Raw genomic sequence first — 288,358 nt, forward strand, 5'->3', positions numbered from 1 at the left:
TGTTTGATTTGTTTTTATAGTTTCAATTTCCTTGGACATATATTCTTTGTGTTCATGGAGTTGTTTTCTGATCTCCCTATATTGCCTTTCTGTGTTTTCTTGTATATCTCGGAGGATTTTTAGGATTTCTATCTTGAATTCTCTGTCATTTAGCTCCAAGGTTTCCAATATATTAAATTTTTTCTCCATAAATTTTTCCTCATCTAGCTGTGTTACCTCTCTTTCTTTTGTATCCATGATATTCGATTTTCTCTTCCTTAATGGCATCTGAGGGTGGTTTTGTTGATAGTATTAATGAGATTTAATAAAGAATAAAAAGTTAAAAAAAATAAAAAAATAACAAATCGAAAAGAGTTGTTTTTTTAAAAAAAAATTAATAATGAAATAAAGAAAAATAAAATAAAATAAAAATTTTTTAAAAAAGGAAATTATTCCCCCCCCCCTCTTTTTTTCCTCTCCTCTCCTCTCCCCTCTTTCTTGAGAAAATCTTGTGGTGGACTGTGAGTTATAACAAACAATGCCTGTGATGGAGGGCCTGAATTGGGGAAAAGTAATAAAGGGGCAAAAAAGAGAGAAAGAAAAAAAAAAAAAAAAAAAGGAAAAAAAGAAAAAAAAAAAAAGAAAAAAGAAAAAAAAAAAGAGCGTATGGACCCACAAAAAGCAAATAAGGAAAAAATTTGGGTCAAGAATAAAATGATTTGCTTTTAGGTGTTGGTTTTCTAAGAGTTATGATGAGAGGAATAAGAGGAAAATGGAAAAATGGGGGGACAAATTAAAAAATTACTATTGTATTTAGTGGAACAAGAACTAGATAATATGGAGAGCCAGGGATGGGAGCACTGCTAGTGAGTTAAAAAGGTGAAGTAAAAACCCCCCAAAATGCCACAAACATAGGTTTGAGTCCCAGATAAGATAATTTGTTTGTTATTGAGGTTTGAATGAGAGGAGATGTAAAGGAGAAAGGAAGAAACTAATATAGAGGGAGAAAGGAAAGAGAGAGAGAGAAAAAAAGAGGGAACCACTAAAGGAAGAAAAAAGAAAGGAGAGAGAGAGAGAGAGTTAAGGGTTTTGGAGTGCAACCCTCATAGAGAGAAAGGAAGAGAAGAGAAATGATAATGGGAGATGTAACTCTTATGGGTAGTGTAGTTCAAGGAGAGGAGAGAGTAAGACCGGTAGAGAGTTAATCGGCCAGATTGGAGGAGGAAAAAAAAGTCTCAAGAATGAAGATAAGAGAAACAAACGAACAAATATAATAAAATGGGATAGGTTATAAAGTCTGCAGATTATTCTTGATTTTGAGAGGTTATCTTCTTGCTTTTTCTTTTCTCTCCCTCTTCCTGGTCGGTGACTCTGTACCCTGGGTTCTGCCCCTTTGGCACGCTCAGGTAGAGGTTTGCAGTTGATAAGTCTCTATGGCAATGTCATGTATTGTGCTTTATTCTCGTTGGGAGTCGAGACTCATTAGCATTTATAGCCTCCGACAGTGAGAGAGTCCGTGTTCCTGGAGCCTTTCTCCTAGTCTTTCCTTCCTCAATTAGTAGCCTGATAGTCCAGGTATGGGGTTGCTGCTGCCTCTGCCTGGATAGTAAGAGGCTCAAATTGCTGGCAACTCCCCACTCTATTTCCACTCAGCACAGGGCTCTGGGTAAGGCTCAGTCAGTCAGAGCTGCTAGCATAATCAGGCGAGCTTTCCGCCCACTCGAAGACCTCTGGCTCTGCCACTCTATCCGGTAACACAAGCGGGCGCCCACTTCCGGGGCGCTTGGAGGAAACTCTCACTCACTGTCTGCAACCAGGATATCCGGCCAGCAGTCTCACGCTCTGAGTGAAACCCCCAACCGCAGGGAAAAGTTGCAGTGTTGGAATTGAGTCTCGCTCCGTCCCCGTGTGCGGCTTTTGCAAGGCGCTGGGGCGGCCCGAGATTCTGCTTTGGCCCACACAAAGGCCCCTGACTCTGCCCCTCTCTGCGATAACACGGGCGCGCTCTGCCGAGGCACTCGGAGGAATCGCTCACTCCTTATCTGCGCGCGCAAACCAGGATATGAGGCCGGCCGCGGTTCCCTCTGAGTGAAACAGCCTCCAGCACGGAAAATCTCCACCGTTGGGATTAGTTCTCACTCCCTCCCGTGCATGGCTTTCCCAGGGCGCTGGGGCTGCCCAGAGACTCTGCCCTCAGCCCACAGAAAGGCCTCTGACCCTGCCTCTCCGTGGGGCAACACGGGCACCCACTTCCGCGGCTTAGGAAGAAATCTCTCTTCCACTAACTGCGCACCGACCAGGAGACCGGGTAAAATGGCCGCTCCGCTTGTCTTTCTTTGTTTAGGTTTGGCGCGAGTGTTAGCTTGTATTGCCCGGGTTGCCACAGGATCAGATTTTCCTCGGCTTGGATCTCTGAGCCACAGCCTGGTTCGGCCGTTTTTGCTGCGGCAGCCTGGATCTATTCACCCTCTTTGCCCGCCTCAGTTTCTATATTCACAGTTACCAGAGAAAGCCGCCCTGTTTAGGTTAGTGAGGAAGGCGGAGCATTTCTTACTCCCTATTTCCTTCGGGGTTTGGTTATATATTTAGCCAATTTTTCACTCAATCATACCTTTGGGTGTATTGCGAAGAATCTGGAAGCTCCAAGTATAGGTTTTTCTGTTTCTGGTTGAAGATCTTGTTGAGTTTTGGGGGAGATTTATCGGTATCGCTTCCTACTCCGCCATTACTCTGACGTCATCTTCCTAAAGTGGTATTCTTGATAATTGTTTTTTTAATTTCTAGATATACCTAATTAGATCATGATTAGTTTAAACTTTAGTATATGCTGATGATTATGTTTTACTAGGAGCTGAAAGTGTCAAACTGGCTATTTTCTTATTTTTTCCATGTATGTACTTATATTATTAGTAATATCTTTATGGTTTATTTACAAAAATCTTTTTATTTTTTATATTATTGAGTTAATAGTACATATATTTAAAAATCCACTTAACCAGGTACATATTAATTGCAATATGTTGTGTGCAAAATGAGCAGATGAAAGGATAATTGTTAGTTCATAAATATAGGGGTGGGCAAAAGGATTTACAGTGTTTCATATGGAAAATACAATAATTAATAAATAATAGTACAAGAACAGAGTCTGTTTTGTGTACTTAACTATAAACCTCCTTTTGCTTATTCCAGTATTAGAGCTAAATTTTTTGTTTTTAAATAAAACATATAAGTAAAAATTCTGATATTTTTTTTCTTGAGTTTGTAAAGAGTATCTTGCACACTCACTTTTGGAGACTACTTTTGAGTGAACCATCTTCTTGATTTAGTTTAAGAATAATATTCACTGAATATTTCTTGTCAGGAAAAGTTAGTCTTGCATGTAAATACTTTCATTGTAACTGTAGAAATCTTTTTGAAATGAGAGTTCATATTCATGCCTAAGTCTTTTTAAAATTATTTAAATACATTAATTTAGACTTCAAACCATTGCTAATGATAGAGCTTTAAAATGTATATTTTCTGATTTTTAAAATTGTTTCTTTTTTCCAGAAAGAACTATCTGGTCATAAAAATATTGTGGGTTATTTGGATTGTGCTATAAATTCAATCAGTGATAATGTATGGGAAGTGCTTATCTTAATGGAGTACTGTCGAGGTAAGAGTTTTTCTTTGCATTGGTTTTATACTAAAAAAAAAAAAAGGCCTTAAAATGGGTTACTAGGTGTCTTAGTTTCTCCTAGCACAGCTGTCACCTTATTCTAGACACTTAATGCAATCTTAGCCTTAATTATCTGCCTAAATAAGGAGTGCTGTTAATTTAAAAATATTTAAAACCTAGTCATAGTTGCTGCAGTGAGGGTGTGAGCTAGTAAATGGACAAAGAAAAATGTTGTTGGGTTTAAAGCAGGAAATCTAAGCAGGTAAAGAGCAATTACAATTCATGCTTCCTATACAATTCTTTTATAATTAACCAAGAAGAGCATAATGTATCAATATTAATGTTGTAAGAATTTTCCAGCACTCTACTATGTTATCTTTCAACATAAATATAATAAATTCAGAGGCTATATTTTGACCTATAATTTTTATAAAGTTGTATTATTTGGTATTTTGAGGTTATTTTGTAAATATCAGAAGATAGAACACCACATTTTATTTGGACCTATTTTTTTTTATTGATGTATTTTTTAGAGAGAGAGAGAGAGGGAGAGAAACACTTATTTGTTGTTCCACCTATTTATGCATTGATTGATTCTTGTACATGCCCTGATGGGGACTGAACCCATAACCTTGGCATATTGAGATGACGCTCTAACCCAGTAGTCCCTAACCCCCGGGCCGCAGACTGGTACCGGTCCATGGGCCATTTGGTACTGGTCTTTAGAGAAAGAATAAATAACTTACATTATTTCTGTTTTATTTATATTTAAGTCTGAATGATGTTTTATTTTTTAAAATGACCAGATTCCCTCTGTTACATCCGTCTAAGACTCACTCTTGACGCTTGTCTCGTAAGTTCAACAATTATATTTAAAAATATCACAGTTTTTACATGAGTCGCATAATTTATTTTGTGCATTTATCCATCCCACCCTAAAGGCTGGTCCGTGAAAATATTTTCTGACATTAAACCGGTCCGTGGCCCAAAAAAGGTTGGGGACCACTGCTCTAGGAACCATAGAGCTCACCTCATTTGTTTCTCATTTATCAGTGACTGCTATTGCCTGATAGCCAACATACAGAAAGCCATTGTTTCATATACATATATTTTAGTTGTATCAAACAAGAGGATAAAGTCAATCCTTGTAACACCATCTTTGATAGAAGCAAGAGTCTGCTAATTCAGTTTCCTTTGGGCTTTATATCTGCTTGAGAAATTTAAGCCTAACCTGTGGTGGCGCAGTGGATAAAGCGTTGGCCTGGAAATGCTGAGGTCGCCGGTTCGAAACCCTGGGCTTGCCTGGTCAAGGCACATATGGGAATTGATGCTTCCAGCTCCTCCCCCTTGTCTCTCTCTCCTCTCTGTCTCTCTCTCTCTCCTCTAAAATGAATAAATAAAATAAAAAATAAAAAAAAATAAAAAATAAAAAATAAAAAAGAAATTTAAGACGAAAGTCATTTAAACATCTGAATTCATATACTTATTTTTCAGGTTATGCTTAAAATACTCTAGAAATAATTCATTATTCTATGTTATTACTAATCTTAAATAAACACAAGACAAGAAGATAACTTCATAAAATCTTTCCTTATGTAAATTATCAATAGTGTTAAGAAGAATGTATTTTTTTATAATGGAAAATAGAGGAATCTTCTACTTTTTACCACTTAGGAGTACTTTTTGAATAACTATAGAAAGGACTGTAGTTCTAAAATATAGTTTTATAATTTCACTTTTAATTTTAATAACATTAGAAAAGACTCTGACTCATGCTATGTTGAAAAGACCTACTATGAGATGTTAAACTACCTCTGTGAACAACAGCACAAAGTGATTTGAAATGTAGCCTAGACTAATTATGTTTCTGTAACATCACAAACCTAAATAGTTCAGAACTTTCCTGGATTTCCTTTTATCTGTTAGTATGCTAACAAATTCATTATACCAACAAATCTTTTTGACAAACTGGAGAGAAAGTGACAGAGATGAAGCAATAAGTAACTTATATATATGGAATATTACTTAATTATGAAATAGAGGGTTTAACATATTACTTTAGAATTTTATTTAACTAAGACATAAAGCTTATTCTAAGTGTTTTATTTCTTTAACATACTGAAATAAACTCAAATTTTTTAGTAATAAATACCTGAAGACAACAATTATGTATTATTTGATTATTTTTCCTCTTAAATAGCAACATTTTTATTAAATAAACATTAATTTTGCTATTATCAATACCTTAGATCTTCTGGCAAAGTAAAAAAAAAAACTATAGCAATTAAATATATAGTCAAATAAAGCAGTGGTTTTCAACCTTTTTTACTTGGGGACCAGTGAAAATAGAAAAATTATTTTGAGGATCACTAGAGCAGAAATCACCCTGAGTATAAGTGAATTTAACTAAGATCATTGGGTCTATAATCTTTATATAATATCAGGGTGAAACTCTTTTGAAGATTGGCAAAAAATTTCTGGCAGGCTGGTCCATAGACTGGCAGTTAAAAACACTGAAATAAAGAAATCCAAATAACTAAGAATATATATATATTTTACAAAAAATTATTTTCTAAAGAAAGCTCCAAATAAATATTTTAGTGTATCAATAAAGGTATACTTTTAGTTTTGTCTACACCTATAAAATTAATTACATAGAGTATCTTAAAATTCCTAAGAAATTTGATTTAAATAAAGAGTGATATAATACATATTATTAAATTATTGAATATTTAAAAATATTAATTTTATTCTTCCAAGTCTAAGGTATAAATTTATGTGTTTTCATAGTTACTGTTAAGCCAAATTCGGAGGGACCCAAAACATGGAAGACAGGAACAAGGTCCGTCATTTACACATCAAAGTTTTATTGTCTAGCTTGGTCAAGCGGGGCAATTCCTACAGAAGTCTGAGGGAGAGCACGCCGGCCCTTTGTTCTACCTAGTTTTTGTAGTTTTGTAAGTGGGAAGTACAGAAGAAAAAATTGTAATTAGGAGCCCTTTACCACTATTGGTTATAGTCATATGTCCTTTAACATGATAACCATGTTCAATTTGCAAGCCATACATCATTTTGGAGAAAACAAAATTTACAAGTCAACACAATGGTAGAAAGATGTCTTTTTACATATTAAAAGGCATTCCTATATTATCTAGTGTTTATCTGCCATCTCTCTGTCCAGAGTCACACATGTTAACCTCACGCATTTACATAGGAGAGGTAGTTTCTGTGGGGACAAATGCCCGCAAATGGCTCATTGCTCTAAGAAAAGGTTTATTTTGGCTTTTCTCTCCTTGTACTTGGCTAGCCATTCACCCCTTTCCCCACAGGAGTGTCTGTGGGGAACATGTTTTCCTCCCCTTTGCATTTACAATACAATGCCAAGGGCCATCCTGGTCATGCCAATCACACAGTACAGGGACTATTTCTCACAATTTCTCTGCACATCTTAACCCAAATTAATAAAATGTTCTTCAAGCCTCCCAAAATATTAATATTAATTCTGTAGCTTTTGGTACTTTACAACACCTGCGGGTGAGGTGGCACAGCGGCTCCTCAATCTTCATTGTTCAAAAGAAAAAAACTTTCTCATCTTTAACATTTGTATACAAATCTATTATTTTGGAAACTAAAAGTATCCATATTATCTCCTATATCTTCTATTTTTCTTTTTATTTTTAAACATCTGAACTAAGCATTTTTTAGTGTTTCTAACTTTTAATTATATAATAATTACATAAAAATACATAAATAATATTTCTAAAAATTTTAAAGCTTTACACATATGCTGTATAAAAAAAGACACATGTGCTTGTATCCAAATTCAGAAATATGGCATGAATAAAGCACCATATCTTTCTTTCTTTCTCATGTATTGATAATAAGGGCTAAGATAATCCTATACTATTTTTTTCTGAAAAATTAGCAGAGCTTTAGCTTTAAAGCACATGCAATTTTGTTTCTAAACAACAGATGGCAGTATTAAATTCTAGATTCATTTTACAATTGTTCCTACTTTTACTTCTTTCTTAACTTTTTTAAAAAGTTCGTAATGACTGCTTTATACCCAGAAACACAATTAGCTTTAAAATATTGTTTTTCTAGAACTAATGACAGTAATTGAAAAGCTGATTGATCAAATTTAGAGGCATTAACATCAAAACAAATGAAATCAAGATTATAATCTGATTGCTTACACTAATAGGACTGAAACTTCCTTTTTAAACCAGGATAATGTCCTTTTAGCATCAGCAGAGATTAGGACAGCCTGGAGAGAAGAGTCTACACTGATGTACAGAAGAACTACAGCCATGGGGAAGCCCACACCGGCACATGGACCACAAAATCCTAACTTCCCTAACCAAGGACAATTAAGAGGAAACGGTTTATACCTCTCCTCCCTACTGGAGGGTAAATAGCTTGAATCACCCTACTCTGGGAGATAACAGAAATCCAATTAGTGCCATTTATGCCAACCACACTCAAGGACTGATGAAGTTAAGGGAATAAATATAACTCTGGCATATCAGCATTAAAGCTGATGAATATTCTATTGGGATCCTCCCCTAAGACCTCACTTGAACTTCCAGCCTTTAAAACCCTCAAGCAGAAGGATCCTGGGCAAGCTCTCCATCCTGCACGCATGCCCACACCTTTCTTTCCTCTCTGGTGATGCATCTCTTAATCTCTAGGGGTCCCAGGAGACTTGTAACCAGGGGAGCAGTGAGCAGCAGCAGCTGGTCCTGGGCTAACCCTGAATCTGTCTCCAAGGTTCCTTTTCTCTGGCTTCTTGGTGAGCCAAGGTAGCCTTGTCTAGTCTCTCTCCTGTTGCTTCTTCTGTTCTAAGCCCTTTCTTGTTTCACTATTCCCAGCTTTAATAAACATACCCTTAAAATAAAAACTAACTAAAAAAATATAAAAATATAATAAATGTAAAATAAAACAAAATTTACCAAATTGCTCTTTTATACAAGAATTATAATCTAGGTTAGAACATATTGGAAAAGTTAAGAAGGAAAAAGATTAAAAAGATAGTATTGTTATCACAGAAGATAGACACTTCAGTCTGGTATCATCGGAAGAACAGGTTTATTTATTGTAGAATTTTGCCATTAACATGACTTCTTTGGTAGAAGAGTTTAGATTCACAACTTTATTCTAATGGCGGCCCTATTCTGTTTTGACCTGGAGCTGCCAGGAGGGGCCAGAGGTAGAGTTAACAATTTCAGATGTTTATCTCTTTCTGTGTTCTGTTTAATCCGGTGTTTCCCAACGTGGGGCCCACGCCCCACAGGGGGACAATTCGATAGTTAAGGGGGGCAGTTTGAAAATGGACTCAACACGACTTTAACTCTTTCGCCCCAGGCCATTTAAATGCAATGCTAGATATCAGTGCCAAATTTAACAAAAAATGCAATTCTTAAATAATTGCGGTAAATAATTATTAAGTATAATTTCATTTGATGAGACCAAAATATCAACTGGGTGATTGGCGTCGTCAAGTAAACTTCGTCTTGGGTTCACCGCGGAGCGTGCCATCTGCCATGGGGAACCCCGGATGTTTTAAAAACTCGCTAAACAACGCAGTTATTCTCACCTAATTGGCCCATCGCAACTTCTGTAGTGTTTCACATCATTCAGTTGGTATTAATTTGAAATGTGTCAGTCAAAACTGTTGTAAAAGCTCATTGATTTAATAAATATACATATATATAGTATACATATATATATAATTGGTAAGTATTTGATTTTATTTTTATCAATATTAAACTCTTTATTAAGTACTTCTTGCATCGGGGCTAGAAAGCAATAATATTTTATAAATATCATTGGGGCTATAATAGTGCATGCACGACAACTTTAGTTTTAGAAGCATAACTTTCCAGAAAATTTTGTCAAGTGGAAAAAATATAGATACCTTTTGATCTGCGGTGGTAGTGTAGTAAATGTGTTATATATATTTAAATAAATATGAATTTTTAGTATGTTTACTCTATGTCACATTGAATATATTTTAACACATATTTTAATATTAGTTTTTAATTGATCTTATTTTTATTATACCCCATAGTAAAATGAGTGGTGCAAGCAAGAAAAAAACTCGTCAATATTCGGAGGAATATTTAAAATTTGGGTTCATACCCACTGTTCACGATGAGCGGATTCCTTTTTGTCTTTTATGCCAGCAATGCTTGACCAACGAATCAATGAAACAAGGTTGTCTTGAGGCGCATTTGAAGGCAAAACATAGTGCTCATATTAATTCAGATTTGAGTTACTTTAAAACTTTAAAGAAAATTTTTGAAAAAAGAACATTAAAGTCTCTATTTACTGCTCATACTTCAACTAATAATCGTGTTCTTGAGGCTAGTTATCAAATTTCTTTATTCATCGCTAAAACTGGAGAAAATCACACTATAGAAGAGAATTTAATAAAACTGTCAATATCAGCATTTCTTAAAATGGTACTTGAAAAAGATGACAAAGATGTAAAAGCTATGCCACTCAGTAACAATTCTGTTAGCAGAAGAATAGACGAAATGAGTGAGGATATTAAAAAACAACTTATTGAAAAGCTGAAAACAAGAAAATTCTCCTTGCAAATGGATGAATCAACTTTGAGAGACAGTGAGGCAGTATTGATAACTTATGTAAGATATATTGATAAAGGACATTTTGCTGAAGAAATGTTGTTCTGTAAAATATTAGAAAGCACCACTACCTCCAAAGATATATATATATATAGTAAGCTAAAAAACTACTTAGATGTCAATGATATACCAATGAAAAATATAACATCTTGTGCTGCAGATGGTGCTCCCAATATGATGGGCAAGAAAATGGCTGCTTAAAATTGATGAAAGATGCGAATCCAGAAATGATGCTTGTGCATTGTGTTATTCATAGGGAAAACTTGGTAGCTAAAAACATCTCGCCTGTTCTGAATGAAGTATTACATACAGTAATAAAGTGTGTTAATGCTATTAAAGCTAGTGCCAAATGTGAGCATCTTTTCAAGCTATTTTGTGAAGAACAAAATGAAGACCATGTGAGACTTTTACTTCATACTGAAGTAAGATGGCTATCTAAAGGAAACTGTTTGAAAAGATTTATGGAACTGTTTGATACTCTTAGTGATTTTTTAAGCAACAAACCTGAAATGATGTATCTGTTAACAATAGATGGTAAAGCATTTGTGAGTTATTTAGCCGATATCTTTGAAAAACTAAATATATTAAATAAGCAACTTCAAGGAACAAATAAAACTCTTGTCGATGCAAAAGCAAAGATATTTGGTTTCATCACCAATATTGAGTTATGTCAGAAACATATTAACAACAAAAACTTGAAACAGTTTCATTGGCTCCAAAAATGGAAAGTAACTGATACTGCTTTACTTGTTATTGTCAATCACTTGAATATTCTATCGGCTGATTTAAAAGAAAGATTTTCTGATTTAAAACAAATTGATTTCCCAACATGGATGATGCAGCCAATGTTAGTGGATTTGTCTGATATATCAAATATGCAGTATCAAGAAGAACTCGCAGAATTGCAAAATGATGAGTCAGTTAAAGCTTTATTTAATATCAAAGGAGCGATGGCATGGCTTTGTGAGGAAACAGAAATCAAATACCCAAATTCAACCAAATGTGCAAGAAAACTATTGCTACCGTTTCCATATTCATTTTTAGCTGAATGTGGATTTAGTGCTGTAAATGATTTACTGGTAAAAAAAAGAAATCAGCTGGATATAACACAACGTGGAGACTTGAGACTAAAGCTAATCAAATTGGAACCTAATATAAAATCTCTGTGCAGCAAGCATCAAGCTCAAGGATCACACTAAATTAAAATAATAATATAGAAAAATCTGTATTAAAATTATTTGGAATTTAAATTTCTGTTTTTCATTATATGTTTTGAAATTTTACTTACTGTGTTTTGTTAACAATTTCATAGTGATTTCTTCCTAGAACATATCATTTATGTTTATTAAGTGAACAAATCAATTTTTAATGTTAAAAATTATGTATGTTGGACCACTCAACCCAGCAATCCCTCTACTGGGCATATACCCCAAAACCTCAGAAACATTGATACGTAAAGACACATGTAGCCCCATGTTCATTGCAGCACTGTTCACAGTGGCCAAGACATGGAAATAACCAAAAAGCCCTTCAATAGAAGACTGGATAAAGAAGATGTGGCACATATACACTATGGAATACTACTCAGCCATAAGAAATGATGACATCAGATCATTTACAGCAAAATGGTGGGATCTTGATAACATTATACGGAGTGAAATAAGTAAATCAGAAAAAAACAAGAACTACATGATTCCATACATTGGTGGAACAAAAACGAGAATAAGAGACATGGACAAGAGTGTGGTGGTTACCAGGGGTGGGGGGAGGGAGGACATGGGAGGAAAGGAGGGAGAGAGTTAGGGGGAGGGGGAGGGGCACAGAGAACTAGATAGAGGGTGGCAGAGGACAATCTGACTTTGGGCGAGGGGTATGCAACACAATTTAATGACAAAATAACCTAGACATGATTTCTTTGAATATATGTACCCTGATTTATTAATGTCATCCCATTACCGTTAATAAAAATTTATTAAAAAAATTATGTATGTTACATAGGGGGGACATAAAAATTTTAGAAAGGTTAAGGTGGGGCATGGCACAAAAAAGGTTGAGAAACACTGGTGCTGACACAAGTATTTTTCTTAGAATAATGTTTTGAAAATTTAGCTTTAAATGCCTTCTTGATCTATAATTGTTTCATTTCTCTTTATATACTTTTTCTTGGAAAACAAACTTTCCCTTTTTATTTTCTTTATTATTTAAAAGTTAAGTATTGTAAATTTGTGTTCTTATCACTTAACAAAATATTAATAACACTGAGGAACAAAACTTTTGTAACATCCACAAAAACACTTGTTCTTACCTAATTCGAGTGTGCTGATCTCAAATCTGACATTAGTTTTTCTTTGTAAGCTACAGGTTTTTTTTTTTAATTCAAGATTTTATATTTTCATCTTATTGTAAAATTTTCAACATTTAGTTTAAAATAATGAAGTAGAATGTCTTCTTAGGCATCATCTTTGTGAAAATATAATAATTTATATAATGCAGTAAATACACTAAAAGACATGATTGCATCAGAATTTGTCTACAATTTCGAAATAGAACATATTAAAACACTTACTTTAATCAAAAAATTTGCGTAAAACTTATTTAAATTCTATTCAGGCAAAAATTTGCGTTTGTAGCTCTTGCATTTGTGTACTTGTTGAGGACAATCTCATTTGATGCTCCAGCAGTAGTCTGCTCATTACTAACAGCTCCAAGATTTTCAGGAAACTTATCAAGGTGACTGTTCAGGAAGTGAATCTTAATGCTCATGATACACCCAATGTTTCAGAAAGCCAGCAGCATCCTTTGAACCAGAAGTTCATAGTTTTTTGCTTTTTTGTTGCCAAGGAAGTTCTTTATAACTGCCACAAAACACTGCCATGCTGCGTTCTCCTCCTTATTCAACTTTCTGGCAAATTCTTTGTCACATATGAGGGTTCGAATTTGAGGTCCATTGAATACACCTGCTTTTATCTTCTCAAAAGACAAGGCAGGATAGAGATGACGTCAGAGAAATGGCGGGGTAGGAAGTGATACCGATAAATCTCCCCCAAAACTCAACAAGATCTTCAACCAGAAACAGAAAAACCTATACTTGGAGCTTCCAGATGCTTCGCAATACACCCAAAGGTATGATTGAGTGAAAAATTGGCTAAATATATAACCAAACCCCAAAGAAAACAGGGAGTAAGAAATGCTCTGCCTTCCTCACTAACCTAAACAGGGCGGCTTTCTCTGGTAACTGTGAATATAGAAACTGAGGCGGGCAAAGGGGGTGAATAGATCCAGGCCACCGTGGCACAAACGGCCGAACCAGGCTGTGGCATGGAGATCCAAGCCGAGGAAAATCTGATCCTGTGGCAACCCGGGCAATACAAGCTAACATTCGCGCCAAACCCAAAGAAAGAAAGACAAGTGGAGCAGCCATTTTACCCGGTCTCCTGGTCGGTGCGCAGTAAGTGGGCGAGAATTTCTTCCTAGGTCCCGAGAGTTGGTGCCCGTGTTGCCTCACGGAGAGGCAGGGTCAGAGGCCTTTCTGTGGGCCGAGGACAGAATCTCTGGGCAGCCCCAGCACCCTGGGAAAGCCACGCACAGGAGGGAGTGAGAACTAATTCCAACGGTGGAGATTTTCCATGCTGGAGGGTGTTTCACTCAGAGGGAAACGCGGCCGGCCTCATATCCTGGTTTGCGCGCGCAGATAAGGAGTGAGCGATTCCTCCGAGTGCCTTGGCAGTGCGCGCCCATGTTATCGCACAGAGGGGCAGAGTCAGGGGCCTTTGTGTGGGCCAAAGCGGAATATCGAGCTGCCCCAGCGCCTTGCAAAAGCCGCGCACGGGGATGGAGCGAGACTCAATTCCAATGCTGCAACTTTTCCCTGCGGTTGGGGGTTTCACTCAGAGCGTGAGACTGCTGGCCGGATATCCTGGTCGCAAAAAGTGAGTGAGAGTTTCCTTCAAGCGCCCCGGAAGTGTGCGCCTGCTTGTGTTACCGGACAGAGTGGCAGAGCCAGAAGTCTTTGAGTGGGTGGAAAGCCCGCCTGATTATGCTAGCAGCTCTGACTGACTGAGCCTTACCCAGAGCCCTGTGCTGAGTGGAAATAGAGTGAGGAGTTGCCAGCTCTTTGAGCCTCTTACTATCCAGGCAGAGGCAGCAGCAACCCCATAGCTGGATTATCAGGCTACTAACTGAGGAAGGAAAGACTAGGAGAAAGGCTCCAGGAACACAGACTCTCTCACTGTCGGAGCCTATAAATGCTAATGAGCTTCGACTGCCAACGAGACTAAAGCACAATACATGACATTGCCATAGAGACTTATCAACTGCAAACCTCTACCTGAGCATGCCAAAGGGGCAGAACCCGGGGTACAGAGTCACCGACCAGGAAGAGGGAGAGAAAAGAAAAAGCAAGAAGATAACCTCTCAAAATCAAGAATAATCTGCAGACTTTATAACCTATCCCATTTTATTATATTTGTTCATTTGTTTCCCTTATCTTCATTCTTGATACTTTTTTTTCCTCCTCCAATTTGGCCGATTAACTCTCTACCGGTCTTACTCTCTCCTCTCCTTGAACTACACTACCCATAAGTGTTACATTTCCCATTATCTTTTCTCTTCTCTTCCTTTCTCTCTATGAGGGTTGCACTCCAAAACCCTTAACTCTCTCTCTCTCTCTCTCCTTTCTTTTTTCTTCTTTTAGTGGTTCCCTCTTTTTTTCTCTCTCTCTCTTTCTTTTCTCCCTCTATATTAGTTTCTTCTTTTCTCCTTTACATCTCCTCTCATTCAAACCTCAATAACAAACAAATTATCTTATCTGGGACTCAAACCTATGTTTGTGGCATTTTGGGGGTTTTTACTTCACCTTTTTAACTCACTAGCAGTGCTCCCATCCCTGGCTCTCCATATTATCTAGTTCTTGTTCCACTAAATACAATAGTAATTTTTTAATTTGTCCCCCCATTTTTCCATTTTCCTCTTATTCCTCTCATCATAACTCTTAGACAACCAACACCTAAAAGCAACTCATTTTATTCTTGACCCAAATTTTTTCCTCATTTGCTTTTCGTGGGTCCATACGCTCTTTTTTTTTCTTTTTTTGCCCCTTTATTACTTTTCCCCAATTCAGGCCCTCCATCACAGGCATTGTTTGTTATAATTCACAGTCCACCACAAGATTTTCTCAAGAAAGAGGGGAGAGGAGAGGAGAGGAAAAAAGGAGGGGGGAAATAATTTCCTTTTTTTATTTTAATTTTATTTTATTTTTCTTTATTTCATTATTAATTTTTTTTAAAAAACAACTCTTTTCGATTTTTTATTTTATTTTTTTAACTTTTTATTCTTTATTAAATCTCATTAATACTATCAACAAAACCACCCTCAGATGCCGTTAAGAAAGAGAAAATCGAATATCATGGATACAAAAGAAAGAGAGGTAACACAGCTAGATGAGGAAAAATCTATGGAGAAAAAATTTAATATATTGGAAACCTTGGAGCTAAATGACAGAGAATTCAAGATAGAAATCCTAAAAATCCTCCGAGATATACAAGAAAACACAGAAAGGCAATTTAGGGAGCTCAGAAAACAACTCAATGAACACAAAGAATATATGTCCTAGGAAATTGAAACTATAAAAACAAATCAAACAGAGATGAAAAACTCAATTCACGAGCTGAAAAACGAAGTAACAAGCTTAGCTAATAGAACAGGTCAGATAGAAAAAAAGGATTAGTGAAATAGAAGACAAGCAACTTGAGGCACAACAGAGAGAAGAAGAAAGAGACTCAAAAATTAAAAAAAATGAGATAGCCCTACAAGAATTATCTGACTCCATCAAAAAGAATAACATAAGAATAATAGGTATATCAGAGGGAGAAGAGAGAGAAAATGGAATGGAGAACATACTCAAACAAATAATAGATGAGAACTTCCCAAGCCTGTGGAAAGAACTAAAGCCTCAAGTTCAAGAAGCAAACAGAACTCCAAGTTTTATTAACCCCAACAAACCTACTCCAAGGCATATCATAATGAAATTGACACAAACCAACAGCAAAGAAAAAATTCTCAAGGCAGCCAGGGAAAAGAAGAATACAACATATAAAGGAAGGTCCATTAGATTATCATCAGATTTCTCAGCAGAAACTCTACAACCTAGAAGAGAGTGGACACCAATATTTAAAGTCCTGAAAGAGAGGAACTTTCAGCCACAAATACTATACCCATCAAAGCTATCCATCAAATATGAAGGAGAAATAAAAACATTCACAGATTTTCAGAATTAAAATATATTACAAATGTTTATTCAAAGTTTTAGAGGTGGCATTGCTAATATTACCTAGTAATAATTTTACATATAGATAGAAAGTGAAAACATTTTGACTGTGACTGTCATTTTAAGTCATTCACATTTAACCTTACCAACTTTGTCTCAAGTTGGTCTGTATCACCTCCCAACTTAAACACATGGTTACACTCAGTTTTGAAGTAAAAGTGAGAATATCAGATATCAAGAATTTACCATGTGTCAGGAAATTATAAAGTTCCATGGTCTCTTAGCTTCCTATATTCATGAAAGAGATCTCCAGCTTTGAGAGGAAACTGTGGAAGGAAGTATTTGTCTTAGCAATTCATTAAAATGTTTAAAAAAAAATAGAAAGAAAAAAAAACTAATTCAGCTTTCTTCATAACCCAAGTTTTTTCCTACTTCCTTTTTCAAAATTAAAGCTACCACCATTTTCCCAGATGCCCAAGAGAAAAAGTTAGTTCAGAAACATATTTCTGGTAACTATGTAAACACAACAAATTAAAATCAATAAAAAAATATATTTCTGTTAGAGATTTGTTATTTAAATTCAAGCTGTCTTCTCCATCTCATCTTTCAGTTCAGGTTGCTTTCAATCTGGATTATTTGGCATCTGCTCCTACATAGTCTCTGCCTTTTATTGTTACTCGCACAATTCATTTCATAAAAGACCATCAGCTTTTTCTAGTGCAGACCAATATCTGTGGGCCTTCTCTGATGTACCTGCCCACCAAACACACACATGCACACATGTATAAAAACATACACACATATACACAATCATATTCAGAAATTTTAAGACTCAATATTGAACTCCAGTATTCAGTTTTACTCAGTTCAACAAATCAAAAGCATATTTTTCTCCAAGCTATGAACTGAACACTTTTATTCACAAAGCAGTATGACCAAATTTCTGTACTTGTAAAACAGTAGCAGAATAGGCCATCTAACATTATACTCTTTCCTATTGTTCAGATTTTGTATATTTTAGCAAAAACAAACTGTAAATTCTCTAGATATATCCCATATACCTTTTCCCTTCACTTAAAATACATAATATTTTTTCATTATTTTCTTTTGGATTGTCCATAAAAATCTACATAAAGATCTGCATTATAAATTTTTTCCTAAACTATACAGCAACAAATAATCTCCCCACTTCCTTAAAAAAATTATTTGCACAATTAATACATGCCCATCAAGTGTCAGGACACAAGAAACATTAAAAAAGACCTGCTTGAAGAAAAACTTAAACTTCTATAAATCAAAGAATAAAAATAAAATTTAATAATAGTACATTCTGAAATTGTTTAGATATGGAGAAAGTCTTCCTGGTACATGCTTAGCACATTCTATTTGATATTAATATCATTATTATATGTGCTTTTCATCCTCTACCAGTTTGTAAGCTTCTTGAGGAAGCAAGAATATCCTTTAATTTTATTAATAGTCCCTTTGTATATGCCTCATACAACCATATGATGATTCTTGTTTATTGACTGCATTATAATCTAACTACTAACCCTAATGATAGATTATAGGTAGGCAAAATGTTGAGAGACATTTGTGTAAAAATGTCCATTCCCACCTCCAGAAAAGTTTAAGACCAACTCATAAGAACATGACTTCACTACATTGAAGAGAAGCAAAAAAAGACATTGATTAGAAAAACCCACAGTTGATTTAGATTAACTGTCATGAAAGCTCTCAGAGTAGAGGTGCAGCCACCTCTGGAGCTTTGTCTGATTCGTGGCATGGAGCCTGCAGGGTGGTGGCACAGTGGGTGTGAGCACACAGGGTAAAAGATATCTTCCAACCCTTCTGCCTCTTGCAGTGCTGTTGAGTAGAGGTGGCACTCTGGAGCATGGACAGACAAGAGGGCAGGCAAAAGTCCAGAAGTTCAGCTTAAGTCGCAATGGTTGGTAGCTAGCTCAGAATCTTGAATTGGTTCTGTGACCAAAAGGACTACCTAATAGGTGTGTTAACAACATTCTGACTGCCCAATTGTGCACAGCCTCACTAAAGAAATAATCACAAGCCAGCAGGAAGTAATCCACTGGCCAGGATGCCCTCCTGGACTTATCCTGACTGTAGGGTCTCAGAACAAATCTATAGATTTGATCATTGGGGTTCTTAGAAACATTTGGTGGACTCCACATGGAATGGGAGTAGAGATTTTGAAAGTAGGGAGAAGAAACTGGACATTGGGCAGAGGTGGATTTAAGGGCAGGTGCACCGGGCATGTGCTCTGGGCCACAACTTCTGAAGGGCCCTGCAAAACCCCAACTTTACACTTCTTCCTAATGACACCAAGTTTGGTTTCATATGTGCAATTTTAATATTAATAGTACATAATATTTTTATTTATTTAAAAATATAGTTAACATGTATTTTTATTTTTCCTGTCTCTCTCTCTTTTTTTTTTAAGGAGCCCAATATTTTCTTCTATGACCAGAGCCTCAATTGAGCTTAATCTACCTATGACTATGGGAAACTTGTTCTGGAAATCTCTGCTGAATTGGCAGGTCTGAGGCTTGGAGGGAGGAGGATTTAGAGAATTTTGAAAAAAGCAGTTCAAAGTGTGGCAGGTTTAGGGATATGGATTCTGTCATGAAGAATAAAAGGAAAAAAGCAACCCTTCTCTCCTCAAAGACATCAGGAAAAAGTTGAGCTAAGCATAATGTACTCTCCAGTTTTGCCTATTGTTTAAATTACCCCATCTTCTTTGGGATTGAGAAATTACCCCTGAATCATTTGGGAAAGAATTCAAGAACATTAAGTGAAAAGGATGAAGATAATGTAAGAGTAATAACAGCATGAGAGATACTCCTGATCTCTCCCCTTGCAATTTCAACAAATTGAACAACTATAACACGATGAAGAAAACCCAGTTGGGCTCACAAGTGCCCCTGAAAGATCTGTGCACCGAATGGACTAAAGGTCTGTTGAGATTTGTGGAGGAGCATCCGGAGGCATGAGATCTCCATTGCTAGAGTTGTAAAACTAGAAAGCTGAAGCTGTAAAGCCAAAGCCATAGAGCCCTCACAAAATGCCCCACCCACCAACATGACTGCAGTAGCACCTACATCATTGCAAGAGCAATGTTTCAGTGAGGACAGCCCAGGGACTTCACAGAGCTAAAATTTGTAATACATCAACACCTGCTGGAAGAAACCTCTCAAAACTAATATTTACTTTCTTTTTCCTTTTTATCTTTTTTCTTATTTTTCTTTTTTCTCTTTCTCTTTTCAATTTCATTTTCTTTAATATTTATAATTTTTACTTTTATTTTTTGTGGGTGTTTTGTTTTTGATTTTTTTTGTTTGTATTTGATCTTTTTCTGTGGCTTTTCTTCTTGTCATTATTTTTAATTTTTTATGTTTTTATTGTATTTTTAAAATTCTAATTTCCATTTCTTTAGTTGTTTTTCTGTTAGGGTTCTTAAAAAAAAAACACTCTCAAATGCCATTAAGGAAGAAGAAATCAAATATCATGACAAAGACGTAGTTCAGAAAGAAAATGAAAAAAATCTCAATTACATGAAAAACTTGGATTTAAATGATAAAGATTTAAAATTGAAGTCCTGAAAATACTCAAAGAGATGCAAGAAAACAGCAGTAAGCAACTTAATGAGCTCAGAAAACAAATTAATGAACAAAACATACTTCACTAAGAAGACTGAAACTTTAAAAACAAAAATAAAGAACTCAATACATGAATTGAAAACTGAAGTAGCAAGTTTAACTAACAGAACAAACCAGATAGAGGAAAGAATCAGTAGGTAACTAAAGATGCTACAGAGAGAAGAGGAGAGAGACTTACGGATTAAAAAAACCAAGAGAGCTCTACAAGAATTGTCTGACTTCATCAGAAAGAGCAATATTAGAATAATGGGTATATCAGAGAAGAAGAAGAGAGAGAAGGAAATGGAGAGCATATTCAAACAAATAATTGAGGAGAATTTCCTAAGTCTATGGAAAGAGTTAGAACTTCAAATCCAATAAGCGAACAGAACACTGAGTTATTTCAACCTAAACAGATCTACTCCAAGGCACATCATAATAAAATTGTAAAAAATCAATGACAAAGAAAGAATCCTCAAGGCAGCTATGAAAAAGAAGAATATAAAATATAAATGAAAGCCCATTAGGTTATTATCTGACTTCTCAGCAGAAACTCTACAAGCCAGAAGACAATGGACACAAACATTCAAAATACTGAAAGAGAAGAATTACCAGCCAAGATTACTATATACATCAAAGATATTCTTCAAATATGAAGGGAAAATAAAAACTTTTACATACATACAGAAGCTGAAGAAATTTATCACCATAAAACCCCCACTACTCAAGGAAATACTCAAGGAGGTTATTTGACTAGAGAGAAAGAATAAAACAAATCCAAAGTACAAGTAAAAGTTCCAACAATGTCACAATAAAAACAAGGATAATCTGTGACAACAATAACATAAAAAGAGAGAGGATAAAAGTCAGCAGTAGCAAAGGAGGATGGAGTCCAGAAGCACTCATAAGACAAAGGACTCTTATACATATGGACATTTTTCTCTTAATAACCTAATGGTAACCACCCACAAAAAAGCCACTAGTGAACTATACAGCTTAAAGAAAGAAGAAACAGTGGAAAGAAATATGGAATGCCACCAAACAAGAACAATAGACAGAAACACAAAAGAGAACAAAATAAGACACATAGCTAACAGAAAACAAAACATAAAATGGCTATAGGAAATCCTCAAGTGTCAATAATTACCCCAAATGTAAATTGATTGAATTTACCAATTGAGAGGCACAGAGTAGCACATTGATTCAAAGAGCAAAACCTAACCATATGCTGCCTTCAAGAGACACATCTAAGCTGCAAGGACAAAAGTAGACTCAAAGTGAAAGGTTGAAAAATGATTCTCCAAACAAATAATATCCAAAGAAAAGTAGGTGTAGCCATATTCATATCTGACAATGCTGACTTCAAGACAGCAAAGGTAACCAGAGACAAATATGGACATTTCATAATGATAAAGGGGACATTGTATCAAGAAGACATAACACTTCTGAACCCTTTGAGTAGTACAAGTGTTCATGTACATCCTCATGCCTCCTGACCATCTGTAGGGGTCCCCAAACTTTTTACACAGGGGGCCAGTTTACTGTCCCTCAGACCATTGGAGGGCTGGGCTGCCACATACAGTGCTCCTCTCACTGACCACCAATGAAAGAGGTGCCCCTTCCAGAAGTGCGGTGGGAGGCCAGATAAATGGCCTCACGGGGCCGCATGCAGCCTGCAGGCTGTAGTTTGGGGATGCCTGATAAAGTATGATCATACAAAATGTTTTATTTTAAAAATGTGTAAAAATGGGACAACACTAAAAAAAAGGCAAATGTATGTTCTTCTTATTTCCATAAATGGGTTATCAAACAAACATGATTTTAAGTTAATAAAACTATAACTGTAACTAATTTATTTTTTGAAAAAAACTCACTTATATGCTTGGTATAATATCAATCTTCCTGAATTTTTTAATGTTATATTTGTGGCCCAACATATGATCTATCCTTGAGAATGTTCCGTGTTCACTGGAAAAAAATGTATAATCTGACGTTTTGGGATGAAATGTCACTCCCAGTGGTCAGCAAGCATTAAAAAAAAAACTTACTACTCAAAGGGTTAATATATATGCACTGATCCAGGGAGCACCAAAATATATAAGACATCTAATAACTTATCTAAAAATAGGAGCAGACAAAACACAATCATACTTGGAGATTTTAAGACACCATTGATAGCTTTAGATAGTTCATCCAAACAGAAAATCAATAAAGATATATCAGTCTTACATGACACACTGTACCAAATGGACATAATAGATATTTATAAGACATTTTATCCCAAAACATCAGATTATACATTCTTTTCCAGTGTACATGGAACATTCTCAAGGATAGATCATACGTTGGGCCACAAATATAACATTAAAAAATTCAGGAAGATTGATATTATACCAAGCATATTCTTTTACCACAAGGCTTTGAAATTAAAATTCAATTGAAAAAAGGAAGTAAAGAAACCCACAAAAAATATGAAAATTAAACAGTATACTTCTAAAAAGTAACTGGGTCAAGGAAAAAATAAAGCAAAGATCTCATAAGACAAAGAACTTTTGTACATATGAACATTTTAATAACCTTATGGTAACCACCCATGAAAAAGCCACTATCGAGCTACACAGCTTAAAGAAAGAAGAAATAGTGATTTTGGCAGAAAAATAGACATACAAACCAATGGAACAAAATTGAGAGCCCAGAAATAAAACCACATATATATAGAAAAATCATCTTCAACAAAGGAGCCAAAAACACACAATGGAGAAATGAAACCTCTTCAATAAATGGTGCTGGGAAAATTGGAAAGCCACATGCAAAAGAATGAAATTTGACTACACTTTGTCCTCCTGCACAAAGATTAATTCAAAATGGATTAAAGACCTAAATATAAGTTCCAAAACAGTAAATTACATAGAAGAAAACATAGGTACTAAGCTCATGGACCTTGGTTGTAGAGAACAATTTATGAATTTTACCCCATTTTTCCCTGAAAGGGAAAAAATAAATGAAGGGACCATATTAAACTAAAAAGCTTTTGCACAGCAAAGAAACTGACAACAAAGCAAATAGGCAGCCAAACTAAATGTGAGATGATATTTGCAAATGACAGCTCCAATAAGGGGTTAATATTGAAAATATATAAAGAACTCACAAAGCTCAGCAACAAACAAGCAAACAATCCAATTAAAAAATGGGGAGAGGACCTGAACAGACACCTCTCAAGAGTGCCGTGAACCAGTACAGCTAGTAATTCTGGGTCCTGAGCGAGAATGGTGTGGAATTAAGAAAATAAACTCACTGAGAAAAGAGGATGGAATCGAGAGGCCTCTTCAATGCTGATGACAATATCAGAGAACCATAGCCTCCAGTTTGCTTTATCATATAGTCATATGCAAATAAGGAAGACTGATACAAAGTCACACATCTGAGGCAAAAACAGGAACTCTCTTAAGGCATAAATAGGAATCCCTCCACCTTGTGTAAGTGAAATCAACCAACATCTGAACAAAGGGTGAGAGGAAGGGCATGTAAATTGTTTCCAGCAACTTAAGCAAGCAAGTGAAGAGGGGCTTCTGATAAGGGTCTCTGACCTTCTTTGTTCCAGCCTCACAGGAGTCATATCAGCACTTACTGTTCCTTCAATAGTTACACTCTTTGCAGCACTTCCTGTTCCTTCAATAGTTACACTCTTTGGCAGCCCCAGTACTCCCTGAATCTAACAGAAATCAAACCCAGGACACCACACGCCAGGCTGACACTCTACTACTGAGCCAACTGGCCAGGGCCCCCTTTTCATTGCTTTCTTTGTTTAATTTGAATTTTTTAATTTCACATACAAACCCTTCATGTATGAGTCCTGCTATTAAGAGAGGAAAGATTGACCTCACACCCTCCTGATTTCTCTGCTGTAAAATCAAAGCTCATCAAAAGAGTGGGTTGTATCTTAAACATATTTGTACTTCTGATTCCTAACACCATGTCAGGCATTGAATAGGCACTTAATAATAATTATTGATTTCAAATAATTGCATTTAAAATTAAAGTTATTGTTATTAATGGTATTCTGTATGTATCATCCTTAGATTATTAGGTATAGCCACATGGTCTTTTAAATTCTTTTTAACATGTTAATTTACTCCTTCCACAAACTACTATTGCTCACCTAATATGTACAAGTTGAGCAATGCTCTGGTAAGGCTTTAAGCGAGAAAAACTAATAACAAACAAAATACAAATAAGGGCACAAGTGTTAGTAAAAAAATACTAGAATTATATTTAAAGCACTGTGAGGGCACAAAAGAGAAAGTGGGTCAAGCATGAGGAGATGGAGAGAAAAGAATGGCTTTAAGAAAGAAATGACTTTCACTGAGTCCTGGAGTATGAATGGTTGTTTCTCTGCCAATTTGGAGGAAGCTATGCCAGACCTGGGCATGAAGGTATGAAATAACTACACACATTCAGGAAGGTGTAACTATTCAGTAGAACTGGAGTAGGAAATAAAAGGAGCCATGGATGAAGCTAGACAAGTATATAGAGCTCAAAGCTCAGAGAGGATTACTGACCTTTCCCTATAAACAATGATGATTCTAATTAGTGTCAGTGAGTTAAGGGCATGAGTAGTACAGAAATTTAGAAAGACCAGCCTTGTGTCAGTGTGGCGGACATATAGAAGGAGGGAGCTATTTTTCCTTGCACCTCAGAAATGATTTCAGAGATCCAGAAAGAAAATGGAGGTAATCAAAGATGGGCAAATATATATTAAGCAGGTAGATCTGAAGGACTTACTAACTGGATATGAATGGTAAAGAAAGAGATAACTGTAGGATAACATCATAGGTGTTCATTTTGGGAAGTTTAGTGTTAATTCTGACATTCATCAAAATAAAAGCATCAAGATAAAAATTGAATTTTAGAGGAATAAAGAATAGAGAAAAAGGAGTCTATGAAGTAGACTATCAAGAAATAGAAGGATAGGGAAGAACCATGTTGTAAAAATTTAGAATTGGATATTTCAAACTGTAGAGCAGTGGCCCCCAACCTTTTTTGGGCCATGGACCGGTTTAATGTCAGAAAATATTTTCACGGACCGGCCTTTAGGGTGGGACGGATAAATGTATCACGTGACCGAGACAAGCGTCAAGATTGAGTAATAGACAGATGTAACAGAGGGAATCTGGTCATTTTTAAAAAATAAAACATCATTCAGACTTAAATATAAATAAAACAAAAATAATGTAAGTTATTTATTCTTTCTCTGCAGACCAGTACCAAATGGCCCACTGACCGGTACTGGTCCGCAGCCTGGGGTTGGGGATCCCTGCTGTAGAGGATTATTAATATTTGCAGAGGCTACAGACCAGTCTAGGATTGTAAGGACTGAAAATAATAAGAAATATATTTATTTATAGACATCTGAGTTAAATGATGCCTTTGACAAAACCATGGCAAACTGGAAGAGGTTATTCACATTTATTGGAGTTCTGCTATGTTTCCAGTTCTGAGGTAGGAATTGTGAAGGTTGACATGAATAGGACCATGCTCTGCCTGTAGGACTCATGGCTCTGAAATGAGCCAGGCCAACATGAAAGGCCAAGCTAGCCACTCTCTGAGCAGACTCACCTTGACTAAACATAAAGGGGAAGCTTTTAAATTTTTTTTATTGCCTTTGACCATACTGTATGGTCATACTTTATTGCCTTTGACCATACTTTCTCTTTCCCATCTCTTAACCAAATCTGGATTAAAATGACCATTTTTTTTTACCGACTTCAGTTATTAAATTTAGTCCAGGAGACTAGCCAGATGTTGTTCTGTCTTTACAATTCCCTGAAGAGCAACGCTGAGTGACTGAGCATATGTTGTGAATCCCCTTCTAATCCAATTACATAAAGCTAGGATATAAGTGGAAAGGGCACAAAGCTGCCCATGGGGAAAGTTGTGGACAAAGAAAAGTCTCTTTTATGGGGTGTAAATGGAAAAAAAAATGGCGAGGCCACTTTCAGACAAAAAAAGAAAAGAAACTTCAGTCCAATAAAGAATTTGGAGTTAGGTGCAGACTTAAAGAAATTCATTGTATGTTGTTCTGGGAACCAAAAATTATTATTTATTTTAGTTGTTGGAGCATGAATTGCAAGGATGATGGAATAGCAGTAGATGTGTGTGTGTTGGGGGGGGGCACAAAGTTGTGCTCTAAAAAATTCTGTTTCTCATTTTGAAATTATGTTTGATTTTATTTATGAAGACTTATTTACTTACAATGAGAACTAACGTTATTAATAGGTAGAATAAGGAACTATCCACACAGTATAATTTGAGAGTATGATCTAATGATGGCAGTTAGGGTTTAATTGCAAAAGAAAACCTACAGGACCCAAAATGATTACACCTACAAATTTAGGTTTTATTGCCAGAAAATGATACAGCATAACAACAACATTAAAGTAGATAAAGCATCAGGGCCAAAGAGCGTCTCCCAACCAAGGGTCCAGGGAGGTGAGTTGTGGACTCTAATTGTCATTTCTCTGAATCAGAGAGTGAACACAAAGAGGAAGCATGAGAGTAACTATAACATAAAAATTTTAAATATACCCCCTGCTTATTAATGGCTAATTCCAGTGATCTTGGAATTGGTTTTACTTGTGTAGAGCAAGAGACTACCTGCATGTCTCTGACACCAGGTCAAGCATGACACACACTGATTAATAGTGTTGCACTGTAACTGATGTAAGAGGGGTTTGTATTAGCTCATCAGCATTGTTTGTTAATAACTGTGAGATTAATGATTTCCACCTAGCCTCTGTCAGACTCCGGATAGTTATACCATTGGGGATCATTACATAAAAGAATATGCTTATTTGACCAGCAAAGTATAAGAACCCCAACCTAATTTCCATATTCTGTGCACATGTAGATTTTTCCTAATCCAAATGAGAAAGTAGACAGCCCTTAAATAGGGAGGGCAATAGGAGCTTACATCTGACCTCTACGGACCCGTTGTTAAAGAAACAGTCTGGCTCTGATGCACTTACTTACTTTAATGTTGTTGCTACCTTATATCCCTTTCTGCAATAAAACATAAATTTGTAGATATTATCATTTGGGTGATGTAAGAATTTTCTGACAGCAGAGTTAGTCATAACATTGCATTTGACTATAGTATCATTTCTCTATTCTAAATAAACATGTGTGTGCTTATGTTACTGGAAGGGTCATAGAGCTTTCCAATTTAAGGTTGCTTGATAAACTGGTCAGGACTGACCTTAATCTTCAAAGCATAATGTATTGGAGGGTCAGTGCCAGTTGGATCTAGGACTTAGGGAAGAAGGTGTTGGGAGATGAGAAGAGCTACTTTTTGATGTCCCTGGGTGACGACACCATCAAGAAGGTATTGAGCCAGTAATCTTACAAGGAGTTATTATGTTAGAGGAAAACAAAATCCTACTTTAATCACTTGAAGTGTTATTTTTCTTTTTTGTGAACATTTGTGTTAACTGAGAAACTTCCTAGAAGTGGCAGTTTGTCATTCTGATCACTTGAAATCTAGCTTTAAAACTAGCATTCTGAATTCAATACTTTTACCACTAGTTCCTCTGTACTCATCATGCTCCCTGAATAGAAATTGTCTGGCACTTTGTCCTATGGGAATTCCTCATATTTTAAGTAAACACTGAGTATGTCAAGTCTCTTCTTGCCATAAAAAAATTTTCAACAGCTGCTAGCTCTGAAAGTTAAAATGTTAAATCAGGTAAAAAACACTGCAATTTAAACAAAAAATTCAATGTCAAAGGATTGAAGATATAGTTTAATAATTTTAAAAGATCAAGTGTTTTTTTGTTTGTTTGTTTTGTTTTGGGTTTTTTTTGTATTTTTTTTTTTGTATTTTGAGAAGTGAGGAGGCAGAGAGACAGGCTCCTGCATGTGCCCCACTGGGATTCTCCCTCAAGCCCACTAGGGGGTGATACTCTGACCATCTGAGGTATTGCTTGGTTGCAACCAGAGCCATTCTAGCTCCTGAGGCAGAGGCCATGGAGCCATCCTCAGTGCCCGGGGCCAACTTTGCTCCAATGGAGCCTCGGCTGTGGGAGGGGAAGAGAGAGATAGAAAGTAGAGGGAGAACAGTGGAGAAGCAAATAGGCTCTTCTCCTGTGTGCCCTGGCCTGGAATTGAACCCAGGACTTCCATATGCTGGGCCAACATTCTACCACTCAGCTAATTAGCCAGGGCCAAGATCAAGTGTTTTGTTAATAAATAATAGAGTAATTTAAAAAAAAACAAAAACAAAAAAAAAGTGTGGGACAACTAAAGAATTCAAGCCATGACTCTATTAAATTACTAAAATGAGTTCAAAGCAACATAAGAACTACATATTGATATGCTTTATGTTCATGAAAAGAGTGTGAGTTAACACTTTTCCCCTTATACTAAAAAAGTCTGTTCAGATGAGACCCAAATGAGAATTTAATTTGGTATTCTTAACTCTTTGAGTAGTATGAATGGTCATGTACATCCTCATTCAAAAAATCAACAAAAAACTCACTACTCAAAGGTTAATTAAAATTGTGTACAGACTGAAATGGATCTACTGTGAGATTGGCCATTTTAAAAACTAATATAATTGGGCCTGGCCAGATAGCTCAGTTGGTTAGAGCATTGTCCTGCAGTGCAGACATGGGAACTTTCACTTAAAAAAAATTTTTTTTTTACAGGAACAGAGAGAGAGAGTCAGAAAGAGGGACAGATAGGGACAGACAGACAGAAACAGAGAGAGATGAGAAGCATCAATCATCAGTTTTTTGTTGTGGCACCTTAGTTGTTCATTGATTGCTTTCTCATATGTACCTTGACCGTGGGGCTACAGCAGACCAAGTAACCCCTTGTTCAAGCCAGCGACCTTGGGTCCAAGCTGGTGAGCTTTTTGGTCAAACCAGATGAGCCTGCGCTCAAGCTGGCAATCTTGGGGTCTCGAACCTGGGTCCTCCGCATCCCAGTCTGACGCTCTATCCACTGTGCCACCGCCTGGTCAGGCTCACTTTATTTTTTAATGTTTATTTTACTGACTTTAGAGGGAGAAAAAGGGGGAGAGGACACCAATCCATTCTTGTACATGCCATGACCAGGGATTGAACCAGCAACCTCTGTGCTTTGGGATGATATTCTAACCAACTGAGCTATCCAGCCAGGGCTTGAAACGAGTACTTTTAAAGGTGACGATGAGATGGCGCTAATTTTATGTATTTTATTTTCTGGTACATTTAATTATGAGAGAGTGAACCAAGGAATTAGTATATATGGTAAAAATATGGCCTCCACATCATCCATGGATGGGATAATGGTTGGTTACCTTGGGCCAGTCACAGCTTCTACAAACTTTAGATTCCCTGGCCAAGGCTCATCATGTAGCCATACAGTTTTTGTTTGAAAATAGAACTATTACCCTGATGTATTATTTTGCTAGAGCTACCATAACTAAGCACACAGAGTCATGGCTTACACAATAGAAATTTATTTCTCATTCTATTAGGACTAGAAATCCAAGATCAGGTGTCAGCATGGTTGATTTTTTCTTAGATTCCATCTCCTGAGCTTGTAGATGGTCATCTTCCTCCAATGCCTTCAAATTGTCTCCCTATGTATGTTTGTATCCTGATCTTATCTTCTTATAAGTATACCAGTTATATTGGATTAAGCCTACCCCATGACCTCATTTAAACTTATTTACCTCTGTAAAGATGCTATCTCCAATGAAGTTATATTCTGAGATGCGGGAGGTCAGGGCTACCACTTATGAATTTGAGATGGACACAATTCAGCCCATAATGCTTGGAATGTTAACTCTACTGGCTATTAGTGTCTTTGTAAATGAATTTCTACTATTTAAATCATGAACAATATTGTAGGGAATAAAAAGTCATGAAAAACAAAAGGATAATACTAAAAGAGAGAATAAGAAGAAAAATGGAAGAAAAAATCTTGGCTTATTGAAAAACTTTAATTATGTGAAGCTTCTAAATTCTATCATCTGTGTATTCACAGATTTCTGTTTCACTCTTCATTTTCATTAGGGTTCTCAGTATCTCAACGAGAATATGCAATTCACATGTTGGGAAATTGTCTCCCAATGTCTTCTCTAAATCCATAGAAGCAAATTAATTTGCATATTTGGCAAATGTGCAAAAGCTCAACACTATTTCAACACTGACAGAATAATTTGAAAAGATTTTAGATGAGACTTGTCATATTATTACGGATTCTAATTAGCACTCTAAAAGGTAGAACATTTTTCTATGCAATCAAGCTCTATTTGGAAAGTGTTAAATTCATTATTTTTTTTTCCATTGGGGGAAGAGAATATTGTGGAAGAAATCTTGAGAAGTAGGACTATAGTAATCGTGAGGGTGTAAATCATCTATGCCATAACAAATGCTTTAACAGAGAAAATTATTATGTATAAAATAATTCCATAAATGATGTTTACTAACTATTATAAGCAGGAATCAATACAATGCATGTTCTGCAATATTCTCTTGTTTGGGTAGGAATTAAAGAGCATGCTCCTCTCTCTGATAGGGACCAGTTACTCTGTACAGATGTTTCTTCTTGGAGATCATTTTCTGATGCTGATCCTCTCTCCACAATGGAGAGAAGAATAAGCCCTGTCTCACTACTTCTCTCCTCTGCTGCTCTGCTAGCAGTGTTAGGCCATCATAATTAGCACAAGATACCTGAGGGCCTCTACATTTCAGATAAGTCTCTTTGGATCAGTCATTGAAAGATACCTCCTACAGGCCCTGGCCGGTTGGCTCAGCGGTAGAGCATCTGCCTGCCATATAGAAGTCCCCGGTTTGACTCTTAGAGCACACAGGAGAAGCAAAGCAATCATCTGCTTCTCCAGCCTACCCCCTATCTCTCTCTCTCTCTTTCTCTCTCTCTCTCTCTCTTCCCCTCTCACAGCTATAGCTCAAATGGTTCAATCAAAGGTGGCCCTGGGCACACTGAGGAAGGCTCCATGGCCTCACCTCAGGCGCTAAAATAGCTTGGTTGCTAAGCAACAGAGCAGCAGCATCCCAGATGGGCAGAGCATTGCTTGGTAGGGAGCTTGCTGGGTGGATCCCTGTCTGGTGCATGCAGGAGTCTGTCTCTACCTCTCTGCCACTCACACACAAAAAAAGATACGTCCTGCAGCTCTGTATTAAATTAGGGAAACCTCACACTTGGAATATCTCAGTCAAGGTTCTAAACTTCCTGAAGAAAAACCACTATTTTAAATACCTTTATATTAAACAACTCTTTTAATTATATACATATACATAGTTATTAACAAAATATTGTGTACATTAAAACATAGTTGAAAGGACATCAACTGTTTCAAATATTGACAGTTACGATACACCTGGCATTCCTGATACAATCTAATTTTTTTTGAAGCTATTCAAGTATAACTGCCCTTAATGATAGAGAAGATAATTGATAATTATCTTAGAAAGTGGTCAAGTATGAGGAGATGGAGAGAAAAGAATGGCTTAAAGAACAAAATGACTTTCTCTGGGTCCTAGAGTATGAACAGTTGTTTCTCTGCCAGACAAGTTGAAGGAGGCTATGCCAGATCTGGGCATGAAGGTATGAAAGAACTACACACATTAAAGAAGGTGTAACTATTCAGTAGAACTGGAGTAGGACATAAGAGGAGCAATGAATGAACCTAGACAAGTATATAGAGCTCAAGGCCCGGAGAGGATTTCTGGCCTGTCCCTATAAACCATGGTGATTCTCTCTAATTAGTGTGAGTTAAGGGCATGAGTAATACAGAAATTTAGAAAGATCAGCTTGTATCAGTGTGGTGGACATATGGAAGGAGGGAGGTATTTTTCCTTGCATCTCAGATATGATTTCAGAGGTCCAGAAAGAACATGGAAGTAATCAAAGATGAGCAAATATTAAACAGGTAGATCTAAAGCAGTGGTCCCCAATCTTTTTTGGGCAATGGACCAGTTTAATGTCAGAAAATATTTTCGGACATGACGTCAGAGTAATGGTGGGGTAGGAAGCGATACCGATAAATCTCCCCCAAAACTCAACAAGATCTTCAACAAGAAACAGAAAAACCTATCCTTGGAGCCTCCAGATGTTTCGCAATACACCCGAAGGTATGGTCGAGCGAAAAACTGGCTAAATATATAACCAAACCCCGAAGGAAATAAGGAGTAAGAAATACTCCGCCTTCCTCACTAACCTAAACAGGGTGGCTTTCTCTGGGATCTGTGAATATAGAAACTGAGGCGGGCAAAGGCGGTGAATAGATCCAGGCCGCGGCACAAATGGCCGAACCAGGCTGTGGCATGGAGATCCAAGCCGAGGAAAAACTGATCCTGTGGCAACCCGGGCAATACAAGCTAACACTCGCGCCAAACCCAAACAAAGAAAGACAAGCGGGGCAGCCATTTTACCCGATCTCCTGGTCGGCGCGCGCAGATAGTGGGCGAGAGATTTCTTCCTCAGCCCCGGGAGTGGGTGCCCGTGTTACCCCACAGAGAGGCAGAGTCAGAGGCCTTTCTGTGGGCTGAAAGTGGAATCTCTGGGCAGCCCCAGTGCCCTGGGAAAGCCGCGCACAGGAGGGAGCGAGAACTAATTCCAACGGTGGAACTTTCCGTGCTGGTAGGGAATTCACTCAGAGGGAAACGCGGCCAGCCTCATATCCTGGTCTGCGTGCACAGATAGTGAGCGAGAGATTCCTCTGAGTGCCTCGGCAGTGCGCGCCCATGTTATCGCACAGAGGGGCAGAGTCAGGGGCCTTTGTGTGGGCCAAAGCGGAATCTCGGGCCGCCCCAGCACCTTGCAAAAGCTGCGCACGGGGACGGAGCGAGAGCCAATTCCAATGCTGCAACTTTTCCATGCGGTTGGGGGTTTCACTCAGAGCGTGAGACTGCTGGCCGGATATCCTGGTTAGCGCACGCAGATAGTGAGCGAGAGTTTCCTCCAAGCGCCCCGGAAGTGGGCGCCCGCCTGGGTTACCGGACAGAGTGGCAGAGCCAGAGGTCTTTGAGTGGGCGGAAAGCCCGCCTGATTATGCTAGCAGCTCTGACTGACTGAGCCTTACCCAGAGCCCTGTGCTGAGTGGAAATAGAGTGGGGAGTTGCCAGCTCTTTGAGCCTCTTACTATCCAGGCAGAGGCAGCAACAACCCCATAGCTGGATTATCAGGCTACTAATTGAGGAAGGAAAGACTAGGAGAAAGGCTCCAGGAACATGAATTCTCTCACTGTCAGAGCCTATAAATGCTAATGAGCCTCGACTGCCAACGAGACTAAAGCACAATACATGACATTGCCATAGAGACTTATCAACTGCAAACCTCTACCTGAGCATGCCAAAGGGGCAGAACCTGGGGTACAGAGTCACCTACCAGGAAGAGGGAGAGAAAAGAAAAAGCAAGAAGATAACCTCTCAAAATCAAGAATAATTTGCAGACTTTATAACCTATCCCATTTTATTATATTTGTTCATTTGTTTCCCTTATCTTCATTCTTGATATTTTTTTTCCTCCTCCAATTTGGCCAATTAACTCTCTGCCAGTCTTACTTGAACTACACTACCCATAAGTATTACATCTCCCATTATCTTTTCTCTCCTCTTCCTTTCACTCTATGAGGGTTGCACTCTAAAACCCTTAACTCTCTCTCTCTCTCCTCTTTTTTTTTCTTCTTTTAGTGGTTCCCTCTTTTTTTTTCTCTCTCTCTTTCTTTTCTCCCTCTATATTAGTTTCTTCCTTTCTCTTTTACATCTCCTCTCATTCAAACCTCAATAACAAACAAATTATCTTATCTGGAACTCAAACTTATGTTTGTGGCATTTTGGGGGGGTTTTTACTTCACGTTTTTAACTCACTAACAGTGTTCCCATCCCTGGCTCTCCATTTTATCTAGTTCCTGTTCCACTAAATACAATAGTAATTTTTTAATTTGTCCCCCCATTTTTCTGTTTTCCTCTTATTCCTCTCATCATAACTCTTAGTCAACCAACACCTAAAAGCAAATCATTTTATTCTTGACCCAAATTTTTTCCTTATTTGCTTTTTGTGAGTCCATACCCCCTTCTTTTTTCTTTTTCTTCTTTTTTCTTTTTCTTTTTTTTTTTTTTTTGCCCCTTTATTACTATTCCCCAATTCAGGCCCTCCATTAAAGGCATTTTTTGTTATAATTCAAAGATCACCACAAGATTTTCTCAAGAAAGAGGGGAGAGGAGAGGAGAGGAAAAACAGAGGGGGGGAATAATTTCCTTTTTAAAAAATTTTTATTTTATTTTATTTTTCTTTATTTCATTATTAATTTTTTTTAAAAAAGCAACTCTTTTAGATTTTTTATTTTTTTAACTTTTTATTCTTTATTAAATCTCATTAATACTATCAACAAAACCACCCTCAGATGCCATTAAGGAAGAGAACATCGAATATCATGGATACAAAAGAAAGAGAGGTAACACAGCTAGATGAGGAAAAATCTATGGAGAAAAAATTTAATATATTGGAAACCTTGGAGCTAAATGACAGAGAATTCAAGGTAGAAATCCTAAAAATCCTCCGAGATATACAAGAAAACACAGAAAGGCAATTTAGGGAGCTCAGAAAACAACTCAATGAACACAAAGAATATATGTCCTAGGAAATTGAAACTATAAAAACAAATCAAACAGAAATAAAAAACTCAATTCACGAGCTGAAAAACGAAGTAACAAGCTTAGCTAATAGAACAGGTCAGATAGAAGAAAGGATTAGTGAAATAGAAGAGAAGAAATTTGAGGCACAACAGAGAGAAGAAGAAAGAGACTCAAAAATTAAAAAAAAATAAGATAGCCCTACAAGAATTATCTGACTCCATCAGAAAGAATAAAATAAGAATAATAGGTATATCAGAGGGAGAAGAGAGAGAAAATGGAATGGAGAACATACTCAAACAAATAATAGATGAGAACTTCCCAAGCCTGTGGAAAGAACTAAAGCCTCAAATTCATGAAGCAAACAGAACTCCGAGTATCCTTAACCCCACAAACCTACTCCAAGGCACATCATAATGAAATTGGCACAAACCAATGGCAAAGAAAAAATTCTCAAGGCAGCCAGGGAAAAGAAGAATACAACATATAAAGGAAGGCCCATTAGATTATCATCAGATTTCTCAGCAGAAATTATACAAGCTAGAAGAGAGTGGACCCCAATATTTAAAGTCCTGAAAGAGAGGAACTTTCAGCCACGAATACTATACCCATCAAAGCTATCCTTCAAATATGAAGAAGAAACAAAAACATTCACAGATACAGAAAAGATGATGGAATTTATCATCAGAAAACCCCCACTCCAGGAATTACTAAAGGGGGTTCTCCAATCAGATACAAAGAAAAAAAAAAAACAGAGCCACAAGTAAAAGCTCCAAGAAGAACACAATAAAACCAAATTTAAACTGTGACAACAACAAAAAGAAAGAGGGGGAGAAGATGGAGATTAACAGTAGCAAAGGACGATGGAGTGCAAAAGTACTCACAAAATAGTTCGCTACAATGAACATGGTAGGGACCCTTTTCATTACTCAAAGGTAACCACCATTGAAAAAACCACCACAGAAGCACATGAGATAAAAAAGATAGCAACAGAGGAAAGATGTATGGAATACAACCAAATAAAAACAAAAGATAGAAAAACGAAAGAGAAGAATCAAACAAGACACAAAACTAACAGAAAGCAAGATATAAAATGGCAATAGGGAACTCACAAGTGTAAATAATTACACTAAATGTAAACGGATTAAACTCACCAATAAAAAGACACAGAGTAGCAGAATGGATTAAAAAAGAAAATCCAACTGTATGCGGCCTATAGGAAACTCATCTAAGTAACAAGGATAAAAACAAACTCAAAGTGAAAGGCTGGAAAACAATACTCCAAGCAAATAACATCCAAAAAAAAGCAGGTGTAGCAATACTCATATCGGATAATGCTGACTACAAGACAGGAAAAGTACTCAGAGACAAAAATGGCCATTTCATAATGGCTAAGGGGACACTGAATCAAGAAGACATAACAATTCTTAATATATATGCACCAAACCAAGGAGCACCAAAATATATAAGACAGCTACTTATTGATCTTAAAACAAAAACTGACAAAAATACAATCATACTTGGAGACCTCAATACACCGCTGACGGTTCTAGATCGGTCATCCAAACAGAGAATCAACAAAGACATAGTGGCCTTAAACAAAACACTAGAGCACCTGGATATGATAGACATCTACAGGACATTTCATCCCAAAGTGACTGAGTATACATTTTTCTCCAGTGTACATGGATCATTCTCAAGAATTGACCATATGTTGGGCCACAAAAACAACATCAGCAAATTCAGAAAAATCGAAGTTGTACCAAGCATATTTTCTGATCATAAAGCCTTGAAACTAAAATTCAACTGCAAAAAGGAGGAAAAAAATCCCACAAAAATGTGGAAACTAAACAACATACTTTTAAAAAATGAATGGATCAAAGAAGAAGTAAGTGCAGAGATCAAAAGATATATACAGACTAATGAAAATGACAATACAACATATCAGAATCTATGGGATGCAGCAAAAGCAGTGATAAGAGGGAAGTTCATATCACTTCAGGCATATATGAACAAACAAGAGAGAGCCCAAGTGAACCACTTAACTTCACACCTAAGGAACTAGAAAAAGAGGAACAAAGAAAACCCAAAACAAGCCGAAGAAAGGAGATAATAAAAATCAGAGCAGGAATAAATGAATTAGAGAACAGAAAAACTATAGAAAAAATTAATAGAACAAAGAGCTGGTTCTTTGAAAAGATCAACAAAATTGACAAACCCTTGGCAAGACTTACCAAGGAAAAAAGAGAAAGAACTCATATAAACAAAATCCAAAATGAAAGAGGAGAAATCACCACGGACACTGTAGATATACAAGGAATTATTGTAGAATACTATGAAAAACTTTATGCCACTAAATTCAACAACCTAGAAGAAATGGATAAATTCCTAGAACAATACAACCTTCCTAGACTGAGTCAAGAAGAAGCAGAAAGCCTAAACAGACCTATTAGTAGAGAAGAAATAGAAAAAACCATTAAAAACCTCCCCCAAAATAGAAGTCCAGGCCTAGACGGCTATACCACCGAATTTTATCAAACATTCAAAGAAGACTTGGTTCCTATTCTACAGAAAGTATTCCAAAAAATTGAAGAAGAAGCAATACTTCCTAACACATTTTATGAGGCCAACATAACCCTCATACCAAAACCAGGCAAGGATGGCACAAAAAAAGAAAACTACAGACCAATATCTCTAATGAATACAGATGCTAAAATACTAGCACATCGAATACAACAACATATTAAAAACATAATACATCATGATCAAGTGGGATTCATCCCAGAATCTCAAGGATGGTTCAACATACGTAAAACGGTTAACGTAATACACCATATCAACAAAACAAAGAACAAAAACCACATGATCTTATCAATAGATGCAGAAAAGGCTTTTGATAAAATACAACACAATTTTATGTTTAAGACTCTCAACAAAATGGGTATAGAAGGAAAATATCTCAACATGATAAAGGCCATATATGATAAACCATCAGCTAACATCATATTAAATGGCACTAAACTAAAGGCTTTCCCCCTTAAATCAGGAACAAGACAGGGTTGTCCACTCTCTCCACTCTTATTTAATGTGGTACTAGAGGTTCTAGCCAGAGCAATCAGACAAGACAAAGAAATAAAAGGCATCCATATCGGAAAAGAAGAAGTAAAGCTATCACTTTTTGCAGATGATATGATCCTATACATCGAAAACCCCAAAGAATCCACAAAAAGACTACTAGAAACAATAAGCCAATACAGTAAGGTCGCAGGATACAAAATTAACATACAGAAGTCAATAGCCTTTCTATATGCCAACAATGAAACAACTGAGAATGAACTCAAAAGAATAATCCCCTTCACGATTGCAACAAAAAAAAATAAAATACTTAGAAATAAACATAACAAAGAATGTAAAGGACTTATATAATGAAAACTATAAACCATTGTTAAGGGAAATCGAAAAAGATATAATGAGATGGAAGAATATACCTTGTTCTTGGCTAGGAAGAATAAATATCATCAAGATGGCTATATTACCCAAAGCAATATACAAATTTAATGCAATTCCCATCAAACTTCCAATGACGTTTTTTAAAGAAATAGAGCAAAGGTCATCAGATTTATATGGAACTATAAAAAACCCCGAATAGCCAAAGCAATCCTAAAGAAAAAGAATGAAGCTGGGGGCATTACAATACCTGACTTCAAACTCTATTATAGGGCCATGACAATCAAAACAGCATGGTTTTGGCAGTAAAATAGACACTCAGACCAAAGGAACAGAATAGAAAGTCCAGAAATAAAACCACATATCTATAGTCAAATAATTTTTGATAAAGGGGCCAACAACACACAATGGAGAAAAGAAAGCCTCTTCCATAAATGGTGTTGGGAAAACTGGAAAGCCACATGCAAAAGAATGAAACTGGAGTACAGTCTCTCCCCTTGTACAAAAATTAACTCAAAATGGATCAAAGATCTAAACATAAGACCTGAAACAATTAAGTACATAGAAGAAGACATAGGTACTAAACTCATGGACCTGGGTTTTAAAGAGCATTTTATGAATTTGACTCCAATGGCAAGAGAAGTGAAGGCAAAAATTAATGAATGGGACTACATCAGACTAAGAAGTTTTTGCTCAGCAAGAGAAACTGATAACAAAATAAACAGAAAGCCAACTAAATGGGAAATGATATTTTCAAACAACAGCTCAGATAAGGGCCTAATATCCAAAATATACAAAGAACTCATAAAACTCAACAACAAACAAACAACCAATCCAATAAAAAAATGGGAAGAAGATATGAACAGACACTTCTCCCAGGAAGAAATACAAATGGCCAACAGATATATGAAAAGATGCTCATCTTCTTTAATTATTAGAGAAATGCAAATCAAAACTGCAATGAGATACCACCTCACACCTGTTCGATTAGCTGTTATTAGCAAGTCAGGTAATAGCAAATGTTGGAGAGGCTGTGGAGAAAAAGGAACTCTCATACACTGTTGGTGGGAATGTAAAGTAGTACAACCATTATGGAAGAAAGTATGGTGGTTCCTCAAAAAACTGAAAATAGAACTACCTTATGACCCAGCAATCCCTCTACTGGGCATATACCCCCAAAACTCAGAAACATTGATAGGTAAAGACACATGCAGCCCCATGTTTATTGCAGCATTGTTCACAGTGGCCAGGACATGGAAACAACCAAAAAGCCCGTCAATAGATGACTGGATAAAGAAGATGTGGCACATATACACTATGGAATACTACTCAGCCATAAAAAATGATGACATCGGAACATTTACAGCAAAATGGTGGGATCTTGATAACATGATACAAAGCGAAATAAGTAAATCAGAAAAAACCAGGAACTGCATTATTCCATAAGTAGGTGGGACATAAAAGTGAAACTAAGAGACATTGATAAGAGTGTGGTGGTTATGGGGGGGAGGGGGGAATGGGAGAGGGAAAGGGGGAGGGAGAGGGGCACAAAGAAAACAAGATAGAACGTGACAGACGACAATCTGACTTTGGGTGATGGGTATGCAACATAAGTGAACGACAAGATAACCTGGACTTGTTATCTTTGTATATATGTATCCTGATTTATTGATGTCACCCCATTAAAAAAATAAAATTATTATAAAAAAAAAGAAAGAAAATATTTTCACGGACCAGCCCTTAGGGTGGGACGGATAAATGTATTTCATGACTGAGACAAGCGTCAAGAGTGAGTCTTAGACGGATGTAACAGAGGGAATCTGGTCATTTAAAAAAAATAAAATATCGTTCAGACTTAAATATAAATAAAATGGAAATAATGTAAGTTATTTATTCTTTCTCTGCGGACTGGTACCAAATGGCCCATGGACCGGTATCGGTCCATGGCCCAGGGGTTGGGGACCACTGATCTAAAGGACTTACTGACTAACTGGATACAAATGGTGAAGAAAGAGATAACTGTAGGATACATCATAGGTGTACATTTGGGGAAGTTTAGTGTTAATGCTGACATTTACCAAAATAAAAGCATCAAGATAATAATTGAGTTTGAGAGGAGTAAAGAATAGAGAACAAAGAGTCTATAAAGTAGACTATCAAGAAGTAGAGTTGTAGGGAAAAACCATGTTGTAAAAATTTAGAATTGGAAAATTCAAACTGTAGAGGTTTATCAATATTTGCAGAGGCTACATACCAATCTAGGATTATAAGGGCTGAAAATAATAAGAAATATATTTATTTATAGACATCTGAGTTAAATGATGCCTTTGACAAAACCATGCCAAACTGGAAAAAGTTATTCACATTTATTGGAGCTCTGCTATGTTTCCAGTTCTGAGCTAGGAATTGTGAAGGTTGACATGAATAGGACCATGCTCTGCCTTTAGGACTCATGGCTCTGGCATGGGCCAAGCAAACGTGGAAGCCAAGCTAGCTAGAGAGTGAGCAAATGAAAGGGACAGACAGGGGTGGAAAAGGAGAAAGATGAGAAGCAACAACTCATGGTTGCGGCCGTTTAATTGTTCATTGATAGCTTTCTCATATGTGCTTGATGGGGAGGGGCGAGGGCGTGGGGGATGCTCCAGCAGAGTCAGTGACTTGTTACTCAAGCCACTGACTTTGGGCTCAAGCCAGTGACCATGGGGGCATATCTATGATTCTATACCCAAGCTGGCAACTCCATGCTCAAGCTGGTAAGCCTGCACTCAAGTCAACGACCATGAAATTTCAAACCTGGGTCCTCAGCAGCCCAGGCCGATGCTCTATCCACTGTGACACCACCTGGTCATATTCTTTTAAACTTTTTTTTAATCTCTGATTTAACTTTGACTCTTCTAATTTGTTTCAAATTTTCACAGTCTCTTAGATTTCTAGTTGAATATATGATGGCATATATTATATGCTGTAAATGGTTGAACTGTACCTCTCTTAGCCTCACATCCTGATGCCAGTTACTTTCTCAGGAATTATAATTTTAAAAACAGTAAAATAGAATGTTTTTAAACAGATTATTTTGAGAAATTTGTAATAATACAAGATATACTTGGGCCAATTGTTCTTTTTTAAGGTAGTTTTTTTGGGTTTTTTTTTTTTTTTTTGAGAGCAAGGAAGATAGTGAGGCAGACTCCTAAATCTGCCCCTCCAGGGGTTCACCTGGCAACCACATCTGGGGCATCCTTAGCACCCAGGGACATGCTTGAAGCCACTGGCTACAGGAAGGGAAGAGGGAGAGAAGGGGAGTGAGAGGAGGAGAGAAGCAGATGGTTGCTTCTTCTGTGAGCCCTGATGGGGATGGAACTCAGGAGCTCCACCTGCATGGTGATGCTCTATCCACTGAGCAACTGGCCAGAGCCTATGTAGAATCCTTTCGATGTTTGACCTTTGTTTTGGTGTTTTTCTACCTAATTGAAAGAATTTTTATAACCTCGCTTTCTTTTCATCCAATTGTAGTTTTTATGTGTCTGGAACTAAATCCATCTTTCACTTCTGCAAGTATTATTTTGTTGTATGCAGCATTTGTTGCAGGAAAAGAGCAGTAAAATGATTATTATTCTTGGTTTATATGTTAAGTGGAATCAGCTCTTTCACATATCATTATAATAGTTACATATATTAGCTCAATCCATTTTCACAAATTTATGAGGTAGATATCTCTTTAAGAGCAGAGGGCAGCCTGACCAGGTGATGGTGCAGTGGATAGAGCATTGGACTGGGAGGCGGAGGACCCAAATTTGAAGCCCCAAGGTTACCAGATTGAGTGGGGGCTCACCAGCTTGAGCCCAAGGTTGCTGGCTTGAGCTGGGAGTCACTCACTCTGCTAGAGCCCCCCCCCATCAAGGCACATATGAGAAAGCAATCAATGAACAACAACTAAGGAGACTAAGGAGCCTCAACAAAGAACTGATGCTTCTCATCTCTCTCCCTTTCTTCCTGTCTGTCCCCATCTATCCCTCTCTCTGTTTATGTCTTAAAAAAAAAAAGCAGAGATCAAGTGGAGAAAAAGTTCAACTGCAAGTATTTGCATCTGTGTGATGAGTGTGCTGTTTAAGGAGAAAGAGTGTGGGAAAAAAACATGCTTAATTTATTAGTTGTGTCACCTATCACATAAGGAGTAAGTGGCTGTAGATAAGTACTTAATCAGAAACTTTTGCATTGCATTGATAAACACATTTTATGGAAAATGCAGGGGTATTCTTAAACTTGCATAAAGAAGCATAAAACACATTTATTTCAGTATATAACATTTTTAGGATATATTTCTAGGAGTGAAATTGTTTAGTTAAAAGGAATGGACATAGTGAATGATTTTGATACATACTTTAAAATTATTTTTTAGAAAAATAATTTTTAATAAGACAGTCAACAAGTTATCACATGTTTGATAGATACATAAATTGACCAGGAATTACAACTGCCCTTTTTCTGTTCTGCTTGGCTGCCTGACCCCACCCTTAATTACCGGACAATTGCCCCTGGGACAGAGGGGTTCCAGGAAGCTGGTCAGTTGCCCCAAGAAAGAGTATTCCAGAAAGCCGAACATACCAGCATACCCTTGCTCGAGGCTATTCCCAACCCTAAAAATTTTGCCTCAGACACTCTGGCAGGTCTTTCTCCTCTAATAAAGCCTGCACACCTGGAGTTCGAGTACCGTCTCATTCTTATATCTGGTGCCGAAACCCAGGACAGGGTATCGACTGCCTGGATGGTCCCCTTGCTGGCCAAACTTACAACCAGGGAAGCAGTGGACAGCGGCAGCTCGTTCGGGCTAACTTCCTAATTCTGTTCGGCTGTGTGAGCGTGGTTGAGTGACCGGCAGTCCAACCCTGTCCTGAACCCTCTGGACCAGGAGGGTAAGGAGTTTCTCCCTCCCCCTTCCCCGGTTGGCCTCCAAATTTCTCTCCAAAAACTACCCTTCCTGGTCGGACAGTTTTGACTTCAGACCTCATATCTATGAGTGGTCTGCCTCTACTCCTTTATGGACTTCTACGAAAGTCTAGGTGCGCCTAGCCAGGCCCCTCTCCTACATCCCGGGATCTCAGCCTTGGGGTGACGACCTCTTGTCTGAGACTCTCTTTCTACGGAGATTTTCTCCTCTCGGAACTGTGACTGAAGGCAGGGACGCCCCCTTCTCTCACCAGTCTCCTCTGCTGTGGGCTCCTCTCAGTGCAAACCGTTCAGCCAGACTCCCCTCAGAACATGGGCTCCTCCCAATCTCAGGCCTCAGAGACTACTCCTCTACTCCTTCAGGATGCTCACTCTACTCTCTGGGGTTCACAGTTTGGGAGGTTTCTACTCCGTGTGACTAGCTTCTACGGACTTCCTCAAAAGTCTAGGCACCTAGCCAGGTTGCTTTCTACTACCATTACAATATCCTAAGAAATCTTGACAACTTTTGCCACTGGACGGGGAGGGCATCAGAGACTCCTTATGCACAGGCCTTTCTTCTCCCTTTGCTCCTGTCCTAATTTCTGTACTGCTTGTTCTACACGCAGGCTGGTTTTGGCCAGAGAAACCTCACCTAAAACCTCTGCTCCTAATCTTTCCTTCTCCACAGACTCCCAATTCTCTCCTCCTCCTGCCTGACCCCCCAGGGGCACCCTTTTCTCGGGACCCCTCTCTAATCCCTCTGCAAATTTCTTTCACTCCAGTCTCTTCCCTTCAGAAAACCCCCTCCCTTCTCTTCACTGAATCCTCTTTCTTATTCACTTGCAAATACCGGTCTCTCTTTCTCCTCCCCTGCTGGCCAGGGGCCTCTCCCTTCTCCACTGTGTTCTTAAACCCCTCCTCCCTCCTTAAAAGCTGTGGCTCTGGCTGTGGTGCCTGTCTCTCTTCTTCAACCCCTCCCCACTGGTTTCAACTGTATTTTACCCATTTCCCTCTCCCCACCAGCTTCCGCTACAGCTATGCCCTTCTCCCCCTCATCCTTTCCCCTCTCTTCAGAATTCTAGTACTTTAACCTCCTCCTCCTCCTGCAGATTCTGACCCTCCTTCTTTCCATCCAGCTGTTCACACTGTCCATCCGTCTGCTTTCTCTCTTCCTCACCCCTATGCTGGCAACTCCCTGCCATCTCGAAAAACTTTAAAAAGCAGAATTGTATATTAAGCTATGTGAGTAAGTAATCCGTCTTGTCTCTTTGTCAGAAAATATCTCTAGTATAATTTTAATTAAAACAAGTAAAGCACGCTCATTTAAATTCCTTAATTCATAATTTATATATAAAATCTTTGTTTACTGTGTAACTGTGTCTGTTTCCAAGGCCTTAAACCAATAATTACCCATCTCTTAAATCAAGGTTTACTTGCCTGACCAGGCGGTGGCACAGTGGATAGAGCGTCGGACTGGGATGCATAGGACCCACGTTCGAGACCCCGAGGTCGCCAGCTTGAACGCAGGCTCATCTGGCTTGAGCAAAAAGCCCACCAGCTTGAACCCAAGGTCACTGACTCCAGCAAGGGGTCACTCAGTCTGCTGAAGGCCCGCGGTCAAGGCACATATGAGAAAGCAATCAATGAACAACTAAGGTGTTGCAACGCGCAATGAAAAACTAATGATTGATGCTTCTCATCTCTCTCCGATCCTGTCTGTCTGTCCCTGTCTATCCCTCTCTCTGACTCACTCTCTGTCTCTGTAAAAAATAAAAAAATAAAAAAAATAAAATAAAATAAAATAAATCAAGGTTTACTCATTCCCATGGACTCTCCCTGCAATACCCCCATCCTTCCTGTTCAAAAACCTTCAGGGGCCTATCGCCTCATACAAGCCTTACATCTAATCAATGAGGTGATAGTTCCCCTCCATCCAGTAGTCCCTAATCTCTATAAGTTACTGTCACACATTCCCTCAAACACCACTCACTTCAGGGTCCTAGACCTCAAGAATGCCTTCTTTACCATTTCTCTACACCCTGACTCTTACTTTCTGTTTACCTTTATTTAAACTGACCCAGACACTAATGTAGCCCAGCAACTTACATGGACTGTCTTACCCCAGGGGATCAAAAACAGCCCACACCTGTTTGGGCAGGCACTAGCTCAGGATTTAGCAGCATGCAATCTCAAAACTAGTACTCTCTTACAATATGTAAATAACCTACTCCTCTGCAGCCCCTCCCTGCCTGCCTCAAGGAGACACACAGCCACCCTTCTTAACTTCCTCACTGTGAAGGGATATCACGTCTTCTCTGCTAAAGTTCAACTTCACTCTTAGTCCGTAGTCTATCTGGGCATCGCCTTAACCCCCACCCCTTGAGGTCTCACCCTAAATTGAACTCAGACCCTCCACAGTCTCCAACCACCTACCACCGCAAATCAGATCCTTTCTTTCCTCAATCTAATAGACTTCTTTAGACACTGAATTCCCAATTTTACTCTCTTAGTCAAGAAAATCAACTTAACTGTCACTAAAGGTTAAAGATTTTTAAATCAAGAGTTCTGACTAGAAAAGAATTGTATGGTTTTGATAATAGACTAGATAAGATATAAGTTGTAGAAGGTTTGTGCAGGTTGTAGGAGGTTTGTACCAAGAAAAAAAATTTGAACAATCAGAAAACGGGTTTTCAAAGAATGTTTAATTAGTTACCCTAACTAATAATCCTTTACTCTCCCCACTTATTGGGATGACTCTTTCCTCCACCCTGCCCATCTGGAGCTCAGAAACAGAGAAACAAAACCAATCCCTTGACCTTCTATTCTCTATTCACCTCAGCCTGCCTCACCCAATCAGGGGCTTTCTACTCGTGTGGGACCAACACCTATATGTGTCTCCCTACTAATTAGACAGAAACCTGTACCCTAATCTATCTCACCCCAAGTATCAATCTAATCCTACCCCATGAGCCTCTTTTAATTCCTAGTACATTATCCATCCATCTAAGAACCAAACGAGCTGTACAGGTAATCCCTCTTCTTGTTTTAGAAATCTCTACAAAAATAGGTCTAGGGGCAGGGGGACTGGTCACTTCCCTGTCTTATTCCTACTCTCTCTATCTCTAAAGCACAGCAAATTCATAAACATGGAGTCAGTGGTTTCACACTGTTGGGCGGATAAAATGTATTATGCTCACTTTGTTAAAGATGGCACTGCCCACGTGGAGGCCATTGCCCAGGTAATATTAATGTGTGTTGGGGGCAGGCTGTGGGCAGGCAGAATCCTTGTAGCCTGGGGCTTGGTTTTGGGATTAAGCCTTTCCCACCCTTTTTGATGTGGGGTGGTACAATTCCATCATGTCTCTGATAAGTGACTTTGTATTAGAGACTTCCCTATTTTGTATATTGGATTAAAAGTTTGGATTTCTACACTATAAAATAGGGGCAGAACGGGAGCTTGCTCTCTTGGTTCCTGAGATTAGCATTAGAGAGCAGAGCAGAGAGAGAGCAGAGAAAGGCCATGTGGAGGAGGCCAGGAGAAGCAGCCAAGATGGCAGAGTGTTGACTGAGAAGCCAGTTTGTGCAGAGTTTGTGCAGGGAGAAGGAAGGAGTTGGGGAACAGAGGTGAATAAATCTGGTGAGCTAGAAACCTTTGATTCTAGGAAACTCGGATAAGTCAGTAGCTTTGTGAGCACTGAATGTGAGTGTGTTTTGGAGCCCAGTGTGTATTTTTTACTTGCCCACTGGGTGCAAGCTAGGATTAAAGGCGATGGCCCATCAGTTCTTGGCTCCGTTGTTTCTTTACCGAATGTCCGAATCCAACGTGAATCTGCCTGGGCCAGGCTGCTGTGGTAGTGGCCCTGGATACTGGCTTTACACACACAAACTGGGTGACTTGACTAGTGCCTTTCATTGGTTCACTCACTCTATTTATTTTTCTAACTTTTGGACTCTGCCTCTTACATTTGTTCACTAGTTTCTTACAGAACCTCATGCAGACCTTTGCCAATCAGAAAACTGAAAAAATCTACCTAACCCTACACACCAACCCTGAAACCTGCCCTCGTGAAACAGAAAAATCTAAAACCCTATAAATATACCTCTTCTCCCGACCTTTCTCATGGCTAGGACTCATCAAGCAGGGCATCCAAGTTCTCAACCTCACTTCTGTATATAACACTTCTCACTGTTTTCTCTGTGCCTTCCCTAATAAGCCTCCCATCACTGCGGTTCCTTTACCCTACCCACTCAACATCACCAAAAATCCAGACCCTTTTTCTCTCTCTGGAGTTCCTCTCTTCCAAGAAGACCCCACCTCAACCCTCTCAATTTGCTACACCAATCGGCCTACCCCATTATGTAATAAGACTATCTCAATCAAAACTTCTCTAACCAGCCCTAACGAAACTCATTTCTGGTGCAATGGAACCATTCTAAAAACCTTAAACACCTCTTCCCCTCTCCCTTGCATCCTGGTAATAGTTGCACCACAACTAACATATTATGGAGAGGAAGAATTTTCAAACCAGCTGAGAACAAGCAGGAATAAATGGGCTGCCCTCCTCCCGGTCCTCCTTGGCCTTACCCTTGCCACCTCTATAGCGGCAATAGGGATAGGCGGGCAGGCTTAGGCCATAGTATATAGACTACTAACCAACTAAAGGCAGACCTAGAACAGGCCCTTGATAATTCAGCCACCTCTCTAGCCTCCCTCCAGAGACAACTGACCTCTCTAGCTCAGGTCATCCTACAGAACCAGAGGGCTTTAGATCTACTAACAGCAGAGAAGGGCGATACTTGCCTCTTTTTACAGGAATAGTGTTGCTACTACATTAACAAGTCTGGCCTGGTCAAGGAGAATATCAACTCTCTCCAAAACCTTCAAGAATGAATCCGCAGTGGCCGGGCCTGTACTGACCCCTACTCCGAACAATGGTGGAAAAACCCCTTGTTCTCCATGCTAGCACCAATTATAGGACCAATCCTAATTTTGTGCCTAATTTTAATGCTTGCTCCCTTCTTTACCAAGTTCTTACAGGCCTGGATAAAAGAAATCTCTAGAATTACCTACAATCAAATGCTCCTATAATCCTATTCCCCAATACCCCAAGGAGAACTTCACAAGGGAAATATCAAATAGGTAGGGATGACAGCAGGAAGAAACCGCCCCTTAGCCCGAGAAGTTCCCTCCTGAATGTTCTCCAAACCCCCTTCTTTTTAAACCACACATATTCAGTCCTTCTAAAACTTACACCAACAGGTTCCCTGTCTCTAAAAATCTCCACATGTCCTCCCATTCAAGAGGAATCAGACCAGCACGTCTCATGAGGACCATCCAGGAGACCATGTATCACCACGTCACTCTGTCCACTCCACACTCGCAGCAAGCAACTAACAATTATTACCTTGCAAGATTTTTTTACTTCCTCACTCAGGTTTTCGAAGACATCACCTGGTTCAGACCTCACAGCATGGAAATTGATTATCTCCTTAACTGGATGGGGGACTTGGCTTGGCAAGGTTCTTTTCTTAAGTTCTTTCCAGAAGAAAAAATAATTTTCCAATTTTTTCTCCTCTTTCTCCTCGTCACCCCTCACCATATATTAGAAAATTAATAACTGCCTTTCTTTTATATGTAACCAGAGAGTTGAGAAATGATAGATACATAATTGACCAGGAATTACAGCTGCCCTTTTTCTGTTCCACTTGGCTGCCTGACTCCACCCTTAATTACCGGACAATCGGCCCTGGGACAGAGAGGTTCCAGAAAGCTGGTCGATTGCCCCAAGGAAGAGTATTCCAGAAAGCTGAACATACTAGCACACCCTTGATTGAGGCTATTCCTAACCCTATAAAATTTTGCCTGCACATCTGGAGTACGAGTGTTGTCTCATTTTTACAATGTTGCTGGACATACTGATATTTTATAGGCATACTTTTATTGTATTCCACTCTTGTGCTTCACAAGTGTTGTGTTTTTTTACAAATTGAAGGCATGGCCCTCTAGAGCAAATAGATTATGACTCAGATTCTTAGCAATGCTGACTTTATTGTAATAATCTGGAATTAAAACTGCAGTTTCTCTGAGGCATGCCTGTACTTGCTTTATTGCAGTATTCTGGAATTAAACCTGAAATATGTCTGAGGTATGCTTATATTTGTTTTCCTTTTTCTTATATGCACTTACTTAAAAAAATTTACCATGCACTATTTGTGTAACAAAAAATAAAGGAGAATACTATTTATAGAAAGTCCTGTCATGGAAATCCAATTTAATTTTAACATATCTCAAGGGTGTTATTTTTAACTATTTAAAATATTCCCTACAGATTAAGACCATAATTCAAGGTGATTAAGGAAATTGAATTTTCATTTAAATGATTGCTGATATGGGCACTCATGCAGATAAAAACTAAGCCATTCAATACAGGTCTCTGTTACATTTGAAAAGACTTGGCAAATCTTTTCAATACTATTCTTTCATTTGCATTATATGTATGTGTGTAATATTCTTTTGCCTATATCTTAATAATCTTGTAAGTATATGCTAGTTCATTACTTGAAAATCAGCAGCACAATTTAAGTAACATCAGTGAGATAGTTTTATGTGAATTAATTTTTTCTTTTGTTGATTACATTTTATAAAAATGAAGCTTCTTTGTTATGTTTTTGAAGACATATCTGTGAAACATCAATGTAGATTTCCTGCAGAAATTGGAAATTTATGTATTTAACCAGATCAATTTCTGAACTTTAAATATTGATAATGTAAAATAAAAATTTACAACTTTATTTTTGACCATACTCAAATGTTTAATGGCCACAAATATAAAAATATCCTTTGTTGTTAATCTGATTATAGTTTTTCCTTATCCTGACCAAGAAAACCAAAAAAACCCCCCAAAACAAAACAAAACAAAAAACTGCTTTTAGCCAGCATTTTAATGAGAAAATTTAACAGAAATTAAAATAAGAATCTCTGAAAAAAGAATCAGAGGGACTTACCATAGAGAAGGTGATTTAAGAGAAACTCAATAATATTTAAATATTTATGAAGTATAATTAGACTAAATATATAAACAAGCTTTTGTCCCATTCTGTGAAGATAATTAAAGAGAAGTTGAGTTCAAGAGATGTTTATAAAATTTAAAAATAAAAATTAAAAATAGACAATTAATAAGTCTACATGATACAATGTAATGTTTTATAGTAAAATGACATAAAAATCCATATTGACATAGATATGTTTTGATATAAAAGTATTTATCAAATAACCATTAAGAAGTTATTTTTTCTCTGAATAATTTCCTTTTCTTAGTCTCTTAATAATAAGGTGGCATAGCATAACAAGCTTTCAAAACATTAATTATATGCTTTTTAAATAGCATTAAAGATAATTTCTTAAATGCCATTTCATGCTTTTAAATTATCTATAGTGGAAAATATATTAGATGCCTGAATAATTTTAATATTATATAAAATATGCTCATGTTATTAAATTGTTATGATTTCTTTGTTTATACAGGTATAATCATTTCAGTTCAAAATACTACAAAAAAGGCCTGACCTGTGGTGGCGCAGTGGATAAAGCATCGACCTGGAAATGCTGAGGTCTCCGGTTCGAAACCCTGGGCTTGCCTGGTCAAGGCACATATGGGAGTTGTTGCTTCTAGCTCCTCCCCCTTCTCTCTGTCTCTCTCTCCTCTCTGTCTCTCTCTCTCTCCTCTCTAAAAATGAATAAATAAAATAAAAATATATTAAAAAGGCAAAGTTAAAAAAAAAGTTGAACAGTTCAAAATACTACAAAAAAACATAACTTCTCCTGAAATGTTTTATTTACTTACTTTTCTGACTTTTTGCACACAAATACAGTTGAAACACAGAAGTAGATCTGTTCTTGTCTTATCAGTCTGTCCATTCTTTACTCACCTGGAACATTGGAGGTTGGGCTATCTTTGAATTACATATTCATTCTGAAGCCTTTTCAGAGACGCTGTCACAAGTCTAGCTAACTTGGAGCACCATTTGTTACAACATTTTCTTTTTCTACCTTGGCAAATAAACAATTTATAAAGAGCTCTGCTACTGACCCTCTAAAGAAACCAGGTTCCAGAATGTAAAATTGTTAATAAATACAGTGGTACTTTGAGATATGAACAGACCAACGTACAATTTTTTTTTTAAGATACGAGCTGCAACTCGGTCTGTATTTTTGTTCAAGATCTGAGCGAAATTCTGAGATACGAGTTGTGATTCAGTAAGCTGCCGCTAGTTGGCACACTGGTGCATGGGTCCAGTATCGGCAGTTTTATATACGAGTTGACTGATTTACGAGCTCAGTTACAGAACGAATTAAATTTGTACCTCAAGGTACCACTGTATAGAAAATTTTAATTCTATCACTGTTCTTATATTTCTTGAGACTACTGATGCAAGCTTCTGTGAGTGCTATTGTTAATGAAATCCAGACAACAAGAAGAAAAAAGTAATATCTGGTGGGTTTTTCATTAACAACCCCTATCAATACTTCTTGAATACCCTCACTACCTTCAGTCTTTACTGGAAATTTTTTACCTACCGGTGGAAGCCAAAGTCATTGATGGAGAGGCATCAGATACCTCAGATATGTTTGGGGTAGAATGGGAGGTTGGAGAAGGCTCAGAATAAGATTGAATACTATTGTAATAAGAAATGTATTTCCCACGGCACCCTGAAACACGGGGGCTAGATTTTAATGACTACTTGTATGGAGAGATTACATGGTGCTTGTTCTTTGCTATGACCATATTATTTATTCCTCACAACAATCACACATGACAAGTAAAATATTACCCCCATGTTATAAATGAGAAAATTAGAGATTAGAGAGGTTAGATACTTGTCTGAGTCACTGCTACCAAATTTATCTTATACACAGTTCCTCCACTCTCAGAAATCTACTGTACTCACCAGTTTAGTGAATTACTTGAGCTCATAAGTGTGTTTTTCCCTCTAATACTAAAACCAAAATATTTAAATATATTGTCTATCTGGCTTAAAGTCTTTAATCTTGGAATCTTGCATGTCTTTAGATTCTTAGTATCACAAAAATTACAGTGATATTTGAAATGATATATAGTTTGGTCAATAGACATATTAAAAGGGACTCAACATCACTAACCATCAGAGAAATGCAAATTAGAGACACAATAGGATATCACCTTATACCTGTCAGAATGGCTATCATTAGTAAATCAATAAACAAGTGTTGGAAAGAATGTGGAGAATAGGGAATCCTTATGCACAGTTGATGGGATTGCAAATTGGTGCATACTCTATGGAAAACAGTATGGAAGCTTCTCAAAAAATTAAAAAATAGAGTTGCCTTATAAAAGCAATTCCACTTCTGGGTATTTATCTAAAGAAATCCAAAACACTAATTTGAAAAGATATATGCATCCGTATGTTCATTGCAGCATTATGTATAACAGCCAAGATATGGAAGCAACCTAAATGTCTATCAGTAGATGGTTAGATAAAGAAGAGGTGGTATATACATGTAATGAAATATTACTTGGCCATAAGAAAGAATGAAATATTGCCATTTGCAACAACATGGATGTACCTAGAGGGTATTGTGCTAAGTGAAATATGTTGGATGGAGAAAGATCATATGATTTCACCTATTTGTGGAATCTAAAAAACAAAATAAATGAACAAATGAAAAAGAAACAGACTGACAGGTACAGAGAATAAACAGATGATTGCCAGATGGGAAGGGGTTCTGAGAGGTTGAGAGAAAAGGTGAAAGGATTAAGAAATACAATATGAAAGTTACAAAATAGTCACAGGGATATAAAGTACAGCATAGAGAGTAATATCAATAATATTGTAATAACTATGTGTGGTGCCAGGTGGGTACTTACCTTATCAGGCAAATTACTTCATAAATTATTCAAATACCTCACCACTATATTATACATCTGAAACTAATATATTTAATGCCAACTGTAACTAAAAAATAAAAAAATATAAAATGATATACAATTTAATTTTACATATTTTGGATGGCCTGTTCTTGTGGTCACAATTTCTACATTGTTGAGAATCTACTACAGTAATAATAAATGTGCTAAATTATAGTGTGCTGGAATAAATGCCCATTTACTCTGTGCTGACCATAGTGTTGTAGAAACAACATAAAGTTGCCCATGGGATCAAACTCTTTTTTGGACACTATATTCTTCATTGTTCTTCATATCTCTTTGGAGTAACTCTATTGCCATTTCAAGCTCAACCCCTTCACAAAATCACACACAATGACATCTCGAATATATGTTTTTCCTCTGTGGTCACTATGAAATCACAAGAGAAGCCTACCAAGATCTTACTACCATATATTTATCATTCATTTGCAGAAGATGAGAGGAAGATGCAACTGGCAGACAAGAAACAGATTAAAGTCTTTTTTAATCACTTGGTCATGGTAGTGTCCTTATTTTTCAAGCCATTTTATTCTGCAGCACAAGCTTACTTCATGGCACATCTAAAAATTAGTTGTTTTATGAGGAAGACAAAGACAGTTTAGGTTTAACCATGCATATAATAGAATGTTAATCTATTGTTAATTTTCTGTATTAAACTTGAATAAAACAATCCTATGTATGAGTAGCAAAATATTTAGAATTCATTTATCAAGAAGAAAATCAAATATGTATGACTGCACTAACAAAATGTGCACATTAGTAATGCTTCCCAAATTGTTATTTTTCTATATTCCTTATAAGGTCCAGACTATTCAATGAGATTAAAATTTGAAGTTTTATTTATTTATTTATTTATTTATTTATTACAGAGACAGAGAGAGAGAGAGTCAGAGAGAGGGATAGACAGGGACAGACAGACAGGAACAGAGAGAGATGAGAAGCATCAATCATCAGTTTTTCGTTGTGACACCTTAGTTGTTCATTGATTGATTTCTCATATGTGCCTTGACCGTGGGCCTTCAGCAGACCAAGTAACCCCTTGCTCGAGCCAGCGACCTTGAGTCCAAGCTGGTGAGCTTTTGCTCAAACCAGATGAGCCCGTGCTCAAGCTGGCGACCTTGGGGGTCTCGAACCTGGGTCTTCCACATCCCAGTCTGACGCTGTATCCACTGCACCACTGCCTGGTCAGGCTGAAGTTACATTTAAAGAGTTAAAAATTTACTGAAGGCCATGCTTTCAATCAATGATGAAAAAAAAATCTTTATCAATTTATTTTTTCCTTCTTTGTTCTTGAGTAGTTCTGCATCCTTAAGAATACAGAGCTAAGGGACTACATGTAGAACATAAACCATGCCAGTATTAATAGTATCAGTAATTAGAATGCTTACTGTGTGCAAGGCAACTTAAGGGGTGAAAAGGATAGTAAAACATGGAATTGTAATTATAATTTTAAATGACCAAAAAAAGTTGTTTTACAATTATTTTCCCTTTGGTGTGGGTGATAAGAAACCATCTCATCCTATTTATATTACCAATATCAAAAAGGCAAAATTTCAAATATGAATGCACTATTTTATAACAAATTCTTCTTGATTTCCATTGTCATATTCAAATTTGAAACCATTTCTAACATGGTTAAGGCTCATCTTTTTCTCCTATCCAATATCACACCCAATCTGTTCAATTTCTGAGAGTAATGGCCAATTCTAGAGACAAATATGCCTTCTGGAACAATTCCTGCTAAATTATCTTAGCTCTGCCACTTAAGAGGTGAGACAGTCTAAGTCTTTTACTGAAATTATTTGTACCTCAGATTCCCTATCCATAAAAGATACATGATAAACCTAATTTATCCACTTGTTATGATTGAATGATACAGTACATTAGTCCTTTGCCAAACATGAGTATCATTTAAAGATGTGGTATCATGTTATCCTATAACAAACACAAAAAAGTTAACAACTGCTCAAAATAATTTTTTCACTGGTCTGTGGTGTGTGGGGCCTAAAATATCTATTTTATTTACCTCTTTGATTTAAAGCCCTGGGACTCAAGGAAGTGTAAATATGTCATATGAAATAGTATATTACAGAGTTGTCATAAAATTCTATCAAGGTTCCTAATTATGATGCGTCACAGTGGAAAATATGTGTTATTAGCCATAAAAAAGAAATAATTAAGAGCAATAATAGCCTAGCGTGCGGAGGACCCAGGTTCGATTCCCCGCCAGGGCACACAGGAGAAGCGCCCATTTGCTTTTCCACCCCTCCGCCGCGCTTTCCTCTCTGTCTCTCTCTTCCCCTCCTGCAGCCGAGGCTCCATTGGAGCAAAGATGGCCCGGGCGCTGGGGATGGCTCTGTGGCCTCTGCCCCAGGCACTAGAGTGGCTCTGGTCGCAACATGGTGACGCCCAGGATGGGCAGAGCATCGCCCCATGGTGGGCGTGCCGGGTGGATCCCGGTCGGGCGCATGCGGGAGTCTGTCTGACTGTCTCTCCCCGTTTCCAGCTTCAGAAAAATGAAAAAAATAAAAAATAAAAAAGCAATAATAATAAAAAAAATACTGATACATGCAACAACAAGAATCAACTTCACAGACATTATGCTGAGTGAAAGACACCAGACAGATACAAAAAAGTCCTTACTGTATGATTACATTTTTGAAATTCTAAAATTTGTACAACTAAGGAAGGCACAAGCAGAGGCCAACTTAATGGCGGGCGCACTGGGCATGCGCCCTGGGCCACGACTTCTGAAGGGCCCTGCAAAACCGTAACTTTATGCCTTTTGTAATGACACCAAATTTGGTTGCATATGTGCAATTTTAACATTAATGGTACATGTTTTATTTATTTAAAAATATGGTTAACACGTATTTTTATTTTCCCTCTCTTTTTTAAGGGGCCCAATATTTTCTTCTGTGCCTGGGTCCTCAACCGACCTCCATCCACCTCTGGGCACAAAGGAACTTTCTCCGATGATGAAAATGTTCTATGTCTTCAAAATAATGTGGATTACACTATCACATATTTTTCAAAACTGACTTAAAGGAACTATTTAAAATCTGAGCATTTCACTGTATATAAATTATACTTCCTTTTAAAAAAATCTAAACATTATTATTATGGTTATTTATTTTTTATTTTTCTGAAGTGAGAAGCAGGGAGGCAGAGAGATAGACTTCCACATGCGCTGGACCAGGGCAAGCCCACTAGGGGGCCGCAACCGGAGCCATTCTAGCGCCTGAGGCGAAGGCCATGGAGTCCTTCTCAGTGCCTGGGGGGCCAACTTTGCTCCAATGGAGCCTTGGCTGCCGGAAGGGAAGAGAAAGTTACAGAGATAAGAGAGAGGAAGGGTGGAGAAGCAGATGGGCGCTTCTCCTGTGTGCCCTGACTGGGAATTGAACTCCGGACTTTCACATACTGGGCGGATGCTCTACCACTGAAACTGAAATAACCAGCCAGGGCCTTATTATTGTTATTTTTATTAGTTATATTTTATGGATGCATGCTGAAATATTTACAGATGAAAAAGATATAAGTACTTCTTCGAATTTAGTAAAAAATAGAGGAAGTGGTGATAAAAGTTGGGGAGTGGGTGGCATAAAGATGAAGCATGATTAGCCCTAAGTTGAAAAATGCTGGAAGTTGGAAGACATACACATCTATTCTACTTTTGTGTATGTTTGAACATTTTCCATAATAAAAAGTTGAAAAGAGAGGGGTCATCTAGGTTCATTTCATTACAAGAGAAAACTGAACAGGATGACATACCTTGTTCAAGGTCTTGAAGCCAGACAGTAAACCAACTCTCATGTTTAACCTTCTTCCTCTCTCCCCAATGAAACAAAACAGGAGTGTCTTGAAAACGCTATTTGTAAAATGGGGGAAGGCCAATACCACAAGCAATTGTTTAAGCATACCTTTATGTATTTTGTGTCCTCTTTGGTTTCAAACGTTCGTTTGTTTTGTAAATTCAAATTGCACAGCATTCAAATTTCAGACCCAGGTGCTGCAAGGGTCAGAAAAAAAGCATTCTCTCCCTACCCAAAAGTCAGAAAAAGCATTCTCTCCCTACCCCCACCCCGCACGCCCGCATAAACACAAATACAAATTAAAAACACAGCAAAGACTTGTTTTCCTTTACTGTGCTGAAATCATACGCCCAGGCAGAGAAAGCAAGGGATTCTGTTAGAGGGGAGGAGCTTGGTTCTCCATTCTGGTCTGATCTGGGAACAGTTGTTTTCCCTCCAGCTCTGAAGAGGTGAAAATGTGTTAAGCAATGCAATAATTGTTTTGAAACCTGCGCGTGCCTGCGTGTCTGTGTGGGGGATGGGGTGGGTGTCGGCTCCGAGAACAACCCGAATTAGAAGCCAAAAAAGTAAGAGGTGTGTAGCATCTGATTTCCAAGAGGGGCCGGAGAGTAAATTGGATGTGATGGTTCAGGAGTAGAACACCGCAAGGGACTTCTCTCCTTCATCCAGGCGCTTGAGTGTGGAAAGTCAATTCCATTTCGAGAACGAAAAGCCTTAAGATAGCTTGGTTTCGACAACTGGAGAATTTTGTTTTCTTGTTCAGCTGATGGGAAAAACCTGCGTCTGGCAGTCCCTAATTGGTGGAAAAGAAAATGGTAATAGTGGGGCGGAAAGAGGATGTGAAGAGCCTCCTCCTGCGTCCTCAACCTGTAACTCTTCCTTACTAGTCTCCTCTCCACCCGCGGGACCCTTCAGGGCTCAGGCAAGGTTACGAGCAAACAAAACACCTGGCGGATATTTAAGCAAAAACACTCTTAACGCTGTTCTACGACCATTAATCAAATTTCAGCGATCCGAGAGAAATGTGCTCTTGGCGGTGCCGATGTGACCACTTTTCCCAGTCGCCTGCCTCCTTCAGCAGCTCCCCAAAGGTCGGCTCTGTCTTTGGTGGCTGATCCCCAGACCCTCCAGGCCCCCCGGTTGGCTCTGACGTATCGGTTTCCGTGGGGAACCTGAAGGAAAGGCAGAGACAGGGGAGGTGGGGGGATGGGAAAGAGGAAGAGATGCCAGCCCAATCCCACCCGCTCCGGATCGTTGCACGAGTCCCCGTGACCCTGAACTTGCGGGCGCCCGTAGTTGAGGTACAGCCTCCGTCCAACCCCCAACCCCCAGCCCCATCCGAGAAGAGGAGTGAAGAGCACGCGGCGCGGAAAGCAGCTGGCGCGGGGCGAGGGGCGGGGAAGGCGCTGACAAATCAGCCGCGGGGACTGTGGACGGGGGAGGAGGAGGAGGAAAAAAGAGGAGGAGGAAGAAGATCGAGACGACGAGAAGGGGACTCAAGAAAGGGGGCGAGCGACCTAGAGCAGCGACGCGGGCTGAGGTGTGTTCCGGTTTTAGAACAGACCCGGGACCGAACCTTGCCTTTAGCATCCTTGCCTTTCCCCCCCGCCTCCTCCTCCGACCCCCTGTCTTTTTCTCTGAGATCCTCTTGTGCTGAGGACAAGGAGTGGCAATTCGACGACAGGTTCGCGGGTTCGCCTCCCACGCCTCCAGCTTCTCGTCGCTGGGTTGTGCTAACGGGCAGCCTACTCTGGGGACATCCCTGTCTTGGGGCCGCCACTGCCCTTGCCCTTTAGTGTGCTCCTAACCCTCCCTCTTTCCATTTAAATCATATTTGGGAATTGTTTAAATATTTTTAAGAGGGAAGGGGCAATCGGACATCTGAGGAGCAGAGGGACCCAGGTAAGCACCTGTGGATCTTAATGAGCAGCTTCGTAAATCCTGGAAAACACCGGGTGGAAGAAGAGTCGCTGTGGACGCCCGGCAGGGGTTCGGTGCTGCCGAGAGGACCCTCTGTGTCTCTGTGTCAAGTCTCTCTCGGAGATGGGTACTCATCACTTTGGTGAGCTTGAGGAAAGGAAGTTAACCGGGCTTTCCTCCGGCTTTCGGCATTTGTCTCCTCTCAAACGCTGAGAGGCCAGGCTTGTCCCGGATACGCCTTTCCTGTGGGAAACGCTAGGATGCTGGACGGAGCCTGAGCATCCCATTTCCCCTTACCTTAAATCCCCTAGTCTTCCCTCTTGGTTCTCTTCGTAAACAAGGTGGTTTTGGCAAATAATTAAATGGAAGTGCAAAGAGGGCAAGTCAACCGGTGGTAAGGGGTTAACAGGTGCGGGCGCGGGTAGGGAGCGGATTCACGCGCGCGCAGAAAACGCCCCCTCGGGTGGCGGGCGCGCGTCTCCAGACAGCCGGCGGGTGTGAGCCGGCCCAGCTCCGGGTGGATAGCTGCGGGCGGGGGTGGGCGAGAGCTGGTGACCGTGGGCTCCCGTCGGCCTGAGGTTCAGCCATACCTAGGTGAGTAGTTCTCCTTCCCTTCTCCCTGATCAACCTATTAGCCCTCTTCTGGGATTCATTTCCAGAGTGTTCCTGACCCCATGCTTCCAGCTTCCCTTTCCTCCCTGTCTTCTAAATGTACTTCTAATTTATATTTGTCACCGTTTGGACGCTGGGAAGTTAAAACGAGGGGCCCGTCTTTTCATAACTCCGCTTCGGAAATTTAGTGAGAACAGCTGAGATGATTCATCCTATTCCATGTTTAGGCGGTTAGACTTGTACTAGCCAAGATGGATGGGGTATGCTCAATTTTTAACGCAAAAGCTAAAAAAAAAAAAAAAAAGGCTTCTTTGAAATAAGGGTACATGTAATAATAGCCTCACACGTTTGGGAGTTCTACTGATCTTTTCAGGGTGTTTCTACTTTCATTTTATTTTGTTTTACCCATCAAATTGAATGCTCATTCAAAGTTTATTTTGTGTTCTCCAGTGTGGTGTAAAGGAACTCATTAGGCATGGATGTATTCATGAAAGGACTTTCCAAGGCCAAGGAGGGAGTCGTGGCTGCTGCTGAGAAAACCAAGCAGAGTGTGACAGAAGCGGCTGGAAAGACAAAAGAGGGTGTTCTCTATGTAGGTAGGTGAGCTCTGAATGCCATGTTGATATTTATGCCTAATGAGCTAGGATAGTTGATGGTCTAAGTGCTGGTATTTCTCCCTTCATTAAGTTTTGCATCATTGCTTGTCAAAAGGATGGACCGAGTCAGGGTTATGTGTGGGTAGGTGAATGTGTATATTTGAGTTAATAGTAAAATGTGAGTGCACTCTTGTTTTTCCATATTATTGAATTTTGTAAGAATACCTAGAACTCTTTTTGCTTTTTTAAAAAAAGATTTATGTGCATACATGACTATTTTGGAGGATGGTTAAAAATTAGTCTTTTAAAAAATAGGAATATTTTTAAGTGATTGATTGATTGATTTTAGCAAGAGAAGAAGGGAGGGAGGGAGGGGGAGAGAGAGAGAGAGAGAGAGAGAGAGGAACACTGAGCTGTTCCTGTATGTGCCCAAACTGGGGATCCAACCGGCAACTTCTGCTCCTTAAGATTATGCTCTCAACAACCAAGCTGTTTGGTCAGGAAAAAATCAAGAATATTTTTAAAAATCAAAATCATTCATGGGCCTTTGGTTTTGTTTGTCATTATGACTAATATTTGTTAATTTTGGAGTATTCTTTTTTTTAAAAAAATAAGACTTTGATATGGCCCTGGGATTTGTGAAAAGAGACCTGAAAAGGGAAGGAGAAAAAGTCTTTGGTGAAGTGATTCCTTGTGACCACTTAGCAAACTGGGGACTAAGAGCTCAAGGAAGTACTTGAGGACCACTACTAATAGCTTAGAGATCTTTATGTCATTTATTTATTAAATGATACACAAAATAAATAATGAGATTAATACTTAGCATTTCTACCCTTCCCTAAATTCTTACCTTAGAGAAGGATTCATAAAGACCCTGACTCTCTTTTTCTTATCTTAAACTATGTTAGGCTTGGTGATATTTTAAAAATTTTAGATTTTTTTGGAGAAGACACACACACACACACACACACACACATTCATCCGCAGGGACACGCACAGAAACACACATATGTGCTCACCTAGGCACTGCTCATTCTGCCTCTCCTCTTTCCCCTCTGCTCCTCTGAACTCATAGTCTCTGGTGGCCCCTGGAGCGACAGTAGCCACAGGATGATCAGAAAGGTGGAGTATGAACATATTGAGTGATGTAGACTAGTTCTATGCCTGTGTCTGTGGGGTGAAAGGAAGCTACACTCTCTCTCCAACATAGATGTGTTGGAGAAAAGTTATTCTTAAAATAATATTTATGAATGCTTTTCATATTACTTTTTTCACTGTTCATAGACACATTGATTTATCTTAATACAAATCTTCAGTTTAATTACTTTATCAATTTTTTAAAAACTTTAAAAAATATTTTTTGTTTATTTTATTGATTTTAGAGAGACAGAGGAAGGGGGGAGAGTAAGAGGGGAAGAGAGGAACATCGATCTGTTCCTGTATGTGCCCTGACCAGGGATGGAACCAGCAACCTCTGCATTTTGGGTTGATGCTCTACCAACCGAGCTATTTGGCCAGGGTGTTTCTTCAATCTTAAAACATATTTTCAGAAAATCATTGATTAAAGTGTTATCAGAGAAAAAAGTTATAAGTTAATTTCAAGTTCTTTCATGTGAACTGAAATTATATCTTTTTAGATGGAATTTGAAAGTAGTGAATCAGTAACATGCAGATAATCAATATCTTTATATTTGTCCTCAGTTTCCAAGTTGTACAACTATATGCTTACAAATATTCTTTGGTTTCAGTTACTTTATAACTTAGTAACTTTAAATTTTCTTTTTTATACTTATAATATTCACTTACTTGATTAGTTTTTAGTGAGTCCATAAATTATTGAATATTAAATGAATACATTTAAAAACTAACAAAATAAACTAATACATTTTGCTCTTTTCTAGGTAATAAACAAGTTTTTCTCATCTGGAAAACTTTTTTGTTTATTTTAAGACTTTATTTACTGATTTTACAGAGAGAGGAGAGAGTGTTGAGGGGAACAAGAATTATCAACTCATAGTTGTTTCACTGTAGTTGTTCATTGATTCCTTGTCGAATGTGCCTTGACTAAGCAAGCCCAGGGTTTCAAACTGGCGACCACAGAGTTCCAGGTCAACGCTCTATCCCCTGGGCCACCATAGGCCAGGCAAAACATTTTCGTTTTCATTGTTAACTATGAGTTTGAACAAATAAAATTTTATTTTCATAGATTAATTATGTTATTCATACTGAGATTATTATATAAAATTGTAATTTGTTTATGTGTCATATTTAAAAAATTATCTTTAATGTCTATTATGGTATTTAACATATAGTATGTTCTATAAATTATTTGTTAGTTATGTTTTGACATCTAATTAAAAGTTGAATTCAAACACAGGATTCAGGATGAGAAGTGACCAAGAGAAGACACAATAGTATAGTGCAATTGTTGGCAAACATTTTCTGTAAAGGGCTAGATGATAAATATTTTAGGGCATAATATCTCTGTCTCAGCTGCTCAGCTTTGCTGTCGTAGTGTGAATGAAGCTAGAGGCAATGATTAGTGTGCCTGTGTTCCAATAAAATTTTATTCTTACCAAAACAGGTGGTGAGTGAATATAGCTCAAAGACTATGGTTTGTTGACTACAGGTAAAAGAGAAAGAACATAAAATCTTTTTTTTTACTTAGAGACAGGGAGGCAGAGAGACAGACTCTCACATGTGCCCTCACCAGAATCCACGTGGCAAGCCCCCTACAGGGTGATGCTCTTCCCATCTGGGGCTGCTGTTCTGTTGCTCAGCAACTAAGCTATTTCAGTGCCTAAGGGAGGCCATGGAGCCATCCTCAGTGCCTGGGGCCAACTTTCTCCAATTGAGCCATGGCTACGAGAGAGAAAGAGAGGGGGAGGAATGGAGAAGCAGATGGTCACCTCTCCTGTGTGCCCTGACTGGGAATCGAACCAGGATTTTTACATGCCAGGCCGATGCTCTACCACTGAGCCAACTGGCCAGGGCCCAAACATAGATTTTACATCAGACAAACCTAAATTTCAGTCAGCGCCACACCACTTATTACTTTTGGGTTACTGGGGAAGTACTTAACATTCCTGAGTATCACTTCCCTCATTTGTAAAAATACAGTTTAGACAAATGCAACTACCTTGCAGAATTTTTGTGAGAATGTCTTGATAAAAGAGAAGCTATGAGTGACAGAACATACTTAAAAAATTAAATGCTTTATTATTTAGACAGTGTTAGGTTCATAGCAAAACTGAGAGAAAGATATAGAGGTTTCCTATGTAACCCTTGCCCTCACAGATGCCTAACCTCCCACATTATCAACATCTTTCACCAGAGTGGTACATGTGTTACAATTAATGAACCTACATTAACGCATCATTGTCATCCAGAGTCCATAATTTAGAGTTCATTCTTGATGTTGTATATTATATAGGTTTGAACAAATATATAATGCCATGCATCCATTTTTATAATATCATACAGAGTAGTTTCAATGCCCTAAAACTCCTCTGTGCTCTATTTATCCCCTCCCCTGAGCCCCTGGCAACCAATAATCTTTTTATTGTCTCCACAGTTTTGCCTTTTCTAAAATGCAGTATATATGAAATCATATAGTATATAGCCCGTTTAAAATGGCTTGTTTCACTTAGTAATATGCATTTAAGTTTCCTCCATGTTTTTGCATGGCTTATCAGTTCATTTCTTTCTAGCACTGAATAATATTGTTATCTGCATGTACCACAGTTGAACAGTTCTCCTACTGAAGGACATCTTGGTGGCTTCCAAGTTTTGGCAATTATAGATAAAGCTGCTATAAACATCCATGTGCAGGTTTTTGTGTGGACATAAATTTTTAGTCCCTTTTGCTAAATACCAAGGAGCATCACTGCTGGATCATATAGTTAGAATATACTTAGTTTTGTAATGAGCCTACAAACTCATCTTCAAAGGGACTGTTTCATTTTGTGTTCCCACTAGCAGTGTAGAATTCCTGTTGCTTCACATTCTCACCAACAGTTAGTGTTGATTCTGGCCAGTCTAGTAAGTGTGTACTGGTAGCTCATTGCTCTTTTATTTGCATTTTACTAATAAAATATGATATAGAGAATCTTTTTAGATACTTACTTGCCATCTGTTATATTCTTTAATGAAGTGTCTGTTCAGGTGTTTTTCTCATTTTTTTAAATTGGGTTTTTTGGTTTTTATTGTTGAGTTTTTTGCATATTTTGGATAGCATCTCCTTTTCAGATGTATCTTTCTCAAATATTTTTATATAGCCTGTAGCTTGTTTTCTCATTCTTTTGACATTGTCCTTCTGGGGTAAAAAATTTAATGAAGTCCAGTTAATAGATTCTTTCATCGGTTGTGACTTTGGAGTTGTATCTAAAAAGTCATTGCCATACCCAAGGTCATGGAGGTTTTATCCTATGTGATATTCTAGGGCTTTTTTAGTTTTGCATCTTATACTTAGGCTATACCTTTTGAGTTGTTGGTTTCTTTCCTTTTTTGTGTGAAAGGTATAAAGTCTGTGTCTAGATTCCTTTTCATTTTGTTCTGGGTTTTTTTTTGCACATCGATTTCCACTTGTTCCAGCACCATTTATTGAAAAAAATCTTTTTGATAAAAAATCTTTGCTCCATTGTATTGCCTTTGCTCCTTTGTCAAAAATAAGTTGACTATAGTTTTGTGGTTCTCTATTCTGTTGACCTATTTGTTTATTCTTCTGCCCAATACCACACGCTAGCTTTAAAGTATAAGTCTTTTTTTTTTTTTTTTGGTATTTTTCTGCAGTTGAAAACGGAGGCAGTCAGACAGACTCCCACATGTGCCCGACCATGATACACCTGGCATACCCACCAGGGGGTGTTGCTCTGCCCATCTGGGGCGTTGCTCTGTTGCAACCAGAGCCATTCTAGTGCCTGAGGCAGAGGCCATAGAGCCATCCTCAGCGCCCGGGTCAACTTTGCTACAATGGAGCCTTGGCTGTGGGAGGGGAAGAGAGAGACAGAAAGGAAGGAGAGGGGGAGTGGTGGAGCAGCAGATGGGTGCTTCTTCTGTGTGCCCTGGCCGGGAATCAAACCTGGGACTCCTGCATGCCAGGCCGACTCTCTACCACTGAGCCAACCGGCCAGGGCAGTATAAGTCTTTAAGTCAGATAGTGTCAATCCTCTAAGTTTGTTCTTCTACTTCAATGTTGTATTGGCTCTTCTGGGCCTTTTGCTTCTTCATATAAACTTTAGAATCTGTCAATATCCACAAAATAACTTGTTGGGATTTTGATTGAGACTGAACTGAACTATAGATCAAGTTGGGAAGACATGACATCTTGACAATGTTGAGTCTTCCTGTTGATGGCCACAGAATAGCTCTATATATTTATTTACTTCTTTGATTTTGTTCATCAGAGCTTATATAGAGTTTTTCCAATTTAGACCCAAAAATTTCACTCTTTTTGGTTTAATATAAATTGAATTGTGTTTTTAATTTCAAAATTTTCTTGTTCATTGCTAGTATATAGGAAAGTAATTGACTTTCTTTTTTAAATAATCAATTATTCTAGGAGGTTTTTTTATACCCAGAAAACTACCATTTATTTATTAAATTTTTTAATACAATCTGTAGATTTTAAATTTTATTTTCTTGTCTTATTGCATTAGCTTGGACTTTCAGTATGATGGTAAAAAGGATTGGTGAGAAAGGGATAACCTTGCCTTGTTCCTGGTTTTAGTAGGAAAGCTAGTTTCTCATCATGAAATACAGTGTTAAATGTCAGCTTTTAAAAATATATTTATCAAGCTGAGGAAGTTTCCATCTATTTTTAGTTTACTCGGAGTTTTTATCATAAATGTTTTCATATTCATCATGAATTTTGAATTTTTGTCACATACTTTTTTTGCATCTATTGATATCATGTGATTTGTCTTTTACACTTATAGATGTGATAGGTTACTTTGATTTTCAAATGTTAAACCAGCCTTGTATATCTAGGATTAATTCCACTATATCATGGTATTTCTTTTTAGGCATTATTAATTCACTAATATTTTGTTGAAAATTTTTGTAAATCTTACTTTTATATATAAGAGCCATGGTTATTATCATATAAATTTTTCTTTTTTTTGTATTTTTCTGAAGCTGGAAACGGGGAGAGACAGTCAGACAGACTCCCGCATGCGCCCGACCGGGATCCACCCAGCACGCCCACCAGGGGCGACGCTCTGCCCACCAGGGGGCGATGCTCTGCCCCTCCGGGCGTTGCTCTGCCTCGACCAGAGCCACTCTAGTGCCTGGGGCAGAGGCCAAGGAGCCATCCCCAGCGCCCGGGCCATCTTTGCTCCAATGGAGCCTTGGCTGTGGGAGAGGAAGAGAGAGACAGAGAGGAAGGGGGGGGTGGAGAAGCAAATGGGCGCTTCTCCTATGTGCCCTGGCCGGGAATTGAACCCAGGTCCCCCACACGCCAGGCCGACGCTCTACTGCTGAGCCAACCAGCCAGGGCCTCATATACATTTTTCAACAGAATAATTACTTAGTCAACATATTTTATATTTTCATCCTTAATTACAAAACCTATTATCAATAACTACCTTAAAAATTGGAAGTAACTAAAGGAAATTTTCTAATTTCACTGTGGCTGAATAAGTTTGGCCCATTGTTTTTATAAATCTCATGAGAAAGGTAATTTTTCTTATAGTTTTATACCTTTGGAAACTATCTTTTGACTAATTGAAGAACTACCATAAAAATCAGTGTCATTTTTATAATTTTTTTTCTCCTTTAGTGATATACAGAAGTTTTCAATTAATGTACTTTAATAGACAAAGATATGCTCAATCAAATGGCTGAGAAATTATAAATTGAGAGTCAAATTTAATATCAGATGGTCCTCTTTATATAATGACAAGTATTGTAACAGTAAAGGAAGAAAATAATCTTTAAAAAGTCATCTAATGCCGCTTGCTTACTAAGCAGTAGTGCTGTGAATATGGATTGATGCCAAGCTCTCACAATATGCTTCACCTGCACTGAGTTGAGAAAGTCAATGTAACATGGACAACAGCATAGTTGACTTGTAACTACCAGGCAATAGTTCCAACCATTTTTACTCTGCAGTTTTGTGAAGTCATGAAGAAGACAATGGGAATCATGTAGGCCACTGTATTTTAGGGAAACTATTAGTTTTAGTGTCCCTTTAGCTTTTTAAATTTTATTTATTTATTTATTTATTATTTAGAGAGAGGGACAGACAGGAAGAGAGAGATGAGAAACATCAACTCATAGTTGTGGCACTTGAGCTGTTCACTGATTGCTTTCTAATACATGTCTTGATTGGGGGTTCTAGCCGAGTCACTGATCTCTTGCTCAAGCCAGCGATCTTGGACTCAAGCCAGCAACTATAGGGTATTGTCTATGATCCCACGCTCAAGCCGGTGATCCTATGCTCTAGTTGGTGAGCCTGTGCTCAAGCCAGATGAGCCCACACTCAACCCCATGGCACTGAGGGGTTTTTCGAACCTGGCTCCTCAGCATTCCTGTCTGATGCTCAATACATTGTGCCACTATCTGATCAAGCTGTCCCTTTAGTTTTTATATCTCTCTAATTACATAGCTACTTGACTCCTATTTTGCAGGGTGAGTGTGTGTATGTGTTTTTTTCTTAGAAAGAGAGACAGAGGTGGGGTCAGACAGACAGGATGGGAGATAAATGAGAAGCATCAGCTTATAATTGTGGCACTTTTAGTTGTTCATTGATTGCTTTCTCATATGTGCCTTGACTGGGGGGCTCCAGCTGAACCAGTGACCCCTTGCTCAAGCCAGAGACCTTTGGACTCAATCCAGTGACCATAGGGCCATACCTATGATCCCATGCTTAAGCCAGCAAACCTGTGCTCAAGTTGGTGAGCCTGGATGAGCCAGAGCTCAAGCTGGTAATGAACCTGGGTCCTCAGCATCCCTGTCCACACCACCTCTTGATCATGCAGCAATATTTTTTAATTATAGTTACTCATCAATTAAAGTTTAGTCATTAATTAGAAACTAATAAATAGTTGACAGCAGGCCTGACCTGTGATGGCACAGTGGATAAAGTATGACCTGGAATGCTGAGGTCACCAGTTCAAAATCCTGCAATTGCCTGGTCAAGGCACATATGGGAGATGATACTCCCCCCCCTTCTCTCTCCTCACTAAAATAAATAAACTTAAAAAAAAAAGTAATTGGCAGCAAACAACAGGTAATTTAATGGTAAAAAGCAATCTTATCAAGACTCATTGATCTTTGATTCAATAAACATTCCATGATCTAGTCAAAGGCCAAATTCTCAGGTACTACTAAGGAAGAGCGAGAAGACTACAGACCAGCTGTTAAACATTTCTTTCTTCTAATCATTTAGTCATTAAAAAAAAAATATGGATTGTAAGGGGTAACAGGTGGGTAGTGATAAAAAATATTCTCTCAAATACAGGCTGTTTTTAACATATTTCCAGGATGCACGAACTGAGTCACCACAGTTAACTAAATAACAGCAGCTTCTAACAACATAGTTCACATTTCTGTTACCACAGCACCTAAAGTGTGAATGATTGCATAAAGTACAGACTACTCTTGGCTCCTCAGCCACAGATCACTATGTAAATGAAAGAAACCCATTATGATACATGACCCAATCACATTGCTTCTCTCAAAGTTTGTTGATGATTGGTCACTGCCATCTGTTCTTCATATAGACAGCAAAGCCCCTGGTTGCATTGCTGCTCCCAGTGAAAAATCCATGTGACATTTTATAAAAATGCGTAATTTTTGCAAATTGACCCCAAATAATCAAAGTGCAGCAAAGAAATAAAGTAAAAAATGCTGGAAGTAAGATTTGATTCAAACATAAATTTATTTATTTATTATTTTATTTTATTTTTTTGTATTTTTCTGAAGCTGGAAACGGGGAGAGACAGTTAGACAGACTCCCGCAAGCGCCCGACCGGGATCCACCCGGCACGCCCACCAGGGGCGATGCTCTGCCCCTCCGGGCATTGCTCTGCTGCGACCAGAGCCACTCTAGCGCCTGGGGCAGAGGTCAAGGAGCCATCCCCAGCGCCCGGGCCATCTTTGCTCCAGTGGAGCCTTGGCTGCAGGAGGGGAAGAGAGAGACAGGAAGGGGGGATGGAGAAGCAAATGGGCGCTTCTCCTATGTGCTCTGGCTGGAAATCGAACCCGGGTCCCCCACACGCCAGGCCGACGCTCTACCGCTGAGCCAATCGGCCAGGGCTCAAACATAAATTTATTTATGGATGAAATAGCAGAATGTGGGAATATTGAAATAGCTACAGTTCAAGAGATTCTAGATGTGCAGCCAAAGAAACATAGTGAAGGTGACAGTATCAACATACACATAAAACTGGTTGTAATGAGTAATGTGAAGATGCCCCAGAGGGAGGGGCGCCACAAAAACACCTCACTTTAAAGATCAGCCAGAGCCTGGCCTGCAGTAGTGCTGTGGATAAGCAGTCGGCCTAGAATGCTGATGTCACTGGTTAGAGGCCATGGATTTGCCTGGTCAAGGCACATATGACAAGTGGTTAGTGAATAGCTAAAGAGAGATAACTGAGTTGATGCTCCTTGCTCCCCCACCCCTCTTTCTCCTCTCTCTGTAAAATCAATAAATGTAAAAAAAAAAAAACTTTATTAAAAATATATATATATAAGAACAGAGAGGTATCATGACATTAAAAGTGCAAAGGAAAACATTTTAAAAACTGATAGAAATTTACAAATTTTATAAGGCTTAGAAAAGATGTTTGCTCCACCTAGGAAGTTATACAATGAGATTAAGAGGACTGTTAAATGACTCAAGTTTTTTACAAAGAAATTATTTGTAAATATTTGTTTGATAAGCATATATTGGTTTTACTAACTTTTCATTCCCTTGTACATTTATAAATGGCTAGGAGAGTTTTTAATGTTTTGACAAAAAATGATTAAGGTCATGGAACAATGGCAATTTTTACCACTCATTAATTGTAATTTTCATCATTCATTATTGAGATCATGTTCCATAACTTTAACTTAGCTGATACACTCATTTTATGATTCCATGGTACTCTTCAGAGTGAGCATTGCCTGAAAAATACACACACACACACACGTAATGCTATCCTGTATTGCACATATTTAATATCTACATAATTTCATTTACATGAATTTATTATTTGTTGATTATTTTATTTGTCTTAAACTGCAAATCCCTTTACAAATGTTATATGCAAAGAATATCGTTTTATTTACAAGTATTCACTATGTTCTAAACACTATTTTAAGACATTTATATTAATTCCTTTGATCTTCATGTTGATCAGATGATGTATATTTGATTAGTATGTGGTGAAGTGAAGATTTAAATCCAGAAAATCTGAATCCAGAGCTTATGTTCTTATACTAAACTATAGTTGATGTTTTTGAGAATGTTTATAAGAGTTTATTAGAGCCAAAATTGATGACATATGCTGGGGAGCAAGATCTCAAATGCTCCTTTGTGTTTTATTTTTATTGGCGGTCTTGTCTTAACTATTGAATATATACAAATTGAAAGTTATTAAATATATTTAAATAATTTATTAAATGTGGTCGCTTCTCTTGACTCTTTTGTAAAATATAAATTTAAATATGCATGAAAATTTTACTTAATGCTATATTTACATAGTTTTATAAATATATCATACTTGATAAACATTTTCAATATGATCCTGTAGATTTATTTAGGTCATCTCACTGATGATCATATTATTGAAAGCATAGATACGTACTTCTAATTTTAAGTAGATTTGAAACTAAAAACTGCATCAGACCAGTGTTTCTTAGATTTGATCTCTGAATTACTTGCATTAGATCATGAGGGTTATTAAAAATGCAAATTTACTGAATATTTGAGGCTCTCATTCAATACCCACCATTTTTACCTCACTTCTATCCAGTTAATTTTGCTACCCTTTCCAGTTTAAGAACCAGTAGTGGGACACAAGAGGGTAAAAAGTCAACATGTGTACAAAAGATGTAATTGGCGAGAATCTCCCGTTAGCTTTACTTCCTTCTCCTTGTAATGATAGCTGGATTTCCTTGGTTTAGGATTTTTGGCCCTAAGGATATCCTTGTATATGAGCTTCTACAGATTGAATTTTTTGTTTTGATTAGTTGTGATTAAAATGAGCTATTAGCAGTAAGTCCAGTTTGAGACTTATGTTTTGAATTTGTTTTTATAGGCTCCAAAACCAAGGAAGGAGTGGTCCATGGTGTGACAACAGGTAAGCTCCGTGGACTTATACCCAGGGATGGTGTAGTAAATGCCCAGGAAGCTGTATAGCTCCAGCACTGATCATTCAGAATAGAATTGTAACAACCACCGTGCCTGGAGAGGAGCACTCCATGAAAACAGCCGCTCTGTTGAATCCTAATTAAAAAGTTTTAAATAGATAAATATTATAAGTTAATGAAACAATATATTTAACTGTTAAGAATGATGACTCTGAATTGACCGGCTATGTTTAATTTATAAAGAGGATAGAATGTGACTATTACTTAAGTAGGCCAGGAGTTTTCTGCCTACAACCCCCCTCCCCCGCAATTCTCCTAGTTAGATAATATCATGATAAATACCAGAAAATTCTACCTTAAACCTTGTCTTTTTGATCTCAGAATATTATTTCCGTTGTCAGCTTAATGTACCCCCGTATAGGAAAATATGAGCATTTAATTAATCTGGATTTTTTGAATGACGCCTTTGAAGCTGCTTTAACTGCAATATATAAATTATGATATAATCTTACTCATTTTTTTTCCTCATGGATGTATGTTGTAAAGAATTTCTTGCCCTGTCTGAATAGCTCCGTTGATTTCCAAAACACAAAGGTTGTGGGTTCGATCATTGGTAAGGGCACATACAGGATAATAGATATATCTGTCTGTCTGTCTCCTTCCTTTCTCTCTAAAATCAATAAATTTTTAAAAAGAACTTCCTATTGGAGATTTTCTGAAGGCTTTGATTCTTATAAACAGAAATTTACATGATAATGAATACACTTTTTTTTTTTTTGATAGAGAGAAAGAGAGAGACAGGGACTGACAGGCAGGAAGACAGAGAGATAAAAAGCCTTAACTTGTGGTTGCAGCACTTTCAGTTGTTCATCGGTTGCTTTCTCATATGTGCCTTAACCGGGGGGCTCCAGCTGAGCCAGTGACCCCTTGACAAGCCAGTGACCTTGGACTCAAGTCAGTGACCATGGGGTCACGTCTGTGATCCAATGCTCAAGCTGGTGAGCCTGCGCTCAAGCTGGCAACCACAGGGTTTTGAACCTGGGGCCTCAGCATCCCAGGTTGATGCTCTATTCACACTGTACTACTGCCTACTCAGGTTACACTTATTTTTAACATGTTCTAATTTAAAGTGTCTTGCTAAATTGCTGTATAATATACATTTCTTTATTTTACTCAAAATTTCCATTTGTATACCAATTCAAAACTAGATCTTAATTTTATAATTTTGCTCAATGTCCAAGTTTAGGCTTATTATATCTGTCCTAAAAGTTGGTGCTCTTTTTCCCTCCTGGAATTCTATTAAGTTAAAGTCAAACATAAATCTAATTATTGACATTAATGTAATAATTACAGAAAATTCTTGTTAATGTACTCAAAATATTTTATTGGTATCTACTCTGAAGTCAAAAAAGGAAAAAAAAAAACAGGATCTCAGATTTTAATGAACTCAAAATACACTGATGGAGGTTGCTAGACATACTGGGAAATGAACAATTGTGGCGCATTGTTAAGAGTTCAGTAGTAGAGATGTATTTAAATTTTCATAGGATTACAGGAGTAGAAACAAGGATACTTGGTGACGGAAAAGTTTCTTATGAAGTTTGAGATTTGAGGTGGGTTTTAACACCAGCTTGAATTTGCTGAGTCCCCAGAGGGCTATCTGAGAGGGGTGAAGACTTCTGGCCAGATGGAGCTGTAGGAAACAAAATGAGAAGAACTAACACATTTGGAGGAAAACATAAGTGACTTCAAATATTATATTGTCAATTGGTTGGGAGGAAAGTATCCTTTTTGATCCTGATTATAAGGTCTTTTCCCTTAATAAAAACATTATTAGATACAAAATGTACCAATTTGAGTGCAATTTCTTTTTCTTTAGTTTTTCATCATGTGCTTGAAATATGAATAAAGGGATAAATAGAGTCAAGGTTAATGGATAAATCCACTAGATAAATCAAGTCCTACAGAAATCTTAAAATGTATCTATTATTGTTACATGCATACTCTTGTCAGTTAGTAATGTAATTAATTTACTTATTCTTACAATGATAAAACCTAATGAAAGTATAATAAAGTACAAAGTGAATTTTATGGTGCAATTTATATGCATTAAAATAGATTAAAATTTATACATAGATAAGTAATTATCTATGTATTGTAGAAACAAATTTTCACGGCTGGCAAAAAGAAATTATGGGTCCATAAAATGATCAAAATTTACTTTTGTTTTTTTGTGATATTATAAGGAGAAAGTGTTCATTGTCAAGCTAAATTTTCTACTCATGTTCTTGAGGAAACAGATGACAATCTGAAGCACAAATTTTACTATTTTTAGTGGATAAACATTCTAGAAATGTTTAAAATCATAAAATTCCCAGGACCACTTTTCACTGGCATTTAAATTGTTCTCCTCATTGTGAATAGTCATGACTCCTTAGGAATCATCAGCCATGTTCCAGAAGTGGTAAAGGCAAGTATTAAGCACTTGCTGTGCGATCTTCCTGGTTTTAGACTGTAGGGTCACTTCGTCTCTCTCGGGCTTTGCCTAGAACCACGAGGAAGCCTTTTTATCTTTATAGAACACCTTAACTTCCATGACCTGCATGGTCTATTCGAAACCCAATAGCTTTGTCCCCACTGTTTAATCATTGGCTTCTCCCAAATGGTGACATGAAGTCTGTACAATAATCATATATAACTAGCATATAACACTTAACAGCTGACATGGTATAACTGTTGGGTTCCTCAGACTGGGACTTATTTGGAGAGGATGTATACAAGCCGAGAGCATGACAAGAAAGTGTGTGTCTATTTGATTAGAAAATAGGGCCCTAGCTGGTTGGCTCAGCGGTGGAGCGTCGGCCTGGCGTGTGGGGGACCTGGGTTCGATTCCCGGCCAGGGCACATAGGAGAAGCGCCCATTTGCTTCTCCACCCCCCCCCCTTCCTCTCTGTCTCTCTCTTCCCCTTCCGCAGCCAAGGCTCCATTGGAGCAAAGATGGCCCGGGCGCTGGGGATGGCTCCTTGGCCTCTGCCCCAGGCGCTAGAGTGGCTCTGGTAGTGGCAGAGCGATGCCCCGGAGGGGCAGAGCATCGCCCCCTGGTGGGCAGAGCATCGCCCCTGGTGGGCGTGCCGGGTGGATCCCGGTCGGGCGCATGCGGGAGTCTGTCTGACTGACTCTCCCCGTTTCCAGCTTCAGAAAAAATACAAAAAAAAATAAATAAAAATAATAAAAAAAGAAAATAGCCTGACAAAAAAACTATCACTCCAAACCCCAAATTCCTGAAACATGGGGAAAAAGCAGACAAAAAATGAGTTGGTGGGGAAAAAAAATGGGGGAAAGCAAACATTGCATAAATAGACATGAGAGAGGCAAGACCTAGGTTTTATCAGCATAAATGTTAGAAGGCTTAGAAGAAGAGGGGTTGTTTTATTTCTATATTGACTTTGGAATTATTAAAAGAGCAGATTCTTTTGCTTTTTGTCACTCTTATACAACTCTTTGTTTAAGCAAAACAAACTTTTTATTTGCACTTTATTTGGTAATTGCATGGAGATAACATGGAAAGATTAAATTAGCAATTATATCAGATAGTGTCCTGGGGAATTTTTTTTCTTTTTTATTGTTTTTATTGGGGTGACATGAGTAACCTGATACACAGATACCAGTTGCACAATTCTGCAACACATCATCTGTACACTGGAGGATTTTTTATGTTTAAACCTCTGCTCTTGAATCCAATCCTAAACCACTGATAATGTTTTCTAATTTTTTAACTTATTTTTAAGAATTTATTGAAGAATCATATTTTATTTTGTTCCATGAAAAGAAATTTTAAGTGTGTTCCACAAACCTCTTCATTTTCATACTTCTGTCTGGTTCTTTTGTGCCCATTAACATTATTGAAAAGCAATCATATTATTAAAAATTCATCTGTTTCAAGTATCTGAATTTTTATGGAAGGATCAAAGGTTTCTCATAACTGTCCCTTACTCTTCTGTTTATTTCTGATAACAACATGTATGAGTATGGATATGTGCTGTGACTCAGAAGGTATGGTGAAAACTAACCTCTTGAGGGAGATAAAGGAATTGGCATTAAAATTGAAATAAAGAAATTTCATGCTGAGTCTGATACAATTGTAATTTCACCTGTTAGCATAGCTTTCTGCAAACTTGCCTTAGTAACATGTAAACCAAATTCAGATTGCTTTTATGGCTCTAAATTTGTGATCATTAAACTTAAACTACCTTTTAGTGATTAAAACAAAATATCTTAGCAAAGATTCATGCTCATTTAGAAATCTCTATAGCTTTTATTTCTTCTGCCTCCTTGGTTATCTGGGGTATGTGTAAATACAGGCCTTTAGAACATGACAGCTAGTAGAAGTAAAGTTAATTTAAGATGCTATCATTCCATCATCTCTTAATCTGTTGTTGTTCTTGATTTATTCCAGTGGCTGAGAAGACCAAAGAGCAAGTGACAAATGTTGGAGAGGCAGTGGTGACAGGGGTGACAGCAGTTGCACAGAAGACAGTGGAGGGAGCAGGGAACATTGCAGCTGCTACTGGCTTTGGCAAAAAGGACCAGTTGGGCAAGGTATGGCGGCAAACATTTTATGTTACACTTGTAAGCTTGTGAGATCACAGTGCATTTCCATGCAAGGCTCTCGATAGGAATGTGAAGCTTACTTGGGGAGTGCTGACTGGCCCTCCCAATTAAAAAGTACTGCTTGTATATGGGTACTCTGTTTTGAGGTATTAGCCCAGCTAGATGCTATGAAATTGTACAATCATCTTGATTGTTTCATTTTTCTGGAAGAAAGTTCATGAAATGAACAATGTAATAAATGCCAAAGGAAGAGTGACATTTCAGAAAGAATGAGTGCATTCATGTTGGCTATGAATCTTGGAATTTCTCTTTATCTGAATATAACAAATCACTTTGTGCCCAATTTCTAAATTTTTCAAAATGAAGATCTTGTTCTCTCTATAATTATGTCATCTTCTATTAAATAACATGTTTAAATATCATGTAACAGTTTATTGCCAAATATATGTCTGTAGGAACTGAGGTACTTAAAATGCATTACAACAAGAAATCATGGTTTTGCAATGATTTTTAAATTCTCAGAAAAATTTTGACTTTGCATTTTTGATATATATGTGACTCTAGTATAATTATATAAACAATATTATAACTTTTAATCAAATAAGTAATAGGAAACAAGGTGTCAACTAGAAAATGAAATTTTGTAAAATTTTATGACCACAGCAGCAAAACAATTTTTGCTTTTTCCTGGTCACATTGGCCTCCTTGCTGTGCGTTGAGCAAATCAGGCATATCTTTGCCCTGGCTCCTCCTTCCATCTGAAAAACTCAACTCTTCCCGAAGATCCTGTAACTGGCTAACTCCCTCATCTCAACTCTTGACCTCAATGAGACCTGCCTGGATCTGTTTACACTTGGCATCATTCTGCTCACCTGTGGCATTCCTAATCTCCCTACTCTTTATTTTTTTCCTTTATGTCAAAGCATTATCACCTTAAAATAGTAAGTTATTTTTTCTGTATGTTGTTTATTTTATTTATCCCTTCCAAAATATAAGCACCACGAGGGTAGAATATATTTGTTCACCAATATTTCACAAGTGTCCAGAAACACATCAGATGTGTAGGAGATGAATAATGAATATTTATTAAATTGAGGAAAGGAAAGAAGGAGATAAGTGAATAAGCAGATTGACTTTCATTTCTATGTCTTTAATAAATAGAAGTAGTATAGCAACTGTGAATATTCAGCCATCCAAAAGTTATAATCAAAATGGATTTTAGAACAGATGTCCTGAAAACTATAAGAAAGTAGCTCTATTTCCTGGCAAAGTTCTCTGAGTTGTCTCCACCCATGTAATCCTATATAGCAGGCCTACCTTGATGGATCATGAAAGCATTGATAATAAAATGACAGTACAAAAACCTACATATATTTAGATCTTATCACATGGAGTGACATTGTCTGGGGCAGTTGATGCTAATTATGGAAACTCTGGACTGGATTTTTATTTAAGTTCTTCAGCTACCACTTGAATGTATGGTTGACAAGGGTAGCACTCCTTTGAGCAGAATATTCCTTACAAATGATTTTATTACTCATGCTAATAATTATAGTAATTCCTATTTTCTACCTGAGATCTTAATTACAATTGATAGCTTTATTACATTTCAAAAACTAGGGGAGATTTTATATATTAATACAGAGATACTTAACCTGTTTATGTCCCAGACCCTTTAGCCAATCTAATACGTGCTGTGAACCCTCTTTCTTCCAAAAATGTATACTCAAATACATACACCAAAAGGCTGGTTGGATCATGGAAGCTGTCAGCAGACAGAGCCCATGATTTAGACCAGGGGTTGGGAACCTATGGCTCGCGAGCCAGATGTGGCTCTTTTGATGGCTGCATCTGGCTCACAGACAAACTTTAATAAAAAAAATAATAACGTTAAAAATATAAAACATTCTCATGTATTATAATCCATTCATTTACTACTGCTCATGTTCATGGTTGCGGGTGGCTGGAGCCAATCACAGCTGTCCTCCGGGACAACACCAAATTATTATTGGATAATGCGGAATGTACACAGGTCATTGTGAGGTCAGGAAGTAAACTTTCCTCCTTTTAATCAAGTAGTCAGCTAGCTAATTGCAGAAACCCTTTTTACAAAGAAGATGGCTAAAAGAAAAAAAGATGAGGAGTATCGTACTTTTCAGCAGGAATGGACAGAAGAATTCGCCTTTGTGGAGAGAGCAGGTTCTGCAGTGTGTCTAATATGCAATGATAAAATTGCGTTGATGAAACGGTCAAATATCAATATAAAGCGTCATTTTGACACATGCCATACTGCATTTGCATCAAAATATCCAGCGGGGACAGCAGAAAGAAAGCATGTCAAGAGCTACTGTGCAGAGTGCAAGCTAGTGAGCAGCAACTCCATGTTTGGACCCAACAAGGTGACTGGAATTCAGCTAGCTTTGCTGGTGCTTTAGCAATTGTGAGAAATGGAAAGCCATTCACAGATGGGGAGTATGCCAAAACATTCATGCTTGATGATGCCAATGAACTATTTGACAACTTTTTGGATAAAGACAAGATAAACAAATAAAAGACATGCCTCTGTTAGCAAGAACTGTTCACGATCATACCATCATGATGGCAAATCAAATTGAGGCAACACAAGTGAAGAACATAAATGCAGCACCATTCTTTTCTCTCGCTTTGGATGAGTCAACAGACTAAGCCATTTATCCCAGTTCAGCATGATTGCAAGGTATGCTGTTGGTGACACACTACATGAGGAAATTCTTGCTGTTTTGCCTATGAAAGAGACAACAAGAAGGGAGGATTTATTCAAGTCTTTCACTGAGTTCGCTAAAGAAAAAAAATCTACTGATGGATAAACTTATTTCGGTGTCTACTGATGGTGCTCCATGCATGGTGGGGAAAAACAGGATCCGTAGTGCTTCTTTGTGAACATGAAAACAGACCCATCCTAAGTTTTCACTGCATCCTGCATCAGGAAGTGTGTTGTGCTCAGATGTGTGGTGAGCAGCTTGGTGAGGTGATGTTGCTGGTCATTTGGGTGGTCAACTTTATTGTTGCCTGAGCTTTAAATGATCACCAGTTTAAAACACTGCTGGATAAAGTTGGGAATAATTATCCTGGTCTGCTTCTGCACAGCAATGTGCGTTGGTTGTCAAGAGGGAAGGTGTTCAGCCATTTTGCGGCTTGTCTGAGTGAAATCTGGACTTTTCTTGAAATGAAAAACGTCCAGCATCCTGAGTTAGCTAATACTGCGTGGCTCCTGAAGTTCTGCTATCTCGTGGACATGACTGAACATCTGAACCAGCTCGATGTGAAAATGCAAGGCATTGGAAATAGTCTTATCCCTTCAACAAACAGTGTTTGCATTTGAAAACAAGCTGGAACTCTTCATCTCCAACATTGAAACAGGTCGTTTACTACCCTTTGAACAACTGGGAGAGTTTAAAGATGCATGCACAACAAGTGACCCTGTTCAACATCTTGATCTCCAGCAGCCAGTGGGCTTCACTACTAATCTCCTGCAGTCATTCAAAGTGCGCTTTGGAGAATTTTGTGAGCGCACTCATCTTTTTAAGTTCATCATCCATCCATGTGCAGTCGACAACGCTGACCTGAGTTATATCCCCGGTGTCTCCATCAGAGATTTTGAGCTACAAGCTGCTGACCTGAAGGCCTAGAGATGTGGTTCAATAAGTTCAAGTCAATGAATGAGGATTTGGAAAGACTTGCACGACAGCAAGCAGAGTTGGCGAGCAAACGTAAGTGGGGAGAAATGAACAAACTTCAACCCGTGGACCAGCTGATTGTCAAAACTTGGGCCCTGGCCGGTTGGCTCAGCGGTAGAGCATCGGCCTGGCGTGCGGGGGACCCGGGTTCGATTCCCGGCCAGGGCACATAGGAGAAGCGCTCATTTGCTTCTCCACCCCCGCCCCCCCTCCTTCCTCTCTCTCTCTTCCCCTCTTGCAGCGAGGCTCCATTGGAGCAAAGATGGCCCGGGTGCTGGGGATGGCTCCTTGGCCTCTGCCCCAGGCCCTAGAGTGGCTCTGGTCGTGGCAGAGCGATGCCCCGGAGGGGCAGAGCATCGCCCCCTGGTGGGCAGAGCGTCGTCCCTGGTGGGCGTGCCAGGTGGATCCTGGTCAGGCACATGTGGGAGTCTGTCTGACTGTCTCTCCCCGTTTCCAGCTTCAGAAAAATAAAGAGAAAAAAAAAATAAAAAAAAATAAATGATTCTGGTGAATGCAAATAAGCAATGTATTGTTGCTTTTCCATTTGTTATTGACCCTATTGAGAAACTCACTCTCCATGAAAGAAATAATGCTTATTCTCTATGTGACAGAAACTTTGCTAGATATTGAGGTTAAAATAATGTGAAAATCATACCTGTTTGTCTCTTTATTGAGTTGACAATCTAGTGATGAAGATCAATAATCATCATCATACAGTAAATGTGTAATTATTAACTGTGATAAATGCTGTGGAGTACATAATGCTGAGAATATCTAAAATGCAGCTCATAGAGGGATAAGAGGGGCCATCGCAAAGGCTTACCAGAGGATGTAATGTTTGAGCTGAGATCTAAAAAAAGAAAAATGACTGGCAATTAATAAGCAAGTAGGGATTGAAGGAAAACATTCCAGGCAAAAGCAAAAATATGAAGAAATCTCATGCGGCCTGAGGAACCCTGGCAAATCAAAGATGGCTGTGGCTGGAGCCAGAGGAACAGGCTGGAGAAGTATGCTGTGGCCACGTCATGGTTGGCCATGTTGTGAGTGTTGGTCTTTATTCTAAGAACACAGAAACCTATTAAAGCTTTTTAAGCAAAAATGTCAGGTTATAGATTTGCATATTGAAAAGATATTTCTGCCTGAATGGAAGGAAACAGATTAAAGGGAACTCAGAATAGTAACCAGGGAACAATTAGTGGGTTGTGATGGAAAGGGGAGATGACTGCATATACCACCAAATACAGTAGTGGTGGAGGAATAGGAAAGAAGTAGATTAATTCAAAGACTAGGTAGAGGGTAATATCAACAAGATTTGGTGATGTATTTCATGAGGTTTGGGGAAGACAGATGTGACAAATGGGGCTACTAAATGTTAACTTGTTGAGTAGATTCATGGTGGTGGTATTCTCTTGGTGGTCAGTGCCTCTCTTGAAGATCAGGAACACTGTAACAGGAGCTGCTGTGTTAGTAGTGTTCAGCTTTCATACCCTTATAGTATACAGTGGTACCTTGAGATACAAATTTAATTTATTCTGTAACCGAGCTCTTAAGTCGGTCAACTCGTATATCAAACTGCCAATACTGGACCTGTGTGCCAATGCGCCAACTAGCGGCAGCTTCCCGAATCATGACTCGTATTTCAGAGTTTTGCTCAGATCTCAAACAAAAATACAGGCTGAGTTGTAGCTCGTATCTTAAAAATTCTTATGTTGGTCTGTTCGTATCTCAAGGCACCACTGTATTTGACTCATCACTCACTGACTGAGGAAACAAATCTCCCTCCCTCCCTCCCTCCCTCCCTCCCTTCCTTCCTTCCTTCCTTCCTTCCTGTTTCTCTTCCATTTTGTGTTTTTTTGGTTTTGTTTTTATTGAAACCAGGAGCTGTAGTAAGCTCATTTTTATTTCTCTCTCTGTGTTTCTCTGTCTCTCCCTTTTTCTTTCTCTTATCCTCTCTTCCCTAAATTTATCTCTTTGTGACATGCTAGATTTGGTGTTATCTGTCTCCTTTTGATTTTAACAGAGATATGACTACAGATACCTAAGATTTTTTGTGGATTTGATCATATAAATGAAGCCACCCTTAGTAATAATTTCTAATTATAAAATAATAGATTAAAAAACAAATAAGATTTCTTGCCTGACAAGGAGGTGGTGCAGTGGATAGAGCATTGACCTGGGATGCTGAGGACTCAGGTTCAAAACCCCAAGGTCGCCAGCTTGAGTGCAGGTTCACCAACTTGAGTATGGGGTCACTGGCTTGAGCATGGGATCATAGACATTACCCTATGGTCACTGGCTTGAGCATGGGATCATAGACATGACCCCATGGTCACTGACTTGAGTAAGGGGTCACTGGCTCAGCTGGAACCCCCTGGTCAAGGCACATATGAGAAAGCTATCAATGAACAACTAAAGTGCCACAACTATGAGTTGATGCTTCTTATCTTAGATGTCTTGATTTTTAATTTTCATATTTGCTCTATTAAATATTTTAGCTTCTCTATTTAATATATCAGAATAATACATCTTCTAATCTATATTTTTCCCTGTGAGCACATTAGTGACTAGCAGCCACACAGTTCATTTTCTGAAGCTCATTTATTTGATTATTATAATAGAAACAGACTACAAATGCATTGGAAGAGATTTTCAGTTTTCAGTTCAAATAAACAGTAATAATGTTATATTGAGAAAAATTGTTTCCTACTTTCATTGAGAACAAGTGATCTGCTAGTGCCAATATTATATACAGAAAGTAATTTAGTAAGAGTTGTTCTGTAGTGCCACTATGTTTAAAATACATAGTTCATCAGTAGAACATTTGTTCCATCTCAACTCGACAGTGCTTTGCGTGTAGTTCTGCACAAATCTTTCCTGAACAAATGAGTGTTTCTTTCATGCTGACTGGAAAGCCCTAGAAGAGTTGTATCCTCAGTTATCTCTGAAGTTTATATTTTTATAACTTCTGGGTTTTCAGAGAGTAAAAGTCTTGAATAAACTACAAAGTCACTACCTGACAAATAGCACGGTAGTCAGATTTATTATCACATTCCATTTAGGCACTGGCCAATCTACTTTGAGATTAAAAGATTTTGTGCAAGAAGAAAGTGTAAAAATATTTATAGCCTCAGACATTTGAAATATTCAGGTTCATTTGTTTTCTCTATTTTTTTCTTCAGAATCAGAATGAAGTTCCTAAACAGTACCTATGTGGAAAAATTACATCAGATTAAAAATACTTTTCACTATCCCCAGCACAGAAAACATGTTAATTTTATGTGGATAGATGTCTGCATACTCTGTAATCCTGCCATAATTCACAAGAGGGTATCTAGCCAAGTGTGTGCTCAATGAATAAAATAAAGCAGAGCCCTGGCCTGTTGGCTCAGTGATAGAGCGTCGGCCTGGCGTGCAGGAGTCCCGGTTTTGATTCCCAGCAAGGGCACACAGGAGAAGCACCCATCTGCTTCTCCACCCCCCCTCCTTTCTCTCTGTCTCTCTCTTCCCCTCCCACAACAAAGGTTCCATTGGAGCAAAGTTGGCCCGGGCGCTGAGGATGGCTCTGTGGCCTCTGCCTCAGGTGCTAGAATGGCTCTGGTTGCAACAGAGCGACGTCCCAGATAGGCAGAGCATCGCCCCCTGGTGGGCATGCTGGGTGGATCCCGGTTGGGTGCATGCGGGAGTCTGTCTGACTGCCTCCCCATTTCCAAATTCAGAAAAATACAAAAACAGAACAAAAGAAAAAAACACAAAAATAAAGCAGGACAGAAAAAGTGTCGGGTTTGACATTATGACTTATAATATTTAAATGTCTTTCTGTTTGATACCTTTGACTTACTAGAACTCTTATGTTTAGCTTGATGAAAATTTATTTTTAAACACTTGAGTGTTATGGACCTTCTGATTAGAAGATTAATCGGATGATGAATGTTGCCATCAGCTAAGTCATTTTATGTTGTCTTCACAAACCTTTGGCTAAAGATTACAGACAACTTTTCATATTTCTTTGAAGAAGCATACCCATCTCATAGGCATAATCTTAACATCATTCATAAGAAAGTACAGTAATTAGAGATGTCAAGATTAGTGAAATACTTTATTTTACAGTAAAATTTCTCCTTAAATGTTTAATAATGATCAATATACTGTCTCAAATAATTAAAAGTTTGATTTTTGCCTTTGTGTTTGATTTCAGAAGATAATCAACATGGCTGCTAGTTATATTTACACCTAAACTGAAAGATTTATGACACAATGAATGGCCTGATTTCTATTCCTGCCAGGATTGGTATATGCTATTAATAACATTGTAATCCTAGATTGAAGCACAATGTGGTAATTAAATGAAAAACCCAATTGACCTAATTAATGTGTGTGTATGTGTATATATAGGATATCAGTAATTTTGACATGTGGTATGTAAAAATCAATATTTTATGCTGAGGTGGGAGTCTACTGATGTTAGATACACCATCTCTACTTAATGGGCTTTCTTTGTATCTAATAACATTGCACTGTTCAGGGGATGAGGATACCACGATTTCTAATGACCCTTTACCCTATAAGCTTGTAAATAAGAAAGTAAACTTTAATTACATATAAAGAAGTAAGGAACAGAGGCTGATGGGTTTTTTATTAAAATTCAGGGGCATTTGGTCATTTAATGGGCACTTTATGTGTGCCAAACACTCAGCTGGGCAATGTGGGGAATACAAAAGTGAATCACACGTGGATGGTTCCTGTCTTCAAGAAATTTGCACTCCAGGGATGACAACTGACATATTTACCCCTGGGGCAAAGGAACATCTCTAATCTTTGAGAACATATATGTATTTGTAACAAGTATATATCCACTGTAGGAAAAAATGATTTTTGTTAGAAGTAAGAGAGACCTATTTTTTAATATATCTTATACTTTAAATTTTGTTTTTGTCAGGATACTATGAAATTACCTCATACAAATAGAAATTAGAACTATAGTATTTTAGCTGTTTAGACACAAAAAAATAAAAGTACATCCACCAAGTCCTAGGACCAGTGGTTAATAATCTTTAAGCATTTTAACCATGTAAAAAATATATATATGGCAGCAAATTCAATCAGTCTTCAAAGAACTGATTGTGGTGATAGTTTTGTTGTTAGAGGAATATATTATAGCAAGATGTAATAGAACTGTTTCAAGACACACCAACAGCTTTAAAGCATATTTCTGCAGTTGGTCTATTACTTCATGTATGTTTATGTGGATTAAAATTCTGCTGAATGCAGTGTTAGAACAATAATCATTCTTTTATGAGCCCATCTTCATTGTGCATGTGCTAACATTTATTGATAATGTCCCTTCACATATAAAGATGACATGATATTTTTATAGAATTTTATAAATCAGATGCTATTATACATAGGACGATTTCAAACGTAGGTGGTTCTTTTTTTTTTAACCTCTTTTACCCTCTGAGCCATATTTTCACTTTATAATTCAATGGAAAACCTGGAAATATAACATTAATTTGTTTAGATGACAGATGTAAATGGAATGAAATGTGTTAATATACTATGGCATACAATAGTCTTATCCCAAACTTCAACAATAATCAACTTGTCTCTAAAAAGAAAGAAAAAATTTGATTTTTTTCGCTTCAGTAATTAGCTTTTAGTTTTTTTAATTTTTAGGGAGATAGTTGATAGTACGTTTGCTTCATTAAGAGAAATGGAAAAAGAGATCCTATGGTTTTCAAATATTCAAGAAGTATAAAAATCTAGGACAGACTATGTTTACTTAAATCAAAGAAAAATAAGGTAAATGAGATGCCACTTGTGTTTTGCATGCAAATCCATAATTATGGGAACTAGAGTTGGATGATCCATTTCATCAACATAATTGTTCTTCTGTGAGGGAAACATGAGTAATTTTTCAGTTTGAATATCAAATAATTCTTTTATAAGGAACATTATTAAGTTTTTACCAAACATTTGAATATTTAAGTTATAATTTAAATACCTCTCAATCAGGTCATTCTGGAGTCACTAGCAGATACTTATAAACATCTCAAAGGTAGTATTTAATTCTTATTAAGGCTATAGTATACCCAAAAACCATAACTTGTATTTGTTGAATAAATAAATAAGTGAAAACATAAAAAGAAGAAATATATTTTTTTATCTTTCTACTTAGAGGTGGGCATTGTCTCACCTTTGTTTTGTGTTTTTCATACTAACACAGTATGATGAATCTATTTGGAACCCAGTTCATAAGAATAAAGTTAGTTGCAACGTTATGGATTGTGAAGAATAATGTGACCTTTGAGGAAATCAAATAGATTTTAACACTCTAGGCCTACAAGAGAATGGTATAAGTCTGACAATCCGTAATAGCCAATTACCTCCAATTCGTATGTATACACATATTTTATCCTATTTGATTATTGGGAATCCTAAAAAAATAGAAAATTGTTGTTTTAATATACACTAATGCCACACTGGTTTTATGAGTATGTCCATGGAGCTTTACCTGAGGCTCAAGTTCTTGCTCAGCGGACTGTGTAGTATTTGATGTCTCTAAGAGAATTGAAGAAGGTGTGTACCGACTACCATGCCACTGAGTTTCAGAATTAATGTAATTGCTCCGCAAAGCATATAAGATCATTTTAAAATGCTTTATTTTTAATTTCTAATACTATGCCTTATGTAAAATAGGCTTCTTTAAAAATTACTTTCCACCAAATAATAATAACTGCTTCTAGTAACAGTTCTTTCTGCAAGCGGAGTTAATATTTTTGAGTTTAAAACAAAGCCAGTTGTGGCCCTGGCCGGTTGGCTCAGCAGTAGAGCCTCGGCCTGGCATGCGGGGGACCCGGGTTCGATTCCGGGCCAGGGCACATAGGAGAAGCGCCCATTTGCTTCTCCACCCTACCCCCTCCTTCCTCTCTGTCTCTCTCTTCCCCTCCCGCAGCCGAGGCTCCATTGGAGCAAAGATGGCCCGGGCACTGGGGATGGCTCCTTGGCCTCTGCCCCAGGCGCTAGAGTGGCTCTGGTCGCAGCAGAGCAACGCCCCAGAGGGGCAGAGCATCGCCCCCTGGTGGGCAGAGCATCGCCCCTGGTGGGCGTACTGGGTGGATCCCGGTCAGGCGCATGCGGGAGTCTGTCTGACTGTCTCTCCCCGTTTCCAGCTTCAGAAAAGAAGAAGAAAAATAAATAAATAAATAAATAAATAAATAAATGAAACAAAGCCAGTTGTTAAGCATTCTGACTAAAATTGCTCTGTATGTTTGATCCGCCCTGATAGCCAGCTGGCCTTTATCTTCCTATGGGGGTTTTGATTTACCTGCACCTCTTGATTTGGTCACCTATAATGAAAGCCTGACTTAATGTCGCAGCATGCGTTTCAAGTCAGAGAACAGGAAGTTGGTCTTGTCTCTTGTACCTTCTACTTAGATGTGGGGTGGGGAAGGGATCAGCTGTTACCCTGGGACATACTGCCCTCAGTGTTTCACATTTTCAGCAATATTATGTTAGAGATATCCATGTCCATTCAATCACCAATAATGTGGTTGGAGAATAAATCAATACAAATTATTTTTGTAAACTTAGTGAAAATTTACATTGAAATTATGCATATCCTTCGCTTCAACAATTTCACTTCTAAGTTTATATGATTGCTTACAAATTTAAATATAAAGATGTTTATCTCAACATTGATTATAATAGAAAAGTGAGTAAAATGCTAGAAATTTGACAATAGGGATTTAGTTAAATGTACTATGGTTGATCCATATAGTGATGGGCAACCACTAAAATGTTGGTGTAGGAGAGGCCCTGGCCGGTTGGCTCAGTGGTGGAGTGTCGGCCTGGCGTGCAGAAGTCCCGGGTTCGATTCCCGGCCAGGGCATACAGGAGAAGCGCCCATCTGCTTCTCCACCTCTCCCCCTCTCCTTCCTCTCTGTCTCTCTCTTCCCCTCCCGCAGCCGAGGCTCCATTGGAGCAGGGATGGCCCGGGCGCTGGTGATGGCTCCTTGGCCTCTGCTCCGGGCGCTGGAGTGGCTCTGGTCGCAACAGAGCGACGCCCCGGAGGGGCAGAGCATTGCCCCCTGGTGGGCAGAGCGTTGCCCCCTGGTGGGCGTGCCGGGTGGATCCCAGTCGGGCGCATGCGAGAGTCTGTCTGTCTCTCCCCGTTTCCAGCTTCAGAAAAATACAAAAAAAAAAAAAAATGTTGGTGTAGGAGAATAATTAATGGAGTGGAAGGATTCTGTTGTATCATTAAGTGAAAAGAATAGCTAACAAAACAATATAAACAGTTTGTATAGTATAATCTATTTTTATTTTTAGAAACATCAGTCCATGATATATGTATGTATAAAGATCTGAAGTAAGTGAACCAAGCACTTGGGTTTTTCTCAGTGAAAGTCTGTTTGCATTCCTGACTGGATAGTTCTTTGCTTTGGAGAACTGTCTCATTCACCACAGGATGTATCCCAGCCTCAGGCCTTACTTATTAAGTGCTGGAGCTACTCCCCAAGCATTGTAACAACCACAAAGCCCTCCCACATTGTCCCTAAGGAAACACTGAAACCAAGTGACAATTTCTGGGGGTCATGGATCACATTTTATGGTCTCCTTTTGCTTATATATTTAAAAAAATTCTTTAATAAGTATGTATTTGTAACAAAAAGCCTAATTGATAGTATTTATAATATTTCATACCATTCAACATTTATGTGACTAAGCATTCTGCTGCTTTAGCTATAATTAGAACCTGAAGATACTAGTTTTCCTTCTTAGTGTCCCAGTTCCCACTCAAGTTTATTTAACTGATACAAAAAAATTATTTTGGCTTCATAGGAACTTAAAAGTGAAGGTACAGTTATAGTACTATTTGCTATTATCCATTCACCTATTTATTTATCGATTCATTTATGTGACTTAAATTTGTTAAAAGTATGCTTTCTGTAAAATACCATGCTAGGCATCATCAGAAATATACTGCTAAAAAAAAAAAAAAAAAGAAATATACTGCTATATAAGACCAATTTCTGCACTTTATGAATTGATAGCTGGCTGTCCATCATGATCAGTATATGTCAGAATGTGTTAGTCTATTAATATTATAGACTGTGCTTAAAGATTTCTTCCCCAACCTCCTTCTCTTCAAGTTTTAAGTAAGATGTCACAGCACGGATAGTCTCTTACTATTTCTCAAAAAAAAAAAATGTGGTTATAATACACTTCTTTCACTTATTCCTCTTAATCCCTATGATCAAATCAAATTAAAACACCATTGCATCAATTTGCTGTTATGCTATCTAATAATACTGTGTACCACATCCAAATTTTATGAGAAATTTTACCAAGGTTTTTCAGGAGTAATGAGTTGTAATGCCCAGATGACTTGAATAATTCATTTGCTCTCTCATTTTTGGCAAGTGTATCTAATCATTGAGAAATTCACAATTTCACTTTGAAAAATCGTGTTATAAATATTTTGGACTCTGAGAAATCTGTCATCTTCTTAAATTCCTGTACCCTCAAAACTTTGCCTTTCTTGTAATGTGCTTTATCCACAGCTTGCCAAAATTTCTGACCTTACCAATAACCTTTTATGTTTTTAACAAATATGATAATATATAGTAAGTTGTAAAAGCACACTTTTTTAGTAGACTTTTTACTGTAGTCATCTTAATTCTACCACGGTGAGATAACTCATCGACAGTGTGTGTTTATTTTGCGTATGAGCAGACCTTGCACCAGGACTGGGTCACCCTTTATATTCTTTAGCTTCCCTGTAACATCTCATTAAGAGATACTAGTTTTTGTTAAAACTAACAAGTCCGATCATTCCAAAAGCCTAGGGTCAGGTTTTAAAATGTTATATTTTTGGACTTAAGACCTAAGTTTTTTGAAGTGTAACAAGGATTGCATCATTGATGTATGTCTTTGGAAGTAGAAAGCAGTTCCAAATGGAAAGTTTTTCAGATTTAAAGAATAAAATGAACTATGTGTAAAAAAAAGAAGGCTATGGGAGAACTTTTTTCCCAAAGTGCCTACTTTTATATAATAAATATCCTAAAAAATATTTTGGGGGAGAAAAGCGGTATTTATTTTAAATTAAATTTAATGGGGTAATATGATATTTATCAGTAAGGATATATAGGCCTGACCAGATGGTGGTGCAGTGGATAGAGCGTCGGCATGGAGTGCAGAAGATCCAAGTTGGAAACCCCATGGTCCCTGGCTTGAGCCCAAAGGTCACTGGCTTTAACCCAAAGTCGCTGGCTTGAGCCCAAGGTCACTGGCTTGAGCATGTGACCCTGGCTTGAGCCCAAGGTCACTGGCTTGAGCATGTGACCCTGGCTTGAGCAGGGTCACTCTCTCTGCTGGAGCTCCCCCCACTCCCCTCTGTAAAGGTACATATGAGAAAGCAATCAATAAATCAATAAACAACTAAGGTGCTGCAACAAAGAATTGATGCTTCTTATCTCTCTCCCTTCCCTGTCTGTCTCTATCTGTCCCTCTCTCTGTCTCTCCCTTTCTCTATCTTGCAAAGAAAATAAGATAATAAATAAGAATACATAGGTTTCAGATGAACATCTTTATAGCATTTGAACTGTTGATTGTGCATTGTATGTCCATCACCCAAAGTCAAATCATTTTCTGTCACCATATATTTGTCCCCCTTTATTCCCCTCCCCCCACACCTTCCCTGGGTCACCATTTCACTTTTATCTAAGCCCATGAGTCTCAGTTGCTTTTTTCCAACACGCGTGCACCTGTCAGAGAAAGATGGGGGGGGGGTATAGACAGGGACAGACAGAAAAGGAGAGAATTAAGAAGCGTCAACTTGCCTGACCTGTGGTGGCGCAGTGGATAAAGCGTCGACCTGGAAATTCTGAGGTCGCTGGTTCAAAACCCTGGGCTTGCCTGGTCAAGGCACATATGAGAATTGATGCTTCCAGCTCCTCCCCCCTTCTCTCTCTCTGTCTTTTTCCCTCTCTCTCTCCTCTCTAAAAATGAATAAATTAAAAAAAAAAAGCATCAACTTGTAGTTGCGACATCTTAGTTGTTCATTGATTGCTCTCTCATATGTGCCTTGATTGGAGGCTCCAGCTGAGCCAGTGACCTCTTGATTAAGCCAGTGACTTTGTGATAAAGACAAAAACCTTTGGGCTCAAGCCCGTGACCATGGGGTCATGTCTGTGATCCCACACTCAAGCCCAGCAACCCCGTGCTCAAGCTGGATGAGCCCTCACTCAAGCCAGTGACCTTGGGGTTTCTAACCTGGATCCTCAGCATCCCAGGTTAACCTTCTAGTCACTGCACCACTGTCTGGTAAGGCACGAGTCTCAGTTTTATATCCCACTTATGTGGGATAAAAAGGGAGTGTGTTTCTTAAAACTAACAAATACTTGTGTTTTCATTTTTTATCAGAAGAATGAAATTTCTTCCCTGCTTTACATATTCTTCTTTCTTAGTAGAAACTATTGGTACCTTTATAAAAATAAACTATAAAAGACTGACTTTGGGGAGAGAGAGAAACTGGCTTATGCACCAACTCATGGTTTAGTGTTGTGTGTATGAATGTATGCATGTATACACACATGCACATACAATGTATATATAATGGAATTTATAGTTGTATTTCTTAGAAACCTGCCTGACCTTCTCAGAGTTCGACCATTTTATAAATGCATCTATATTGATCTCTATCTTGAAATCTATGAAATGTCTTTTGACAATACTTTCTTCAATATAGTATGTTAGAAATTTGGATGTTACTAGCCACATAGTTCTAGAAAATTTGGCAGAGGCTGTAAGCTATAGAATCAAGCCCAAGTCCTAATCCTGTTACTAAAGTCCCTCTCTATCCAGCCTCCCTTCCTTTTCAGCCATATGTCTCACAATTATTCAACCAATTTTTTCAGTCCAGGCTGACAAGTTTTTTCCAAAGTCCTTTCAGTTATTTAATACAATGTGCAACTTCTACTTCTGCCTTACTTTTGGGAAAGTTTTTCTTTAAATTAATAGATTGATTTTAGAGAGAGAAGAGGGAATGTGTGTGAGAGAGAGGTTTATTTGTTCCATTTATGTATGCATTTACTGGTTGATTTCTGTATATGCCCTGACTGGGGATTGAACTCATAACCTTAGCATATTGGAATGATGCTCTAACCAACTGCGCTACCCAGCTAGGGTCTTTGAGAAGGTTTTTATGCATCCTGTCTGAATTTTATTTAGGCTAAAAGTTTAGCTCAAGCCTCTAGTCAGGGGAAGTCAACCTTTTTATACCTACCGCCCACTTTTGTATCTCTGTTAGTAGTAAAATTTTCTAACCGCCCACCAGTTCCACAGTAATGGCAATTTATAAAGTAGGGAAGTAACTTTACTTTATAAAATTTGTAAAGCAGAGTTACAGCAAGTTAAAGCATATAATAATAATTACTTACCAAGTACTTTATGTCAGATTTTCGCTAAGTTTGGCAGAATAAATCTTTATAAAACAGCTTACTATAGTTAAATCTATCTTTTTATTTATACTTTGGTTGCTCCGCTACCGCCCACCATGAAAGCTGGAATGCCCACTAGTGGGCGGTAGGGACCAGGTTGACTACCACTGCTCTAAATCTTCAAGAAGCTTTCCTTAATTGCTGAGGGGCATAGCAGTTTTGTCTGACTTAGCTCACACAGTATTTACAGATATAACACAAATATTTGGTTGCGCACACCAAAGCTTTGAAGGTATCTTTGATTCTTTTCCTTCCACATCCTCTATATCCAATCCTTTAGCTAATGCATTTACCTATATTTCAAAACCTGGCCCTGATCTTACCGTGTCTCTTTTCTCCACTTCGACCACCCTAGGCCAGACCTTCATCATTTCTCACCCAGACTCCTTCCCTGGTCCCTGGTCTCCCCGGTCTCCCTGACTCCACACATACATGCCAGTTAGTCTGTCCTCAACCAGTCAGAGTAATTCTTTTAAGATATAAAACAAGCCATTCCTCCCCTGCTCTCAACCATCTAGTGGCCTCCTATCACACATGAAATGAAATATAAATCCTTCCTTTGATTTAAAGGTCCTACATTATCTATCCCTGGTTAAGTTCTTATTTTTTCTTTCCCTGTTGCCCTCCAGCTATACTGGCTTCCTGATATTTTTCAGAGCTGACAAGCACATTTCTAATATTCAATAGGTGCATATAAAATAGATTTTATTCATATAACTGTGGACTGTTCCCTTCCTCTGCAAGCAAAGATAAATGACATAGTCTTCTTTAAAAAGGAACTTACTTCCCAGAATTTCTGATCTTAATTGTGAAAGGCAAACTGCATGGAACATACTATAAAATGGCAAAGATAGCATTCATTCCCAGATTTCCATGTCCTTTTGGTACATATTAGTGATTAATTAGTAATTGGCATATTAAAGAATATGAACCTATTCTGATGAAATTAATTGATTCTTTCATACTTATCATAGCAGTTCTTGCTTTTCCACACTTTTATAACAATTTAGTTGATTGTGTATGGATACAAGAAATTAACTTTCTTAAAAACAAACCAACCATTTCACTCTTGACATAAATGTTGTATATTTTAAAACTGCTTATCATTATACATGATTCCTGTTGCATTAAATATTTTCTTAGTAAACCACATAAACCACATTGACTGTTGGACAGATGGGAAGAACCACATGCATCTGATATTAGGCAGTTGGTGAGCATAAAATGCCAAAAAGAAGATTAGGAATATCAAGACAGGAAGCTTCCAGTTGTTCTTGAAAAGGATGAGCTTTTCCTCTTGACCCTTCACTCTGTTTTCCTTTAAAAGTACTGTCTTCCAAAACCACTTTTCATGTTTTGTATCCAAACACATATTTAATGCTTTCTTCTTAATTGATGTATTAATAATAAAATAAAATGTTTAGCAAATTGATTAAGGAATCTCCCCCTCTCTACTCCATTTCTGTGAGGATGGCAGCTATGAGATATGTGTTTCCTCAGCAAGAAATGTGACAGTGTTCAGTTGCAAGAAGATGAGAGGGAGAGAAAGGCTGCAGACTGAGGAATAGTGTGGCATTTGTTACTGCCAGAACCCACCAGCTGTTTGGAACTCTGACAGGCACTGGCTGAGACACCAGGCTCCTTTGTTTATTTCTTCTGGAATACTTCAGCAATACAGGTTTCTCCAGGAGCAGAGGAAAACATTAAAACCTAGTTACCTTTTGTGAGGCAGAGTAGTCATCTCTAAATATTGATCAACATTCAAGAGGAAAGCTGTTTTAAGTATTTTTTTTCCATAGTCTCTACTGATATATCTAAAAAATTCTAATCTCAGAAGCTATTTTGGGGGTGACAGATCTTCTTAACAATAACTAAAGATCCATTCAAGACAGCAGATAAATTCTGCCTACTATAATGCGGATCTGGTTGAAACCATTTTAGTTTAACAACAATTCTGTTAGAAGGGAATCAATTGATAACTTACAGCAAAATTATGTGTAAGGGCCACTAGCTTCACGTCTAATGAAAATCATGCATATATTTGCTATTTTTTTTAATCCAAAATATCTCTCTCAGATGTACATGGCCATAAAAATTGTGTCAGCAAAATGAAATGAGGGCCACAGCTCTGTTCACTTCTTATTCTCATACCCCGTGTAACTGATGGAGTAATGTTTGAAGAGCCCTCAGGCAGGCCACTGTGGTCCCATTCATTCTGCCTCCCACAGGAAGAAGTAATAGCAACCACAGTGATGCTGAGCATCCATACTTTTTCATGCGTAATATGGATATTTGCTTAGAATTAATACTTTCTATTACATAAAATTATTAAAAAACTAATTATTTAAATCAGCATGCCAAATTCTGTTTGATTTATTCGTTGTGTTTTGTGTGGAATTATTTCAGCCCCCATTTTTTTTTGAGAGAGAGAAACAGGAAGGAAGAGAGATGAGAAGCATGCACTTTAGTTATTTATTGATTGCTTTCTCACATGTGCCTTGACAGGGGGGAGGGGCTACAGCAGAGCGAGTGACCCCTTGCTCAAGACAGAGACCTTGGACTCAAAACAGCAACCTTGGGATGATGTTGATGATCTTGTGCTCCAGGTGGCATGCCTCTGTTCAACTCAGAGACGTTATCGTCCCAGGTCAACGTTCTATCCACCGCACCACCACCTGTCAGGCTCAGCCCCAAATTTTATTTCAGTTGTTATCTACCCAAACTTTTAACTGACCCCAAATCAGCTAAACATACATAGCACTTACTACCATGCAGGTTAGTCATTCTTTTAAAATCAATTTAAAACTTTTCATAAAATATGTTCTTGAAATTTTTTCCTTTTTGTAAATTAAATTTATTGGGGTGACATTGGTTAATAAGAATATATTGGTTTCACGTGTACATTTCTATAATACATCATCTGAACATTGCTTTGTGTGCCTGAAGTCAAACCATATTCCGTCACCATATGTTTGGACTCCTTTACCTTTTCCTACCCTCCCTCCTTCCCTCTGGTAACTGCAGTACTGTGTCTGTGTCTATGGATTTCAGTTTTATAGCCCACATATGAATGAAGTCATATGGCTCTTAGCTTTTTCTGACTGTCTTATTTTGCTTAGCATGATAGTCTTGAGGTCCATCTATGTTGTTGCAAATAGTAGTATTTCATCTTTTCTCTTGGCTGAGTAGTATTCTATTTTATATATACACACACACACACACACACACAACATCTTTTTTTTATTTTTTTTATTTATTCATTTTAGAGAGGAGAGGGAGAGACAGAGAGAGAGAGAGAGGAGAGACAGAGAGAGACAGGGGGGAGGAGCTGGAAGCATCAACTCTCATATGTGCCTTGACCAGGCAAGCCCAGGGTTTCGAACTGGCGACCTCAGCATTTCCAGGTCGACGCTTTATCCACTGTGCCACCACAGGTCAATACAACATCTTCTTTATCCAATCCTCTATCAAAGGACATTCTTTATTCATGCTTTTCATAAATTTATACTCCTTTTTCTTTAATTATGTTTGTATTCTTCATTTTTCAAATTGATTTTCAACCTGCTTTTAATGTTAGTTTTTATAAACTTCTCTCTCAATTTCTAAATATTCCTTTCTTAATTTATATACTATCTGATCCTTTTCACACTACTGAAAAATGTTTATTCATTTTTAAAAACTTTTTAGAATTATATTTATCATTTAGGGAATGGGCTTTAAAATATTTTAAATGGCATTACCAGTTAAGATATTAGAGGTTTTCTGTTAGAGATACATTGTTTTCTGTATGTCTCACCAGGAAAGAAGTTGGCATGATACTATTATAATGTACCTGGCTGATATTAACTTTTCTAAAATGCATTCTTTTGTTTCACTCAGGTGCATTTCACACAAGCTGATAGGATCAGTATCTATTATTTCAGATATTTACCTCATTTTAAGATTTATTATTGCATAGGTTTTTTGTGTTTTGGTTTTTTTTACAGAGACAGAGAGAAGGACAGATAGGGACAGATAGACAGGAATGGAGAGAGATGAGAAGCATCAATAATCAGTTTTTCCTTGCGACACTTACGTTGTTCATTGATTGCTTTCTCATATGTGCCTTGACCATGGGGCTATAGCAGACCAAGTAACCCCTTGCTCAAGCCATTGACCTTGGGTCCAAGCTGGTGAGCTTTTTGCTCAAACCAAATGAGCCCATGCTCAAGCTGGTGTCCTTGGGATCTTGAACCTGGGTCCTCCGCATCCCAGTCTGATGCTCTATCCACTGCGCCACTGCCTGGTCAGGCTATTCCATAGGCATTAAAACATATCTTCTCTTATCTGCCCAGTTCAGATTATTAGTATGATTTAAGTTAGACATGCATTTACATTTTAAGTTACCATTCTTTTTAAACATTGTATTTATATATATATTTTGAATGATGGTTGAAGGTGACCCAGTAGATAGTAACCAGTAATAATTCTAACAGTAATACTATTTTTAAAATAACCTCATAGGTAAACATAGAGCATAAGTGAGCCCACAAAAATTATATCAGGCCCTATTTATATCACTACCTCCTTTCATACCTAACACTCAACTAGCATTTAATAAATTTTCTATGCAGTATCATATGCTATGATAAATTCTAGGATACAGGAATGAATAAGAAATGTTCTTAGATCATAGGAAAAAGGAACATAGCATCTCTGTGTGACAGTTATTTCTACAAATCTCAGTAAAGCGAAAGGAATAGTTTTCCCAGATCTGTTTTAGACTTTATAGACTTTCAGTGCCTTTTTCTCTTTATCAGTCTGTAGTCATTTCAGACATTTTAAATTCTGGGCAACCATGAAAATCAGAGAGAAAGAATACTAAATCTGCCACAAATGTGATATTCTATACAGTCTTGCTTTGTACTAAAGGTGACAGATAGGATGAGGTTGTGTGTTTTTTTTCCATTTTCTTATCAGTTGATAGAAAAACAGAAACAAAAAACAAACAAACACAGCACCATGAGCACTGAGCCAATGTCTAAAATTGATTCTTGAGTACATAGAAATCTTAAAGGTCTCTGTGTATTTTTCTCACCACCAGTGGGATGTGGAGTAATCTATTGTATATGTTACAGTTTGAATTATAGAAATTTGAGTTTTTGAAATGGCCCCCGCAATTACATAAAGACATATAATGTAGCTGTCTCTAGCTTTCCATGAAAAATGGAACTATATTAGACTCATTGGCTGTGTGACTATGAATCAATTGCTTTACTATTTGTTACATCATCTGTATATAAAGAGAATAGTAAAATTCATCTCTCGGAGTTGTGGTCAAGTTCACATGGGATAAATGTGGGCACAGAGCCTGGCACAAAGAGCTTAATATTTACAGTTCCTTCATATTCTTCCTTGGTATTCCAGAGGATATTTGTTACATTACATCTACAACACTGATCAAATTGTCCTGTGGCTTGCATATGCTGATTGATACACCCCATATTGTACATAGTGCTTTATGATTTTCAAATTGTTGGCATAATGTCACATACATAGCATAGTTATTAAGTGCTTGTTGTTGTCATCATTGTCACAACAGCTTCGCAGTAAAATGGGCAGGAAAAGCTAATATACTTCCCATTTTAAAAACATATTTTCAATGCTCCAAGAAATCAAATGAACTAAGGTCACATGCGAGTGAGTGGCTCTGATGAAACAAACTGAAGTCCACTGATTCTGAGCTCAGTGCTGGCCGTACTGTAGCCTAGGGGTTACTATATGTTCCAGGAAGGTTTCAAATGCTGTATCATATGATGCTCGTCTATATACTTGTACACATCAGAAGGCAATATCTTGCTACTCAATATTGTTCACAATTCTAGGTACTGAAAGTCATTGTTACTTAAATATAATATATTTACCAAATGAAATATTGATGTCAATGCAAGAATGGACAAGGAAAGATTGATATTCTGTGTATGTCATAAATTAACTTTTTTCAAGTATTCATTAGTTAGACAGCATAACTGCTGAAAAAATTATATTTAGCATACAACACTTTTGTAATTTCAACACATTTTCTCATCACTTCGACATCAAAGCAGACTCTCTAATCTTCCCTTGGCCACTTGCCTGTCCATAAAAAAGCTATCAAACTGTAACACCCACTACACACTATCAGAATCACTAAAATCCAAGACACTAAAAGTACCTACTGCTGGTGAGGATGTGCAGCAATAGGAACTCGCATTCATTGCTGGTAGGAATACAAAGAGCCACTTTGGAGGGCAGTTTGGCAATCTCTTATAAAACTAAACGTACCGTTACCATATGATCCAGCAATCTCATTCCTTGATATTTACCCAGAGGCACTGAAAGCTTTCATGAACATAAATGTTTATAGAATCTTTATACATAAGTGCCCAAACTTGGGAGAAACCAAGATGCCCTTAAATAGCTCAGTGGATAAACTGTGGTGCATCCAGATAATAGACAATTATTTGGCAATAAAAATAAATGAGCTATCAAGCTGCAAAACACATGGAGAAACCTTAAATATATATTTCTAAGTAAAGTAAGCTAGTTTGAAAAGGGTACGTACTATATGATTTCAACTACATGACATTCAGGAAAAGACAAAACTATGGAGATGGTAAAAGGCCCAGTGGTTGCCAGGAGTTTGGGGCAAGGAGAGAGGAGTTAATAAGAGGAGCACAGAGCATGTTGAGGGTGGTAGAACTGTTCTTCATGATACTGTAATGGTGGATACATGATGTTATACATTTGTTGGAACTCACAGAACTGTACAACACAGTGAACTCTAAAGTAAACTATAGCAGATCAATATTGATTCATCAATTTAACAAATGTACCCCACATTTATGCAAGTTGTTAATAATAGGGGAAATGTGGGGTGAATATATGGAAACTCTGTATTTTCTGTACTATTTTTCTGTAAACCTAAGAGTTCTCTAAAAAAGAAAATCCATTTGAAACATTTTACAGCTCAGATTAGATACAGCATCAGTAGAGTAGCAATCTTACTTCCCATCATTTCACCTGTCCTGCATCTAGAGTTGTATTTCACTTCAGCAAGACTCAGTACACAAATATCTAAATTTAAGATTTATGAGGATATTATTTGAATTTCAGAAGTATCCTTAATTAATATGCTTTTACTAAAGTAACCCAGAATAGAGCAGTTAATGTTCACTTAATTACAGAAGATTGATATGCATAAGATATTCCAGGAATACAATTAGGAACTGGGAGAAGGATGCTATACTGAGGGATCTCACACAGCACTGTGGTGGCATCTTGGGGTTTTTACTTTCTTTTCCTTCCTCCTTCAAACTTTATTTAACCACACAATCAACTAATACTTATTATGGACCTATGATTGGCCCTCACTAGGTACTGAGGATACTCTGTCATCATGGTATCTCAATGTATGAATATTATTTCTACCTACAGTCTTATTTTTCTTTCTTCAAGAGATTATGAATTCTTCTGAGGAAAAAGACTACATCTTCATCACCTTTCAACCTCCACAGCAGGTAGCACAATGTCCTCAAAAACAATGGGCCTCAAGAATTTGTTGAAACAATGAGTGATGGCATGACTAAATTATGAGCAAGCATCTATTTATACTTCCCTGCTTATTATAAGGTGCAATTACAAAATACGGAAAGTCTCGTTTCTTTATAATCCCCATAATTCTTCCCTGGTATAGTGCCATTTTACAGATACACTGCCATCTTTTGTTATAAATTCATATCCCAATTTTACATGAGAGTAATAAAGACAAAGAAGTGTCTTTAATGATCTTTTTATTCATAGCTAGCTTTAAATGATCAAAGTATAAAAAACAATATAGGTATCAATCAATAATTATATATAAGGCTGTATTAATACAACTTTGAAATGATTGGTCCTGATATGGAGAAAACACATCAATACCTATTTGGTATTTTGCTTTTCTGTAAATATTTTGGTATGTCTTTACCCTCTATTAGTTATCCTGCAGTGAACAGATGGTGCACACAAATTAGGTAATTTATAGAGACTTCTACAAAGTGACTAACTATGAAGGTTTGGATAGAGTTAGGACAAATAGAGGAAAGAGTGTAATACTTCAACAGTAACTGTGGGCACCATTGCATCCACCAGGGTAAATGTACAGGGGCAGAGTCTCAGGACAGGGTATTGTGTGTGTGTGGGGGGGTGATGAGGGGAGAGAAAATGAGCCCATAAATGAAAAAAGCAAGGGCTGTGTGAAGACGGCTGCCTGACAGGAGTCTTTGGAGTAACATCTTGCCTGCACTGACCTGGCAGGGAGTAAGTAGTTGGGGAAAAAATGACCCAATCTTACTTTCCTACCTCCCTAATTTTATCTTTCCGATGCTCCCACACATCATAACTGTGGCCAACACACATTATAGCTGAAAGGCAGAGGAGCAAAGTGTTTCTCAAATAGGGGTGATTTTGACCCTGGGAACATTTCTGGCTCTCACAACTCCAGGGAAGAGGGGAGGGGACACTGCTGGCATCTACGAGATAGGGGCCAGGGATTCTGCTAAATATCCAGCAGTGCACAAGACATCTTCCTATGACAAAAAGGGAGCAGCTCAAAATGTCACTAGAACCAACTATGGGGAATTTATATAATCCGCCCGAGTAATCTTCCCAGGGTATAAAGCAAGAGTATAGAGTGGAGAATTTCTGAAAGGGAAAAAGGAAGAAACAGCATAATCTATAAGTAAGCCAATGAAATAGCAGACATAAGAAATAACTGAAAATACAGAAGTCTCAAAAATATATCAGGTAGTGTGTTATGGAATTTATTATAATTCATATTGGAGTTCATCATATTAGCAGGCCATGTTTGTTTTTAGAGAAATCCCTGTGAAATTTATAAAGATTTATTAATAAAGGGCACACACTATACTCAGTTGACAGACAGTCATGTTATGGAAAACATGGACAAGAATATACTAAAACAAACTGTTTCATGAGTAAACAGGCAATCCTCCATTGCATTCATTTATGTACTGTTAAAAGCCATAGTATACATAGTAATATAGCTACATAAGACAGTAAACTTGACATTTATGCAGCGATTGGTTTGCACACACCAATATGCATGGCCTATCTAGTTGATATTTAATTTTTTTATTCATTCCTAGTTTATTCACAAGAACATTCCTGTGAATGCTCTGTTTCTCACATACAGTATTTATAATTTAAGCCTTTAATCTCCTGTATAGATTCCTAGCTCATTCTTTGAGTTTTGCTCTTTTTTCTCACAATATCATATTCTCTTGACTATTCCTTTGTACATTCTAATGGGATTTCTCTCCTGATAAACACTCTCATGTTTCTCCTTATACATTGGACATTTTTGCTCAGATATCACACTCTAATTTCAACAGTTTTAAAGTTGAATGTAATCTTTTCCTCAACAAGGTGCCTCTCTACATCAGTTATCACCATTGACAACCGAATTTTTCCTATGACCCACAATATTAATCATTAATGTATTACAGTTTTTTCTTTCCCACATTTAGTCATAATTGATTCTAGGATCCTTATTTTTGAAAAGGACTCTGAATAACTCCTGTCCACTGTAGTGCAGTAGGCTTGCTGCTCATCTCACTGGCTGACCTTTTCTTCCCAGTACACTTTAAATGACCATATGTACAACTTCATGCCTTACTTTCCATTCAAATATATTTAACTGGATCCTCATTTATTAGAAGCCAATGTTTAAGCCATTAAGTTGTCTACATTATATCTTAGTGTCTACGTTATATTTTTGTCATGTGTGTATTTGTACATATAAGAGTTAGTTAACCTTTGAACATCCTGGAAATTCATATCTAACATAGAATGTTTCAAATGCTGGCTTATTCATTGTTACAAAAACAAAGCTTTTCCTACCTTTATGTATGTGTACATATTCTATGACTGAAACCCTTTCTTAAATTCCAAAAGTCTGGGACACACACTTTTGTGCAAGATCACAGAAGTCCCTACCATAATTCTTATAGCACCTGTTGCCTATATCCTATACCCATTAAACTAATCATAAATGGCCACTTGTGTTATCTTTTCAGTACCAAATCTTTTTTTACAACTTCTTGTAATTATTTTAGTACTGGATTGTAATACTTTTTTCACTTGGGTTTCCTTGTACAATTTCTTAAAACATGATAGGTTTTAAATAAATGTTTTCTGTTGTTCTCTATACCTGTATTATCCCATATGGTAGGCATGAGATTTATGTTAACTATTAAGCACTTGAAATGTTACTAGCCTGAATTGATATGTAGTATAAAATAAGGTAGGAAGTGTCTCAGGCTGCAGTGCATCTCTGAGAAAGTCTTGGCTTCCAAAAGGGAGTTCTGGTACAAAGATTGCTTGTTAAGCAGAAATACCCCAAACAGAAATGTCCAGGTCCTCGTTCTATTGCTGTTCTCAATTACTGGCTGGGGGCTGGCCTGGGCTTCTAAACCCAGTGGATCTCATAACTGCTACAGCAGGTAACTGACAGCAATTCTTGCAGCTCTTTGGCTTTTGAATAGAGATCCAAGAGATTTACCTTCTTGGCTACCACCGTGGGTCAGGGCAGAGGTTGAGGAGGAACTTACCAAGAAAAAGGCACAAAGGAAATTTTGTGGAGATAATGAAAATACATTATTTTCAGGAATATAATGATGAACATATGGATTCTTTTTTTCTTTTTTTTTTTTTGTATTTTTCTGAAGTTGGAAACAGGGAGGCAGTCAGACAGACTCCCACATACACTCGACCGGGATCCACCCGGCATGCCCACCAGGGGGTGATGCTCTGCCCATCTGGGGCGTTGCTCTGTTGCAACCAGAGTCATTCTAGCGCCTGAGGCAGAGGCCAAGGAGCCATCCTTAGCGCCTAGGCCAACTTTGCTCCAATGAAGACTTGGCTGTGGGAGGAGAAGAGAGAAACAGAGAGGAAGGAGAGGGGGAGGGGTGGAGAAGCAGATGGGTGCTTCTCCTGTGTGCCCTGGCCGGGAATCGAACCCGGGACTCCTGCACACCAGGCTGACACTCTACCCCTGAGCCAACCAGCCAGGGCCCATATGGATTCTTTAATGAAACAAAACTCTAGAAATATACATTAACAATAAGAGCACATTATTGTAGGCAAGTTATACCTCTGTATAGTTTGACTTTTTTTTAAGCAAGAGAGACAGACACACAGAGACAGAAAAACAGAAAGGAAGAATGATGAGAAGCATCAACTCGTTGTTGCAGCACCTTAGTTGTTCATTGATTGCTTTCTCATATGTGCCTTTACAGAGGGGCTCCAGCCAAGCCAGTGGCCCCTTGCTCAAGCCAGAGATTTTGAGCTTCAAGCCAGCAACCATTAGGTTATGTCTATGATCCCACACTCAAGCCAGCAACCCTGCATTCAAGCTGGTGAGCCCACACTCAAGCTGGTGACCATGGGGTTTCAAATGGGTACTCAGCATCCCAGGTGGATGCTCTATCCACTGTGCCACTGCCTGATCAGGCTCATTGAGTTAACTTTTTAAAATTACTGATTTTCCTTGATATATGAGAACAAACTTAAGACTACCTCCCATCCAAAAATTCATTGTCTTGTGATCAATAAAGCAGAGGAACCTAGTGGAAAATGAAATCTGTGACATTTAGCAAGAGAGGGGATGATGGGTCTAAGTTAACAAACTTTAAAAATGTTACAGCAAAGGGCTTCTAGTAACATACATTTTGAAAGAGATACAGTATTTGGATCTATAAAGGAGCTACACTGTTTGTCCAGGTGAATAAAATATTGAAGATTTATTAAGGGGTCTGGAGAAATAAAATGTGAAGGATCTTTTTGTAAGCTGACATATTTAACCTTTAGAACATGTGTAATGAAGTTGTGTCGATCATGCCGAGTTGATTTTCCATCACTAGTCATATGATGAATTGATCTTCTTCCTCCTCAACTTGCTCTTCCTCCTCTGATACAGTATATATTTTTTCAGTCATCTGCAATTCCTCCTCTGCGTCACCTACCTGCCTCACTTGTCAGTCACCAAGATCTCTAATCACTTCTTAGATTTCATAGACCTGTAATTCATCTCTGGATTTCAGAATCTCTTAGGTGGACAATTGCAGTTATCTTCAACTAGCGTCCTTTTCCTCTCCCTGCCACCGAATCCAGGTTGCATACTGTTAGAGTTGGCCCCTGCTGAATACCCGCGGGCATATTGTTAGAGTGGGCCCCTGCTGAATACCCGCAGGCAGCTCCCCTTCACTTCAGGACACCGGGCCGCCAGGCTCCAGCTCAGGCTCTGCCCCCCCTCATATCTCACCTCGGTTGGCCCCGGTGTTGCCCTCTGGTTGGTTTGTGCTCCCTTAGCATATCTTTTCATGAATACGATGGCTTTTGTTAAACAATAACTTTGTTTACCAATTTAGATCCAAAATTTGGTAAGAAACTTCCTGAAAACAAGAATTATTTTTTTCACTTTAAAAAAATTTTCTGGCTTTGACTGGTTGGCTCATTAGTAGAGTGTCTGCCTGGCATGTGGAAGTCCCAGGTTTGATTCCTGGTCAGGGCACACAGGAGAAGCAACCATCTGCTTCTCCACCCCTCCCCCTTCTCTACCTCTCTTGCCCTCTCTTCCCCTGCAGCAGCCAAGGTGTGATTAGTTTGGGCACATTGCCCAGGTGCTGAGGATGGCTCCATGGAGCCTCCACCTCAGGCACTAAAGATAGCTCAGTTTTGAGCATGGCCCCAGATGGGCAGAGCAATGGCACAAGATGGGGGTTGCCAGGTGAATCCTGCTCCAGGTACATGCAGGAGTCTGTCGCTCTATCTCCCTCCTCTCATTTGGAAAGAAAAAAAAATCTTCAGCATTTTACGAATTCCTTGAACATAGAAGAGCCCCAAATGAAATGAAAATTGTTATTTAGTGGGCTGCTTTTCTTTTGCTTTATATGGTTTTTAATAAAAAGTAAGTTGTAAGCTTTTTATTATGGAAAATAAATCTGAGTTTGACATATATTTTACAAAAACTGAAGATACTATTCTTTTTTGTTTGTTGTTTTTTGGGGAAGATACTATCTTAAATGCTTTCTATAATCTTCCTACATATTTTCTCATAAGGTGCAACATAATAGAAAAAAATCAAACTTCTAGAATCCTTTTTTTACTTAGCATAATACTCTCCAGGTCCATCCATGCTGTCACAAGTGGTAGGATTTCATTCTTTTTATGGCTGAGTAGTATTTTGTTGTGTGAGGGTACCACAGCATTTTTATCCATTCATCGACTAGTGGGCTATTAGGCTGATTCCAAATATGCTATTGGAAATAATGCTCCAATAAATATAAGACAAGTACCATATGATTTCACTTATATGTGGAATCTAATGGACAAAACAAACTAACAAATAAAATGGAAACAGACTCATAAATGCATGGAATAGACTGAGATCTGTCAGAGGGGAGGGGTTTAGGGAACTAGGTAAAAATGGTGAAGGGATTAAACAAAAATGCTCATAGACACAGGCAATAGCATGGTGATTACCAGAGGGAAAGGGGGTGGCAGGGGGAGGTAGAAAGAGGTACAGGGGGGATAAATGGTGATGGAAGGAGACTTGATTTGAGGTGGTAGACACAATACAATACACAGAGGATGTATTATAGAATTGTACACACAAAACCTATATAATTTTATTAATGTCACTCCAATATATTCAATAAAATTTTTTAAATTAAAAAAAAAGAAAAAGACTTTCAGTACCCTTCCACAAAGGCCCAGGAGCTATTTGAACTATCTCCACCTTTAATAGGGGCAGATCTCAATCTAGATTTTTCTATTTTAATGTGTCTTAGTTTTATTGGAGTACCACATAAAGGCTTCCAAATAAAGGCTTCCAAATTGGACTTTGCTTTTTCTAGGGGTGGGGTTTTTTTTTATTATTCTCTTGGAATATTAAAGAAGAGGACTTAATCATATTCCTCTCTATATATTTGAACCAATTTTAGGTGTCAATCTTCCATCCAGAGAGAATAAGGTTTACTGTGACCTGTAAGTGGTAGTGGCTACTTCATGTGAAGTAAACAACTTCTTTTAATCTCCATCTGAATATCATTTAGCTCGGGGTCTTCCTAGCACCTGACAATAGAAGGAATATTATGTGCATTGCATGACTCAGTGGTATTTCTAATTATAATACTGTATTGCAGTGGTAAATTGAAGCACTTCCATGGGAACATGTATTATGGACTCTTTAACAGTTTAGTTCACTCTTTATAGGTCAAGAAAACTCCAAATAATAATCATGTGGTGAATGAGTCCTAGAATATAATGTGTTGAGAACTAAAATAGCTCTATATGGGAAATAAATGGGGTAAAAGTCCATGAAAGTACTCTGCAACTTCTATTTCTTCACAAATTGTTCTCATAAACATTATTTTTACTACTCTTCATTTTAAGTAAAAAAAAAATGTGTGTGCACACATACACAAAATATAGATCTACAGAGGATACAGACATTGAAGTCAGGTATGACCTAGTCTCCCTCAATCTCTGAAACACCCAGACTACTGACTTGGCCTTGCTTAAATCTTCTCTCACTCCATAACTAGTCAATTCAGGTCTTCAAAATATCTCACCTGGCCTGTAATATCTTTCTAACTGCTTTCTGTCACTGTAGAATATTCCTGCTATACAACATACTTTATTGTACTAGTCACACACTATAACCTCTGGAAAAGAACTTGTTCTAAGGTTCTTAAGCTGTGCCTTGTGAACATCTATTAGATCAGTGGATAGTTTTCAGATCTCTGTAGGCCTTTGACATTTAGTAAAATGCTGTGAATAGGTAGGAATGTATAATTTCAGGTGAAGTGTTCATGGCTTTTATTGGATTCAAATAGGGTTAAATGTAACATTAAGAACTTTTACAAGAGGGAGAGTTCCAATCTTTTATTCCCATCACCAACTCAGCTACCATTCTACATCTTGAATTCTGAAACTGAGTCCTTAAGAACATGAGACTCATGAAAAGAGTGGGCACAGCTTTTAGTGGTAGAGTAAAAGCCCCCTATGGTTCTTTCTCTACATGCAACTTAGTCCAACAAACATTTCTTCAGTTCCTACCATAAACCAGTCACTAGGGACTAGAGATCCAGAGGTGAAGCATAATGACTTTTTTTCTTTTGTGGAATAAGTAATAAATGACTGAAGAAATAAACAAGCAGTGTAATTTGGATAGTGGTAGGTGCTATAAAGCAGTGGTTTTCAACCAGTGGTCTGTGGACTGGTGCTGTTCCACTAGAAATTTAGTGCTGGTCCGCAAAAGAGTTGACCACCCTGATATTGTATGAAGAATACAGTCTATAATCATTGGGTCTATAATCTTCACACAACATCAGGGTGGCTAACTCTTAGACTGGTGGTTGAAAACCACTGCTACAAAAAATACAAAATAGAATGTTTTTATTATTATTAATAATAATAATAATAGTATCATAATATCTTTGTACTATGTATCAGACACTATCATATAAGGTATTCACAAATATAACCTCAATTCATTTTCAAAACAACATCTTTGTGTTAACCCTTGTTTCCATTGGTGAAAATTGAGCCTTAAAACATCTACCTTCCCACAGATAACATAGTAGTTACTAAGTGACAGAGGGAAAAAAAGTTGGTCATTTATTCATTAAAACATGTTGACTGAGTGCCTATTTTATGTCAGGCATTGTTCTGAGACACTGGGATATAACTATGAACAGAAAAAAAAAATTTCTAAGCCCTGACCAATTGGCTCAGTGGTAGAGTGTCGGACTGGCATTTGGAAGTCCCCAGTTTGATTCCCGGTCAGGGCACACAGAAGAAGTGACCATCTGCTTCTCCCCCCATTCCCCTTTCTCTCTCTTCCTCCCCCCCCCACCATGGCTCAAATGGTTTGGACAAATTTGGCCCAGGCACTGAGGAATGTCTTCATGGCCTCCCCTCAGGTGCTAAAATAGCTGATTTCCCAGAGACAGAACAGGAGCCCAGACAGAGCATCTCCTGGTATTGGGCTTGCTGGGTGGATCCCGGTGGGGTGCATGTGGGAGTCTGTCTCTGCCTCCCTGCTTCTCACTTAATTAAAAAGAAAAAATAAAAATAAAAATTTCTGCCTTCAAAGAATTAACACTCTCACAGAGGTTAGGCAAACAATAAACAAAAATTGTACTATGTAGGTTTTTGGCTCATGGTAAAAGCTATGAACAACCTTAAGAAGCTGGAAAAGTCAAGAAAACAGATTTTTCAGGAGAGACTCTGGAAATAAACATAGTCTTTCCAACAACTTGATTTAACCCAAAGTAACTCCTGCCAGAATTCTAACCTGCAGAACTCTGATCTAATAAATTAGGGGTTTTAAGTCACTAAATATGTGGTAACTCATTGTAGCAGTAATAGAATAATACTATGTCAATATTTATATTATAAATATAAATGTGACAAATAATCCCTAAGGAATAGTTGTAAATGTAAGAGAAGATAATGGATTTAAAACCCTAAGGATAATATGTGACATAAAGTAATGCATGCTATAATTTATCATCATTATTAAAATTTAGGGACTAAAATTAGTGATGTACATGTAGAGAAATATAAGATTTCTTTGTGGAAGTAGAGGTTATAGTAGATTGTATATAGGTAGATAACAACAACTATCAAATAAGGAAAAACTGAATGTTTTATTGGGTTAAATCTAATTCAAAAGGGAATAAGAGATCCACAGTAGGCTTTGAAAAGTAAAATGCAAGCTAAAGGATACATTAAACTGAATACTGTATTTATAAGAATGAAGAGGTGATAATAACCTCAAGAGACTAGAGTGACACACTTTATATGCTAGTCACAGTTATGACCAGGGGAATAACTACAGGAATAATGAACCATTCCAGAAGTAAACCAAACAGATCATGTTAATACGGGAAGCAGGCACAGAATGGCTGATGTCAGGCTGTTATAAAGGAATTTGGTACCATTGCATCACTAGGTTTCACAGGAGAAATGAAACAGGATGGGCCTAATAACCCAGTTCTTGCACTAGTTTATTCTTAGGTTAGTCACTCAGACACATATACCCTGCTTCCATTTGTAAATATGAAGACGTGTGTTTCAGGATCTGTAAGGTGTCATTCAGCTGTAAATTTATATAAATATATTGTCTCTAAAATGGAAATTTACTTTTATATTACAAACATTCTAAATATATAGGATGTCAGGAACATTCATTTAAAAAATAATATATCCCTTCTTGGGCTTTTGGCTAAGATCCAGTATAAAAAGAACAAAATCTAAAAAATAAGCATTCTAGAAATAAACACAAAATATTTAGATATTTATGTCAATTTTTCTTCAAAAGTATCTGTAATACCAGCCATCCACAGGAGAGAAAATGTAGTGATGATTTTAATACAAGTTGAAAGATTGAACTTCCTGCATTTGGAAAACCCTTTTCATTTTTTATCGCTTTTCATTTTTTCAAATGAAAGCTATTTGAAAGGGTCAATCCATGTTTGAGGGTAGTCAGGTGAAAATTACTTATCTCTAAGGCATTTTTACCTGTGAGAACCATTGCCAAATAACACAGAAGCAATCAATTCAGTAGTAGGTATATTTACAAGAAGCTGGAAATTTCCAATTAGCCTAATTTTGAGGCAACGGTATATCATTAATTTGGAAAAGAATTGGGGTTAAAAACACTTCACCAGGATAAGTGGCGATGAATGAGAAAGATGGCAAGGGGAGAGGATTTGTATTGTATTTTCTCTGTGGACAGAGGTATGTAGTCTTCATTTTTGTCACACTACTAAATCACAGCTGTGCAGAATTTATTAATGTATTCTTCTGCGACAAGCAAAAAGCCACCAAAGGAAATCAATGACTTGTTCTCCTCATACCTGCAGAACAGGATGAGAAACATATTATGCAGGGACTTTAATTCTGACCTGTGAAGTAAATCCTCTTTAAAAAAAATTAATTCAACAACTTTCCTACTTAATCTTTGACCTTTATTTTATGAGATTTTTCCATATGACATGTTGAGCTGTCTCAACTGTATCAGGGTGTCCCCTGAGAAAGGTGAGATGAGTCCAAAACTATTACCTGGCACATAATCTTTAATAGGAGTTATATAGCAAAACATTACTTAAATATGGGTAAATATCCATAATCCTCTCTAATGTCATAGAGTTTGCAGTAAGATACTACATGAGGATATTAGGCAGTTACAATATTGAATAGAAAATATTATTTTGAACTAGCTTGCAGTGCTCTAATCAGTATGTTAAATTAATACCTGATGGGTGTGTGTGTGTGTGTGTATACATATATACACAGTGGAGGTTCCCTTTTCCCTGAGGTTGAGATTTATTTACTCACATAGGCTGCTGCTGGAGTTGTCCTTCACCCTTCCAATGTCCTTAGCCATTGCTTATACCTCTTCTAACTCTTCTTACATCACTGGTCACAAAAGATGTTGTCCCTTTCCTACCAATTGCTGCTAGAGTCCTACAACAGAAATAGGCAGTATTCACTTTCAACCAAGAACTGGACCATGGGTACTGCACAAGGTTGCTCAGTCCCTTTCTGGGAAGCCTCCTTTTATCCAACATACCCTTTCTCCTGCCTAAAAACTCAGGACTTCTTATCTGACTATTGAAAACTAGAAAAACTTTCAGCTGAGGACTGGAATAACCAGTACAATTAGAACCAGTAGAGAAACCTTGGTCCTGAGTGTGCACTTTTAGTATCTCTTGGTTAGGTACGTAGAACAGATAATACTGCTTTATAGTTTCATAACATAATGAATAAGAGACTGTTCTGGACTTGCCTTGAGAACTAAAATCATCCTTAATGTAATTTATATGGTAGGAGTAAGGTCTTTATTTCAGAAAATGCACATTGTTTGAGAAAACACATCAATAATTGAGGAGACAGTGTCCTGGGTAACAATGTTCTGTCCCTATTATAATTGTAAGTCATGATTTGTTTTCTTATATTTTCACATGCATTGGGTTCTTTTTAGCCCAGTTTAATAGTAGTATTGCATATGTTGAAGAAAAGTTTCACTTTTCTGTTAATTTGTCAAAGCACATTAATTGGACTTTTTATAAGGTTATTTAACATAATGAATAAATGTTGAAAACCTAAAGTATTACTAAATAATATATTAGCTTTTATTTCATTTGTGAGAATTTTTGCATCTATTGTGAATATTTTAGAAAAGGAATGTATTTTTAGCAGGAATGTTATATCTCCTACATAGAAAATAAGCATTTACCAAAATGTCTATGAGACAAAATATTTTTGTATATGTACTATACACTTTCTATAAACCTGTTTTATTTTGTAACTATATTCCCTTTGACAAAAAGAAATCTTATTAGCTTATGCATGTATTTGAGAAGTTATCAGTGTTTTGGTTTGTGATAAAGGAAATAAAAAAGATAAAAGCATTAAGTATACATTTTAAGGCCTTGTTGATCATCTGAGTTACGAGAGTTGAAAAGAATGTTGAGTGTTCAGACAGCCTTTAGACCATCTCAAACCTAGGAAGATATTTTACAACCCAAGGAAGAAGAGAAAATTTAGATTTCAATCTGAATGAAAAATTCAGCTTTGCATGCTGATCCAAGACGCTGGTCATCAAAGAGACTTGTAAGTCTAGGCAGCCAACTCTGATTTCTCAGCCCTCTCAGCTATTTTTTTTTTTAATTCAAACAGAATTTAAGTGAAATAAAATTATCCACATTAGGTTGTCTTTGGGGGATGCTTTTACTACCAACCTCGAAAAATGTTACTTTCTTGCATTACCCTTCATGTAGCATTATATTAAAAATGAATTAATTCACCAATTTTTTTCTTGCTCTTCCCATTTTCCCTTTTTTTTCTCATCCCCCTATCTTGGTGTGGAGGCATGCAAACACAGGTACCTGATGTCTGAACAAGCCTGAGGGAGGGGCTGCCATGCACAAGTAATCTGCAGTATGCTCAGCAGCCAAGGAAGTGGGAGGGAAAGGGGGAAGCAGAGACCATGAAAGAGGCAGCCAGAGTGGTCACACTGAACAAATAATTTTTTTTAAGAAAGTCAAATGAGCCCTGGCTGGCTAGCTCAGTGGTAGTGTTGGCCTGGTGTGTGGAAGTCCTAAGTTCGATTCACAGCCAGAGCACATAGGAGAAGCACCCCTCTGCTTCTCCACCCCTCCCCTTCTCCTTCCTCTCTGTCTCTCTCTTCCCCTCCTGCAGCCAAGGCTCCATTGGAGCAAAGTTGGCCTGGGTACTGAGGATGGCCCCGTGGCTTCCACCTCAGGTGCTAGAATGGTTCTGGTTGTAACGGAGCAACGCCCCAGATGGGCAGAGCATTGCCCCTTAGTGGGCATGCCAGGTGGATCCCAATTGGGCGCATGCAGGAATCTCTCTCTCTGCCTCCCTGCTTCTCACTTCAGAAAAAGATAAGTTAAATGATAGAAATAATTCATTCAGTGACATTTGTATATTAAATACTATAGAATACATTTCTATAAAAGTATATAAACACAGTAAATTTATTTTTTATTCAAAAAAGTCCACGGTAGGTGTTTTGGGCTAGTAAGTGATTTCCCCCGTAAGGCTACTAGGGACTCAAATTGCTCCCATCTTGCAGCCTCACATTCCCTAGGGAGATATGACTAAATCTTTTGAAGGACATACAATATTTTTTCTTTCCCTCCATTGAATATTGGCAATAATTTATTCAAGGTAGATGGAAAATTGTAGTATATGGCTACATGCCTTGATAAGGCAGGGAAAACAGATTTTGGTGGACAGCTGGCAAATTCTGATCCAATCTATTAAGCATTGTTTGTGGATAGATGTTTCTAGAAAGAGACTTTTTTCTCTTCAGTAAACATGAATTCAACACCTTTTCTTTGGTTGGAACTGAATTTGGTTGGAATGTCAATATCCCATTTTATAAGCAGACAAAGTCACTTCTGTCAGTGAGCTCAGAAAGAATAAATATCTGTAATATTCACCTACAACAGGCCTGTGTCACTTAAGTAAAATGAATATTCATGGGTATAATTTTAGCAATACATTTCTGTGGGATGGTTAAAAGTCATCTCTGAATGCTATGTCAGAGAGAAGAAGCAGACATTTTGGGTTGGGGTTAGTAATTATAGGTAAAAACTGTTAGTTGTTTTTTTTTAGTTTTACTTTTCCATGTTTAAACATGTTTATCTCTGTTAACATTTGGGGGTAGAGACTATGTTTTTATAACATGACAAGAATAGAACATGTTAGCAACACACATGCTATATATATATTTTTTACCACTAGATAATCATGTTTTGGACTGAATTGACCATTAAGATTTATCTGGCTAAGTGTGTAGACATGGCCAAAATATGGGGAACCCATCTGTATTATAAATTTTCTAATCCACTTGTACCAAATGCTTTTTAGATTTTTATTAGAGAATTAATTTGGAAGTCAGACACCTTAGCTAAATTATCTTTATGACAAATTTATATGTTATTCTCACTGTAATATATATAGACATTGCCCTACTGGGAATTTTTTCAAGTAATTAATGTCCAGCTTTTGTACCATCTTGAACTTGTATTCTCAGAAAAAAATTATTCTTAGAAGCATTAAATGCCAGAACATTGGAAGCTTCTGTGAATGTTAGCTCAGAATTTTTTATTTATTATCTCTAGGTTATCTTTGACATTTCTTTTTGATTATCCTAAAGGAATCGAAGCATTATTTTTGCAAGTAAAGTTTATTTATAATGAAAAATCAGGTGAAATAATGACTTTGGCTTATTTATAAAGTGTACAGATCCTTTATTCACTCATTCATCAACACTTGGGTTTTATCCATACCTCTGCTATTGTGAATAGTGCTGCAGTGAACATGGGGGTACAAATATGTCTTTAAGATACTGATTTTATTTCCTTCAGATAACCCCATGTAATTTATTATTTGTAGAACTTTCACATCACCATGAACTCGGAAACATTCTAAGTCAAATATCATTGTAAGTTGGGAACTATCTGTACAGTAATTTTGCTGCTTATGAAGCACTTTCACGTATGTTTTCATTTGATTCTCACAATAACCCTTCTAGATAGATAATACTATCTTCTGATTACACAGAAGATTATATGCAGAAGCTGGATTACTGGATCATATGATAGTTCTATTTTTAGTTTTTTGAGAAATCTCCATACTGTTTTCCATAGTGACTTACCAAGTTTCATCAACAGTGTAAGACAACAGTGTGTAAGACAGGTCTCTTTTCTCCATACCCTCACCAACACTTGTTATCTCTTGTATTTTTGATAATAGCCCTTCTAATAAGTTTGACATGATATCTCCTTGTGGTTTTAATTTGCATATGATTAGTGATATTGAGTAATTTTTCATCAAACTGTTGGTCATGTGGATGTCTTTGTTGGAAAAATGTTTATTCATGTCCTTGTCCAACTGTTAGTTGGATTATTTTTATCCTGTTGAGTTGTATGAGTTCCTTATATATTTCAGATATGAACACCTTACAGCAGGGGTCCCCAAACTTTTTACACAGGGGGCCAGTTCACTGTCCCTCAGACCGTTGGAGAGCCGGACTATAAAAAAAACTATGAACAAATCCCTATGCACACTGCACATATCTTATTTTAAAGTAAAAAAAACAAAACGGAAACAAATACAATATTTAAAATAAAGAACAAGTAAATTTAAATCAACAAACTGACCAGTATTTCAATGGGAACTATGCTCCTCTCACTGACCACCAATGAAAGAGATGCCCCTTCCGGAAGTGCTGCGGGGGGCCGGATAAATGGCCTCAGGGGGCCGCATGCAGCCCGCGGGCCGTAGTTTGGGGACCCCTGCCTTACAGGATATGGTTGTAAATATTTTCTCCCAATCTGTAGGTTGCCTTTCAGATTGTTGACTATTTTCTCTGTTTTACAAAAGCTTTTTAGTTAGATTTAGTCCCACTTGTTCATTTTTGTTTTTGTTTCCTGTGCTTTTGGTGTCATATCCAAAAACAAAAACATTGCCAAGACCAATGTCAGGGAGATTTTCCCTATATTTTCTTCTGGGAGTTTTACAGTTTCAAGTCTTATATTTAGTCTTTAATCCATTTCAAGTAAAATTTTTGTGTGTGGTATCCAGTTTTCATAGCACCATTTATAAGAGACTATCGTTTCTCCATTGTATGTTGTGGAAGCCTTTGCCAAAGACTATTTGATTACATATGTGTGGGCTTGTTTCTTAGCTTTTATACTGTTTCATTTCATTTTTTTATATTCTAGTACCATACTGTTTGATTACTATAGCTTTATAATAGTTTGAAATCAGAAAGTGTGATGCCTTCAGCTTTGGGTTTTTTTTTTCCTCAAGATTGCTTTGGCTATTTGAAGTCTTTTGTGGTTCCATAAGAATTTTAGAATTATGTTTTTTATTTCTTAGGAAGGTTTTCATTGGAATTTTGATAGAGGTTGCATTGAATCTGTATACATCTTTGGCTAGTATAGATATTAAAAATATTAATTTCATCTTTCATTTATTTATGTCTTCCTCAATTTCCATTAAAGTTTTCTAATTTTCAGTGTACAAATCACCTCCTTGGTTAAATTTATTCGGGGCTGGCTTAGCTCAGCAGTTCCTTTGAGTCAAGTTCACTTGCAAATTTATTCCTAAATATTTTACTCATTTTAATGCTATTTTAAATGGGACAGATTGGAGAAGTAATTATTGAAGATATGTATACATGCTCCTAAAAATATTGAAAACTTCTAATGTACGTTTAATATATATATTTGGTAACTATTTGTCATTTTTTAATCTTTTTTTTTTTTTGCTATAGTTTCCCGAACAAACACATAGGTTGCTAATAGAGCAGAATTTTACTAAGTCTTTTAACATATATATCTTTTGAAGTCAATGGAGGTTAACTGATCCTATAGAAATAATTTAAGAGTAATAATTAATATCAGGCAATTGAAGAGGTCTGTGACTTTATTGGTGTCATTTACCCTCCCTGAATCTTATGTGTAATAAGAAGACAATATAATCTATCTAGTAGGGTTACTGTGAACATCAAATAGAAACACAGTGTAAGTATTTTGCAAGTGGTAAATCTCTATACAGATGGTAACTGACATATGATAATTCAATTTAAAATTTTTCAAAAAGTTATAATAGTGCAGAAGCAATATGCATAATAAATTGCCTGAGATATTCAACACTTTAGTATAAAATAGGCTTTGTGTTAAATGCTTTTGCCCAACTGTGGGCTAGTGTAAATATTCTGAGCATGTTTAAGATAGGCTAGGGCTAAGCTATGATGTTTGGTAGGTTTTTATTAAATGCTTTTCCAACTTATGATATTTTCATCTTATAATGCATTTATCAAGATGCAACCCATCATGAGTTGATGAGTTCCTGCACATTTTTATTACTATCATTAATTTTTGCTAAATAAAATGGTCAACTTTATTAAATGACCTTTAATTTCAATTTTAGGTTATATTAGTTTTCCTCTAACATTTCTTAAGATTAGTGAATAAGATATCCTGGCTGGATAGCTCAGTTGGTCAGAGCATTATCCTAAAGCACAGAGGGTGCCGGTTCAATCCCTAGGCAGGACACATACAAGAACAGATTGATGGTCCTGTCTCTCTCTCCCTCACTTCCTCTCTCCCTTCCTCTCTCTCTCTAAAATATATATCAATACAATAAACACTTAAAAAAAAAGAAAAAATATTAGTGGGTAAGATGTTTTTATTAACAAATATTTTAACTACTATATTTCTATGAACATATTGGACATATTTTTATAGTAATGTCAGAACATGGTAAAATTTTGAAGTTCTTAATAGAGGACAGATTTATGAACAAGATGAAAAACAGGAAAATGAATAAATTGACTTACATGAAGCATCTCCAAAAACATTTCATTTCTAAGAATGGCCAGTTTCAAGAAAAATCTGACTTGTTTTTCATGGTACATTTCAAAATAAACCTAGCTCATATGGTAAGTTTTAAAGAAGGGAAAGGAAAAATACCATCTGAGGATCTCTAGTATCCTGCCAAAATTATAATTTGGCATTTTATCCCACCTTCTGGATGCAATTGATTGGCAGTGATTACATTATGCTAATGGTGTAGTGGGACTAGAAGGAGAAAACCAGAGAATTCAGTGTTCTTGCTTCTGAAGAACAGCTTTTTTTCTTTTTTAACCAACAACCAAAAATTTCTACTTCATCTTCTAATCTGTATGATTTGTGGGGTCAGTCTTTTTTGTGTTGCTGAACTTGCACGTCCTCTTTCTACACTATCTTAGATTATTGCTTGATAAATATCGGTTGACACAGGCAGTCATGGGCTATGAACAAGATAGGTTCTGTAGGTTCATTGCTAAGTTAAATTTGTATGTAAGTTGATACAGGTACGTTTACTTATTAAATGCAACTCAGACACACATTTGTCTTAATATTTATTTTTACCTTTCTGTGCATATAAATACTTAAACATTTTCAAATACAGCCTTAAACAATCTTGAATGGGCTGACCAGTGGTGGAGTAGTTGATAGAGTGTGGGTTGGGATGCTGAGGATCCAGGTTCGAAACCTTGAGGTCACCAGCTTGAACATGGGCTCATCTGGCTTGAGAACAGGCTCACCAGCTTGAGCATGGGATTGCTGGCTTGAGTGTAGGATCATAGAAATGAACTAATGGTTGTTGGCTTAAGCTCAAAGGTCACTGACTTGGAGCCCAAGGTTGTTGGCTTGAGCAAGGGGTCACTGACTCAGCTGGAGCCCCCCAGTCAAGGCACATATGAAAAAGCTATAAATGAACAACTAAAGTGCTGCAACTACCAGCTCATGCTTATTTCTCTCCCTTCTTGTCTGTCTATCCCTGTCTGTCCCTTTCTGTCGCCCTAAAAACAAACAAACAACAAAAACAATCTTGGATGATGCAGAAGATGATGGACTTGTTGGAGAGGATGGGACTGGTGTTAGAAAGTCAGGGTTTGATTCTGCTGTTGGAGTTAGCTTCTTGAAGGAGGCATCAAGGGAAGTTTGTACAGAGTTTTTCTTTTTCTCATCATAAATGGTCCTGTAGCATCTCAGGCCTTGAGTAACTTTGGTGAACACCTCTGTATCAAGATTTTAATCCTCTAACTTTGCCATTCCTGCTTCAATGAGACTGAAAGCATCCAGTAACTCTTTTGTAACAACTTTTTTTGGTTCTGGTGTTTCTAGGTCCCTGTTTTCTTCCCTAAATGATATCTTTTGCTCTCATTCCATAAAGTTTTCATTGGTCAGTTCTTTGCTGTGGGAATTGAGTAACTTTATGATATCATTTTCACTGATATGTAACTGCAGTTGATTACCAGTTGTCCTTAGACACTCCATTCACAATACCAGAAAGTAGTAGGATGGGAACTAGGATCAGTATTCTTTCCCTAGTGCTATAGTCTTCTTATTCCTATGCTTTTTATATTTTAAAAATATTGAAGATTCATCTGTTGATGTCCTTTCCTTGACTTCTTTTAGATTTTTAAGTAACGAAAATACCACCCCTCTTTACACCTTTACAACCCATCATAGAAAGCACTTTAAAAAATTATAGTCACCTGACTAGGCAGTGGCACAGTGGATAGAGCGTCGGACTGGGATGCGGAGGACTCAGGTTCGAGACCCCCAGGTCACCAGCTTGAGCGCGGGCTCATCTGGTTTGAGCAAAGCTCACCAGCTTGGACCCAAGATTGCTGGCTTCAACAAGGGGTTACTCGGTCTTCTGTAGCCCCACGGTCAAGGCACATATGAGAAAGCAATCAGTGAACAGCTAAGATGTCTCAACGAAAAACTGATGATCGATGCTTCTCATTTCTCTCCATTCCTGTCTGTCCCTATCTATCCCTCTCTTTGACTCTGTCTCTGTAAAAAAAAACAAACAAAACAAAAACTAGAGTTATAGAGGTGAGCAAAGTAGGTTTACAGTTGCTCGTATGGAAAAATATATGTAAAATAATACAATAGTTAATAAATAATAATATAAAAATAAACTCTGTATTTTACATATTAACAACTCTAAACCTACTTTTGCCTACCATGGTAATGAAATTTTAAATCTTACTTTTACTGCACATGTGAATAAATAGTGATTAAAGTTTTTTCCTTTAACTATACTTAAATTTAGACTCAAAAATATAATTTAAATTTTCTACCATTCAAATGCCATGTCTTTAGAATAATGTTAAAATTGGGTATAAAAGCAAAATTTGTTTGGCTTGATTGCATGGGCCCATTAACTTGATGAGAAGGACAATAGTTATAGGTAATTGTATGAGATCACCTAGCTCAAATGAGTGTATAAGCCATTAAAAATATATGTACAATTATGAAGAAATAAATATGTTCTGAGTTACCTCTTTAAACACAATTTTTAAAAAGTAGAATTGAAGTTTGACCTTGAAAATTTGCAGACCCAATCTGTTTGTCTTTTCTGATCCCTGTTGAAATGTATCAAATGACTGGAGCCTGTAACTGCCATTCTCATTCTTAAAGATGTTTCTTAACATTCTGTTGATAACTGAAATAAGCATAACTTTTTTGTCTTACCCAATTCTTCTGACATCATAGTAATGGAATCTTAAAGTAGCCATTGGTTAAAGAATAAATAATAATTTAATCACTGATAGAAATCAGTGTTAGAATTAGCTTTGGAATTCTAAGGAACAAAGTAATTCTAATAAAATTTGTATTTAAGGTGTTAGTATGACACATATTTGCCCATACATGCAAAAACAACCCATTCCATATGGATCCTTGTATTAACAAAGGGGTAACCACAAGGGGTCCCAAAGTTCCTCTAGAAAGATCAGTGGCAAGACTACCATTCTAAGATATAAAGAAAAATTTTTGAAAATGGTATGTAAGTGTTAGTTCAACTAAAGCAGGGCATTTTTAATTGATAATAGCTTTCAAAAATTAAAATAAGTTCAAGCCCTTGCCTAGTAGTTAAGTTGGTTAAAGCATCTCAACATGCCGGGGCTGCAGGTTTAATCCCCAGTAAGGGCACAAATAAGAATCAACCAATGATTGTATAAATAAATGAAACAATAAATCAATATTTTTCTCTCTTTTCCCCTTTTCACTCTCTCAAAATTAATTTTAAAAAATTTAAAACAAATTCAGCATGTAGGTCATCAACCTTGGATATATATATATATATATTTTTTTTTTTTTTTTTGCATTTTTCTGAAGCTGGAAACAGGGAGAGACAGTCAGACAGACTCCCGCATGCGCCCGACCGGGATCCACCCGGCACGCCCACCAGGGGGCGACGCTCTGCCCACCAGGGGGCGATGCTCTGCCCATCCTGGGCGTCGCCATGTTGCGACCCTCCTGGGTGTCGCCATGTTGCGACCAGAGCCACTCTAGCGCCTGGGGCAGAGGCCACAGAGCCATCCCCAGCGCCCGGGCCATCTTTGCTCCAATGGAGCCTTGGCTGCGGGAGGGGAAGAGAGAGACAGAGAGGAAGGCGCGGCGGAGGGGTGGAGAAGCAAATGGGCGCTTCTCCTATGTGCCCTGGCCGGGAATCGAACCTGGGTCCTCCGCACGCTAGGCCGACGCTCTACCGCTGAGCCAACCGGCCAGGGCCCTTGGATATATTTTTATGCTGTCATGATTATTAAACATCTGTTCCCAAATATTGATATAAAGAATTTGTTTTTCTCTAGATCAGGGGTCCCCAAACTTTTTACACAGGGGGCCAGTTCACTGTCCCTCAGACCATTGGAGGGCCAGACTATAAAAAAAAACTATGAACAAATTCCTATGCACACTGCACATATCTTATTTTAAAGTAAAAAAAAACAAAACGGGAACAAATACAATATTTAAAATAAAGAACAAGTAAATTTAAATCAACAAACTGACCAATATTTCAATGGGAACTATGCTCCTCTCACTGACCACCAATGAAAGAGGTACCCTTCCAGAAGGGTGGCGGGGGCTGGATAAATGGCCTAAGGGGGCCGCATGTGGCCCGCGGGCTGTAGTTTGGGGAACCCTGCTCTAGATCATACTCATTCTCACATTTCTGAAGTAATTTCACATATGTAATAAAAAAAAACTGTAAAAGTAACACTGTCTACTTTATTTTCCACATGTATCTGGAAAAAAGTAGCAAAAGTTAGTACTTGACTAAATGTACATTGAGAATTATGTTTATAAAATAAATAACTGGGAAATGTTTCATCTTATGTCTTGTTTAGAAACAAGATATAAAGGATTTAGAAAACTATCTAAGGCCAGTACATAATTCTAAAGGAAAGTTGGTGTCACTGCTGTTAGATAAAATACTGCACAAATATCTGACTATATACAGTAATATAACTGAGAATATAAGAGGAAAGCTTCTTGTTTAAAATGAAATGTTTTGATCCCCAGTCAGGGCATACACCAGAAGCAACCAAGGAATGAGGACTGAGAGGAACAACAAATCCTTCCCTTCCCCCTCCCACCTTTCTCCCTTCTTCTCACTGTCTCTCTATTTTTTTTTTAAATAAATTTTTATTAATGGTAATGGGATGACATTAATAAATCAGGGTACATATATTCAAAGAAAACATGTCTAGGTTATTTTGTCATCAAATTATGTTGCAAACCCCTCGCCCAAAGTCAGATTGTCCTCCGTCACCCTCTATCTAGTTCTCTGTGCCCCTCCCCCTAACTCTCTCCCTCCCTCCCTCCCATGTCCTCCCCCCCGCCACCCTTGGTAACCACCACACTTTTGTCCATGTCTCTTAGTCTCATTTTTATGTTCCACCAATGTATGGAATCATGTAGTTCTTGTTTTTTTCTGATTTACTTATTTCACTCCTTATAATGTTATCAAGATCCCACCATTTTGCTGTAAATGATCCGATGTCATCATTTCTTATGGCTGAGTAGTATTCCATAGTGTATATGTGCCACATCTTCTAATCCCCTTCACGATTGCAACAAAAAAAATAAAATACCTAGGAATAAACATAACAACGTAAAGGACCTATATAATGAAAATTACAAAGCATTGTTAAGGGAAATCGAAAAAGATACAATGAGATGGAAAAATATTCCTTGTTCTTGGATAGGAAGAATAAATATAATCAAAATGGCCATATTACCCAAAGCAATATACAAATTTAATGCAATTCCCATCAAAATCCCTATGAGATTTTTTAAAGAAATGGAACAAAAAATCATCAGATTTATATGGAACTATAAAAAACCCCGAATAGCCAAAACAATCCTAAGGAAAAAGAATGAAGCTGGGGGCATAACAATACCTGACTTTAAACTATATTATAGGGCCACGATAATCAAAACAGCATGGTATTGGCAAAAAAATAGACACTCAGACCAATGGAACAGAATAGAAAGCCCAGAAATAAAACCACATATATATGGTCAAATAATCTTTGATAAAGGGGCCAACAACACACAATGGAGAAAAGAAAGCCTCTTCAACAAATGGTGTTGGGAAAACTGGAAAGCCACATGCAAAAGAATGAAACTCGACTACAGCCTGTCCCCGTGTACTAAAATTAATTCAAAATGGATCAAAGACCTAAATATAAGACCTGAAACAATAAAGTACATAGAAGAAGACATAGGTACTAAAATCATGGACCTGGGTTTTAAAGAACATTTTATGAACTTGACTCCAATGGCAAGAGAAGTGAAGGCAAAGATAAATGAATGGGACTACATCAGAATTAAAAGTTTTTGCTCAGCAAGAGAAACTGATATCAAAATAAACAGACAGCCAACTATATGGGAACTGATATTTTCAAACGACAGCTCAGATAAGGGCCTAATATCCAAAATTTACAAAGAACTCATAAAACTCAACAACAAACAAACAAACAATCCAATAAAAAAATGGGAAGAGGACATGAACAGACACTTCTCCCAGGAAGAGATACAAATGGCCAACAGATATATGAAAAGATGCTCAGCTTCATTAGTTATTAGAGAAATGCAAATCAAAACTACAATGAGATACCACCTCACTCCTGTTAGATTAGCTATTATCAACAAGACGGGTAATAGCAAATGTTGGAGAGGCTGTGGAGAAAAAGGAACCCTCATTCACTGTTGGTGGGACTGTAAAGTAGTACAACCATTATGGAGGAAAGTATGGTGGTTCCTCAAAAAACTGCAAATGGAACTACCTTATGACCCAGCAATCCCTCTACTGGGTATATACCCCAAAACCTCAGAAACATTGATACGTGAAGACACATGTAGCCCCATGTTCATTGCAGCACTGTTCACAGTGGCCAAGACATGGAAACAACCAAAAAGCCCTTCAATAGAAGACTGGATAAAGAAGATGTGGCACATATACTCACTGTCTCTCTAAAAATCAATAACAATTAAGCCCTGACAGGATAGCTTGGTTGGTTAAAATGTCCTTTGAAAGTATGGAGGTTGCTTTTTTGATTTCCCAGTCAGGGCACAGACAGGAGGAGCAAAATGTTCTTGTCTTTCTCTTTCTCTACCTGCCTCTTTAAAAAAAAAAAAAAAGATTGAATGTTTGTGAGCTACAGTCAGGATGATATATATACTCACCAGAAGACATAATTTGCTTTTTCCAGGAATGGTGTTGAATGGTGCTGAGATATCTACCTGTGTGTGTCCACAACGTGTGTTGGAATGCAACCAGTCAGGCTTAAGGATGATGCTCTGCCCACATGTGAAAGAGTGATGCCTGGTGTGAAGTTATGGGCCAGCAAAGGCTTTGACTTTGCTAGCAGAGTTCAAACTAGGAAACCACAAGATTTCCAGTGGTGTTTTTACAGATTAGTGAAACATATTTTACACTTTCCTACAAGATATTATTTACATCGACCTTGTTACAAACTACAACAAGCTGATAGATTAATCAACTGATTTGTTGTGAATTTTGTATTATAATAAAGGGCATCTATGAGGCCCAATATGTGAGGCTTTCTATATAAAAAAAGTATGATTCAATTGATCATTTATTGGGTCTCTACTTAACTGTCCTTAAAGCTTTACAACCTAATTAATAAGGGGAGATGAGTTCATAAAACAAATCATTTAATAATATAACTAATATTTTAATTATTAAATAATAAATGTAAAATCACAATAAATAAAATATATGAGTATTATAGACAGTAATTTGGGAGAAGAATAAATATTTTAGTAAAGGGTTTCTTTGAGAACTAGTCATTTAAGAGTGAAGTTGATCAAATCTTGAAAACGAGAGAAAAACATGATGAAATTAATGCTTTCAAATAAATTAATCTGATGGCACAGAATGCTTTGAAGAGAGGAAAAACTAGATGTAGAAATGATCATTTAAAGGGCATAAAAGATTCATCTGATACCTCAATATTTTGAAGAATTATTTATGTATATATTCTAACTAGTATTGAAATACTTAAAGGACAGTTACCTTAAGGTAAAAACTTCTGCTAACAATGGCTCATACATAATAATTTTAAAATAGTATTTTCCTGCTTTTTGCAAAAGATTTAGAAAGACTTTGTGAAAAATGATTTGCATATTACTAATTAATGGACTTCTACAAAATGATAGGCTGATGTAGTGTTTCTTAAGGCTGCCATTATAAATAGTATGTGTAACATTTGTTATCGGTTCTGAGATATTGACCACAAAATGTCCTTTGAAATCAAAAGACTCTAAAATATTTGTTATCCTTAAGATTTGTTCTCTTTGTATTTGGGTTTGGACTAGGGATGTACAGCTCATAACAAGTAGTAAAAAGAACCAGCATCCAAGGTATACAGCACAAGTCAGAAGTCCCAGTAGCACTAGAGGTCTACACTGAGGCTTTACCAAATGTGGCGGGCGCACGCGCGCGCACACACACACACACACACACACACACGTAGGTATTTTGTGAGGCAGAAAGGGAAACTGTGATAGTCCAGAAAGCATCCTGCATGGCCATCACGGAGCAGGTTTCACTTTCCACGGGAACATGGCATGGATCCAACCTAAGTGAGAACAGGTACTTGGCGTTGAGAAGCAGGATTCCAAGCAGGATCCTAGGTGTACAAATTGAGGCACTTCAGATAGGGGAACTGTGTTTCTGGAACACAGGCTTAAAAGCGTCCTTGTCAGGATAGGGGCCTTGTATGTCATGCCAGGGTTTTTATATGTGCTGTGGGACACGGAGGACAAGAAGATGTTTCTGTGAGCCTGGTTGGGCATTACCCTAAAAGCAGATACATATTAAAGAAGATTTAGATTTTTAAAAAATGGTAAACACCCAGTGATTAGTTGCCAGGCACTTCTACAATGAACCTAATGGAAGGTGACTTGATCTCTATTGGGACTCAGGTTTTGACTACCAAAGAGAAGTAAATTAAGAACATATTATGGACAGAGAACTAGGATAGAGACTCATTACAATGATATCTTAGATAGGCATTTTAAGCTGCTTAAATATCTAGAGCTTTAATTTAGGCTGGTTTTGGAATGTGAGAGGCGGCTAAGCCTCATGGGAAATCAGTGAGTCCAGCAATTATAGGAATTTCAGAGAGAAGGTGCCGGGCATTTTGTTGTTTTTGATTCTAATCTCACAGTAGTTTGAAACCTTAAATATTAAGTTGTGGTTATATATTTTTATTTTAATCTTTTTACCTCTAATTTTTTTTAAGATGAAACCTATTTGCAAATGCATTAGAGTAAAATAATGACTGTCTATAAATGACAAAGCTTAAAATGTCACGGTTATTGATCTGATTATCATGCAATTGACAATGAATTTTGCTTTTCTGTAAGATGTAACATTCCAAGATAACAATTAGAATGAGAAAATAAATTATATCAGAATTGTAGACTCTTGGAGATTTTTATAAAATCTCCAGAACATTTATTTTAATATTAATCTATGTTGCAAATACATCTTCAATATTAGTATTTCTTTATTTGACATCTTTCAGTGTAACTTTAAGCATATCAAATAGGCCTAATCAGTTTACAATTTTCCTTTAATAAAGAGATGTAAAGAAACATTTTTTACCTAAAAAGCAAAGATTCTATGTTTCATTAAAGAGTTATGTGTTATATTGTGTTAATCAGGTACTTGATAAACTTAACTTTCTCAATTCTAAGAACTAAAGTTTTGCAAGCCTATATTTACATTTCATAGCTTTTATTGTCACTTTGGGTAAATAAATAATTTAACATGTTTCATAATTATGTATGATCTTTTGGTCAAGTATCTTTGATGATCTTCCTGAGGTTTAAATTTTAGAGACTTTCTTAAACTAGCAATGGTCTTGGGTTATTTCAGTGAGCCCCTGGAATGCCTAAATGATTTTTCCTCTCTTGCCTCTAATTTTACAATGTAGTTTTTAAGATTTTTTTTTTAATTATAATTTTATTTTTTTAATGGGGCGACATCAATAAATCAGGTTACATATATTCAAAGATCAACAAGTCCAGGTTATCTTGTCTTTCAATTATGTTGCATACCCATCACCCAAAGTCAGATTGTCCTCTGTCACCTTCAATCTAGTTTTCTTTGTGCCCCTCCCCCTTTCCCTCTCCCTTTCCCCCCTCCCCCCCTAACCTCCACACTCTTATCAATGTCTCTTAGTTTCACTTTTATGTCCCACCTATGTATGGAATAATGCAGTTCCTGGTTTTTTCTAATTTACTTATTTCACTTCGTATAATGTTATCAAGATCCCACCATTTTGCTGTAAATGATCCGATGTCATCATTTCTTATGGCTGAGTAGTATTCCATAGTGTATATGTGCCACATCTTCTTTATCCAGTCATCTATTGACGGGCTTTTTGGTTGTTTCCATGTCCTGGCCGCTGTGAACAATGCTGCAATGAACATGGGGCTGCATGTGTCTTTACGTATCAATGTTTCTGAGTTTTTGGGGTATATACCCAGTAGAGGGATTGCTGGGTCATAAGGTAGTTCTATTTGCAGTTTTTTGAGGAACCACCATACTTCCTTCCATAATGGTTGTACTACTTGACATTCCAACAAACAGTGGATAAGGGTTCCTTTTTCTCCACAGCCTCTCCAACATTTGCTATTACCTGTCTTGTTAATAATAGCTAATCGAACAGGTGTGAGGTGGTATCTCATTGCAGTTTTGATTTGCATTTCTCTAATAACTAAAGAAGATGAGCATCTTTTCATATATCTGTTGGCCATTTGTACTTCCTCCTGGGAGAAGTGTCTGTTCATGTCCTCTTCCCATTTTTTTATTGGATTGGTTGTTTGTTTGTTGTTGAGTTTGATGAGTTCTTTGTATATTTTGGATATTAGGCCCTTATCTGAGCTGTTGTTTGAAAATATCATTTCCCATTTAGTTGGCTTTCTGTTTATTTTGTTATCAGTTTCTCTTGCTGAGCAAAAACTTCTTAGTCTGATGTAGTCCCATTCATTAATTTTTGCCTTCACTTCTCTTGCCTGTGGAGTCAAATGCATAAAATGCTCTTTAAAACCCAGGTCCATGAGTTGAGTACCTATGTCTTCTTCTATGTACTTAATTGTTTCAGGTCTTATGTTTAGATCTTTGATCCATTTTGAGTTAATTTTAGTACAGGGGGACAAACTGTAGTCCAGTTTCATTCTTTTGCATGTGGCTTTCCAGTTTTCCCAGCACCATTTATTGAAGAGGCTTTCTTTTCTCCATTGTATGTTCTTGGCCCCTTTTTCAAAAATTATTTGACTATATATATGTGGTTTTATTTCTGGACTTTCTATTCTGTTCCATTGGTCTGAGTGTCTATTTTTCTGCCAATACCATACTGTTTTGATTGTTGTGGCCCTATAATAGAGTTTGAAGTCAGGTATTGTTATGCCCCCAGCTTCATTCTTTTTCTTTAGGATTGCTTTGGCTATTCGGGGTTTTTTATAGTTCCATATAAATCTGATGATTTTTTGCTCTATTTCTTTAAAAAATGTCATTGGAATTTTGATGGGAATTGCATTAAATTTGTATATTGCTTTGGGTAATATAGCCATCTTGATGATATTTATTCTTCCTAACCAAGAACAAGGAATATTCTTCCATCTCATTATATCTTTCTCAATTTCTCTTAACAATGGTTTATAGTTTTCATTATATAAGTCCTTTACATTCTTTGTTATGTTTATTCCTAAGTATTTTTTGTTGTTGTGGCAATTGTGAAGGGGATTATTCTTTTGAGTTCATTCTCAGTTGTTTCATTGTGGGCATATAGAAAGGCTATTGACTTCTGTATGTTAATTTTGTATCCTGCGACCTTACTGTATTGGCTTATTGTTTCTAGTAGTCTTTTTGTGGATTCTTTGGGGTTTTCGATGTATAGGATCATATCATCTGCAAAAAGTGATACCTTTACTTCTTCTTTTCCGATATGGATGCCTTTTATTTCTTTGTCTTGTCTGATTGCTCTGGCTAGAACCTCTAGTACCACATTAAATAAGAGTGGAGAGAGTGGACAACCCTGTCTTGTTCCTGATTTAAGGGGGAAAGCCTTCAGTTTAATGCCATTTAATATGATGTTAGCTGATGGTTTATCATATATGGCCTTTATCATGTTGAGATATTTTCCTTCTATACCCATTTTGTTGAGAGTCTTAAACATAAAATTGTGTTGTATTTTATCGAAAGCCTTTTCTGTGTCTATTGATAAGATCATGTGGTTTTTGTTCTTTGTTTTGTTGATATGGTGTATTACGTTAACCGTTTTACGTATGTTGAACCATCCTTGAGATTCTGGAATGAATCCCACTTGATCATGATGTATTATGTTTTTAATATGTTGTTGTATTCGATGTGCTAGTATTTTGTTTAGTATTTTAGCATCTGTATTCATTAGAGATATTGGTCTGTAGTTTTCTTTTTTTGTGCCATCCTTGCCTGGTTTTGGTATGAGGGTTATGTTGGCCTCATAAAATGTGTTTGGAAGTATTGCTTGTTCTTCAATTTTTTGGAATACTTTCTGTAGAATAGGAACCAAGTCTTCTTTGAATGTTTGATAAAATTCGGTGGTATAGCCGTCTAGGCCTGGACTTCTATTTTTGGGGAGGTTTTTAATGGTTTTTCCTATTTCTTCTCTACTAATAGGTCTGTTTAGGCTTTCTGCTTCTTCTTGACTCAGTCTAGGAAGGTTGTATTGTTCTAAAAATTTATCCATTTCTTCTAGATTGTTGAATTTAGTGGCATAAAGTTTTTCATAGTATTCTACAATAATTCTTTGTATATCTACGATGTCTGTGGTGATTTCTCCTCTTTCATTTTGGATTTTGTTTATATGAGTTCTTTCTCTCTTTTCCTTGGTAAGTCTTGCCAAGGGTTTGTCAATTTTATTGATCTTTTCAAAGAACCAGCTCTTCTATTAATTTTTTCTATAGTTTTACTGTTCTCTATTTTATTTATTTCTGCTCTGATTTTTATTATCTCCTTTCTTCGGCTGGTTTTGGGTTGTCTTTGTTCTTCTTTTTCTAGTTCCTTAAGGTGGGAAGTTAAGTGGTTCACTTGGGCTTTCTCTTGTTTGTTCATATATGCCTGAAGTGATATGAACTTCCCTCTTATCACTGCTTTTGCTGCATCCCATAGATTCTGATATGTCGTATTGTCATTTTCATTAGTCTGTATATATCTTTTGATCTCTGCACTTATTTCTTCTTTGACCCATTCATTTTTTAAAAGTATGTTGTTTAGTTTCCACATTTTTGTGGGATTTTTTTCCTCCTTTTTGCAGTTGAATTCTAGTTTCAAGGCTTTATGATCAGAAAATATGCTTGGTACAACTTCGATTTTTCTGAATTTGCTGATGTTGTTTTTGTGGCCCAACATATGGTCAATTCTTGAGAATGATCCATGTACACTGGAGAAAAATGTATACTCAGTCACTTTGGGATGAAATGTCCTGTAGATGTCGATCATATCCAGGTGCTCTAGTGTTTTGTTTAAGGCCACTATATCTTTGTTGATTCTCTGTTTGGATGACAGATCTAGAGCCGTCAGCGTTGTATTGAGGTCTCCAAGTATGATTGTATTTTTGTCAGTTTTTGTTTTAAGGTCAATAAGTAGCTGTCTTATATATTTTGGTGCTCCTTGGTTTGGTGCATATATATTAAGAATTGTTATGTCTTCTTGATTCAGTGTCCCCTTAGCCATTATGAAATGGCCATTTTTGTCTCTGAGTACTTTTGCTGTCTTGTAGTCAGCATTATCAGATATGAGTATTGCTACGCCTGCTTTTTTTTGGATGTTATTTGCTTGGAGTATTGTTTTCCAGCCTTTCACTTTGAATTTGTTTTTATCCTTGTTACTTAGATGAGTTTCCTGTAGGCAGCATACAGTTGGATTTTCTTTTTTAATCCATTCTGCTACTCTGTGTCTTTATATTGGTGATTTTAATCCGTTTACATTTAGTATAATTATTGACACTTGTGAGTTCCCTATTGCCATTTTATAGATTGCTTTCTGTTAGTTTTGTGTATTGTTTGATCCTTCTCTTTCGTTTTTCTATTTTTTGTTTTTATTTGGTTGTATTCCATACATCTCTCCACTGTTACTATCTTTTTTATCTCATGTGCTTCTGTGGTGGTTTTTTCAATGGTGGTTACCTTTAGGTAATGAAAAGGGTTCCTACCCTGTTCATTGTAGCGCACTATTTTGTGAGTACTTTTGCACTCCATCGTCCTTTGCTACTGTTAATCTCCATCCTCTCCCCCCTTTCTTTTTGTTGTTGTCACAGTTTAAATTTGGTTTTATCGTGTTCTTCTTGGAGCTTTTACTTGTGGCTCGTTTTTTTGTTCTTTGTATTCGATTGGAGAACCCCCTTTAGTAATTCCTGGAGTGGGGGTTTTCTGATGATAAATTCCCTCATCTTTTCTGTATCTGTGAATGTTTTTATTTCTCCTTCATATTTGAAGGATAGCTTTGATGGGTATAGTATTCATGGCTGAAAGTTTCTCTCTTTCAGGACTTTAAATATTGGGGTCCACTCTCTTCTAGCTTGTAGAGTTCCTGTTAATAAATCTGATGATAATCTAATGGGCCTTCCTTTATATGTTGTATTCTTCTTTTCCCTGGCTGCCTTGAGAATTTTTTCTTTGCTGTTGGTTTGTGCCAATTTCATTATGATGTGCCTTGGAGTAGGTTTGTTGGGGTTAAGAAAACTCAGAGTTCTGTTTGCTTCATGAATTTGAGGCTTTAATTCTTTCCACAAGCTTGGGAAGTTCTCATCTATTCTTTGTTTGAGTATGTTCTCCATTCCATTTTCTCTCTCTTCTCACTCTGATATACCTATTATTCTTATGTTATTCTTTCTGATGGAGTCAGATAATTCTTGTAGGGCTATCTCATTTTTTTTAATTTTTGAGTATCTTTCTTCCTCTCTCTGTTGTGCCTCAAGTTGCTTGTCTTCTATTTCACTAATCTTCTCTTCTATCTGGCCTGTTCTATTAGCCAAGCTTGTTACCTCGTTTTTCAGCTCATGAATTGAGTTTTTCATCTCTGTTTGATTTGTTTTTATAGTTTCAATTTCCTTGGACATATATTCTTTGTGTTCATTGAGTTGTTTTCTGAGCTCCCTAAATTGCCTTTCTGTGTTTTCTTGTATATCTCGGAGTATTTTTAGGATTTCTATCTTGAATTCTCTGTCATTTAACTCCAAGGTTTCCAATGTATTAAATTTTTTCTCCATAGATTTTTCCTCATCTATCTGTGTTACTTCTCTTTTTTTTGTATCCATGATATTCGATTTTCTCTTCCTTAATGGCATCTGAGGGTGGTTTTGTTGATAGTATTAATGAGATTTAATAAAAAATAAAAAGTTAAAAAAATAAAAAATCGAAAAAAGTGTGTTTTTTTAAAAAATTAATAATGAAATAAAGAAAAATAAAATAAAATAAAAATTTTAAAAAAGGAAATTATTCCCCCCTTCCTTTTTTCTCTCCTCTCCTCTCCCCTCTTTCTTGAGAAAATCTTGTGGTGAACTGTGAATTATATTGTATTTAATAGAACAAACAATGCCTGTAATGGAGGGCCTGAATTGGGGAAAAGTAATAAAAGGGCAAGAAAAAAAATTAATAATAAAAATTAAAATATATAAATAAAAGGGGGGATATGGACCCACAAAAAGCAAATAATGAAAAAATTTGGATCAAGAATAAAATGATTTGCTTTTAGGTGTTGTTTGACTAAGAGTTATGATGAGAGGAATAAGAGGGAAACAGGAAAATGGGGGGACAAATTAAAAAATTACTATTGTATTTAGTGGAACAAGAGCTTGCTAAAATGGAGAGCCAGGGATGGGAACACTGCTAGTGAGTTAAAAAGGTGAAGTAAAAACCCCCCAAAATGCCACAAACATAAGTTTGAGTCCCAGATAAAATAATTTGTTTGTTATTGAGGTTTGAATGAGAGGAGACGTAAAGGAGACAGGAAGAAACTAATATAGAAGGAGAAAAGAAAGAGAGAAAGAAAAAAAAAGAGGGAACCACTAAAAGAAGAAAAAAGAAAAAAGAGGTGAGAGAGAGAGAGTTAAGGGTTTTGGAGTGCAACCCTCATAGAGAGAAAGGAAGAGGAAAGAAAAGATAATAGGAGATGTAACACTTATGGGTAGTGTAGTTCAAGGAGAGGAGAGAGTAAGACCGGTAGAGAGTTAAATGACCAAATTGGAGGAGGAAAAAAAAAATCAAGGATGAAGATAAGAGAAACAAACGAACAAATATAGTAAAATGGGATAGGTTATAAAGTCTGCAGATTATTCTGATTTTGAGAGGTTATCTTCTTGCTTTTTCTTTTCTCTCCCTCTTCCTGGTCGGCGACTCTGTACCCCAGGTTCTGCCCCTTTGGCACGCTCAGGTAGAGGTTTGCAGTTGATAAGTCTCTATGGCGATGTCATGTATTGTGCTTCAGTCTTGTTGGCCGTCGAAGCTCATTAGCATTTATAGGCTCCGACAGTGAGAGAGTCCGTGTTCCTGGAGCCTCTCTCCTAGTCTTTCCTTCCTCAATTAGTAGCCTGAGAATCCAGCTATGGGGTTGCTGCTGCCTCTGCCTGGATAGTAAGAGGCTCAAAGAGCTGGCAACTCCCCACTCTATTTCCACTCAGCACAGGGCTCTGGCTAAGGCTCAGTCAGTCAGAGCCGCTAGCATAATCAGTCAGGGCTTCTGCCTACTCAAAGACCTCTGGCTCTGCCACTCTGTCCAGTAACACGGGCGGGCACACACTCCCAGGGCGCTTGGAGGAAACTCTCATTCACTATCTGCGCGCGCAGACCAGGATGTTAGACCGGAAGTCTCGCCCTCTGAGTGAAACCCCCCGCCCGCACTGAAAAGTTCCAGTGTTGGAATTGGCTCTCGCTCCGTCCCCGTGTGCTGCTTTTTCAAAGTGCTGGGGCGGCCCGGGACTCTGCCCTCGGCCCACACAAAGGCCCCCAACTCTGCTCCTCCGTGGGACAACACGGGCTCCCACTCCCAAGGTGCTGGGAGGAGTCTCCTGCCCACTCTTCGTGTGCGCAGACCAGGATGTGAGGCCGGAGTCTTGCCCTCTGAGTGAAACCTCCCGCCCGCACTGAAAAGTTCCAGTGTTGGAATTAGCTCTCGCTCCCTCCCCATGTGCGGCTCTCCCCGGGTGCTGGGGCAGCCTGGAGGCTTTCGGCCCACACAAAGGCCTCTGACTCTGCCTCTCTGTGGAGTAACACGGGCACACCCTCCCGGGGCTTTGGAAGGAATATCTCGCCCACTATGCGCTGACCAGGGGATCAGGTAAAATGGCTGCCCCGCTTGTCTTTCTTTGTCTGGGTTTGGCGCGAGTGTTAGCTGTATTGCCCAGGTTGTCACAGGAACAGTTTTTCCTTGGCTTGGATCTCCGTGCCACAGCCTGGTTTGGCCGTTTGTACCGCGGCCTGGATCTATTCACCCCCTTTGCCCGCCTTAGTTTCTATATTCTCAGTTTCCAGTGAAAATCGCCCTGTTTAGGTTAGTGAGGAAGGCGGAGCATTTCTTACTCCCTATTTCCTTCGGGGTTTGGTTATATATTTAGCCAATTTTTTGCTCGATCATACCTTTGGGTGTATTGCGAAATATCTGGAGGCTCCAAGGATAGGTTTTTCTGTTTCTGGTTGAAGATCTTGTTGAGGTTTGGGGGAGATTTATCGGTATCGCTTCCTACCCCGCCATTACTCTGACGTCATCTCCAGTTTTTTTTTTTTTTTTTTTTTTTAATTTTTTTTTAAATTTATTTATTCATTTTTTAGAGAGGAGAAGGAGAGAGAGAGAGAGAGAGAGAGAGAGAGAGAGGAGAGACAGAGAGAGAGAAGGGGGGAGGAGCTGGAAGCATCAACTCCCATATGTGCCTTGACCAGGCAAGACCAGGGTTTTGAACTGGCGACCTCAGCATTTCCAGGTCGACGCTTTATCCACTGCGCCACCACAGGTCAGGCATCTCCAGTTTTTAAGATTTAATGTAGTTTACCAACCGAGTTTTTAGGTCTATGCCTCCTAACTTCTGGGACTTCTTGTGTCCCAGTTTCTTTGTGATTCTCCATAGAAAGTCATAAAATTTCCAGATCGACTCAACCTTTTGATCTTAGGCAATCCATACACTCACAGAACATTTGTACAGTCACACTGTGTGTTAAAGATATAGAGATGAACATTATAATACAGTGTGATAGGTACAGTGATGGAAGTAGGTATAAAGTGATATGGGAACTGTTGGGAAGATAAAATATATTATGCTCACTTTGCTAAAGATGGCGCTACCCACATGGAAGCCCATCGCCCAGGTGATGGTATTGGTTGCTTGGGATGGGCGTGATTATATCTTAAACTGGTGAGCCTTTAGCTTTAATCCTAGCTTGCACCCGGCAGGCAAGAAATACACAGTGGGGAAACATTTTCCCTTCCATTCAGGGCTCCCAAAGTGTTGGGCAGATAAAATATATTATGCTCACTTTGTTAAAGAAGGTGCTGCCCACGTGGAAGCCCATTGCCCAGGTGATATTAGTTGCCTTTTTGCTTGAGATGGGCATGATTATATTAATGTGTGTTGGGGCAGGCTGTGGGCAGGCAGGATCCTTGTAGCCTGGGGCTTGGTTTTAGGACTAAGCCTTTCCCACCCTTTTTGATGTGGGGTGGTGCACTCTCATGAGGAATCCCATTATGCCTCGGATAAGTGACTGTATCAGAGACTTCCTTGTTTGCATATTGGATTAAAGGTTTTGATTTCTATTCTATAAAGTGGGGCAGACTGGGAGCTTGCTCTCTCTCAGTTCCTGAGATTAGCATTAGAGAGGAGAGCAGAGAAAGGCCACATGGAAGAGGCCAGGAGAAGCAGCTAAGATGGCAGAGTGCTGAAGGAGAAGCCAGTTTGTGCAGAGTTTGTGCAGAGAGAAGGAGATGGGAAACAGAGGTGAATAAGGCTGGTGAGATAGATTCCTTTGATTCTAGGAAACTTGGATAAGTCAGTGGCTTTGGGAGCCCTGAATGGAAAGGGAAGTTTTTTCCCACTGTGTGTATTTCTTGCCTGCTGGCTACAAGCTAGGATTAAAGGTGATGGCTCACCAGTTTTTGGCTCCGTTGTTTCATTATCGACTGTCCGAATCTAATGTGAACCTGCATGGGCCAGGCAGCTGTGATGGTGGCTGCGGCTACTGGCCATACATGAACAGTGAGAATGAAGAATTGAACTCTGGATGAGAAGACTATAGAAAGTGTCACAGAAGTGTCATTTGAATTATCAGCAGCTTTTAACCAGGCTTTTCTTACCTTGATGCCTGTGCTGCTCTCTCCTTTGCCTTTTTCCTCTTAGTCAACTCTTCCCTACACTTCAGGACTTTCTGCTGGATTGGGTCTTCCAGGAAGGCTTCCTTAACCTTCTAACCTTCTCTTCTTTCCAGCCTGCCTAATTATGTATCTTTCCTCTTTACTCCCATGACATCTGTGCCCATGTCTGTCATTACACTAGCTCAAAGATCTGCTTGTCTACTTCCTCAGCGAGGCCATTGAGAACAATGGCTGTTGTATTCACTTTTACATCCTTGTGAAGCCAGTAGCCAGGGCCACCATCACAGCTGCCCGGCCCATGCAGGTTCACATTAGATTCAGACAGATGGTAATGAAACAATGGAGCCAAGAACTGGTGGGCCATTAGCTTTATTCCTAGCTTGCACCCAGCGGGCAAGTAAAAACACACACTGGACTCCAAAACCCACTTATTCAGTGCTCACAAAGCCACTGACTTATCCGAGTTTCCTAGAATCAAAGGTTTCTAGCTCACCAGACTTATTCACCTCTGTTCCTCATTTCCTCTCTGTACAAACTGCACAAACTGGCTTCTCCTTCAACACTCCGCCATCTTGGCTGCTTCTCCTGGTCTCCTCCATGTGGCCTCTCTGCTCTCCGCTCTAATGCTAATCTCAGTAACCAAGAGAACAAGCTCCTGGTCTGCCCCACTTTATAGTGCAGAAATTAAAACCTTTAATCCAATATACAAAATAGGGAAGTCTCTGATACAAAGTCCACCCCACATCAAAAAGGGTGGGGAAGGCTTAGTCCTAAAACCAAGCCTTAGGCTACAAGGATCCTGCCTGCCCACAGCCCGCCCCTAACACACATTAATATAATTATGCCCATTCCAAGCATAAGGGCAACTAATATCATCACCTGGGAGACAGGCTTCCACATGGGCAGCACCATCTTTAACAAAGTGAGCATAATATATTTTATCTGCCCAACAATCCTCAACACCATGCTGGGCCACATGGTGAGTGACTCTTTATGCCACATGAATTTTGAACTCTACCCAATAGCAATACAAACATGTTGACAGTTTTTCAACAGGGGCATGGTGAAATCACCTTTGGACTTCATAAAGAAAATTCAGATGGTATACTTAGAATTAAGAAAGGAAAATAGAGATTGAAATTGTCAGTTAAGAAATTTAAGTATAAGTATAGGTGAGAGATCACTGAAGATCTGAACCAGATTGGAAATGTGAGAATGAAGAAAAAAGGTGAACAATTTGGGTGTGAGAAGGGTGAGAGAGAGAGGTATGAAGAATGACTCAGTGTGGAACTATTTTAAGAGTAAATAAAAATTTGAATATGTGAGCTAATCAGGCCTAATCTTTTGAACAAAGCAAAATGCTTGCAACTTCTCATTTTAGCTGAGGACTGAGGAAATATAAACCTTCACTTTACAACCTCTTTCATACACCTGATCTGACTAAGGAGCCAGCTAACTGCATTGCCTCCAAACTCCAAAAAGTCCTCAGCCAGTGAAACATTAGTGACTTCTACTTAACCCCAGAATTCTATATGAAAAGTTTATTGCCTTTTTCTCTAATGATATGTCTGAGAGTGGGTAGAACTTTTACCCATGTATTAATAAATTTTTGCTATAGCCATTGGTCATCATAAATATTTCAAGTAAATAAATTATTTTCCTAATTTGAAAAATTTACAACTAGGTAACAGTATTTCCCTCATTGAAAAAGAAAAAAAAATGGAAATGTTATAATAAATAGTTTTAAAATTAGCTAATTAAAGATATTTTTTAAATTATGTAAAATATTACAGAGCACTTTAAAACTAATATAATTAGCCTGACCAGGCGGTGGCGCAGTGGATAGAGCGTCGGACTGGGATGCGGAAGGACCCAGGTTTGAGACCCCGAGGTTACCAGCTTGAGCACAGGCTCATCTGGTTTGAGCAAAAGCTCACCAGCTTGGACCCAAGGTCACTGGCTCCAGCAAAGGGTTACTCGCTCTCCTGAAGGCCCACGGTCAAGGCACATATGAGAAAGCAATCAATGAACAACTAAGGTGTTGCAACGCGCAATGAAAAACTGATGATTGATGCTTCTCATCTCTCTCCTTTCCTGTCTGTCTGTCCCTGTCTATCCCTCTCTCTGACTCTCTCTCTGTCTCTGTAAAAATAATAATAATAATAATAATAAATAAAATTTAAAATATATATATATAAAACTGATATAATTATAAAAATACTTCAACTGTGTTTGCTAGCTATTTCTAGTGATACTTTTTACATAATTTCACATTTTTAAAATACCACTACTACTAGTCTTCTCTAAACCTTAGTGAGGCATACTTCTTTGAACCCTTAGCCACCATAGTACAATCTACATTTACATCTGAATGTAAGTGTAATAATACTAAATGATACTAAATGTAATGTAATAATACTGTTAGTTTGAGGTTATTGCTGATATTATTATAAGAATATGTATACATTTTACTAATCACACAAATACAAAATTCATTTTCAAACCTATAGAACAGTGATAAAGGAAATGTCAGAAGATTCTGGTTTGATTATTACAAATTTTAAAACGTTTGTTGGTGGATTAGTGAATATTGCATTGGGAGACTCTGAATAACAACAGTTGAGGCTGGCTTCAGCCATGAGAGGGTCAAAGGGACTGAACTGTGTATGATCCAGTAAAACATCTGTGCTCTCCTGTGATGTTTTCCTGAAACTTTAAAAAACAATGAATAAAACTTGAAAAGCACTCAGTATTTATAGCTCCAGATCCTGAGGAATAAGAACGTACGTGGTCAGAGTCCTGGCACTCTGCCCGGGCAGGGCTGTCTCGGGACTGCTTTGCAGCACTGACGATCTGAGAGTGGGGAAAGAAGGTGACATTTGCTTTTAGTCCCTTTTCTCTTCAAGGCGTGTTTGGTTAAACAGAGGCTGGGCCTTGTCTTAGCCTTGATGGATTTCCCCTGAAAGCAGAGTCTGAAATAAAGTCAAGAAGGCAGGCCATTCATTTGGGTGGTAGTCACAAGGAACAGGAGAGAGTGCAACTTAGAAGGAGAAGAAGCCAATATAAAGATATGTTATTGAGGGCCACCTCTGAAGAAGGAAATAGACAGCTTGCCTGATTTATTTGCCTGAAGGATAAGAGGAAGAGACATTTACCCATCTGTTCCTGTCTCGCATTTATTGAGAGATGCCAGAGAACATTAAGTCCCTGCAATGCTGCAGGGGTCCCATCTTATCGTTGGTACTTGAGAAACGCCTCAGCAGAAAGCAAAAGAAGGCACAGCAATTTTAAAGCAAGATGCTGGTACAAAATGAATCACAGCCCGTAAGAAACTGGGCATCCAGAATAGTTAGGAATCTGAGGAATTGGCAAGGGCCTGTGAACAGGGGCACTTGTGATGTTCTTTTTAATCTGCCCTATAGTCCTTTCTGTGCACAAGTGAGCGAAGGCACTCACTGGGCAAATGAATTAACGGGCAAAAGCATGGTGGCTAAGAGCACAAGTTAAATTCAGGAGCCAGCAAGCTGCGTTGTGCCTTTCTTTGACTAAGGGGCACAAAGGAAATGCCTTTGAGAGGGACTTGAGATAAGAAATTTAGATGGGGCTCTATGTCATGCTAGAGTTAACTTTATTCCACAGGGGATGAAACGCTTCTGAAGCATCTCAAGATTTGTTTTTAGAATGGCACCTTTTCACAAATCTGAGGTCTGAATGGGGAGCAGCAAAACTAAAGGCAAAGAGACCATTTTGCTTATTAATGATTCCAATACAAAAGAAATGTCATCTTGAACCAAAGCATGAAACTACTTATGATGTATAATCAAGAGGATTGAACAGATTGGGTATGAAAGGAGAGGGAGGGAAAAAGTCGTTTGTTTTTGTCTGTTGTTCTTTTTTCCACTCCTCCCCTCTTCTGAGTGTGAATGAACTCTATAAACATTTATACCAGAAGATTCTGGGCATTTATATTTGTCTCTGTAATGAAACAAATAAATGCTTATATATTTATAAATGTGTAAACAGATTTAAATATTAGGAAAAAAATAGTAAAGCATAAAACAAATTTCCTGGCAGGGAATGGGGGAAGAGAGCTGATTCTTTGCTGGAAATATGCTAGTAAATACACTAAAGATAGCTAACCTCTTAATTTTTCAGTTTACAAATACACATTTATTGCTATATATTTTTATACTTTTGATAAATAACACTGTAAAATAGCTGCTTTTTCATGTAAGTTTCAAGTATATATTCAGCATATTGAGAGGTCTTATAAAGTCACTTTTGTAACCAGCTATTTACCTTATATTTACTTAATCTCACTACCTAATATTTTGGTTTAAATCTGTCCGAAAACATTAAAATGTTTGTGACATCAATCTTATCCTGTGGAAACACTATTAATGACAAGAACTTGTTTCAGACCAAAATTAATAGAGTGTCAGTTTTTCACAGAGGAAAAGAATCTATTTCTGTACTTAAATAATTCCTTTCATCCTATATTTTCAATCTGCTCTTGTTTAATCAATTCTAAGCTTCTTGAATATAATTTATATACCTAATAGTAACTCAGACAGAAGTAAAGATAACTTTAAAGAGGATATATACAAAGAATTAAATGAATGACAAATTCTCATCACTTTCAAAATAGCTTCATATTCATTTTTCTTTTCCTCAGATTTTTTTGAGAGGTGTATGTAGCAAGAAATTTAGTTCTGTGAACACTTTAAATATTATTATTCTTAGCCACATGGCCAAGAATCTCGTTTATTGAAGTAAAATGTTTGCACCTTGGCTCTGTGCCCACCAGCAGAAGGAGTAATAGGGCTCCGAATACAACGACTGTTTAGCTCCCGGCTTCTCTGATACTAGGGATGTTCTTAGATCAGCAGGTCATTCCTCCACGGACTCATCTGTGGCTTGTGAAGATTCTAGGAGGCAGGGGATTTGTGAATGGGAGCAGTATCTCTGTTCTTGTAAGAAATTACAACATTGGAATAAAAAGAGCCATTGATATCTTCAAGACCAAGGTAGTCATGTGACTTGCAAAATCATAAATATGTCATCTGCCAGTAGCTTGGCACTTTATACTCAAACATGCAACAAGAATTCCTCAAGTAAATACCTCCCTCCTCCATATTATTTTCATTCCTTGTATCCCCACCCTTGGCTACAGACAATAACTATGCTGCAAAGATGACTTTTTTTTAATTTTTATTTTAGTGAGGAGAAAGAGAGAGACAGAGAGAAAGAGAGAGAGAAGGGGGGGAGGATCAGGAAGCATCAACTCCCATATGTGCCTTGACCAGGGAAGCCCAGGATTTCGAACCAGCAACCTCAGCATTCCAGGTCACTGCTTTATCCACTGTGCCTCCACAGGTCAGGCGAAAGGATGTCTTGATGTGTGTATTACCCCTGCTTGACTTTGAGATCCTAAGTAGGTCAGGGATAACTTTTTATTCTAGAAATCTCCAATATAATAAGTTTCTTATTATAGAAATCTCTCACTATCTGGTTACAGGAAGATATTTGCCGAATGAAAATATGTACAGGACAGAATTAGCATTATTAAGGGAGCTATATCAGTATAAAGAGTAGCTTAAGAGGCTAAATCTTTAGAGCAATCAATAATATTTCTTCATCTCTTGGTTAGTTGCTGAATCAAACATACAGCATAATACTATTACTATATGCTCTTGAATCTAATACCTAATAAGATAGACTATAGATTTAATAATATTTTTGGAAGAGCTTAGAGAGACAGGCAGAAAAAGAATATACCTAATAATTCAGAAAATTTACCTCAGTATCAGAAATCCAAATAATAGGAAAAATTGTAGGTCATTGAATTAAAAAAAATACCCCACAATGTTTTAAACTACTATGTTTACTATAACTTGGTAGCTAATCCTTATAATCACTGGCATATATTGATTATTTAAAATGTTCCAGACACTGGGGTATGATCTTTACATGCACTATCTCATTTACTCTTCACAATAAGCTAGGAAGGAGCTACTTTGAGGAGTTAAATAAGTTGCCTTTTATCAAAGATCTAGTAATTAGAATGTACAGACATGTTGGGCTCCAGAGCCTATGCTTTTAACCATTATACTCTACATTAGTTCCCAAATTTATTTGCAATCCAGTCATTTACAGGCAAGTCACAAACTTAGTATCATGAATGTATACACAAAGCTTTATCTTCAAATGGTGGTTTTATCTTAGATTAATGAGCATGGCATTTTTCACATTATGTAACAGGGATATAGATATGAAAGCACATATTTACATATACGTCTACTTCCTATGCTACTTTATGGTAGTGGACCATAACAAAAACTTAATATGTTGGCACCCACAGGCCTCTGATATATGATAGAAATAAACACAATTAAAATAGAGGAAGAAAGCATGTGAAATATTCCAGTGAACAGAGGCTATTTAGTCACAGACTTGGGAAAACAAAAACAAAAAGATACTTAAAATTCCTCTGGCAAACTTCATAAAAAGACAGTTTTGTTTAAATAAACTATGTTCTATGATTACTTAAAATAATGTTCATCAAATGTTGGAAATTTGTTCTGTGATTTATTCTACCTGTTTCAGATTAATAGTGCATGGTGTACTTTTAATTTGCTCAGATTTCTTAGGAGACATATAATAAACATATTGAAACAACGGTCTCCAGGTTGGATTGGATTGTCAGCATTTGGGTCTGTTTTTCCATTTACCAACCTGTGCCACCTTGGGCAAGTCACTTTGCCTCTCTTCCAAATCTCTCAAAATGGAGGACAAGAGGAACACTCACCTCAAATAAACAAGTTATAATGTGTTTAGAAAAGTGCCGCAGAATGTTGGATTTTGTTACTTCTCTGGAAATAGACAGTGTAAACATATTAAAGTTATGTCCCTAAAATACATCTATGTGTACTTCTAAGTGACAGAAATGAAAAAATTACAGGTCTGTTTAAGAGAGTTTTTCTGAAATGTTGGCATGTGCGTTTAGAAGTACAACTTCAGCCTCAAATGAGGAAGCTTATCAAGTTCCTGCTTCTGGACTTCAGGCTCTTTGCCTCCATCTTGAGATAGAAAAGCTTTGAAGGGGAAGAAATAGAGTCTGATCCAGCCCAGGTGCCTAGCCAAGTTAAAGCTATTGTCCCCGTTAAGCAGTCAAAATTTGTATAACTTGTTCATATATTTTTAAGTCTAGGGAATTCTGTATATAGTTCCTTTTTATGACTTACACCTGCACTTCCTGGGAATAAAATATTCAAAGCCAAAAACGAGAGTCAAAACCACAACTTAGATCAGCACCTTGCCAAGTCAGTTGTGTGTCATTTACATTAAAGCCCTAACTGCTTCTCCCTTGACTCTCATTCTTGATTCACCAGCTATTAATGAAGTACCTACTGTGTACCAGCGTCTGTGCTAGTTCCCGCTTGTCCGAGACCTTTCTTATATTGTCTTCTGCTTCCCACACTCCTCAAACCATAAATATCAGTAAAAAAGTAAATCTTTTTGTCTTTTCATCAAAATATTTTTAAGCAAACTATATTTTCATTCAAAATACATATTTCATTCTGTTAAAATGTTTGAGTGTACTATTTCAGAAATTTATATTTGCACATAGACAATTATATTTATGTACACAATTTTGTTTTTTCTTATATTATTATATTATTTTGTACCCTGATTTAGTTCATTTTGCTTCTTACCTGGTCCCTTATATTGTCTTGACCTACTTGAGCATTAGCCTAGGTGAGCATTATGTGACTCTAGAGTCGTCCTAATCAGGGCTGACCTGTCGGGCATGTAGTATGGGTTGTCACAGGATTTCATAAGTAATTCTAAGGAAGATGCATTTTAAAATTAGCTTTTCTGCTGAAGCAGTAGAGGTAAAGAGTTGTGGCACATTTTATTTTTGCAAGTAGGCATCTTGCATATCACTTGATTTTATTATATATATAGTATCTATGTGTAACTTTATTGACCCCTTAAGTTATAAAACTATAGCCATGATAATTAGTCACCTAAACTGGGCCAGCATGCATGGTTCTCTGAATGCTGCTTCATACAAAGAGGAGTTGTACTTGGAAATATAAAAACTCTTTTAAATCCGATTTTTGAGCAGATTTTTGTTGTAAAAATGTTATTTGAAATAGCTTTCTCAATGACTGAAATACAACCATGCACAGGCAAACACACAGCCCACCTGTTCAGTCACAACCCAGTAGCCTCAGACTTCATCATTTTTTCTCTATTTCTATGCTCCAGGTATGTTGAGCGGCTGGGCAATGAGAGCTCTGTTGTTGGGAAAGCAGCCACAGAGAGGGCTGAGTTCAGGCTGAGAAGGAGGCTGAGGCAGGGCCAGAAGCAAACCACCTTTCTATGGCAGTTCTAGTGATAGTCCTATGTGTTTGAGATACAGCAGTCAAGAGTCCCCAACACCCCACCTCTCCCTCCAATCAATCACAGGGCCTACAAATTTCATTTTCCAACTATTTTCTGACTCTGTCCTTCCTCCCAATCTTACCAATATTACTGTAGTTCAGGGCGTCCTTATCTCTTCCCTAGCCTTCAGTTAGCGTTCTTCCAGTCTGCATATCCCCAGCTACAATCCTTCAGTGATTTCCCACCCCACGCAAAATAAAGTCCAGTCCTCTTACTAACACATACAAACACTCTACGGCCTAACTTCTTTTTCTTCTGTAGACTAATTTTCTAACAACTGACTTGCAATAAAAATGGAAACCTAAAGCCATGACTGTAGGATAGATAAATTTGAAGCTGAAGATCCCAAATGTGAAAGGCTTAGAGCAGAGTGCTTGGCAGCTCGATCTTTGCTGTGAGAGATTCTTTTTATCAACTGTGAGACCTCAGGCAAGCTGTGCCTCAGTTTCTTCTTGTGTGAGATGAGGATAAAAATTACCCCTACTTCATAGGATTTAAAGTGCTTAGCACAGTATACTTGTTAAGGGTTAAATAGGTGATTAGTATAGCAATTACAAATTTAGTGGTGGTTATTTATTATAAATGAAAGACTATTGATTTTATATTCATGTTAAATATATTCTGATATACGGATATACACCTGTAAAATAGAGGATTATGGAATGACCCAGAAAGAATAGGCTACAAGATGACTGAAGATAATAATGGAAAAATAGAGGAAGACTGCAGGAATTCATGTAGGGGAAACAGACCAAAAGAATACTCATATGTTTTTGGCCTCTTTTGCCAAAATGTGAGAAATTGGGACTTAAAAATTAGGGTAATTCGCCTGACCAAGCAATGGTGCAGTGGATGGAACGTCAGACTGGGATGCAGAGGACTCAGGTTCCAAACCCCAAGGTCACTAACTTGAGTACAGACTCATCCAGCTTCAGCATGGGGTCTCTGGCTTGAGTGTGGGATCATAGACATGACCCCATGCTTGAGCCCAAAGGTCGCTGGCTTGAGCAAGGGATCTCTCACTCTGCTTTACCGCCCCCATCTAGGCACCGATGAGAAAGTAATCAATGAACAACTAAGGTGCCGCAATGAAGAGTTAATGCTTCTCATCTCTCTCCCTTTCTGTCTGTCTGTCCTATCTGTCCTTCTCTCTGTCTCTCTCTCTGTCACACACACACACACACACACACACACACACACACACACAAATTAGGGCAATTCACCTAGCCTGTAATGGTGCAGTGGATAGAGTGCCGACCTGGAATGCTGAGGTCACCAGTTTGAAACCCTGGGCTTGGCTGGTCAAGGCACATATGACAAGCAACCAATGAACAGCCTGAGTGAAGCAACTACTTCTTGCTCCTACCCCCACCTCTCTGTAAATCAATAAATCTAAAAATAAAAATAGGGCAATTCTAGCATTTTAATTCCACAAATTCTTATCCCTAAAAAAGAATCTATAAGAAACACACAAGAAAAGGCAATCATAGATGGCATTGCATTTCAAATCATCTTTTAATTGTTAAAATTATAGCTTAAGCTTCTGATATGAAAAAATGCTTTGCAATTTTTTTAAAAGGGTTCCAAATTTGTGACCAATAATGTAAGAATAAAGCCTATTAAAAGATGATTTCCATCTTTTTAGAGATCAAGTATCAATGTCCAATCAAACCTGCAGCTAGTACATTTAAACTCATCATTTTAAAATGTTATTTAATAATGCCAATTAACAGTATAATGTCTCTGGATACTACATAGCCTGAAAATGATTTGTGCAATTTAATTGTTAATAAAACTAAGCTATGAGAAATATTTATATTTTGCATGAATTTATATAAAAATTGAATATCAGTAACAATGTCTGTTGGGATTAAAAATAAGTGAGAACTTTCATATACTTCCATTTCCTTTTTCCTCAAAGTTGTGATCTTGTTTAAGATAGCTCTGTATAGGTGTGTGTATAAATAATCTTTAGCTAAGGTTAAAAGAGATAACATACTGGTTCCAGCATAGTTTTTAAAATAGAGTTAGTTTGTAATTAGGCAGCAGTATACTAGTAGGCATAGCCTTGGTCCTTTTGTCATTTTCCATTTGATTGTACATAGCAAGATGTCTAGGGTTGAATGTCTTTTGGTACCTATAAACTTTGTGGAAGACATTCATTTATTTGGGTCTGCTGATTTTTATATTCATAATCACTCCTACAGGTTTCTTGCAAGACTAGTACATATATGTGATTTATATTTGCATTACATTTTGTTATGTTGTACATTAATAGGCTTTTCCTATGAAAAGCAAATACAGGGTGGAGCAAAAGTAGGTTTACAGTTGTTTGTATGGAAAATAATACTATAATGAATAAATATAATACAAAAATAAACTCTTGTGTTTTGCATACTCACAATTGTAAATCTACTTTTGCACCACCTGTATTCTGAAGTTTCAAAAAAAGACTAATCAGGCCCTGGCCAGTTGGCACAGTAGTGAAGCATTGGCCCATCGTGTGGAAGTCCTGGGTTCGATTCCCAGCCAGGGCACACAGGAGAAGCGCCCATCTGCTTCTCCACCCTTCCCCCTCTCCTTTCTCTCTATCTCTCTTTTCCTCTCCTGCAGCCAAGGCTCCATGGGAGCAAAGCTGGCTCAGGCACTGAGGATGGCTCAATGGCCTCCACCTCAGGCACTAAATGGCTCTGGTTGCAGTGGAGCAACGCCCCAGATGGGCAGAGCATCGTCCCCTGGTGGGCATGCCAGGAGGATCCCAGTAGGGCTCATGCGGGAGTGAGTCTGCTTCCCCTTGCTTCTCACTTTGGGGGAAAAAAAAAAGACTAACTGAAAGTGTTACAGCTTTAAATATTATAGAACTGATATTTTACAAGTTACGTGTTACAATAACATGTTCTCTGGGCATATTAGCAGCTATAGGTAATACATCTATGAACCTTATGACTCTCTAACACAACTTTTCTCTAATGAACAATAAGAAATTTAGTAGTACAAATACATCAATGTTTAACCCTCCATAATTCAGCTAACTTTGAGATTAACTCTAAACCCATTTTAAATTCAACAATATATTTCCATTCAAATTCTACTTATTTATTGAACAAATATTTGGTGCATTCCTTCCTGTTGAACAAATTTTTATTGGGTACCTATAATGTATGAAGTATTTTCCTTAGTCTACAGCAGGGGTCTTAAACTCGCAGCCCGTGGGCCGCATGCGGCCCGCCGAACAATTTTGTGCGGCCCACAGACTAATCCATGAAGTTCAAAATATTTTGGATAAAATTAAGTAAGCCTGTGGATTAGTCTGCGGGCCGCACAAAATTGTTCGGCGGGCCGCATGCAGCCCTCGGGCCGCGAGTTTGAGACCCCTGGTCTACAATTTGCACTGTTATGTAGGCTTTTAAAAATATTGATATACTAAAGGAAAATAAGTGAAATGGTCTGAAAAAAGATCAAGAATTAATTCATTTAAAAAAATAATATTTGAGGAATTTTTTTTTTGAAAAGCATAAAGTACCCCCTTTACTAAGAGTGGGTACTTCAGATTTAGGATGTAAAACTCAAGATCCAATCACAAGCTCACTGAGCAGCTGCTGGCTACCCTGACGACACTGTTACAGGAACTCCGAGCCATGTTGCGTCCCTGCGCACCTCAGATTTTACGATGGTTAATTTCTTCCATTCTCATTAGGAATTTTCTGAGCTCTGGGATTTCCTGTCGTGCCTAGGGTAGAAAGGCTTATTTATCTAACTGAAAAGAAAAACAAAGAATAAAATGTAAGAAATGTTCATGAAATACAAGTGGTTTTGTCACTTGATTGTACCAAAAAATGGATGTTTGAGATATTAAAGCTGATGTTAGTTGTATAACTGCTTTTTAGCTGAAAAAATGTCTCAGGCCAAGTTTTGTATTCTGTGGGGTTTAGCAAGAAAGGGAACTTATTTTTATCCACTGTTACCTCTTTTCTTGGAAAAGCTCTCTGATGAGTGAGTGCTATGTAAATATAGTAGATATGTAATTGTAGGCTTTCTTGACCCAGTTCCTAAATAGTGGATGTCATTTTAGGAGTGCCTCTAAAACTTGTCCTTTTGCTGCAAACCATATCTAGACACACATCTAGTCTACTTTCCCCTCTCAGTCCTAGCGACTGTATCCATACTATTCAGGTACCGCTTTTAGCTCTCTAGTCATGTAACTTGTACCAACTGGACTTTGGGATAGTTACTGGTTGTGCTTACCCATGTTAATGGTGTGTGTCAATCAGTACGGCTTTATGAGGAAAGGCAAAAATTCTAGATAAAGTGCCATGAGGAAGAATAACCCACAAGACCACCTACTGACCCATTCATTTGCCTGCTCTTCACTTCCAACAGCCCTTTTCTTTTTTTTTTTTTTTAATAATTTTATTTTTAATGGGGCGACATCAATAAATCAGGATACATATATTCAAAGATAACAACTCCAGGTTATCTTGTCATTCACTTATGTTGCATACCCATCACCCAAAGTCAGATTGTCCTCTGTCACCTTCTATCTAGTTTTCTTTGTGCCCCTCCCCCTCGCCCTTTCCCTCTTCCTCTCCCCCTTCCCCCCGTACCCACCACACTCTTATCAATGTCTCTTAGTTTCACTTTTAAGTCCCACCTACGTATGGAATAATGCAGTTCCTGTTTTTTTCTGATTTACTTATTTCACTTTGTATAATGTTATCAAGATCCCACCATTTTGCTGTAAATGATCTGATGTCATCATTTCTTATGGTTGAGTAGCATTCCATAGTGTATATGTGCCACATCTTCTTTATCCAGTCATCTAGTGATGGGCTTTTTGGTTGTTTCCATGTCCTGGCCGCTGTGAACAATGCTGCAATGAACATGGGGCTGCATGTGTCTTTACGTATCAATGTTTCTGAGTTTTGGGGGTATATACCCAGTAGAGGGATTGCTGGGTCATAAGGTAATTCTATTTTCAGTTTTTTGAGGAACCACCATACTTTCTTCCATAATGGTTGTACTACTTTACATTCCCACCAACAGTGGATGAGAGTTCCTTTTTCTCCACAGCCTCTCCAACATTTGCTATTACCTGTCTTGTTAATAATAGCTACAGGTGTGAGGTGGTATCTCATTGCAGTTTTGATTTGCATTTCTCTAATAACTAAAGAAGATGAGCATCTTTTCATATATCTGTTGGCCATTTGTACTTCCTCCTGGGAGAAGTGTCTGTTCATGTCCTCTTCCCATTTTTTTATTGGATTGGTTGTTTGTTTGTTGTTGAGTTTTATGAGTTCTTTGTATATTTTGGATATTAGGCCCTTATCTGAGCTGTTGTTTGAAAATATCATTTCCCATTTAGTTGGCTTTCTGTTTATTTTGTTATCAGTTTCTCTTGCTGAGCAAAAACTTCTTAGTCTGATGTAGTCCCATTCATTAATTTTTGCCTTCACTTCTCTTGCCATTGGAGTCAAATTCCTAAAATGCTCTTTAAAACCGAGGTCCATGAGTTGAGTACCTATGTCTTCTTCTATGTACTTAATTGTTTCAGGTCTTATGTTTAGATCTTTGATCCATTTTGAGTTAATTTTAGTACAGGGGGATAGACTGTAGTCCAGTTTCATTCTTTTGCATGTCCAACAACCCTTTTCTTAACCTTTTCTGAGGCTGGCAAAGATCGAAGTCCAATTTAAAGAGCTTGTGATTTTTGACAACCGGTCTCTTTCTTTGCATAAAATCTTTTAAATATGTTCTTCCTAATGCAAGTAGATTTTATTTACATGTTTTAGTTAGAACAATAAACACAACTATCCTAAAACAGTAGCAAATAAATAGGGTTAAAGGGTAAAGTAAATGGAAGGTATGTGGCTCTATAAATAAATAAAATGATATTATACATGTATGGACATTTCTTTTTAATAGAAGAGAGGGGCTATATAATAAAAAGAATCACTTTTTTTTTAAGGGCTACTCTTGGTCACAAGTCTGGAAACAAGAATAAATGTGAATGTAATTTAGATTGATCCCTCTGTGTGGATATCACCTTTGTTCTTCTCATAAAATTAATGCTGAAGTAAATAACCTTTTTATCTCTAAATATTTTTAAATGGATTCCTCAAAAGAAAATCATTAATTCAATTTTCTTATTCTGTGAGAATATAATAAATTCCAGTGAATTCAACATTATTTATTTCTAGGGGCTTTAAATGAGGGAAACCGCTCATTCCCAATGTAATTGCTCCAAAATTCACAAAACTAGGCAGAGAGGCTCGTGTGGCCTGGTGAAGTCTTTGCTCACTGGTTGTGATTACACAAGCACAGTTAGAAAAATGTGTAATGTATGTTTAAAACTTCTGTAATGGGGGGGGGATGTTCACGTACTTATTATAAAAGGACAAGGTCTCGGAAGTGGAAAGGTCTTAGATGTTGGAAAGGAATTGAGTGAGAACCTTCTTAGATTATGCAATACAGCCTTACTCCTTTTCACCACAAATCTGTTTCATACTATGCACACTCATGCTGAATCCATTTGGATTCTGGTGGGTAAATAATATTCTTTTTCTGGGATAATATTTTGTCCTCATATAGTGTTACTAGTACTGCACAAAATGGCATTGGACAGTAGTTATTTTCCATGGCTTCCAAGACATTTCTTTCATTCTACTATTTAAATATTGTCAGGATCATCCTTAAAATGTAGCTAAAGAGTGTCTTCCACAGTGGAACTTACATAGACAAAATTGAAAAGCAGTTTTCAGTGAAGGTCATTTTATAATTCTCAGAGAATGTTAATCAGATTGAAAACAAACCTGCCACTGCATAGAACTCAAAACACTACAGCCTTTTGCTGAACGAGATAGTTTTAAATGCGAGTGCTGGCTGCAAAGATGAATGTTCTGTCATGTCACACTTGAGAGAATCCAGGTCCCTAAAGATTTATATGAATGCTTAGCTATTATCAAACCATCTCATCTTAGATGACTTAGTAAATGTCTGTTTTTTGTACCAGATAACACACACATATTCCTACACCTTCTTCCCAAATAGCTTATGAAGAGAAAAGAAAGACTGATTTTTGACTGTTTAATTGGTAATATCATACAGATAATTATCAATTGGTAATATAATACCACCTGCTCATCATTTGCTAGTCACACTGGCAGAGTTTACAGTTTCTTTTTCTTTTCTTTTCTTTCTTCTTCTTTTCCAAATGAGAGGAGGGGAGACAGAGAGACAGACTCCTGCATGCACCCCAACTGGGATCCACACAGCAACCCCTATCTGTGTTCGATGCTCTGCCCATCCAGAGCCATGTTTGCAACCGAGCTATCTCTAGCAAATGGGGAGGAGACCTCATGGAGCTATCCTCAGTTCCTGGGCCGATGTGCTTGAACCAGTCAAACCATGACTGCAGGAGAAGAAGAGAGAGAGTGAGAGGGAGGCGTAGGGTTGAAGAAGCAGATGGTGGCTTCTCCTGTGTGCTCGGACTGGGAATCAAAGCCAGGACATACATACACTGGGCTGACGCTCTACCACTGAGCCAACCAGCCAGGGAGAGTTTACAGTTTCAAAGACACTAAAAACAGTGCATGTACTAGAAAATTAGCAACTTTATGAAATAAGTGTTATTGTTTTTAAATTACATAATTTATTTTTACTTCATTTTTTTTATCATTTTTTAATTAAATTTAATGCAGTGACATTGATAAATCAGGGTACATATGTTGAGAGAAAACATCTCCAGATTATTTTGACATTTGATTATGCTGTATACCCCTCACCCAAAGTCAAATTGTCTTCCATCACCTTCTATCTGGTTTTCTTTGTGCCCTTCCCCTGCCCCACACCCTCTCTACTTCCTCGCTCCCATCGCCCTCCCCCTCGTTACCATCACATTCTTGTTCATGTCTCTGAGTCTCATTTTTATGTCCTATCTATGTATGGATTCATATAGTTCTTAGTTTTTTCTTTTATACTAATTTCACTCTGTATAATGTTATCAAGGTCCATCCTGTTATTGTAAATGATGCGATGTCATCATTTCTTATGGCTGAGGAGTATTCCATAGTATATATGTACCAAAGCTTTTTAATCCACTCGTCCACTGACGGACACTTGGACTGTTTCCAGATCTTCGCTATTGTGAACACTGCTGCCACAAACATGGGGGTGCATTTCTCCTTTTGGAGCTGTTCTATGGTGTTCTTGGGGTATATTCCTAAAAGTGGGATAGCTGGGCAAAAGGCAGTTCGATTTATAATTTTTTGAGGAATCTCCATACTGTTTTCCACAGTGGCTGCACCAGTCTGCATTCCCACCAACAATGCAGAAGGGTTCCCTTTTCTCCACATCCTTGCCAGCACTTATTCTGTGTTGTTTTGTTGATGAGCGCCATTCTGACTGGTGTGAGGTGATATCTCATTGTGGTTTTAATTTGCATTTCTCTAATCATTAGTGATGTTGAACATTTTTTCATATGCCTATTAGCCATCTGTATTTCTTCCTTGGAGAAGTGTTTATTCATTTCTTTTTCCCATTTTTTTTTTTTTGTATTTTTCTGAAGTTGGAAACAGGGAGGCAGTCAGACAGACTCCCGCATGCGCCTGCCCAGAATCCACCCGGCATGCCCACCAGGGGGCGATGCTCTGCCCATCTGGTGCGTCGCTCTGCCGCAATCAGAGCCATTTTAGCGCCTGAGGCAGAGGCCAGAGAGCCATCCTCAGCGACCGGGCAAACTTTGCTCCAATGGAGCCTTGGCTGCAGGAGGGGAAGAGAGAGACAGAGGAAAGAGGGGGGAGAGGTGGAGAAGCAGATGGGTGCTTCTCCTGTGTGCCCTGGCCGGGAATCGAACCAGGACTCCCGAACGCCAGGCCGACACTCTGCCAATGAGCTAACCGGCCAGGGCCTCTTTTTCCCATTTTTTGATCGGATTGTTTGTCTTTCTGGTGTTGAGATTTACAAGTTCTTTATAAATTTTGGTTATTAACCCCTTATCAGACGTATTGTCAAATATGTTCTCCCATTGTGTAGTTTGACTTCTTATTCTGTTTTTATTGCCTTTAGCTGTGCAAAAGCTTTTTAGTTTGATATAGTCCCATTTGTTTATCCTGTCTTTTATTTCACTTCCCCATGGAGATAAATCAGCAAATATATTGCTCCGAGAGATGTCGGAGAGCTTACTGCCTATGTTTTCTTCAAAGATGCTTATGGTTTCACGGCTTACATTTAAGTCTTTTATCCATTTTTAGTTTATTTTTGTAAGTGGTGTGGTCTAGTTTCATTTTTTTGCAGGTAGCTGTCCAATTTTTCCAACACCATTTGTTAAAGAGGCTGTCTTTACTCCATTGTATGCCCTTACCTCCTTTGTCAAATATCAGTTGTCAATAGAGCTGTGGGTTTATTTCTGGGTTCTCTGTTCTGTTCCATTGATCTATATGCCTGTTCTTATGCCAGTACCAGGCTGTTTTGAGTACAATGGCCTTGTAGAATAACGTAATATCAGGAAGTGTGATACCTCCCACTTTATTCTTCTTTTTTAAGATTCCTGAGGCTATTCGTGTTCTTTTGTGGTTCCATATAAATTTTTGGAATATGTGATCTATATCTTTAAAGTATGTCATTGGTATTTTAATTGGCATTGCATTGAATTTATAGATTGCTTTGGGTAATATAGACATTTTAATGATGTTTATTCTTCCTAACCATGAGCACGGTATATGCTTCCACTTGTTTGTATTTTCCTTGATTTCTTTTATCAATACTTTATAATTTTCTGAGTACAAGTCTTTAGTCTCCTTGGTTAAGTTTACTCCTAGGTACTTTATTTTTTTGGTTGTAATAGTGAAGGGGATTGTTTCCTTAATTTCTCTTTCTGACTGTTCATTGTTGGTATATAAAAATGCCTCTGATTTCTGAGTATTGATTTTATATCCTGCCACTTTGCTGAATTCATTTATCAGGTCTAGTAGTTTTTGAATGAGACTTTAGAGCTTTCTATATACAATATCATATCATCTGCAAATAATGACAGTTTTACTTCTTCTTTTCCAACGTGAATGCCTTCTATTTCTTCTTCTTGTCTGATTGCTGTGGCTAGGATTTCCAGGACCATGTTAAATAAGAGTGGTGAAAGGGGGCACCCCTGCCTTCTTCCTAATCTTAAGGGGATTGCTTTTAATTTTTGACCGTTGAGTATGATGTTGGCTGTGGGTTTCTCATAGATGGCTTTTATCATGTTGAGGTATGCTCTCTGTATTCCCACTTTGCTGAGAGTTTTCCCATGAACTGGAGCTGGATTTTATCAAATGCTTTTTCTGCATCTATTGAAATTATCATATGGTTTTTCTCCTTCCTTTTGTTTATGTGATGAATGACATTGATTGATTTACGAATATTGTACCAGCCTTGCCTCCCCAGAATAAATCCCACTTGATCATGGTGTATGATTTTTTCCATATATTGTTGGATCCGGTTTGCTAATATTTTGTTGAGGATTTTAGCATCTATATTCATCAGAGATATTGGCCTATAATTTTCTTTCTTTGTGTTGTCTTTGCCTGGATTTGGAATCAGAATTATGCTCGCCTCATAAAAGGAGCTTGGAAGTCTTCCTTCCTCTTGAATTTTTTGAAATAGCTTGAGAAAGATAGGAGTTAGTTCTTCTTTGAATATTTGGTAGAATTCCGTTGTGAAGCCATCAGGCCTCGGACTTTTCTTTGTTGGGAGTTTTTTGATAACTGTTTCAATCTCATTTGGTGTAATCGGTCTGTTTAGGTTTTCTGATTTTTCCAGATTGATTTTTGGAAGATTGTATGTTTCAAGGAATTTGTCCATTTCATCTAGGTTTTCTAGTTTTTTGGTATACAGTTCTTCATAGTATTTTCTTACAATATTTTGTATTTCTGTTGTGTCGGTTGTTATTTCTCCACTCTCATTTCTAATTTTATTTATTTGAGTCCTCTTTCTTTTTCTCTTGGTAAGTCTAGTTAAAGGTTTATTGATCTTGTTTACCTTTTCAAAGAACCAGCTCCTAGTTTCATTGATCCTCTGTATTGTTTCTTTAGCCTCTATGACATTTATTTCTGCTCTATTTTTATTATTTCCTTCCTTCTAGTACATTTGGGCTTTCCTTGCTGTTCTTTTTCTAGTTCTTTTAGATGCAGGGTTAAGTTGTTTATTTGAGCTTTTTCTAGTTTCTTAAGGTGTGCTTGCAGTGCTATGAACTTCCCTCTCAGTACTGCTTTTGCTGTGTCCCATAAATTTTGAGTTGTTGTATGCTCATTGTCATTCGTTTCTAGGAATTTTTTTATTTCTTCTTTGATCTCATTCTTAATCCATTCGTTATTTAACAACCTGCTATTTAGTTTCCACGTGTTTGAGAATTTTTGAGCTTTTCTGTTGCGGTTCATTTCATGCCATTGTGAACAGAGAAAGTGATCATGCTTGGTATGATTTCAATCTTCTTAAATTTGTTGAGACCACTTTTGTGCCCACCATGTGGTCTATCCTAGAGAATGTACCATGAGCACTTGAAAAGAATGTATATTCTGCTGCTTTAGGGTGAAAGGTTCTAAAGATATCTATTAAATCAAGTTGAGCTAGTGTGTCCTTTAAGTCTGCTTTTTTTTTGTTAATTTTCTTTCTTGAGGATTTATCTAGTGATGTTAGTGGGGTACTGAAATCCCCTACTATTATAGTATTGCTATTGATCTCATTCTTTAAATCCATCAAAGTCTGCTTTATATATTTAGGTGCTCCTATATTAGGTGTATAGATATTTATAATAGTTATATCTTCCAGTTGGATTACTCCCATTATCATTATGTAGTGGCCTTCTTTATCTCTTACTATATCCTTTGTTTAAAGTCCATTTTGTCTGATATAAGTATTGCTACCCCAGCTTTTTTTTTATTTCCATTTCCATGAAATGTTTTTTTCCATCCTTTTACCTTCAATCTGTGTGTATCTTTTGTTCTAAGGTGTGTCTCTTGTAGACAACATATGTACGGGCCCTGTTTTCTTATCCATGCAGCTGCCCTGTCTTTTGATTGGATCATTTAATCCATTTACATTTAAGGTTATTATTGATATGTAGTTGTTTATTGCCATTTTCTTCTTTAAAGGTGTATTCCCTTTTTGCTATATTCTTTTCCCACTTTGATCTGTTTACAACAGACCCCTTAACATTTCCTGCAGCATTGGTTTGGTTGTAATGAATTCCTTGAGTTGTTTTTTGTCTGGGAAGCTTTTTATTTCTCCTTCGATTTTAAACGATAGCCTTACTGTATAAAGTAGTCTTGGTTGTAGGTTCTTGTTCTGCATTACTTTGAATATTTCTTGCCATTCCCTTCTGACCTGAAGTGTTTTGGTTGAGAAGTCGGATGTCATCCTTATGGGGGCTCCTTTGTAGGTGATAGCTTTTTTTTTCTCTTGCAGCTTTTAATATTTTCTCTAAATCACTTAGCTTTGGTATTTTAATTATGATGTGTCTTGGTGTAGGTTTCTTTGGGTTTCTCTTTAATGGAGTTCCCTGTGCTTCTTGAACTTGTGAGAGTTTCTCCTGCATTAATTTAGGGAAGTTTTTAGCTATGATATGACTGAGCAAAGTCTCTATCCCTTGTTCTTTTTCTTCTTCTTCAGGAACCCCTATTATGTGGATGTTACTTCTCTTCATGTTGTCACAGAGCTCTCTAAGAGTTTCCTCAGACTTTTTGAGTCTCTTTTCTTTTTTCTTCTCTGCTTTCTTGCCTTTATTCAAGTTGTCCTCCAACTCGCTGACTCGATCCTCAGCTCTATCCATCCTGCTTTAAATTCCTTCCATTGTGGTCTGTATTTCTGATATTGTATTTTTCATCTCCAACTGATTCTTTTTAATATTTTAATATCATCTTTTATACTTACTATTTCTTTATTTAGATGTTCATAATGACCATCCATTGTTGTTCTAAGATCCCTAAGCATCCTTACAATCATTATTTTGAACTCCGCTTCTGGAAGTTTGATTATTTCCATATCACTCAGTTCATCTCCTGAAGGTTTCTCTTGTGGTTTCATTTGGATTGCACTTCTTTGTCTTCCCATTATCTGTATTTGGGTGTTTTGTTTGTATTGTTGGTTGAGTCTAGGCTTGGTGTTGTCTGTCTCCAGTTTTCAATTATATTATTTCTAGATCTTCTTGGGTTGGTATCAGCTATTATTTTTAATCCACTTTTGGATTGGGGCAGCTTTGAAGTCTTGATTTGTTTGTTTTCTTAACAGGTGATAGTCTTGTTTACTGATCTCAGCAGGAGGCTTCCTTGAAACTGTATCCAGGAATGCAATGGGTGTAACCTGAGACTCTGAAGGCCTCTTCCACCAACTAATCTCTCTGGGGGCAGGGTATTTTCTCAGCTTCAGTAGGGGGAGGTGTATCTCAGATCTCCATGGAGACCTAAGTTACTGCCCCTCCTCACCACTTTTTGTTTTCAGCTGTGTTTTGTTGCGCTGATTGGAGCTGGATAGATGTCTGGAGATCTCTGATCTGGAAGCAATTCAGTACTGTTTTGTGGAAGGGTCAGTCCCTCCCCCAGCTATGGCCACCTCCAGCATGGATGAGTCAGCTTTTTTAGGTTGTCTCCTGCATTCCTTTGCCCCTCACAGTCTGTCCCTCTCTTTCTCCTTTCCACTTGGGAGATAAGCTGGTCTTTTCAACACACCTCACTCCCTGGTCGCCAGGCAAGTGGCTGTGAGCAGTATTTTCTGTTCTTTTCCCTGGAGTGAGATCCCCTCTGGGCTCTCAGCCTCACCCACCCTCCGTTTCTGTAAGCAGGGGAAATTCAGGCGCTCCCTACCAGATTTGTTGTGGCTTCTTTTTTGCTCCTTGGTTTTTGAGAGCTGTTCTTGTATTCCAGAGTTGGTTTTTCATGCTGATTTTTCCTAATTTGATTTGTATTCCAGTTTGGTGGTGAGAGCTGGGCGTCTGTGCGTCCGCCTACTCTGCTGCCATCTTCGGTCTCCTTTACTTCATGTTTTATGATATTTGATAATAGACTTGACTAATTCAATTTGGAACTCAACTATTTAGAGGTTTGCTATAATAGTTATTCTAATGCCTAAATTTCAAATCTTTGTTTTCTCCCATAAACATTTTTTACTATAAATACCATGATCAGCTCCAACAAATTCCATGTCAGCATTTGTTGCATTGAAACACACATTATTTTAAAGGCTATTTCAAGCCAACTGGCAGTTGTAAGTCAAGTACACCTTAAAAAATGACACAGAACAGTAAATTCTGACTTCTCACTTTTTTACTTAAAGGTAACATTTCTTTCCTGATATATTACATTAACAAACCATTTCTACATATTGAAATAAACATCTATATTTTAATCTTTCTTATTTCATCAAAAATGTCCTGCATAGAGATATTGCTACAAATGTGTATACTTGTATATGAAAGACTAGGGGTGAAGAGAAGTAATAACCAAATCCCCTAATTAAATACATGTTTGAAGTAGTTAAAAACTATAGACTGAAACAGTTTCAACAAGAAATACGTTTGTTTCTCGGTATCCACAGGGGATTGGTTCCAGGACCCCAGAGGATACCAAAATCCACAGGTGTTCAAGTCCCTTCTATAATGGCATAGTATTTGCATATATAACCTATGCACATCCTTCTGTATACTTTACATCATCTCTAGATTACTTAAGAGCCTGATACAATGTGAGTGCAATGTAAATAGGTGCTATACTTAAGGAGTAATGGCAAAAAGGAAAAACTGTACATATTCAATGTAGACATAATCATCAGAGGCCATAACTACAGAGTACATGTCAGCAAGAACATAACCTTTCATTTCTAATTTTTTTTTATATTTAGTTGCTTTTTATTAATTTTTTGGATTCTTTGCATTTTTAACAAAAATGCAGCAATTAATTATCCACTAAGCTTCCTCCTCCCCCATGTTCAATTTTATTTTCATAATATGTATAGAGGTTCAGCTTGTCTTAGCATAGATCTCACTGCACATTGTAAAGTTATTTTGCAATGTTTAAGAGATACTGTTACACTGAATCTTTGCCTTGATCACATCTTAAACTGATAGGCAAGTAATAGAAGTTAGGATGATTTATCTGAAATTACTGAGGAATGAGGTTTTTCACATGTACATTTTAAAAAAGATACCAACACAATGTCAACACAAGAGTTTAGAATTACAGCCTTGCTGGATATTTTTGTTTTGCCTTTTGTTGATATTGTGGATGCAGACCCATGAATATGAAAGGCTGACTATATATTTTTCCAGTCTAGAGTGCCTTAACCTGAAGATGAAAGTACTTTTCTGGCATTGTACACCTGAATTTATTGAATGGCTACCTGGCTTTCTTTATCATATACACAGAATTTATATTTTTGGTCATCTTTGTAAATGGTACCTAAAAGATATTTGTGTAATAGATGACTAGCAAAAACCAAATTTCTTTCCAAAATCACCCTTTATTTGGGTGTAATTTCACTATTTTGAATTGCTAATAGCCTCTAAGGATGACAGCCATAATTACTTGAATAAACCATTATGGTAATTACTAGAACATTAAACAATTTATAAGTCCAAATAATGCATCCAATTCCTATCTCACATTGCTATTGTTTAGGTTATCAGATACTGATTTAATGATTCTTTCCAATTATTCCTCTCAAGTTTTTGCTTATCCATTTACTGAATGTCAAGATAAAATAGTCAAAAGTAGGGAGAGCATTCAAAATTTTACACAACTACACTTAAAAATGCATCATTTATAAATATTTTTATATTGTATATCCTCTAGGGCTCTCTATTTATTGTTATTTTTTTGTTTTTTGCTATTTTTTTTTAAGTGAGAGGAGAAGAGATAGTGAGACAGACTCCTGTATGTGCCCCAACTGGGATCCATCCGGCAACCCCTGTCTGGGACCAATGCTCAAATCAACTGAGCTATCCTCAGCACCCAGGACTGATGTTCAGATCAACTGAGCTAGCCTCAGATTGTAGGGATCTTAAAATGTATTATTCTGTGTGTGTGTGTGTGTGTGTGTGTGTGTGTGTGCACGTGCACGCGTGTGCGCACCTGTTGGTCCCTTTTTATTTTTTCTTTATTGATTTATAAATTAGATTTAATAGGGTGACATTGTTCCATAGGAACACAGGTTTCACATAAACATCTGTATAGCATTGAACTGTTCATTGCCTTGTGTGCCCATCACCCGAAGTCAAATAATTTTCCATCACCTATATTTGGCCCTCTTTAATCCCCTCCCTCCACAATCCTCCCTCTGGTACCACTTCACTTTTGTCTATGTCCATGAGTCTCAGTTTTATATCTCATCTATGTGTGAAATCATAGCATTCTTAGCTTTTTCTAACTTATTTCACTTAGCATAATATTCTCAAGGTCCATCCATGTTGTCACAAATGGCAATATTTTATCATTTTTTTATGGCTGGGTAGTATTCCATTGTAAATATGTACCACATCTTCTTTATCCAATCCTCTATTGAGGGACATTTTCATTGTATCCATGTCTTGGCCATCATGAATAATACTGCGATGAACATTGGGGTGTTTTTGTCTTTGCATACAAATGTTTTTGAGTTTTTCTGGTAGATATCCAGTAGAGGGATTGCTGAGTCATATAGTAGTTCTATTCTTAATTTTTTGAGGAACTGCCATATTATCTTCCAAAGTGACTGTATCAGTTTACAATTCTACCAGCAGTGAATGAGGGTTCTTTTTTCCCCACAGCCTCTCCAACACTTGTTATTACTTGATAGCAGCCAATTTAACAGGTGGGAGGTGGTATCTCATTATAGTTTTGATTTGCATTTCTCTAATAGCTAGTGAAGATGAGTATCTCTTCATATATCTATTTTTTGTTTGCATGTCTTTATTAGAGAAGGGTCTGTTCAGGTCTTCTCCCCATTTTTTATTTTTTAACTGGATTGTTGGTTCATTTGTTGTTGAGCTTTGTGATTTCTTTATATATTTTGGAAATTAAGTCCTTGTCAGACCTGGTATTTGTAAATATCAACTCCTATTTAACTGGCTGCCTTTCTGGTTTTTGTATCTGTTTCTTTTGCTGAGCAGAAGCTTTTTAGTTTAATATAATCTCATTCATTTATTTTTTTGCCTTTACTTTCTTTGCTTTGGGGATCTAATTCATAAAATATTCTTTACCACCAAGGTTCATAAGTTTAGTATCTATGTTTTCTTCAATGTAATTTATTGTTTCAGATCTTATATTTAGGTCTTTAATCCATTTTAAATTTTTGCGCAAGGGGAAAATCTGTAGTTAGTTTCATTCTTTTGCATGTGGCTTTCCAATTTTCCCAGCTTCATTTATTGAAGAGGCTTCCTTTACCCCATTGTGTGTTTTTGGCTCCTTTGTCAGAAATTAATTGCCCAGATATGTGTGGTTTTATTTCTGGGTTCTCTATTCTGCTCCATTGGTCTATGTGTCTGTTTTCCTGCCAGTGCCATGCTGCTTTGATTATCATGGCTCTGTAATATAATTTGAGGTCAGGTAGTATATACCTCCAGCTTCATTCTTTTTTCTCAAGATTGTGTTGGCTATTCTGGGTATTTTGTGCTTCCATACAAATCTGATGATTAAAAAAATGACATTGTGATTTTAAAGGGGATTGCATGAAATCTGTATACTGTATTGCTTTGAGTAATATGGCCATTTTAACTATGTTTATTTTTCCAATTCACAAACACAGAATATCTTTCCATTTCAAAATGTATTATTCTGTGTGTGTGTGTGTGTGAGTGAGTGAGTGACAGAGACAGAAAGAGGTACAGATAGAGACACACAGACAGGAAGGAAGAAAGATAAGAAGCATCAATTCTTTGTTGTGGCACCTTAATTGTTCATTGATTGCTTTCTCATATGTGCCTTGACTGGGGGGCTACAGCAGAGCAAGTGATCCCTTGCTCAAGCCAGTGACCTTGGGCTCAATCCAGCAATCTTGGGCTTCAAGCCAGCGACCATGGGGTCATGCCTATGATCCCACACTCGAGCCAGAGACCCCGCGCTCAGGCCAGATGAGCCTGTGCTCAAGCTGGCAACCTTGGGGTTTTGAACCTGGGTCCTCTTCATCCCAGTCTGATGCTCTATCCACTGCACTGTTGCCTGGTCAGACAAAATGTATTATTCTTAAACATCTACATTCCTTGTAATATTCATTTAACGTTGAGTACTTAAAAAATATAGTTGCTTTTAATTTACCTTTGAAAATATTAAATTAAAAATAAGGCAGTGAACTCTGCATTCCACATTTATTTTAGCAGTTTTCCAGGCTCTCTAGAAACCTATGTACCATTTATTTTTTAAAATATAAGAAATATCTGTCAAAAGCCATGTTTCCGTTTTTTTCTGAACTCTGTTGATACATTTGCTTATTTTCCATACCCTTTTGTCAGATGATTGGAAAGACTGTATTTTATCTTAAGTGTCACAAACATTTAGAAAAATGTTTAAGCTTATATTTTTAAAGCTATTATTTTTCTGGACAAATTTACATTGTGTGCTTAGAGGTTATATTTGTATTTAAGATTTCAAAGTATTAATAAAATAATATTTGTGGCCTGGCTGGATTGCTCAGTTAGAGCATTGTCCCAAAATGCAGAAGTTGCATGTTTGATTCCCAGTCAGAGCACATACAGGAACAGATTAATGTTTCTGTCTCTCTTCCTTCCTCTCTCTAAAATCAATGAAACAAACATTAAAAAATATTGGTAAAGTAATATTTTGTTTTCTATTAAATATATTTACTAGTTAAAAAATTATGAAAAGTTAAGTATTCATACCTCTCTCATCCTAATAATCATAATAAAAATATTACCCTGTGGTCATATGGCATATTCTTTGTGGAAGTTAATTTGTATGCACTGAAGAAGTGAAAATATAATGTTGAAAAATCATGCTGAGATTATTTATTATTTACATTTCATGATAATCATATTGAAAACAAGCATTCAGAATCTTCTAAATTATTTATTTCCTTTGTATATCTCTCTTATTTTTAAAACAGGTGACTTATTTTAGTTCCACTGAAAATTTCTTAACACAAGTCTATAAATAGTGCATCATTTTTGAAATTTATCATCATAAGCAAGAGCTGGAGTTGCCTGAGCTCCAGTTGGAGATGAAATGGATGAGTGAGCCTTATTACTCCTCATCCTCCCTGCTCTACAGTATGAGCACAAACACAAGTTCACATGCGATCTGATTCACTTGCAGTGCCATAAATGTTTTATAGTTTTCTTGGAATCTGGAAATGGAGCTGTCCAAAGATGATGCTTCCTCCTTTGAATCTCTTATTATCACCTTTACAAGTTAATTAATAAAAAAAAACTTAAATGTTAAATTAGCACTTGGTGAAACCTTACAAAGTCTTGACCTTTTGATTCTATGGGTAAATAAAAACCCTTGGAGAAAAACAAATCTCAGTCACATGCAGGAATACCTACAGATGTCCAATACATTTTTACAGTTTAAAAACATTTTTTTAAAACATGTTAAATGTGAATTAAAGATAAAAAATTATTTGCTTTAATTTGCTTTTATATTAAAAATTAAATGTTTCCAGTTTGTTTTAAATGGTGATCCTAGTGATTAAAACAGTAATTTGCTGGTTATATCTCAGTTTAAAGTAGTCTATATTATTGGTTTAAAACATATACAGTTACTTCATTGACTGAAGTGTTACAGTAGGTAGATTTACTTTATTTTTTAATTAATTTTTTTTTATTATTCAGTAAGATGAGGGGAGGTGGAGACAGATTCCCACATGTGCTCCAATCGGGATCCACCCAGCAAGCCCACTAAGGGGTGATACTCTGTCCATCTGAGGCATCTATCAGCAACCAAGCTCTTTTTAGCCCCGAGGTGGAGGCCCTAGAACCATCCAGCACCTGTGGCCAACTCACTCTAATTGAGCTATGGCTGCAGGAGGGGAATAGAAAGATAGAGGTAAGAGGTACTGGAGAAGCAGATGGGTGATTCTCCTGTGTGCCCTGACTAGGAGTCAAACCCGAGACATCCACATGCTAGGCTGATGTTCTACCACTGAGCCAACCTGCCAGGGCCTATGTAGATTTACTTTAAAAAAAATTGTTCACATGCTCTGTTCAATTTCCATATAATGAATTTGTTTCACTTGAGAAAAATCTAATCCCTGGCCACAAACTCTCCCATATTCATTTACCTCTCAAATACACCCTAAAATCTATAGAGAACTGGGACAGAGGTAAGATGGTTCATGATAGTCCATCAGTATCACAGGGGAAGGATAGATACTGAAAGCACGGGTTGTACTGACAGCATCATATGCATACAAATAAGAGCATATTAGTGTTGTCAAATCAGTTGTAATTTTTCACGGTTGAGAGTCAAATGAAATGCTTAACTGTATTGAATCACTAGAATTAGAGACTAATTAAAACTAGATTTACGGCTGTGCTAAAATAAAGCTAGTTAGAAAACAGATTAAATTCCCTGATGATACCAAGTCTGACTGATGACTCACCTTAAATTTGGGGAACAGCAATTACCCTCACTTCTTTGTTTGTCTATTTGACAGCTTGCTGGTATCCACTAAGCTATTAGGAAAGGGAAAAGCACTACCTGGGTGCGTGACAAGTTATTGGGATGGATTCATGGCTTTTGATAATTCCTGGATGCTGTTTTCTGGTTTAACATGGAGACAGATCTGTAACTGGTGAAAATGACTCACTGTTACCATTCCAGGGGTCATTATTTACCCTGAGTATCTTGACACCCGCCAGTCTGAGGATAACATGATTCCCTTCCATTGCAGAGCTCCATCTGCAGGGCCTGAGCCTCCGCTTGGTCTCCCCAGTGACGTATTGCAATCTCCACGGGCATCTCACATGTGCTCAAGAACGAAAGTGTTCACTTTCATCTGCTTCCTTTTTGAAATCTGCTGCCCTCAAGTTAATAAGGGAAGAATCATGCCCCTGCCACCCTTGCCTGTGACCTTGTGCCCTGAGCACTTCAATTATGTCAATCAAAACAGTGCCTTCAGCTTGTGCTGCGGTTCTCTCCCTCTGTCTTTTACTCCCTCCCTCTCGCTCCCCTCCTTAAGATGCCTAAAGCCAGGATGGCAAACAGATACTATTTCCCCTCTAACACCTCTACACCAGCACTTCATTCTCCTGAGACCATCTCCCTCTCATGTTATTGCCAAGCAATGCATCATATAATAGATGAATAGAGTATGTAACAAGAACGAAAACCCATTAGCCATTTAGATTCAGTCCTACTGTTCAATTTATGGAAGTTTACATAAGAAGGTCAAATTTAAATTGAGATCAGAAGGGTAAGAAGGGGCCCACCTTGTGATGAGGGAGGAAATTTGGGGAGCGGGGAGATTAGACTGTAGAGCAGAGGTATCAAAGGCAGAGCAAGCTCACAGGTGAAGGCCCTAAGGATGGGAGAATTGGGTGTTTTTGATGGCATGAAAGAGGCCAAAGTAGCTAGAAGATAGTGAGTGGGGGAGACAGAGGATGTCGATGTAGACTAACTATTCCAGATTATAAATAATAGTAAGAAGTTTGTATTTTATGTGTAATCGTGTAGGAAGGCATTCAAGTTTTATATAATGTGGGTTATTAACACCATCCTATTTATGTTATTTATTATTTGTAACAAAAACTTAAGAAACAGCACCACTCCCCCTAAAAAAGAGCAGTAGTAAAACCATGGTGATGATTTTGGCCACAAAATATGTCTGTATTCATTTTCACAATGAAAAGCCTTCATTATTTTAAATTTTAATATAAATGTGAGCATGCATGTTTATGAATATCAAGGTTTATTGGGAAATACCGCTAAATGCAGTCTTTATTGCATGAATACAACTCACTAATGGGAAACATCTCAATACCATTTGAGGTCATGCATCCATTCATATTTTTAATGTTCCTGGAATACTGTGAGAAGAAATTGCTAGAAAATGTCCATGAAACACTTTGTGTTTCTTTCATGAAAGTAACTCTGTAAATAGAAAGATTATAACTGGTAGGTCTTGAAGGCTTCCAAAATTGTCACTCGAAAGGTAATGTGGAATTACTTATTGAAATGGACTCAGATTCAGTCAAGTTCTCAAAAGTATTTGCTTTCATAAACTTTTTCAAAAAATGGGATATTTTTAATTTAAATTGTCAGGTGTCCATCCCCAGAGTGGAGAGATTTTAAATCTCATTGTATTTTGTTTTGGGGAAAAAGAAAGAAACTATATTTATAACTATGTCATAGGAAATGATTCATACTACACATTAAAAAAAATCTTTGGTTGGCTCAGTGTTAGAGCATTGGCCTGGTGTGTGGATGTCCAGGTTTGATTCCTAGTCAGGGCACACAGGAGAAGCACCCATCTGCTTCTCCACCCTTCCCCCTTTCCTTTATTTCTATCTTTCTCTTCCCCTCCTGCAGCCAAGGCTCCACTGGAGCAAAGTTGGCCCGAGCACTGAGGATGGCTCCATAGCCTCTGCCTCAGGCGATAGAATGGCTCCGGTTGCAATGGAGCAATGCCCCAGATGGGCAGAGCATTGCCCCCCTGGTGGGCTTGCCAAGTGAATCCAGGTCAAGTACATGAGGGAATCTGTCTCTCTGCATCCCTGCTTCTCACTTCGGAAAAATACAAAAAGAAAAAAAAATCTCATTTGTGCCTTTATTTGCCTGTAGCTTCACAACCATCCATTTGCTGAAGGTCCTCAGACCCCTAGAGTGTAATATAATAGTAGATGTTTTAGGTATAATTTTCATTTTGTTGAAGCCTCTTAAGGTAACTGACCATTTCCACAAATACAGTGAACACAAAGTATAAAATTTCATCATTTTGTTCATACTTTTTTAGTGTTTTTGTTCATACTGTTACCACATATATCAATTTCATTTGGTTTTAAGCAATAAAGTTCAATACTTTTTCCCACTCTCAGAATATTTCCCTTCCCCCTGCTTAAGTATTCATAAAGGACTAGTCTAATATTGGATACTAGTCTGTGTTTCCTCCTGAAACAAGTGTTAATCTGAGGCCACATTTTGGATGATTAGCCATTGTCCATATTTTGGCATACTATCTTGTATTCTTCAGTAAAGATGCTTGTGTTTAGATACATGCTTTTTCTGAAATCACCAAAGTATGTAATACACTCCAAATAAAAGGGAAATGAAGAGACAAATATAATTTATAACAATAATTAACAGCAACACCCCATGGAATGTGCTTTTTTTTTTTAATCAATCTTTTTACTGAATGTTCTATTTAAGAGTCATTATATTGAGAGACCTGGAAAGTAGTTCTACTTTTTTATATATTTACCTTTAACTATGGAAGTTTACTTTTATAATTTAGGTAACAGATTATACTACTTAGATAGATAAAAAACATGAGCCTAAAACATTTTCTGAGTTTTTAAATAATTTAAAATTGTGTAGAATGTTAAAACTAAAAAAGGAAAAATAAGTCAACAGTGCTTCAGTTGAACCTAGCAATTGGTCTTTTTACAGTGTGTTATAGTTTTCAAAAGAAAAAGTTTATGACTTTCACACAAACATAAAATAAATACATGTCAATTTTTTTTATAGGGAAAGAGAAAGAGTCAGAGAGAGGGATGGATAGGGACAGACAGACAGGAACAGAGAGAGATGAGAAGCATCAATCATCAGTTTTTTGTTGTGATACCTTAGTTGTTTATTGATTGCCCCCTCATATGTGCCTTGACCGTGGGCCTTCAGCAGACCGAGTAACCCTTGCTCAAGCCAGCGACCTTGGGTCCAAGCTGTTTAGCTTTTTGCTCAAGACAGATGAGCCTGCTCTTAAGCTGGCGACCTTGGAGTCTTGAACCTGGGTCCTCCGCATCCCAGTCTGATGCTCTATTCACTGCACCACTGCCTAGTCAGGCACATGTCAAATATTTTATTCACTTAACTAATCTGCAAATCAGTAAACTGGTAAGACTGGTTCAAAAGAGGATTTGAGGGATAAAGATATGTATATAAACAGTGAGTCAAATGAATTTTGGAATTAATTGGCTAATATATGCAAAACTGGTTAACATTTTACTGGCCAATTACCTGTAACCTTTGGAATTACCTTTTCTACTGGACAAAAATCTACAATTCAATATACTACATCAAACTATTTGGGCTCTAATCAAAAAAGTATCTAACACAGATATTTTTTGGGTGAGCCTATTAAAAATAACATGTAAAGAACATGTAGTAATCCTCTTTATTGCTATATTTTTAGTAATTTTTTTTCATGAGTGACAGTGTTATAAAATTTTTAATTAATGACAATAGAGACATCACATAGGCCCCCATACCACCCCCTGGTGGGCATGCCAGGTGGATCCCGGTCAGACGCATGCGGGAGTCTGTCTGACTGCCTCCCCATTTCCAACTTCAGAAAAATAAGAGAGCACTCTAAGCCTATGATTGACATATATTTATATGTGTGTGTATGTGTATTAACACATGTATTTATATGTCATATAATAAATATTAATCAAAATGTACTGAGAGACTTATCAATTGATTTTTAGAGAAGGTGTTATGCTCTAGAAAGAGAGAAAGAATAGGCCCTGGTTGATTGGCTCAGTGGTGGAGCATCGGCCCAATGTGTGGAAGTCCTGGGTTTGATTCCCGATCAGGGCACATAGGAGAAGCGACCATCTGCTTCTCCACCTCTTCCCCTCTCTCTTCTTTTGCTGTCTCTCTTTCCCCGCCCCCTTCAGCCATGGCTTGAATGGTTCCAGTTGGTTGGCTCCATCACTGAAGATGGCTCCACGGCCTCCCTCAGGCACTGGAATGGCTCTGTCACTGTAGCAGTGGAACAGCAGTGTATCCCAGTCCAGGCACATGCAGGAACCTGTCTCTCTGCTTCCCTGCCTTTCACTTAATTTAAAATAAGAGAGAGATAGAGAAAGAATGGAAGAAGAAACAGTATTATACCATTTGCTTGTATGGTATTCAATATTTTTTCTTATTTTTAAACCCTTTAATAGATGTCAGAACAGTGGTTTTCAACTGCTGGTCCATCAGAAATTTCATGCAGGCCCATGAAAGAGTGAACCACCCTGATGTTGTATGAAGATTAGACCCATAGACAACATTAGGGTGGTTAACTCTTTCAAGAATTGGCATGAAATTTTTGGTGGACAAGGTTGAAAACCACTGAGTTAAAGGGTACTAGTTTCTGGGAAATGTGGCAAAATTTAAAAACGAATCCAGAGAAAACTAGAGACTTATGAATAGATGTTAAAATGAAAAGTGTCTCTTCAGTGTGTCTTGTGCTTATGTTTGTTTGAGTCATGTAGTTATAAAAGTTCCCATGTAACTGTTTCACTTTAAATGTACTACTAAAATACACAGAGTTATAGACTATTAATGAATTCCACTAAAATTTTAATGGTTTAAAAGGAAGAAATGTTTTCTCATTTTCCTGGAATTCCAACCATTAAAGTAAACACTGGTCGATATTTTCAACCTAATTAGCACCATGGTGTGCATATATACCGAAGCAGTCATCCACACACATCTAGGTGTGCTTTAAGACACGATATGACCTCAGAGCATAAAACATAGTATCTTCAAAAAATATTAGCTACCGTTATTACCTAGTCATAGTTTTACTTTATAGTCAAGATACTTTCGATTTAATGACTGTTCTATGTACAAATATATTTTTGTAATTTTGAAAGATTGCTCTATATAATTAGGTAATTTGAGTTCTGTGCATTTCCTCTTCATCTATATTTCTAGGCTGCTGTGAGACTCCCGTCGATAACACAGGCAATAGGAAATGGACCAAATATCATGGGATTTAGGAGATTCTTTGGAAAAAAAATAATGCTATGGGTAGAGGGCACTGTCACTACTTTGGGTAATAGAGCCACAGGGATCAGGATTTTTCTAGAATGTGTGCTCTCAGGAGAGCTGACTACCTTTTTATATGTCCTAGAGAAAAAGGTTTTAAAATTTTTTTTTTTCTGAAAAATGAAACTTACCAGCCAATGCAATTTTGCAATAGCAGATTATAATAATTTTTAATCTCTACAAACCACCCAATGAACTTACTTTTTAAATTCAAATTTTTGCTGGTTTACCCCCAAAGATTCTTATTAAGCAGTTAAGGTAGAAAGCCTTGGAAGGTGCATTTATAATAGTATGTCAGGTGATGCTCATGCATACTGATCTTTATGCCTTATAATTAGCTATTGAGGAGAGTCCCAAAAGTCTAAATTCAGGATGAATTCTGAAGAACTGACACATTAGCCATATCCGAATTCATAAGAGCTTTAATAGGGGACACTTATGTACATAGGTGCATCAGCTGCTCCACAGGGCTGGATAAAATTCACACCCCTGGCCCTGGCTGGTTGGCTCAGTGGTAGAGCGTCAGCCTGGTGTGCAGGAGTCCTGGGTTGGATTCCCGGCCAGGGCACACAAGAGAAGCACCCATCTGCTTCTCCACCCCTCCCCCTCTCCTTCCTCTCTGTCTCTCTCTTCCCCTCCCACAGCCGAAGCTCCATTAGAGCAAAGTTGGCCTGGGCACTGAGGATGGCTCTATGGCCTCTGCCTCAGGCGCTAGAATGGCTCTGGTTGCAACAGAGCAGTGCCCCGGATGGGCGGAGCATCACCCCTTGGTGGGCATGCAGGGTGGATCCCGGTCAGGCGCATGCGGGAGTCTATCTGACTGTCTCTTCGTTTCCAACTTCAGAAAAATACAAAAAAAAAAAAAAATGCACACCCCTCTCACAATGGGTACCTTTTATAGGGGGTTAATAACAAAACAATATGATGGTTAGTGGTCATGTAGACCACCAGAAAGAACAATGCATTTTTCAGTAAGAGATAACATCAGGCAGTTGTTACACACAATACAGTGTGTCCGTAAAGTCATGGTGCACTTTTGACCGGTCACAGGAAAGCAACAAAAGACGATAGAAATGTGAAATCTGCACCAAATAAAAGGAAAACTCTCCTAGTTTCATACCTATTCGGTGCAGTTCAATGTGGGCTCACGCACAGATTTTTTAGGGTTCCTTAGTTAGCTATCCCGTATAGCCTCTACAGACTCGTCACTGACTGATGGCCTACCAGAACAGGGTTTCTCCACCAATCTGCCGGTTTCCTTCAACTGCTTATCCCACCGAGTAATGTTATTTCTATGTGGTGGCACTTCATTATAAACGCGCCGATATTCACGTTGCACTTTGGTCACAGATTCAAATTTAGCGAGCCACAGAATACACTGAACTTTCCTCTGTACTGTCCACATCTTGACTGGCATGGCCGTGGGCTGCTCTGCTGTATACACGGTGTTATGTCATCATCTGTGCATGCGCACATGCTGCCACATCATCCTACAGACACTGGGAGGGTTTTCCTATTATTTGGTGCAGATTTCACATTTCTATCATCTTCTGTTGCTTTCCTATGACCGGTCAAAAGAGCACCATGACTTTAGGGACACACTGTACATTCATTAACCTCCCTCCTGGGACATGATGTTTGTCTTTGGGCGGCAGGATCCAGGTTTCCAACAGTGAACCCAGCGTGAGGCTGCAGAGTCACAGAGAGCACAGCACTGGGAGCACATCACTTCCCAGAAGCCTCTGCTGCAGGAGCCATGTTGCATCTCTGTAGTGAGTTCTCCTACATTGGCTATACAGAAAAGGCAGATAAACAAAACTGAAAATGTGGTATAAAAACTTTATATCAAACATTTTTACCTGTTATTTAATAAATTGTGATATCTTTATGAGACAATAGTATCTCTTTTTTGCTTGGTTCTGAATCCTTGTTTCTGCTATAAATCACTTGAGGGATTTCAATTTAAAAACAGTTCTATGAGTTAATTTTTAGTAACTTTTGATTTTCTGTTTTCTCCACTGGTGTCTTGTATACAGTTATTCTTTTTTTTTCCATGTTTACTTGGTATTATGCTAGGTACCAGACAAAGAACTGTAGAAGATAAAGAGGCATATGTTGCTCAAGCCAGTGACCTTGGGGTTTTGAACCTTGGATCTCAGTGTCCTAGGTCAATGCTCTATCCACTTGCCACCACTGGTCAGGGCTTGACTTATTAAGATCCTCTCAAATCCCTTCTCTTCTAGAGGGCATGTGAGCTGGCCTTAGGAAATGGTAATTACAGAAATTGGTGCAAAGACTAAAGCAGTTCTTACTACTCAGTTTGCTAACTTTTGTTTAAACACAGCACAATGTAATAAAACATCCTCCAAAGTCTAAGAGTGGCTATAGCCAGGAACCTGGTTCTCCCATCAGCATACTAACCCAGGGAGATCTGTACCACTCTCAGGCTAATCAATTATCTTTTTGCATCTTGTCTCACTGACCTTTTACACCTTTGAGTGTGATAACATTGTAAATATAACTTCAGCATTTTTATTGCAAGCATTTGATTCATATTTTTACTAGCTCAATTGAAATCAAATAAGTACATTACAGGTTATAAAATATGCATAAAATGCTTAATGACGTCCTTTTAAAAAATGTGCAGAAACAAGATTAAGGCACATTTCAAGAACCTATTTGAGTATATTTGTATATCAGAAAATTTAGCTAAGAAGCAACCTTATTCTTCATACTTTTTTTCTCTTTTGTCAATGAAAAACTAAAACTATTTAAAGATCCAGAACAGCCACCAATATCCAGTATTCCTCTCTCTTTTTTTATTAAGTGAGAGGTGGGGATACAGAGACAGAGTCCCTTCTGCATACGCCCCAACTGGGATCCACCAGCAAACCTTCTATCGGGCGGTGTACTGCACCTCTAGACCCGCTGTTCCATTGCTCAGCAACTGAGCTATTTTAGCTCCTGAGGAGAGGCCATAGAGCCATCCATGCTCAGCGCCTGGGGCTAACTTGCTTGATCCATTTGAGCCAAGAGCTGTGGGAAGGAAGAGGGAGAAAGGTAGAGAAGCAGATGGTAGCTTCTCCTGTGTGCCCTGACTGGGAATCGAACCAGGGACATCCACATGCCAGGCCGATGCTCTTCTGTTGAGCCAACCAGGTCACCAATGATTCTCTCTTAATTAATGTGGTGATCTATGTAGAGGAAAGGGACAATTGCAAGAGTCCTTTAATAATTATCTATCCAAGGGCTTCAGGTAATTACAGCAGGAAGATTTTTCAAGATACAAAATGCTCTGCAAAACTTGACTTCTCATTTTGATTTGGGCACATTACTTTAAAAACCTTTTCTTTCATATTGATGTTTATGCTTCACAAAGTTAGGCTAATGTCAAATGGATCCTTAGAAATAAAAACATGACTGAGTCACAATTGGAGGATTTCAAATATACTAAACCAGGCTTTTAAAATCCCATTATGAGAATAAGAGGATTAAATGGGAAAAATGTCAAGAAATTTTAGGGTAGAAATAGAGAAATGTGAAGTGGAATAATAAAACATATTCAAAATAAGAAGTATTAACTCATGACAAAGAAAAAAATATCAGGCAAGGATATATTGCATTTGTAAAAACCATTAATTAGTGGTCTTGCTGTGGGAAATACTGAAGAAAACCCTGAACCGTCATATTTTATGAATGTTAAAACCACTCATTAGCAAAACTTTCCTTTGGTTTAATTTCATAATTGATAGTACGAATCACATTCAGTTTCCTCCCATAGCAAAAAAAAATAGAAAGCTTAAGTCTTTGGGTGAGTTTCTGAAATTTATATATTCAGTCAGTCAGAAACTGCATAATGTTTTTTGTTGTTTTGTTGAACGCCAGCTTTCCCTCAGGATCTTTCTAAGTCTTTAAAAGCTTTCTCTCTTACTTGACTAATGACAGTGTTTTCTGAAAGCGATAAACTCTATCTCCTTGATGTGCCTCAAGATAAGAGTATATAAACCATCCTTAGTCTTCAGAGGTTGAGCTCTAAATTGTCCTTTATGTTATCAGGCAAGGACACTGGTTTGTAGTAAGTGGCCACAGTGTTATAACCATAGCCAGAAGCAACACTATATTTTTTTTACCACCTTACATTTTTTTAGCAATGACTGACATAAACAAGGCCATACATAGACAAATGCATAGATATTATATTTTCAACTCCCTGGTTTGTTTTTTTCTGAGTTATTTTCCTATTTTGGCAGCCTTTTCCCTCAGGTGCCTTGCTCTCCATGGTGGTGTGTATTCACATGAACCACGGCAGTTATCTTACCTGCCAGAAATAGCTGTGACATTTAATAGAGGACCAGAGGAAAGAGCAGAGCTTACCACGCAAGGCTGCATAGCTACTAGTGAAATTGGGTCATCAGAGAGATTTAGGGTTAATGGATGTGCAGTTCATCTTGAAATAGTGGATGGAAATTATTTCTGTTCTGTGTATGAATAAAACTAATCTCTGTCAATCTCATTAATTTATTAACTCATTCAGTACATACTGTGCGAGCTCATGAAGAAAATAAAACTAAAGGTCTAAGCTTTTTCATGTAGGCGCTCACTGAATATTTGTTTTATAACACCTGTGTGTGACTTGTGGAAGTATGTGTTTTGAAAGTCTCAATTTATAGGTATGCAAATGAATATAGGTTATCTAACAAATAAAATAACTCATCAGTAGATTGAAAATGGTTTTAAGTTTCATCACTAGTTATACTCTATTATAGCATGCTGGACTTTTCCTGAATTAACACATTTATATTTTTCTTCTGATGGAAACCTTTATTTAGCTGATCATGGTGGTTTTCACACTGCTCCAAGGACTCTATGAATTCCTTTGACCTGCCTAAGTCTCCTATCTCAGGGAGAAAGGGAATAATAAGCAGGAACCACTTTTATCGGTTTACACAGAGATCTCCTTTCACTTTCTTATGGAGCAGTAGTTATTTATTACTTCACAATACTTATGATGATACACAGGTTTTTAACGGTTGGATTGTCAAATCTGAGCAGGAACTGTTATGCTGTAATAACAATCCTGGGCAAACTCCAGCCTGTTATTTTCTGGGCATAACTCATGTGAACACCAACACAATTATATCACGTAGCTTTTGCTTCGCTTTGTTTTGCTTTGTTTGGAACATTCAGTGGCTTTCAAATATTCCATATGCCTAGGAGTGTTCAACAGGCAGACATTTTTCCCTGGGTTAAATTGGCGGACTCTGCTAGGAAAGTAAATTGTGTGCACGAGCTCTTCTGCTCTAGTGGGCTTTCTAATGAAACCATCTTTGTGCTGCCTGCGCCTCGGTTTCCACAGAGGTGGGATACATGGGTACTCCACACTGAGTTATGGTTTAAAATGTGAAAAATGGGATAGGAAAACCACAGCTCAGGAAAGGAGAATGCCAGCGCTGGAAAAGTTCGAGCTAGAGGAGATTGAGTCATTCCCTGGACTTGAAATTCCAAAGGAGATTGTGCCTAATGCATTTGAAAGTGAGATAAATAGAAATTTGATCTTTGATATTAAAAACAATGTGATATAAATCTGTTTAATTACTCTAAATGGATATGTTTGTTTTGCACTCTCCCCTCTGGACAAACTTTTACTGCTTTGTTTACCTTCATTTTAGATACCTCTGACTTAGGAGTTTGCTTGAATAGAAGGTGGGTTTTCTCTACAAATATGGTATTGTGTGAATATATATGCTTTAGAGTTGGTGTTTAATGTAACACAGCAGGGCCACCTAAAGTCCTTGTTTACAGATTAGCTGTGAGGCCTGGAAGGTCACCTTGAGGAAAAGCAGTCGAGCAGCTGAGGTGTTTGTCTTTAATCTACTGAACACTATCGCATTGTTGCTGTAAAACAGTTTGCAATGAACTCAGTCCATGTGAAAGATTCAAATCTTAACGCTGAGTCTTTTGTCTGTTAAAGAAAAATCAGGATCCTAGGCTGGTTGGTTCAATTAAAAATCAGTGGTACCCAGATTCCACATGGCAGTCATTGCATCTCAGCCATTTGTTTAATTTCCTTCTAACTGATATTTTATCTGGTTTTCAGAGTCCATCATAAAACTTTTCTACTTTCCATTAGGCCACAGCCCCACCAGAGTAATTAAAAACATCTTTATCATAAGACTGTTATTATTTTGAACCCAGTTTGACTACTAATCATCTTGGTGACTGTAGGCAAATATGTCATCTCTGACAATCATGTTTCTCATCAGTATAATGGGATGATAAACTACCTACAGGATTACTCAATAAATGAATGTTCTCTCTTCTGCCTTTCCCACTCCTAAACCTTCATCTTTATAATCTCATTACTTATTTTACTGAGAGTAGGGTCATTGCAGGCTCCTTTGTGTGTCCTTGCCTCTGTCCAGATAGATGTGTGTGCGTGCTGGCATGCCTCGCCTCTCCAGGAGTGAACATCTCCTGTGTTCCTGACTTCATCCCTTGCCCCCTCATTTGAGATCTTGCTCACTGAGATAGAGCCAACACTTCTCTGCCTTCTCTCATGACACTGTTTTACTGATCTCATGAACAGGTCTCTCCATCTTTAAAAAGAAAACAAAACAAAAACAAAAAGCCTACTCATCACAGATTCTGTCACCTTCAAGTTAATTGTTCCAACAACATTATCTCCTCACAACTTCTCAAAACTTTGTCACTATCACAGCTTTCAATGGTCTTGCCTTTATTCCCTTGTCCCTGAAATCTGACTTCATCTCTTTTTCTGGAGCCTTTGACAAATTTAAATATTAAACATATATGTATCCCCCATATATAACATACTTAATACTGAATGGGCACATGTGTGGCTCTCTGTAATGCTGGTGGCCAAGGCCGGCAGGTTCACATTAAATTCGGGCAGACAGTAAAAAAACTGTGGAGCCAGAAAGTGTTAGGGCCATTTTCTTTAAGTCTCACAACAGTGGACAAGCACACAGGCGGGGAAAACCTCTTCTTAGGCAAACGAACAGCAAAAATGGCTCCTCACAGTGGTGAGCAGGCAATCTGCCATCCACAATCCCCAATCTCTCTCAAGCACAAGCACCCATAGCCTTATATAGGCTGTACACATGTAGCACTGCCACACTCACACACCAATCAGGCAAAGTGCTTGCAGCCGGTAACCCCACAAGCAAGCCTAACACAGCTGCCGCACATTCCACCCCTTTAGGGTTGCTCGCTTCACAATCTACATGACATCAAACAGAGAGTACAGCAAAAGTCACACAATAATTACAAAGGTGTCCTTCACAATGTCTCCCTGAGCACTCTGCCCAGGGAGTTAACTGAAGGCCCTTCTCTAGCCCCCGACCCCATGGTAGGTGGGAGGGCCTGTATATTCTAGGGCTGTGAACATAAAAACCTTAAAGTGTCCTTGGTGTACCTCTCCAATCGGACAAAAGCAGCTTCCTGGTGCAAGAGGGCATTCACCGGAGCTCCCCCCCATCAGGGTTTCTCATACTGTTCAGAAGTGGCATGTCCACTCAACAAGGGAGCTGGTACCCTCCTCTGGTTGCAGTCCAAGAGTCAGTCCATGATGGACAGCCCAGCTGTCTGTGCCAATCACCAAGGTAAAGGTCCATTACAGGCAACTAGGCTCACACAGGGCCTCCGGCCTCCCCACTCATCTCTGCCATCATGGCAGCTCTAAGACACTGCCACAAGGAGGAGCATGTGGCAACAGTGTCCAGTCTCTCCACCTTTGCTCCAGAGAGCATGATGCCCTCCATCCATATATCTTACAATGGCAGCAAGCCTACCAGGGGCTCAGCAGGTACTCTTTGCTGCTGGGTTTTTCCCTTCTGGATGTCCGCTGGCCAAGCTGAGTGTACGGATGGCAGCTTCAGCCCAAGTGTCTTCATCCTCAGAAGAGGAGATGGAAATGCCTATTCTTGCCGACTCAGAGCCACTCTGCCGGCACAGCTCCATCTTCAGCTCCTGCGGCTGCTGGCTCTCGGCCTGCTGAAGCTGAACCTGCAGTTGTTCCTCCAACAACTGCCGCTGCCTATGTTCAACTTCCAGGGCAAACTGCAACTCACGAACCCGTTCAGCCTCCTTCTCCAGCACTCACTCCAGATCAAGCCATTGCTGCCACTGGGTTTTCAGCTCACCTTGGAGCGTTCTACCTCGGGCCATGTCTCACACAGAGCTCTCTGTTTCCTCTCACAGGGCTGTAAAAAAATACCCAGCCTACAGCCCCGGAAAGGACAGCCAGCGCAACCATACACTGGAGAACAGCAACCAGTCCTCTACCCCTCCCCACTATCATGTTGGCGGCTCCATACCCATCTGCTCCAAATCCTGTCCATTACGCCAGATGCAATGCCGGTGGCCAAGGCCGTGCTGGTTCACATTGGATTAGGGCAAACTGTAAAGAGACTGCAGAGCCAGAAAGTGTTGAATCATTTCGTTTAATAAAAGTCTCACAACGGCGGACAAGCACACAGGCAGGGGAAAACCTCTTCTCTGGCAAACAAACAGTAAAATGGCCCCTCACAGTGGTGAGCAGGCAATCCGCAATCCCCCTGTCACTCTGGAGCACAAGCATCCATAGCCTTATATAGGCTATGGCCATGTGGCACTGCTACGCACCCACGCACCAATCAGGCAAAGTGCTTACAGCCGGTACCCGCAAGCAAGGCTAACAGCTGCCCCATGTTCTCTTCTCATTTTCTTTTTTAAGTCCTTGAAACTGCCTGTAGTATACCTGTCATCAATAAAAGGCCTTTTTCATTTAGCTTCTGAAAGATTATCACCTCCTGTTTTTTATCTTCCATCCTTTAGTTTGCTTTTGCTTTTTTCTATTTTACCTGCCTTGCATTCTAACTTAAAATGTTGTTCATATGATGCCATGTTGTTTTCCTTCCTTTGCCTTTTTTCTCTTAATTTTGTGAACTTTAATGATTTCCTCAAATACCTCTATGGAGCAAATATTCAAAACATATCTATAATTCTGAAGTCTCACCTCTCCTCTCCTATTTCAACTTGTTTTATGGGGGTACTTCAGACCCAACATAAAAAAATGACTTTGGCCCTAAAATCTACTTTGTCCTATTTTTCTCTATTGCTAATGATAATCATGACTATCTTCCTAATCAGCTGAAACTCAAAACCTAATTGTTCTTACCCCACGTCCTGTATTATATGTCCACATTCAAGCAGTGTTGGGAGACCATGGTTCTCACATTTTTGCACATTTTGCAAGCAAGGCACTAACTGTCTTTAGTTTGGAACTGTATTTCAAGGATTTTTGTGTAGTGAACAGCCTTGGAAGACAAATGATTTCTTCCTCTAAAATAAAGGGCAGTGGTACTTCCAGCCTTGGTGAGAGATTGTGTCTCTAGAGCAAAGGAAAGCCATGTTTACTACCTATTGCCAAAGATCCGGGTTCCCTGAGCCCTGGTTTCTCTTTCTGTGAGGCAGCTCACTGGCTGTAGGCGTCGCCTGAGCTTCCATGGGGATTGCGGTTTGGGACTTGGGGAATCAGTTCAAGAACATGATGATATTCTGGCTACTGCTATTATTAGGAGTAATAAAGTCATTTGTCTTGGACCCAGGACCGTTGTGTCTTTAGTCTGTGTCCATGAAACTGGCAGGCTCACATTTTAGTTTGAAAGTAGTATAAAATCTCAGACTTATCATAGTTCTTAAACAACAGTGCTTATATTCTATCCATTCTTATTCTACAGTGTCTTACAACATCAATCTCTTTGCTCCATTTCCACTCCCATTCCTATAGTCACCTCATCACCTCTGTCTGGGTTATGGCTGGGGATGATTGCCTACACGGTTCATTCATCTTTGCTTCCCTTTCTTTCAAACTTTTCTGCACATCATTGCCAGAACACTCTTCCTAAAATAAAATTTGTATTATAAAACTTTTTCATGTGATAATACAGAACAGTTCTTACATGTTTGAACTCCACAGTGAATAGGCATCTGGGTACTCACCTCTCCCCACACCCTGTGTTCTGGCTGGATAAAGTCACTTCCCTGCTACTATGTTTTTGTCCATAATGTGTCCTTTCCCTGGAGTTCCCAGTCATCATGAAAACATTCAGACCCAGTTCTAATGATGTCTCCTCCTGCCAGAAGTCATCACACCTCTTCTGAAATTTTACGTTTACCTTCCTTATGCCCTGTATCACATTTACTACCTTGGGTTATACTAGCTTTTGTGTACCTCTCTTATTTACCCAATTTGAGGTTGCTTAGGGTGAAAAGACTCTGCCTTGTAAAGCATTGTATATTTTACAATTCCTGGTATGTGCACTGTATGTAGTATGTGAATTCGATTTATACTGATAATCTCTTTTTTGATTAGTTGAATAGGTTGCTATCAGCAATAAGATTGCATATTTGGTAGCAACATAAAAAATATATATGGAAGCTCTATCTGAATGAGACTGTAGAGAAACAACATTTTCTATGTCATAGCTTTTTATTATAATTTGGAGGCATTTATTAATAAAATCAGAAAACAATCATTACTAAGTCAATATCACAAAATAATCATTATTAGGTCAATTCTTTGTGCAGTACAAGGTTAATTCTATAGTTGCCTTCTAATATCTTATAGTCTCTTAACCACAAATGTATTGCATGTTTTTGGAAACAAGTCACAGTGCTACCAGTTATGGTGACATGCTGTAATAAATACTGATGTTACACTATTGGTATTTGTCATTTTTTAAGATCTTAGTACTCTATCTTTTCCCCAATGTTGTGTTCCCTATGTAAAGATTATAATTGATATAGCAGTCTAGAGTTTCACAAGTATGGTGCTGATGCTTTTGAGAGGTTGACTCCCAGAGTCTACAAAGTAAGTTGTAGCTTTTAGTATATCTCATATTTTGCTTCAATTATGAGAGGTTAGATACTTCAAGGATAAGGATGCTTCTTTACCAGCATTACAAATATCAAAAAAGGTACATTCATCCTCAAGTACTGGTGTTGTGAATATTTCTCACCCTTGGTATGGTCTAAATATAATATAAGACCAATTCTGCTTGTAAGTCTCCAGTTTAAAACAATTAGACACTGTATTTGTAGCATTTGCAGTTGATAGCTCCACGGTATTTGCTTCTTTGTCACTAGGATATACTCAGGACTTAGTAAGTGCCATCTATTATTTAGTACTAAGAGCTCTCAGCTGTATTCCTAGACAGCTGAGAGGGAGGGAACAAAGTGGAGGACCTGTGCACCAGTTTGAGAAAAGTAAGATACTAAGGTTCGTTGGAGAGTGAATTGTAGCTAATCGATGAAATAAGGTAGATTCTTAGTTGTTGTTTTTTGTTTTTTGTTTGTTTTTTTTTTGGTTCCAATCTTTTTCAAGGAAAGCTTTAGAAAAATAAAATCTGCAATAAGATGAAAATATAACCCTGGGTAATATGCATGATATACATTTATTGGGATACTTAGGTAACAAAAGTAAAATGCTAAAGCACTCTAGCACCTAGTGCATGCTCAGTAAATATTTGATATTATAACTGTATACTGGTAATTTTGTGCTATTTTATGTATGATATATCATCTTATTTAATACAACAACAATCTAAGAAAGGTTTTATTATTACAATTTTTCAATTCAGACATCTAATTTGCTCAAAATCTCCTAGAAATCATCTGCCACTAAGTCTGTTGGCCACCAAATCCCATGCTTTTAAAAGGGTATTTTTATAGTATATACAACTGTTGAAGACTGTGAACTATGATACGATGTATTTAAGTGATTGTGTAACCATAGTTTCAGTTCTTCACCAATGACAGAAACAGGAATCATCCTCAATATATAGTTTTCCAACACACACACACACACACACACACACACACACCCTACCATAGGCATGCATGCCCCCACTCACCCCACTTCCTTTTTGCAACCATGAAGACAGTTTCAGCATCTTAAATACAAAGTATTCTGTGTGTTCTTTGTTTTTCTTGGTCTAATACAGATATCAGGAGTTCCCATTCAATAAAAACCAAGGGAGATATAAATGAGTCAAATTAAAGAAGGAAGAATGGATAAAAAAGTAAATACAGAGCTCCATATTGATTTACTAAGAGTTAAATAATGTAATCCAGAAACAATAGATGATTTAAAAGTAATTAAATGAACACAAACATTTAGTGCTTAATTAAAGAAACAGACAAAATTAGACAAAGCAAATGGTATTCATTTGTTGTGATGAGGATATAATCTTTTATTCCCTTTCACATTCTCTAGAGAAAGGCAAGGTAAATAAATAAACATCATGACTAAGTATAACACCTGCCCTGTGGACTTAAGGGAACACTATGTTTCATTGTGACAATTAAAATGAACTTGGTGTGGGCTTGAAAGAGATTGCTGTATCCAATGTGAAGATAAGGTCTGTGACCCAGGCAAAAGCTTGATTGGTTCATTAAAAGGAATAAAAAACTCAAGTGATGCTATTTCAAACCATTCGAAAAATCATAGTTTCTGTGCCACATATTTAGGGAGAATAATGGACAATTTGTTTCTTACTATTTCATCATCTCTGTTCTGGTTGAACACACTCTAATGAAAAAGGTATAAACCAGAGAAATGCTATGTATCAAATTTATAATAAGCTGTTTTTCCCTGTAACAAAAAGTTAAACAGGTTAGCATTTGCAGATTTAATAGTCATGTGGTAAAAAATACAGTCTGTCTGGTTTATGCCCTTGTAAATATGTCACTTATATATGTGTTTACATGAATGTATATATGTATATAGACATATGTATGTACATATGCATATATCTTTTAACTTATTTTTTCCTGAAAAAAATAATAAATTACTTCATAGTAGAGACAGCAAGATATTTAATTATAAAATACATTGTGTCTTGAGATTAATTTTTTTGAAACTTAATTTTACCTTGTGTAAGTAGTTCAAATTAATGTTTTTAGTAAGTAAGGTTTTTTTCCCCCAGAGACTTGACTAATATTGCATAATAGCTAAGAGTGCTGGCTGGTTACGTCCATTCATTCATTGATAAACTAGAGATAATAGAAGAAACTTCTTCATAAGGTTGCTTTTATTTTAAAGATCAAATAATGCACGTGAAACTCTTGGGACAATACCCAATACAGAGTAAGCACTAAATACATCTTCACTCTTATTGTTATTTTATGTCAGAGTAAGATGAAAAATTAAGCCTTTTAATAATATTTCATTTGAATGACCTTCAAAGGTTATACCCAGCCCATTATCTTTCTTGATAATCTTGTAAATTGATTCCCTTTTGTCTCAGATCTGTTGAGACATAAATGGATAGAGGTTTTCGGAAGAAACTTTTTTTAAGTAAACCAAAGAAAGTAACAACCACAACTTGTGTGAAAAAGGTTAAAGATGAAAGAATTTATTGGGTAGGATAATTGCAAGAACTATTGAAATCGACTGCTGTTGTCTGTGGGGCATCATTTCTTTCTTGCCTCCTGTCTCATGGATGTTAAGCAAAGATATTCCAACTTGAAGGCTGAGATCCACTTGAAGAGTTTTCTTTCCATATCTTGAAAGCCCGTCACACTGCCTGGCGTCTCTCCCCACTAGTCAGAGACTTCTGGAACCTCGCGTTATCACATGCACCTAACTGTCCTGTGCTTCTGCTCTAGCTTTCTCATAGTCTTTCCTACTCTTTACTCTCTGAGATGAAGACACATATTTATCTTGCTCTTTAAGGTTCTTCTCTTGGGTTTCATAGCCACTGATCTTGAAGCTATTATCTTCACCCTCTGCTTCACAGGCCTGTAAGTCCTATTCACCCTTTGGTGTATAAGTAGTTTGTTTTGCCTGAAGTATTTTCTCTCAGTCAGATATTAAGACCAATTTTCCAACTATTTTTGAAAGCAAACACCTGGACCCTGACTTACTAAGATCTAGACAGCAGATTTCCTCTTTCCAGGAGCCTGTTAGCATTCCCTAAGTCCCCTAAATTAAAGAAGCAGGCTCCTTACTTTTTATTTATTTAATTTTGTCTAAGCCTACATTCCTACTGATTCTCGTTTTAAGACTTGTCTCCATTTATCAGTGCATTTGCAAAGATGAAATGACTGGCTGATTCTGAACTCAGAGTAGATCTTTCTCAGGCTGACCTACTTTCACTTAGAAGTCTTATTTAATCACTACCCAAGGGGCTGATCTTCAAGAATCCTATTTATGTAAACTTAAAATACCAGTAATAAGCATATATAATAGTCTTTTTATTAAAGGAGGAGAGGCATTCATCTTTATTTTTTTTTGTTAAAATTTTTATTGACTTTATTGGGGTTACATTGGTTAATAAAAGTATACAGGTTTTAGGTGTCCAATTTGAAAATAGTTTATTCCCAAAGTTCCTGTTGTGTGTTAGCATTTGCACATAGGTCTATATCCAAGTGAGGAGGGGAAAGTTGGCAATGCTTCTATGCTGGGAACTCTCATTAGGTGAGTCATCTAATTGCATGGCACTGTCATAAATATTGCAGTCACTGAGCTGGTTACATTTACCAAGGAGAAGAAAGATATAAAATAGAATACTACTTCTTTGCTCTATAATAAAAATTTCTTCTAAATAAATGATTTCTCACTGACTCCTAACTTATAGACCAATTATTTTGTGATTTATGTTTAAATGCAGTGGTGGGATTCAGCCAGTTTGCACTGGTTCGGCAGAATCGATACCTAATTTTCTGTTGAGTTCAGCAAACCGGTTGTTAAAATGGTGCTTGTAATTAGGGTTCTCTCTAAGGTGGGTGCCTGGGCACTTGCTCAATGTGGAAATCACAAATTTACATTTCATACTCTTTTTTTTATTATTAGCTGAGAGGAAGGGAGGCAGAGACAGATGTCTGCATGCAACTCTTTGCCCCTTGTCTACATAATTGCCTCAAAAGAAACAGATTAGCCCAATGGATTTCAAACACAGGCCCCTACCCATTAATTCTGCCATATTTGATTCATTCCTAAAGGTATAGAGCATATTTGTCACTTTAATTCTGCCCTAGACCCAATGTATAACTGTATTTTACCCAACAATAAAAATTGAATTTTAATTAAATCATACAAAACTGGAAAAAAAGGAGGGAGTTCAACATGATGAATATTCTTTGGGTGTTGGTCATGCCAGAATGTGCCAATTTGCATGGTTTCTCATGTCATAGCATTTAATTACTAGAATGCATTTGAACACTATTTATTTTTTGTTAACAGCAAGTGTGGTCATTATATTACTATTTTAATATATATTTATGTCTATATATAACATTAAGACTTAAAATAAGCCCTGGCCGGTTGGCTCAGCGGTAGAGCGTCGGCCTAGCGTGCGGAGGACCCGGGTTCGATTCCCGGCCAGGGCACACAGGAGAAGCGCCCATTTGCTTCTCCACCCCTCCGCCGCACTTTCCTCTCTGTCTCTCTCTTCCCCTCCCGCAGCCAAGGCTCCATTGGAGCAAAAGATGGCCCGGGCGCTGGGCATGGCTCTGTGGCCTCTGCCTCAGGCGCTAGAGTGGCTCTGGTATGGCGACGCCCAGGATGGGCAGAGCATCGCCCCCTGGGGGGCAGAGCTCCGCCCCTGGTGGGCGTGCCGGGTGGATCCTAGTCGAGCGCATGTGGGAGTCTGTCTGACTGTCTCTCCCTGTTTCCAGCTTCAGAAAAATGAAAAAAAAAAAAAAAATAAAAAATAAAAAAATAAAAGACTTAAAATATAGTGGTATTTCTGAACTACCTATGTTGTTTTGGTTTTAAAGATTACTCATTTCAAGTTTTAAAATACATTTAATATCTCTTCTTTATAAAATTAGTTCTTTTTTTAAAAAAAATTGAAATTCATCTGATTTTGAATCAGATGCCCTTTGCTCTCCACTACTCCCAAACTAAAACTATCTAACTTTTCTTTTAAACACGATTCTCGCCTGATCTGTGGTGGCGCAGTGGATAAAGCGTTGACCTGGAAATGCTGAGGTCACCAGTTCAAAAACCCTGGGCTTGCCTGGTCAAGGCACATATGGGAGTTGATGCTTCCAGTTCCTCCCCCCCTTCTGTCTCTTCTCTCTCTCTCTCTCTCTCTCTCTCTCTCTCTCTGTCTCTCCCTCTCCTCTCTAAAATGAATAAGTAAATAAAAATTAAAAAAAAGGTTCTCATACCTATCTACTTTACTTGGTTAGTTATTCAATAAAATAAATGGTATTGCTCTTAGTAAAAATATACTATCTACACCCCATCATATACTGTCCAGCTAAAATAAGTTTTGCACATATTTTAAAAGTCTATGCTATTTTCACTTGAATAGGAATTCTGCACTTGATTTCATATCAGAAATGCTGGATTCTGTAAGATGAGTGCTAAGTGGAACCTGTATTCCACTCTTGGTTTCTTTTAGTTTTATTTATTTTTAGGATTACTGTTTCTTTCTGTCCCCATGGTTGAACTCTTATTTAGGGTTAATTATCATTGTTCTACAATGCAGAAAAATAGTTCATGCAAAATATCTTTCAGTGTAAAAGCAGTAGAGAAAAGAGTGCTTCTACTGCTTTGAATGTTTAAGATAGTGAACGAAGCCCTGTTATTATACATATAACCAGGTATTGTATCTCAAAGTCTTTAGAAAACTCTGACCATTAGCCAACAGTCTTTTACAGACTTCAAAAATTGTTTTTGATCTATTCATACTAACAGCAAATACATTGCTATATTTTGTACCAAATGATGCCACAGAGTTTACAAACATATAATGATACTGGGTAGTGATTTCCAAGGAACATATCACACACATTCACAGGACCCCAGGATGCATTTTTAACAAGGACTGCAGATGATTGTAGATTTTGGAGAAGAAAATGGTTTGCAGAAGCAGTTTTTATTGTGAGTTACATTAAATATATAAAAACATACAATATAAGTCAAGCAATTAAACAAAAATGATTTTGTTATACAAAGTATTAATCTATATTTGTTACATGATAAATTGGGGCATATCAAATTTTTAAGAGTTTATTTGAGCAAAAATCAATTTGAATTGGGCCGTATACAATCTAAAAGACAGAAACAATCTCCAAGTAGCTATACAAAATGAGAGACTTTTATAAGCAGAAAGGAGTGGAAACAAGGAAGGTATACTTTGGCTAAAAAGCGTGTTGGTTATTAAAAGGTTACTTTCCTTTAGGGGATAGCAGGGATCTATTAGGCATATATATTACTTCACTAATGCAGATAAGGTGATTTTTGATTGTTGGGTTTTCTTCTGGGAATGCTGAAATTAATTCTCTCTGGTGACATGGGACTCAGCATAAGTACTTTTGTTTTAGGCATGGTACCTTGATTTTTGTTCTTGTTTTTGTTTAAACAATTTCCCCCCTTTGATCAGAGTCTCAGACTATATCAAAGATTTGAGGCATTAACACAACTCCCAGTTACTATTTTGGAGTTCTGGTAGTTTTTGCTAAATCTGTGTAGTGTACACAGGTCACAACTTCAGGTCTACATGCTTCAACCTGGTCATTCTCTTTGCACCTCATGTCCTATTCTTAGTGAGACCATTTGCTTCGTGGTTAGCAGCTGCAAACATGCATTTGAAGCCTTTGAGAAAATACAATGCACCACACAGACTTCTGTGATTATTATAAGCAAGATCATTCTCAATGCCTAGAGTGCACTTTGGAGTCATGGTCCCCAAGACCCAAACTAATCAGAATCAGAGAAGTCAGAGAAAGACTCCAGTGAAGGAGTCACTTTCTTAAGTCAATAGGCTTGTTCTGTGTGTGACTCTATGGAGCTGAGTCTCAGCTTTTCCAGAAGTGTTACTCTAAAGGCAGCCGGTGGTGTTGACCACAAAAAGGACACCTCTTTCACCTAAAAGATAATCAGGGGCTATCCTATTATCAAGAACAACTTCCTCAGAGTCTAGTAGGGTGTTTTTTGGGTAGCTACTGCTTTAGCAGCAGATTCCCCAGTATTTTCAAGAGGTAGGCAACGGTGCTGATCGCCACCCCACTGTCTTTACTTCTAGCCAGTGAAGTAATAAATGAATTTTGAATCATGAATGCCTCCTGGTAATCAATTCCCTTTTGAGTCTGTGGCATGGGACTAGAAAGGTGACAGCCATGGAGGCCAGTAACATATAAGGGTCTGTAGATCACACAGGTGGTTTTATTCTGACTATCTTTGTCTTTGTGTCACTTTGTATAGACCCTGGAAGTAAAGTTTCCCTGGTTTGAGGCTGTTAACCAGAGGCATAAAAATGTACCTCTAGGGTTAGAAGATCTGATACCATACAGTGGAGGTTACTTACATTGCAGGAATCATAATATTTATGAATAGACTTCTTTGATGCATTTTGTCAATCAAGTTATGAGAATATTGTTTACCAGGAATAGAATCTTAACTGGGTCTTAAAGGTATAGATCAAGTATAATCAAGTACACAATAGAATGTCTTTTTTTCTCAATTACAGAAATCTATAGATAATTCAATCAAAACATTTTTGAATGCCAAAACTCTCAGGATTGTGGTTAAGAACATAATCTTTGTAGTCACCTCTGCCAATTTGACACTGAGTAAATCAGTAAAGCCCTCTAAGACCAAGCTTCCCTGGCAAGATGTACCTAAGGTTGTCTGCTTCATACATCTGTAAGCTGTCTCTACTTCACGTAATATAAAAGTTATTTAAAGATCTTTACAATTGTTAATGATAATTTATTAGTAAAAATTAATGTACTTTTATTATAATGAAATCAACAGTCCCGTTTTCCAGAGTCAGATTTATGTAAGCAACATATATTTTGTCCCTTTAGTGAGTAAACATTTGTGAAAGTATGTGCCTATGCTTGTGAAACATTTATAGTTATTGAACAACTTGAAATTTATCTTAGATTGTTCATTCGTCTTATTGCTTTTTTCTTCTCTTTCATTTATTTATGTATCTTTATTCTTGTAATTTACTTTCTGTCTCTCACTTATTTGATCTCTTTTAATAATGTATTAGCATTTCCTCTATGACTTCTCAAACTCTGGCCCCACAATTAAGCCAGTTTTACAAGTCATTTAAACTTTTGATTTGTAAGATAATTCCTGAAAAACATAAACTGGTTACACACATAAGTGCAGTTTTATGCCCTGTATTTACTACAAAATAAGTTTTAAAATTTTAAAGTATTAGGTAAATAAAGGCTTAAAATGCCCAGATATTTAAAAAATAAAAGCAGTTATGTATTTGAAACCTGACTGAATCAATATTTAAAATTAACGTGGATAGGTTTCACTTGCTCCTAATACATGATTAATCTAGCCAATGAATTCGCAAGCAATACCCAACATTACTTGGATGAACTTTGAAGGATGTACACAGACACACCAAAACACACATACACATATACCCAGTAACATTGACCAGTTCTAGCTGTATGAGTACCTCGTTTGTGATAGTCAAACATATAGTCTGCCATATTTACTTGTCCAGTCTATATAAAATATTCTAGCAGGTTAGAGAAATAAATCTCTACTTCTTAGTTTAAAAGTGCATGGAACCAGGAAAAATTTACCTTTTTTTTTTCATTCTTGACTAACACTAAAACATACTAATATGCCTGACCTGTGGCGGCGCAGTGGATAAAGCGTCAACCTGGAAACACTGAGGTTGCCGGTTCAAAACCCTGGCTTCCTGGTCAAGGCACATATGGGAGGTGATGCTTCCTGCTCCTCCCCCTTCTCTCTCTCTCTCTCTCTCTCTCTCTCTCTCTCTCTCTCCCCCTCCTCTCTAAAAAAATGAATAAATAATAAAAAAATATACTAATATGATGAATTAATGAATTTATTGGCTCCTTCCAGTTAAAAGAGTTAAATTGCTGGCCCAATTTATTATTAAGGCTGTTTGATGTGTAGAGAAAACTTAAGTTCCTCACCCAGCATCACAGAATATCTGGAATAGAGAGAAGCTAGGATTTGAACACGTTTTGCGATGCTGCAGTCCTTGTGTCAAACTACTATGAAACAGAGACTATATGCTTGACTTGTACTAGGAACTGAAACACTTTGAAAACAATATCTTTACTCCACATTTAGAAATGAGGTATTTGGGGATGGTTTATATATATTTAATTTTATTTCCATTTAACTTGACCTTTTGTTTATAAAAAAAAGGGTTGGGCAGGAGAAGATGACCTCTACACTTCTCTGCCCAGCTAAAGTAGGCATCAGCTTTAATTTAACCTTTCTCATGGTCAGCCATTCCCTCATCCGTCTTTCTGTCAGTTCCATGGTGAAGACCTGAGATATTATTTACATCAGACATATTTTTAAACATAAGCTACATTGGTTGAGGGGTCACTTGATCTCATCTAGTAAGACTCACATTGTTTCTCTGCTCTTTCAACTTTCAAAGAACTTTATCTTCTTATAACTACTTTGCTGGAATAAATGCAAAGACACAAACAGTTTTTTAGTGAAGAATGCTAATAAAACCATGACCATTTCAGGTTGAGTTTTGTAATATCCTATTTCTAATGTGAGAGACCTGGAAACTTGTCTGACCATGTATTTCATTTTCTTCCTCCAAATATATATAGTTTAAATCTTGAATTTTAGAAAAACTTCTTTGTCATAATTTAAAAATATATTACTAAATATGTATGCCTTCATAAGTGATTATACCTTAAAAACTTATTTAAAAAATAAAAACATACACAACTATCGAACAAAACACTTTAAGTATTTTGGGTTTTTTTTCTTTTAATTGTTTTACCTTGGCATCTGAATTCTACACAGTTTGTGTCGACCATATATCCAATACCTTACATCCTGCCAAAAAATTGTATACATTCTCATTGTATAGTTTAGAATGCCAGCAATAATTTTAAAGAGTGCTATTTTTATGTTATCCTTTCCAGTATTGTATTTATATATAAGATGTTTTTAAAATGCTTGTGACGTTAAGAACTGAAAAGTGGCACCTCGTCATATTCTTTTTGTGCTTCTGTTTAAATATTAGAGTGAAGAAGGAGCTCCACAGGAAGGGATTCTGGAAGATATGCCGGGGGATCCTGACAATGAGACTTATGAAATGCCTTCTGAGGTAAATGTCATATACATAAAATTTCAAAATTAAACTTTAGGAGTTTTTTAGGTAAGCGGTATTTATAATAAGTAGCGCCAAAATCTGTCACTGTCAGATTTCCCTTACGTTTCTCCTTTGTGAGAATGACTTGCTCTGTAGATGACCAAGTTGGCCAAATCCAGGACATGTTTTATGTGGACAATTTGCAAGCTAAAAATTGTTTTCACATTTGTGATGAGTTGTTATGTAAAAGCAGCAGCAGCAACGTTGAAACCATATGTGGCTCACATCCTAAAATAACTACTAACTGGCACTTTAAAGAAAAAGTTTGCCAACTTGCATTAGAGAATTATTTTATTAAAAAACTTATATTCTAAAATCCAAAGTGGAAAATTAGATCAACTAAGTGCCAAAAGAAAATAGTAATTATTTTGCATACATTTCCAGTGGGATGTTTACACAGGAAAAAAAAGTTACTCAAAAAAGTATACAGTATAAAGATGATAAATAATGATTTGCAACAACTGATGTAATTCAGTATAGCAATTTAAACAACATAATTTGATTAAATTGAGTTTGAAAATACTGTATACAGAGAGTGTTACAGAATTAAGCACCCGAAACTTGTAAACTTATATTAACCAGTGTCATCCCAGTAAATGTAATGATAAAGAAAGTGTATCACAAAGGTAATTAGAAAATACTTTTAGATTAATGAAACTAACTCTAAAGAAAACAGAAAATCTGAAAATATGTATAATAAAGTATAGAGACTGAATTATTTAAAAACCTACCCACAAAGAAAATGCCAGCCCTGGCCATTTGGCTCAGTGAATAGAGCCTGGAGTGCAGAAGTTCAAGGTTTCATCCCTGGTCAGGGAACACATGAGAAGCGACTGCATGCTTCTATTCCTTTCCCTCTCCCCCTCTTACAGCCAATGGGTAAGCAGTCAGCCTCAGTGGTGAGGATAGCTCAGTTGGTCCAAGCATCAGCCCTAGAAGGAGGTTTCCAGGTGGATCCAGTCATGGCGCATGTGGTAGTGTATCTTCCCTCCTTTCACTTAAGGATAAGAAAAAAGAAAAAATATCTCAGGAGGACCACATGGCTTCACTGGTGAATTCTCTAAAAATTTAAAGAATATTACAGCCCAGGCCAGTTGGCTAAATGGTAGAGGTTCAGCCTAGCATGTGATGTCCTGGGTTCAATTCCCAGTCAGGGCACACAGGAGAGGTGCCCATCTGCTTCTCCACCCCTATCCCTCTTGTTTCTCTCTATCTCTCTCTTCCCCTCCCACAGCCATGGTTTGATTGGAGCGAGTTGGCCCCCGGTGCTGAGAATGGCTCCGTGGCCTCTGCTTCAGGCATTAGGAAGAGCTTGGTTGCTGAGCAACAAAGCAATATGCCAGATGGGCAGAACATCACCCCTAGTGGGCTTGTTGGGTGGATCTCAGTCTGGGTGCATGCGAGAATCTGTCTCTGCCTCTGCTCCTCTTACTGAACAATAATAATAATAATAATAAAGAATAATTACAGTAACAGTAATTAATTATACTTAATACTAGTTAAATCATCTGCCAAAAAAGAAAAAAGAGAGAAAAGGGAGCACAACCCAACTAATTCTGTGAGAATAATATTACCCTAATAATGAAACCAGGTATCATTTTAAAAAATGTATTATTGCCTCATAAAAAATAGAGTTAAAGTGTGTGGTAGTTAGATTATACATTATTATTCTTCATTGCATCATTAAAAAGCATTTGATAGTAATCCTATTATAGAAACTGAGATTCAATTGTCTCTTTACCTAATTAGGTATCACCGATTTTGAGGAGTCTTTATGCGTGGCACACTAACGCTAAACACTACAGAAAATACAAATAAGAGTAAGTGATAGTATGAGGACACAGTAAAACTTACTCTAGTAGGTTGCTTAAAACAAATACAAGTTAATTTCTTAATTTATTTGTCATCTTTTAACAAACACTATTGACTATCTTCTATGCACTAGGTATAACAGAAACAAGAATATACAAGTTAAAAATATAAAGTATAATACTTTAAAGGGTCTGTTTAGACCAATGGAAGAAGTTTTATAAAAGAGGTGGTAGTGATCTGGCTGGGAAGGGGTGGGAGGTATGATAGGACAAAAAGAAGAGAGGACATTTCCAGCAATAAAGGAATATCAGAAGTGAAGGCATGCACATCTGAGAATGCATAAAGATATGTCTGAAGAACAGTGAAGAATTAAATGAGTCAAACTTAGGGAACAAAATAGTGACAGAATCCAGCTGCAGTGAGGGTCAAAGACAAACTGTAGAGTACTAAAACAACCTTTTTATTTAAATTTGTACTTTATTCAGAAAGCAACTTGAGTTATTGAAGATATTTTTATTGATTTGGAACAGGATCCTCATATTATTAGTCAGTCTTTAGATCTGACCTCTTTAGTTAGGCCATTAATTTTTTTATTGTGGATATTATCCTAATATACTGTATGGCAGGGCTGAGTTGGGGGGCATTCTTTGGCATAGAAGTAGTAATTGAAGCCATTAATGAAGATAAAGTTTCAGATGGATATTTGAAATTTGAAATAAAGAAGAGAAAACTTAACTTGCCTTTCAAAGCCTTTGTTTTCTTCTAAGAATCAGAGCATCTTAGCCTTGAAATAAGCATGATAGGCCACTTGAGCTGATGTTCACATTTTACAGTTCAGGAAACTGAGAGCCAGATAGGCTAACTAATTTGTCCTGTAGGATGAGGTGTTACGATTATTAAATGGCACATGTACAAATAGAATTCAGATTCCCTGACCACCAGCAAAATTTATGTTTAATAAGAAGACAAAACTGTCAAGTTATATTGTGGGTAGCAGAATAGTTCTAGAACAATTATGAGTGTGATCTTTGTTCAAAGTGGTAAGCTATAGCCTGTCTCATTCACCCTAAATCCTTGATTACCAAGCACTTATACTAACACTGCGTGTCATTTTTCTGATTTTCCTAATGTTAGGAAGGGTATCAAGACTACGAACCCGAAGCCTAAGAAACATCTTTGCTCCCAGTTTCTTGAGATCTGCTGACAGAGGTTCCATCCTGTACAAGTGCTCAGTTCCAACATGCCCAGTCATTTCCCTAAAACTTTTACCGTGTATTTTGAAGTCTTCCATCAGCAGTGATTGAAGTATCTGTACCTGCCTCCACTTAGCATTTCGGTGCTTCCCTCTCAATGAAGTGAAATATGGTAGCAGGTCCTTGTGTGCTGTGTGGATATTGTGGCTTCAAATATAAAATGTTATAACAAAGTAAAAACACCTAAGTGACTACCACTTATTTCTAAATCTTCACTATTTTTTTTCGTTGCTCTTATTGAGAAGTTGTGACTATCATATAATATTTTTAAGTGTCTTTTAATGATTCTAAGAATAATGATGTATTGTGAAATCTGTTAATATATACAATACTTAAAAACATGTGAGCATGAAACTATGCACCTATACATATTAACTATGACATTTTAGTGTTTTGTGATGTGTTTTATTAATTTGTGTTTGTATATAAATGGTGAAAATTAAAATAAAATGTTATCTCATTACCTAAATCTTATGTTTTATTTCATGTCACTTTAATAAAGTTATGCTTACAAACAACATGAAATGAAAGCTGACACAATTAATTTAAATGTAAAGTTGCAGAAAGCCATTTGAAAGAGAAAAGATTTTAGAGGAGTTAAAGAGATAATATGGAACACTAACACTTTACTCTGGAAATTATCTGAAGCAACACTGCCCGAAGTATGTTCTGATGTGCACTGGTGCCGTAAGAGGCTAGACTGAAAATGTGGGTCCCCTAGAAGGATGAGTGTAAAGCAGGATTTTTATTACATGCCCTTTAAATATTCATAAGACACATTAAAGGCTCTGAGGTAAGGCACCTAACATTGTTTATCCTAGAATTTCCTTTTTTAAAAATATAAAGCTCTTTAGAAACTAGCTTAAGAAATGGTAATTCTCCAGATTTATAATCATCTCATAGACCCTTCTAAATTCTGCTAAATTTATATATTCCAGAATACATCTTTAGGCAAGGTTTTTCTGTATCAGAAAGGTCTATTAACTTCTCATGGGTGCTGATAGTAAACTTGACAGTGAAAACACTGTATAAATTAACTAAAAACTTATTTGTTTCTTCATTTTAATTATTCAGGAGAAAAATAGTATTGTCACTTTTAAAAGTAGTTAGATCCATGGAATAGAATAGAGAGCCCACAGATAAATCTTCACTCGTATCATTAATCTATCACAAAGGAGGCAAGGATATACAATGGATAAAGGCAGTCTCTTCAATTAGTGGTGCTGGCAAAACTAAATGGATATATGCAAAGGAAAAAAACCAGACCACTTTCTTATACAACATACAAAAATAAACTCAAAATGGATAAAAATTTAAATGTTATGCCAGAAACCATAAAACTCCTAAAAGAAAATGTAGTTAGTAAGCTTTGACATTGCTCTTAGCAATGTCTTCTTGGATATATCTCCTTGAGCATAGGAAACAATAAAAAAATAAACAAATAGGACTGCATCAAACTAAAAAGATTTTGCACAGCAAAAGAAACCATCAACAAAATGAAAAAAACAACTTACTAAATGGGAGAAGATATTTTCAAATGATACAGCCAATAAAAGGTAACAAACAAAATATATAAATAACTCATACAACTTAACACCGAAAAATAAAAATATCCAGTTACAAAATAGGCAGAAGAACTGAATAAACTTTTCTCCCAAGAGAACATACAAATGGCCAATAGACATAGACAAAGACAGTCAATGTTACTAATCATCAGAGAAATGCAGATTAAAACTGCAATGAGATATCACCTCACACCTTTCAAAATGGCTATCTTCAATAGATCAACGAACAACAAGGCTGGTGAGAATGTGAGGAAAAGGAAAACCCCACTCACTATTGGTAGAATTGTAAATTAATGTAGCTAAAATAGAAAAAAGTATGAAGATTTCTCAAAAAACTAAAAATAGAACTGCCATATGATCCAGTAATACCACTTTTGGTTATTTATCTGAAAAACAAAACAAAAACCACTAACTTGAAAATATATATGCACCCGTATGTTCACTGAAGCATTCCCAGTAATAGTCAAGATAAGGAAGCAACTTAAGTATTCATTGATAGACTAATTGATAAAGAAGTGGTACACATATACAGTGGAATACTACTCAAACATAAAAATGAAGTCATGACATTTGTGACAACATAGCATAATACCCTCTAGGTCCATTTAAGTGAAATAAATCAGAGTGAAAGACAAATAACATATCTCACTTGTATGTACAATCTAAAAACCTCCAAAGTTAATGAATAAACAAAACAGAAGCAGACCCATAGATATAGAGAACAAGCTGATGGTTGCCGAAGGGGAGAGTGGTGGGTGAATGGGAATAAATAGTATAATTTTTTTTTTTTTTGTATTTTTCTGAAGCTGGAAACGGGGAGAGACAGTCAGACAGACTCCCACATGCGCCTGACCGGGATCCACCCGGCACACCCACCAGAGGCGATGCTCTGCCCACCAGGGGGTGATGCTCTGCCCCTCCAGGGCGTCACTCTGCTGCGACCAGAGCCACTCTAGCACCTGGGGCAGAGGCCAAGGAGCCATCCCCAGCGCCCGGGCCATCCTTGCTCCAATGGAGCCTTGGCTGCGGGAGAGGAAGAGAGAGACAGAGAGGAAGGAAGGGGGGGTGGAGAAGCAAATGGGCGCTTCTCCTATGTGCCCTGGCCGGGAATCGAACCCAGGTCCCCCGCACGCCAGGCCAACGCTCTACCGCTGAGCCAACCGGCCAGGGCCTAAATAGTATAATTTTATAAAAGAACATTCTGAAAGTTCTAGACAGATTATATGTAAATATGAGTAATTTGATGTAGATAGGTATTGGCAAGGAAAGAAGGAGGAAGGCATATAAAGACTATAAGTATGAATGGCCACCATAGAAGCTTCCTTTTTTGCCTAATTAGAAAGACAATACTACCAGTGTTTTAAACTGTCTGTGTAGTCTCAAGTTGGAAAGAACTGGTAACTCTCTTGTTTCATTTACATACATTAATGAATGTTCCTAATTAGAAAAGCAACATGGAAAATTAAAATCTCTTTGTACAAAAAGCCTTTTAGTACTAATATGTGCATAGAAAATACCAAGGGAAGATATACACCAGTATTGGTTACTTTGTGCCAATCACCTAATCAAAATGTTGTGTAAGACATATGAGCTTTCTCAGGGAGATTATCTCACAACCACTGCTGAGACAACAACCCAGTAAGTGGCCTGAGGATCAACCTAGTCCTAGGTTTATATTGAAGACATCATGTCCCCAAGTCTGAATTGGTCAGCCTCATTTGACTCCAGAAGGGCCTTAGCAAAACAGGACAGGGTAGGCTTTGGCACACCAACAGCAGCACAAGAAAGTACTTTGTGGTTTGTCATTCCAACTTGGATCTTTTTTAAATTCTCCCCAGTAGTATGTTTCCTCATCTTTCTGGGTCACCCAGTAGGTAACTGTTGAATTAAACACACACACACACACACACACTCTCTCTCTCTCTCTCTCTCAAGGACAACCATTAATTCTGAGATAGCGTTGTCTGCATTGATACTGAAGAAGAAAAAAGCGTTTTTCTAACTGCAAACTTGACAGACATCTCTGTGCACCATGCTGACAGCAGTCTGTTATTTTCTGGGATGAGTCCGTTCCACTGTGTTCCTTCTATCTTGGGCAGGAATGTAACAGGGATGGCATTTCCCTGTTTGCTCTGCCCCTGGCGTTGGAGATACTTTTTGAAAAGAACTATGTGTCAAATATTGATGTAATTTATCAATGTTAGCTCATTTATTCTCAAAATAACCCTAAGAAGTGCTATTATTATATTCAGTTTACTTTAAAATTTTCAATAACATTTTATTTAACTCATATCCAGAATATTATTTCTACATATAATAATACAAAAATTACTGAGAAAATATTTTACATTTTTTTTAGTACTAAGTTTGAAACCCAGTATTTATTTTACACCTCTAGGACTTATATCTTATTTGGACTAACTAACCATATTCCAGGTGCTCAAGAGCTGCCTGTAGCCATTGGCCACCAGACTGCACAGTGCAGTCTGAGGGGAAGTGAGGTTCGATTTCATCACTTGAGCTTCCAAATCTTACATGGTTGTTGCCAAAAATTTTTGTTCTAATACCTCCAAAACAATTTTACAGATATGTGTGTCCCTCTCCCCTCTTCTGCCTCACACATACATTGTTAGATGGATAACTAAAACTTTTCTAAGATTAAATACTTGTAAAGATATAAATTGTAGTGTATTTTAAACATTGACTTTTTAAATTTTTACTATTCAATTACAGTTTGCAATATTATTTTGTATTAGTTTCAGGTATACAGCATAGTGGTTAGACAATTATATGCTTTACAAAGTGGTCCCCATATTTTTAGTACCCGCTTGTCATTGTACATAGTTATTACAATATTATTGACTCTATTCAGAAGGCTGTACAGTTTTCATTTTATACCTGAGCAAACTGAGGTACCCACAGGCTAGGTAACTTTCTCATAGCCACACAGCTAATATGTTGCAGAACCAAGAGACCCAATAAATACAGAGACAGAGTCTAAGCTGTCAGCCACAAGGCGACGTTGTCTCTCAGAGTGAGGACCATAGCTATGTAAGAGAATCTTCCAGAAGTCTAGGGAAATGGGTATTGGCCTCACTTTTCTAAATATAATTTTAGTATATTTTTATTTTTCTTCAGATGTCTATGTCTGGAATAACTGATCCTCATATACATGAAAATACAGTGTGTCCGTAAAGTCATGGTGCACTTTTGACCAGTCACAGCAAAGCAACAAAAGACGATAGAAATGTGAAATCACCAAATAAAAGAAAAATTCTCCCAGTTTCATACCTATTCAGTGCAGTTCGACATGGGCTCACGCACAGATTTTTTAGGACTCCTATCCCATATAGCCTCTACAGACTCATCACTGACTGATGGCCTACCAGAACGGGGTTTCTCCATCAAACTGCCGGTTTTCTTCAACTGCTTATCCCACCGAGTAATGTTATTCCTATGTGGTGGCGCTTTGTTATGAACGTGCTGATATTCACGTTGCACGTTGGTCACGGATTTGAATTTAGCAAGCCACAGAACACACTGAACTTTCCTCTGTACCGTCCACATCTCGACTGGCATGGCCGTGGGCTGCTCCGCTGTATACACGGTGTTATGTCATCATCTGCGCTTGCGTACATGCTGCCACATCATCCTACAGAAACTGGGAGGGTTTTCCTTTTATTTGGTGCAGATTTCATATTTCTATCGTCTTTTGTTGCTCTCCTGTGGCCAGTCAAAAGTGCACCATGACTTTACGGATACATTGTATTTTACTAATTCTGGTAGAATTAGATTTGATTAGTATTTCCTTATAATGAAACTGTACATATCCTGACCATAGAACTAATTTATTTTCAGAAGATAAAAATGTTAATATAATAACAGCAGTCTATAGTAAAGCTGAGTTTGTCATTTTTTTCTGTTGAATGATGGGTACTTGGCTTCTGTCACATGGTGTATATGTGTGTATATATGTGTATATATATATATATATATAAAAGTTTTAAGATTTTTTACTTAGTAATATAATGACTGAATTTATAAGTAAATAAACAAAAAAAGCTATAAATGAATTAAAAATTTGTATTTTTAAGTAATATTTACACAATGTTTTATAATAAGCTTTAATTTTCTAGGTGTAGTTTTTGGATCTAGTAATGTTATATTTTATTCTTTGTATAAGCATAGATTTAAAGAATCCAAATGTGATAGAATTGATATAACAGAAACTACTTCAAAATATGATTATAGTTCTAATATCTACAATACAATTATCTTAGATTTCCTTTAATGTTTTTACTGCTACAGTAGTATCTTTAATTTTTAAAAATCCTATAGCACAGATGGTGTATTAGAAGCAGCTCAAACAATTTTTTTTGAAGAGCTTGACTTTGAGCCTTTAGTAAGTTTCACTGATATACTTATTTATTTATTTATTTGTTTGTTTGTTTGTTTATTTATTTATTTATGAAGGACAGACAAGAGAGATGAGAAGCATCAATTCTTTGTTGCAGCACTTAAGTTGTTCATTTGTTGTTTTATCATATGTGCCTTGATGTGGGGGCTCCAGCCAATCCAGCGACCCCATGCTCAAGCTGGTTACGACCTTGGTGTTTTGAAACTGGGTTCTCTGCATCCTGATTGATGCTTTATCCATTGTACCATCACTTTGTCAGGCTTCTGATATACTTCTTTTTTTTTTTTTTTTTTTTTTTTTTTTTTAATTTTTTTTTTTTGTTTTTTTTTTTTTTTTTTTTTCTTCATTTTTCTGAAGCTGGAAACAGGGAGAGACAGTCAGACAGACTCCCGCATGCGCCCGACCGGGATCCACCCGGCACGCCCACCAGGGGCGGTGCTCTGCCCCCCAGGGGGCGATGCTCTGCCCATCCTGGGCGTCGCCATATTGCGACCAGAGCCACTCTAGCGCCTGAGGCAGAGGCCACAGAGCCATGCCCAGCGCCCGGGCCATCTTTGCTCCAATGGAGCCTTGGCTGCAGGAGGGGAAGAGAGAGACAGAGAGGAAAGCGCGGCGGAGGGGTGGAGAAGCAAATGGGCGCTTCTCCTATGTGCCCTGGCCGGGAATCGAACCCGGGTCCTCCGCACGCTAGGCCGACGCTCTACCGCTGAGCCAACCGGCCAGGGCTGATATACTTCTTTAGTCAGGTAGGATTGCATAGATTTCCCAAATATATTTCGCAGCTACAGATTATTGTACTGGGATAGCTTCTCTTACAAACCTTATAAAAACATATCCTCAAATTTTTTTAAAGGTCAGTGACCATAAATTCCCACTGTTTCTATAGCAACACTGCAAGATATAGTGCCTTGGAAATGTGCTGCATTTTAATCAGATTGTTCTAGGGTTTCCTCATTGCCTTTTGCAGGTAAACTAAATATCAGGTTGCCTTATAACTTGCAGCAAAATGAAAGCTAATCCAGATCTGCAAAGGTCAAAACTAAACTGGGCTCCAGTAAAGTTGAATCTAAACAAATATAGTAGCAAGTCTATATGTTTCTCTTAGGAAAGAATATAATGCTCTTTACCCAGAATAATCAGGGATGCTTGCTTAATTAGGCTGACAGCAGTAGTAGTGAGAATCCTAAATTATAAAACTAGACTATGGAGGTTTGACTCCAAGTTATGTCACTTACTACTATTATTACTTTGAGCAAGTTAATTAATCTCACAGTGCCCCTTTTTGTCTTTAAAAATGTAGATGTTAATAATAGTACCTCATTGCATTTTTGTATAGATTAAATGAGTTAATATAACTAGAATAGTTATAACTATAGTTGGCTCATAGAAAGAAATAATAGAATCATTAGTAGTAGTAGTAATACTAAAAATAGTAGTAGTAGTCATAGATCACAATGTATTTGTAAAAATAAATAACAAACATTAAAATGTTCAGATATATTTATTTATATCTTCTCTTAATATAAAAAATACTATTATCCAAAGCAACTTTAAGAAACAAGAACAAAGCAGGAGGTAACATACACCCTGATTTCAAACTATATTACAGAGCTATAGTAATCAAAACAGTATGGTTTTGGCCTAAAAACATACACACAGATCCATGAAAGAGTAGACAACCCATAAATAAACCCACACATATGTGTATGGTCAACTAATTTACGACACAGAAACAGTCTCTTCAAAAAATTGTGTTGAACAAACTGGACAGTCACACATAAAAGGATGAAACTAGATCACTATCTTCTACCATACACAGAAGTTAGTTCAAAGTATATTAAAGACTTGAATATAAGATCCAAAATCATAAAACTCTTACATAGAAAGAAACATAGACATCAAGCTTCTTGGTAATTTTTTTTGGCTCTGTCACCAAAAGCAAAAGCAACAACAAAGGAAAAAATTAACAGGCCCTGGAGAGTTGGCTCAGTGACAGAACATTAGCCCAGCATGTGAAAGTTCTGGGTTTGATTCCTGGTCAGGGCAAAGAGAAGAAGCATCCCTCTGCTTCTCAACCACCCCTTCCCATCTCTCTCTCTCTCTTCCTCTCCCACAGCCCTGGCTGGATTGGTTTGAGCAAAATTGGCCCTGGGCTCTAAAGATAGCTCAATGACCTCACCTCTGGCTCTAAAAGAGTTTGGTTGCCAATCAATGGAGCAGTGGCCCAGATGGGCAGAGCATCACCTGGTAGGGGGCTTGCCAGTTGGGGAAAATTCGGAAGTCTATCTTTGCCTTCCTGGCTCTCACTTTATAATAAAAAAAGAAAGAAAGAAAACAGCCTGACCAATGGTGGCACAGTGGATAAAGTGTTGACCCTGGAAAGCTGAGGTCGCCAGTTCAAAACCCTGGGCTTTGGCACATATGGGAAATGATGCTTCCCCCTCTCTAAAATGAATAAATAAAATCTTTAAAAAAACAAAAAGATAACTTATAAAGTAAAATAAAAAATTAACAAAATTAAAAACAACATACCAAATAGTAGAAAATATTTTCAGATTCTTTATTTGATAAGGGCTTACTATCCAAAATATATAACAAGTTCATATAGGAGATTCCAAGATGGTGACAAAGCAGGCAATGTTCCAACTGCCACCTGCCAGGACCAACTTGGATTACAACTTAATTTAAGAACAAGCATCTTGAGAAACTAACTTTGGACTAAATTAAAAAAATTCTATGACCAAGGATCACAGAAGAAGCCACAATGAGACTGGTAGGAAGGGCAGAGAAATAGAAAGGGCTGCCCTACTCCCAGGAGCAAGCAGGGTGCAGGATTTGGAGGGACTCTTACTGTGGGGAGGTTCACCCTGAGAGGTGAGGGTCCTAGGCCCCAAGCATGGCACACCAGCCTAGAGCTCCAGAGCCTAGAAGAGGTGCCCACACAGCATTTGGTGGAGAAAAGAGCCAAGGTTTCTGTCTATGAGGAAGGCATTGGAGCTCTTGGGGACACAGGCTCCATCTTAAAGGGCCAATGCTGAAAGCCTCATTCACAGCCACTTAACAGGGGCTCCGGCGGAGGGAAGGCTGGGAGGGTTAGAGATGAGTGAGGAGAGTGTGAAGTTGGTGATTGAGGGAGAGACAACATGGGAGATGGCCACTGGACTCCCTGTACTGAGTCATTATCCAGTGCTGCAGTCACCATACTTCTTGGATTAAGCAGTTCTCTCCGTGTGGCATCAACCTGGGGGAAGCAACAACCCCACCCTCAGGGGCTTCTCTTGCCCCACCCTATGGAGACTGAGCTGTTCTTAAAAGTAAGCCAGGAAGCAGGGGGTGGGTCAGTGACTCAGTTCTCTCATTTTGAGGCCAAAGCTTTTCCCCACACTCCCTTGAGTCTATGACTGGTACTTCTGTCTCATAGGAGACTCAGTGAAAACTGTCTGGATTGTGAGCAGACCACATCTCTGAGTCTTAGAGATCACACCCACCAGACTCCAGGGGCCACATCCTAGTGAGATATGTGAAAAAAGTATGGACAGACAGACATCTGGGGCTAAGCCATACCCACCACCCTTCCTAACCCTGAATTGCCCCAGGTTGTGGACTACCAGAGGTTTTTCAGCAGCTGAGCTCAACAAGCAGCCCACAGACAGATACTGCAGGAGGTGGGACTCAGGGAACCTCGGCCTTTTATGGACCTTCTGTCAGGCCCAGTGTGAGTAAAAGCCAGCCTAGGTGTGCAGCTTGGTATTTCCATGAGCACCTGGGCCCAGCAGATGCAGCCACAAACTCTGAATTATTTGTAGCTCAAAGAAGGTTGCTGAGGGCCAGTAAGGGCAGAGTTCCCCACTGATCTGCTCTGAGTTCCCTCCAGGGAGATGCAGGGCCAGCACATTCAGTGGCCAGCTGAGGAAACAATCAGTTCAGGACCTAACAACCGTTGCTAGTGGTGTGTCCTAAGGAAGGGCTCCAGACAGGTAGCAATGGAAAATTACAAACAATGGCTGACACCAAGCCAAGATCTAGAACCAACACAATTAGTAGTGGATTGCAGATAGCACCAACCCTAGACTCAGCTAGCTACACAGGCAGCACACCCAAAGAAGGACTCCAGCAGGTACTGTGGAAAATAAATACACCCCACAGGACAGACACTACACAGTGTCTAATACACATGATCAAGGATGAACCTTAGAGCCAGCCAGCCTGAAGGGATAACTGCACCCACAAAAGTACCTACTGCATTCAATACTCACATAAAACAGGAGGGACAATATTACCTATTAGAAGCATTCCTAGAGCAAGGAAGTCAGGTGGCCTGAGGGTCAGTACCACTGATCTTATTTTCTTCATAAAAACACCACAACAAATTTCAAAGTCAAACAGTGCTACCTAATACACAGACAAAATAGACAAAGAAATATGACCTAAATGAATCAACAAGAGAAATCACCAGAAAAAGAACTAAATGAAACAAAGTAACCAAACACCCATACTCAGAGTTTAACATAATGATTTTTAGGATGCTCAAGGATCTTAGAGCAACAATAGATGGTTACAATGAAAACTTAAGCAAAGAGAAAGCAAACATCAAAAAAGACATTGAAATCATAAAAAGAATAAGTCAGACATGACAAATACAATATCAGGAATAAAGACTGCACTAGAAGGAATCAATAGCAGGCTGGATGAAGCAGAGGATTGAATAAGTGATTTAAAGAACAAAATAAATAAGAGCACAGAAGCATAGCAGCAGAAAGAAAAAAGGCTCAAAAAGTCTGAAGAAACTCTAAGAGACCTCTATGACAACATAAAGAGAACATCCTCATTATAGGATTTCCTGAAGGAGAAGAGAATCAACAAGAAATAGAAAATCTTTTTGAAGAAATCATAGCTGAAAATTTCCCTAAATTGATGAAGGAAAAAGTCACTTAAGTTCAAGAAGCAGAGACAGTCTGAAGGGATTGGCAAGAAATATTCAAAGTGATGCAAAACAAGAACCTACAACCAAGACAACTTTATCCAGCAAGGTTTCATTTAAAATTGAAGGAGAAATTAAAAGCTTCCCAGATAAAAAATAAAAAAGACTCAATGAATTCATTAAAACCAAACCAGTACTACAAGAAATGTTAGCCTGACTAGGCAGTGGCTCAGTGGATAGAGCATCGAACTGGGATGCAGAGGACCAAGGTTCAAAACTGCAAGATCACCAGCTTGAGCACAGACTCATCTGCTTTGAGCACAGCTCACCAGGTTGAACCCAAGGTTGCTGGCTTGAGCAAGGGCTCACTCATTCTGCTAGAGCTCCCCAGTCAAGGCACATATGAGAAAGCAATCAATGAACAACTAAAGTGCCACAAGAAAGAGTTGATGCTTCTCATCTCTCTCCCTTCATGTCTGTCTGTCCCTATTTGTCCCTCTCTTTGTTTCTCTGTCTCTGTCACAAGAAAAAAAGTTAGCTTGTTCATTCCTAATAAATGTATATTTTTAAAAAGTGATGTTAATAGACCTGCTATAAAAACAGAAAAGAAAAACAAATTTAGAGAATGAGGATTGTAGGTTTAAACAATAAAATGGCAAAAAATGGGTACATTATAGTATTTCATCCATTTGCTTAAATGTAGATGGATTAAATGCTTGAATCAAAAGATATAGGGTACCTGTATGGATAAGAAAACAGGACCCATTTATATGCTGTCTACAAGAGACCCACCTTGGAACAAAAGATACACATAGGCTAAAAGGAAAGAATTGGGAAAAAGTATTTTATGTAATCAGAAATGAAAATAAAGCTGGGCAGAAATACTTACATCTGACAAAATAGTCTTTAAAATAAAGGCTATAGTAAATGATAAAGAAGGTCATTATATAATGATAAAAGAAGCAATTCAACAGGAAGATATAACCATTTAAAATATTTATGCACCTAATATAGGACCACCTAAATATATAAAGCAGATTTTGATGGATATAAAGTGTAAGATCAACAGCAATACTATAATAATAGGGGATTTTAATACCCCTATAACATCAATGAATATATCCTGAAGACAAAGATTAACAAAGAAAGAATGACCTTAAATGATACACTAGATCATCTGGATTCAATTGATTTATTCAAAACCTTTCATTCCAAAGCAGCAAAATATACATTCTTTTCAAGTGCTCATGGTACATTCTCTAGAATAGACCACATGGTAGGACAAGAAACAAACAAACAAAAAAACAAATTGCAATAAATTTAAGAAGATTAAATCATATCAAGTATCTTCTCTGATCCCAATAGTATAAAACTCGAAATCAACCACAATAGAAAAACTGAAAAGCATTTAATCACTTGGGGGCAAAATAGCATGCTATTAAATAATAAATGGATTAACAGTGAAATCAAGAAAGAAACTATAAATTTCCTTGAAACAAATAAAAAATAAACATACAACAACCCAAAATTTATGGGACACAGCAAAAGCAGTCCTGAAAGAAACATCCATAGCATTACAGGCATGCCTTAAGAAGCAAGAGGAAGCTCAAATAAACAACCTAATCCTACACTTAAAAGAACTAGAAAAAGAACAACAAATAAAGGCCATAGGAAGTAGAAGGAAGAAAATAATAAATTTCAGAGCAGAAATAAATGACACAGAGGCTTAAAAAACAATACAAAAAATCAATAAAACCAAGAGCTGGTCCCTTAAAAAGGTAAACAAGATTGACAAACCTTGAACCAGACTCATTGAGAAATAAATAAAATTAGAAATGAAAGTGAAGAAGTAACAACTGACACAGCAGAAATACAAAGGATTGTAAGAAAATATCATGAAGGTTTATATGCCAAAAGATTGGAAAACCTAGGCAAAAAAACACTAAATTCCTAAAAACATGCAATCTTCCAAAACTCAATCTGAAAACAATCAGCAAGCCTGACCAGGTGGTGGCGCAGTGGATAGAGCATTGGACTGGGATGCAGAGGACCCAGGTTCGAGACCCCAAGGTTGCCAGCTTGAGCACAGGCTCATCTGGTTTGAGCAAAGCTCACTAGCTTGGACCCAAGGTCGCTGGCTTGAGCAAGGGGTTACTCGGTCTGCTGAGGGCCCATGGTCGAGGCACATGTGAGAAAGCAATCAATGAACAACTAAGATGTCACAACAAAAAACTAAAGATTGATGCTTCTCATCTCTCTCTGTTCCTGTCTGTCTGTCCCTATCTATCCCTCTCTCTGACCTTTTCTCAAAAAAAGAGAAAAAAGAAGCAAAAAAAAAAAAAAAGAAAGAAAAACAATCAGCAAACCTAAACAGACCAATTACAACAAATAAAATTAAACCATTTATCAAAAAACTCCTAATAAACAAAAGTCCTGGACCAGATGGCTTTACAGGCAAATTTTACCAAATATTCAAAAAAGAACTTTTATTCTTTTCAAGCTATTTCAAAAAATTTAAAAGGAGGGAAGGCTTCCAAGCTCATTTTATGAGGCAACTGTTATCCTCATTCTAAAATCAGGTAAAGACACTACAAAGAAAGAAAACTATAGGCCAATATCCCTGATGAACATAAGTGCTAAAATTTTCAACAAAATATTAGCAAACCGTATCCAGCAATACATGAAAAAAAATCATACATCATGATCAAGTGGGATTTATTCTGGGGAGGCAGGGCTGGTACAATATTTGCAAATCAATAAATGTGATTCATCACATAAATAAAAAGAAGGATAGAAATCACATGATTATATCAATAGATGCAGAAAAAGCATTTGATAAAATCCAGCACACATTTATGATCAAAACTCTCAGCAAAGTGGAAATACAAGTAACATACCTCAACACAATAAAGGCCATCTATGACAAAACAACAGTCAACATCAGACTCAGTGGGCAAAATTTAAAAGCAATCCCCTTAATATCAGGAACAAGGCAGGGGTGCCTCCTTTTACCACTCTTATTCAACATAGTTCTGAAAGTCCTAGACACAGAAATCAGACAAGAGGGAAGAAATAAAAGGCATCTAAATTGAAAAAGAAGAAGTAAAACTATCATTATTTGCTGATATAATACTGTAATAGAAAACCCTAAAGTCTCAGTCAAAAAACTATTAGACCTGATAAATAAATTCAACAAGGTGTCAGGATATAAAATTAATATTCAGAAATCAGTGGCATTTTTATACAACAACAATGAACTGTCAGAAAGAGAAATTAAGAAAACAATTACAACAACACTTCACTATTACAACAATAATAAAATAAAGGACCTAGGAATAAATTTAACCAATGAGGTAAAAGGCTTACACTTGGAAAATTATAAGACATTGAAAAAAGAAATCAAGGAAGATACAAACAAGTGGAAGCATATACCAGGTTCATGGATAGAAAGAATAAAGATCATAAAAATGTTTATACTACTCAAAACAATCCATAAATTCAATGCAACTCCTATTAAATTACCAATGATATACTTCAAAGATATAGAACAAATATGTATCCAAAAATTTATATGGTATCAAAAAAAATGCAAATAGCCTCAGCAATCTTGAAAATAAAGAATAAAGTGGGAGGTATCACACTTTCTGATATCAAGTTATACTATTGATACAATGTCATTGTACTCAAAATAGCTTGGTACTGGCATAAGAACAGGCATACAGATCAATGGAACAGAATAGAGAACCCAGAAATAAGCCCACACCTTTATGGTCAACTGATATTTGACAAAGAAGGTAAGAGCATACAACGAAATAAAGACAGTCTCTTTAATAAATAGTGTTGGGGAAATTGGACAAATACATGCAAAAAAAAAAATGAAAGTACACTACTGACTTACACCATTCACAAAAATAAACTCAAAATGAAAAATGACTTAAATGTAAGTCACAAAACTATAAACATCTTGGAAGAAAACATAAGTAGTAAAGTATTCAATATCTGTCATAGCTATATTTTTGCTGATATATCTTCATGGGCAAGTGTAATAAAGGAGAAAATAAACAAATGGGACTATATCAAACTAAAAAGATTTTCCACTGCAAATGACACCATTAACAAAATAAAAAGACAATCTGCACAATAGGAGAACATATTTGCCAATACATCTGATAAGGTGTTAATAACCAAAATTTATAAAGAACTTCTAAAACTCAACACCAGGAAGGTAAACAATCCAATTTAAAAATGGGCAAAGGAACTGAATAGACTCTTCTCCAAAGAAGACATACAGATGGCCAATAGGCATATGAAAAAATGTTCAATTTCACTCATCAGAGAAATGCAATTTAAAACCACAATGAGATTCCATCTCATACCTGTCATAATGGTGCTCATTAACAAATCAATACACAACAAGTGCTGGAGAGGGTATAGAGTAGAGCAGGGGTCTCAAACTCACGGCCCGCAGGCCGCATGCGGCCCGCTGAACAATTTTGTGCGGCCCGCAGACTAATCCACAAAGTTCAAAATATTTTGGATAAAATTAAGTAAGCCTAGGGGCCTACTTGTATTTTTTATTTCTCTAGCATCCTAGCTAGATATTAGCTTAGTTAACAGCAGTTGTGATGCGAACTACAGTTTCTGGTCGTTTTGTGACACTGAGTAAACTGCATGTACGATTGTGCTTGTTGTACTGATTTTTTTTTTGTTTTCAACTGCAGTGAGAAAAGTGTTGCATAACAGTTGCCTTTTGTAGACCTAGTGCGGCCTGCCGAACGGCTGTGATCTTGCTCTGCAGCCCACATGCTGAGTTGAGTTTGAGACCCCTGGAGTAGAGGGAACCCTCCTGCATTGTTGGTGGGAATGGACACTGCAACCACTGTGGAAAACAGTATGGCGTTTCCTCAAAAAATTAAAAATGTAACTGCCTTTGTCCCAGCTATCTCACTTTTAGAACTATATCCTACAAATCCAAAACACTGATTCAAAAGAAGATATGCACCCCCATGTTTATTGCAGCATTGTTTACAATAGCCAAGATCTGTAATAGCTTAATTGTCCATCATTGGAGGAATGGATTAAAAAGCTGTGGTACATATACACAATGGAATGCTACATAGCCATAAAAAAGAAGGAAATCTTACCATTTGCAATGGCATGGATGGACCTGGAGATTTTTATGCTAAGTGAAATAAGCCAAGCAGAGAAAGAAAAATATCATATGATCTCACTTATAATTGGAATCTAATGAACAAGATGAACTGAGAAACAGAATATAGGCAGAGATGGGATCACAGGGAGCAGAGGGTCAGCTGTCAGAGAGAAGAGGAATGAGGGGACAGGGTCAGAGTACGTGAAGGGATTAGTGAAATTATATATACATAACACATAGATACAGATAACAGAGCAGAAAAACCCAGAAGGAAGGTTAGTAGGGAGTTAGAGGGAAGGGGAAAAAGGGGGTATAATGGGGGGCACGTGGTTGAGGGGTAAGGGTGTTATATTGTGCGGACACTTGAATCCTTGTTAACACAATAAATTAAAATTAATAAAATAAATAACATAAAAAATTAAAATACAGTTTATAAAATTTAACAGTAAAAAAAAAAAAGTTAAAAAATAGATGAGGGATCCAAATAGATACTTACTCTAAGAGAACACACAGATAGCCAAAGACAAATGAAAAGATGTTTAACATCACTAATCATCAGGGAAATACAAATCAAAACCACAATAAGACATCACTTCACACCTATTAGAATGACTATTTTCAAAAAGACAAGAAGTTACAACTGTCAGCAAGAATGTGGAGGAAGGGGAATCATTGAAATGTAAATTGGGAATATAAATTGTAATATTATGAAAAGCAATATGCAGATCCCTCAGAAAATTAAAAATAACTACAATATGTTTTAGAAATTCCACTTCTAAGTATTTATCAAAAGCAAATAAAAACACTAACTTGAAAAGATATATGTACCCTCACATTTATTGCAGCATTATTTCTAATAGCCATTACATTGGAGAGAATCTAAGTATTCATCAATGAATTAATTAGTAAGAAAATGTCACATATGCATGGGCACACACACACACAACACACACACGCTGGCACAATGAAATATTCAGCTATTAAAAAAAGGAATCTTGCCATTTGCTAAAACATGGATGGACCTTGAAGGCAATATGGTTAATAAAATAAATCAGACAGAGAAAGACAAAGACTGTATATCAAGTATGTGGAATCTAAAAATAAACAAAACAATGGAACTCATAGATACGTAGAATAGATAAGTGGTTGACAGAGATGGGGAGTGGAGGGTGGTCAAAATAGATAGAATATTAGCCCTGGCTGGTTGGCTCAGCGGTAGAGCGTCGGCCTAGCGTGTGGAGGACCCGGGTTCGATTCCCGGCCAGGGCACACAGGAGAAGCGCCCATTTGCTTCTTCACCCCTCCGCCGCGCTTTCCTCTCTGTCTCTCTCTTCCCCTCCCGCAGCCAAGGCTCCATTGGAGCAAAGATGGCCTGGGCGCTGGGGATGGCTCTGTGGCCTCTGCCTCAGGCGCTAGAGTGGCTCTGGTCGCAACATGGCGACGCCCAGGATGGGCAGAGCATCGCCCCCTGGTGGGCAGAGCATCGCCCCTGGTGGGTGTGCCGGGTGGATCCCGGTCGGGCGCATGCGGGAGTCTGTCTGACTGTCTCTCCCTGTTTCCAAGCTTCAGAAAAATGAAAAAAGAAAAAAAAAATAGATAGAATATCAATTGGTACAAACTTCCAATTACAAAATAAATCATGGAGATACAATGTACAGCACAGTGACTATAGTTAAGAATACTGTATTGTATATTTGAAAGTTGCCAAAAGAATAGATCATAAAAGTTATCAACACAAGAAAAAATAATTTTAACTATGCGTGGTAATGGATGTTGGCCAGATTTATTGTGATGATTAGTTTTCAGTATCTACAAATATCAAATTATTATGTTGTATACCCAAAATTAATATAATGTTATACATTAATTATAATCTCAAAAATTTATATATATATTATTTTATATATATATATAAATTGTTTTCAAGATCAAGATGATGATAGAGACACCTTGGAGATTTAAGCAAAGACTATTCACTAATATCTATGTGATTATTTTAATAGTTTAATAACCAATATGAATATTAGTATAATATCACATAACTCACAAAAAAATGTAAAAGCATGATTTACTAAGAGGTGAATATGCACCAAATCCATAAACACTATCTTTATGGCACATAGCTATCATTCGACTCAGCTATACTAATCAGTCTCTTATCTTTGCATCCAAATGAGACATCTTTGATATTTCTAGTTAAATAATATATTCACAGAACTTGGTTCGGGTCACTAAATGAAAAGGACATACATATACAGAAGTAAAACTCACTGGGCTAAAACAGATTATTATCAATCACAAGGAAAAAAGAGTCACTTGAATCTCCATTGATTTCCCAAATTTCATTCATTTCCCACTGCCTTCCCCCATATTCCTGCTCATTTTGATCTAAAAGAAGGAAATATTTTAATATTGAACTTCTGTATTACACTAGAAACAGCAGAAATACCAGCAATTACAATGGTTCTAGGGAAAGTGCTATTTCTTTTTCCTTTATGTCTTTGGTGAGTCCCTGGAAATCATTGCCAAAAAAGAGAGCAAGCTGATAAGACATTGCCATGGTTCTGCTCTGTCCCTCGTCCTGTGCAGTGTGCACTGAAAGTGAATCATTAGGACAATGAACACTCATCCTTTACCTTCTGGACTGTTAAGAACAGCCTAGCATAGCATAAAAATATAGTTCAACATTCTTTCCTAACAACGATTAACTCTGTGATAAAAATAACCCCAAACTAAATTCAGACAAATAAGCGTATAGAGTATTTTATTTTTCATATGCGGTCTTGCCCAAATCTTTATAGAAATGGTCAGGACAAGTCTTGAGAGGCTGCCAAACATTTGTAATTTAGCAGGAGTGACTCCTGCTGTTGAAGATGGATTGCCACAACCAGTAATGAGAAATCTGGCAAATCTTGGCAAACTTTCCTGGCAATCAGCCATGGGCACCCCTAGCAGCTTGTACCAAACTTTTAGCTGGGCCATTTGCTTAAGAATGACGAGCAAAAAGGTGAAGCTAAGATAAAGGCCTTTTCAATAATATTTTTAATCTTGACTAAACTGAAAGATAACATATGATTTAAAGCAATTGTTAATGTTATGTTTTTAGTAACTTATAACTGAACTTTGATTATCACAGCCATGTGGTAAGATGGAATATTGGTAGATACTCATTGTTATTCTGAAAAGGAGTCCTGCACAACTTGTAGCCATGTCTAGGAGCAGCTAGCTATTCAAATTAATATTAAGGAGTTTTGTTCTGTTTTGCCACTGCCCACAGTGACAATAGTCATTCAAATACTACACACTCTGTTAGTTTTTCACTATTAAACCTCATTCCAGGCTATTAGACATAGCTTTTAGTCATAGTTTTCATGCATACAATTCCTGGATTGACTAGAAAGTTTGCTAAAAACAATTCTTTTTAGAATAACAATGATTTCCACGTTATAGGCACCTTTTCATAGATAACTCATATTGACAGTTTGTAACTGACTTGAATTTCTTGAGCAGTTTCTTTCTGAAAAACCTCTCCACTGCTTCTCTCCCACACACTCATCAGACTTAAGACAGACTAACTAACCTTGTAATCTTGAATGTAAAACTGTAGAAAATACATTAAATATGGAGGTGTTGATGTTTTAACACTTAATATTTAATACTTAATATTTGTATGTTTCTGATTTCTGAATGCATTTTAAAATTTATATTCAATTTACACTCCCAAAATTCAGACCTGATTTATAGCAAACAGGCAAACCACCAAACAAAACAAAAATCACACGGAACTACAAAATAAAGCTGAAATTTCTTTAAAGTGAGAAATCATTTGTAGAAAGTGAAAAAATAAGTCTACTGAGAATACGTGTGGATACATTTAAACCCTACATTTATATCTATATTTCTGGGTAGCCAAATATGAATGGGAAACATAAAGATTATCTAGTTCTCAATGTCTGTGGGGAAAAGATACTTTGTTTATTGTTTTTGTTTTTGATTATTTTTATTATTTTACAAAGGAGCAGAAGAGCCATTCTAATTTTTTTTGTGTGCCTAGTAAGACTAATCAAATAGCTCTTTTAAAAACAAGAGACTGACCAGGCCATGGCGCAGAGGATAGAGCATCAGCCTGTGACACTGAGAACCCAGGTTCGAAACCCGGAAATTGCCAGTTTGAGCTTGGGTTCATCTGGCTTGAGCATGGGCTCACAAGCTTGAGTGCAGGTTTGCTGGCTTGAGATTAGGATCACAGACATGACCCCATGGTCATTGGCTTGAAGCCCAAGGTTTCTAGCTTGAGCCCAAGGTCACTAGCTTGAGCAAGGGGTCACGGGCTCAGCTGTAGCCCCACCCCAGTCAAGGCACATATGAGAAAGCAATCAATAAACAACTGAGGTGCTGCAACTATGAGTTGATGCTTCTCATCTTTCTCCCTTCTGTGAAAGGAAGTGTGTCTGTCTGTCTCTTTCTCTAAAAACAAAAATAAATCATAACTTTCTAATATTTATACCTAAGATCTTTTCTGAGGAAGAAATAGTAAAAGTCCCAGGCCATCTTGAGTATGGAAACTAGTCAAACTACACTCTCTTCCCCATTAATGCAGGCTCACATTATGGCTTGAACAGATATGGACAGATGTTTTAGTTTGTTATCTTTTCTAGTTTCCTAGAAGCAGAGAACCAAAGCCCCAAGTGCTATCTACTCAGTGACAGAATTAAAAGCATTACTTTTCCTTAAGGAAAAAGCCTAATAGAACAAACTGTACAAAGTAAAAAGGTATCTCATAACATTCAGGCATAAAAAGCTCAGATACTTATAGTACAGTATGTATTGGAAGAAAAAATATTTTGAAATTTACTCATGTATGAAAAGATAGAAATACTGGGAAGAAGTCTAAATATATAGGCAACAGAGAAAAAACCATCCAACAAATGAGAGTACACTAAAGGTCCATCAAGAAGTAGCCAGAGCATGTGGATGAAATGCAGCACTAAGAATAAAGAACCAAGTGCTATTTATCGAGGAAGTCTGAGAGCAGGCAGCAGCATACCCCACCCCAAGCCAGGGCTCAGTAGTGGGTTCTGGAGCCTTTGTGAATTGGCAAGATCAAGGTCAGACCATAGACCAAAAGTCTAGAGTTTTGAAGCAATGAACAATAAACTCTACTTAAAATGCCTTATCACCATTTCAACTAAGTAGCCCCAAATGTCAGCCTGAGTCAGAGGCATTTGACAAAATAATAAGCGAGGTTCATACCATACTCTTGATACTTTGAGAAATTCAAAGTTTTTAAGGATTGTGTTAAGAATTTTGTTCAAAACCAAATGATATCATGAAAATCTTAGGCAAAGATGAAGCAGAAATATGAAAAATGCTATTTGGGCTTCACAATCTCTGAGATACAGTGTACACTTTAGTTCACTGTTTATTTTGTTTTCTTTCAGGGAAAGATCAAAGACCTGTTATGTATGAATTCCAATCAGCAGATCAATTGGCATTGTGCTTTCTGAAAATCCTCAAAGTGCACATTTGAAAAAGTTCAAATTGCAGGGTAGAATCTTAACTAAATGTATGTTGCCTGTGGCTATCTAGTTAGTTTTCTTTTTGATGGATGCCTTCATCCTGTTAAGACAGGAGTTGTGAGTGGGATTGCTACAGTGATATTCCCCAAGTGACAGCAAAAAGAAGACAGTTTGAAACTGTTAGATGGTACAAAAAAATTTCATAGTGAGACCAGGTCAAGATTTAGGATCCACAGAGATGTAGAAAGAAAAATCAATCTCAGAAGCTCGTACCTCAGAATCTAGCAAACAATTAATGCTGATAGCTCTCCCAGAAGACTGACCCCACTTTTCCTCTCCTATCAGCCCTTCTCGTGGTAAAGCAGCCCTGCCCCAGTGTGATCACAGGTCGTGGATTGGATGAGGATCAGTAAATCACCTAGCTTTGTAACTGTCCAATTCCTTCAGTTTAGAGACAAGCGAACACCCAAGATCACATGGTCTTGGCATTTTGGATATTAGTAAGACAAACTTTCAACCAATAATACTTTATTGCTGCAAAAACTATTACAGGTAAGTTCTGTCCTATCTCATGGCAATATTCCAGTAAATGTCTCTAAAAGGGATAAAAAATATTCACACTAAAATCCAACATACAACGAAAGCATATATTTCTGGAAATATCAACAGTTCTACACAACCAATTCAGGATTCACTAACTCCTAGGCCTTTGAACCACCATATTTACTCTTACTCCCACATCTTTTTTATTGCTTGTGAGAAAGTGCAATTTTAAGTAAGCTAAGAAAAGTACAATAAATTTACATAAGTGTGCAATAAAATAGACATAAAATATCATGTCTAAATTTTAAGCACAAAAAATAAAAACATTTCAGTTAAGAATAACCCATATACCCACACATATATAATTTTAGCAAGTTCCTTACTGAACACATTTTGGGCCTTCATAGAAGAGTTCCAAGTAGAATTTTGCTCAGAATAAATATAAGAATGATTGAATTAAGCTATTAGATATTATCTCTAAACATAAAATATCTTCTACCAGGTATATTAAGATTGAGATGAAAAGAAACCCATTTTTACACTGGCTAAATATGGAAACATGACTAAAACTTGTTATATCACTCAGGTGTACAATTAATATCTTATAAATATAGCCTAGATAAGCTCTTAAGTGCCTACCATCAAGGAGAATGACACTTACTTTTGAAATGCTATTTCTATGTTCTTTAAACCCTGACCAAATTGTCTTGATCCTTTAAATAAAGAAACTCTAGGTCATTGAGGGGAAAAAAAGATAGTGCTGAACTTTAGATAAAAGCAAAAACCTCAGTCATCTCAGGACACCATCTGTTGGAAAGAAGACAGCACTTTTTTGGGAGAATGGTTGACTTTTTCCACTTATTTCATGAAGGTTTCACTGATCTAAATTTGTAGCAGATGGAGAAGCAGCAAGTGTGAACTCAGCAAATATACAACAGACAAGATTCCAAACTAGACCAGCCACATAGGCCTTTCTTTCACAACTGAGGGTAGAAAATAAAAATACTTCAGAAAGATATAAAAGTATGTGTGTACATGTGTGTATGTGTCTGTGTGTGTGAACGTGTGCTTGCATGCATAATGCATCAAATATGTTGAGTGTCTTTACATATGGCATGCCATGCATCTGATTCCTAGGACTGAAACAATAAGGATGGGGAAACAGGTAAGAGTTAGACACCACAGTAAAAGATGAAAGAGATCCCCATCACTGTGCAAACTAACTCAACGGTTCCTATGCTATTAACCTCAGGAATATGCTTCTCTAAAGGCAGATTCTTATTTATTTTGACAACCTCATTCCAGATACTTGTTCTGCCTGTTATTTTGAAATTAAAAAAAAATGTTGAGTAATTCTAAAATCAGAATTTCTAAGTTCAAGTCTTACCTCCACCACATCTCAGTCATATGACTTAGGAAATATCTTAGTCTCTCTAAAAATTAGATGTAAATTGGAAATAATGGTATTTATATACTTTATAATAAAGATTAAATGAACTCTACTATAATTAAAGTACTTTTAACATTGACTAATTCTTCATTTGCATTTTCTTATCTTTATGGTTTCCAAAAATGTCAAAAATTTAAGTTAGGTATAATAAAATGATATAGATAGTATTCAAATAAATATACAGTTCAAATAAATATATATATATATATATGGGCTAAAAATGTAGTAATTCCTTATATTACTATGGTGAATATTAGAAAAAGAAAAGGGCAAAAAGAAACCAGAGAAAAGTATTTTTTATAAAGATTCCAACTTTATTATCAATGCAGAAATACCATCCAGTACATTACTTTAGAGAAATTTGATAATTTCCAAAAATGCCTTTTGATTCTGTAAGTACATAGAGTAATTTAATTTAAATTGCAAAGCAAAATCTGTTTACTTATACTATCCTAACCTACATGGAGAAAACAAGGAAAATAATAGAAAAACAATGTATGCACCATCCTTAGACATATATATGAAGCAGACTGTACTTTAACTAAATACAGTATGTATTTTTTGTGCTACAGCACAGCACAGAAATGTTCTTAAAGACTGTTGAACTGACTCAATTTTATGCTTCTGAATACTGGTACTAAAAACAGAGTAAGAAAATTCGAATATATCTCTGAACTTTAGCCACTAAAGAAATGCATTTAAAAGTTTATCCTTAATTCTGTGTTCAGAATACACAAAAGGAGGGGAATCAACCTTGGCATTCTTGCTCTTGGTTCTCTGATAACATCTGTTATCCTTCCACTTGCAGGTGATAAAAAAAAGCAACAACAAAGGCAAAAGGTACATATTACATTACAGAAGAGAGAGCAGTGAAATTCTACAAAACTTAAATTATCAACAGATGAATATTCTTCACGGTAGCGGCACCAAAAAGAAAGATTAATTTGTGAGTGGACCAAAAGCTTCAGGTTTTCTTGACATGGTGCTAGTGGTGCATTTTAAGTATCACTCTGAAATAACATGCAATTGTTTGAAATTTATGTGAAATTTAATGTTCAGTGCTTATATAACTTTCCCTATATAAAAATATTTATAGTCTTTATCCACTTTTAAAATGGATAAGGTTAAGAAAAGTTTAGGAAATTAAGGAATAATAAATACTTTCTAGAAGTATCCCAGATTACTAAATAAAACCTCATTTTCACAAAATTTATTCTATGAGACATTAGTTCCTAGGGAGTTAGATAGATTTAAAAGTATTTAATGGATAAATTAAACTCACATACAACATTATTTTTCACAGCCATTAACATTTTTTAAAATTTTATTTTATTTTAATTTATTGAGTGTACATAGATTCTAGTGTCCCCTCAAATACACCCTCCCTGCCCCTCTGTTCCCCGGTACATCCCCTTTGCCCTCCTCCTCGCAATGCCCTCCCTCCAGTTTTGCTTTTCTGCTCTCATCCCATCCTATCATCCCTTTTTCCTCTGTCCACTTTCCGTCCATCCTGCCTCTGTCTCTAGCCATTAACATTTTAAGAAACATTGTTCATCTCCAAGAGTGTGAAGCAAAAGCAGAGCTTCAAAAACTCACCTACCCAGGGAAACTGTTTTATCTAGAAGCATTGCCCAGCTCCAGCTCCAATATTTTTTTAAAAAACACTTGGAGAAATGATCATTTAAGATTGAACTTTCTGGCCACACATTTGGTGACAGATAACCAAGAGAATTTTATAATTCAATTCAAATCAATTAATTTTTAGTGAGAAAATAGTGAATGTGCCCTTGACACCATCTTATTTTCTAATAAGCAATAATCGTAGTTTTGCACAGCTAGGTAAATTGACTAGTGGGTCCCAATTGGCTGAATAATTCTCCACATACATTTTTATTTTTTTGACAGAGAGAGAGAGAGAGTCAGAGAGATGGACAGATAGGGACAGAGATATAGGAAGGGAGAGAGATGAGAAGCATCAATTCTTTGTTGTAGAACCTTAGTTGTCCATTGATTACTTTCTCATATTGCCTTGATGGGGGGGGTCAGCAGAATGAGGGTTCCCTTGCTCAAGCCAGTAACCTTGGGCTCAAGCCAATGACTTTGGGCTTCAAGCCAGCAATCATGGGGTCATGTCTATGATTCCACGCTCAAGCCAACAACTCCACGCTCAAGCTGGTGAGCTTGTGCTCAAGCCAGTGACTTTGAGGTTTCAAAACTGGGTCCTCCATGTCTCAGCCCAACACTCTATCCACTGTGCCACCATCTAGTCAGGCTCTCCACATATATTTTAATCATCTGTGCAAATTATCTTTGGAAAAAATATATAATATATATTATATATTACTTGACTCTGTTGTCCCTGGATCCTTACTACCTCTTCCCTGGCTAATCAGCAAGTATACAGAAAAAAACAGAGGCAGAACAGTAAATGACAGGAAAGAAAGAAAAAAGAGGGAGAGAAGGTTTTACCTGCAAATTCCAGGAAATAGTCATTGGTGAAATTGTGTATAATATGATGAGTATTATGAAGAACTATATTTTATATGTAGGATTATCGGGATTTGAAGTTTAATCCATTCTAAATCTATACCAAAACAAACAGAAATCAAAAGAAAGAATTAAACACTTCTCTAATTAAACTTGAATGATAGTGCATCTCCACTGTCATATTTTCTAAGACATAACATTATATGTAACTGCTTCTAATGTTATAAAGACCCATAGGATTGATGTTTTTCATGAATGAATTAGAAACACACTTCATTTCTACAAGAATCACAGCTGTAATCTACAGAGAAAAAATAAGGTAAAGGTCAACTTTTTCTTTCAACCTACTTGATCAGCTGTTCAATTATATCCAAGAACTCCACTTAAGCTGACAACTGATATTTCTTTTATTCCCTCTGCTCACACTAATGTTTTTTTTAGCTTCCTGTTCTCCCCTAGCCACACTGTCTTGTTTTTGCCTGCACCTGTTCTTCATTAGCCTCCCAGAGAGAGAAGTTTTTATTCCACAATATTTATGGAGTACCCATGATAGCATGAGACTGAATATATACATTGGAGAAGATCTGTTTCAAGATCAGAAGAAGCTGACAATCTCTCAAGGGAGCAAAGGACAAAAATATCTACTACTTTATTCACCAAGAATAAGATGAATTTTTGATAAGTGGCTTTTTGCAAGTGTTATAAATGAGATAGGGAATCACTTCATTCCTTGTTTGTAAAATGCTATTTTGATATTACCTAAGGTTGCTTTGGAAGCTAGTGCTCCTTAATTGTAAAATGGCAAGATTTGGACATTTTAAAAAGAATTATGAGTATTCTTAGAGAATCTGTGTTGTTAGAAAGCTCTGTTAGACATGTAACAAAATTTAAAATGCTGAGCTGATTTTTACTATACTGTCTCCTTTAACAATTATCTTTTACATTTCTGTCATTAGAACATTAAATTATCAAAAGTTTAATGTAGTATACTATACAGTAGAAATGGGCTAAGAATATAGTTGTTCCAAAAATATAATATCTAAATTTATTTTAATTAATTCACTTTTGACTGTGTATCTTCTGTATAGTTAGATGGAGGGCATACCCTGTCAACAACATTATTTCAGTAAGCTGCAATATTAAATGTGGATTTTCTAGTTTAGATATTCTTGACATTTTGTTTCATCATGGTTAACGCAAACATTCTAACTTAAGTACAAATTTTCAGAAAAATATTTATTAGTAGGCAGGAGATATGTAAAATGAATTAATGTTTACAATGGAAAAAAGTCCATATGCATGATAAAAATAGACTTTATTAGTTGAGTTGCATCAGGTCGCAAGAACAGACATCAAATTGTGCTAGATTAAACAAATTAGCATACTTTAAGAAAGATACTGGTGCATCACCCAGAAGTTTAGCTAAAGGTGAGCAGCTCGTTCTCAGGTAAAGCAAGTATCACAGCACATTTCAACTATGGAATTCACAAGCCTCAAGGGCAGGGCCATTAATAAAATTCAACTACCAGAATCTCCCAGCCTCTGCATCTCACAGTTCAACTTCCTAAACTGCTGGGATTATGTGATGGCCACTGCTTAAAAGAAGAGTTCGCCTCTGACCCAATCAACTACAGTAGACCAAGTGGGGCATGTAGACAGCTCTGACTGATAGAGAACTCCTCCAGCCCTCTCCTGAATCAGAGGCAGTTTCTGGAGAGGAAGAATGATTGTCACTAACCAAAGAGCTATTTTATAGTCTACAGCCAGAAAGAAGTGTAATAGTTTCCCAAATTAAATTTAATGATTATCAAAGTTGATGATTCTAATTTTAAGAATATTTGTTAACTAGTTACAGGCAGGTTATTTTTCGGTTCAGCAACACAAGTAAAAATATATATGCAGTCTTTCTTTGTAGTACAGAGAGAGTATTACCAAACGCATTCCATTTTATTTATATATGTAAATACTGGGGGTAGGGGAACAGACCTCACCCTAATAGGCTTTCACGTTTCTTTCTTCCCCATTTGTGCTTCTGCAAAGTCTTGGATATGAAATGTAATCATTCAACTGTTAAATTTTATAGAAAGTTGAAAATTTAATGGTATGATAAAGGAATAAAGTAACTCATCTATATACTAATTCTATATTAAGAATATATATGTCTGATGCCTTTTTAGAAATAAGCTAGGGTTTCCCTTTGTGCATTACGAGACATCTGAGCTTCTGACTACTCCTAGATTAGAGGATTTCACTCTGTTACTGCCTGTACTTCATGTAGTCAACTTTATTTCTAACTTGCCTTCCAGGGAAGCTAATAATCATGACTCAGCCTTACTTGCTTTAACATTCAGACCCTACCAAGAAATCCACTGACTATGGAAGTGGCGCATAAATAAGCAAAGAACAAATGAAAATACTGAGTCCTTCAAATAATTACATAATCAGCCCTTGATTTTTAAACAACACAAATCGTAATTACTCCTCTGCCTATTCTATGGTGGAATAATGGACTGACCAATAAAACTGTAGGTAGCTCTTTATGATTACTGTGAGGGAAGAACTGACTTCAGTGGCTGTTGTGAAAGATCTCTGTGGTCAAAAATAGTGAAATTTGTTTTTCTCCCTCTGATAATAACCAAGCACTTAACTCCTTTAGTGAATCCTTTTGTTGGATCATGGCAGGGAGAATGGAAAGCAGAAAACTGCAAGATAAAGAGAAAGGCTCTCATTGTCTGGCAGTTGACGGCTGGGCTGGAACAACATCAGTGTGGCTAAGGCAGGAACGGAAATGATAAAAAACACAACGGATTCCTTTGTACATTCAGCAGTGTATGAGCTTCAGGGACAGACACCAGCAGTGCACAGGAGACAGAAACCAAGTGTGGATGTCTGTGACAAGATAAAAGCATTGCTGTTTTGCACACTGGCAATGACATGCGTGGGACCACCAGCAATTTTCCACAAGGCTCCATCCTTTTGGTCCTTTCTTTCTTTGAAAGAAGAAAATCAGTCAAACTTGGAGTCCTTGACCTCTATCCTCAAGGACTAAAACTAGATACCATGGCATTTCCTCTGTGACAGCATGCCTTGTTGCTTTGAAATAAATGGCACTGAGAAGGAAAGGCAAAGGTTTCTGTGAGTGTAGATAAGGGAAGCTGTGAAAGCTGATTCCATTTTATTCCATAGGTTAAGGTAGCACTTCCAGAACTTTTCTGATATATATTGTGAGTCATATCAACTCCATTTTAATAGGAAGTGTTTGTGTGTGAGAGAGAGTGTGTATGTGTGGCAAATTCTCCATGTAAGTAATATAACTGATGCAACTAATATTGACACAGTGAATTCTAAAATTAACCTAGAATTATGTATGACTGTAGCTTATTTCATTAAACACAGAGAAGCCTCTGTCAAGAATCCTAGCGTCTACTTCCAACAGGTTTGAGTAAAAACTATGATCTAGTACCATCTAGATCAGATCTCAATACATCAGGTTGGCCTGACCAGGCCAGTTTTAGATCAGTGATAACCACTGGCTTAGCTGCAATCTATTTTTTATTGTGAATCAGACACATTCCAATAGACAGAACCAATTCCCATATAAGCAATTGAAATTAGCCTTGTTCTATTTGTACTGTATTAAAAAGTAATAAATTGGCCCTGGTCAGTTGGCTCAGTGGTAGAGTGCCGGCCTGACGTGCAGGAGTCCCAGGTTCGATTCCCGGCCAGGGCACACAGGAGAGGCGCCCATCTGCTTCTCCACCCCTCCCCCTCTCCTTCCTCTCTGTCTCTCTCTTCCCCTCCCGCAGCTGAGGCTCCACTGGAGCAAAGTTTGCCCGGGCGCTGAGGATGGCTCTGTGGCCTCTGCCTCAGGTGCTAGAATGACTCTGATTGCGGCAGAGCAATGCCCCAAATGGGCAGAGCATCGCCCCCTGGTGGGCATGCCAGGTGGATCCTGGTTGGGTGCATGCGGGAGTCTGTCTGACTGCCTCCCCGTTTCCAGCTTCGGAAAAATACAAAAAAAAGGTAATAAATTATTGGGTTTAGTGAAAATCATCACATAAGCCCTAAAAGAAATATAATATTTACATATTTGATATATCAACTAACTATGCAATGCCAGACCTTGAAGATGAGGCTTGCAATTCAGTTTGAATTTTGCTTAGTGGAAAAAAGAAAAGCATCAAACCAGAAGATAGAATGAAATTTAATGCAAGTGATCATTATTAAACTTTCTCCAGTTGAAATAGATGAAACATCAGAAAAGGGAACTACACAGGCTCATACAACATATAGTATCTAGCTCCACATCTCCTCCTAGCCACCAGATCAAGAAGTAGCATCAAGTCACAGCAGGGCATGGCCACTGAGGTGTTGGGACTGGAAGAGAAGAAATGGACTCTCTCTCAAAAATGCTGCATGACTTAGCCAAAATATACTAGTAGGAGATTGGAAATATCATATGGGAATAAAATCTGAGGGTGCTAGCCAATGGAGTTGGCTGGATTGGTGGATGAATAAACCAAAGGACTGAATAATAAAGACTTGAATAATATGGGTATTCTCTCATAATACAGGACCTAAAATTCTGGCAAGGACATCAGAAGATGGTGCTAATAAGCTAATTCTTAATGTGTGTTGGTCAAATAAGTTTATAAAATATGATTTTTATGTCTGCACACTTATAGTTTGCATTGGAGGTGGGCGGTGCCAGGTGTATGTGGTCTGTGAAATTGCAAATTACCTTCCTGTTTGGGAAGGGCCATTCTTTGGCTAATGTTTGCTGGAGGAGAGATTTTTGCTCCAGAGTTTTAAAAAGAGGAGAAGAAGGGAAAAAGGCAGAGAAGAGAAAGAAGCCATGTTGCAGAGTGAGAGAGAAGAGAATGCAGAGTGCTGAAAAAGATGCCATGTTTTGCAGAGAGAGAGAAGGTGTGCAGATGAGGAACCAGAGGTGAGGGGCTTTGCAAGCTCCACTAAGACGGGGGGAGGGGTGCTTTGGTTCTAGGAAAAACCAGAGAAGAGTCTCCTGGTTGTGGAACTGGAGAATGTGTCGGGGCTTTGGGAGCTCTGAATGAGTGAAAGGAAAATATTTTCCCTGTGTGTTTGCTTGTCGGTCAGTGCAAGACGTTAACAAAGGAATAGCCCAATGTTGGTCAAATAAGTCTGTAAAATATGATTTTTATCTTTGCTTGCTTATACTTTGCCTTGGGGGCTGGACAATTCCAGGTATATGTGGTCTGTGAAATTGCAAATTAACTTCCTGCGTGGGAAGTGCTATTGTTTTACTAATGTTTGCTGGAAGAAAGGTTTTTGCGCCAGAATGTTTTGAAAAGAGAGTGTTGAAGAAGATGCCAGTTTTGCAGAGAAAGAAACCATGTTGGGAGGGAAAGAGAAAGAAGCCATGTTTGCAAAGTGAGAGCAGAGAGAATGTAGAGTGCTGAGAGAGAAGCCATGTTGGCAGGGAAAGAGAAGGTGTACTGATGGGGAACCAGAGCTGAGGGGCTTTGGGAGCCCTACTCAGACTGGTGGGGCCTTTGACTCTAGGAAAAACTGGAGAAAATTCCCCTGGTGTGGAACTGGAGAATGTGTCAGGGCTTTGGGATTTCTGAATGAGTGAAAAGGAAGTGTTTTCCCTGTTTGTTGCTTGTTGGTCAGTACAAGACTTTAATAAAGGAATGACTCACCATTTTTTGGCTCTACTGTTTTTTGTTTTTTACAGGGACAGAGAGAGAGAGATTCAGAGAGAGGGACAGACAGGGACAGACAGACAAGAACGGACAGAGATGAGAAGCATCAGTCATCAGGGTTTTTTTGCGACACCTTAGTTGTTCATTGATTGCTTTCTCATATGTGCCTTGACCGCAGACCTTCAGCAGACAGAGTAACCCCTTGCTCAAGCCAGTGACCTTGGGTCCAAGCTGGTGAGCTTTTTGCCCAAGCCAGTTGAGCCCGCATTCAAGCCGGCAATCTTGGGGTCTCGAACCTGGGTCCTCCACATCCCAGTCCAATGCTCTATCCACTGTGCCACTGCCTGGCCAGGTGGCTCTACTGTTTTTTTACCATCTACTGGAATCCAGTGGGAACCTGAACCTGCATGGCCACAATGGCAGCGACTACTGGCTATATACCCACCATTTTTTAGCACCACTGTTTCTTTACTGTCTGCTTGAATCCAAGGAGAACCTGCATGTGCATGGCCATGACAGCTATGAGTGCTGGCCATACAATGTGCTAATTAGATGGTTCTGATTCTAACTTGAATGGCATTTAGAAGTTTGAATAGAGCATTGGCCCAAAGTACGTAAAATAAAACTGGACAACTGCCGTAGCAGTGGAAATAGGCATGGTAGATGGGTATCTCTGCAAAGTAAGAAAACCTACCAGTCAACCATGCTCTATGAATGGAGATGGATGGAGGACCCTTCTACCAAAGTAGTAAATTATGCTCCGGAGTGTGAGAGGAGCAACAACATGATTTAAAAAAACTCAGTAGCAAATTTCCCTCTGTAACTGAGAGAAAATAATAGGAGATTGTTATAACTGGGTTCAATAAAAGAATTGGGAATGACAGAATCTCAAAATAATAGAGGTAAAGTGGTTTCACTTAACTATCAGAAGTTATAATAGCTTAACCAGGAGGTGGCACAGTGGATAGAGCATCGGACTGGGAGCGAAGGACCCAGGTTCAAAACTGCGAGGTTGCCGGCTTGAGTGCAGGGCTCATCCAGCTTGAGTGCAGGCTCACGAGCTTGAGTGTGGGATCATAGACATGACCCCATGGTTGCTGGCTTGAGCCCAAGGTAACTGGCTTGAACAAGGGGTCACTCGTTCTGCTGTAGCCCCTCAGTCAAGGCACATATGAAAAAGCAATCAATGAACAACTAAGGTGCCGCAAGAAAGAATTGATGCTCTCTCTCACACACACACAAAAAGTAACAGTAAACTCAGTGTCAAGTTATTACAATGATTCCTATGAGCTGCAAGATTGGAATGGTAAATAAGGGACTTCAACCACAGGGCACCATGGAAATGGTTAATAAAACACAGCTTTTCTCAGTAACCTAGATGGGTAACCAGCAAGGCTATTACTAATCTCATATGACCAACAGAAGTTAAGAAAGGAGACTGAGGACACCAGACCTAATAAAATACTTCAAATACTTGCACAATTCCAGATCTGAGCCATTTTGTTGATCTGAAACACTGAATGGATTCTTCAGAAGGAAGTACCTTGCAAGACTATGAAAGTGGGTATTTAGAAAAATGATCCTCACAATTCCTCCTCAAATGGACTAACAGCCACTTACTTAAAGGATGCAGGAGTGATGATCCTCATTATTTCCCAAATTAATTCATTAGCCAAGTAGATGAATTCAATTTACTGTACGGGGATAGGTAAAATGGGTTGAGATACATGGTGTGTGTCCCTTGATCTAGAAAGCGTTTTTATTTCTATTCTTATGATGGAGAGTTTTTAAAAAGTTGTCATTTGGCCCTGGCCGGTTGGCTCAGTGATAGAGCGTCGGCCTGGCATGCGGAAGTCCCGGGTTTGATTCCCGGCCAGGGCACACAGGAGAGGCACCCATCTGCTTCTCCACCTCTCCCCCTCTCCTTCATCTCTGTCTCTCCCCCCTCCCACACTGCAGCCGAGGCTCCATTGGAGCAAAAGATGGCCCGGGTACTGGGGATGGCTCCTTGGCCTCTGCCCCAGGTGCTAGAATGGCTCTGGTTGCAACAGAGCGATGCCCCGGATGGGCAGAGCATCGCCCCCTGGTGGGCATGCTGGGTGGATCCTGGTTGGGTGCATGCGGGAGTCTGTCTGACTGCCTCCCCATTTCCAGCTTCAGAAAAATACAAAAAAAAAAAGTTGTTGTCATTTGGAACAGACAGATAATACTTTTATAGTTTACCCAAAGGTTATGTTAACTATCCTACCATCCATTATAATATATTAGGAAGATATCTAGACTATCTGAACTTTATAAAACATGTTAATACATTCTGTATATAACATCATATTAATAACACTAGATGAGTAAGAAGTCAAAATATGTTAGAGGTTTTGGTTAAATGCATGAATATAAGAGAGTAGGAGAGAAACCTTATAAAAAATCAGGGCTTGCCTGACCAGGCAGTGGTACAGGAATAGAGCTTCAGACTGGGATGTGGAGGAGCCCAGCCCGAGATCGTCAACTTGAGCACGGGCTCATTGGCTTGAATACAGGCTCACCAGCTTGAGCATGGGGTCACTGGCTTGAAAGTGAGATCATAGACATTACCCCACAGTTGCTAGCTTGAGCACAAAGGCCACTGGCTTGAGGCCCAAGGTCACTGGCTTGAGCCCAAGGTTGCTGGCTTGAGGAAGGGGTCACTCACTCTGCTGCAGACCCCTGGTCATGGCACCTATGAGAAAGCAATCAATGAACAACTAATGAGACTAAGAAGCCACAGTGAAAAGTTGATAATTCTCATCTCTCTCCCTTCTTATCTGTCTGTCCCTCTTGCTATCTCTCTCTCTGTCTCTATCACAAAATAATAATAATAATAATAATAATAATCAGGGCTCACTATATTGGTAAAGTTTTGAAGGACCCAACGATCTAGGCCATTCTGAGATATCCCCTACGAAACTATTGCATCTCACACATAAGAAGCATTGAATATGAAGAATGCCAGAAAGAAAGTATCTTTGGGTCCATGGCAGACTTTTCTGGTGGTGGAAACAGTGCTCTGACATTAGTGAATGGCACAAAGGGCTGTCAAATCTGCATGGGATCCAGGAGAAGAAAGTGTCTTGCAGCAGGTCTAGGCTCCTACAAAAGCAATTCTATCACTTGGACCACAGTCTTATGAAACTACTAACATCTTCACTAAGGTGACCAATCGTCGTTCTTTAGGGAGGACAGTCCTTCTTTTGTAAATTTCATCCTCCCTCGAAAAGTGTCCCCCTACATGTCCTCCTTTTTGATATTGGAAGACTAATCTGTAAGTGTCCTTATTCAATCGATGCAGTCAATCCATTGAGTGTGATATGATGTATTTGTATTTGACACGATTATTTGTCAAGGAGCAGTACAGTGTGGCGAGACGCAATTATGAGATACATGCGCTCTGCACAGAAGACCTTGAGAAAGCACGCAATATACTGAGTGCGCAAAAGGCTTTGTGTACTTCTTATTGAAACACGGCATGACATATACGACATTGTAGATTCATGTTTATTTCTTTCTCAGTGAATATTCAATCATAGACAGGTAAGCAAAATTCACATAAAATTCAATATAAAGGATAGTTCTTGCTCAGATATTTCCATTATATTGTTACAGGATGATACATTGACAAAAATATTTATTCAATTTTTGTTTCAATTAATATTAAAAATAAATAGGCATGTAAGCATAATTACAATATAAAATATTACATGTTTTATTATGCATTTATCATATTATATTGTATTATTGTTGCAATGAATAAAATGTTTCTTTTATTTATGATAGTGTTTTCTTCAATTTATTTTTGTCCTCTTTTTCATTGTAAAAATGTTGGTCACCTTAATCTTCACATTTCTTCACAATCCAGGCTTTCCAAGTGAAGAATGATTGCCTACTTACTCTGAAGATAGCTCTGTCCTGGATCCATTTGTTTATATTCCAAAACAACTGGGGATAAAGTTAAAGACTTTTTCTTCCCCTCCCTAGAGAAAATTTGTTTATATTCCGGAGCAGAAGTCTCTCTCTGGAGAGAAGAGAGCAGATGTGTTAGCTGCCCTATGAGTTCTAGCTGTTATAATCTCAGGGGTTGTCTCATATATAACTTCTGCATGCACAAGTGGTATTTGACCCTCACTGTGTTGCCTTAAGGGAAGTTAGGGAACTGCTAAAATGCTCTGTAAATTGTCTGTTCTCTCATCCTGAGGTCTGCAGTTTCAGTTAAAAGATACATAGGTAATAGATAGGTAGATAGACCAAATGATATGTTTACACACAAGTGGAGTAACATCTCAGATCCTTCACAGTTTGAAACTTTAAAACATGACCCAGCATTTGAGGTGAAAAAAAAATATTGTGTGGGCCTGACCAGGTGGTGGTGCAGTGGATAGAGCATCGGACTGGGATGCCAAGGACCCAGGTATGAGACCCCAAGGTTGCCAGCTTGAGTGTGGGCTCATCTGGTTTGAGCAAAAGCTCACCAGCTTGGACCCAAGGTCGCTGGCTCGAGGAAGGGGTTACTTGGTCTGCTGAAGACCTGCAGTTATGGCACATATGAGAAAGCAATCAATGAACAACTAAGGTGTCGCAATGAGCAATGAAAACTAATGATTGATGATTCTCATCTCGTTGTTCCTGACTGTCTTTCCCTATCTATCCCTCTCTTTGACTCTCTGTCTCTGTTAAAAAAAAATGTTGTGTAGGATTGCTGGTAAACCTCACTAGAAATTTTAGGGCATAAATCCCAAGGGTTCTGGAGTAAGACCATGTCATCTACAGAAGAAAATGAAACACCATTGAAAAATCAAATTCTGAGTTGTCCCTTTGTAAGGAGAATTGTGTAGATTCTTGGCAAGAGCCATGAAAGAACACAAATTTTTCGAAGAAGTCAAAAGACTAACAAGAGCCTAAAAGTGACAGTGAAGAGCAAAAAGTGTTCATATGCTGCCTTTCAACCTTGAGAGATAAGAAAAAGGAGAATGTGCAGCTTTGCTTGAAAAAAAGAAAGGTTATTCAAAATCTTCTAAGGAAAACAGTATTTCATTTAAATCCTAGGTGTAAAGAATATTTTATAAAGAGCTTTGGAATCTCTGGAGTTTGTCCAGGCCCTGAATATGAACATAGAACAGGGATGCAGTTCAGTGCCCTGAGGCAAAAACCATAGAGGCTCCACTGACAAAAGTACTGTATGCCCTATTGTGCTGAACACAGCACACAATTGGGATAGAATTAGCAATTCTGATTAATCCATACGTGGAGTAGATATCTCAAAAGTAAGCTACTTCCCTTGCTCTCTTGTCTGCTCTAAAGAAGTTCCCTTTCCTGACTTCCTCATTCTTGTCTCTGCTTCTATCTGTGAGTAAAAGAGGTCCTCAGGTAATGACAGTCTCAACATATGACGTTTCAAGTTTACAACGCTGATGCCCATAAAAACTTAAAAATATTGAGACGTGAGTGTTAAGGCAGATTTTGGAAGAGAAGAAGTCATCAAACTTCCAGACTAGCCTGGAACAATCCTTTAAGAAAGTAAGGGGCCTGCAACAGATCCTGTACCCTCTACATAAGCTGCTCTTCAAGATAAAACACCTGTAGTACAGGTAGAATCATCTCCAGCATCTCCTGCATGTTCCTTAGGCAATCCTGATTCACCTGACCCAGTATCTCCAGCACCTTCTGCAGGTTCTCCTGCCTCTCCAGCTTCCTCCTCCCAGTAGGTCACTCTTCCTCACCATGCAGTGCCCCTTCTAGCGTGCAAGCCAACCACAGGAATAAGGGTAAGAAAAAAATTTTTATACTCATTTTTTTGTGTTTTTTCTGTTATGACAGTACAGTGTACAGTACAGTATATTTATGTCCTTTTCCTTTTTCTGTGGTTTTGTTGTGTTTTTATGTTCTAGATTATGATTTTACAACTGTGTTAGGATAAGTAAATGACATAGGCTAGGGTGTGTTTTGACCTACGCCAAAATTTGGGTTATTTCACTGTTGTAGGAACAGAACTGTGTCATAACCTGAGGACTCCCTTTCTCAATAAATATTCATAGGGACTGGGGATCAGAGACGTTCTTATAAAGCTTGTATAGGGGATTATGAGGCTGTAAAGCCAGTAGCCATGACCACCATCACAGTCGCTTGGACAGTGCACATTTGCATTTGATTCAAACAGATGGTAATGAAACAATGGAGCCAAGAACTGGTGGGCCATTAACTTTAATCCTAGCTTGCACCCGGAAGGCAAGAAATACACACAGTGGGAAAACACTTCCCTTTCCATTCAGAGCTCCCAAAGCCACTGACTTATCCAAGTTTCCTAAAATCAAAGGTGTCTACCTCACCAGCCTTATTCACCTCTGTTCCCCATCTCCTTCTCTCTGCACAAACTCTGCACAAACTGGCTTCTTCTTCAGCACTCTGCCATCTTGGCTGCCTCTCCTCTCCTCCACATGGCCTTTCTCTGCTCTCCTTTCTCTGCTCTCTCCTCTAAAGCTAATCTCAGGAACTGAGAGAGAGCAAGCTCCCAGTCTGCCCCATTTTATAGTGTAGAAATCAAAACCTTTAATTCAATATACAAACAAGAAAGTCTCTAATACAAAGTCACTTAAAAAGTGACTTAAAACTAAGCCTTAGGGTATAATGACCCTGTCTGCTTACAACTTGTCCTCCACACCCAATGGAAAATATAAGCGAGCAAATCTATATATCATATTTACAAACTTATTTGACCAACATTCCACCCCTTTTGCTCACTTCACAATCTAAAGCACAGATATACCCACAGAAGGAAATTAGGCACATTACACAAATTACAAGAACATGACAAATCTTACAATTTCAACAATTACAAAAGTACATTTCATCAGTCTCTGAGCACTTTGCCAAAAGTGCAAATTGTCCTCGGACTTCTTTCTAGCCATGGGAAAAGTTTCCTAGGGCAGGGGATGGCCTCCAGCTAAGCCACCCCCCACCCCCATCAGGGTATTTCACATTGTCCAAAATCCGTAAGTCCATCCAACAAAGGAGCCAGTGCCCACTTTGGTCGTAGTACAGGAATCAGTCCAAGCACATGGGGCCTCAGCCACCCCCCTCATCCCTGCCATCCTGGCAGGTCTTATACTGTCTCAAGAAGAAGCACATGGCAATGGCAGTTAGCATTTCCATCTCTGCTCTAGAGAGCATGATGGCATTAACCCCTATGTCCCAAAATCGCAGACCTACCAGGGGTGTAGTAGGTACTCCTTGCTGCTGGGCTCTCATCTTCTGGAGACTATGAATTGCAACTCCACCCTGATTCTCCTCATCCTCCAAAGAGGAACTGAAAACACCAGCTCCCGCTGCTGGGCTCAAGTCCAGGGCTGCCGCCACCTTCTGCTCTGCAGACCTTGTAGCTCCAGTTCGGGCCTTAGCCTGGCCTTCTGCTGCTGCTGGCTCTCTACAATGTTCAGAGCAATCTGCAACTCACGAACCTGTGATGCCTTCCCCAGCGGTTGCTCTATTTCCAGGCAAATCTTGCAAACCTGGTCGGCCTTCTCCTCCAGCGCTTCTTCCAGCTCCAGGGTCAGCATCTGTTTCTCCCACATTTTCTCCAGCTCCTTCCACTGCTTGGTTTGTAGGTCCTGGGAATCTTCTTCCACAGAACTCTTGGTTTCCTCATGCATGGCTGTAAAAGTCAGCCAGCCTATGGTCCCCAAAAGGACAGACATGGGGAACCATAACAGCAGCCAGTCCTCTACTCCACCACTCAAAGGTGGTGGTGGCTCCATACTGAATTCTGAATCCTGCCACAGACTATTCCAAATGTAAAGCCAGTAGCCACGGCCACCATCACCACCACCTGGCCCATGCAGGTTTGCATTTGATTCGAACAGACAATAATGAAACAATGGAGCCAAGAACTTGTGGGCCATTAGCTTTAATCCTAGTTTGCACCTGGTGGGCAAGCAATACACACAGTGAGAAAACACTTCCCTTTCCATTTAGAGCTCCCAAAGCCACTGACTTATCCGAGTTTCCTAGAATCAAAATTTTCTACCTCACCAACCTTATTCACCCCTGGCAATGATGACAAGGGCAGTGGGAGGAGGAAATCTTAATCTCCCTGTTCTGGACAGGAACTCAGCTGTGTATTATTTTTGCTTAAATATGCCTATTTTCCGAGAGAATTCATGAAACTCTAGAAGTCCGCCAGGTGCACAGTTCCCCTTTAAGCACAAATGATTCTGTCTTGAGCCAGTGTGACAAAAGCTAACAAATTTCAGCTGGTTAGACACAGAGCTAAAGTCATTGTGCCTTGGTGAGAAAGCAGAGGTCACTGCAGATGATAGTGAAGCCAACCCAGCCATTCTTGGGGGAATAGGAGAGGTCTAGATACACAGGAGACCAAGGTCATTTGAGCTCATGCTGTACTCCCACGATACTAAGCTGTTCTCCCCGGTCTATGCATAGCCTGGTGTACTGGACACCTAGATGCCTAAGAATACACCAGTGGTAGCACTCACATACCTCATTTCCCTATGTGCTTATCCTCACTGAAAAGACAAACTGGGTGTCATTCTTTTCTTATTAATGAAAGTAATTAGGGCATAAGCGCTAACATTTCCTGAGGGCTTATGCCAAGCACTGAGCTGGTGTTTTATAAGCTTTATCTTGTTTTATACTTGATTTACTTGGTCCTGTTATTAATCTATGTCACAGAAAGAAAACCAAGGTACAAAGAAGTTAAGCAAACAAGTCACACAAATGGTAAATTGTAGAACTTGCTTTCAAACTTAGGTAAATTGTAGACCTTGACTTCAGAGCCTGTCCACTTAACCACTGACTGTGTTCTTCTATCTCTCCTCTCACCTTGCTTAGTTCCGTCTTCCCTTGAGAATCCCTCTGTAAGGACAGCTGAATATATCTGTGGTAGTCATAATATTATGTTAGCTCACCCAGGAGTAAGTAATGTGGCAAGATAGAGGTAGCCAAAAAAAGAAAGATGATTACATTGGTTAACTTGACTGCAGTCAATTCATTTAGGAGGAAAAATTATTTTTGTTCAGAGGGGCAAAAAGTGGAAGACAATGAACTTTTATACTTCAAACCTATAAAATAAAGCACATTTTAGCTGCTACCTTGAACACTTTTAGCCAAATTATAAAAAAAAACAACTGTAAGTTCATTTTGGTACTACTATAGGTACAAAACGTAAATTTAGAATTCTGGATTTTATAGTCAGTAAAAAAATGGAACATTAATCACATATATGTATTCTTTCATATATTAATCTTCATTTACCTTTTAACTATGTAGCAAACATCAATTATATTTAGATCTCTAGGAATTGAGTGAATAGGGAGCAGATTTACAAATAGGTTTTAATATGTAATAGATTTTATCACAAATTAACTCCCTCTCCTTAAAACCCAGTCACCATATTATGTGAAAGCACAGGCCACAGGGAGAGGCCTTGTGTAAGTGTTCCAGCTGACAGCCCCAGTGAAGGACTCAGGGAAAGAAGGATATTTTGGTAAGCGAATGGGCAAGCACTCAGATGACAAGCATTTCCCAGGAAATGATAAGCATTTCCCAGGTCACAGGTCTTCTTTTTGAGCAGAAGACCTATCTTTTCATCCTTTAGTTCTCAAATTATATGTTACTTTCTCATCAAATATTTTTCTGAACTCTCAGAATCACTTAGATTGACCTTTTTTAAAACTAAATTTATTGGAGCGACATACTTCATATGTTCAAATGTGCAGTTCTGTGATATATAATCTGTATATTGCATTGCGTGCTCACCATCCAAAGTCAAATCTTCTTTTATCACCATCTATCTGATCTCTTTTACCCTTTACTACCTGTCATCCTCCTTCCCTCTGATAATCACCATACTGTTGTCTGTGTCTATAAGTTTGTTTCTTTGTTTTTGTTTTGATTTTTAGCATGGGAGACAGAGAGGGGGACAGATAAGGACAGACAGATAGGAAGGGAGAGAAATGAGAAACATCAATTCTTCATTGCAGCATCTTAGTTGTTTATTGATTGCTTTCTCATATGTGCCTTGACCAGGGGACTACAGCAGAGTAAGTGACCCCTTTCTCAAGCCAGTGACCTTTGGGCTCAAGTAAGTGTCCAAAGGGTCATGTCTATGATCTCATGCTTAAGCTGGCAACCCAGTATGCAAGCTGGTGTGCTCACACTCAAGCTGGATGAGCTCATACTCAAGCTGGCATTCTCAGGGTTTTGAACCTGGGTCCTCAGTGTCCCAGGCCAATGCTATATTTACTGTGTCACTGCCTGGTCAGGTAAGGTTTTCTTTTTTCTTATTTATTCAATTTTTGGTTTCAGTTTTATATTCCACATATAAGTTCTTGACTTTGACTTATTTGTCTGAGTTATTTTGCTTAGCATGATATTCTCAAGATCCATCCATGTTGTTGCAAATAGCAGTATTTCATCTTTTTATGGCTGAGTAGTAGTCCATTGAAGATACGTACCACATCTTCTTTATCCAATCATCTATCAAAGGACACTAGTTGTTTCTATGTCTTGGCCACCGTGAATAATGCTGCAATGAACATGGGGGGGGGTGCATATATCTTTGCATATAAATGTTTTCAAATTTTTTAGGTAGATACCCAGAAGAGGGGCTTCTGGGTCTTATGGTAACTCTACTTTTAATTTTTTTAAGGAGCCTTCATACTGTTTTTTATAGTGGCTATAGCAGTTTACATTTCCACCAGCAGTGAATGAGGGTTCCTTTTATTCCACAACCCCTCTAAAACTTATTATTTCTTATCCTGTTGAAAATAGCCACTCTAACATGTGTGAAGTATCTCATTGTAGTTTTGATTTGTATTTCCATAATAGCTAGTGAAGTTGAACATCTTTTATATACTGTATCTGTTGGCCATTTGTATGTCTTCTTGGGAGAAGTGTCTGTTCAGATCCTCTGCCTATTTTTAAAATTAGAGTTTTTGTTTGTTTGTTTTTGTTTGAGCTGTATGAGTTCTTTATATATTTTGGATATTAACCCCTTGTCAGAGCTGTTGTTTGTAAATATCTTCTCTGATTGAGTTGGTTGCCTTTTTGTTTTGATAACAATTTCTTTCACTGTTCAGATGCTTTTTATGTATTATAGTTTGATATAGTCCCATTCATTTTTCTTTTTACTTCCTTTGTTTGAGGTCAAATTCATAAAATCCTGTCTAAAACCAAAGTCCATTAGTTTAGTTATTATGTTTTCTTTAATGTAACTTATTGGTTGAGGTCTTTGATGTATTTTGAGTTAATTTTTATACATGGGGACAAACAGTTATCTCATTTCATTCTTTTGCATCTGGCTTTCCAATTTTCCCAGTACCATTGACTAAAGAGGCTTTCTTTTCCCTATTGTATGTTTTTGGCCTTTTTGTCAACAATTTTTTGCCCATATGATGTGGGTTTATTTCTGATCTCTGAATTGTGTTCCATTGATCTGTTCATCAATTTTATCTGCAAACAACATGCTGTTTTAATTATTGGTGCTTTGTAGTATAACTTAAAGTCAGGGAGTATAATATCTCTGGTTTTGTTCTTTGTTCTCAGAATTGCTTGGCTATTTGGGATCTTTTGTAGTTTCATACAATTTTATACATTGCCATGCCTTGTGAACTCTCTTCATAATGCACATGGAGTATAAGTATATATCTCTTTTTATAATTATTCATTAAAATCCTGCCTCCCCCCAAAGGATACAGGAGCTGTTTCTTTCTGGTACACCATATATATGTCCCTTGTGTTCTAAATCTGACACTCAGTAGAAATTAAATACATAGCTGTGTAAATTAATTGATACAACAATATTGTACTTCTGAAGGGCTCAGGCATCAATGAACTGAGAATCCCGAGAGGTTCAGAAAGACTTTGATGTTTGCTATGCTAAGAGACTGAAGGGTGTTGGTAGGAGACTGAGTAGCATGATTTTAAGTTTTGCCTTTATATTTTCATAGTAAAGTGTATGTTTTTTAAAAAAAACATTAGTAAGTAACTTATCTGAGCAAATTTTATTTTAAAGTTACCTTTTTATTATGGAACATACAAATGACTCCCTTAAAAGTGTCCTTATTTCTTTCTCTGCTGTGCTTTGCCACCATTTATCATTCAGAGAGTGAGGTTATGGTATAGAAGGTGAAAAAAATAAAAGGAGGGAGTCCAGAAGACAGATGCTGCAAACCCCAGCTCATCGACGGGCTGGGTGACCTAGACCTGAGTATGTTTTAAATCTTTCTAGGTCTGTGGCTCTGTAAAGCAGGGAAAGCGAAAGTTTCCTGATGGAAACTTAATCACATATATCCTCAGTTATATGCATGTGCAACTTGGTACCCGTGTGAAGCAATGATGAAAATCTTTGAAATTTTTTGTCAGGGGTGACATACTGTATGAAAAAGAACGAGGGCTTGAGGTCAGGCAGATCTGGAACCTGACTCCCACTTTTAGCTGAGCCTCATTTCTAAAAGAGTTCATAGTTAGAATTAAATAAAATAAAGCATATAAAACACACTATACAATAAAAAATGTTTAATCCCTTTACCTAATAATAATTTATAGTAAGCTGTTCTATATTTTAACTGAATCATTGTAAATATTGTTTGTAATGTACTATATTTTTACAATATGTTGCCTTTGGAGGAAGCTAGGTAAAAAGTACATGGGATCTCTCTGTGTAATGTTTTACAACTGCATGTGAATCCAAAATTATTTCAAAACAAAAAATGTAATTCTTAAAAGTTTATAGCAGTGGGAGGAGAAACTCAATTCACACAGTGGTACAACTGGAGAAACTTTAGAAATTCAATTATTTATTTCTTATCATTTCAGATATAATATAAGCAGTCATTCCACAGATGAAGTAAGGAAGCCCAATGCAGTTGAGTGATTTGGGCAACACATGGCTAGTTACTGACAGCCATCAAAAATGTCTCAGTGTCACAGTACTAGAATGATTTTATTATACAATCTATGTATATTTTCTAAAAGGACTCTTTGATATCTAATTCTGGATATTGATTCTTTATTGTTCTAACTCTGGGTTACTATATTTGTATCAATAGCCTTTTTTAGAGATGGCTCTTTTTTCTGAACAATCCTTGTGATTCTTAGTATTCATATAGAATTTCACAAAATCTCTTCATGCAATTTTCTGTTGCTTTCTTTGACAGAAATGCCTTTGAGAGGTTATATGCATGTAATCTTACTGTCTACAGAACAAGAATGATTCTGTTGCCAGTAACATATCCATCTCCTCATTAGTCAGAATATAATGAATGGGGGAAAGAAAACATTTGCAATTAGATATACTAATTTTAATACTTAATTGTAAATATCAATAGGGCCAAAAAGAGCTTTTGGGAAATATGTCTGAAAAGAGGCCAGAAATCCCTTCCTCAAAAGGTTTTACTGCCTTGGCTGGCTTTTTATTTCTTAACTTTGCCATTATTTTTATTTCTATCAATTATATCTAGATATAAACATCTCAGAGAATGGTATTTTATTTCCACCAAGGTTTTACATTGCTTCTCAACAACAATAATAACAACAACAGGCCCTGGCCGGTTGGCTCAGCGGTAGAGCGTTGGCCTGGTGTGCGGGGGACCCGGGTTCGATTCCCGGCCAAGGCACATAGGAGAAGCACACATTTGCTTCTCCCCCCCCACTCCTTCCTCTCTGTCTCTCTCTTCCCCTCCTGCAGCGAGGCTCCATTGGAGCAAAGATGGCCCGGGCGCTGGGGATGGCTCCTTGGCCGCTGTCCCAGGCGCTAGAATGGCTCTGGTCGCGGCAGAGTGACGCCCTGGAGGGGCAGAGCATCGCCCCCTGGTGGGCAGAGCATCGCCCCTGGTGGGTGTGCCGGGTGGATCCCGGTCAGGTGCATGTGGGAGTCTGTCTGACTGTCTCTCCCCATTTCCAGCTTCAGAAAAATACAAAAAAAACCAAACAAAAAAACCCCCAAAAAACAACAACAACAAAGACTATCTGAAACCAACCTCCTGAGGTTATAAAGACATTAGGTAATTAAATTTGGTTGGGTAAAAGCATTAAGCCACGATAAGGAAGGACTGGTCTTCATGGACCATGATGATATCAACCTTAATGCAATAGCTCACCTGAGTTAAAGACAGAGGCACGGAAAGTAATTAATTAATGGGGAAAGAAATATTGAAAAAGTTTCAGAGAACATCTCAGAAATGCATCCTACAATTTTACTATTTTTTCAAAGTAAGTATTTATAATCAACAAAATAATATTAAAAATACAGAGATAGTATTTTTCTATAAAGTATACCAAATGAATTGAGAAAACATAAAAATGGTCAAGTATATCTTAAAAGTCTTTATAAATCTTAGGTGTGACACATCAGAAATATGCTAAAATTATTAAAATTAGCATGTAAAGTGCCAGGAAGGTACAGGATATAAATGTTTGCCATCAGAAATCACTTGTGTTTATTAAAGGATAACTGGATATATATTTTTTAAGGGCTGCAACTGTAAACCCTAATGTTAAAATGAAATCTCTTTGTTTGCTAGCTGACTTAAGATTCTACTTAGAATCATATATTGTATACTCCTCACTTCTTTAAAAACAAGTATTCACATTTCTGTTCCATCCTCTTGGCCATGTACTAGAGTAGCTCTGCACCAGTGGGTACATCACCATGAACAACCACAGTATGACTCAGACTTAAAGGTAAGTATGATAAGACTTATCACAGTTTTGGTATAACTACAATCAAGCCACTGAACTGTATTTCAATTCACTGTATGTAGCACTGCATTAGAAAAATATTTCCTGACCAAGTAGTGGTGCAGTGGATAGAGCGTCAGACTGGTACACAGAGGAACCAGGTTCAAAACCCCAAGGTCAGTTGGCTTGACTGTAGGCTCACCAGCTTAAGCACAGGGTTGCTGGCTTGAGCATAGGATCATAGACATGACCCTGTGGTTGCTGGCTTGAGCCCAAAGGTCACTGGCTTGAAGCCTAAGGTCGCTGACTTGAGCAAGGGGTCACTGACTCTGCTGTAGTCCCCCAATCAAGGCACATATGAGAAAGCAATCAATGAACAACTAAGGTTCCACAATGAAGAATTGATGCTTTTCATCTCTCTCTGTCTGTCCCTCTCTCTTTATCTGTCAAAAAAAAAAAAAAAAAAAAAAAAAAAAAAAAAAAAAAAAAAATATATATATATATATATATATATATATATATATATATATATATACATTCTTTTATGTTTCTTCTCAAGTATGTGCAATTTCTTGTATTGGGAATTTCACCTGACCTGTGGTGGCTCAGTGGATAAAGCACTGATTGACCGGGAATTTCACATCTAAATGCAGCAATGTTTAGGACATGAGATAATTGACATAAAATTAGTATGTGTGGCAATGTTTCCCAATCATCACCTCTCTGATATGAATCAAACCTCCACAATAGTGGAAAAATGCTTAGGGTATTGCTTCTACCACTACCTGACTTGTTTAAACACACACACACACACACACACTCTCTCTCTCTCTCTCTCTCTCTTTCTCTTTCTCTCTCTCCTTTCTGTCTCTCTCTCATCAAAAAAGAAATAAAACTCTAGCACTACAAAGAAAGAGAAACCTGACAGTCTCTTTAACTCTCCTACACACTTCATAAAAATTAACTTAAAATATACATGAACCTAAAAATGTGAAACACAAAACTGTAAAAGTTCAAGAAGGTAACATAGTAAAAAACCTAAATGACCTTGGGTAGGGTGATGATATTTAGATAAAACACCAAAGTTATGATCCATGAAAAAAATCATTGATAAGTTGAACTTAATTAAAATTAAAAATTTCTGCTCTATAGAAGATGATGTCAAGAGAATGAGAAGAACCTGACCAGGTGGTGGCACAGTGGATAGAGTGTCAGACTGAGACACGGAAGACCCAGGTTCAAAATCCCGAGGTCGCCAGCTTGAGCATAGACTCTTCTGCTTTGAGCAACGCTCATCAGCTTGAGCCCAAGATCACTGGCATGAGCAAAGGGGTCACTCACTCTGCTAGAGCCCCCCAGTTAATGCACATATGAGAAAGCAATCAATAAACAACTAAGGTGCTGCAATAAAGAATTGATGTTTCTCATCTCTCTTCCTTTCTGTCCCTCTCTCTGTCTCTCTATGTCTCTGTGACAAAAAAGACAATGAGAAGATAACCCACAGACAGAGAAAATATTTTCAAAACACATATCTGATAAATGACTGCTATTCAAATATATAAAGTCTTAAAACACAAGTAAACAATGTGATTAAAAATGAGCCAAAGACTTTCACCAACACCTAACCAAAGAAGATATGATGATGGCAAATAAGAAAGTGAAAAAATTGCTTTCCATCATGTCATCAAGGAAATGCAAATTAAAACAACAAGATATCACTACTTACCTATTAAAATGGCCAAAATCTTAAGCACTAACAACACAATATGCTGTCAAAGATGTAGAGCAACAAAAATTCTCATTCATTGTTGGTGAAAATACAAAATGATACAGCCACTTTGGAGTACAATTTGGAGGTTTATTACAAAACTAAATATATTTTCACCATAAGATACAGCAATTATGGCCCTGGCCGGTTGGCTCAGCGGTAGAGCGTCGGCCTAGCGTGCGGAGGACCCGGGTTCGATTCCCGGCCAGGGCACACAGGAGAAGCGCCCATTTGCTTCTCCACCCCTCCACCGCGCTTTCCTCTCTGTCTCTCTCTTCCCCTCCCGCAGCCAAGGCTCCATTGGAGCAAAGATGGCCCGGGCGCTGGGGATGGCTCTGTGGCCTCTGCCTCAGGCGCTAGAGTGGCTCTGGTCGCAACATGGCGACGCCCAGGATGGGCAGAGCATCGGCCCCTGGTGGGAAGAGCGTCGCCCCATGGTGGGCGTGCCGGGTGGATCCCGGTCTGGCGCATGCGGGAGTCTGTCTGACTGTCTTTCCCTGTTTCCAGCTTCAGAAAAATGAAAAAAAAAAAAAAAGATACAGCAATTATGCTTCTTAGTATTTACTAACTAAACCCCTAAACACAGATATTTATAGCATATTTATTCATAATTGTCAAAACCTGTGAACAACCAAGATACCCTTTAGTAGGTGAACAGATAATTATAATGTGGCACATCCAGACAATAAAATACGAAGTGCTAAAAGTAAATTAGCTATAAAGGCATGAATAGGCATGGAAGAAACTTTAATGCATATTATTAAGTAAAAGAAGCCAGTCTGAAAGGGTTATATATTTTATGATTCAAACCATATGACATTCTAGAAAAGGAAAAACTATGGAGACAGTAAAAAGGTCCATGATTGCCAAAGGTTAGAGATGGGGAGGATTAAATAGGTAAAAGACAGAGGATTTTTTTTTAGAGAAATAAAAATTCTCTATATGATACTATAATGATAGATACATGTTTTTATACATTTTCCCAAGTCTGTGGAAAGTACAACATCAAGAATGAACCTAAATGTAAACTATAGACTTAGGGTTCTTCAACCTTAACACATGAACCACACTGGTGAGGGATGTTGATAATGGGGAAGCTATGCATGTGTAGAGGCTGCGGTGTATGGAAACTCTGTACTTCTTAATTGTTCTGTGAACCTAAAACTACTCAAAAATACTCTTTAAATATGAAAAATATATTAATGGCTGGAATAACTTATTTTTATTAAATATGAAATAGTTATGGTCTTTGTGTTGTAAGCAAAATGTCTTTGAAATATACTGATGTAAAGAGAGAAACAGAGCCACAAGGGTCAAGGCTTTAGTGCCACTTTCAGAAATAATTATACATAGCCTAGAATAATAATTCTACATAGCCTACGAGAACAGTATTGCACTATTTATTTTTTATTTTTTGTATTTTTCTGAAGCTAGAAACGGGAAGAGACAGACTCCTGCATGCGCCGACCGGGATCCACCCGGCACGCCCACCAGGGGCGACGCTCTGCCCACCAGGGGGTGATGCTCTGCCCCTCTGGGGCATCGCTCTGTCGCGACCAGAGCCACTCCAGTGCCTGGGGCAGAGGCCAAGAAGCCATCCCCAGCGCCCAGGCCATCCTTGCTCCAATGGAGCCTTGGCTGCAGGAGGGGAAGAGAGAGACAGAGAGGAAGGGGGTGGGGGGAGAAGCAAATGGGCGCCTCTCCTTTGTGCCCTGGCCGGGAATCGAACCCGGGTCCCCCGCACGCCAGGGACGCTCTACCGCTGAGCCAACCGGCCAGGGCTACAGTATTGCACTATTATACTTCATTATAATACAGCTTTTTTCATAAATTTTTATACCCGATAAAAAAGATAACTTTTATTCTTTTTAAAATCTCAAGGAAGTTACGAAAGTCTCTAGAGCTACAAAGAAAATTTCTTTTTCTTCTTATTTATTTATTTTTATTAACTGAGAGGCAAGGAGGTAGAGACAGACTCCCTCATTCAGGCTGACTGGGATCCACCCAGCAAGTCCCCTATCAGGTGATGCTCTGCCCATCTGGGCCACTGCTCCATTGCTCAGCAACTGAGCTATCCAAATGCCAGAGGCGAGGCCATGGGGCCATCCTCAGTGCCTGCAGCCAACTTTGCTCTAACCATTTGATCCATGACTGTGGAAAGCAAAGAGAGAGAGATAGAGAGAGAGGAAAGGAGAGGTGTGGGAAAGCAGATGGTTGCTTCTCCTGTATTCCCTGACCAGAATTGAACCCATGACTTCCACACTCTAGCACATAGCCAACTGGCCAGGGCCAAGAATTTCTAAATATTCACAAAGTAGAATTTTAATTCATTATATTTTCCGAAGACAATAAAATTCTAGTTTAATAAGATGACAGAAAAAGTAAAAAGATAAACTTATCTTGTTTGAAATAAGTACTCTTCTAAATAACTCAGGTTAAAGGAAAAATCAAAACAAAAAACATTTAGAAGGTTATGACATTTTTGACTTTCAAGAAAGCTATCTTTTCAAATAATAGCTATTATTCTTTTTTGGATGCATTATTTCTTTGACATTTTTTGAGAATATAATTACAAATAAAATATTGTTCTCTTTGTTTCTCTTCTTTCTTATAAGCAGATTTTGACAGTATAAAATATTATAACATCCATAATAACATTTCCCAGAGGCAACTGCTTTTTCTAATTCTATTTTATGCTATTCTAGCAGATATCTCCCTAACTCTGAATAAAATAATCATATCTCTTTTTTTTAACTAATAATTTCTGACATTATCTATTGTCTCCTCCCTTTGAAAGATCTGGATTTGTTCACATTATTTTCTCTTCTTGCTTTTGTCATTTTTTACACTTGATATTTTATTTTTAACTCCTTTGTGGTTACCTTGGTAATTTTAAACAAAATTTCTAAGCCATTCTTTCTTGTAACAATAACTTTAGACAAGAATCTACACTACCCACTGTGCACTGGGAAGATATGACTGACCCTACCACTTCATTTTCTTCTCATCTCAGATTTCTATGTATATGCCATCGTTGTTTTAATGTCAAAAGTACAGTACATTACATTTAATTTATCTGTGTTTAATCAAAAGTCTGGCTAAAATGTTCAAAAACAACAAACTGTACTATGTCTTTGTTCACATCAACCTAATATGTAGTATACTAGAATTTACCTTTTCTTCCCATATGCTTAATACCACGACTCTAAAATTCTGAAATATTAAGTTCAAATGGTTTCTATATATTAAATTCTTTTGACTACTGAGAATGAGGCCATGTATTACTCTGCTCATTATTAGGACCATTTTTTGGTGCATATTTTAGTTTTTTGCTAACATTTTTACTTTTTTTGTTATTAGCAAAATTATGTTATTTTCTGCAACATACCCTCAAAGTTATCTAGGCTTTTAAAGATAGAGATCTTTGACTAACATTTGTAATCTGGTTGTGTTTCTCTTTTGTGCTATTGATTTTTTGCAAATCTTTAGTAGTCATCTCCTTTATTATAAACAGAAAATTAATTTAATTAATGTTGCTAGTACAGGAATCCTTTGTCCTTATGTATATATTTTCTCTAAACTTTTTTTTCTTGAAAAGGGAAGAAATGCAATCTCTGGGTGCATGAGAAAGACATGTGAATTTGCAGGCTTTATTTTAGAAGACACACGGACAGTAGCAATCAGACACATAGCCCCTCATCAGACAAAAAATTTTGTTAAATACATTTGGAAAACTACTAACTGGGGACCACTTAAAATTTAATTTTGATTTGGCCTTTTTTGAGCCCCACAACTATTGTGAATCCAAAACTCTACTAAGAAGAATGGCCCCCACTTCCACAGAATTCGTTTTCTGAGTATTGTGTGGCTTCTAATTTCTTTACTTATCTTTACTTTTGTGTTTTATTTAAGTATAGTTCTTAAAAACAGCTAATTATGTTCTTTGTCTTATGTTCCTTTGTTAGGTAGGGGAATGTATCTAGTCAATGTTTAAACATTTTGCTGTAATCTTGTGTGATACTCTCTTTGTTTATGATTTTGAATGTTATTTACAATATAAATTTTGTTGTTATCAAAATCGTTTATTACATCATGAATCATGTTTTAAGAATGATCCTTTAGAATTATACTAAATTTTGGAGTAGCAGCCTCAATATTTATTTAGAGTTAAGAGAACATTTTTACAGCCTCTCTGTTCATTACTGTTCTTTGAATCTAAAATTTTCATCTTCCTTGGTTTGTACAGTGTGTCCATAAAGTCATGCTGCACTTTTGACCGGTCACAGAAAAGCAACAAAAGACAATAGAAATGTGAAATCTGCACCAAATAAAAGGAAAACCCTCCCAGTTTCTATAGGATGATGTGGCAGCATGTGCGCATGCACAGATGATGACGTAACACCATGTATACAGCAGAGCAGCCCACGGCCATGCCAGTCAAGATGTGGACGGTACAGAGGAAAGTTCAGTGTGTTCTGTGGCTTGCTAAATTTGAATCAGTGACCAAAGTACAACATGAATATCGGCGCGTTTATAACAAAGTGCCACCACATAGGAATAACATTACTCGGGATAAGCAGTTGAAGGAAACTGGCAGTTTGGTGGAAAAACCCTGTTCTGGTAGGCCATCAGTCAGTGACGAGTCTGTAGAAGCTATATGGTATAGCTACCTAAGGAACCCTAAAAAATCTGTGCGTGGCCCTGGCCGGTTGGCTCAGCGGTAGAGTGTCGGCCTAGCGTGCGGAGGACCCGGGTTTGATTCCGGCCAGGGCACACAGGAGAAGCGCCCATTTGCTTCTCCACCCCTCCGCCGCGCTTTCCTCTCTGTCTCTCTCTTCCCCTTCCGCAGCCGAGGCTCCATTGGAGCGGAGATGGCCCGGGCACTGGGGATGGCTCCTTGGCCTCTGCCCCAGGCGCTAGAGTGGCTCTGGTCGCGGCAGAGCGACCCCCCGGAGGGGCAGAGCATCGCCCCCTGGTGGGCAGAGCGTCGCCCCTGGTGGGCGTGCCGGGTGGATCCCGGTCGGGCGCATGCGGGAGTCTGTCTGACTGTCTCTCCCTGTTTCCAGCTTCAGAAAAATGAAAAAAAAAAAAAAAAAATCTGTGCGTGAGCCCACATGAAACTGCACTGAATAGGTATGAAACTGGGAGAGTTCTCCTTTTGTTGCTTCGCTGTGACCGGTCAAAAGCACACCATGACTTTATGGACACACTGTAGTTATCTTTTTGTGATACTATATCCTCAAACCAAGTCTATGACTGCCATCACTTGCTAAACAAGGGCTATCAAAATACCACCATGTCATTCTTACATAAAACTCATGACTCTGAATCATACATGGGTTCTTAAGGCTGGTCTATAATTATACTATTTTTTATTCCTGTAGGTTACTTAATCCAAGAAGGCAGCCAGTATTCACATGTGGGTATTTAAATTTCAATTTAAATTAACTAAACTAAATAAAGTGAAAAATAGTCTTTCTCAGCTGCACTAGCCTATTTCAAGTGCTCAACTGCCAAACGGTTACAGTGGCCATGCTCCTGGGATAAATAAGGACCACATAAAGTTACGCCCATCCCCTACTTAATCCTTGGAACCTGTGAATGTGTCAGTTTAAAAAGAAAAATGAGCTTTGCAAATGTGACTAAGGTTAAGGCCATTGAGATAGGGATAGTATCCTGGATTACTAAAGAGGGCCCAATGTAATCACAAGGGTTGTTACAAGTGGAAGCAGTAATGAGATGATCGGAGCAAAGAGATGAGAGAAGAATGGGCTTTGAAGTTGCAGAAATATAACCAAGCCAAAGAATGCAAATAGCCTTTGGAAGCTAGAACAAGTGAATTCTTTTTTAGAATCTCCAGAAAGAAATATGTAACTCTGATGACGTCTTGGTTTTAGGCTAGTGAGACCATGCTGGACTTCTGACCTACAGAACTGCAAGATAATAAATTTGTATTAAAGTCACCAATTTTGAGATACTTTGTTATGGTGGAAATATAAAACTAATATAGCTACTATATCAGATCATGCAGATATAGAACATTTTCTTTATTTCAGGAAGTTGTATTGAACAGCACTGATTTATAAGATTTTAAAGTCGATGGTGCCAGACCAGGCAGTGGTGTGGTGAATAAAGCGTTGGCCTAAAATGCAGAGGACCCAGGTTCTACACCCTGAAGCCACCAGATTGAGTGTATGGTCGCTGGCTTGAGTGTGGGATCATAAACATGACCCCATGGTTGCTGGCTTAAGCCCAAAGGTCACTGGCTTGGCTGGAGTCCCTCTCCCCCTTCAAGGCACATATGAGAAAGCAATGAATGAACAACTAAGGTACCACAATAAAGAATTGATGTTTCTCATCTCTCTCCCTTCTCTGTCTCTCCATCCCTGTCTCTCTCTCTCTCTCTCTCAAAAATAAATAAATAAATAAATAAATAGACAATGGTGTGGTAAACGGAGCTCTCGTTCATATTCATAATCTTTTCTTTTTTATATATATTCAAACAGAAGAGTTACTGTAATCTAGGACCTACGTGCCAAGATTAGCCAACCAAAGTGATAAGCAGAGGGATCTGCCCAGCAAGGACTGGCCATGCAGCATGTTCAGTGGCCACCAGAGGCACAACCCAAAGCAAATGAGAGAGGGAACAATACCCCCATTTTTTCTTTTGCTACCTTTACCTTCAAAAGTGTTTCTTCTTAATCTAATTCATCTTGAAACCTGTTAGCACAGGAGCCCAAGAAATATACTTTGCAAGGATTGGACTTCTAATATATAGATCCAATTAGAGGAAGGAGAGGGGGAAATTTGGGTGAAATGTGCACATTTTCTAATTTGTTTCCAGCTGTTTATTCACTACCAATCCCCAATACACACATATTTTATTCCACTAGAGCAGGAAAAAATGACCCTTTCATAAATAAAACAAATCATTTCAGTCTTTTTCTCAAAGTCCTATAATTGTCTTCCCATATCTCAGAGTAAAATCAAATTCATTATAGCAGCCTAAAACATTTACATGATCTGCCCCACTTTCCTCTTTGATCTAATCTCTACCTTTTCCCCCTAACTCAATTTTCTCCAGCCACTGTACTCAGCTTGTTTCAAAGGACACCAACAACCTGCCTAATTTGATCTTTTCAGCTGTTGGGATTCTCTTCCTGAGCTATCAGCTTGGCTTACTCCTACACCTGCTTTAGGTCATGCTCAAATACCACGTTTTCAGGCTAAAAAATGAGTTAAATCCTTGGGCATCATAGTAATATGTTGAGAATAAATACTGTATTGTAAAAAAATGGAACTGGGAGATTTATGCACTACCCCTTGCTTTTACTGATGTTGATTCCTTGATTATATTAAACTATGCAAATCTGACTCATCATTGTTGTCTTCTATGACTTTATATCTTATAAAACATTACATTAATAAAGTATAATAACTAAAAAATTGAACAAGCAGAAATGAAAATAAAGATGACACTTCAGAACACTTTTGTTGTTGCTATTGTTAATACAGTTAATTTCATGGTTCAGTTCAGTAGAGTATCTTGCTTGAATAAAATAATAATAGAGGAGAATGCAGTCAGAGAATACAGTAGACTAAAGCAACAATTTCATTATTATGACAAAAACAAGTGTTATCTGAATTAATCATAGACTTGACAAATCTTCAAAATAAAGCTAATTTAGTAAAACACTCTTGTCTGTATGTTTCTCTCTTTATCTTTTCTTTCTTTAAAAAAATTTTTTATTAAATGATGACTAAATCATAGAATTGGATGCCCTACATTTCAGAAATACTTATTTTTCCTCAATAAAACAGTAGCAACAAAGCAATACATGATTTAAAAGTAAAATGTGATGACAAAGCAGAAATCAACAAGCAAGCACTTCCCTGACTCATATTTGCCCTACATCTTATAAATAATCTCTTACCTGAATGAGATATTAGCTAAGTCACTTCCCTCGACCAAGATCAGTTTTTCCAGTATTGAGCTGCAATCTACCTGGCCAATCGACCTGTGGTAGTTAGCAAAACTGACCATGTCCTCACTTTTTTCTATATCCATGCTCTTTTCATTGTGATTTTCAACTCCTCCCATCAAAAGGTGAAGGCTATTTCCTTGTCTCTGTATAGACATACCTCATGCAGTTGAGCTTCACTTGACTGTACTTCACAGATGTTGTATGTGGGGGGCAAGGGGGGGAGGTTTCACAAATTGAAGGCAAGACCCTCCACCAGCAAAAAGATTATAACTGTGAATTGCAATACTTGCTTTATTTCAGTGGTCTGGAACTGAACCTGCAATATCTCTAAGGTATGCCTATATCTGAGTGGGCCGGCCTGGTGAAGAAAATGTGGAAGGAGTGACAGTGTGCCATTTCAAGCCTAGACCTCAAGAGGTCTTGCATGTAGCACTGTCTTTCAGAACTCTGCCATCATCATGTGTACAAGGCCAGGCTAGCCACGAAGATGAATAAAGACCATGTGAAAAGAGCTGTTCCAGCTGAGGCATCTGAATCAACCAGCCCACAACCTAAGCCAGCAACCCACCATTTACGTATGATTACATGACTGACCCAGAAAATCACCCAGCTGAGTACAGTCCACATTGCAAATCTGTAGACATGTGAGCTTAAAGAATACTTGTTTAAGCCATTAAGCCATTATATTTTGGATGATTTTTTTTATGTGAGAGGCAGGGAGGCAGAGACAGACTCCCACATGCACCCCAACCGGGATCCACCTGATAAGAGCCCACTAAGGGGCAATGTTCTGTCCATCTGGAACATTGCTTCATTGCTTGCAACTGAACCATTTTAGCAACTGAGGCAGAGGCCATGGAACCATCCTCAGCATCTGGGGCCAGCTTGCTCAAAGCGCTTGAGCCATGGCTGTTGGAGGAGAAGAGAGAGAGAGAGAGGTGGGAGAGGTAGAAAAGCAGATGGTTTCTTCTCTTGTGTGCCCTGACCGGGAATTAAACCTGGGACTTCCACACACTGGGCCAATGCTCTACCACTAAGCCAACCAGCCAGGACCAGTTTGGACAAATTGTTATGAGGCAATAGCGTCTTTCATCCTGGCAAATGAAAAAAAAAACCCAAAAAACTACAGATTTCATCTTAAATTATAGCTTGGGATTTAAATGCAAAAGCAACAGTTCTCTTTCACGTTCAATAGGTTAGGTAAAAGACCTGACTTGTGTGTTTCCACCAGAATCTCCTCACTAGAACACAATATTAGATGCAGGTGGATGGCACCAAGGCACTAAGTAGCAGAATAGGGAGTCCATCCCCTTAGAGCAGAGGTTCTTTTACAGCCAGACTGCACCACCAAGGATGCTCAAGATGCCAGCAGAAAACTCTACATCTAATCATTACTGCACTAACGAATTGCTTTGATTTCTAACTTTTACTTGATTGACTCACCTCTTTTGTAAAAAAGGAGGCTAAAATTCTTAGACACAATTTACCAGACAAACTGAAGAAAGAATTCATAATCAAACACTAAAACTAAGACTAAATTCTTTTGGCAATACTAAATAAGCATAGAACTAGAATATAATTGTATCTGTGGCTACAACTTTGGAGGGTAAGAAATATCCTCTTAATATATTCTGAGAACAAATGGACTGTGAGAATTTAAGCCTCTACAAGAAGAACCAGTAAAAGGCACATAAAGATTAATAATGAAATAATATTTGAAAAACAAAATTAACAACCTTCATCTGAAAGAATTTCTGTGTGTAAAAACTTATTGCTACACACGTTCTAAAGCCTAGTGGACTATCCTCTGCCTTAGTAAATGTCCACAAATCCACCACATGACATTTTCTCCCAGAATTTTTTTGTTTCTAGTCTGTTTATCATAAGACTTTGATTTTAAATGTTGATTTATTTTCTTAAGTAGAGCTTTCTGTCTTTAATTTCTGATGGTGAAATGATTTCTCTTATTATAATTCCATTTGAACAAACCAGCTAAAACAGATTCTTTTAAAAAGCTTATGGAACAGAATAGAAAGTCCAGAAATAAAACCACATATATATAGTCAAATAATTTTTGATAAAGGGGTCAACAACACACAATGGAGAAAAGAAAACCTCTTCAATAAATGGTGCTGGGAAAACTGGAAGGTCACATGCAAAAGAATGAAACTGGACTACAGTCTCTCCCCCTGTACAAAAATTAACTCAAAATGGATCAAAGATCTAAACATAAGACCTGAAACAATTAAGTACATAGAAGAAGACATAGGTACTCAACTCATGGACCTGGGTTTTAAAGAGCATTGTATGAATTTGACTCCAAAGGCAAGAGAAGTGAAGGCAAAAATTAATGACTGAGACTACATCAGACTAAGAAGTTTTTGCTCAGCAAGAGAAACTGAGAGCAAAATAAACAGACAGCCAACTAAATGGGAAATGATATTTTCAAACAACAGCTCAGATAAGGGCCTAATATCCAAAATATACAAAGAACTCATCAAACTCAACAACAAACAAACAAACAATCCAATAAAAAAATAGGAAGAGGACATGAACAGACACTTCTCCCAGGAAGAAATACAAATGGCCAACAGATATATGAAAAGATGCTCATCTTCTTTAGCTATTAGAGAAATGCAAATCAAAACTGCAATGAGATACCACCTCACACCTGTTCGATTAGCTATTATTAGCAAGACAGGTAATAGCAAATGTTGGAGAGGCTGTGGAGAAAAAGGAACCCTCATCCACTGTTGGTGGGAATGTAAAGTAGTACAACCATTATGGAAGAAAGTATGGTGGTTCCTCAAAAAACTGAAAATAGAACTACCTTATGACCCAGCAATCTCTCTACTGGGTATATACCCCCCAAAACTCAGAAATATTGATATGTAAAGACACATGCAGCCCCATGTTCATTGCAGCATTGTTCACAGTGGCCAGGACATGGAAACAACCAAAAAGCCCGTCAATAGATGACTAGATAAAGAAGATGTGGCACATATACACTATGGAATACTACTCAGCCATAAGAAATGATGACATCGGATCATTTACAGCAAAATGGTGGGATCCTGATAACATTATACGAAGTGAAATAAGTAAATCAGAAAAAAACCAGGAACTGCATTATTCCATACGTAGGTGGGACATAAAAGTGAGACTAAGAGACATTGATAAGAGTGTGGTGGGTACGGGGGGAGGGGGGAGAGGGAGAGGGAAAGGGGGAGGGGGAGGTGCACAAAGAAAACTAGATAGAAGGTGACAGAGGACAATCTGACTTTGGGTGATGGGTATGCAACATAATTGAACGACAAGATAACCTGGACATGTTATCTTTGAATATATGTATCCTGATTTATTGATGTTGCCCCATTAAAAAATAAAATTATTTAAAAAAATTAAGTTAAAAAGCTTGAAGAAGCCTGGCCTGTGGTGGTTCAGTGGATAAGGTGTTGACCTAGAACGCTGAGGTCACCAGTTTGAAATCCCAGGCTTGCCCGGTTAAGACACATATAAGAAGCAACTACTATGAGTTGATCCTCCCTACCCTCTTTTTCTCTCTCTTTCCTCTCTCAAATCAATAAATTGTAAAAACTTAAAAAAAAAAAGAAAGAAAGTTTGGAGAAAGCCCCACCCACTGACTCCCACTTATGTATTATTGGTCAGGACACTGTCTCCTGACCAAGCTTAGCTTAAAAGACAATTGACACTCTCTACTAAGAAAGTGAAAACCCACTTTGTAATATAAAATAGAAAAATTAATTACTAAACTATAGAAAAATAAAATAAAATACATATACACATAGAAACATATATGTATAATGTTTCTGCCCCAAATTATGTAGGTAGCTTGTAGTCTATCTGTGACAAACACACACACACACACATACACACATATATATATATATATATATATATACTAACAGAAATTGAATTACAATGTAAAATTAGTTTCTTAAAAAAAATTCCAAAAAATGAGGGAAGTTATTACATTCAAATAGACAGCAAATTATAATTAAAATAATATAACTTTAAAACAATATCATTAAGTTATACAAACCTAGCCACCACAAATGCAGCCCATTAATTTATCCATTGTTTCAGTTCTGCCTACATCTCCTTTCTCTATCTAGTATTTTCTATTTTTCGTGTAAAAATTATCTATCCTTTAGTTTTCTACAAGTTCTTTCAGTTCTTATTACCCATTATGCTGATCAAAACTTACTTTAAAAATAGCCTTAAGCTTAATAAAGAAGATAGAGAATCTTTGTCATTACTATTTCAACTTTTAAAATTGGGCTCAGAGTTGAGTAAACCAATATAAACTTGGATGCTATTTCATCCATTCTGTCTTAAAGCTTTTTATTCAAAAGCATACTCAAGTTTCAGAAATAAACTAATCCTTGGCTTTGTGACTTACCATTCTATACATCACATTTACTGTTTTAGAAACATGGTTGAAAGAAAATAATCTAAAATTGGAGAAAAATTATTGCAATGCCAAGTGTTATGAAACAAATCTCTTTTTCTAAGCACAATTATAGACTCACTCAGTTGAATCACCCTAACTTTAAGTTCTCCTGGCTCTTTCTTTTTTATTATGGTTTATCAACCTTCAACACTCAATATCTCTTTTATATTAATGTGTAAAGTAGAAAACTCTCCTCATAAAACCATCATATTATCTCTCACACATGCCTTTCTAATTTTGTAATATGCTAAATTGAAATTTTGCCTCTTAAATCAATATAGTTCAAAATAAGAAATTAAATCAGAGAATAAAACTTAGAATCTTAAATGTCAGTTGCTAAACAGTGGGTAAACCAATCTGTCTTATTCAAGATGCTGAAAGTCTGAAATTGGAATGCCCATGGTTAACTTCTAGTAATGACACTCTTCAGGGTGGCAGACTACTGACTTAAAATGCTTCCTGTCTCCCCACACCTTACAACAACACTGGCATTTTTACAGCAGTTTCTTTTACCCATAGATCATGGCCATCTCTCAATAAAAAAAGTATAAGATGCAAAAACAAGGTGAAAGAGACAGAGAAAGCAAAAGAAGCAGACTCAGATGTAGCAGGTTTGTTTGAAAGTTAAAACAACTATAACTAACATACTAAGGGATAAAGTAGACAGCATGTAAGAACAGCTAAATCAGAGAGATGAAAATTTTAACAAAGAACCAACAAGAGATGCTAGAGGTCAATTACCATAACAAAAATGAAGAATGTCTTTTATGGGATTATTAGTAGACTAAACATGGCTGAAGAAAGAGTCTCTGAGTTTAAGGATAGCTCAATAGAAACCTCCAAAACTGAAAAACAAAGAGAAAAAAATACTTAAAGAAAGAACAGACTATCCAAGAATCTGAGACGACTAAAAAGGCATAACATATGCTGAGGTTGCCGGTTCAAAACCCTGGGCTTGCCTGGTCAAGGCACATATGGGAGTTGATGCTTCCAGCTCCTCCCCCTTCTCTCTCTCTCTCTCTTTCCTCTCTATAATGAATAAATAAAATTTTATAAAAAGGAATAACATATATGTAATGGGAATACCAGAAGGAGAAGAAGAAAGAAAGAAAGAAAGAAAGAAAGAAAGAAAGAAAGAAAGAAAGAAAGGAAGAAAGAAAAGGAAGGAAGGAAGGAAGGAAGGAAGGAAGGAAGGAAGGAAGGAAGGAAGGAAGGAAGGAAGGGAGGGAAAGAGAAAAAGATGAAGAATTATATAAGACAATAATGACTGAGACTTCCCCAAACTAATATCAGATACCAAACCACAGATTCAGGGAGCTTAGAAAATAACATGTAGGATTGCAAAAAAAACAACAACAACAACAACAAAAACCCAAAAAGCTACACTTAAACATATCAGTTTGAAACTTCAGAAAATCAAAGAAAAAACAAATAAAGAATCAGAAGAAATAAAAAAAAGAAGCATCTTAGATGTAAGGGAGCAAAGAGGAATAACCACATTACACTTCTCAGAAACTATGCAAGCAAGAAGAGAGTAAAGTAAAATATCTAAAATGTTGAGAGAGAAAAACACCAACCTAGAAATAGAGAAATATTTTTTGTTCATGGATAGGAAAACTCTGTTGTAAAGATGTTAGTTCTTCCCAACTTGATCTATAAATTCAATGAATTCCCAATCAAAATCCTAGTAACCAAAGCAATGATTAGAAAATGTATGAGGCCCTGGCCAGTTGGCTCAGCAGTAGAGAGTCAGCCTGGTATGTGGACGTCCGGGGTTTGATTTCCGATCAGGGCACACAGGAGAAGTAACCATTTGTTTCTTTATCCTTTCCCCTCCTTCTCCTTCTCTCTTCCTTCCGCTCACACAGCCATGGCTCAAATGGTTAGAGCGAGTTGGCCCCAGGCTCTGAGGATGGCTCCATGGCCTCGTCTCTGGTGCTAAAATGGCTGTTACCAAGCAATGGAGCAGTGGCACCAGTGGACAGAGCATTGCCCTCTAGTCGACTTGCAGGGTGGATCCTGCTTGGGGCACATGTAGTAGTCTGTCTCTCTGCCTCCTTGCTTCTCATTTAATATATACATATATAAAAAAGAAATAAAATTTCTAGCATTTAATACATATCATTATATTAGTAAAGAAAACAAGAAATCAATCATCTAATCTTCCAATTTAGAAAACTAGCAAAAGAGGAACAAATTAAAATCAAAGTAGGCAGAAGAAAATAAATAATAAAAATTATAGGAGATATCAATAAAATTAAAAATAAATTAATAGAGAAAATTAATGAAACCAAAAGCTGATTCTTTAAAAAGGTCAATAAAATTTATAAGCTTCTGGCTGGACAAAAAAGAAAGGATACAAATTATTAATATCAGAAATGAAAGAGGGAACACTACTACAGATTCTATGAACATTAAAATGATATTAAAAGAATACTATGAACAACTCTATGCCACAAATTTGATAACCTAGATGAAATAGGCCAGGTTTTCGAAAGATACATCTGTGAATACTCACACACATATCCTCACTCAAAACGGAAAATCTAAATAGGCCTATAATCTATTTAAAAATTGAATCAATTATTATGCCGTGTTATGCCAGCAGCATCCTCATATATCTCATGCATGACGACAGGGAGCACCTGTACCTTCTTCCCAATTTTGCTACGAATCTAAAACTGCTCTAAAAAAATATGGCTATTTAAAAAAACAAAATTTTAGTTGAGCACCTATCTTCTTTGGGATCAGTCTAGCTACATAAATAAAATAGGGCATTAATGAAACCTGAGACATTGTTATAAAACCAGAATTAGTAAAATTTGAAGAAATCAGAACATGATACCGGCACCTTTTTTTCAAATCTATTTAGACTCTGATGAGCAGGTTCTTATGGATGTGGAGATCAAGAGCAATAAAGAGCTAATGAAGGGCATCAAAAACATCCTGAGGAAGAATGAGAAACCCTCAAGAAAGAGGAGCAGGAGAAAAAGCAGCTTTCTCATCCAGCCAACTTCGGACCTGGAAAGCACTATCTGCGGGAGTGCATCTGTGAGCTGGAAGGCAGGTGCCCTGCTCAGCCCTGCTGCATTTACCCAAGCGGATGACAGGGAAGTACAAAGCAACTCTGAAAGCCAGAGCCCAGGACGGAGGCCCTAGGCCTGTAGGCTAGGGTTACCTTGGCCACAGGGAAACCTCTAGTTGTGTCCCCAGAGAGATTCTGAAAATAGAATGCTCCTTAATCACTCAAAAAAAAAAAAAGTATATTTAAAGGAAGAAAATATTAATTTTAAGTGTAATAAAAATTGTCCCAAACAAATCCTAAAACAGTGTGTTATAAAGGTGCTTAAGAGCACTTTGAGAATAGGTGATTCCATGGCAACAGGACACATTCATTCTTTCAGTGGAAGCATGCCCGATACTTGTAGATTCCCTTTGATGGGCTCATCTTAAGTCCGTGATTATTTAACTGCAGGTTGCAATGTATTTAAACAAATATTTTTATTTAAAAATAAGATAAAATATTAAAGTACATTACATGTTATCAAGGAAAATAGTGTTTTGTGAAGTTTATATTTACCTTTTATATGTTAGAATCATTTTCTGCTTCACAGTGTAAGATAAATTTCTTATTTTAAGTTTAAGGTAAGAAATATTTGAAAGCTACTTTCTAGTCATATTTGTATAATTTGAATGGAAAGACTGATGCTAGAGTAACATAGTAACTATAACTGATTTGTTTCTCCTACTAGCTTGGCATATGAATTGTTGTTTTTAACATATAAAAATGAAATGACTCTGAACCACCAATCCACAATAGTAATCTCATTCATCTTGTCTACAATTTCCTGATAACTAACAGAATCCAGCACTTTCTTTGCCTAAGGTATTTGTCTTGTTAGCATCCTCCCATCCCACTCACAGAACAGCAGGTAATGTGATCAACCCTGGAGGGAATTTCATGTTTGTTTCTGTGTTTCAAGGAGGAGGTGTAGCCATGGGGAAAAGTTGGTTGACCAATTAGCCACTGCAGTAGTCTGGCAGCAGTTTGTCAATATTTAGAGTGAAGGTGGGAATGCCTCTGTCCCCCAGAATTACATTAAGCTATTGTCACTCCATGCCACTCAAGGCCTGAGCCCCCTGTGTGAGGACACTGCACAGTGCTCTAACATTTTTAGTTCTCCTCTTCTACACAAACATCTGTTTTCTCCATGCATATGGATGGTGATGGGGAAGTTGGATGATCTATAACAACCACATGCTGTGCTCAGAAATATCCTTTTCCTACTTCCTCATTGAGAGAGTTCTGCTCTTCTAAGTCCAAAGAATGAATCTTACTATTTTGTGATGCTTAAAATTAGACACGACCTTAAGCTTTGGGTGGTATTCACGGGAAGAGGGAAAGGCAAGAGGCATCTCAGAGATTCAGTGACTATATTGCTCACTCCTGGCTTGTTTTCAATGTCCCCTCATTCCCCAACACCAAAATCATTCTTTCAGCTACAAATTATTCCACCACATTAGCCTCCAGGATCTGGAATCATAGAAAGTTTCTTCCCCTACTTCCTGATTCCAGAATAGCAAACTGCCACATTGCCTGTATTGGGATTATTGGCAGTTGGGATATCCTCTTTCTTTTACCCATTCATCTAAGTTAGTGGTAGTCAACCTGGTCCCTACCGCCCACTAGTGGGTGTTCCAGCTTTCATGGTGGGCGGTAGTGGAGCAACCAAAGTATAAATAAAAAGATAGATTTAACTATAGTAAGTTGTTTTATAAAGATTTATTCTGCCAAACTTAGTGAAAATTCAACATAAAGAACTTGGTAAGTAGTTATTATTATATGCTTTAACTTGCTATAACTCTGCTTTATAAATTTTATAAAGTAAAGTTACTTCCCTACTTTATAAATCACCATTACTGTGGAAACGGTGAACGGTTAGAAAATTTTACTACTAACAGAGATACAAAAGTGGGCGGTAGGTATAAAAAGTTTGACTACCCCTGATCTAAGTGGTTTGGATTGCCAAGGCATTCTCTTTGCTCTGCAGTCTTAGCCAGCCCTAGCTTTCTGTACTGTGAGAGACCTTTATACACCTGGACGCAGCATGTTTTCTGAGTCTTTTCTCCATCTTCAAATTATACACATTTGAAGTTAAACACTGAATTTATTGCTATATACCTGTATAACTTTGGGAAGCTTGCTTAGCTTCTCTAAACTTCAAGTGAGGTTATTTATATTTAAATGTTAAAACTATAATACACACTCAAAAATTGAATTTATTTTATTTTATGTATTTATTTATTTTATGTGAGAGGAGAGGAAATAGTGAGACAAAAACCTGCATGCACTCCAACTGGGATCTACTCGGCAACCCCCATCTGGAGCTGATGCTGAATCAGCCAAGCTATTTTTAGGACCTGAGGCTGTTGCACTTGAACCAACATAACTATCCTCAGCTCCTGGGGTGAATGCTGGGAAAGGAAGAGGGATAGAAGGGGTAAATGGAGGGGGAGTGTATGGCTAGTAGTTGCGGCAGTCACCATCATGGCCATTCATATGCAGGTTCCCATTTGATTCGGACAGATGGTAAAGAAACAGTGGAGCCAAAAAATGATGGGCCATTCCTTTACTCAAGACTCTCACTGGCTGACAAGCAAACACACAGGGTTCCCAAAGCCACTGACACATTCTCCAGTTCCATAACCAGAAGAATCTTCTCCAGCTTTTCCTAGAATCAAAACCCTCACCAGTCTCAGTGGAGCTCGCAAAAGCCCCTCACCCCTGTTCCCCATCTTCTTCTTCAAACTTTCAGCACAAACTGGCTTCTTCTTCAGCACCCTGCATTCTCTCTGCTCTCACTCTGCAAACATGGCTTCTCTCTCCTCTAGCACAAATTAGCAAAACAGTAGCCTTTCCCAAGCAGGAAGATAATTTGCAATTTCACAGATCACATACCTGCTGCTATCCAGTGCCATTTTTTACACTAAAAGTGAGCAAACTAAAAAATTACAAATTTTACAAACTCATTTGCTCAACAGGAAGAGAAGCAGCTAGTCACTTCTTTTGTGTACCCTGAAGGGGAATCAAACCCAGGATATCCATACACCAGGCCAACACTCTATCCACTGAGCCAACCAGCCATGGCCTTTCATTCTATATTTTGTCATCTAAAATGAGCACATAGTAGAAGCTCAATAACTAATTGATTTAAATTAATTTTTGTAAGAAGAAAACTTTTTTCAATTAATATCATCTATCAGGAAATTACCATATCTAATCGAAGAGGAATGTCAATCATGGAATTTGTTTTCAATTGTTAGCAATGGTGAAATCATCAAAGCTTAGTTTAAGAACAAAAAGAATGTCAGTTGAATAAAGATGTTGTTATGTTTTATAAAATGTCCAATAATAAGGTATGTGTTTATGAAAAAAATATTAGAATATACTGTGGCATGCCCACCAGGAGTCGATGCTCTGCTCATCTGGGGCGTTGCTCCGTTGTGGCTGGAGCCATTCTAGCACTTGAGGTGATGCCATGGAGTCGTTCTCAGTGCCCAGGCCAACTTTGCTCCAATGGAGCCTTGGCTGAGGGAGGAGAAGAGAGAGACAGAGAGGAAGGAGAGGGGGAGGGGTGGAGAAGCAGATGGGTGCTTCTTCTGTGTGCCCTGGCTAGGAATTGAACCCAGGACTTCCACATGCAGGGCTGATGCTCAACCACTGAGCCAACCAGCCAGTGCAACAAGATTTTTTAAAAAAATATTTTATTTATTGATTTTAGAAAGAGGAGAGAGAGAAAAAAGTATTGGGGGAGGAATGGGTGTGTACCTTGACTGGGCAAGCCTAAGGTTTTGAACTGGTGACCTCAGCATTCCAGCTCAATGCTTTATCCTCTGCATCACCATAGATCAGGCAATGAGTTTTTTTATAAGTTTATAATTGCTCTCTCATTTTCAAAAATTTTAGTTTAATATAGTGTGTATAGACAGAACATATAATTTCTACTTTAGAGAATTATTTAGTGAAACTATATGGTCAATTTTTATAAATATCACTGAGGTGCTTTACAAGAAATGTAAATTAGATATGTTTATTTTATGCTTATGTATAATATTTTATGACTGCTTTATTAAACAATCTTTCATTGTCTAATTCAGTTTTATATGTTTAGTCTGTTGAATTCTAAAAAAAGTTTTTGTTTTTGTAAAATTGAGAATGTATTACATTATTTTTATATTTCTGCTGGGATTTATTTAAATTGTTTTGATGTTATATTATTTGATGTTAAAAATTTATGTCTGTTACACGTTCTTTTAACCACTTCTGTTCTTGTTGCCAGTTGTTTGAGGTTTCTATTATTACCTTTTTATAGACAGCCTTTTAATTAATTTTGTATTAGGTATGTCTCCTACAAACAGCTTGTGGCCATATATTTTATCTACAACTAAATGTGTTTAACCCTTTTAAAAAAATAATTTACTGAACGTTTATTTTAGGAAATATATTTAGAATTCTTTCTGTACTTTCTTTTACCTTTTTTTATTCATCATACTTTTTTTGTTGATTCATTCTGTGTGTCTACAGTTTATTGGTATAATTGTATTCCTTTGATTGTTTTTTTCTATTTATTAATGGTTTTGAAGTTAAAAATTCTATTTTTATTACTTTTTGTGACCATCTTAACTTAATAAAATTAAAACTTATGTTCTATTCTACATACATAACAATTTAATTAATATTGACTGTCCAAATAGTTCAAAAGCTTTTCCCAATAGTAGTCTCCTCTATTACTCTCCCAAATTACCACCTGAAAGCTTCTTTGACTTAAATTTTAAAATGTTACTAGTTTGTTTATAATAACACCAACACCTATGTAGTGCTAACTCTAAATTTACTTATTTCTTTGATAATCAATCTCTTGTGTCTTGATTTCTGTCTTATCCATCTTAGATTCTCTTTTCCTTTTGCTGAAATAAATTCTGAAATAATTATTTCAAAAAGAATTTCATAGTAATATATTAGTTAGCAATGTTTTTGTCTGCAAGTAAAATATATCAGTAGCTTAGACAAATAGGAATTTATTTGTATCTCATAACTAGAAGAATAGATACAGGTGGCTGCTAGACTTAGTTCTAGGATACATATTAAGCCAGAGATGATATATTTTTTAAACATTTATCTTTGGTATTATTTTATATTTTGCAATATCTCAGTCATTCAGAAAAGTATAGAGAATAATATAAAAATACCTATGTACCGCCTGACCAGGTAGTGACACAATGGATAGAGCATCAATCTGGGATGCGGAGGACACAGGTTCAGAACCCCGAGGTCACTGGCTTGTATGCATGCTCACCAGCTTGAGCATGGGGTCACTGGCTTGAGCGTGGGATCATGGACATGGCCCCATGGTTGCTGGCTTGAGCCCAGTGGTCACTGGCCTGAAGCCCAAGGTCACTGACTTGAGTCCAAAGTCATTGGCTTGAGGAAAGGGTCACTCACTCTGCTGTAGACCCCCAGTCAAGGCACATATGAGAAAGAAATCAATGAACAACTAAAATGCCACAACAAAGAATTGATGATTCTCATCTCTCTCCTTCCTGTCTGTCTGTCCTGATTTGTCCCACTCTCCGACTTTCTCTCTGTCTCCCTCAAATCAAAACAAACAACCTATGTACCTAACAGCCACATTAACAAACTGTTAGCATTCTAGAATACTTACATCATATCTCTTTTTTAATTTATGTAAAAGGTTAAGATATAACAGTGAAAGGGTTCTGTTCTCTCCCCAAGAGCTGCATTTAGTTTCTATTAACTAAAGGATCAAAATTTCCTGTGAGCATTAGGTTCCTTCTGGCGCCACAGCCTGACCAGCCTCCAGGTTCTACCTCACTTATCACTTTGTGTTTTAATTTCATTTCCTCAAAGATCTTTGCCTTGCTTCTAAAAATGGCTAAGTCTTTATAATGTTCACTTGTCATGTTAAAGCTACTACCATTTATGGGTTAGGAAAGACAGATCCTCAGAATGTATGACTTATATTTGTTTGGGCTAACGCACGGGGGAAATAATTTTCAAATTGTACCTCTGAATTATATTTAAATATATATAAATTTATAGGTCTATATATGTATATTCATATATTTTATATTCTTAAGGTTGATAACGAAGTTCTCACATTGATATTTTTTAATTTATCATGTCTTTTCTTACATCATTACTTGAAAAACATACAAATTCCCAGAAGCATTTGTCTTTCCTTGAATGAGGAAATATGTGTTGATTTTATATCTCTTTGTGGTATTTGAACACAAATCAATTGCAGGAGACTCACAATAAAATGGAAAGGATTCCGTTTATTTTCATGTTCACCAATTAGTTTTTTAAGGCCCTGAAAGTGTACTGTTCTCACTAAAATAAATAGTGCCATCTACTGGTTTAATTTTTGTCATAAAGACAGTAGAGTAAAATGAGAGTTGTTGGGATTGCACATTGCTGTTAATTTGATTTCACCCTGCTTTCACCCTCATTGAAGAACAAGCAGGAGAACCCTGACCTAAAACCCTTACTTGTTTCAATTCAATAATGGTACCATCTTTATAAGTGACTGAGGACTTTGGGACCTGGAACTAGCCATGTTTAAGTAGGTAAACAAGAATTTTTTTTATAGCACATTAGCTTTCTCTAGTTCTTTTAAAATTATTTTCTTCAGCGGAAAAATGTATATAATAAATTAAAGCTACTGAGTATTCTTTAGTATTATTGTAACACAGGAAGAAACACTTTAGCTTCTGGAATAAGGGGACCAGACAGAATGACTTGCATGTTAGTACATCCATCCTTAATGACTTGCCTCTTCTAGAAGTCTGGGGCTTGACCTGGGGCTGCTTGGTACATCTGTCAGCTTGATGCTCAGGAGTGAGTGAGAAGGAGGTAGCAGGTGACATGAGAAATAGCTAAGTTAGATGGCAATTACATATCCCAAATAAAAGCTTAGTTTTTTGAAGGTTAATGTGTTAGAACTTTAGAATAAAACAGTAACTTTCCTATAAAAATCATGTCAGTAAATAGCTATTTAAAATAGCCTTATCCATTTAGAGAAAGACAATTACCATATGATCTTACTTATATTTGAAATCTAATAAACAAAATAAACATACAACATAAAAACAAGAAACAGACACATAAATACAGAGAACAGACTGGCAGCTGTCAGAGGGGTGGAGGTAGGGGTATGGATTAAAAAATGTGACAGTATTAAGAAAAAAGAAAGAAAAAGAAAAAATCACCGCATAAATAGTCAACAGTGTGGTGATTACCAGTGGCAACGGGAGTGTTGCGGAAGGTAGGAGAATATAAAAGGGGATAAATGGTGATGGGTAAGGACTTGACTGGGGGTGGTGAACACACAATGCAATATATAGATGATGTATTATAGAATTGTACATCTGAACCTATATACTTTTATTAATCAATGTCACCCCAATAAATTCAATAAAGAAAATTAATTTAAAAATTAAGTGGTGTCCTGGCTGGTTGGCTCAGTGGTAGAGCGTCAGCCTGGTGTGCGGGAGTCCTGAGTTTGATTACCGGCCAGGGCACACAGGAGAAGCGCCCATCTGCTTCTCCACCCCTCCCCCTCTCCTTCCTCTCTGTCTCTCTCTTTCCCTCCCGCAGCCAAGGCTCCATTGGAGCAAAGTTGGCCTGGGGAATGGGGATAGCTCTGTGGCCTCTGCCTCAGGCACTAGAATGGCTCTGGATGCAACAGAGCAACGCCCCAGATGGGCAGAGCATTGCCCCCTGGTGGGCATGCCGGGTGGATCCCGGTCCAGCGCATGTGGGAGTCTGTCTGACTGCCTCACCATTTCCAACTTCAGAAAAATACAAAAAGGAAAAAATAATTAAGTGAAACAATTATAAATTTTTAAAAAGGTAGTCTTATCATGTCTTATTAGATTTGACTTCAGACAGCAGATTCAATTCCAACCCCTTGATAATTACCTTCCTGATGTCTGTAACACCTAAAATCACTTTCAATGTCACTGAACCCTACGTTTATAGAAGACCTTAATATTTCAGTTCATCAATAATATCATTTCTAGGCAATAGATCCCTCATTATAAATCCTAGGTATAACCAGTACAGCTATCTAAAGCCATAACTATAAGACTGATTAGCAGTCAAATCTCATATTAGAGAATTTTGAAGACCCAATGCCATTTTTAAAGTAAATGTTTTAAAATTGCAGCTTTCTAGTAAAGCAAATCCTAACATTGTATTCAAAATTATTTAAAAAGAAAAATTATGTATAACTTTAAAAGAAAAAATTAAAAAGCTTTTTTATTAGTTCATGATCAGAGTTAAAAGTCGTAAATTTACATGGTAAATAAAATATTAGAGAGAGCTGCTTCTGTCTGATCAGGAAGTGGTACAGTGGATGGAGCGTTGGACTGGGATGCATAGGACCCTGGTTCAAAACTCCGAGGTTGCCGGTTTGAGCATGCTCATCTGGATTATGTGGGGGCTCACGAGCTTGAGTGTGGGATTGCTGGCTTGAGCTTGGCATCATAGACAAGACTCATGGTCTCTGGCTTGAGCCCAAAGGTTGTTGGCTTGAAGCCCAAGGTCGCTGGCTTGAGCTCAAGGTTGCTGGCTTGAGCAGGGGTCACACACTCTGCTGTAGTGTAGCCCCTGGGTCAAGGCACATATGAGAAAGCAAACAATGAACAACTAAAGAGCCGCAACAAAGAATTGATGCTTCTCATCTCTCCCTATCTATCTGTCTCCATTTGTCCCTCTCTCTGTCTCTCTCTCTGTCACACACACACACACACACACACACACACACACACACACACACACACACACACCTGCTTCTGTAGTTGAACACTGATAATTCTGATCACTTAATCATTAAAGACATAGATTAATATTTGAAGAAGAAAATCATTTCATGGTTTTGGACTTATTAAGGTGATGATAAAGTTCAGTTTGCTCTACTGTTTATGTTGACTAAAATATGACATAAATATTAACAAATAAGAAGAGAAATACTTAGGCCTGACCTGTGGTGGCGCAGTGGATAAAGCGTCAACCTAGAACACTGAGGTTGCTGGTTTGAAACCCTGGGCTTGTCTGGTCAAGGCACATACGGGAGTTGAAGCTTCCTGCTCCTCTTCCCCTTCTTCCTCTCTCTCCTCTATAAAATGAATAAATTTAAAAATCTTAAAAAAAAAGAAGAGAAAAATTTAAAGATCAAATGTAATAACTACATCTCCATCAAATGCTAAAGAAAATATTTTATTAATTGCCTGAACAGATAGAAAATGAGGGTCAGAACAATCAATTTTCCTAACCAGGAGAGAAAATGTCATCAGTAACAGAGATTAAGGCTGGGCAGTCAACACTGCTGGTCACAGTTGGACTCATTGACTGAGCCTCACAATTCATGATTAAGTATTTGTTATTCGGGCTAAATAGCCCCCACAGACAAATTGAAATGAAAAATTGGTCCAGAAAAGCATCAGCTTAAGTGGTACAAACCTGGTGCTGTCACTTAACTAAGCAATCAGCATAATGATGGTCCAGGTTTTTTATTAAAATCAAACATTTTCCATATGGTGGTGAGAGCTTTGGCTGACAGGCTGCAGTAGCACTACAGCTTCTAGAGATAAATTAATGATCATAAACACTAATGGAAATTATAATGGTACAAAGGGAGAGAAAAAGGGCTTACCTCAACTAATATGTATAAATGTTTGTGTCAGCTATGGAAAGCAAATTAAAAATCTTTATTTGATAACCTTCTAACCTTTGTTTATCAAGTGAAGTAAAAAAATAAAGTGGTTAACAGTCTATTTTATTTGCAAAATGATACAAAGGAAACAAAATAAGATGGGAAAACCTTTAAATAATATTTCTTTTGAGGATCAGGATGTTGGCAAATGAGATTGTAAATTAATGAAACTGTGTTCCTTTGGTTTCTAACTAGTTTCCTTGATTTTGCTGCAATTAAATCCTCACTATGAGCCACTCCTCAACCCCAACTTTCTGCTCTTGATCCCTGTTATGAACTGAATCACATGCCTCCCAAATTTATATATTGAACCACTAACCTCTAATGTGACTATATTTGAATGCTGGGTCATTAAGAAAGTAATTAAGGCTGAAGAAGGTCATAAGGTCAGTCTCCAATCTAATAAAACTAGTCTCCTTAGAAGAAGAGACACCAGAGCTTGATCTCTGTCTTTCCCTACATGTGTCAGAGTGCAGGCCATGTGATGAAACAGCGAGGAAGCTACACTCTCCAAGCCAAAATGATAAGTCTCATCAAAAACCAAACCTGCAGACACCTCAATTTTGGACTTCAAAACTGTAAGAAAATAAATGTTTAAGTCATCCAATCTGTAGTAGTTTGTTAAGGCAGCCCAATCAGAGGAATACAACAACATCCCCTCCCCTCAAAGAAAAATCCCTTCCTAATGTAATTATGCATAAATAATACAAAGGGTAGAGTATGAAATAAAAACCATTTGGTAAAACTCAAAATTATTCAAAAAAGTGTCTAACAATCTGGCTACTTCTACTTGTTCTCCTTCTTCTCCTCCTCTTCCCCACCCTTCCTGTTTGTTTACTTTATTGTTGTTATTCTTATCATTATTAGTAATATATAGTGCTAGTAACTTTAATGACCATCATATTAACTCTGTAGTTCCCTCATCAAGGTCTTAGAAATAATATGGAAACTAATTTTTGTACACTATCTACTATGTATATTCTATGTTTTTGATATGTGATACATTGTTCTCAAATTCTGAATTGTAATGTCTATTTTAAATACAAGTTAAGGAAAAGAAATTACCCAAGATTATAAACTAAGTATTTGGGACAGCTGAAATTCTACACATTTATAACTTTTTGCAGATCATATGGTCTGTTTACTGTACATTATGCTTCAGGAGTACAATGTGCCCAGAGTGTTTCCAAATTTGTGTGCTTTACCTGAGCTTGCAAGTTAGCCCATTTAGTTGGAAGGCAGTACTATAGGTTCCAGTGCAGAGGTTTGGTTCTTAATAGCTTTATTATCCTACATACCACAATCATACTAGAAAACCATCCAACTTTTGTTTTTATGTTTTTAAAGAAATTAAGTGGAAAGTCCAAATATCAACTAGTTATATTTCTGAAGGAATATTTGAGTTCCTAATTGGATATTATTTTACTTTTAAATATGTAGTTATTTTGGCCCTGGCCGGTTGGCTCAGCGGTAGAGCGTCGGCCTGGTGTGTGGGGGACCCGGGTTCGATTCCCAGCCAGGGCACATAGGAGAAGCGCCCATTTGCTTCTCCACCCCCACCTCCTTCCTCTCTGTCTCTCTCTTCCCCTCCCGCAGCCAAGGCTCCATTGGAGCAAAGATGGCCCGGGCGCTGGGGATGGCTCCTTGGCCTCTGCCCCAGGCGCTAGAGTGGCTCTGGTCGCAGCAGAGCGACGCCCTGGAGGGGCAGAGCATCGCCCCCTGGTGGACAGAGTGTCGCCCCTGGTGGGCGTGCCGGGTGGATCCCGGTCGGGCACATGCGGGAGTCTGTCTGACTGTCTCTCCCCGTTTCCAGCTTCAGAAAAATACAAAAATAAATAAATAAATAAATAAATAAATAAATAAATAAATAGTTATTTTTATGTCAAAACAACTATGTGAAGAAGAGAAAAAGTCTATCAAGTGTTTGCTTAAATATATGTCTTAAAATAGTCAACATTTTGTTGCAAATTACAGAATGTTTTCCTAATATTTATTTTTGAATCTTTTTAATGCTATAAGCTATTAATTTCTCAAAATTAATTTGATTTTCTCTAAAAATAGTACTAAATATTTAAAATTTTTTATTACTATAAAAGAATTAAAAAAAACTAATAATCTCATAACCAAAATATTTTATTTTATATTGATTGTAACTAGGAAAAAAGCAAAGAATAGTTTCTTCTATTCTAAAAATAAGCAATGGTAAAGTTAAAAGAAAATGTCCTATAATATCTGTTTTCTATAGTTTATTTGTTTTTTTAGATAAAAATTAATGAGTTTTATAATTATAACTTAAGTAAAATAGTTAAACATTTAGATATTTATGTTTAAATAATTATCACATGTTGAAAACTATAAACAATACCAAAACTAAGTAATCTGTTGGATTTTTTTCTTTTTCTTTTTTTGTGAAGTGAGAAAATCTAGTTCTAGAATGATTCCAGTGTTAAAGAATGTCTCACTCTAATATAAAATAATATCTAATATAATATAACAATTACATTCTGGATATTCTTTAGGTGTTTAATTTTTCTATTTACTTTTGGATTTTTCTCCCATTGTCTTATTATTCCTGTTCATTCTGAATGGTTTTATGGTTATGTTGGGATAGGCAAGGACCTGAAAGACATCAATTGCTTTTCTTTCTTGCAAACTAACTAAAGACATATTAAGTCTTTGTACTTTATTACAGTACCTAAACTGGAAGTGCTATGGACAATGGAGAGAAAGCCCAGCCTTGGTCAAACAAATATAAACCCAAAGTATAAACTAAAACTAGCTGATATGTAGATCTATTCAACTATTTTGATCGCATGGCTTAACATTCACTAAAAATATTTATAGGTTCATTTGAAAATGTTATCATTCTATTACAGAAAACACATTGCCACAAGTCCAAATAGGTCAGATGACAAGATCTGGAGTACAAAAGCAGTTAAAATAAATGTGTACTAGATGTATTGAAAGCCACATACAATAGAATAAGATTATTTCCTTCACTCTCTTTGTTGAGCCTTCTGAAAGCAGGCTGTTATGTCCAAGAGGCAGTGACTTTTGAACATTGCTACAATACTGAGCCATGTCAAGCTAGCATTTAAACCAATCCAGGCCACTGACCAGGGTAAATACAGCCTTTAAATAATATTCCCTGGTCAAGCAACCACAAAAAGCAAATGTCAAACAGTAATCACTTAAAACTGTGTTTTAAAAATGGCTATCAGTGATTTTATAAATCATCCAAGTAGTAGTTCCAAGAAAAGTGACAGTAAAAGCTTTTACAAATATTACTTAAAATTAGTAAGAATTCGTTTTGCCTTTTTAGGTGACAATATGTTAATGTTGCTTAGTTAAAAAAATAAAGCTTATTTTTTAATAGGTGTATGTTAAGTCTTTAATTTTAATTTAATTTATTGGAGTGACATTGGTTAATAAAATTATATGTTTCAAAGAATAAGACCAGATATGAATCCAGGTGTTGTATTTTGACCAAATGCAGTGGCCAAAACCGAACTATGACACATCTTAAATTATGTCCATCTTTTGGCAGTAGTCCCCCAAATCACCATGGAAATTGGATGATACTGCTCCCAGACAGAACTAACCAAAATCACTTAAATCAGTAGCATTCTTTGACACAACACTAAGAGCTTGATAGGTATTTACCTTATTGACTTTACTTATTTATTTTTTATTTTATTTATTTAGCAAGAGAGAGAGAGAGAGATAGATATAAAGGAATGGAGAGAAATGAGAAGCAACAACTCACAGCTGTGGCACTTTAGCTGTTCACTGATTGCTTCTCATATGTGCCTTGATTTGGGAAGGACTCCAGCCAAACCAATGACCCCTTGCTCAAGCCAGAGACCTTGGGGTCAAGCCAATGAGTTTAGGCTTCAAGCCAGTAACCCTTGGGCTCAAGCCAGCAGCCATGGGGTCATGTCTATGATCCCATACTCAAGCTGGTGACCTCAGGGTTTCAAACCTGGGTCCTCAGCATCCCAAGTCAATGCTCTCTCCACTGCACCACCACCTAATCAGGCTGATTGACTCTATATATTATATATATATATAATCTTCTGAAAAATATATATCCTGAGGCCAATGTACATTACTTGAAAGTTTTACTCATTTTAGTTTGTTTACTATGTACTATTCTTCTTTTGCACTTATTTTTAAAAAATTTAATTATTAAATAATGCAATTGTATAGTTAACGTTATTAATGAAGATTATATAATGAGAGATTAAAACTTTATTTCAAAGACATTTGACTTGGGGTGATAAACATATCACTCTATTTAGTATTTAATCATTTAATTCTTATATTTGGCCTTAATATTTGTAATGAAAATGCTTATTTGCTTAATCCCTTCACCATTTTCAACCAGCTCCCCAATCGCCTCAGCTTTGACAACTCTCAGCCTGTTCTCTTCATCTATGAGACTTTTCTATTTTGTTTATTAGTTTATTTTTTTCATTAGATTCCACATAAAAGTGAAATCATATACTATTTGTTTTTACCTGACTGGCTTATTTCACTTAGCATAATGCTCTCCAGTCTATCTGTGCTGTTGCAAAGGTAAGATTTCCTTCTTTTTTTGGCTGACTAGCATACCATTGTACAAATATATCACAGCTTTTTTATCCACTTATCTACTGATGGACACTCAGTCCTCTTCCAAATCTTGGCTATTATAAATAATGCTCCAATGAACATAGGGATACATATATTCTTTCACATTAGTGTTTTGGGTTTCTTCAAATATATTTCCAGAAGTGAAAGGATTAAGAAAGAAAATTATAGACATACAACAATATGGTGATTACCAAAGGGAATGCAGGGAGTGGAAGGGAACAGAAATAGAAAAGGCTAAAGGGAGGATAAATAGTGATGGAAGGAGACGTGAGTGGTGAACATACAATACAGTATATAGATGATGTATTACAGAATTGTACACGTAAAACCTATATAATTTTATTAACCTATGTCATCACAATACATTTAATAAACAATTTTAAATATAAATAAAGTTCATTATTTTGCATACTGCTAAAAAAAGCCTATTTTGTAGTTTTCCAGTCTTAGTAAAGATGATTTAACAGATGGCTATCAGCTTTGTCCTTTTTTGTTCATCACCTGTGACAGGTGGCACAATATCATGAGCAGAAGCCTAAGAAGAATGAGCCAAAAGATACCTCACTTCAATTTAGTAGCCCGAATGTTCAGTGTAGCGACTAAAAGAGTAATCTTAGATGTCACAGAGCTGAAACATTATTGTTCTTGCACTAGAAAGTCAAATGATTATTAAAATAATTGATATATAAATTAAAATTTCAGAATTATTCTTTGATCCTAGATGTTAATTCCAGAATATGACAATCTACTTTGGCCACCTACTTATTTTTGACATTTAGCCATTTTATACTTTTGTTAATGTGTATGAATCATATATATGTCTGTGTGTACACACATATATACACATAGATATACATGTATATATAGCTATATATGTATATATGACTATATGTAATGCTCACAAAAATTAGGGGATATTTCAAAATAAATATGAAGTGATAAAATATCTCCTAATTTTTGTGAGCAGTGCATACTGCCTTTGGAAAAATTAATTTTTAATCATTAAGAAAATATGTATTCATTATTGAAAAACTTGAAAATTCAGAAGAATTTTAAAAATATAAGCACATTTTTGTATTCCTATCAAAATAGAGTATATAAGTTCAGTCTTTTTTTCCATATATATAATACACATGAACACATTCCAGCATACACAGTCACATAATACACATAAATATATTTATTATCCTTAGGTTACATAGACATAACTTTTAAAACACTAGGGGATACTTTTTTTTAATTCTTTAGTATATATATTTTTTTAGTAAATATTTTTTTTGCATTGTTTAAAAAATAAACAACTTGCTTTTGATCCAGCCATCCCACTTTTAGGAATATATCCCAAGAACACCACATCAATGAATCAAAAGGAAAAATGCACCCCCATGTATATAGAAACATTGTTTACAATAGCCAAGATCTGGAAACAGTATATGCATCACAAAACTGAGTGTGATTGGGCCCTGGCCCATTGGCTCAGTGGTAGAGCATGGACAAATGGATTAAAAAGCTATGATACATATACACAATGGAATACTATGGGGCCATGAAAAAGAAGGAAATATTACTTTTTGCAACAACATGGATGGACCTGGAAACTATTATGTTAAATGAAATAAGCCAGGCAGAGAAAGAAAAATATCTATGACCTCACTCATTTGAAGAATCCAACAAACAATATGAACTGAGAAATGGAATAGAGACAGAGGCGGGATCAAAGGATCCAGAAGGAAAGTAGACAGAGGAAAAGGGGATGATAGGCTGATAGGATGGGATGAGAGCAGAAAAGCAAATCCTGGAGGGAAGGGTGAGGGCGTTGGGGGAGGGGGCAAGGGGGATGTTGAGGGGAACATGGGGGTGATGGGGATGTATTCAGTGGGGCATTTGAATCTATGTAAACACAAATTTAAATCAATTAAAAATAAAACAACAAAGGGTATGAAAACAGCTGCTCAGTTCTAACAGTCAAAAGAATTCATTGAGGATTTAACTCCAGGGCATTAAAGGAGTCCTAGAATTTAAATCCAAACTAGCAGTATAATCATCTCTAGCTTTAAGAACACTTAAATAATTCCTTTAATATAGCAATCTACTCTTTATTTTAAACAATGAATGTACTGGAGAACACGGGGGAGGGGAGGAGGTATTCGGGGGGACACTAGAATTTATGTAAACACAATAAACTTATATATATACATATATATATATATATATATATATATATATATTAAAAAAAATAAACAACTTGTATGGGACAATTTGCAGGCCAAGGCAGAGTTGAGCCTTGGGCTGAAATCTTGAGTCATACTGTTTCTACATGTCTTTATGTGTATGAAAATTTCTCTTTCGTTCTCTCTTAGTGTTTAATAAAGTCTCTAAAAACTTCAATCATACTCAGGGTTTTTGTTTTGTTTTGTTTTGTTTTAAGTGAGAGTAGGGAGATACAAAGACTGACTCCCACATGTACCCCAACCAGAATCCACCTGCCACCCCTGTCTTGGACTGATGTGCTCATCTGGAGCCATGCTAGCAACTGAGCTATTTTTAGCACCTGAAGCGGAGGCTCCAGGAGCCATGCTCAGTGCCCATGGTGATGTGCTCCAATAGAGCTTGGTTGCAGGAGAAGAAGAGAAAGAGGAAAGAGGAAGGGGGAGGGTGGAGAGGCAAAAGGTCACCTCTCCTGTGTGCCCTGACTGGGAAACAAACCCAGGACTTTCACACACTGGGTTGATGCTCTACCACTGAGCCAATGGGCCAGGGCCCAATCACACTCAGTTTTGTGATGTATATTCAAAATCAATATTTTTGTTATTGCTTAAAATGGAGGGGAGCCATGCACAGTGGCATTGAAATCCACAATGGTCACTGTATTCTAAGTGGCTGAGTTCTAGGAGTAAGGAAAAAAAGACTGACAATCTTATAGGTCTGTTTTATCAAATGTCTTTTCTCACCTGGAGAGTCCTTATTTGCTACTAGCTGCTAACACCTGGAAGATTCTGCATTTATTAGTGGAAATAATTCCTTTAAAACTATATTAGTTCAGCCTGACCAAGCAGTGGCACAGTGAATGGAGCATTAAAATGGGATGTGGAGGATTCAGGTTTGAAACCTGAGGTTGCTAGCTTGAGTGCAGGCTCATCTGGCTTGAGTGCAGGGTCACCAGCTTGGGTGTGGGATCATAGACATGACCCCATGGTCATTGGATTGAGGCCAGGGTTTGCTGGCTTGAAGCCCAATGTTGCTGGCTTGAGCCCAAGGTTGCTGGCTTGAGCAAGGGGTCACTCAGTCTGCTGTAGCCTCCTGGTCAAGGCACATATGAGGAAGCAATCACTGAACAACTAAGGTGTTACAACGAAGAATTGATTCTTCTCATCTCTCCTTTCCTGTCTGTCTATCTGTCCCTCTCTCTTACTCTCTCTCTGTCTCTGTCAAAACAAACATATGTTAATATGAACAATATTAGTTTATACAGGTATTTTGTCCCCTCCTTTGCTTTTATTTATTTGAGGAAGTGTTGGAGACCGCAAGCTTACAGGTTCCCTGTAGTTTAGATTTTTGAGGGACAGAGGTGTGGGGGACTGGCAGTGAGCTGACAGGGTCCTTGCTGCCCGTCCTCCCACCACACTTGCTTGATTAAGTTGCTAAAGGCTAAGTTCTTCTCCACACCTCCGTGTTTCTACTTTTTCCATCCCTCATGTCCATGGAAAAGACTGGAGGCAGTTTTTTTTAATCCTTTGTTTTGTGAAGTTAAGATGTTAGGCAGGGTGGAGAATTTTATGCACTTTGGAGAATTCTTGGGTTGCCTTGGAAATGTGACTTTGTATCAGAGACCTCTATGATTTGCTAAAGACTTTACTCTGCCCTATAAATAAAGTAGTTTGCGGGTGGAGACTTGCTCTTGCAAGCTATCAGCGTTGCAGAGACCTCTCGATCCCATCCTTTTTCTCTCTGAGTTTTTTTCTCCATTCTGCTCCATTATCACTCAGGACCTGGACAATTACTAGCTGCACTGGTCCACAGCAAGTGGTGCCCAAACAGGGACTTGAGGTAGAGAAAACTAAACTAAAAGGCAGGTGACGAAACTCCCCAAGTGTGCACAGTGTTTCTGTACTGTAAATTGTCTTGTTTGTGTGTAACATTGTACTTAGGTCTGTGAAACAAAGGAATTAAGTAGGGCCCTGATAAGTCATTTCAAAAATTTGTCTCAAGCTCCTTCAGGCAGTTGGAAGAATAATATAAGATTGCTAATTCTGCTTGTCAGGCCACATCCTGCAAAAGGGGCCCCAAGGAAATCAGGAATTTGGCTCCTTTGATGCCCTGAAATAGAACTAACAATACATGGGCATAAATTCAGAGGAATCTTAGATACAGGAGCTCATGTATCTGTTATTGCTGAGCAACACTGGCTCACTCTTGAAGCAGTTACTGAGCTGAGCTGTGAAGCTTAGGGCAAAGTAAATTTCCTTAACAAAGCTCTAAGGGTTTTTTTTACAATGGGAAGATAAAGAAGGTCATACTGGATTTTTTAAAGCCTTATGTGCTCTCTAGATTGCCTGTTAATCTATGGGATAAAAATACTTGAAAAAATATGGGAGCATTACTTGTAAAAGCATTTACTACATTTTGTCAGACTTTTGGAATTGACCTGAGGACAGGTATTCCTTACAATCCTCAAGGTCAAGGCATTGTAGAGCATGTCCATTAAATGCTTAAAGATCATTTAGAAAAAATAAAAAAGGGAGAATAATGCCTTGGAATGCCCGAAAATCTTCTTTATCATGCTCCTTTTACTTTAAATTTTTTGAATATTGATATACAGATCATTCAGTGGCCAAGGGACTCTGGAATCCAACAAGGAAGGCCTTCCCTGAAGTGCAATGGAAGGACCCACTCACAGGAATCTGACAAAAGCCAGACCCTGTTCTCTTATGGGGTCGAGGATGTGTGTGTTTTTCCTAGGTCTACTGAGTCTCCTTGGTGGGTTCCTGGAAGTTTGGTGAGAAACCATGAGCCAGGAGGAGAGACTCAATTCACAAGAGCAATTATATAAGGCTTATTTTGCTCCACTTTTGTCCATCTCTCTGTCAAAATTGTTCCACCTATTAAATCCTCTTAGCACACCCCAAATCCTCCTCGTCCTGCAAATTCCAACCCTCCTTCTTTTGATTCAGTTTACCACACTGTCCCTCTGTCTTCTTCCAATGAGCCCCTGATATACAGAAAAGGATTAAAAATCCCTCAATGAGATCTCCTGAGCATGGCTTTTATAATGACTGAGAAGAACAATAGAAGGCAGACAGAGTCCAAAGAGATCAGGCAAAATACCAGCTCTTGGCAAATGGCCTTAAAGGCTCCAATGCCCCTAAGGGGCCTTGTAAGACTCCATCAGGCCTTGAACTAAAGCCTGTCTGGCTCCTTGGCCCCCACCAGGGCCATGCACTCGCTGTGGGAAAAAGGGACATTGGAAGGTAGATTGCCCCCTTGCTCCTCCAAAAGAAGGTTCAGTTTCTTCCGGCCCTTACCCAGCCACCTCTGACTTAAAGTTGCCCAACCTGCTGGGATTCGCCATTGAAGATTGAAGGTGCCCAGGGTCGTTGGCCTCATTTCTCATCACCATCAAAGAGCCTAAGGTAACCGTCCAAGGAGCAGGTAAGCCGATCTCATTTCTTATAGACATGGGGGCCACTTACTCTGCCTTGCCTGAATATATTCAGGTCCTGCTCATCCCTTGTAGATCTCTGTTGTGGATGTTGATGGTCTTATTTTCCTCCTCACTTGCCATGGATTCACTGCCTTGTCTAATACATGGTATCTTCTTTACACACTCTTATCTCTTCCTGCCTCAATGCCCCACAGCTACAGTGTGTCTGTAAAGTCATGGTGCACTTTTGACCGGTTACAGGAAAGCAACAAAAGATGATAGAAATGTGAAATCTGCACCAAATAAAAGGAAAACTCTCCCAGTTTCATACCTATTCAGTGTAGTTCGATGTGCACTCACACACAGATTTTTTTTAGGGCTCCCTAGGTAGCTATCCTGTATAGTCTCTACAGACTCATCACTGACTGATGGCCTACCAGAACGGGGTTTCTCCACCAAACTGCTGGTTTCCTTCAACAGCTTATCCCACCGAGTAATGTTATTCCTATGTGGTGGTGCTTCGTTATAAACACACTGATATTCACGTTGCACTTTGGTCACGGATTTGAATTTAGTGAGCCACAGAACACACTGAACTTTCCTCTGTACCATCCACATCTCGACTGGCATGGCCGTGGGCTGCTCTGCTGTATACACGGTGTTATGTCATCATCTGAGCATGCGCATATGCTGCCACATCATTCTACAGAAACTGGGAGGGTTTTCCTTTTATTTGGTGCAGATTTCACATTTCGATCATCTTTTGTTACTTTCCTGTGACCAGTCAAAAGTGCACCATGACTTTATGGACACACTGTATTTTAGGCCAGGACCTACTCTCCAAATTAAAAGCCTCTCTCTCTTTTCATCTCCCATCCTCGGAGTTGGCCCTGTTGCTACTCTTGGCCAACCAGATTTGTCCACTTCTGTTACAAATTTACCTCTACCACCCAGCATAGTAAATTCCAGGTTTCTCCTCACCACCCCCATGGCTGCAAAACTCCAGGAAAAGGCCTCCTTCTTTCATCTCTCCAAGTTAAAGAAAACATAAGCTCTATCTCCACACATGCCTATAGATGGCCCTTCTAGTCTACCTGAATCATCAACAGAAATCCAGAATTGACATTAAGCTTGAGATAAAAGCTTAATATGCTGAAAGCAGTGGTCATTGGGACTTGGAAACTAGCTGCAGAGTGTGAAAATGTGACAACAGTTCCAGTGCTATGAGGACTTTTCTTGAGTGTGACTCCTGCAACTTGTCACAGTTCTCAAGGGGATTGAAGTGGGGCTGGGTTGCATCTACAGGGAATGTGGAATGGTGATGATATCATCATGAACTTAGTGAGCATAATAAGAAAATTTATAACAGCAAAGACTCTTATAGATCCTGCTGTATTATTGGCTAAGAATTTGCTTGATAATCTAAAAGGCTTTAATCCCTTCAATGTATTAAGAAACTTGTTTTCGTATCTGTTAGCATTGGCTCTATTAATCTTGTGTTTATTTTGTATTTTTCCAGTCTGCCTCCAAATCAGAATCTGGAAAATCAGTCAAGTATAAATCACTGCACATGAATTAAAGTTAAAAAATAAAAAAGGGGGATATGTTGGAGACCACAAACTAACAGGGTCCTTGCAGTTTAGATTTTTGAGGGACAGAGGTGTGGGGGACTGGCAGAAAGGTGACAGGATCCTTGCTGCCCATCCTCCCACCACACTTGCTTGATTAAGTTGCTAAAGGCTAAGTTCTTCTCCACACCTCCATGTTAGCTGTGTTTCTACTTGTCCCATTTCCCATGTCCCTCAAAGAGGATGGAGGAAGTTTTTCTTTTTCTATTCTTTGTTCTGTGAAGTTAAGATGTTATGCAAGGTGGAGGATTTTCTACACTTTGGAGAATTCTTGGGTTGCCTTGGAAATGTGACTTTGTATCAGAGATCTCTTTGATTTGCTAAAGACTTTGCTCTGCTCTATAAATAAAATGGTTTGGGGATGATGACTTGCTCTTGTGAGCTATCGGCATTGCAGAGACCTCCTGATCTCATCCTTTTTATCTTTGGGTTTATTTCTTTATTCCACACTGTTCTCACTCAGGACCTGGACAATTACTAGCTGTGCTGGTCCACAGCAAGAAAGCCACATTATCTATTGATTGCTCTTGAGCTATTAATTCACTGGGGAACAAAATTTTTGTTGCATCCACAAAACACTAGTTCTTACCTAATTCAAGTGTGCTGATCTCAAATCTGACATTAGTTTTTCTCTGTAAGCTAGAGTTTTTTTGCAATTCAAGATTTTAGGTTTTCATCTTATTGTAAAATTTTCAACATTTGATTTAACATAATGAAGTAGAATGTTTTCTTGGGCATCATCTTTGTGAAAATATAATAATTTATATAATGCAGTAAATAAACAAATACACTAAAAGATATGACTACATCAGAATTTGTCTACAATTTTGAAATAGAACATAGTAAAACACTTATTTTAATCAGAAAATTTGCACAAAACTTATTTGAATTCTATTCAGGCAAAAATTTGCGTTTGTAGCTCTTGCATTTGTGTACTTGTTGAGGACAATCTTGTTTGATGCTCCAGCAGTAGTCTTCTCATCACTAACAGCTCCAAGATTTTTGGGAAACTTACCAAGTTAACTGTTCAGGAAGTGAATCATAACACTCATGTTACATCCAATGTCACAGAAAGCCAACAGCATCCTTTGAACCAGAAGTTTATAGTTTTCTGCTTTTTTGTTGCCAAGAAAGTTCTTTGTAACTGCCACAAAAGACTGCCATGCTGCTTTCTCCTCTTTATTCATCTTCCTGGCAAATTCTTCATCACGTATGAGGGTTCGAATTTGAGGTCCATCAAATATACCTGCTTTTATCTTCTCAAAAGACAAGGCAGGAAAAGCAGAAATAATATGTTGAAAGCATTCACTTTATTCAAAGCCTGAACAAACTGCTTCATTAAGTCAAGTTTGATGTAAAGTGGGGGGAAAATGATCCTGTCTCGATTAACTACAGGTTCATTCACAATATTTTGCATCCCTACTTTCAGAGCTTCACATTTCAGCCACTCCAGTGTTTCTCCCAAGCTTGGCTGTCCCACAAACACAGAAAGCAAGGATACTTTGTGAAACCTCTCTGTTGTCCTAGCAAGAAATTTATCACTTTAACATCCACACTAATGATCCAGTTATTCTCCTCATACTTCAGAAAGTCGAGGACAATTTTTATGTCATTCTTACTAAGTCATTCAATTTGGGTTGGCTAAACTGCTGAGGGGTTAATAACTGCTTGGCATTAGAAGAAGACCCTTCAGATTCTACAACCATTTCCTCATGCATTTTATCAAAATACACTTGATCACCATGTTCACTTTCTTTGTCCTTAGAGGAAATAAAACCATTGAAAAATGGAACCGGGAGTGTCTCAGAGTGTGGGATAAGTCATATTGCTGAAGGAATATTAGGATATGCGATTATATGCCATTTTTTCTTGCTGATGCCCTTTGTATGGATCAGACAGAAATAACAGTCACTGCTTTGGTCCTTAGGTTCATGCCAAACCATGGGAATACCAAAAGGCATTCCTTTGCGTTTTCCTTTTGTCTGGTCACAAAGCATTTCCTCACAATTATGACATACAATATAAGGAGCCAAATTCTTGTCTGGATTGCCAAGAGGAACTTAAAAATAGGCAATATATGCACGTGTCACAAATGATAAAATATTGCACCTTTGACTTTGAAGTGTGTAACAGCCACATATATAACAGAAGGTGTCAGGACTATTCTTACATTCACGCCTACTGAAAGAAGCCATGATTCAATCTTAAAACAAAATAAGAGGGTGTTTTTATCAGATAATAATATTTTTACATTTAAAAACAACTACAATTATGTAAAAGTGACGTTTGAAAAACATTAATTGCCTTGTGGTTATGTTCAATCCAAGAGTCGTTGCCCTTTAACTCCAATTTAAAAACCAATGCATGCCATTAACTGTAACAAAAAGAAATTTAAATTGCATAAAACCTAGAGCATGCACCAAAAAACAAATTCCAGACTTGGAATTAGCAATGAAGAAATATATAGAATCAATTCTAAAACCTCACGCAACAGAAAATGAAAAAAAAAATTGTTCCCCAGTGAATTGAAAGAAAACAACACATTTTTCTTCCTTTTTCTACTTTCTCCACTCTCTCAGTTATCTTTTTCTAAAAAGTTACTTGGATTTTTAGAACCAAAGATAAGAATTTATATTAATTCTTTTTAAATACAATTTCAAACGATTTAGCCCAATTTTTTAATCTCTATATATGTCATTTCACCATTTCTTTGTTCAGTGTATTTTTGTTACATCAACAATCTTATCTGCAATGCAATAGGTACCTATGCTAATTCTTCATCCAAAGGAAAAAAAAATGTCAACAGATTGGGATTGATTTATTAATAGCTTCTAAGTGTGATAATATAAGCATTTTCTTTTTTACTTAATTATATTAGTATCTAGTCTATATTTCTTGGTATTAACCCTAAGGATCTTTAGATACCTTGTCAAATATCTTGTTCATTGCAGATACACAGGAAAAACAAGAGAATTGAGGATTATAACATACCTTTACTATTTAGTTGAGTGTTATTTTCTACAAATATTATACTAGAACAATTGAAATTTAATAATACTATTATTTCTTACTTCTGTAACAATTTTGTGGTTTATTTAAAAAAAATACCCATATACCTGTGTAATACCCTTATAAATAAATGTGTATTATTTATGACAAAAACTTTTCTATTTATTTTAAGAGAAGTGGTTTTCTAATCATACAAAATTAGAGTCAGTTTTAGGTAGATCTAACTAACATTCATTGGCTATGAGATCTTACCAAAGTCATTTACATTTTCTGGGCTTAGTTCCTTCATCTTTAAGTAAAAAAATTAATAAAATTAAATACTTTTTAAACTGTCAACAAAATTCTACTATGTTTTCAGATAAGATATATTTCCTTTCCAAATTAATAGATATTTAAGGTATCTTTCCAAGTTAAAGATGGGCTCATTTTCTGATTATTCAATGGCACCAGTGTAAATTCTAAGTATTGTATAAACAGGGACTAAAGTGAAATAAATATATTTATCAATGGGTCAATAGAATTTTTCATTTTGAATTTAGAATCATAACAGACTAACAATTAAAATAGTGTGATACAGTAAAAAAAGTATTTCACCATCTGTTAACAGGAAAGGAGATTCAAATGTAAGATATGAAAGATTTTTTTTCTAAAGAGCAGATGACAGTTTAGTAGAGAACTTACACATAGCAAATAATTATAATTCAGTAGCTGAGTTTTTCAAAAGTAGGTTGTGTGAAGTATTTGGGGAGCAATAAAAATGGCTCAGTTAACTGTTTCAGTAATACTCAGAGGAGAAGTCAAGGAAGAAGAGACGCTTGCTGTTTTATATATGTTTTAAAGGGAACAGCATTTCTTGCTAAGGAAATGGTAAAGAATTGGGTGTGGTGAAACATATGACTGAGTTGGGTTCTCCAAAAAATTAAGCTTAATATATATTTATAAACTTTCTAGCCTGAACAGTGGTGGTGTAGTGGATAAAGTATTGACCTGGAACACTGAGGCTGCTGATTTGAAACTCTGACTTCCTTGGACAAGGCACATATAACAGTTGATGCTTTCTGCTCTTCTCTCTCTCTCTCTCTCTCTCTCTCTCTCTCTCTTCTCTAAAATGAATAAATAAAAATATTTAAAAATTAAAAAAATAAACTTCGTATATGTTTAGAACACTAAAATTTTTTCTATAAGTGCTATTAATTTAGGTAGAAGAGACATTTAAGAACCATTTACGAGAAATGATGCACTGGACTTGGGAACTAATTATTTTTGAAAAATGGAAAGAGATCAATATAAATATAAATGTATATCTTTGGTGACTAACAGATAGTAGTAAAATAAGAATTATTAAATCATGAAAGAATAGCAAATTTGAAAGATATGTGGAGCTTGAACTATTCAAGAAAATAATACATCATGTAATATGCGGCAGCTACTTGTCAATCAAGTTTTGGTGCTTCTAAGAGACTGTAGCTATAGGTATGAATTTTTTATACCATTTGTATAATTTATCATTTTGTTATAATTATATGCATCATGTATGTTTAATGTAAAAAACAAATGTATAAAATAGAATATGAGAGTCCTTTAATCATATTATTGTTAATGGCAAATAGCCTTCCAATAATAGTTTTGGCAAATAGCCTTCCAAAATTGGGCTTATATATTTTTTTCACTTAATTTTATAACATAAGCCTATTTTCATGTCCTTATATATTCATTTTAAAATAGTTAAATGTTGTATAATATAGCCAGATCTAAGAACTATTAAATTAATTTCATACTATTAGATATTTTTAGGTGTTTCAATTTGTTATAGTAATATATTATACTTACTATCTTTTCTATAAATATCTTCATACATCTCTGATTTTCCCCAACTACATTCTTAGATAGAAAATTAATCTAACAGAAGTATGAAAATTTAAGGGGATTTATGGAGAGTTTCAAATTGTCCTCCAGAAAGTTGGTCTTATTTTGCATTTACTTTCTCAAGCAATTGTAAGAAAACTCATTATCTTGAATTTAAGTAATTGTGAAGTTGAACTTCTATATTCCTAATTGACTCTATTTGGAAAACAAATATGTTTTTGACTGGTACTGAAAAGAAAATAAATACATCACCATATAGCAATAACCTCTATTAGAGATATTTAGAGATATTTACTGTTTTACTGTGTGGGTGTGAATCAGTGAGGCAGTAAGAGGGTGATGATATATGTGCATATGAAATATTTATTTATCAGAATATTAGCTTATAAAAATAAGTTAAAAATAAACATGTAAAATATAATGATATTGTTAATAATTCCATTACACTTTACTTTAAAAAAGACATTTTACAGCCTGACTAGGCAGTGGCACAGTGGATAGAGCATCAGACTGGGATGCGGAGTACCCAGGTTCAAGACCCAGAGGTCGCCAGCTTGAGCATGGGCTCATCTGGTTTGAGCAAAGCTCGCCAGTTTTGACCCAAGGTCGTTGGCTTGAGCAAGGGGTTACTCGGTCTGCTGAAAGCCCATGGTCAAGGCACATATGAGAAAGCAATCAATGAATAACTAAGGTGTCTCAACAAAAAACTGATGATTGATGCTTCTCATCTCTTTCCATTCCTGTCTGTCTGTCCCTATCTATCCCTCTCTCTGACTCTCTCTCTGTCTCTGTAAAAAACAAACAAACAAAAATAAATAAAAAAAATTTTTAAACTTGCTGTGTAGGCAAAAGCTGAAAAGATGAATAAAATTTTAAATAATAAAAGAATTTTTATAATACCAGAATAAAATATATTAGAAAAGTACTGGTAAATCTGAAATCTTAATTTCAAGAGTTTTAGAAATGTTAAGTAAGCAACTATTTTGTACATTAAGTCAATTTATTTCATTTCAATTCATTTTATACTGTCGTCTTTTGGTAAATTTATATAAATTTTTTGAGAGTTTTTCATTGTGTTATCTAAATCCCAGAGACTTATTTAACTTTCTTGCATTTGCAACAGAAATTTATTTTGAAATACAAGAATGTAAATCTCAGTCCTGGCCAGTAGCTCAGTGAATAGATTGTCTGCCCAGTGTATGGATGTCCCACGTGGAATACCCAGCCAGGGCACACATGAGAAACAACCATCTGCTTTTCACTCCCTTCCTTTTCTCTCCCTCAGCCAGTGGTTCATTGATTCGAGTGTTTTCCCCAGGTGCTGAGGATAGCTCAGTTGTTCTGAGCATCAGCTTCAGGTAGTAATAATAGCTCAGCTGATTGATCATTGACCCCATACACAGTTGCCAGGTGGATCCCAGTTGGGGCGTATGTAGAAGTCTGCCTCACTATTTCTCCTTTTTTCACCTAAAAAAAAAAAGAAGAATATAAATCTTTTGTTGTTAGTCTCCTGGATATTTCAAACCCCAGGGAAATGCTGGTCACTTGTACAAAGTAGAGAAATTATAACGAGAAATAAAAAAAAGGGTTATGTACAGGACTGTCATATTGCATTGTCATTTATTTCTCTTGAGACTTCTAATTTATTAGAAAATTGAGAGGGTTTTATTTTTTTCTCAGATACAACTTTCTTTCTAATTAGAATTAATGTTTTCCTTATTTATTTTCATTCAATGCACCAAGTAAACACTGGGCAAGAAACTTTAAGGAAAAACAGAATTTATCTTTTTATTACCTATGTCACTTTTTTAAACTTACATCTTCAAAGTAAAAGAGAAGGCTAATTGACCACTGAACAGAACTAAGAGATTTTAAACAATCTAAAATTTCAGTAAATTATAGTTATGATAGTCATGACCTCACTACATATCTCTTATTGGGCACTTACTATATTCCATTTGTAAAGCTAGGCCATATACACTGCTCACAAAAACTAGGGAATATTTAAAAAATAAATCGGAAGCATAAAATACCCTCTAATTTTTGTGAGCAGTATATATAAGCACACACACCTCCATGTTCAAAGGTTTTAACCAATTTACCCATGGTTAATAATGGTGAATATGAGGTTTGAAACTAAGTTTTGATTCGTTTTGTTCTTTGACTCCTTAACTCATGTATTAGCCATGAAATGAGGGCAGAATTAGCTTCTTGGTAAATGAGTAACTAGAGTGAGAATAATGTCAATCCCAAAGGAAATAAGCAGGCTGCCTGGAACCAAGCAACTCCTCAGAGTATCCAGCCTTGATCATGTGGAGGAAAATACAGGAAGCGCTGGAGGCCCAGTCCAAGTGATTAGAGTGCATTCTTATAAAATTTTTATCTAGTTTAATTTTCTTGTCTTTTAGTCCATTGCCAATTTCTATTCAGTTTGATCTTCTCCCTATCCCCTGCTTTTGCACCTGACTCATACTTTTTTTCAACCTCATCAACTACATTCTTGCCTCTGGAATATATTAAATCACCTGGATTATAATGCTGAAGCCTGTTCACAGGGTTTTAGAAGTTTGGATTATTTTATAATATTCCAATTCTTTTGTGTGTGTGTGTCAGATACAGAGAGTCAGAGAGAGGGACAAATAGAGACAGGCAGACAGGAAGGGAGAGATGAGAAACATTAATTCTTTGTTGTGGCTCCTTAGCTCTTCATTGACTGATTTCTCATCAAACCCCTCTTGACCGGGGGGCTACAGCAGACCGAGTGACTCTTTGCTCAAGCCAGTGACCTTGGGCTCAAGGTGGTATGCTTTGTTCAAACCAGATGAGCCTGCGCTCAAGCTGGCTACCTCAGGGTCTTGAACCTGGATTCTCTACATCTCAGTCTGATGCTCTATCCACTGCATCACCACCTGGTCAGACTTCCAATTTTTTTAATGAAGAATTTCCTGAATGAGAATTCAGTTTCTGTTTCTTTTCTGTGCTGTGACACTCTTCCTAAACACTGGTTAGTTAAACTGAGATTCCTGGGATAGAGATAAAGCAACTGAGAAGACCTGTTCTATACTCTGATTAATTAAAGAAGAGGTTCTTTTAGAATTATTCCTTAATATCTCAATCACTGTATACATTTTTACTCTTTTTTATTCAGAAATCAAAGAATTAAATGAGAATTGACCCCAAAGTGATGTCAGAGAAATGGCAGCATGAGAAATACTTCTGATTCTCCCCTTAAAATTTCAACAAATTGAATAACTATAATGCAGTGAAGGAACACCTGTGGAACTAACAACTGCATCTAAAAGATCCATTCAATGAATGGACTAAAGGTGGGATGAGGTTAAAAGGGGATCAGAAGATAAAATGCTTTTGTGTTGGAATCTGGACAGGAGAGAAGGTAGAGAA

The 288,358-nt window shown here is 37.5% G+C and overlaps 1 protein-coding gene across 4 annotated transcripts; it reads left to right on the plus strand.

The window, feature by feature from the left end:
* Positions 1 to 58,451: 58,451 nt before the first annotated feature.
* On the plus strand, positions 58,452 to 195,157 carry SNCA (synuclein alpha). Of its 4 annotated transcripts, none has more exons than XM_066279705.1 (6): positions 58,452 to 58,537; positions 59,980 to 60,125; positions 71,372 to 71,413; positions 75,880 to 76,022; positions 191,501 to 191,584; positions 194,576 to 195,157. In XM_066279705.1, exons 2-6 carry the CDS (start codon positions 60,005 to 60,007, stop codon positions 194,606 to 194,608), a joined length of 423 nt encoding a protein of 140 aa, XP_066135802.1. In that variant the 5' UTR covers positions 58,452 to 58,537; positions 59,980 to 60,004; the 3' UTR covers positions 194,609 to 195,157. The 4 variants fall into 4 exon arrangements, with proteins under 4 accessions (XP_066135802.1, XP_066135805.1, XP_066135803.1 ...); XM_066279708.1 differs by lacking the exon at positions 58,452 to 58,537 and adding an exon at positions 58,583 to 58,681; XM_066279706.1 differs by lacking the exon at positions 58,452 to 58,537 and adding an exon at positions 58,712 to 58,899.
* The last annotated feature ends 93,201 nt before the right edge of the window (positions 195,158 to 288,358 follow it).

This window comes from Saccopteryx bilineata, chromosome 5 (genome assembly GCF_036850765.1).
Source record: "Saccopteryx bilineata isolate mSacBil1 chromosome 5, mSacBil1_pri_phased_curated, whole genome shotgun sequence".
NCBI classification, from domain to species: domain Eukaryota; kingdom Metazoa; phylum Chordata; class Mammalia; order Chiroptera; family Emballonuridae; genus Saccopteryx; species Saccopteryx bilineata.

Coding starts and splice junctions, on each gene's coding strand:
- SNCA (XM_066279705.1), top strand. CDS start 60,005: ATGGATGTATTCATGAAAGGACTTTCCAAGGCCAAGGAGGGAGTCGTG. Junction 71,414..75,879: donor GGTCCATGGTGTGACAACAG/GTAAGCTCCGTG, acceptor GATTTATTCCAG/TGGCTGAGAAGACCAAAGAG. Junction 191,585..194,575: donor CTTATGAAATGCCTTCTGAG/GTAAATGTCATA, acceptor TCCTAATGTTAG/GAAGGGTATCAAGACTACGA.